Below are 250,924 nucleotides of genomic sequence, written 5' to 3'. Positions count from 1 at the left end.
AAAAAAGGAAATGCTTAATAATTCAATAACAATTTTTTCTTCACTCGTCACAAGACATCACTTTCGCTATTTATAAGAAACAAATTGAAAAAAATGCATATAAAATATTCAAATCTCATCACGTCACGGGGAAAGTGACCTAAAATGCCAACAGTTTTTTTACCCAAAATGAATCCAGTTTATCAATTAAATATTTGTAACGAAAGGATCTTCGATTTTTTGGGATCGACATGTGTCATTCTCGCTCCAAATACTTGGTGGCCCGCAGACCACTTTAAGATGAGCTGTGACAGTTGTTGATAGCATTATTTCTTACCACTTTTTATCACCCATATAGTAGTCCCATTTGATGTAAGTACAATAAGTGTTTTTTTTTTGTTTTAGATTATTATTATTATTATTTATTAAATCGTATTACTAAATATACAATTACCCTGCCCTGCAAAACTTTTTGATTTTTATTTACATCATATATGTAATAGTAATTTGTTCTATTTCATTTACTTGTAGAGGCAAAAATAACATACATACACATACTTTTTTATTTTATTTTAAGACACACCCTTACACACAAACACATTAAATCGAAAAAAATCTGACTCGGACGGGATGAACCCACAGCTCCTATCCAGGCGGGACGAGCGTGTTAACCATAACACCACCGGGTCCTCCTCCTGTCCATGCGAAATTCTTCGATTATGTATCATCATTAAGTGGACGCCGGTGCTATCTATCTAGAATATTGAGTATTGAATAATATTTTTGTGTAGTTATTGTTTGTGTGTTCCCCTAAACACGGGTGAATACTATAAAAAAACATATTTGTAACTATGTTTCTCAGTTCACATTGTATTTGACAGTGTGCGAAAGATTGCATTGGTCACACCAGTATTACCAGTTTATTTATTATAATTATTATTTGATTTTTATAAATATAATTTACAGAATAACTTTCTATTACGTACTATGGTTAACAGTATTCGTATAGGTACTATTTTTATGGGTATAGTGAATCCGTTTATTTGTTGTGCACTTTAGTTATGCTTTTTTATTTAGGGGCACATGTGCTTTCTAACTTAAATACTTATTTACCTTATTTATATATGGTAGAAAACACAATAACATTAAACACTATAAGGTAAATATATTATATATTCATTTTTCTTGTTGTGCATTTTATATTTACCTTATATATATATGCGTATAATTGAATTAAGGAAAGCTATAGGACAAGTAGCTAAATTAATTCGTTTCCAGAAGTTTCACCGAACTATATTTAGTTTTCATCATCGGACTATTTTATCAATTCAAGGTGACTTTAAAAATAAAGACAGTACAGAATAAGAACCGCGCTTTTTGTTACGCCAATATGATAGGTGGTGAGCCGTACCGCCGTCTATAATGGTCGAGCCAACTGTGTACAAGTTACTTCTACCCTTTATTGTTAACAAAAGCGAAAATCAGTTTGGTTAGACCCTCTTTATTGTTTATAAAGACGCGCGTGGGTAAGCAGAATGACGTGCGCAAAGGCAGACGTCTCGCGTCGGTGGCTCTGCCAGTCACCAGCCTGTATCATCAAGCTTTGTATTTTTTTATTAATGCGTGTCCAAGCGTATCACATAAGCATTTACTTAGGATTCCGCAGATATTATGTACTTAGAATAAAAACAGCATATTTCATTTCCAGAAAAAAAAAAACATATTAAATTTAGCATACCCAAACTAGGTAAGTTAAGTAATTTTATTTTCAAATTGTATGTACTCACTTATTTTACAATATTAAATAGGGTATTTGACTGGCTCAAAGATAAATACATCTATAATTTGTCTACTAAACACGGAATTACATAATTAGTTAACAAAAATAGGTAAGTGAATCTTACCTGTATCTTTATCATAAGTAAGTGATAGGATATCACAGTAGCTAAAAAAAGTATATGTTGGTCATCAATGAGTCTACCAGGTACTATCGTTGTACTAGAAATCGTACGTGAAGCATTGCCCATAGTGCGTAACAACATTTTGACTATAAAATATATTTAATAGCTTCTTTATATAAAATATATTTTTATTGTCTAAATGCAAAATTTAAAGAGTTGAATTATGATTTACGCACGGAGAGATTACCTAAAACTTTTTTTTTTGACACACATCTGATGATTTTGAGTGGACTTTGAATTGACCGCGTGACCGTGGCGTGTTATAGACCTTTGAGAAGAACACCGCTGCACTTTTCTCCAGGTTTACCTGGATTCTCCATTTGCAAAACCACTAATGAAAGGAATTGGCCGCGCGTTGGAGAATTCCGGTCATCATAACTCGACCGCGTCATGAAGAATAAATAAATGGCTATGTGTCATCTACAAATAAATCTAGTGAGAAATTAAATCAAAATTATTGAGTATTTCAATTTGAGAATGCGGAACTCTAAAAAGTTTGCATTTTAATAGTTTTTCCTCCTCTGCAATACCAGGTATCACATTATGGTTATATTATCTAGACTATTGACGTCAGAAGCGATGTCTGGGACAGGCCAGAGAGAGAATAAATAATGTCCATACGGGTGAGGTGATTTCCCTTTGAAAAGTTTATAAACATTTCAGTTTATGTGCTGTATCTTATATGCATGGTTGAAGATCAAGGTGGACTAAATAATGTACTGTCGTCACGATCATTAATATGTTATACACTTTAGTACCATGTCATATTCACACACACACACACACACACACACACACAATCACTTATATTTTTTTTCACGCATTTGTTACCTATATCATGTAAGTTACTTTTGGTTGTTTTTACTTATTTGTAGTACAATGTCTTTTCTCGGGAAGAGCGGAGTCTCCTGATACAAACGCTACGCTTAAAAGGAGGCTCCAATCACCTATAATAGTGTATTGGTTTTCTACAAATAAAGTATTTGTATATTATTTTTTTGACAAATTGTATTGTGAATCTCACAAAATATCAAACATGTGAATTCGACAGGGTTCTAACGGTATAATTTTTGTCTATGACTATGCAGTTCAATATGAAAAATCTAGGTATTCTGCATATCTACTTTTGGTTCTGCACATCTCATTGAATATGGACGTGAATCCTTGTTTACTATTACACATGTGTAATGGTTGTTCAGTAGAAAGAATACTTGAGTCCAATAAGGGACTTTCCAGGTGACGTTCACCAAAAACAATATAGATGGCGTTGTTCAGTTTTACCGTGGTAATTACCTATTTTCTCATTCATCATCATCATCATCAACAGCCTATATACGTCCCACTGCTGGGCACAGGCCTCCCCTCAATCAACCGGAGGGGGTATGGAGCATACTCCACCACGCTGCTCCAATGCGGGTTGGTGGAGGTGTTTTTACGGCTAATAGCCGGAACCAACGGCTTAACGTGCCCTCCGAAGCACGGAATCATCTTACTTTTTCGGACAATCAGGTGATTCAAGCCTGAAAAGTCCTTACCAAACAAAGGACAGTCTCACAAAGTGATTTCGACAATGTCCCCATCGGGAATCGAACCCGGACCTCCAGATCGTGAGCCTAACGCTCTAACCACTAGACCACGGAGGCTGTGTTTCTCATTACTCGGTACATAATTATTCAAACATACAATGTAACGGCAGAAGCATATATAAAAATAATTGTCGCTTGATATTTTGATCACATTATGTTTAGAATTGTGTTGCTACATAAATATCGCTTATCTTTATTTTGATCAGAATAATAATGGACGGAAGATGTAATTGTGCCTGGGTGTGACAAAAACAAAGATGAAAGATGATCCATGAAATTTGAAGGTTAAACGAAGAAAAAACTGTACAGCACCAGCTACATTGATTTAGAGGAAAGTACTCTGGAAAGGCCCTCATAATACTCGTAATTTCAGAGAAACCGTTTTCTTTTGTTAATTTTGTAAAGAGAGGGACAGATGACAAGTTGCAGAGTTTGCATCCACATTTAGAAAGAAAGAAAGAAAGAAAGAAAGAAAGAAAGAAACATTTATTACTTCCGGACACCACAGACACAGACAGACAGGTACATTACATTTAACACAGGACAGAAACCACACGGAAATCAATAAGTACACAAACAAAAAAAAACAAAATACCAAAACAAAAAGAAAAACAAACCAAATACATAAAAACAATAATAATAAAACAAAGTAATACAACGCACTGACGGCCCGATCATCTGCGGTGAAGTCCCGCCACCAGTCATTTAAAACCATAGATAAATATTGTTTATGATTTATGTTACAATAGATCACAATTTAAGCAAAAACGAGGTCCATTGTACAACATTTAGATGGGGGCTATATGTAGCGGGTGCGTAATTGTCTGTATTAAGTACTTATTATAACTTCGACGGCTTTATTTGCTATTATATCTTATTAATTAAGTTACTAAATTCTTGGCTTATATTTTACTTTTACAAACGAAACGAGATGGTCTAGCAGCTAGTTTGTGATCGAAACTCCTTCAGAACCAAAGATTGTGGATAGCAATATAAGTAACCCTTTGTTTATTGGAGCTAGGGACGTTACGATTCATAAAAGAACCTTAATCACCAACCCAAGCCCAAGAAATATTAATATTACTTATCATTTATAAGCATGTGACAACTTTCGCAAAGGCCGGTCATAGGATGGGTGACCACAAAAAAAAAGTTTTCATCTCGAGCTTCGGAACCCTCCGTGCTTCGGAAGGCACGTTAAGCCGTTGGTCCCGGCTGCATCAGCAGTCGTTAATAACCACCGATCCGCACTGGGCCCGTGTGATGGTTTAAGGTCCGATCTCCCTATCCATCCATAGGGAAGGCCTGTGCCCCAGCAGTGAGGACGTTAATGGGCTGGTTGATGAAGCATGTGACAAATTGGCGTCCTCGCGGCATGGGTTGCGCCCCGCTCGACGCGATTATTTCGAGGGGTTCGACCAACAGCCGTACAGCGTTTATCTACGTAGATCCCATGCCGCTTATACTGATATTCCCTTCGACTTTGAAGGTCAGATATCGTTTCTGTATGTATATAACTGGTGACCCTAAGGTATACTAATTAATAACAGCTGCAGCAATGTAATATTTATTTATTTTTAATTTCTGTAATGGAAAAAAAGTGTGAAACAAAATATGATTTATGTATGTATATAACTGGTGACCCTAAGGTATACTAATTAATAACAGCTGCAGCAATGTAATATTTATTTATTTTTAATTTCTGTAATGGAAAAAAAGTGTGAAACAAAATATGATTTATTATTTATATATCGTTTCCATATCTCGGGACTATGGAGTCCCGGACTAAGGCGTGCGTGGGGCCGAAATCAACACGATGGTTTGTTTTATTATTATTATTATTATAAGAGGAAAAAAGTTAAAGCGATGATGATTCGTCATCAATCACAACACAGTTAACAAGTTTGACAATGAGTTTGGTGTTGATAAAATTGTTTCTTTAGAAATTGCTGCATGACTAAGTTGCCTTACACGACATCCACACGAGATTTGGATGCGTCATTTACTGGGTGATAGGCCTCAGCGCTCCTCATTTGGTATCCCAAGAAGTATTTACTTCCAAATGACAAAAGGCATGTCAAAAAAAAATGAAAAAAAAAAAAATTGATTTGATTATTATAATGATATAATGAAATCTACATGAAATTATATAATGTAATGACTATTCACAAGTTCATGACATGACATACAAGTATACCTAAATTGTAACAATATTTGCATGCTATTGTTGATAGCTGATAAGGAGGAACTTCAAAGGCAAATAAAGAGTATTTCTATTTTTTCTATTTCTAAAAAGAATGCAACGCTACACAATTTTACAAAATTGAAACAAAACAAAGCATTATGTATATAAGCCTCGCGTGACACCTAGTTATAAATTTGCAACGGTACCCTGACACCAAATTACACAAAAATCTCAAGTACAATCTAGTCTAGGCTTTGTTTTAACGTTTTGTTTCATAAAAGTGTACTTGTTAGTACTATACATAAGTACTTATGAGTAGATAGGTTTAAGTACCTACATCCTTTATGCGTCAGCGCGTAACGTAGGTATTAAATCAATGCTCAAATAAGTAATAAGGATGCATTTAAATTCTGCAATTAACACTCATATCAATCTTTTGTGTAACGGAACAACGTCATAAACATTTGTGATGCATTTAAGCATAAAATTAAATTCTTATTGGACGTTACAAGTTATTCGTATCTGCAGTGTGCCGGACTGGTTATGCAGTTTGTCTGAGTTATAAATATTGGTTTCATTTCACGCTACATTATTTTGTATTGCGGATGAAGGTAAAATAACAATTACACAAATAAAATAACTTATTTATTTTTATTCCTAATACTAATTAATAGATAACAAAACAAAAAGACTAGACGGCCACCACAGGAATCGTCAAAAATTTAATTAAAAACAGCCAATGAAATTAACACGAGCTTAGTTAAACAATCAAAGTCTGGTATTAATTAGTCTTTATGAGTAGGTACTTAAAAGTATATGTCTTAAATAATAGGCTAAATTCCGAATAAACCATGTTTTTTTTTTATTATTTAAAATGTCAGCAAATTAAACCAAGACAGGAAAATATCCTGTTTTTATTTTTAACAAATCCACGGGAGCCGTTGGCTTTTTAAATAAATTGTATTCATTATAATATTGGATATTTATGTAGAACGGTATGAGCTCTAATTAAACTTGAGGACAAATGTATTTTAAAACTTTATTCTAATAACATTGTAACCGCGTGTACACATGTAGGTAAGTGACGATAACAGACATCCCAAATGTTTCCTGTTTCGCGGTTAACAACATGTAAGTACCTATCAAAAGTGCTATTAGTTCGAACTTATCAGAATAACCTTGAAAATGGCCAAACATAAGAATATAAAATAAAAATAAAAAACAGACAGATAAACCCATATCGTACCTATAATTTAAAACACGACAGTAATTTAACTGAATGCAGGTTAAGTCATTCAAACAGATTGTCTTTTAACGCAAAATATATAATTTAAATGAATTGAATACTGGACATTCCTTGAGCTATCTATATTAAATATAAGTAATTTAAGTAAAATATTACAGCGCGATAAGAAGTTTCTTGGTCTTTATATATAAACTAATATTACTGGAACTAAGCGTTTAAAAATTGATTTCTTAAGTAGGTATGTAGGAATAATAACAGTTAAGTACCTACCTATTTATACTGAAAGTGAAACAACAAAAAATGAAAACGAAGCTACACAAGAAGGTAGGTAGGTACCTAAACATATTTTTTGCGTAGCGTTCGAGTAGGTACCTACATGTAGGTGTGTAAGACACATGTGCGATTAGCTATATTTTTTAACGACAGTTTGTTTGGATCGAGTTTATATTGTACTAAAACGACTGAAATACATCATGCGAGCATGCTTTAAACATGGCGGCGGCCGGCGGCCGAGGCTCAGTGTTCAGCCCGGTCCCGTCGTGGAGGCACGCGTTCTCTTGCCCGCAAACAGATAACAGAAATAAAATAAAATATCACAAAAAAACAGTGTGGACAAGTGTGCGATAAACTTCGCAGTTACCCACGCAACCTTGAAGTGTTTAGGTAAAAGAAAAAAAAAAAAAACAAAAAGCGCGGGAGTGTGACGAACGCGTGGATGTACGCCGGCGTCTGCTCGTGTTCGAAATTTGAAGTCAAGGTTGCGAATTGGAGTCCAATTTGAAGTTTTGAACCTTCGGTGTTTTGGATCGGGTGAGTGACACATGCATTGTACCTACTTCTAGCGCATAGCCTAGGCCGAGCTTTATTTTTACACGCGGGATGCGCAGACGCACCGCATCTATTTTTGGTTCACGAAACTCGCACCTTCTAAACCTACATTCTCGTCTCGAGTTACAAAAATAAAAAGAAAGTTGTAAAAAATAAGCTAGACAACACTGATTAATTTGCACGTGTGTGTAAATATTTTTCTTGTCGAGGGCTTTGAACCGATGAGCTTTTATAATTATTAATATATTATAATTAAGCAGGAAGCTATATAGGTAGGTTTAAATTATGGACAAAATCGATTTGCTTAACGAATACCTACTTACGAAGCCGTTTTGGTGAACTTGTACGAAACGCAGTAAGTTAATGTTTATGTAAATATTTACGTAAACAATCACTGTCGGTCGGATCATGAATTAACGTTATTTACGCACCTGTGAATAGTTAACTTTTAACACACCTATCAGCTAAAAAATGTTTTTTTTTTTTGTCTTTAATTTACTTAAGGGCTTTTAACAAAATTTGTTATGCCAGCCCCATCGATCAAGACTGACTAAAAAAAAAAAAAAAATGTTGTGACTACTTTTGACTAAACTACTGACTGGTAGTTTCATACAGTTTTATACATAGGTAGATTTATTGCGCGCGACAATCTTAAAGTACGTGTGCAACAGTTTCTGGATCTATTTCTCGTCTAGAATAATCCTGAGCTTGGCTCAGAACTGATTACACGTAGATAAGTTATCCTTGCTTAATTCTGTCGGGTTATACGCCAACGTTCGCAAACAATTTTTCAAATTTTTGGAAAGGGTTGTTTAAGATTTACGCCTAAAATTGACGTGCGTTTCATAAATTTTTAACCTTTCCTTTTCGGCGGATATGAAAATGATAGGTAAAATTTAAAATAAAATTATGTAGAAATTGTCAAATTTAGTACACGCATGTGTAAAATAAAATGCACACTGCTAACAGCTTATCTAAGTAACTTTGTCTCGCCGTGTGGTTTGCTAATGGGTTCATTCACATTGAAGACACGATACGTCTGCATACTATTCTAATATTAGTTTTGTACTTCGACAATACCACATTTTACGCGTTTTAATTATACCTTGGACAAACTGAAGAAAATTCAACTGCATGGAAATCATTCAAACGTACCGGTAGGTAGGTAGCCTAAGTAAAATAGTTTTACAAATTAAAGGTTACTTTCACGCTATCACGATGGTCTACAGAAAGCTCGGTGAGGTATGGGTACTTAGTTCATCTTGTGATGGATGTACTTCTACACCAATTGGGATATAGTCGTGAACTTATTTATCTTATTTAGTAATTTATTGTACACAGGATAACACAGAAACACAAAATGACAACATGAGGACAGACAAAAGACACAACTTATTTCTAACTGAAATTTCTTCCAGTAGGCCTGTAAGAGTGGAAGATTAACGGGGAGAGGGTAGATAGCGTGTACAAGCATACACATTAATACATACACGACACTTATATCTACAATTTATTACAAAATATACAAACATTACATACATACAAATAAATGTAATAATAACAATAAAAGGTACTTATGTTTTGTTGTTACAAAAAATTGGCGTGTTAATCTTACCTGAAAAATGTTTTTAAGGTAAGATTACTCCTATATTTATTTAGGAATTTTAAAATTAACCAATAATCTACGAAGACGAATTTAATAATACCTACTTATCAAAGTAGTAATTTACTAAATTAATAATTAAACGAAGAAACATGTCTTAGATCATGAAGCAGTTTAGAGTTCCTTATCTTGCCGTGAGTCAGAAGCTATCACACATTCGACCGATGTGATTTGACCGCACCAACTGAATCAACCTCTATTCAAGTTTCAAATTCGATATTTCAATTGTATATTACAAAGATGAATGACCTCTTGAAAATTCGGTAGAAAGTAAACGCCATTGTAATCGGCCTGCTGCATACATTGCATTTGGGATCATGGTTTAAGCTGGATGTACCTACAGTGTCTGAAAACCGGGATGGGCGGTGTGGATTTTTGTATGAAACCGCAAGCAAAATTCCGCGCTCTGGCTTGCTTCTCCGGCAAAGTTGCTAATGCCGTTTGTGGCAAATTTACCATAGGTGACGTCTTCTTCTTATAGTGTGGGCTGTGAGGTCAAATACCAGCCTCATCAACCCTGGTCTCTACGTTATTATTGATCCGCCAAAGGCCCCTGACATGCTCATGTAACGATTACTCACTTACGTCACTTACGTAACTGTACGTAGTGACCGGGAGCAACGGGTTAACGTGCCTTCCGAAGCACAGATCATCTTACTTTCGGACAATCAGGTGATCACCCTGTAATGTCCTAACCAAACTAGGGCTCTCAAAGTGTTTTTTGTGATATGTCCCCACCGGGATTCTATCCCGGGTGACGAAAAAAAAATAGTGAAACATTTTTTTTACTCACTTATCATAATATATTACAATGAAACCTATACTTAAACTAATTCATGCTTATCAAATCATACAATTACGTAATTAAGCTTAAACGTAAAATTGATGATTACTCTAGATGATACTCGTCAACCGAAAGAGTAAAATTTACTTCCCTTGCAAGTAGGTAATTGATACTTAAAGATACCACTAAGACTTACGGAGAATTAAAAATACCATCACGTTGCTAACTGAAATATACTTACAATTATTATAAAGTTAATGATACATTCCAAGTTTATATAAAAAAGGCGTCATACAATGAAAACCAAGTACGGCCACGAGCATTAATATGTATTGTATACACTTTGCTACCATGTCAATTAAGTCTCACTAAATGTCAAATATGTTAGTGCGACAGAGTCCTAAAGTGGGTACATCATATTTCTCATGACTGTACCTACCTAAGCGCCATTTTGAAAAATCAGATTCGAATGTGATTTTTCATTTTCGTCAACAAATTTCAGTTTATTTTCTTTTTTTTCCATCCAGGTAAAAAATGAGACAACAATTTATTACTTATCTGGATTTAAACTAGCTTGTCTATTATTAGGTTTTGTAAACAAAAGACACAGCCGTATGTGATTTTTTAAAAGACTCTCACTTGGTTTTCATTATGAGGCGACCTACACATGAATCATGACGAAGATTAAAAAAAAATAAAAGCGTGTGGGAGCAGAATCCGACATCGTTTCATATTGAGGACCTTGAAACAAAAAACTAGTTTTCAGTCGATGCACTAACTTGTAAGTCTTGAGTTGTACTTAATATTATTTGGCGTTATGTAGAATACACTAACTTGATATCTGTTTAGGTATTGATAGAAATAAGTGTGTAGGAATAAAAACGATATTATTTTAATGTCACGATTTATGTATTTTGATTTGTGCTAATATTTTTGGAGCAACCAGACGCATCATAGTCCATTTTAATACGGTACTTTTTAGTGCAATGTGTTTAGTACAATAACGAGTTGTGTCAGTGACTTTATATACTTAGATACCTTTTGTTGACGTGACTAATTGTAGATTTGTCGCACGAGCCAGTCACTACTTGACCGGAACATTAGATACCAACTCTGTGTGATAAAGTAATAAACCAATCTATTCGTTTTCATTGCTCTATCTTGAAATGCAGATTATGTTTAAATGCACTCATATATGCACAATACACATACATTTAACCGGAACTAAATGTTACGTGTTCCATCTGCGTTCATATGCACTCTGTCACGTTTTTATCACGTTGGTTTCACGTTCAATTTATTATATCGTAAAACAATTCCACTTTGATTATATGTATAATAGGTATTTGACCTTTAGACGAAAATTATAATGCAAAACTTTTATAAAATTATGCGTATGTAAATTGCGGATACAAACATTGCGAGGCATGTGTCCCGCACGCCGTATGCCGCATGCCCGTGAATTACGTTGGTGACGAATGCGCGAGAAGCACATGCGTCACCATGAATATGGAGGTACTCACATCGCCAAGGCATGCGGCGCATGGTGTGCGGAGCACATGCCTCGCAAAGTTTGTATCCAGCTTAAAATTTATATTACTTTACATATACACAATATTAGACTTGGATGTATCACAAATGTTAATAAAAATGCACTTGTTTTACGTAAAGTATTGCAACTGATTCATATTTGTCTGTAAGTTACTTATCTTACATAACAAAAATGAAAATTATGCAAGTAAGTATTTAAAACAATAGAACATCATTCTAATTTGAACTTTTTGGATGATTCAGTCTTGGATTGTTACGTAAACGCTGAAATAAATTGTATTATTTATTCGCTTTATCTTGCGACATACAAGAATTTTCAGTCAAGAATGTGTCTTGGAGATATTTCTAGTCTGAAAAGTATGAAAGTAGAAAAAATAACCTGTTATCTCCCTAGCGTTACTCTGTGTTCACATCGTCCGCTTACCTTACCTGAATTTTTGACAGGTCCTGTTTTTTACAGAAGTGACGGCTAATCTGACCCTCTAAGCCGAACGGAAACCCAGTCCAGTCCAATTTAGGTTAGTTCACAAACCTGGAGGTAGGAAAAGAGTTCTTATTTTCACATACCTATACCTCTGGTAAATAATATAATCCAGTGCGCTGACCATACATACTTATTATCCTTCCGCCGCTTAATCTCGTTTGATATCCGGATCAAACCAATAAACACACATCTGATCCCGCTTGATAGTAATCTGAGAAGTCTTAGAGATTAAGCTCAACGCTAATTAGTAGCTGTCTGATATAATGATATGAAATAATTATCTACCAGCTATGAGAAGAAAAACGCGACGAGCTGATGATAAGGATGTGCAAGAATCCATGTACAACATACATAAGTAAACGTTAAGGCAGATGCTATAAACCTAAATGGAGGTTTATAGCATCTTCTCTTAGGTAAAGAGTGCTTCATAGTTCCCGAGTAGACAAAAGGTATACTAATTATAGAATAGTTCTTTGTGGAGAAGTCAGCAATAGTAGGGTAGAGTACGCTCGCTTCACTTAAGTAGGCTATTCTTTCTTGACTTCGATCAAGGATTGAGACTTTGGTGTCTGACGAATCTTAGCCAACTTACACACAAGCAGCACTTTGCGAGTCAACTGCAGCTAACGACAGATGCAGCCTTGACGCTAAAAAAATAAAGCTAAGAATGAGTTTATGTAATCATAAATAGTTTGGCAACAAAATGCAAATGTAAATGATGTCACTGAACTTCTGGCAAAGACATTGTCGGGACTATCGCTAAGCGAACTTTGTATCCGACTGCTATAAGGTTTTGATTTCGTTGGCTGTTACTTGCCTAGTCTATGTAGATCACCTCTAAAAGCCTTTTGCACTCGTTTAGTCATGTGACGGCCTAGCCTAAAGCATTTTTCGCAACAACATAACCTAAACATCGTAGGTACTATAATATAATATTGATATACGAGAATATAATACTCTAACACATTCTTAATAATAGACTTTTTTAACCTTTGTCTCTCTCTTCTTCGGAACTTTCTAACATTGAAGGCGAAGGAATCTTTTTCCAGCATTAATACTATTTTACAGTAAGTAAATAAGAATTTAGAGCAACGATTGTATACCTACATTATATAAACATAATTGAAGACATAAAGTCGCGTGATCCCTAAAAAATTGGCAGACCGATAAGTAATTTGGAGAAAATTGGTCGAACTACATCTTCATCCTTAATACCCACCAGCTCGTACGAAGCGTTTCGCTTCCTTATTTCTTATTCGAACGGCTAAGGTCTGGAATCATCTGCCCGCGAATCTGTTTCCCGATAAATACAATCAGGGTCTTTTTTACGGCAAGAGTGAATAGGCACTTTCTAGGTAAATATGTTCAATCTTCGGTCTCATCGGCCACACTATCAGGCCATATAGTGGTCATATGCTTGCCTATCTTCCATAAAAAAGTGGTCTTAAGATACAATTATTAAACTGCCTCTTTATAATCGGCAAGTAATGTCGGTGAATGTGAAGGGCGCTTATGGCCGCTAAGTGGATGAAACTGAACGTGTAGGATCGTTAAGTGAAATATGTACGTACTGGTACTAAGTAAATTGCTTGAGATAAATCTCGGCTTTCTCTCCTAAAGTAACTTAAAATCAACGTACTTGACGACATGACTTAGAAGCTCAGACGTATCTTTCAATTGCTGCTTATATTATTAAAACCTGTAGGTACTATACGAGTCGAAAGCTTTTTTAAAATTATTTGTAATATTTCATATCTTATCTATTTCATCATCATCAGCCCATTAACGTCCCCACTGCTGGGGCACGGGCCTTCCCTATGGATGGATAAGATCGGGCCTTAAACCATCACGCGGGCCCAGTGCGGATTGATGGTTATTAACGACTGCTAATGCAGACGGGACCAACGGCTTAACGTGCCTTCCGAAGCACGGAGGAGCTCGAGATGAAATGTTTTTTTTTGTGGTCACCCATCCTATGACCGGCCTTTGCGAAAGGTGCTTTGCTTTAACAATCGCAGACCGAGCGCGTTAACCGCTGCGCCACAGAGTTCCTCAATCTATTTATCTATTTATTACACATATTTAACGCGCGTTTTTGAGGTTACCGCAGCGCTGGGGCGTAAAGACTTAAAAGAGTGATGCAAAATAGAGGAGGCCTATGCCCTGCAGTGGGATGATGTGGACTGACTGATGATGATGATTAACGGCATTAATTCTTTTTCACGGATGTTTTTCATTAATCTACAATTTACGAAATCTGTTAGAAAAGAAAGCCAATTTGCCCGACATTATCGTGGTAATATGTGATGTTCCAAATAGGTATTGCTCGACTTTTACTTTATAAGCAGTACCTATTATAAAACACTTCATGACACAAAAAGGGCACGCCTGCCAACATTCTAAAATGTTGTCAGACTGACCCAAAAAGATAACGATGCTCTTTTAAGTAAAAAATTCGGTTAATTCACTGATAAAAAACAGTAGTGTATCATATAAAATAGGATTATAATGCTCTTATCATAATGGAGTTCACCACGTTCATTTGATGGACTATCCATCTATATGGTCTGGGTTTACCAAACTATTATTATAAAGTAGAATGTACCTAATGGTTGGTCATAATATCCATCTTAGTACTTCAATACTAAGTCTGATGCGGCAAGTTGTCTGCTGATAGATAACAGATTAGAAAATAAGTAATTATTATTTTCATCATCATCATTAATTTAAGAGCCACACTCTTGTCGGTATAGCATTCTCCATCCTTGTCAAAGGCCAATTCTATGACTACGTTCACCTTCTCTTTAATCTGTTCCATGTAAACTCTTCTTGGTCTTCCCTTCCCCTCTCTCCTTGTAGCTTCCCTTTTATTATTTTAAAGAAAGAAAAAAATAAATGTTTAAATTATTGATGAACGGGGTCCGAGTAATCTTGACACTTGATTAATGTTAATGTACATTAACCATGATGTCATTATTTTACATATTTAGACTAATCCTTAGATCATTGTAAGTCCTATAATATCCGTTGTTTGTTTACAACAGTCAATGACATAAAAAATATAGTTTTCGACCCAGGCCTTATTTCTGATTCACTCGACATCAGCTCGTGTGCGAAAATGTATACCTGTCTCATCTTGTAAATGACAAGTTATAAAGCGCTACGTGAAATTGTATATTTTCGAACGCGGATTGAAGGCGAACGATTCAAAAATAAGCCCCCCACACGCACTGTCTGTAACATACTCGTTTCGTATCACTTTATGTAGTACTCTGAGTAGTTGACATTGATTTGATTCATACATCTGTCGTCGGTTGTAACTGTAAACATAAACACTCTCACACCATTGTTGAATTGTTACATAGATAAACTCTTATCCAATCATCAGAAACCGTAAGTAAGTATACCATTTTTGGATAGTTTTAGGCGGATAAGACGTTTGTTATTTAAAAATTGTCGAATTGAAGTGTAACTATGTTATCTACTGAATAAAAAAATAATAATTTGGATACACACAGAAGCGGTATCGGAAACTTTGTTATATAAAATAAACAATAATATTACGTGTAGAAGGGACATTGGCCCCGATTCCTGCAGACATCTCTTAATTTTATTTTACTTTAAGTTATACCTGTCATTTTCTTATCCGCCGAAAAGGAAAGGGACGGATGACTGACAGCTCTTAATTTTAGGAAGAATGAGTAAATAAATGAATAACCCGGGCGAATTTTTAGACGGTTGTTTTAGATTTGTGCTTAAAATTGACGTGTGTTCCATAAATTTTATGCTTGTCGATTACCCGTCCCTTTCCTTTTCGGCGGATAAGAAAATGACAGATATAACCTAAAATAAAATTAGATGGTATTTACAGGAATTAGCACCACTGTCTACTTCGCAGTAATACGAGTTTCAAGCGCGCTGGATATACATACCTCACCTCCTCGATGGGAGCCACTTTAATCCGTAAGTTAAGAAGTAAGGGTGCGAGCGTGGACTGTTTGTCTCGCTGGCACGCACGGGGTGAGGAGGCACACGGTTAGAACGAGATTTTTGTATGGAGTGTTCTGTCTGGGTTATAGTAGCGGTTATTCCTTATTCTATGGTTGTGGGCAGGATGTCGGCGTTTGTACGAAACCGCACCGCGCTGCGGCGGATTTCTTAAACCTAGTCCTTATAAATAAATAAATAATGCCCTCATACATACATTACATTAATAGGTATATACGTATTATTCTCAGTACCTTACCTACCTACATACATATAAAAATAATGATGATCATCAGACCGCACTGATGCGAAACATACACAAACATCCCATACATACACGTGTACAGACATATAGGTACCTATTATACGTATAGTAGACAATGAAACATAGGAAACATAAACAGCTTACAATAGAATAGGGTACCTAAATCCTGCTGGTGCCACAAAGGTACCAGCGGAATGATTTTTTTAATCTATGGCATGCCTCATCCAGTCTACCTTTTATCGTGTTGGTGGGAATTAAATTGTTAAAGATAATCTCTTGAATTCTAAATTGATCCAATATTTAAAACAAAAGCCGAATACTACAGTTTTAACATTTTTTTCATAAAAATAAGACCTAATACAAATTGTGACTATATTCTATGCACATGTTGTAGCATGTGTAAATATTGCGTTCCTATTTCCAAGTTCCATCGCAGCGGTGACTTTCATATTGTATCTCATCGAGTTCTCACTACGTTCGCACCTTTAGCTGATATTTCTATGGAAAATTACCGTATGTGATACCGGCAATCCCAGATAGAAAAAAACTAAGCGCCGTCTCATTCACAAACTTTGAAATATTACACCAAAAAGGGTCCAAAAAATTCCATTGAGTACTTCTGGGAATCAGACCCTTTAGGTAGGGAGCCACAAAAAATCGGCTTCTTTGACACCAAATATTGTGATAAGTTACACGTTGAATTTATAGCTGTTTGAATGATCTGGCAAATGGTGAAGAATCAATTCGAGTTTTTGTGCAACAAAACTGTATCCTTTACGTCAGCCAACTCTTGCGACGAGGATTTTTTGAACTATAAATTTTCGCTGCATATTCTTAGTTAACGTACTTTTGCGTTCTAAGCATTTTCCCTCAGACGACGCCCTGAGCCGAGGTTCGTGCCCAACTGGGCACCCTCAGGCCTGTTATCTTGAATTTTGTACCGGGTGAGAGCCTTCAGCCATTTGTCCGGCCAAGTAATTAATGCCATCTGCGGCAAACCTACAATAAGTCACGTTAAAAAAAATCGTTCTAAGCATCTTTAAAATAGTTGTTTATCTACAAAAAACGTGGCACCACACAAGTTTAAGGTTTCAGAAGGAACTTTTATTCAAGAAATCGCAATTTAATTATTGAAGACATATAGAAAATAATTTTTTTTTAATATATAAATTATAATAAATAACACACTGTCAGTACTGCCAGTGTTTTGTCGATCGATTGGAGGCTTCTACGCGATTGGAAACCTTCCTTCTACATTGCCATACAACATAAGTACGTCAACAACATACAAGATACGTCAATGAATAATAATTGCCAATTAGATCTGTATAAAAAATGTTATCACGTGACTATTATAGGCTTGTTTTCGCAAAAGGATGTTATATCGCAAGTCGTCAATTTAAACATTTGATTATTGATTCGTCATGCCAAAACTGGTTTATATTTGATATTATCTTTAGTGTGTTTGTTTTGTATATATTGGGTTAGGTCTTTACTTTACATCCACACATATCATTTCATAGGTATTAAATAGGTACTTACATATTTAGTCGTAAGTATTGGGGGCTCTAAATTTTGATTTTTGTTATAAAGTTCGCGGGTTCTAGCTCCCACTATTTATAATTTGTTATGAGAGAAAATAGTATACAGGTTATTGGTGAAATCGTAACGAATGCTGAGGGGGATGATTCAGAGTTGATATCAAGTGAAATTTTCTCTCGGAAAATTCATTAAAATTTTAGTATTTTTTTTTATTATTTTCAGTTCCATACTTTTGCGTCGGAAAATTCCACTTGATATCAACTCAGAATCGTGGTCTCTATCACTCTTCAAAGTTTTCGTTACGTCACTAACACCCTGTACATTGATAGGTAATAATAAAGTTAATTATAAGTACTGATTTTGCTAGTCGGGTTATATTTTGAAATCGTCTATCCTTCAACATGATTCATTAAACCAAGTATACGATATTATTATACATTTATGTAATGATTCATTAACAAAGTATCGATTTTGAGAACAAAAATACACCTATAGGTATATCCTGAAAACACTTGATGCTGTATTACCAAACTTTTATACTCATCTGCATAATAATAGCTTCACATGTGACTTGACAATATGAGTAGGTATGTACCTACTTTTAGCACTTGCTCAAATATTTGACATTTAGCATTTGACCTCAGAATGGAAAAATTCTGTCTGTTTTTTTCCTATCACATGTACAAAACTAACCATTCATTTTAAAACAATCGCATTTAATGTTTAATTACGCATACGAAGTTTCCATTTTCATAGAGATAGTTTCCTTATCAAAGAATGATGGTTCCGTGTTATCCGATTAATAAATAATTTGATTGATTAGTTTTCTTCAGATTAATAAATATTACAATTATTATATAAAAATGCAATAGAAACGGGATTTTATCGACAAAAATCAAATTCAAATTTAAAAATATCTAACAATCAAATATGTAATTTATTATAAATAAATACATACATAGCGGTCAAAAATACCTTCCTTTATACTTCGCCTCAGTCGGGTAAAAAATGTGTGTGTGTTGGCTGTCGGGTAGCTAAAAAAGTTTAGCTCTCAGAATCATTACCCTGAGACGATGCGAAAAGGAGGATTATTTCTCCTTTCCAAACGTTAATTGTTGCGAAGCGATTGAGTGTCCACTAAAAGTATCTTTTGTTATTTTCCACGTTGCAATTAATAAATACAATAAATAATTTAATAATAAAATAACAATAAATAAATACCAACTTTGTTTATTACATTTTTCCAGAGAGTAAACAAGATATTAAAAAGAAAGAAGTCGGCAACATGGTGCTGCGTCCACGTACCGGGGAAGCCAAGGAAAGTGGCTCCAACCGCATTCCTCGCTAAACGGTTGATTTATTTATATTTATCTCGTATGACATTGTGCTTCTTGTAGAATTTTACATAACTTTTCCGTTGTGGAGGAAGCACAAGAGATCTATGTCACGAAGCAAATGGATTTCCATAGCTTTGCATACTCGGTTGGGAAATAGGCATAAGTTTATACAGGGTTTTAGTGACATCGTTACGAATACTAAGGGGGATAATTCAGACCATGACTCTGAGTTGATATCAAGTGGAATTTTCCGTCACAAAATTCATGATATTTTTTGGTATTTTTAAATTAATATCAGTTCAATACTTTGGCTACGGAAAATTCCACTTAACTCAGAATCATGGTCTGAACTATCCCTCAAAGTTTTCGTTACGATGTCACATCACCCCGTATATATAATGTTATATTAAAATAACAAATAATTCTATTTTAAATAACAAATTTAAAAATAAAATAACAAAAATATAAATTCAAAAAGTAATTATTTTATTCGTATTCGGCCTTGACGACACATCTCTGTTCGATTTGAAATTCGAACACTTATATATTACCGCGAGATATAGGTACCTATTATGTAGATAACTACTAGTTAACATGTATATACGCACATACAATAATATTTTGATCGTACTAGCGGATGTTGTTCAAACTTATTTACGCATTTGTTGTTGTTTTGCTGCGTTTCTTGAGGAATTTATAGACCAAGAGCTTTGTTTCATACCAGCTTTTATTTTTTGCATTATTCCCTTAGGTACTAAAATAATAGAAGACACAGAAAACGATATTTTGTCTATTCTCATACTTCATTATATTTCACAACCACTTTTGCTTATTCCGTGATTCTATTTTGGGAGGAAATTACAGACAGTAACTATTGACTACCGACCTTGGGGAAAATAAGTATTAGTAACTATACATACATCTTAGGCTATACATACATCTTAGGTCACTTATCTGTCAGGTTAAACACAAGCTATGAAAAAAAAGTAATTTAAAAAAAAAAAACTGACTTCATAACCTGTCAAGTACAAAAGACGGTCGAATTGATAACCTCCTCCTCTTTTTAGAAATCGGTCACAAAATAAAAAGAAGCTTATTTTTAAGATTACAAAATATTGTGCAATACTAACCTATTAATATAAATTGATTGTTTTTCATTTACATAAAGAAAAAGCATGAAAAACATCATGGGAAAACTTGCACTTTTCAAAAAGAACTTTGGTACTTACGTACTCTTGCATTACTTTTCAATTTGGAATGTTGTAATAGGAATTCTTCGGTACATTTCTGCGGTAGGTTCCTAGTCAAAACCTGCCCGACTAGCTCTCGACATAGAACTTGAACATATTAACATACGATTATGCGATATAAACATAATCACCAACGTTTAATCAACAAACCGACGCGCTTCCTCGCTAACGCCACATGCCTTGAGGGGAATAGATTCTAGTGCAAACATATCTTTGCCTAATTTTATTATTTTATCACACCAGTGCTAATATAGTTGAAACGATCCGAAGGTAGGTACGTGCTATATTTCTAATAACAATTATGAACAAATATTACACCTAGTAAAGTAATTTAAAGTTATGGTACATAATAGAACACGTTCCATAATTAAAATTTGGAACTGTAAGTAATTCAGGTAAAGTTGTTCTTAATTTTAGAAATAAGTAAGTAGTAGGTTATACATTAAAAAAGTTAAATGAGTATCAATAAAACAGCCGTATAAAAGACTGAAAAGAAATGACCATCTCGTAAGTAAATTAGAAGTCTAGTAATTTTGTTCTAACACAATTGACTTAAGTATATATAATATAATATAATGTTACACAACTTGTAATGTAGAACTCAATAGATTACAGAGGGGTCAGTTCAGTGATTTAGCACAAGAACGTCATGTTTTGTCATGATAAAGGTGTTTGTGCAAACTTATTGGAGCCAAGGTTCAGAGGGTTCAAACTGTGATATCGGAATCAAGGAAAGCATGATTAGGATGCTTATTGAGAAGGGGCAAGAGCGGATATATTTAAATATATTATATTATACAATATACTTAGAAACTAGTTTCGCTATAAATGACCCAACAAATCTACGCAGACACAAAAAATGGGATTTCGCGAAAATGGTGTTTTAATCCTAATACATTATGGACTATTAAAAACTTAAGTGAAAGTTTTAGCAAATTGCCCATATTCTCCGTCATGCACTAATTTAAACAAATTCGAGTGGTATCTAGATATCACTACCATTATAGTTATTCTTAAATAACATAAAAAGGTCAAAGCATTATGTCCCATGCGAACACAAACATGATAAGTTGTACTTACTATTAAGTAAGTACGCCTAGTTTATCGATACATCAACTAGAAACCGAATTATTAAAAACAAAGATATTACAAAGATATTAAAAATTTTAAAGTGATTGTAGTAACATAATTATACATCAATGTTATAAAGTGACTAATCTGTTGTGGAAGTTTTCATTGTATTTTTCATGGAGTAACAACTTGACCCAAAAAAATCGGTATTTCACTTCAGTATTGTAGATGTCATTCTGCACCTACCATAAAAATATTCCACAAGTGAAAAATAATTATTTCATTTTTAGACCTCTTAAATTGTTATCTTTCCGCGTCCGTCTGCTATCTCCTCCCCTATCATATTATAAACAAGTTTCGCTTGGGTTGTGCATAATTTGCCCCCCCATTAATGTAAACATGATAAGCATGTGCATGTAATATTACGTGAAGTTACAGGACAAGAAACATAAACATTCTATTAGTTCTATTCGCTCCATTTCAATAAACATGAAACATGTTTCATGAATTATATAAATATGTTGTTGAAACACCCAACAGAAAGTGAGTGTTTATTGAAACGCATAGACTCATTTGTGTATTTTTTGCAGAATTTTTCCAATTTCGCAGTCGCGTTATATAATGCGACTAATGCCCTACATGCAAATATCGAAGGTTTGCGATAAAATAATCAGCAATAACCGATAAACCAAACCCTATCGCGATGATAACAGGGAGGCGGGAGCTTTCGATAAAAAATACTATGACATTTTTACACGTGAACGTAACTCTATATATTTAATATAAGTATATAAAGTTATTCCTGTACCTAAAGGTTGTCTGTTAGGTTTTTATTTATATGTCCAATAAATATTGTTATTGTATTGTATGTAGAAAATAAGAGTTACCAAGAGAGTCTAACACTTGGGAACACTTCTATCACAAGTGTAAATTATAAGAAATATATTAAGAAAGCTTTACATAACCTTTAATTGCTTTGAGCTAAGGTATTTTTAGCATACTTATATAACATGAGCTAACTACCATAACTCCTAATTGGAGTAGTTAGATACAATCATTAATCACAATTAATTAATTACAATACAAATATTAATCAATTACAATATTATTTTTTGTTATTATTTGTTAATTACAATAATTTTCTTTTTATTCTTAGTAATTTTGTAATTATCTATTTCTTTTTATTTTAGTGCAATAAAGTGTATTTGTATTGTTTTGTATTGTAATCATTATTTGATGAATGCCTACGCTTCACCTAGCTTCAGACCAACGGTTTAGGAGGTGAGCCGAGGAGTCGATGATACGAGGAAATGAGATAACGATGGAGTCGAGGGAACTGTTACTCTGAAAATTATAATACTATCAGTATAGTGTGTTAGTAAGAGTATTTTTTACCAATAAATCCGTTTTGCGCCGTTGGTATGCCAATTGCCATGGCAATGCAATCTTGCATGCAAAATTAATATACCAGGTGCTTAAGGGAAAACCATGAGTCATGCGAATTAAAAAGGGAACGGTACAAAGTAAGTAAGCGTCTAAATAATGTCATTGTTTTGTGTTTATTTTCTTCGGTGTTTGAATAGCAATACTCGTATACTTACTGAAATTATGAAGACGAAGATGATTTGGTTTCAAATAACTTCTTTGCTTGTTTAAAGTAATAAATAACAAAAACAAAATATGAAACTGTTCCAATTTTGAAATGAAAGTTGTGTCGAAATTTTGTGGGAAGTGTGGAAGTGGCTGTGGGAAACCGGCCAGTACAAAATATCGCCAGTTTTAAAAGCATTTTATCATTTCTGGGAAACATTGTGCTTTGGCAAACAATCACAATCTATTGAAAGCGGAGTGTGTTATCAAACAATTAAGCGACAAGCGTGCTGTTCTCGCGATGACGTGTATTGCATCATATCGTGACGTCGTGTCCGCAATTTATTGTTTTGTATGTAAAATTTCGTCAGTTTTTATGTAGCGTGTTTATGTTGGCGGTTTTAAGAACTGTAAAGTCGTTTTTAAAAGTCTTAATAAAGCTTATATGAGTTTTGTATAAGTTTTGGTGCTTTCCAGACATTTAAATGCACAAATGAACCAACTTAGATTAGAGTTTCTGTCCGCTAGAATCAGCACCAATGATAGTAATATCGTACCCTTTTGTAGCGTTGGTAACTGTTGAACTATAAGCAAGGAAGTAAATATCACGTCTATATCACCGAAGGATAAAAAGCTCCTCGCCTGCTACATAGCACTTACTTAAAAAACATTTAAGTCCCATGTAATAGGGGGCGAGCCCATTGCCATCAATCGGCCACATTAATTATCTATGATCCAAACATGAATTCAAATTATTTATCTAAGTTTTTTTTTTTGGTTGAGAGACCGATTCGAACCAGGGACAAATTGAAATCTACCGCGTAAAATGTGTTTGTTTGCACATTTCCATATGCAAGGACATGCAATAAACAGCTAGCTAATAAAAATACATTCTTGTTAAAGTATTGTAAGTAAGTTTAATACATTAGATGATATATATCAGGTGATATAAGAAGTCGTTTAACGCATGCGCGGTCGTCTTATCACTGCATAATGTTGTGATTGCCACTCGTTAACTATAACAGGTCAAATGGTCAGCCATCCAATAGTGTTTATTTCAGACCTTATCAAGTTTACTTACAAGGCTAAGGGTGGATTTTTCCACTGTAGAACAAAGAACTGTATAAAAGCGATATAAAAGTGCGCAAACACATTCAGCGGAGCTTAGCTTGGCAATAGTTCCGTATAAAGTTTAATGCTGCTGTACTTTGCTTGTTTTCCTGAACGGTTTTCTTGTAGGAAAGTTAGGTTACTGGTTTAATCGATTCAATGTAAATTTTTCTTCTTATATATGAATTGTAAGGACCCACACCAACTCTGGAAAATCCCCCCTCGATTTAATAAAGATTCCAATCTTAAGAAATACTTATAAAAAATGTTCAATTCACCGCACTGTACCAGGTAAAACATGTGCATCGTTAAAAAATAAACAATTCATGCAATTATTTCCTCATCTTTATAACGCGTGGTGATAACTTTATTGTCCAAAACCACAATAAACCAGTTTCTAGCGGATTTATTTGTTGAAGACACTGTTCAATCGAGTATGGAATAAATGAGCGTATTGTGGGAAGTATATTATCATTGTCACGTACCTATTTACTTATATGATATTCTGTGATTTTGTATCGTTATTTAGTCAACACGTAGCAGTTGCAGACGGCCCTCATAAACGATAAGGTCCAATGTTTTAAGATTTAGCCCAGTTTGAAATCTTGGCATCTGGATGAAGTATTTCTCCAAAAGGTATTTTGTAACGCCTGCCGCGTTTTACTACTGAGTGTAATCCAGCGGGTTCTACAACCCGCTGGATCCACTTTCGGTCCTATACTTACCCCACCGTTTCTGCTGCCCTGCTGCGCGCGCCGGTGTACCCCGTGTCGTCGTGGGAAGAGTTACAGGGAAGTGGCAGTTTTCCTACTGCACTAAGGGTGCTCAGCCAGTATCAAATTACCTGCGACCCAGAGATCCGATCTATGTACTTGCTAGGGATTTAATGTCAATAAACTTGGTTTAATTTCTATATACCGTTTTATTTACCCTAGTAAGTACAACCTATTTGATTCGCGGGAAAAGAACGCGACAATTTGTTTATTTTCTCTTGGACAGCATTATATATCTGGCATCTAAATATTTTAGGACAATACGCCTAACACGTCGTTGGGAATTGTGGAACCTGAGTACCCTTTGCAAATTCTCAGCCGCATTATTAACAGTATTAACAGAGAAATCCAACAAGGCTATATATATTGCAAGTATTTATAATAATAAAAATATTTCCTATTGTTGCAGATAAACAATGGTGGTCAGAGTAGCAACAGACGAGCGTCCGTTCGAGACGCCGTCTTCTGACGAGAGTGGGCTGGGTCGTAGCGACTCTCCCAGTGAGGAGTCGGAGCCTGAAGCGGCATTGGTAAGTCAACGTTTGCCTCTGACGGCATTAACTTGTGGTGGCACTCCTTGCCGGAAGGAGAGGTCTCCATCTATAATTGTAAGTTCTCTCATATCTAACTCGAAAGTACGATAATCATTTTTATACATGAGGTTTCATTCGCATCGAAAGAGGTTGCACGAATTCAAAGTTAAGGAAAGCGATATTGGATCTTCGTTACAAAGTGGTCAATAATAGAAACGCCACAATAACGTGACGAAGAAAATGCACAAATGACATAAGACAATTTTTCAACATGGCCAACGGATTTCATTGAAAAATTGAATTAATGTGATGGGGCTGAACGAGATGCCTCCGTTTGTGTTTGATATTTGCTATGTTAGTTGTCCCCTTCGTTAACACAGTAGCAGTAATAATTGTCGGCTCTCATATAATTTACACAATAATAGTTGCCTTAAAGAGGATCCAACTGAAACGGGAACAAGACCGGACGAAAGAGGAACAGGAGAAGTTACAGGAGCGCGCCGACAAACGCCGACAAGCCAGAAATGCTCAAACAGACAAAATATTCGCCGACGACAGGTGCATAGAAGCTTGCGTATGTGATGCGCCCAAACCTACGTCCAGCCGACATGTGGGGAACATGAAATAGCAACAATTTTAAGCTAAAATATGAAAAAAATTAAAAGTTTCACGCTACGAAATCACAAGTGTTAAATATATAAAGCTATGACAGTTTTTGAGAAGAAATTGCGAAGAAGGAGAATGTTGCGTAAAATTGCAGAGAAACTTATTAACGCTTGCCTTCTAGCCACCATCTCGTTGGCATTCGCCGAAATAACTATGACTGTGCTGTTGTTGTTGCTTTAGAAGATAATATTGCGGTGACGATAGACGGAACTACGTTGTAACAATGGCATTCAGAAATCTGTGGCGAAGAAGAAAGAGCATCTTACAAACAACCGCAATAATAATGGTCGATACATTTGCCTGGGTTACACTGTGTCTTGGAACATTCCTATTTTGTACTTGTTAAGCTAGAAAGAACCACACAATTATTACATGCAGAAAAGAAGAAGACAACTTGGCAAAAAGATTAAAGACTGTATTTTAGATGTTGTGTCCGGGATCTTTGTTTGTTGTGCAGCATGTTTCTTTTTACACCTAAAGTATGTTTAAATTAGAGCCATCACGAGATAAATGAATCATGTAATACTTAATAATATAAAACATCTCGGGTAAGCTCCAGAAGCGCGTGTTCAAATACACATTTTGTAATGTATTTAAGACTTTTATTTGGGGTAACGACAAAGTTTCTGATACTGTTGAGTAATAAAGCAAAGGCAATAGTATAGCTATGATCAATTTAATTAGAGCTGATTGTTTCCATGGGGCTGGGCAATTACTTAATTCTTGGAGGATTGTCGCCGATACATGAGACAAGCTTCAAGGTTACCCTCCATTCATAAAGACGAAGGCAAACGGTCACTTCTAATGTCCCTTACTTGGGTATAATAAGCTTTATTATGACCAGATATTATTTTATATACACTCACGAGCTGTTAGTTCTATATTTTCTAATAAATGCATGTAATTGAGTAGGTGCTATACTTATAGCAGTATCTTTTTAAAGATTTTAGTAATACCTAATCCAATGATTTTCGAATTAATGTTTGGATCATAAATGATTATCAGGTGCTCAGCGGTGAAGGACGTCGGAGCCCGTGTTGATGTGATCTACCTAGGTGAACTGAAGAGGTGGACCACGACCAATACGGGGTCGCGAGGATACCCATATTCATAAGAGATGCGTTTTAGAATGTGACCTAACCTTTATTGGCCTAGATTTTCCTTCGCCGGTTGGAAGGTCAGACAGTAGCTTATGTATAAAACCGGACTTGTCAAATCTTCCTAACGATAAGGCATCTATAAAATATATGTTTGACTAGTTAACTTTAACACCCCGGACACTTCATACCAAGGACCAATAGCTTCATACAAACAACTTCGTTTTACACAGACACCACACATTGACGTTATCGTACACGTGCAATGTGCATCTGTGTGTGTGACGTCTAACGCCATACGATTGAAGACTAAACTATGTCCGAGGGGGGGGTGAGGTAAATCTAGATCATAAGCTGGTGGGGAGCGGAGAGTTGCCGTTCTATACGTAGTATTATTCTATGCTTTAGCTGTGACTTGGGTGCGAACGTGCAAACAGAAATAAATAAACTTGCTCTGCAGGTGCGATATACATTCTACAAATAAAATATAGACAAGTAAACTTAGCCATTCTCCTTGATCATGACTTTGAAAGACATTGTCAAGGTTGACGCAAGGCATAACTTTGTATTTATGGCATTTTATATGTAAATAAAGTGGTTTTGACGAACTTTTTCCATTTATTTTGTAACTGATATTGTATTATATTTAAAATGGATGCTACTAAATTCGTTCCCAACACCATGAACGGATGTGGTGGTGATAAAGAAACCGGTGAACCGAAAATTGTGGAGAATTGTGTGTTGTATCGTTTTTGTTCTTATTCAGTGTTTCTTGACTTTATGATGATTAAGTACTTATATAAGTTCGTTACGCCTTCACGATGGCCTTATGACCTGATAAAGGCTGTAGGTAACCGTTGCTTGCATGCGGTTTATGTACTTACTGAAATTTATTGCATCATTCATTAGGTTAAGAGTCACGCTCTTGTTGGTATAGCATTCTCCATGCTACTTTTTTAAGGAAAAATAGGGCAGTGGTTTCCCTCTTGCCTTCCGTCCCGCAGTCCTCTGTCTGACGCGAGTGGGATAGCGCCCAGAGTAGTATATTTCAAAGCCGTACTAGGACTTCTGTCCTCCACCTCTGAATAGTACTGACAGTTACTGCTCCTGCGGGCAGCAGCAGAGTAGGGACTCTGTCAGATTCCAGGTAATTTATTTAAAAAAGGAAAATGGCTTTTGGGTTTATAACTTTACTGGGTCTTTAGATTTGGTTGGGTAGATAGTATGTTTTGCTCTTTTATGTTTAGGCTAGAGGTCGTATCTTATAAGTTGTTTGGTACTTATTAAAGAAAATAGAGTGAGGCATGGGCTTCCTTAGAATTCCATTACAACTTGAGTTGTGATATCATAGGTAGGTAATGATAATAAATAAATCTGGGTATCAGTAATAGATATAGTAATAGATACTGTCATGCCTTATCATGATAAAATAAATAAGTACCTAAATAACAGTTGAGTAGATGACTGGGTCAAAGATAAATTATAAAATACTTAATGAATGAATTAGATCCCAAAATATATTTATTTATTACTCATTTAAATCAATAAATAAATAGGTATGTAATGAACACGTACGATAAGTTTGACCACATTTTATTCATGACGTCACAATCACAATCAAATACCCAATTCAATACAAAATACATAAAAAGTTTTCCGTTTTGACTCAATTCTTCTCATTTGAATAAAGACGACTATACTCCCAATTAAGTACGGTAGTTAGAGATACATTCATCGCATGATAAACTAAGTACCCACGGTTGATCCGTCTCTTTGTAGAACAATTGACTAGGTTAGCACCTAGCCTTATTTAAGTGCAGTTTTCACTACAACAGTTGGCTCGACCAATAACGACGGCGATACTCTGCTCTCCACCAAGTAGCTCACCACTAACTTGGTCTAACAGGAAGCTTGGTGATGTGTAGATACTTAGTTCATCTTGCGAAGGGTGCACCTTCCTTAGGATATAGTCGTGAGCTTAAGTTATGTTTAACAAATCTTGACGGTTGTGGTATGTTTGCAGGTGGTACCACCAGACGGTGGTTGGGGCTGGGTGGTGGTGGTGGCGTCTTTCATGTGCAACTTCCTCGTTGACGGCATCATCTTCTCCGGAGGAATGCTGCTGGACTCCATACAAGAAGACTTCAAAGTGAGTATTGTATTTTGTTTTCGCTTTGTCAGTTGTAATAGATGAAATTTCGAAAACAACATACTTACTGTTGTAAATTAACAAAGGATTAAAAATCTCGAAAAGAGATTGTCAAGAAAGGATCTTGACAGACAGACGACGGATGGACAACAGTCAACAAAGTAACCCTATAAGGGCTCCGTTTTTCTTTTTGAGGTACGGAAACTACGGAACCCTAAAAGTGTTAGACTTCCTTCAAAGCAGAAAGGAATCGACTAATCACAGCCAGAGCGATATTCTTCTCTCTTGCTTCTTCCATGCTGTGATTGGTCGATTTGGAACGTCTCCGCTTGTGTATTCTCTTCGTTTTGGACGAAACCCCCTTACTAAATACTGCACATACTGCTTTTAGACAACAATAAAATAAATAAGGTTCTAATAAATAAATACGTTACGGCAGCTTCATCTATAGTAATAAATTCACGACATTCCATCACGTAATACAAAACATATCTTTCGAATTTTTGTGGGATAATAAATTAGTGTTCAGATAACGAACGCCGAACGTGATAATTAAAAATCTTTCACTATGTACTAGTACTTACTATGAAAACTTACTGAATATTGCATCAGTATAAATCTCGTAATCTAAAAATACTTGATGCCTACTTTTAGGATATCATTTGATTCCATAATGTATCATGTTTGGAATCCGTTACGGCTGACGAAATTTTGAACACAGTTGCATTTGTATCTAATGAAATTGATTGTTTAAATCACATTGATGCGATTGATGTATTCGTTGAGAAGTGAGAACTAGTTTAGATAGGAGATTTCCAGAGTGTCAGGCAACCGTCGCGTGCGCATTCTATATTTAGGCGAGGCCACACCCACCAGACGCAGTTTGCGTCAGTGCCGTGCCTCCGATTTTAAACTACTAATATAAAAACAACCAAACAGTATAGAGCCCTCTATTTGTATTTACTTTTTAATTTTTTTGTTTTTTTGAGTCGAGAAAAAATAAACTAGAGATCGTGCTTCAATGGACATTGGCGGGAAATGCTTCTTTAGTTTTTAAATTTAGATCGGAATGTGCACTAGAAATAACAGAATTATTTCTTGGCGTTTTTTTCCATTCGGGAAATTAAATTGTCAATCAAACATTTTTCATAATCTACTAAAGAGGTATACGTACGTCTTTCTCTCCTCTTTAATTTTCTAGTGCATCTAACACAGCCATAAAACTAATTGACAAGCAAGAAGGCTAGACAATAAGTCAATAATCACGTCCAATCTGCCACCAAGGCGAGTCCAAGTGGGTCGGCAGGAAAACGAATAACTAATTAGCGGGCGAGTGCGAAACTAGCAACTCTATGATTTCGGATACAGTGTCATTGTCCTACATTTTTCAGGCGACTCACTTGGAACATGACTAATCACATCTCAAACTCTTCAAAGTCACGCACAAGTCATGTGTAATAAAATTTGTCCGGCCAAATATTTAAGGCCATCTCGCGCAAACCTACAAAAAGACACGTCAAAATAAGTGCAGTAAAATCGGAAAATAACTACTTACATTTTGTAAGCATTACATATGGACTGGTGCTAATTCTTGTACACACCATCTAATTTTTTTTTAAATTATATCTGTCATTTTATTGTCCGCTGATAAAAAAAAATTAATCATATGTCAATTTTAGGCAAAGTTTTAAAAACTACCAAAATTTTTTATTGTCCAATAATCCGACAGAATTAAGTTGACAGTGGTTGCATATGAGCTAGATGCGTTTTCAACCATTACCACCTTTGATGGAAGCTAGTGGATAGTATCCCTTCCACGAACTAAAAATAATGATACCATAGTAGTTTAACTAACAAGTTACCACGATAAATGATTTAAATAGATCAGTGCCCTGTTTATCAAAACTTACAAGCACCGTATTACAAGATTTTCTTGTAAAAAAATTCATTATTACATCAAAACTACACAATATGTAGATTACATGTTACAAGCATCAATATTTATTTCATAAGTACTTTTTTAAAATCTCCCTAGTTTTTTTTTATAAACGTCGTTTATGTAAACTACAAGTATATGTATACTTGTAAGTAGCTTGTAGCTTGTGTGTAGACTTGTAAGTTTTGATAAACACGGCACTGATCAATTTGCTGAAGTAAGAAATTGAAAGGTCGCGCGCCGGCCAGGCGACTGCCGCCGGTAGACCGCACGTCACAATGCTGGTCCATAATTACCATAATGTTAAGGCCAAGGCCCCAATCCCCTCAACAAGTGTTCCATTCATTCTTCGCCATAAATTTACATCTGCTTCGCATTCACTTGAGTCTTTGATTACGTCTTGGAGGGCGTCAACACTCACTTGAATTCAATGAGAGGTAGGTTATTAAAATACATTCTGTTATTTATGATCATAAATATAAACAGCCTATATACATCACACTGCCGTGCACAGGCCTCCCCTCAATCAACCGGACGGGATATGGAGCATACTCCACCACGCTACTCTACTGGAGGTGGAGGTGTTTTTACGGCTAACAGCCGGGGCCAACGGCTTAACGTGTCATCCAAAGCACGGATCTTACTTTTTTAGACAATCAGGTGATTCAAGCCTGTAAAGTCCTTACCAAATGAAGGACAGTCTCATAAAATGATTTCGACAATGTCCCCATCGGGAATCGGGGGACCTTGAGATCGTGAGCGAACCTAACGCTTTAACCACTAGGCCGACATTTTTTTTTAAAGCCCCAAGACAACTATGTTTCAGAGTATTTATGTTTGCTAAAACATAAACTCCCTTACAATAGAAGTAAAGGCATAGAATAAGGAATAATAGTACAGTAAAGGTAAAGTCTACCTTAATTTTATTCAGAATCAGCTCACAGCGTCGTCGCAAAATCTTTAATAGCGCACTGCAATAACTCCTAGCTTATATTTATAGTGTCGTATTGAATATTCATACATCCAAAACAAAACCAAGTCGACATTCCGCATAAGGATCGAGCTGTAGAATTCAATACATTAATTACCGTCTTATGTAGCGATCGGCATAACGCGAGCCTCTCAGAACCAGTTGTATGAATTTTACGACCCGATCTGGTTTTCTCGAAATTTTCCACAAGATCTGGTCACTTGTGGGCAAACAGAACACGCCTATTAGGAATAGCTTTGTGTGAAGGTCAACACGGGTGATCGTCCGTCCTTCGAATAGTTCAATTTGTCTTGTTTTTTTCTGGATGTTTTCTCCAGTTTTGGGCTTTGCTAAGCTTACGAGGAGTTTCTCACATTAGCATCAATACGTAATATAAAAAAAAAACCTGAAAATACCTTCAACTTTACTTCAAGTTAATCTTAAGACCACTGAATGAATTGCCATGTGGCTTTGACTATAATGGTCTGAAATTCTCTACAAATACCATAGTGTAAAAAAATGCCTTGGCGAAACCGGGTCGAGTCGCTAGTTTATCAAATTGATTTTATATTTCGGAATATAAAATATTAATATGTAGTAATTATATCTCAGCAGGATGACGCAAATCAGGCCTGATAAGGAAACAAAGATCAATGAATGACGAAATGGGTCTTAAAAAACGATTTAAGTAAAGCGAAGTTTAGGTACGTGACACTCGCTCCATTACTATCTGAACTAAAGGGCTGGCACTGGTAGTGAGGTCAAAAACTTCTCACGTCCGAAAGTATGTGAGCGTTACGTAGTTTCTGTCTTCTTCTTCAATCGCGTGGGTTGTGAGGTGGAGTGCCAACCCCATGAACCCTGGTGTCAGGGTTACTATTGAGCGGCTCATATGACGACTACTAACTAAGCTACATCAGTAAGTAGTAACCGGGACCAACGGCTTAACGTGCCTTCCGAAGCACGGATCATCTTACTTTCGGACAATCAGGTGATCAGCCTGTAATGTTAGCTAACCAAACTAGGGATCACAAAGTGATTTTTGTGATATGTCCCCACCGGGATTTGAACCCGGGACTTCCGGATCGTGATCCCAACGCTCAAACCACTGAACCACGGAGACCGTCAAGACGTCGGATCCCGTAGTTTCTGTAACAAGTGTAACAACCCTAAATAGGTTGGACGTCACAGAAGCCTGGTGGGCAATTAATTGCACAATTTACACCACTCGGCGTCGACCTCAACGTCTTTCTACGAACTCCATCATCTGTTTACCGACGCAAATGGAAATGAAATAGAACCAATTGACCGGCTATTAGATAAATTATTTTGATAGGCCAGTGTTCTTGGCATCTACTTGGCAAAGTTTTCGATATAATAGACTTTGGTTTGTAACGCATGTGACAACAAGAGGTTTGTGTAATAATGCGTGCGGGTGAACGCGTGCGAAAACGTCACCAATCGCGTGCACGTGAGCACTATGAGTTAGGATATTTTTGGCATGCATGCAGATACGGCTACAGTTCACATGCGTATTTTAACCTGCTATAACTTTTATATTTTTAAATAACAAAATAATAATGTAATATCACGCTTCACCGAGCTTTAGACTAGTTAGTACCTAATTTACACTTTGGCGTCAGTTGACATAGTTTTGATAAAAACAAACTGAGCCGAGGTAGGTCGTCTTAAATTTTTGTACCGGGTTTGGGCGCTCACCGCTCTCTATTTGGTCGGCCAAGTAGTTAAAGTCTCGAAAAAATATATACCTACTTTCCTTCTCTGTTAACTAGAGGCTAATTTATTTATTCTTCTCGGATCTCATAGTTCACAATTAAGTATATATTAGTCGAGCCAACATAAAAAAATAAATTATATATCTGGCACTTCTCTCTATTCTTACATCTTTGGCTTTAAACTTTTCCACTGGGTAAAGGATAACACTTTGCATACGCATGCAGGGCGTTGGTTGCACAATGCACCGGGGTCAACGCCCTCGGCGACCTCGTGACGCCATTACCAACTGTTGTACTTCGAATGTTATGTTTAATTACGAATATCGTGAACTCTCTCTTTTATAATAGTGAAATTAAAGTTTTTTTTTAAATCTATTATTTGAAATAGGCGTATTTTTTACCGGGTATGGACCGCTGTCGATATGTCTGGCCAAATAGTTAATGCCATCGGAGGAGAATCTACAATATATACCTAGGGCAAAAATTGTGTTTTTAAATGTTTAACCTCTCATATGCCGAGATACCAGACACAATGGATTTTACATTGTGTCTGGTCGAGATCCGCGTTCCGGCGTTCGAAAGATTAAGTAAAGAAGTGTAAAACTCTACTTTGTTTACTTTGCTTTACCGTCTAACAACAGTTTATGAAGAATACTTACTTTTTTATTTGATTATAATTTGAGTACTTACTTACTAAAATAATGTAATTTTAACTATTTTAAAGGTTACGATACTGAGTGAATACAATAAACCCTGCAGGTAAGGTTGTTTTGAGGTGAACTTGTAATTTGACCGAAACATTTGCCCTCTGTATCTGTTCGACAATAAATGTGGTTGAAATTGCCTATATTAGTACCTAATTTATTTTTTATGTGACCTCTAATACCCTGAACTTACATAACGCTGTGATAATGTAATTCTCATTGTATCGACCTTAGTAGCTCAATGCGACAGAAATAAAACCATTAGTCGCAAACGCAACTATTGGGATGCAGCCAAATTGTAAAAAAATAAATAATGCAGACGCCACACTCGGTTCAATATTTGTGTGAAATTTCACATTTCACAACACTGAAAGCATGGCGCCCACCCGCCAACCTAATTTCGAATGTTTTTTAAAATAATTTTCCATAGCGTTACGAAATCATGACATTTTTAGATTTAGAAGCCGTGGTTTTGTTGGTCGTTTTACATTCCTAAAGTTCCGAGGAAGTAAAAATTCTCATCTTAACAAAGTTCCTAGGGACTATAATTCGAGTTCATATTTTTTTATTAACTAAGGTAGTGGTAGGCAGTAGATTCATAGGTGAATACTCAGAAGACCTATACTTAAAGGTTGCCTGGAAGAGATTGCTACTTAGCAATAAGGCCGCCTATTGTATATTCTATTTCTGTTTTGTTTTGTATATTGTATTTTTTGTTTGTGCAATAAAATATTTATGTTATGTTAAGACAGGAGGCTTTTTAACATTCTTGTATTGGTACCTACTTATTTATGCAAAAACAATGTAAGTAGGTATATTTGTTGTTATCGTAAGTATTTATCCTAAGGTACTCGCATTTTCCGCGAGCGATAAACGATAGGAAGAAAGAAACCTAGAAATATAAAAAACATTATTCATCAGACGTAATTAACAGTGATCGTAGGCTTCGCGCAATTCAGGGGACCTAATGAATGTTTACATAATAGATCAGTTCTCGTTAAGACATCCGTCTTCAAAGGTCCATTGCGATGCAGTACTTAGGTTTTATTACCGAGAAGTTAGACTTAAGTACAGTACTGACGGTTAGGTCCCGTTAGACCAATAGCAAGTCGGCGCAAGCACTTCACGGCTAGAGCAAATATAAAATAGGACCACACGTGGAATGAGGCTTTCATATAACTCATGAAACATTGCTTAGCCTATTATCACGAATAATTAGTCGATACAAATAGGAATTATCTCTGAAATTGGTAACAAAATTTTTACATTTAAGTACATAATCTATGTCAGGGGCCTTGGCAGCTAAAGCCCAAGAGAAGAAAAATAAGTATTGAAACCCAGTTTTAGTTCCCATTTTTTAAGAATTTTCTACCCAATGGAAATAGGTTTTAGGATTCAACGACAATAAAACAATACCTACAACGTAATCAATTGTCAACCAAAGTCCCGCCCTTACCCCTCACCTACCTACTCAACCACCCCACCTACCCACCCCCGCTTACACTACGGACCTACACCCTCCAACCTACCTACCTACGTGTGCCTACGCTTACCTAATACATAATCAGACTACCTAATACAATACTAATGAGTAGTGGACTGCGCTGTAAATGGTTATACGAGTAGTATGTGGTTGGCCCCTAACTTAGCTGTTTACTAAACATGTCTAGACCCGGTACGGTACACACAATATACAATAAGTACACATAATGTAATATAGGTAACATACACACAACAGCTTCCGTGGTCCAGTGGTTACAGCGTTGGAATCTGGAGGTTCAGGTTCGATTGCCGATGGGGACATTGTCGAAATCACTTTGTGAGACTGTTCCTTGATTGGACATTGCAGGTTTGAATCATCTGATTTTTCGCAAAATTATGATGCCGTGCTTCGGAGCGCACGTTAAGCCGTTGGTCCCGGCTGTTAGCCGTAAAACACCTCCACTAGTCCGCAGTGGAGCAGCGTGGTTATATATACTCCCCTCCAGTTGATTGGGGGACGCCTGAGCCGTATATAGGTGAGAACGTATATAGGTTGTTTATGTATGTAGGTATGTACGTAGTATAGGTACTTGATAATATAGGGATAAGTATTCATTATTCAACGCATGTCATTCAGGTAAGGCAAACATGTGACTAACCACGATCTGTTGTTTATCAATTCATAAAATTATAATAATGATAATGTCGGTGCTAACTCTGCTAGGAAATGATTTATGCCAGATTGTTATTACGATATTTCTTCCGGTCATTAGGATAGCAACGGCCTCCGTGGTCCAGTGAAGCATTGGTTCGACGGCTCCTCGGTTCGAATCCCGGTGGGGAAATAGGCCTCACAAAATACTTGTTAGGTATCCGTAGGTCGGTGAGGATATTGCAGGCTGATCACCCGATTATCCGAAAGTTAAGCAGTGGAACAGGCTATATTTACTTAAGTAATTATGTAGTTGCTACTTACTTAAGTAAGTATGTAGTTGCTACATGAGCCATGTAAGAGGCCGTTGGCGGCTCAATAATAGGTAACCCTAAAGATAATCCACACGAGAGACGACAGATTCAAAAATTAGCCTTATGAATCTGCTTCTGTAGAAAGTAGGTACGTATCTATCGAACTATCTGCTTAGTTGATTTTTACAGCTACCAATTGTTTCACTTTCTTTTTAAATGTCTTCGAGCGTTTTTTTTCCGCGACATATAACTTCCTTACTTTAAACAAGACATCCGTGTATTAAATTGTCGCTTCACTAATTGAAATCAAAAAGCGTAAATCTGTCACTGTCTCACAAGAAGGCCAGTGGGGCAGTGCGAGAGAGACAGAATGTCCAAGTGGGAAGTATGTAAACTGACTTCCACGTTCAGAGCCTTGCAAAAATGAAATTTCTTAATTTACCTATCTGGAATTTAAGATACTTAACTCAAATTGTACGTCAATTCGGAAGTTAATTTAATCAGCCACTTCCCTATACTACTTACGATTAATGATCTTAACTTATATGTATAAGTAGCCAATATAATTATGTCCCCGTAGTGAATATGGAACATGCATTTTCCATCCTATTGCATTGCGAGTTGATGAAGATGACTATTAAACGTTCGATCACCCATTAACTTATCGACCTTACCTACTTATCGCGATATTCGTGCACGCACACCCCGAACACTGTCTACAAAAATATTATTCTGACCGTAAGTGCGAGCGATACAGACTGTCCGCGGTCTCCCTCTTACTCCATAACGGCTTACGGACGGCCTTTTAAGACAGGGGGTGAAGTTGGCGGCGCCTGAGACGAATTGATGCGGGGCGGCGCGGCGACTTATCGTTTTATATCGTATCATCATCATCAGCCCATTAACGTCCCCACTGCTGGGGCACGGGCCTTCCCTATGGATGGATAGGGAGATCGGGCCTTAAACCACCACGCAGGCCCAGTGCGGATTGGTGGTTTAATATCGTATAGTATCGTGTTATTCTTTGATTTATGGCATAACAATCAGGTATTAATTTACTTACGTAGATAAGTACCTAATAGGTATCTATTATAGTGATACCTAACTACTTATTGGATATAAAAAACCACATAAAAAATAAACGCTTAGTGTCACTTTACGAGACTTAATAAGGTGTTTAGACACCAACGTTCGACTTATTGACACGAATAATAACTTAAATTGGCACTTAAATCTATCGTTATGTTGATTACCTATTGAAATGTCAGACTTCATTACTTAGGTATAAGGATTGCATTGACAACTTAATCTGATACTTTGTTGTGTTCCAATTCGGTCCGAAATTTTTAAAAAGTTATAAGTAATAAATAATTTAAAACTATTAAAAGTGATGGATACGGACAATCAGCCGTAAGTCCCGAACTTCACTTAATTGCTCAGCACATCTCTGCATTGGTGAAGTTTGAGCCTAACTCTTGTCCTTATTGGTATTGGGCCATTTTTCCGCAACTCGACGTCAGAACGTCAATTTTCCGTGATTCCTGAAACGGCTGGAGTACTCCAGCCCGCCCAATTCCCCAAGGAAGTCTAACAAGCTTCTAAAGTTACCGACGACCTCGCAGAGGCACCCCGTGAGATCGAGGTGCCTGGTAGGCAGTTGGCGACTCCTCCGCACCCCATGCAGGCTCGTAACGCCCCTAAAGGATGGGCATAACGCAAGTTACCTGAAGAAGTTTGGAAATAAATTGATTTTCTTTTTGTTACAGACGACGAAAGGCCACGTGGCACCTGTGAACTCATTACTGGCTGGTCTGTACCTTCTCGGCGGTCCCTTCGTTTCAGCTTTAGCAAACAAGTAAGAATTTATTATTTATTTATTTTCACGGGATAATAAACGTCTAAACTAAATCCCTGAGCCGATATTTTTCTTGCAACTTTTCCTCTGCTGTACAGATTGTGACAAGCTGGTGTAGTTTTAGGCGGATGAGACGTTCGACAAAATATATATTTATGTAAAAAAATTACATTAACGTGACGTTAACTATGTTACCTAATGAAAATTATTTTTTGAGTTTGAGATTTGAGTTTTTTATTTATATAGGTAACAACTTGTAACTGGATTGTACTGGAATAGAACTATAACATTCTAACAACTGTAACACTTCATGCCAATGTTATACCTAGTTGCGAAATGATTTTTAAGTATTATAAACGGAGGGTAAACTTCTTCCTATCTGAATAACTTTATGGTAGTATTATGGAGATCATTCTATGATTAGTTAGCTAGCCTATGACCGTCAAATGAAATAATGATAAGTATTTTCATGGGGTAGAAGAAAAACAAACAAAGAGCTGCATTGATAACGATGAACGTCTTGAATAAATCTAAAAAAAATCGTGTAGTTTACCTAAGGCAAATTCACACCTAAGTTTTACGTAACTTATTCCCGTTTGTTTCAGATACGGATTCCGAGTGGTAACAATCGTGGGTAGTGTGATATCTTCCATTGCGTTCGGCCTGTCCTATTTCGCGACGAGCATAGAATATCTCTACCTTGTCTATGGAATCATTGGAGGTTAGTATCAAGTATATTTAAAATCTAGTGTGCTAAAATATACGCATCTAAAAGGACTGGGACTGGGTCAAAGATAAATTAGAAAATGCTAATCTAGAAATAGAAGCCAAGCTTAAGATGTTCAAAAATCAAGCTCATTTTCCTTTTCGACTTTTATTATACTTGCTGCGGATAGTCCTGGGAAAGCGAACCGCTCTTCTGGTTCTATGTGCATCGAACTTTACGTATAATAACATAACATAAACAGCCTATATACGTCCCACTACTGGGCACAGGCCTCCCCTCAATCAACCGGAGGGGGTATATAATAATTTTATTTCAAAATGTTCCTTTTTTGACGTACTTATTGCCGCAAATAACATTAACTTCTCGGCCGGACCCGGTACAAAATATAAGACAACAGGCCTGAGGGTGCCCAGTTGAGCGCGAACCTCGGGAAAATCTGGGCCTCGTCAAGGCTAGAGTGAATAGGCACTTTCTAGGTACCTAAGAAGATGGGACACCCCATCTTCAGCCACATCGTCACTTGCCGTCAGGTGAGATTGTGGTCAAATGTTTGTCCATCTCCCATAAAAATATGTTAAAATGTTCCCCTATCACAGGTTTCGGTTGCGGCATGGTGTACATGCCGGCGGTCCTGACTGTGGGCTTCTACTTCGAGCGGTGGCGCGCGCTGGCGACGGGGCTGGCTCTGTGCGGCTCCGGAGTCGGCACCGTCGTATTCGCACCCATCACCAATAGTCTCAACGCGTCTGTCGGCTGGCGGGTCACCATCCTCATCTATGCAGGTTTGTTTGACATCATTCAGAATTTGATTACGAAACTCCTACTTATAATAGTAGAAGTTGTCACGCCTGGCCATGCGTATCCTGGTGGGCAAAGCTGCAGGGCATCAAAAAGATAACTCGCAGTTATTCGTTCCATGTTAGGTATGATGCACGGTACAGCCCATCGCAGTTGGTAAATAGATAGATAGATAGAAGTTGATAGGAGTTGAAGCTTGAAAGAAGTTATAGTAAGCTTAAATACCTACTTATTCCCATATTCCCAGAAAAAAATAGGATTGGGCGTCTTCCGTTATAAAAGCGGCAAGTTTACGTAACTCAGCCCGTAGAAAAGACATTAATCACATTAACGATTGTGAAATTCTATTAATACGTCCAAATGTGCGCGAGATGTAATTTATCTTTTCTATTACAGGACTCCTTCTGATTTGCGTGATCTGTGGAGCGATGTTCAGGCCCATCAAGCCGACTCGCGTCACCCTCGCCGACCAGGCCGAAGACACCGACACTGCTCGTCGGCACGAAGAAGCCGTCGAAAAACTTAACTCCATGCTCAAGCTTCACAGCAAACTCGACTCTGGAATCTCTATGCCAAACGAAATGAGGTTTACCAACAAAGTCAGCCCCCACACTTGGATGGGAGTCGCCAATAACACGCGGTACCCGACCGCTGAAGAAGTCTTCCGAGGAAGCAATTCCCATCTCAGCAGGAGATCGTCTGCCACCGCCGGAACCATCAAACTCGGAAACAAACCACTATTTATTACTGCACCTGTTGATGAGAAAGACGAACAAGAAGACTCTAATAGCAACATTGAAAACACGGAACCCCTTATTGCTCCGGGTGTCAAAGTCGTACCAAGAGAAGCGAGGTGCCGTCGCTCGCATGCTGACCTGGCCAGGCCTCTTTACCGTGATGATATCTTCTTCGGCGCCAGCTTGACCAGGCTTCCTCAGTACACATCTAGAACCTCACTTGGATACCACTTAGCTGTCACTCACGTTCCTACTAAAGAAGACGCGCAAGAAGAACGTTCTGGCAAGTGTAGTCTTTGCCCCGAAGCCGTCAGAAGGACTCTTGCTACTATGTTGGATGTCAGTCTGTTCAAGTCACCAACTTTCAACATTTTAGCCATCAGCGGCTTCTTCACGATGTTAGGCTTCTTCGTGCCTTACATGTATTGTAAGAAGAGAGCAGAAGAGAATGGAATGAGTGAACACAGTGCTGTGCTGCTGGTATCAGCTATTGGTATCGCCAACATTGTGGGTCGTATTGCGTGCGGGTTGGTGTCGTCTATGCCGAAGGTGTCTCCACTGTGGCTCAACAACATCGCTCTATCTGCTGGCGGTATTGCAACCATGTTCAGTGGCTACTGCTTCGATGAAGTCTTCCAATACACTTACTGCGTTGTCTTCGGTCTTGCTGTTGGTGAGTTGATCAAATTAAAATATCTAGTTATTGATTAAGATGGTGTCATTAGCTCGAGAGTTACGCAAAAAATATTTGAACACAAAAATGCCATAGTAAAATTTTCACATGTTATATTTTGTTCATTGATGCAAACACAGATTAAACATTTTCGAAATTGTCTACCTATGTACTAACCTAATTTTTTTTTGTCGATAGCATGTTTCGCGTCACTCCGGTCGATCCTAGTAGTGGAGTACATCGGTCTAGAGCAGCTGACGAACTGCTTCGGTCTCTTCTTGCTGTTCCAAGGCTTCGGTGCACTATTGGGCGCCCCTATTGCTGGTACGTAAAGCTCATAAATTTGTATTATATGATAAACAGTCCTCAAAAACACCTACTCAACTTGTAACTTACGCAGAGACCTAGATGCTATCAGCGGAAGTGGTCATTACAAGAGTAATTAACACATTCCTGCATAACGGCCGGCGCCAGCTATTTCTGGTCTCTGAGGGTTAGCGTTGGCGCATACTACGCAGGCGCGCCGCCAACTTGCGCACACGTCGCCCGCATAACAATGACCTAACTTGTTGACGTAGTTTACCGAGGTCCTTCAATTTATAGTGGCAGTTTTCATCATTACCCAAGCGATTATCCCATTTATTACTGTCATTCGTTTTGCAACAAGTGAAACCTTCATTGTATTTTCCCTTTACAGGTGCCCTAATGGATCTGACTAATAGCTACGATATATCCTTCTACGTATCGGGAGGCTTCCTTCTCTTCTCCGCTGTAATGTGCTACCCTGTGGACTACATCAGCAGGTGGGAGAAGGCCCGCAACAAACTGAACACCACTCCCAAAGTCTGAGGCACGGACGAAATCACAGGATCCCAAGCTGAACTGTTTTCGGTTGAAACAGACACCGAGTTAGAACCGCAATCCGATTATAGTGTTCTGAAAACAGTGACTCGTACGTAATACCATGTGATTTCAAATATTGAAGGCGCATTCCTCGTGAATGTGGTACGATAGACTGGATATGTAGGATAAGAAGCCTGTTGCAGTGCTTATGAGTGACGATGAAACAACCCAGATGAAATAGAAATAAAGTACTTACAATTGGTACTACGGTTATTTCGAGCTCGAATAATACTTTCATACAGAAATGCAGTCATACCCAGAATCTCGGAAATTATTATTTACTTTTAAATACAACACAATACAATTTGTTTAAACCTTGTACAAAAATCATCAAACGTAGGTTACAATTGAAATATTTATTGTGTACGTACTCTATCAGAAATCATGAAATTATGAATTAGAAACATTCCCAAAATGAATCTTTGACAAAACTGCCTTGGGATTTTACTGAATGGCTCAATACAGTCAGATAAATGCATTTAATTGTAGGTTTAGTAGTTTCAAGTACAAAGACTGTAGTATAGGCGCAGTTTTGTCGAAGTGGCTCCCAGACACTGTAGAGACGACATAAAGCCAAAATGTACTTTAATTTTTATAGAAATTATTGTTAGTGTGTACCCAATTTTATGTTAAAAAGTGGTGCATAATTATAAGACTATTGTTATTTAGGTACTTACTGCATATCACTGCTTGAGATGAGTGAGTTTAATTGTAATGTTGATAAATGTACATAACTTATACAATTTAACGCTTGTGCCTTGATTGTACGAAGTGATAATTTTGGTGGAAGTTTAACAAAATCGTAATCACGTTAATGTTTTCTTAACAATTCCTTATATTTAAGGAGATAATGTTCCGAAAGCCCTCTACTTTGTTTTGTAGCTTAGTGTACCTAGGTTCTTCGTACACGGTAAGAAGCACCAACTACCTTTATCTAAGTAGATAGATAATTTATAATTTCATCAAAAAAGTGTATGAATGTATAGTACAACTAACGAAACATGTTTGTAGGCACATAGGTATATCTATTTTACTATAATTATTATTGAGTCACCAATCGTACTGTACCCTGTGTACTTATAATTTTTTAAATATTTTCGAACAATGTTCTTTACCGTGTACGGATTTTCTTTAAATCGTAACTCTTTAGTGTAAGAACTACAACTGTGGCTGTGGAATTTATAGCGTAATGTTTGTAGATAAGAAATCATAGTCATTTGGTCCCTTCGTTGCTCTCACTCCTGCAATCTTCATATCTCTTTATCAACTCAAGTTCTACCAACGGATTTAAGCACACAATCGATAGTTTCGAAATATTCTTGTTCACAAATTGACTGTGATGTGATTCTGTGGGTTATCAGCTTGCTTCTCAGACGCTGAGCGCCGTACCTCCGCAGGTACCGGAGTGTATTAGTAGTGTGTTAGTTTTTACTACTTAATACAGGTCGCTCGACCATTATTTGACGGCGATAGGGCTGCCTATCGCGTTAGTCAAATAGAAAGCTCGTTGACGTGTGGATACCTACTTAGTACGATGCGATAAATGTACCTCTGACTACCCCGATTAGGAATATACTTAGTCATGAGATTATGTTGTATTTGTATGTTAACTATCGTTGTGTGTTTATATCCTAGTGATGTGTCTAAATTCGCCATTAGTTTCCATTTAGGTACCTGCCTAGTTTCTATGAAAACTCACCGCAAGTTTTATTTTTTGATTACTATATAGGTACCTAGGTACTTATTTTTCATTTCTCTATAATTAGAAATATTCATAATTATAAATGATAACAATAAACGATGTCGAAATAGGGGCTTTCCAGGCTACTTCCCTTAAAAACAATATAGATGGCGCTGTGAAGCTTTTTCATGGATAACGAACATACCTAACGCATCTTTTATCTTTGTTTTTGTTAGTAAAAATAATGATCCTTTTTATTACACCCAGGCACAATTAACCCATTATTATTCTGATCAAAATAATGAGAATCAACACATAAGTAGGTAACAACATCATTCTATACAACAATATCTTTACTTACTATATTTTTAAGGAATCTCGCCTGGAAAGTCCCTAAAAATCTGGTAATTTTTTGGATTATGCAATTTTTTATATATTTATTTTTGTTTTATAAATGGAAGCTTTTTTGGTAGATCTGTTGATATAGACTTATTAATGGTTGTATTTTGTACTTTGTTTTATGTTTGTTCGCGTTGGATTGTTTTTGTTAGTGACTATGATTTTTTAGAGTTAGTGTGTATGGATGCCACAGTGCCATAATAGAGGAATATTAAATTGTTTGCATGATATGTGCCCTCGATATATTGCCCCTAAGGTCCTTATTGGTCCTGTCCTATTTTGGTACTCATTTAAAGTTCCTGTGCATTACAATCTAATAAATTCGCAGGTGTAACGAGTTATAGCATAATTTCATTCTATTGAACGAAAGCCAATATAATGCAACTACGTTACGCCTGTCAAAATAAAAAAGCAATGACTTTTGATCCTTCCATTTCATGGAAAGATAGAAAGGAGGTTTTAACACATATCAGTTATAATTATGGCGGCAAAATATGGCAGAAGGATAAATAGATTATTTTAATTAATGAATATTCCGCCTGCTGCCATATTTTGCCACAGCTGCCAAGTGACAATGCAAGCAGTCTTCCTTAGCCTGTATTGAAGTGTTTTAAGAGGTTTTCCTCAGAATCATATTCTTAATGAATAAAAAGTAATATTGTTGACTTATTTTTGTGTTTTATTTATAATTTTAATAGTATTGACGCTATAAAAAATGAGTATATTATTATAGCACATCCATCAATCAAAGATTGAGGGATACCTTACACTGAGATTGAGAGCATAGTGGCAGAGTGGCGGCTAGCATAATACGGCGCGCTTGCGCAAGCGGTTTCTTACTGGCCCTCCTGAGCCACCAAACCACCACCTGTCCACCAAGGTGGCTGACGGTGACGTGCTCCTCTCCAAAATGATAGGTTCGGGGCAAAAATAATAAAAATAAAATTGTTTCTTTTCGATGTAGGGTCATCGATATGTAACGATCGTATTATAAGAATTCCGTAAGCTCCCCTAAGAAAATGTGATAAATAAAACATTCCACGTCATTCATTCATTGCTCCTTTGATATCACGCAACCACAACTAGCGCTTGTCTTACTACGCAACGAACGGCGGGTAAATCGATGGAGCTGTCTAGTCAGAACTGTATAATTTAGTGCTGAGGGCACATCTCCCTCTATTGTCTCTATGAACTAGGCTATACGTAATAGGCATTTCTCCTCGTTAAAAAGGTATTAAAACTGGTTTATTTTCCGGTCTAGTGCGATGAGAGATACTAACAGGAAAATGTGTGGTAATCCTGGTCCGCACATGTTCAGAAAGCGTCTTTCGCGCCATTGGGGTTGCTATAACCATATCATTTATAGCTTACTATGTGGAGTCAAGTTCAAACTCATCCATTGGTTGGATGAAAAAATGAAGGAGCGTGTCATAAGGATGGTAAGATTACAAATAAATAAAACAGTATTTTGGTGCAAATGGGTGTTATATTTGCATTTTATTTACAAGATATAGCCTACGAGTTGGAGTTGGGTCCACGGCGACGGCCGAAGGTCTGCACAACATTGACAAACCTGTAACAAAAAAAAAACTTTACAATATCTATAACCAAAAAAGTGATCTGATAGTGATATAAACCAAAGAATTGCACTTGGGCTACTAAAGCCACTTAAGTCATAAGTACATAATGTGGAGTGGTGTTAGACAAATCTTTTTTCTCTGTAGACTATTTTTCTATGGTGACTATTGTCTTACTTATAAAGATGAAAAAAGTATCACATCAAAATTTAATTTTTGTCACGTTACGGGTCATCTGCCTCCTTGCCACTTCTACTAAAACATAGCTCCGAGGAACTAACAACAAAGAATAGTTGCTTACCAACTTTTAGTATCTATTCATTCATAGCTACACACCTTTTGTGTTACATTGTGTGCAGTGCGCTCACTTTATCTCAACCCACAACTACCTTATTTTTTATATTTCTATTCTATAGAATATTATCACACATCTGCGAGGCGTACGCGGAATCCCACGGGCTCAGATATAATGTTAGCAAAAGTGAATTTCTAATATTCAAAGCTGGGTCTAAAACTTATTCCACACCGCCAGTCACCTTATGCGGTACAGAGATGAAGAAAGTGGATATGTTTAAATATCTGGGGCATTGGGTGACCGATACGTTGAGCGATAATGTGGATATTGAACGGGAGCGCAGGGCGCTGGCTGTGCGATGCAATATGTTGGCTCGCAGATTTGCACGTTGTACTAAACAGGTTAAGGTGACGCTTTTTAAAGCGTACTGCCAGTCCTTCTACACGTGCAGTCTGTGGACTGAATATACGCGGAGTTCATACAGCGCCTTGAGAGTTCAATACAATAACGCGTTCAGGGTGCTGTTTGGGCTGCCGCGTTTTTGCAGTGCGTCAAAAATGTTTGCCGATCACAATACAGATTGTTTCTTTGCAATTATTAGGAAGAGGTGTGCATCGCTATTGAGGCGCTTACGTTCCAGCTCAAACGGCATTCTGAGCGTGTTGACTGATAGGTGGGACTCCCCACTGCTGGGCCACTGGATGCGCTTACATACTGAAGTGGACTTGCAGATACCGGTGACCAGGCGGTGGGAACCTGCTTATTAGTAATGTGTTGTGTTAATGTGTACGTTTTCTTGTTGTTTATAATTGTCGAGCCGTGTCGTGTGTAAATGTTATTTTATTTTTATCGTTCTATTACTAACACTAGATTAAGTTGTTTATTGCTTGTTACTAACCACTATGGAACATGTCCGAAATAAACTCTTTTTATTTTTTATTTTTTTTTTTTATTATACTATTATTTTGTGATTTTTCTTCTCATGTAAGCGAATGTAATTCTTTATGAGGAAAATAAAGTTCTTAAATCCGAAAAAGTATGCATCACATTGCTGGGCCAATCAGAGGCCAAAATTTCAGCATTTTATCTGTTTTATCTGCTTCACTTTGAAAGAGGCATCACCCAGTAGTAGGTCTTTACAGGTTACATAAATGAAATATAATTTAATTACCTCCTGTTGTACTGGATCCTACGCTTGGCACGGCCGGTCTTCTTCTTTTTCTTCTGTTGCTTCTCAACTTTGGGGGTCTGTCCCTTGACCTTACCTGGGAATGACGATTAACAAGTGAATAACTTATTACTAGTTAAAATTGATTTTTTTTAAATGAATTCTATGTAAAATGTTCGATAAGGCTTTAATAACAGCCAGTAGGCCTCAAAAACAATGAACAAACACAAACTTACATTGTTTTATTGGAGTTGGAAACTAATTGAGTTTAGTATAGCAAATTTTAAGATTCTTGTTTGAAATAGGTAGGATAGATAGATCAGTATGATTGAAAAAAACCATAATAATATGATTCAGTTTCAACATAATAGCCATACTGTAGCAACTGTAGATGTCAATATTGAGTCACACATTACATTGTAGGAAGGTCTTACTTAAGAGGTTTTGGTATAACTTTAAAAAACACTTACCAGCACGAGCCAAGGATCCGTGCACTTTACCACCAAGCAGTGGGACTGTGAGGTCAAGCTCGTATGAAGATAGCTCTGATACTAAGCAGGAGTCCTCCAAGGGAGCTCCGCTGAGGGAGAGGGTCACGTCCTCATCGGCTACGCCAGCCAGAGAGCGCACGCGCTCCTGAAATTACAAGAGTTTTAATATGAAACAATGTCACTTTTGCATGATAATTACTATTGTTGTGAATTATTCTCTATGTATTAGTCGAAGAAGACGAATGATGACAATGTATGTGGATTCTCACCAAATATAAACAGTTTCCATTTGACCTTGATGTTAAATTCACTCTTCATGCAACATAACCTCAAATTCTAACAACTAGTTTGTTTTGTTAATTAATCAAAACCATGTTTTTATTATAGTTGACGGACATACAGGCAATAGTATATGAAAGTATTGACAATAAGTCAGGTATGGATTGGAAATTTCTATTAGAAGCACAGGCGAAATGAAATGATATCAGTTGTGAAAATTACATATTTTACCTTGATCTGGGCAATGGTCTCCTCTCCATTGACGTCTAGAACGTGGGTCGACTGTCCTCTGATGTGCAGCTGCATTTTGAGGCTTCTGAAATAGTAAAAACGCAACGTGCAACAGCGTGGTCGGAATACAAGTCACAGGAAGATAAATGTTTTACGATATGTATCACTACAACTCTGTCACTGAATTGATTTATACAAAGTAGTCACTGTCACAAATCATATAAACGCACCTTCTATCCACAGAATTTGGTAAAACTTTGGAAAAATTAAAAAAATCGTCGAATTACTAACCTTATCAGCCAAGTCTGACAAGCGAAAGAAACAAAGATGGCGGATCGGAAACGGATACATCCAATAAATTCGGATACACGCTCGCACTTTTTACATTAGTTGCTAGATTCAAATATTTGTGAACGCATCCGTAAGTTTGTTTCGTTATGTTGGTAAACATCTGTTCCACCCCGACGCTTGTGATTGGTCGATTGAAAAATGCGGGTGACGGCGGAGGACCGTGTGATCTGTCGATTTTTGTTGAAATACTTTAGGATAAAAATGGTTAAATAAAAGAAAGTAATTTAGTGCAATTGTTGTGTCCCAGTGAATTGCTCGAATATGCTGTCCCGCCTACTGCGGCAGTTTTTGTTTACTCTAATACATTTGGTTGTGAGTTTACTTGTTGCTGTGAAAAATGTTTATCACCGATACTGGGTTAAAAGAAGCAGTTCCTACAAGGATGAGGTGACGAAAAGTGATATACAGATGATCTTAGAACATGTACCAAGGGTGAACAAAAAGCTGAAGCATTTAGTGTTGATAGCGGATAGTGAACAGCAGTCACTGAGCGAGTTGGCGCGCCTGGTCGTGTGGAGCCTGGTGGCCGGGGTGCCTTACGTCAGCCTCCACGATATTACAGGTAATAAACTGCATTTAGAGTTTCAATAAAAAATACAGTACAATCGCTTAATGTTAAATGAGATATAACCTTATAACATGCATTATTTTATATTTTCAGGAGATTTAAAGGCAAATGAAGAAAAGCTTTTCCTTGAAGTAGAGAGAAACAAAAAAGGCATTCCAGGCTGCATAAAATGGTCAAACAAACCAAATTTGAATGGCTACACAAATGGTATTCCAGCTCACACTATAATGGTTAACATTTTGTCACCGGAAGATGGCCGGACAAGAATTGCACAATGTATACAAGAAATTGCTAGAGGTAAAATTCCTTGTCAAAGGAATTCTAATGAATTTACAGCACAAGAGTTAGATGAAGCTCTTACTTTAATGTATCCTCCAATCCCAGACCCAGATTTAGTTTTATATACAGGCCCTCTGTGTTGTACACACGGTCTTTTGCCTTGGCAAATTAGGCTAACAGAGTTCATACAGCTGTCAGTAGACCATAGCATAAATATTGAGAACTATATAGGTGCTTTAACTATATATAGCAAATGTGATCAAAGGTTTGGTAAATGAATTTTGACGTGTGTAATGAGTACCAGTCATACATAGGCCTAAATGTAATTTAGTCTTATAAGAATGTATATTTATTCTTAGATTACCTTTCCAAGGAAATAGTGGCAATATTATTTAAGAATTCAGAATTTGATATACAAAACTAAACATAAATTCTTTTGGTGTTAAGATAGCTATTGACTGTTTTGATGAGGGTGCTCTTTTACCCCTTGATATTTCCATAAGGTATTCTTCATACTGGCATTTATAATTAAGCTGATTTTCAATACTTCCCACAGTAATGAAATTAGTATTACTGTTTTAAATTCCTACTTTTAATACATTGGATGTTTTTAAGATTATGTTGAATAGGTATCATAAATAAACTAAAATTGTAATTCCTACTCATTTATTAAAAACAAGGTTTGTCCCTGAAATTATACTTAGGTAAACCCTAGAAACTTTATGTTGTACAGTGTATTTGAGAATAATGTTATATTGTGTTTTCTTGCACTGACTTCAATGTTTTACAATCCAGTGTAAAATAAAAAAGGTTAAACATTTATTTCTGAAATTTTATTTTAATGACCAAATTCAAGTCTATGTCTACTTAAGGACTCCTTGACAAACCAAAAACATTTATTAGGATCTCTTGAACTTCACCATCCCATTATTCCCTTTGCTTTGTATAATGAGACACATAACTGTTGTCAACAATCTTAATAAAATTGGTGTGTGAAATTCAGTTATCAGCTGTTAAGCATAATTCAACCCACTTTATTGAACTTTACCTGATAAGATAATTATTAGTCATTCACTAGTTCCGTTTATACATTGTCAGGTTTGGTTCTTAATGAAACATCATATATTTTTTCAATAATTTTATTGGAATAAAATCATGTAAGCTAGTGCATAAACCAGTACAAGCCAAACTCAAAAGACCATTTTTCAGTAAATCTGCTTTGAGCTTTGTGGGCTAACTGATTGGGAAAAACTATACACAACAAACTAGATAATTACACCTGAAGCAAGCACTCTACTGCCACACCTGTAAGAGAAAAAAATAGGAATAATATATCACAACCTCCGTTTCAGCTACGTGCCAGAAATATAATAATAAATACTCACAAAATTTTCTATTACAAGCACCATTCAGAATGAGTAGATTCATCTATTATTATATTCCTGACAACATATAATGTGCCTTAGGTTCTTATCTTAGTTTCCTACACAACTGCAATTTAAGCGGCTTCGGTTGACTTGATTCGTATGTTACGATAATACAGCAATCGAACAGCATTGCTCGATTTTTTTCTAGTTATATTCTATTTAACAGACTTATCAATTATGTTATATGTCACATATAACAGATTTTAAAAATATGACTTATTCTTTCATGGAGATGGAAGGTAATTTGTTTGATCGTGTTTAAAATAAGTAAACTAATACAACCTGTTGCTTTTGTAACCTGGTGTTCACCGGCGGTGTCGGGTCCGGCTGCCGCTGCTCGAGCGCCGCCGGTCGTAGTCCCTAGACCGCTCATACCTATCGTACTTGTCGTGGTCCCGCCAGGAGCGCTCGCGGGACCGCTCCCGCTTGGAGCTGTCGCGGTCGTACGACCGTCTGTCCCTCCGACGCGAGCGCTCCGAGGATCGGTCGCGCGACGACCGCCGCCTGCCCGATCGTGATTCGTAACTGATAGACCGCGATCGCTTCGACCGCTTTCTCGGCCGATCTTCATCAGAGTCATCCCTATATTTATCCTTATGTGACTTTTCATAATCCCTACTCCTAGAAGACTTGTGTCTATCGTAGTAGTCGTCTTTCTTTTTCGACCTAGACTTCTCATAGTCATCGTAATGTTTTGATTTAGAAGAACTTTTTTCATCTGACTTGTGTGATTTGTCTTTCTTGTGTTTTTCTTTTTTCGCTTTTCTATGGGAGTCGCCAGAGTCGGAACTCTTGCGTTTACGTTTCTTTGCTTTCGCGTCGACTTTGGTATCTGGTTCACTCTCTGAGGATTCACTGGAACTAGTTAAGGAGTCGGCCTCCGAGTCGCTTGTGGACGGCGAGCTCTCCTTCTTGTGGTTGTTCTTCTGAGGACTTGGCGTGTGTTCTTTCTTGTTATATTTCTTCGACTTCTCCTCCTGTATAGTATCCAATTTCCGAAAGCTATCTATCTTATCACTGGATTTGTAATTCTTTTTATCTTTAGACAACCGACGTTCAGGAATCTTCTCGGGAGTATCGCTTTCCACGGGGGGTGGTGTTGCTGATGACCCTGAAAGACAATTTTACTTCATTACACATTTCTTAAGCACGTGGCGGCTAAGCACTATTGAGAATAATTTTACAACACCTTTTGACGTGTAGTAGAAATAGGCGTGTTGCCATTCAAAGGTAGCAGAATGGTTCTAAAGTTCACGTGTCTATGGCGGCCTGTGATATTGAAAAGGTACCGATGGGAGTCTTGCGCAATGTTTCTCAAGATCATATTTATACAATCACGTCCGTATCCCTATTGGGATAGGCAGAGCCATAAATCATTAATAAGACACCCCGCAACTACCTCTAAAATAATTTCCAAGATAGACATAAAAATAATCACTCATACGGTAAACTCGGTCCTGTGGTTCACTGGTTTGCTTCCCAAACGGGTTCGAACCCCGTTAGCGGATTTGGACAAATGAGTTAATTATCTTAAGTGCGGTTTTCACTAACAGAATTGGCTCGACCATTATAGACGGCGATACGGCTCATCACATATCACGCTGGTCTACGTAGTTCATCTTGTGATGGATGTTGTACGTAGATAGTATGTAGTGTAGGTGCATACATGTCCGTCGCGGGCGCTCGGGCGTGTGCTGCGGCTCGGGGTCGCCCGCGTCGCGCAGCTCGGCGCGCCGCACCTCCGCCTCGATATCACGCGACGTACGCTCGAACTCGAATTTCTTCCGCTTTATTATGTCCTGGTACACAAACATATACATTACATACTTGTTCCGCGCCAGTACTTTGCGGCCAAGTAGTTAATGCAATTCACGTCAGGTAAAAAAAAAGTAAAAAAAAAATCCACGTCAGTAGTGCCACCATAGCCCCAAGCTTAAGAAAAGTTTCCTGGTGCCCAAATACCTCACTTTTCCCACGGCATTTACGCTCTTTGAATTCAGAACATTTGCGTTCCGTGCCAAAAATGTTGTCATTATTTTAATCTTAAGTACTAAACAATGTTCTTTATACTTTTCCAGGAAATCATGTTTTCACATGAACCTTTTTATTACAATACCATACAAAAAATATTTATTGCACTCAAGATAAATAATTATAATCTTTATTATGCTGGAACTGTAAAAAATGAGCCTTTTAATTTTAATTGTCGTTGAATTTATAAAGTGTGTTCACATGTTGTGATTTAGTTACCTTTCGGACAAAGTACAAAAACATGTTATGTAAGTATCTTTTTTACTTTTCGTGTGAGTTTTAAGTTAATGCCCGTTTTCACCAAGCCTCGTTTCATGTGCACTCTTATTTTTATTCCTTTTATGAGTACTCAAACTTGCTCGTATGTCGGTAAAAAACTTTTTGACGTGGCTTACTGTAGGTTTGCCTCTGATAGCCATTTATAGCATTTGCTACTTGGCCGGACAAATGAGGAGCGCTGAGGGCACGGTACAATAACCCTCCTTTTTGCGTAGCCGCGTAAAAATTAAGACAACAGGCCTGAGGGTGCCCAATGAAACCTTATTGGTTGTTTATGAAACAATCTCTGCTATCTCCAATTTGGTAAAAAAAAAAAAAATTACCTGTAGCTGCTGGTCGGAAACATCGTTCTGTTCGTCCTCCCCGCCGCTGTCTTCACTGCTACTCTCGTACGCGCCAAGCCCTGCACATACAAGAAACATGACAACAGGAGGCCATTTGTGCCAACCTACACCCGATCCGGTGTTGCCAGACTAAAACAATATTTAACAGACAAATCCCTAGAGCTGAGGGCCTAGACCATTATGCTCTTGCAAAACGATCAATCTTTTCATTTAAAAATAAACAGCCTCCATATTTTTTTAAACCTATTTTTATTACGACTTATTCGTCTCGAATAATTATATTTTCATTGAAAACAACCATGCTACGTCCAACATTAAATAGCTATTTCAATAAAAGAAAAAATAAAACAAAATATTTTTTTTTTCACATACAATAACTAACATTGATAAATAAATTCTTTGAATTTTCTTACCAATTATTCCACTACATACAATGTGTTAACACTGTACAATTACACGCAATGCCCACATGGTCAATGCTGTATAAATTTTGAAGCACAGCTGAAATAAAACGGCACTGGAACATAAATGGTGGTTCCATTTTCGCTTTTATTTTTTCATAGTGACAAGACAGACAGTCGAGACACTCCGACTTTAATATACGTAAGCACTTTTTTCAATTTGTCGCTTCGATAGTCGCGAGATTTCGAACTGAATGTCACTTGCACTTGACGCCATTTTGTTTTAATTTCGGATAACTCCTGAAACCACCATTTATGTCGAAACGAAACTGTCTCGCAGACTCTATCGCGATGGAAATAAGGTTTGCTAGTCATATTCGAGGAGTTACCAAGCGGAAGGTTTGTCAGGAGTATGCGAGGCAGTTCGTGGAGGGGGCACATTAGGGGCACGACTTACCGAGCCCGCTGGCGATAGCCGCGAGTGCCTTTGACTTGCTTGCCTTCATCGCGTTGAGGCGCGACGCTTTTACCATATAAATAAAACCAACATTAATCACACACACATGTATTCAGTTCGGCCAACATCTGAAATAAGACTTAGTTAGGATTGAAATAAAGACACAATTGTACACTATTCTTCACAGGTCGGTAGGTTATAATATCACAGTTTGATCACAGTCAGTACACGGCAACAGTTATTCGTTGTATATTGTAAAGTCTTGCGAGAGACCGTCGGGCCGTGCGGCCAAAGCATAGATGTGTGGAAATACCTTGTGCGGCGGTATATCGGGCCAATTCTTCTTGGCTCACCGTTTGGATCTCCGAGTCCGTCACCTCCAGCAGGATCTCCGTCAGCGACCGACGCACTGTCATCATCTGATGAGGGAACACATGTTAGATCAACCATACACCCTGCGTCAATCTTATGAACAGGCTAGATGATTGGGTCAAAAGATAAATTATAATCAATCTAATATACTTTGTTGCACACAAACAAAACATAAAAACATTTATAAAACAGTACATTATTGCTCTGAAGCAACTTGTGCCAGGCAACCACTACCGAGAATCAGCCATAAAAACTTAATATAAGCCAGCCAAAGATGATCAAAAATCATCCCATTTTTCATTTTGACTGATTTGCGAATTTATAATTAGGAATTAGAGTACGTTTGACCACGTTTATTCGCGTTGCTAGCATTAAAAACATACACAGTTTGTTTTATAAAAGAACCAAAATCAGTAAAATATAACAAAAATAAGATTATAATCAAAATCCCGAAGATTTGCATTAAAATTAAGATTTCGTTTTAGTTATCCTCAATTGATTACAGCTGGTATCACAGGTTATGGAAAGATAATATACTTGCATTTGATAATAAAAATGCTTTGCTGGAGGTCAAACAATAATAACTGATCTCAACATAAGAAACTAAATTTTTTGCTGTTTTATTTACATAGAGAAGAAATTATGCTATCCTACAGGGTAGCACTTCGAACACCGGTGGTCTCTCTCATTACCGATAACGCAAAGATACCCTATAATCTTTGGTATTTTGCATATATCCAGTTAGACCTTATGTAAAAAGACAAAAGATGATATTCCAAATATTTGTATTTAGTTCGATCGCTATCTCGAATAGATTGTTACATAACGATAATTCTTGGAATCATATTCTCAGGCGCCGTGGGTGTGGCCATTTTATGCTGCATAATTTTACAAATTTGATTATTGTCCTGTGTGGTAGCCGTGGTAGGCCAGTTGGAAGAACGCTTGACTCTCACTGGAAGGTCGCAGGTTCGAATACAGCACAGGCCTAAACCTGTGATTTCCGAAATCGTTTTTCGAATTCCTGTTCACGCACTCAGCGGTGAAGGAAAACATCGCGAGGAAACCCTACTCGAGAAATGCGTTTCGGAGGTATGTGACCTAACCTGTATTGGGCTGGTTTTTCCTTCGCAGGTTGGAAGGTCAGACAGGGAGTCGCTTCTGTGAAAAACCGGACCTGTCAAATCTTCAGGTTAGGTAAGCGGACCCTGTGAAAACGGGATAATGCTAGGGAAATCGTCCAGTGTAAGTTGGTCACACCAGCGCGCCTGTGGGTAGCACTTGGTATAGACGGCCTGATAGACTATGAAATTGTCGTGTCCTCCCTCACTTTATCATAACACAATTTTATATACAATGCATGCGGCAGTATGTATTCTTATCGCAGTTACTTTTTTAACTGCTATGCGAGTATTACGCGCGTTATCGCATGGTAAATTTACATTCGACGTCGTCATTTGTTTGTCAGCAATTTGTAAATGTCTACGTTCCGATACTGCTCAAGTGGACTTGCAGCTTTTTATTACATAATATTAGCGTGTAAAATGGAATTCTACGGTGATATTGCTGATGAATTCGGAAGAGTATCGTCTGCAGAAGCGACAATTTTGGGTCAGATTTTTTCGATCCAATTTTCTTTTTGCGTTAGACTACACAGCTCTTGTCAAGCTGGGACGACCATTGCAGCATACGCTTGCATGTTATTATCAAATAGAGTTTCCCTAAGCACGAGTGTGCTATTACAAGCAAAATCCTTTAGACCCACACAGGCCGACACGCATCGGTGTAAATCTCCTGGTGCGCAGTGCGTGACTCTCTGTAATCTCCTCTGCGTGATGATCCGCTGTCACGTACCGTGGGAGAGCCACCTTAAGGAGTTTAGTTAATCGTATCATTTCCTGCAAGTTCTCCGGCATTGGTGACGAGGCCACGCCTTAGATCGTCTTGTGGCGAATCACGCTCACGATTTATTTAGATTACATATATTTATCTAAAGTTAATTTTTAATATTCATGACGTAATAATATTATTTTGCTCATTTCCGAACGTTACTTTTAAAATGTCATTTTTCTGAACGGTCCCTGTTTGACAGATATAGAACGACTTTTTGAACGAGCACGCAACGTGTTGTAACGTGTCCGCTTGTAGCATACCTTAATTTTGTTTTTATTTCACAATTTATAAGAAAATATTATAATCACTTTACACCAAGCCGTTTGCTGTTTGAATCTGAGCCAGAATCATCACTCAATACCTTTGAGAACACCATCCAGAACATCAAGACTGCGATTCCCAATACACGAAAGTCTCTTATATATATAAGGAGTATAAATATCGTACCATTTCCTGCAAGATCTCCTCCTTGGTCTTCTTGGCGAGCAGTGGTTCCTCCTTCTCTGACTGCGGCGACTGCTCCCGGTCCAGCTGCGGCGGTGGCGGCGCGGTCACTTCTTCTTTTTCCGACTCACTCTCCGAGTCTGAGTCCTGTTTTAAAGAAAAGTAAATTCTTTATTTCCTTCATAAATACAATAAAAAAACTGTGGTCATGTGGTTAACCGGCTTGCTTCTCAAAAGGGGAACGCCAGTTCGAACCCCGGTACCGATATTGCACCAATGAGTTATTAATTTATCTTTAGTGTATTTTTTACTAACATGAGTTTTTACTAGCATGACTTTGTTGGCTCGTCTAACAAAATGCTGGGTGAGGTGTGGGCACTAAGTTCATCTTATATTGGTTGTACCTCTGATTACCTCAACTGGTATATGTATAGTCGTGAGCTATACTACAAAATCGTGCAAATTATAAGTGATTATAGACAATGATATATTTGCAGAGATTAAACTAGGAACCTATGTTTCAGGTCGGAAGGCAACTGTCATATTGTTCAAAGAGTGTATATAGTTCTAAAATCAAAACACATGGATCACAAACTTACGAATTTGCTCTTCGCCGGCACCATGGGTTGTCCATCAGCCTCCGCCTTCAACCTCTCCAACTCTTCTTCCTCCAATCTCTTTTTCTCTTTCTCCGCTGCTTCTCTCGCTTGCTTCTCTTGCTGTCTCTCTATTGCTCGCTGTTTCTCGCGTTCCATCTTCTCTAAGCCTGAAAGTTAAGGAAAAGTTGGAATTGGTGGTTTCCTAGGTCCCACCGGGAAAAAATAATACTTAATTAATTAATCATTATTTTAAATTTACTAAATAAAAAAGTAGCATGGAGAATGCTACACCGACAAGAGCGTGGCTCTTAAATTAGTGACGATTTCGCTCGACATCTAATTGTCTAGTTGGAGAAACGAGGCTATAAGAGTAACCACTGTACAAAGCCGTACTTTATACCATATATGCTCGTAATATACCAGCTTTCGAATCCAAGCAAATCTTCTTCTATCGTGCGGGTTGTGGGATCATTGATCAACCTTAGCAACCCTGAAAAGAGTTATATTTAAAGGGGAAACCACTGAGCCGTACATACTACGGTCAACCAAGGAACTTAAAGTAATATCATACCTTAAAAGCTAATATCACAATACATATTGTTATAACACAGTTTGGGATTTTTATGTTGATTCGATGGGCCAATTGCAAACATTCTTAGTTACCTGGTGAATTTTATCAAAACTATAGGCATGAGTGATTCAGGAGAATAGAATTGTTGAATCAAAGATTATTTTTCAATTTGCTATTCAATTCAGCACTGTTGAAATAGAATCAATGTAACTTAATATATTCCGAGATGTTTCAATGGGCGTAACTTATGTATTTACTTATTGCCTGTGCAAAGAAGCAATGAGGAGCAGTGATGTGCTCTTCCCTTTGGGAACTAACCTAACCATTAGACATATAAGACCAGACTACAAGAAAGAAAAAAATAAAAAAAAAGCAGCCAGTATCTTTAATATAAAAGAGTTTTTACAACGGCGAATAAGAAAATGACAGGTATAACTTAAAAATGGTGACTCCCGCTCCGGCTTGTTCCTGGTCCAAAGGCTCGCCATTGCCATTCAGCGCGGTAATGCGTTGGTGTTGTGGGCACCTTTGCTCCGGGAACAGTGAGGGGCGGGTTATTTAATGACTAGTTTTTATGTTTGTATTTGTGACGTATTGTTATAGTCATATTTACAATAAACACTTAAAATAAAATTATATGGTAAGTGTCCTGGAATTAGCACCAGTGTCATCACAAAACGAAGACAAACTAGTTTTAAAATATAGTCCGTATCATGAAAGAAGTCCCGCGGGCGCGGCGCCACTGTCGCAGATTCTGCTTTGTATCATTAAACTTGAATATGACTTGTCAATTAGTTCCATTAAAATCCGTCGACTTTTTCGTGGCGTGGCGTTGTTATTTTTGAACTTAAATAATTTTTGTTTTTTATAGCACAGGCGTTGGCTCAATGACGATACATAGATGTAAAGAATTTCGTATGGACAGGAGGACCCGGTGATGGTTAACACGCTCGTCTAGTTTGACAAGAGCTGCAGGTTCAAGTCCCGTCCGAGACAGAAATTTATTCGATTTAATTTTCTCCTTTTGAACTTAGTTTGTCTTTAGACTTTGTTTTATTATAATAGATATAGCAACCCAGACTACCCAACATGGTCTGGTAAGATTCCTGAACGAATCTCACGCGGTAGTATCCCCCCCACGTCTGTCAAATTCATATTTTTTCTTCTTCCAGACGATTCCGATCCATGTGCACGCTATACGCGGCCTTTCTGTTATTACTGTAAAAAGAAGTGTGCACTTTTTTGTAAAATACTTGTGTAATCTGAATATATCGTGCCAATCACCCCAATAAACGCAAGATTACCCTGAGATCAGACTGTTTTACTTCAACGCCTGACTAGCCCCATACAGTGTATTAATCGGTCGTTTTACCTTCTCGTATCCAAGCGGGTAGTTGTCTTCTCTTGGCCGCGTCGAGGGTGGGGGGCGGTGGAGTCGGCATCACTATCGGTTCGATCACCGGCGGCAACACGGGGCCTTTGTCCCTGAGGAGGTAATTTATAAAGTTATGCGGGATAGGGCATGAAGGAAACTATTATTTGTTTACCTTTGTTTATTTTAAACGTTTTTAATTTTCTACGTTTTCCTCTTTAAAAACAACCGTCCGCCATTTCCCTGTCATTCCGCAATTCTGTCCTCTCTCTCGCTCACTCCTCGTTCTCTTTCACACACCTTTGCGTTACGCTTCATTCAGCCTACCATTCCTACAGATATACATAAGCTTACTACTATATCCCATTTCGGGTAGTCAGAGGTACAGTCATGAGCAATATAATGTACCCACTTTAGGACTCTGTCGCACTAACATATTTGACATTTAGTGAGACTTACAGTTCAATTTGTCAAAAAAGTTAATGTGACATGGTACCAAAGTGTATACATATTAATGCTCGTGACCGTACATCCATCGTAAGCTTTATGTTAGACCAACGTGATAGGTGACGAGCCGTAACGCCGTCTATAATAGTCAAGCCAACTGTATTAGTGAAAACTGCACTTAATAATAATCCTATTTCATTGAGATTGTTAAGTATTTGAGATTGTTAACATAAACAGCCTATATACGTCCCACTGCTGGGCACAGGCCTCCCCTCAATCAACCGGAGGGGGTATGGAGCATACTCCACCACGCTTCTCAACTGCGGGTTGGTGGAGGTGTTTTTACGGCTAATAGCCGGGACCAACGGCTTAACGTGCCCTCCGAAGCACGGAATCATCTTACTTTTTTGGACAATCAGGTGATTCAAGCCTGAAAAGTCCTTACCAAACAAAGGACAGTCTCACAAAGTGATTTCGACAATGTCCCCATCGGGAATAGAACCCGGACCTGCAGATCGTGAGCCTAACGTTCTAACCACTAGACCACGGAGGCTGTTCATTGTTAGTTATATGTATATTAAGAAATAGGTAATACTTGATTGAACTTGATTCTTATTCATCATACCGTCACAATTTTAATTGAAAATTCTTCTTTCTAGTATGCTCTTCTACAGATATGAAAATCTCAAGGCTAATTATCTGAATATCTAGGGCATGTATTGAATTACGGCATGTTAGCATGTTTGAGTAATAACGTAAGCGTTATGATCTCATCAACCTTGATAATCGCGAATTCATTACATTTTTTTTTTCGGACGCCTGTATTTCTGGTTTGTCAAATTAAATATTGAAACAATACAACTACTACACTACTATTTCCGATTACTATTACTATACTACTATTTATTTACTATTTTTTTATTACTATACTAGTATTTCCTGGCATAACATAAAATCCGTCTTCGGCAGTAGATCAATGATCGACCTAACGGCCTCCGTGGTCGAGTTTTGAGCGTTGGGCCCACGATCCGGAGGTCCCAGGTTCAAATTCCGAAAATCACTTACACTGGTTATAGGACGTACAGGCTGATTACCTGATTGTCCGAAAGAAAAATGATCCGTGCTTCGGATGGCCCGTTAGGCCGTTGGTCCTGGTTACAACTAGCGAAGGATGTATCTTTGACTACTCCAATTTTCATTTTCGATTAGGATAATGTCTACTATCCGCTTTGAATTCCTAAGTATACCAATATGTCACGCAAGGTTGACGAGTAGAATGAGGGTTTCTAGCATATATATTAACCTAGAAATTCTACTCCAGTTGTCACGGCCTGCGGGGACGTATTGAACTAGCATTTCTAATTACGCAGCCGGGACCGACTGCTTAATGTACACTGCAAAGCACAGATCATCTTACTTTCAGACAATCTGTTGAGATTGAATGTCTTCATTAAATTAAGGATCAAAGAGTGATTTTTTACCACCATACGACTTACGTTGTGACAATAAGTCATGACGTGCCATATTAACCTCTTAAGACCGACACAATACACAATAGTTTCCAGACACAATAGTTAAACAATGGGGTTTGGATTTATAAAGAACATTCGGTCTTAGGAGGTTAAACGTACCTATGCGTTCGACTTCTAGAAGCTTTATGGTCCCGGTTCTTGCTCTTGGAGCGTCTGTCCCGTCCTCGACTGCTTTCGCGGCTGTTGTTCTGCTGGTCAGCTTGCGGAGCCGTCCAGTAGCCATGCTGGAATGTCGGTGTTGACCCCGTCGTGTACCTGAAAGAACACATCCAATATTATATATAAGCATGTAGGTTTGTATCTAGGTGTAGTGGTAGCCCAGTTGGTACAACGCTTGCCCCTCACTTTGAGGTCGCAGGTTTGAATCCAGCACAGGTCTAAACCAATGATTGTTTAGATCATAAATGATTATCACGAGCTCAGCGGTGAAGGAAAACATGATGAGGAAACCCACATTACCGAGAAATGCATTTTCGGAAGAATGTGACTTAACCTGTATTGGGCTTTTCTAACAGCGGGTTGGAAGATCAGACAGGCAGTCGCTTCTGCAGATTTTTGCCACATGTGATTTCCATCAAGATCTCTAAACGCCATACAAGACAACTTTTTTCAACAAGAACAATTTCTTTTCTTTCCTCAACTTTCTTTTTTATAATATCTATCTATTTCCAGATTAATCATAATGACACTCAATATTCAAACAAAATTGCGGTGAAGGTTTAGAGACTAAGTAAGGTCATAAAGGAGAGTATACAATAATTGAAATAAAACTTAAAGTTCATTTAATTGATACAATCATAATAAAACAGAGTCATGCTGCAATTGCAAAGTATAATTAAAATGAAAGTGAATGCGGTCTAGATATCTTACCCAGGCATTGGTGCTGTGCCATCTGGTGTGTACCCATCCATCATAGGCCCCATGGCCATCCCTGGGTCTGCACCCATTTTGGAGTCCACACCGCCTGCGCCCCATCCCCAACCTTGAAAGCAGGAAAATTAATTAAGTGTGATTTAGTGCATTTTTCACTAACACAGTTGGTTCCACCATAATATCATATTGGTCTAACAGAAAGCTCAGTAAGATGTGGGTAGCCTACTTAGTTTATCTTGTGATGGACGTACCTCTGACTACTCCATTGGGTTAGTCGTGTACTGTTATGTTATGTAATGTAGGATAGAAGTAATGATAATAGTTATCAATGTAATGTAATTTTAATAATAATACCATTATTACTCAAGTAAATACTAGCCAAGACCAACTGGTTAACATGCTCTCTGAGGGCATGGATCATCTTACTATGATAGGGATCGCAAACTTATTTTGTGTGATGTCACCATTGGGTTTCGAACCCGGGACCTCTGGATTGTGAGTTCAACACTCATTCACAGGCCCAAGAAGGCAGATTATTAGATACTAATCTCTCTGCCAATCTTGGCAGAGGTAGATTGGTGGACATGGGGTTGGTAGGTCCCCAAATCGTCGTAGTTTAGTAGCTGTTTTAATGGTACTGATTTAGCTTATCAGCTACCTAGGTCTACTACTTACTTCATGTCAGTTGTTTACATTACCTTATTTAAAGTTACTGTTGTATTGTATAATTCTCTGATAAAGTTATGCTTATCAATCAATGCCATTTCAAAGAAGGAAATTGATTTAAATTTAATTAAATAGAAAGAATAATATGCTTATATTAAATTTCTAGAAAATGTAGGATTTCATTGCTTTTTAATTTCTTGCACTTAGTTTTTGATGCATAATTTTTTTATTAACAGTTATTCAGGTTACAGTGTAAAATACTTTACATACCTATGAATGTATTGTACAGACTTGATATAATTATATAAAACAAACTAATCTATAAATATTTATACAGGTGATATTAAACAGTAAGCTGTATTTTAATACAATCATGGTATTAACAGCTCACAGTATGTATTCAATGATTTAAAATAGTATTCAATAGCTACCGATAATATAATGTAGGTCAATAATAAAAGCCAGGTTGCATAAAATTGTCACACTGATTAGAAAGAGTTGTTAAAAAAAAGGTTTTAAGGTTACACCTAAGTTGATTAGGTACTTCGAAACTATTTGTTTAAATAGCCTTACCCCATTGATTCCAACCAGCTGAACCCCAAGAGTTAGTGGCAGCGTCCCATTCGGCGCCGGGTGGGGGTTCAACGGGCTCCGAGTTGTTGTCTGGGTTCTCTACCTCCATCGGGGCTTCGCCTTCCTCCGCGTCCGGCTTCATTGACGGCGCAGGCGGCGCCGCCAAAATCGCCGCAGCTTCTTTCATAGCGATCCATTGCTGAGCTAAAGCTGCCCAGTCCACGGTGCTAGAGTCCACGTTCTGATACGCCGTGGGATTCAAAGCCCATTGCGTAGGATACGCTGGGTTCGCGGCGGCATCTTTGCCAGAGAACATGATTGCCGCAAGAATGTTTATTTACACTATTATATCAACTATTTCTATGTTCACACTACGTTATCAGGTTAAAAGTAACATTGGCACACTCATATTTCAGGTTTTACAGGGAAATAAAAGAAATAATACGTGAAAAATCACTATAACCACGGTACATTTTGTACTGCTTTTTTTTTTTCATCAGCTGCAATATTTATGTTGCCAATTTGTAAAAACAATTCCTACCATTATTATTATTCTAAATAAGTCAGGAATCACATAGGGAATTACAGTTAAAATTATTGTATTGGCTTTTATAATATGAATTCTAACGAAACCATATTTTAAATGCTTAATAAAACCTTATGGATTTTTTTTTAACTCTATTTTAGTCATTAAATTTTGCTATAATTATTTTGCTTTGGTAACATTACAATACTCCTGCCATCTGTTGAATAATTTTAAAAATAATTCATGACGCTATTCACCACTAGATGTCGCATACTTTTTTTGCTATTTGCAGCTAGATGGCGCAGTTTGAAGTGCATTTTCATTTTCATGAAACATCCTGAAGTTTTACGAATTATATTTAGGCATTTAGTAAAATAATTAGCTATTATTACTGTAAAATTAATGAAATTATGGGAGCGGCTTCTTAAAACAATGTATTTGGTAAGTAATAAAAATCCCGGAATCGAATTCCTGGAAATTAGAAAATATAAAAATACACAGGCAAATAAACGCCCTTTTTTATTACTCTTCATAGACATAGGTACTAAGTATTATTTGATTGTAACTAGAATAATTTATTCGTGTCATGTGATCCTGGTTTATCTTTAATATTATTTAGATTTAGTAAAAATAAAGAATAAACAATACAATAATTATTCTTTTCAGAAAAGGGAGCCACAAGCCGTTAGAAACCAAATTTTGGTACTGGAGTCAATGAAAATGAATAAACTTATGAAACTATAGGTCAGATAATTACAATACCTATAAACGGAACAACATTTAAAGAGAATGGAATACCTACCTATTTAATTTTAAAGATTTTTCTTTCACTACCTTTCTACTTTATTACAATGTCGTAAGTAGGTAGCTATAATATTATTGGATCATGCTAGGTACCTACTTACGTACCTATTAATAAAGACGATGTATTCATTAGTCATTCAATTTTAACGTTTTGTAATCGATATTAATCTATAGGAATTTATATTACGACATTATTTTATGAAACATGAGTTGTATCATCTTTTTACCGTGATTAATAGACCGAAAGGAGAGATAAATAAAGCGATAGTTCAGTTCTTAAGAATTTAATTTAATACATAATCACTTTTCATACATTTTACAATTCATTCAACACATTTGAACACTTCAATCGCACATATTCAATTAAAATTATTATAGTGAGCTCAATTCGTTTTCGTAGATCTATTCACTAAAACGACGAGACTTATAATAAGTTTTTTTTTACATAACAACTGGCCAATAAAAGCTGTCAATAGTTATAAACTCCTTCCCGTAATCTCTAATGGGGTGGGCAGAGCAACAAATAGTCAAAACCAACATGCAGCCACTGTTGTCGTTGTCGTCGTCATTAGTTTATTTTATAAATTAATAGGTAATGTCATTTTCAGATGGTAAAAAAATAATAATATTGTGATGTACATTAAAGACAATATATGCAACATTAAAGACAAGAGAACTTTCAGTAGGTGATTTTGATTACCTCCTGATTCGTAGTTACATTCAAAAATGATAAATTATAAAACTTTTCACCACACACACATAATATTTATATAGTATGAGATTATTTTGATGTCGTGATTGGCTTTATACAGTGACAGCCTTTATAAGCCAGAGTGTTAACTGTATCATGAATTACTCATTTCTATTGGAACACTCATTTGAAATGAGTAAACTCGAAAGATACAAACATTAATTCTACTAACCAGAAATAATTGAATTCAGATGGTTATTTAGTTACTATAAACGTATTCAATTCATGGGAACTTTTCAATTTCAAATGCGGGGCCGTTTCCAATGCATGTGCACTATAAATACTGGTATTGCATTGAACTTATGTAAGTCAAGTCTTTAATATTTACACCACAGGGAAGAGAAGACGCGTCACGCGATTAAAGATTGCTCACTCCGTAAGAAATACAGCGGGTCACTGTAATTAAAAATTTCGACAGTGTAACTGAGTTCGATTTTACAGAACTTATAATAAAACTTTTGGTTTTCTTGCAAGCGGCACATCTTTAAGCCCAAGCGCGCGTTCAATAAGTCTATCTACACAAATATAACTACATTAATTTTAACTTAACGCTAATAACGGCTCCTCAGACTCGGGCTTTATGCTCATGTATTTGGAATTCGCCTTCTTCCACTGCTCTTTCTTGTTTCGCATTTTCTGTTTTGTTTGTTCTAACTTCGCTTTCGATTTCGACATCTTCGAAACGGGCTTTTTCTCATCGAGACTTTCCAAGGTTTCGATTATGTTTTTGGGTTTGGACACCACTTTCCTGCTTTCTTCACCGACTTCGTCTATTGTTGCGTTTTTGTTGGCGTATACGACTACGTAGTGGGAGTAGGCCGAGTTGGATGGAGTGTTGATGTCAGCGAAGTCTCTGAAGTTGGCGAATTGGTCTTGGTTGTAGTTGGGCCTCGGATTGGCTATGTAGCCGACGGAGTGCGAGGGGCGCCCGTGTCCGTTGTTGTAGAACGAGTTGAATGCATCGTATTCGTCCTCGTCATTCTGGCCGCTGAACGTGCCTCCTCGGATGATGCCGAAGTTTCCAGAGCCGAGGACGCTAGCACTAGCGTCGACGAGCGGGGCGGACTGTTGGTTCTCGTTCTTTCCAAAGCCCTCGAGGCCTCTGAAGCCGTTGAATACTGGGTAGTTGAAGAGGGATCTGTAGCAGTTGGGTCGCTGGCTGTAGGCCGCTTCTTGGTTTCCGAAGCCGAGTCTGAAGTTGTTTTGCCTAGGCTCGAAGAGGTTGGCGAAGGAGGGGAAGAAGGTCTGAGAGCCACCCTCCAGCTCGACGGAGTGGTCGCCGTCGGACGCCGGGTCTTGCTCTAGTACAGCTTGTCGTTTTGGCGCGGCGATTGCTTCTTGTATGAATTCCGAGGGCTCCGCCATCAGATCTTCCGCGAAATCTGAAAAGGACAAAATGGAAATGTTAGGAAAAGTGTGTAAATACTTAATAGTTGTAACTCTTTTTTTCAATGGACAATAACCAGTTCTATAAGTAATTGATATTTTTGACATATCATGATCGCCTTTTTGCAGAGGTTGCAAATATTTATGCAAATTAGAATTCATAACATAAACAAATAACAACCGTCAATTAAGACCTTGATGGACACATTACATGGCATGTGTAATTTCATACGAGTTGTTGTAACACCAAACATTGCGATAATTCATACATTATGTATGCATCGGCTATTGTTTTATACATTATGTAGATTGGGCATAATTGATGTGGGCTTATGATTGAAGTGCTAGTGTATTATTCACAGGAAATTTAAACGGCCTCCGTGGACCGGTGGTTGAACATCATTGGGCTTGTAATCCGGAGGTCCTGGGTTAGATTTCCAGTGGGTAGACGAATAAAAAATATACTCTGTGAGATAGGTGTATTTTATAATCATTATAAGTTTCATTGCAATTTTCACTTTATACATTTGGCTATTGATGACTATAATATATCGTTCACCACCTATCACGTAGATCTTAGACTCGTTTACTTCATCATGGTGATAGTTGTACCTCTGACTGCACCAAATGACACTTCTTTTGAGCACAAAGGACACATAACAAGAATAAAGACACAAGGGAGCACAACAGGCTGATTTATAGGTTATGTAAGTTATTAATCGTAAAATTCGTCGTACCTACCTACTTCATCATCAGGAACCCTTTACCTATGTCAGGGAACACTAATTAGTTTCCTTCCGGGTATTCTGAACAAGTAAGTTATATGTACAAATCGTTACATGAATATTCTGATTTAATGAGTGCCTATCCTACTAATTTAAAACAGCCCTTTCACAACTGGCTTACGTCACAACAAACATAGGAAGTGTTACCACGGTGTCTAAGACCACCTTTTGGCGTCAGAAGCTCGTACAACATGTGCCACTGTAGTCTTAGGTATGCTTGTCACATGTCATTCTACGCCTACGAGACTGTAGTTCAACTTCTGGTGTTTAATACATACATAAACTCACGCATATTTCCCACCGGGGTTAGCAGAGATTATGGAATTCTATTTCCTTTTATTCTGGTACACTTCTCTTGCTTCCTCCACATTCTTCAATTGTTTAATACTCGCACGCCGGTTCACAGTAGATCATCCTGAACCTTTTCTAAGGCCATCTCCAATTTCGTTAATGTACTTCCTTCTAGGTCTTCCTCTACCAGTCCTACCAACAACCTTCGCCTTATATACCGCTTTCGTAATCCGATTGACTTCAACAATTGGATACTGACACAGAAAGACAGAGAGAGACTCGAGGGCTTTGAAATGTGGTGTTGGACGAGGATGGAAAGAATAAGTTGGACAGAAAGGGTCACTACTGAGGAAGTACTAGTAAGAGTAAGGAAAAAGAGGCTAATATTGAGAGTTATTGAGACCAGAAGAGGCAAAATGATTGGACACATAATAAGACACGAGGAATCAATAAAAAAAAACATAGAAGGGAAACTACAAGGAAAGAGAGGAAGAGGAACAGATTAAAGAGAAGGCGAATGTCGTTTCTTATAAGGAAGTGAAAGAATTGGCCCTTGATAGACAAGCATGGATAATGCTACACCTACAAAAGCTTGACTCTTAAATTAGTGATGATGAATCCTATATTCCTATAATCCTATTATTCTTCTGGTGCTTCAAGCCTTCAACTGTAAGTGTTCAATAACTGCCAGATCGACATCATATAATAAACAAATGTATTACGTATAAAGAGGGCAGAGCCGGGGTAGCCCAGTTGGTAGAAAGCTTGCCTCTCATTTTGAGGTCGCAGATTCGAATCAAGCACAGGCCTAACCTAACCAAACCAATGATTGTCGAACTTTTTTACGAATTCATGTTTGGATCATATTATCACGTGTTAAGCGGTTCCTGAGAAATGCATTTTCGGAGGTACGTGATCTAACCTGTATTGGGCTGGTTTTCCCTTCGCGGATTGGAAGGTCAGACAGGCAGTCGCTTCTGTAAAAACCTGACCTGTCAAATCTTCCGGTTAGGTAAGCGGACCCTGGTGAAAAACAGTATAATGCTAGGGAGATGATGATAACTACGTGTAAAGAAGGGACTCTCCGTCCCGCATTAATATGAGCTTGGTGTGTTATTTGTCGCGACGGCATTTGACGTTCTACGGTTGCAGGTGTCTTTAAACAGACACGTATTGCTGTGTCTAATTCATCTTTGTCTTCTCTCGTGACTACTATCATTTTAACATCTCATGACGTGCGACATCGCGCCGTGTCACAGACTAACGACACTAATTGCGGAATATTTTATATACTGGCAATATATCTGCATAAGATGCTTACTCATACATGTCCTGCTAGGCACATAGGTTAACACAACCAATATAATGACATTTAAGTACAAATGGATACGACAAACACAATAATCGGCGTTATTGCTAAATACTAATTTCTTCCTTTATCGGAGCTATGCTATTCTATTGCGGATTGATACGGAAACATTAAATATCGCTAAAGCGTATTTCTTAAGGGCTCCTATACACGACGCCGTCGGGACGGAGCGCCGGCTTTTGTCAAGCGGCACGTGCCGAGAGTATGTGCCGATGGCACGTGCCACAGAAACTTGAATGACCGGAGCGAACTGACCCCTGCGTGGCATGCCGTCGGCTCCTGTATGCGGTAAAGCCGTCAGTTTTATAACCCGGGGCCTGTTTAATAAAACTGAAAAATATTCGTGATCACACACTCCGCAATGTACATCAAATTGTCATTGTAATTTACAATAATTGTAAATTACGAATTGTAGATCACGAATATTTTTCAGTTTCATATTAGCTACGTAATGAACACCAAATTGTCGTTGTAATTTACAATTGTAAGTTTTATTAAACAGGCCCCTGGTATTCTGTGTAGACGCCTTAAATTAACTAGACGGGAAATTTAAATCGGGTCCTCTGGATTAGGTAATCATGGTCTCAACTATTACACCATTAGTGATTGTCTCCTGGCAACCTTTAGGTATATTTTATTGTCAACTTTTACAAATGGGAAATTGATCAGTGCTATTCTGCAATGTCATTAAACGAAGTGCGTAAATATTTATAGCCGTATGAAATTGGTTTGGAATTGCTTTGAGCAAGAAGAAAGGTGTTCCTAGGTGTGGTACGAGCATGGGCGTATTTTAATGTGTTATGATATGTACAGAAATACGCTACAAGTTATAAATGTGTGTTATAAATGTATTTATAAGTATATTGCAATAGGGCTTGGTAAAGTCATTATGATAATATTATCTTTGACGTACTAAGGGGTGAATATGCGGACATCCCTGCAAATATTATAAATGCTAAAGTAGAACTACGAAATGCGATTATATATATTATAACATTGTGACGTCGACGCGACGGCGAAAACAGCTGACGTCATCGTTTTCTCTTCATATTAAGTAATAGAATCAATGACATAAAAATGTTCTAAACTCAAAAGTACTACATCACTTGTGTTGTTTTACCCAGTTTACCGACGCTTATGAGTACATTCACATCATTACGTATGAGGGCACACTTGTATGTCGCGTTTTCCGCTCGACCGCTCAAACTAGCCGCGTTGGGCAGAGAAAACGAACTTATTATGTCATATGTAAGTACTGGCCACTACCGTCCTATTTGTGGCTTGCGGTCGGATTTATATTTCCTTTTCTTCAAAAAAGTTGATCGAGTTTTGAAATTAGAATTCAATGGGGTTTCGTGCGGTCACTTTAAGTATTTCTACTTTTTTACGTTCGATTAGAAACTCAAATGCAAATACTTGTTTGTTTACTAACAGTAGGTTGCGCATAAGTTTATATAATGCGTGATAATTTGATTTCCTTGTAAAATAATAGTTGTGTTTGTAAAATATTGGATTGTTAGTAATAGCTGTCTGATTCGTCTCACCTTTGCAACCTTTGGCCTACTGACTGTTGACGTTTGTTTAAATAAAATCTGCATTTTTCTTAGGAAAAATGTCGTCTTCGTAAAATTGCTCAAGTGTGTCATAGGTCATTAGAAAGCGAGGGATCACTGAATAAGGCCGCCTTTGAAATACGCATACGGAATAAGTATTCTGATGATGATGGAAGTGAATTAATTTACATGATGAAATAAACATGCAGTAGTCGCGTTAATCCTATTACTCAATGAGAATTGACTACATAGGTACATAATTTAGTAATAATCAATTTCCTAATGTGTACTATTAAACCGAACGACCAGTTCAGTACAATCATTGAATATATTTCAATAAGATAACATTTTACAATCTTGTCAATGCGTTCCTTAGTATAGTGATGTATCAGTCGATATTAGGTCGATCGATTCTTTTCTATCTAACACTACTTATTTCAATTGTCTACCTACTTTTTTATCATTGAGTAAAATTGGTAAAAACTTCGATTGATATTTAATGTGCAGTCTTACGGTAATCCTTCACGCAAAGGGGTATTATACGTTGCCTTATAGAGAAAACCACCCTTTTTTTGAAAAATCACCTACGATTGCAATTTTTGTTAATAAGAAAAAAATGCAATAGAAAAAAAGATAATTTCAATCCATGTAAAAATTGAGATCACAATTTTTATCCGAATTGAAAATACATGAAAATATCAAGGTTTTGTTGAAGAAAATCACATCAGAATGTCAGTACACAAAAAGGCGCTTACGGTGTTTTTACTAGGCGACGATGCATAAACTACTTTTTCATTTTCAAATAACCGCTGAAATTGTGGTGAAGTAAAAGGATGTCGTTGTTTTTGGGGTCGAGAGTCAAAGCAGTCTGTCAGAAAATAATAAGATGCGTCAGGCTTGCGAATATTTTTACTGCGAATCCTGTATTTTATTCAGTATGTTATATTGTACCGCTTGCATCCATTATTTCATACAAACTATTACAGCTTACCGACTTGTTATGATAACCATAGATCTTGTTATATCACAAGTTAGTTACTCTATCATCCGTAGTTTCCTAGACAAACATTACTTCACGTAATCTAACGTCTCAATTCGATTGACTTGTTTATGTTGTCACGCTCTAAAAATGTCATAAATGTTATATTTTTAATTTTCTACATCGGACTTTCATTTAAAAAAAATAATACGAAAAAGAAAACAAAATTCCATTAAATTGAATCAGCAGTTTGACCGAATCATAAAAGAAACAGTTTATCAGATGTTTATTTTTGTATACTGTCTGCACAGCGTGATATTGAATTCAAATAAAAGCCCAATGGAATTTTCCGACCAGATGGGAAAAGGCCCGATGGTCTGTCATTGATCCCTTGGAAGTTAGGTAGGTGTTTAGTGTGGTATGCGACTTGTGTGGACACATTGGCACCATCCCATAATGATGAAACCTATTCACTTCCGGCAGCTGCAGCTTTGATAGCAGAGAGCCTTAAAAAAAGGAAGTTTCTGGGTCCGGGTCAGTCCTATTTATTTGTACCTTTTACCGTTGAGACGATGGGACCATTTGACCCGGAGACAAAAAGTTTCATTAAAGACCTTTCGAAGCGTCTCATCGAGGCAACGTACGACCCTGCCTGGCAGCTTTTCTCAATGGTTTGGTTTAGTTGTTCAAAGGGGAAATGCTGCCAGTCTTTTGGGCACTTTGCCTCGGTGTGATGCTTTGGAGGAGTTACTCTATTTGTAAATAACTGTATTTTCAAGTATCTCAATAAAAGTTGTCAACAGGTGAAATCCCTTTTATTAGTTAGATATTAGTTACGCTAAGTATCTTCCTTATCCTCAGCGCTTATCGCTATCGGCTCACTAGCGCCCATAGCGTCGGTGCCAGTAAAGTCGATTAATTCTTTCTTTCAAATATAATCCTCTCCGCGGACGCTGAGGATAGTCGAGGATCATGATCGATAGGCACCATAGGTCTGTTGGCTTATTTTTTTTCACCCTTAGCGCTTCCCACATCCGGTCAAGTAGTTAATGCGGCAAATAAGCATTATATCACATTTGTAAGAAAAATCGTGCTTTGGATTTTGTCTCAGATGGCATTAACTACTTGGCCGAGCTCGGTGGCGCAGCGGTAAACGCGCTCGGTGTGCGATTATTGAAGTTAAGCAACTTTCGCAAAGGCCGGTCATAGAATGGGTGACCACAAAAAAAGAAAAACATCTCGAGCTCCTCCATGCTTGGAAGGCCCGTTAAGTCGTTGGTCCCGGCTGAATTAGCAGTCGTTAATAACCATCAATCCGCACTGGGCCAGCGTGATGGTTTAAGGCCCGATCTCCCTATCCATCCATAGGAAAGGCACGTGCCCCAGCAGTGGGGACGTTAATGGGCTGATGATGACTTGGCCGAGCAAGTGTCTGTACGTAGTACTATATTAATTTTGTAGTTAAAGAAATCATATTGTTAGTCCAAATCTGTTCTCACGAAGTCATTCGTGATATCACTCAGTAAAAGTGAACAATAAATTATAATACGCGTCAAGACACTTGTGTCTTGATATTCTATACAAAATTTACTAGGTAATAGAACTGTTATTTTAGCCACGCTCAAATAAATATCAGAGATGATAGATGCTTATTGCTTTGTTCTAGATACCATAGTTCTGTGGGTTGGTTATTAAAACGTTTGCAATTGGCAGGTTATTTGAGTTTAAAGTGGTTAAAGATTATGATAATGATTTCGTTAGGTATGCTTTAGGTGATAATAACATAAGTAAATAACTTAAAAAAATACACAAATAAAATAATTATGTACACTTACATCCACTCATTTCCCATTAAACATAAAATATTTACATAAAATAAGGTAAGAGTGACGGTTAGATCATATTGCGATATTTTTTACATATTAAGGCTTAGGGGACATCTCGTCCCAGTCTTGAACTGGGCCCAGGGACGAGTTTGCCCTTTTCTAATTTGATAGTGGGTAACTGGGCCCACTATGATTAGATTTTCAACGCCGTGGTAGCCCTGTTGGAAGAATGATTGGCTCTTACTGTGTGGTCGCAAGTTCGAATACCTGCACGGGCGTAAGCCAATGATGTTAGAATGCACCATAATATTGTTACGTGGTCAGCGCTGAAGTAAAACATCGTGAGGAACCCTACATTCCCAAAAATGCCTTTCGGAAGCAGACTTGTAATGGACGGTTATCCCTTCACGTCGGAAGGCAAAAGAGGCTGACACTTCTGCATAAAACCGTGTCTGTGAAATCTACAGGGGGGCTACCGGTAGCCCTAAGACGAAGCCGATTCAGATTGGAGCAAATCGAACATCGATTTGATCCTGTCGTACCGCGTAAGCAGCCAAGATGGCGATCCCCGATTCGTGACGTCACATGAAGTTCGGCAAGCCGATTGAACGAATGATTTCAGTACTTTTGATACTAAATCGGTACCGGGTAAAAAAACGAAGTTCGGCGTCTGAAGCCGATTCCCATTGGAAGTGTCAGTTGAAGCCCAGGTTAGGTAAGCGGACCCGAAGCAGATGTTCAATAAAGACTTCGGGATATTGGAAAGACGGATTGGAATTACCGGTTTTAAATATATTTAAAAAATGCCACTGTAAAAATGAATTCCCTAACAACATACGTATATACGTGGGTCAGCTGGAAGAAATCTCTTCGTTACGGATAAGGTTACCTGTACAGTCTAGATTTTTGTAAAAAATAGGTAAATAAACAAACATAACACGAACACAAAATGATTGCGCAGGATACGTTGTAAAGAATTTTCGATTAAGCAACATGACTGTGTCTAGGGGAAAGCTAGGGCTTTACCAAATGTGAGTATTTGTCCTAGTTTTAAATAGTTGTGTGGACTATAAAGATCTATATCGTATAAGTATTTGTTGCAGAATGAAACGGTTTTGTGCCAGTCTAAAAATAGTTGCGTAAGAGATTTTGTTACGAAAAAAAGAGAATTTTCCAAATAGGTCCAGGCGAGAAATCGGGGAATATACATAAAAAGCCGACGAATTGAGAACCTTCTCCTTTCTTTTAAGTCGGTTAAAAATGTGTTTTTAAAATAGTTGAATAGTTGTTAGTGTTGATAGGTCGCAGGTTCGAATTCAGCACAGGCCTAAACCAATGATTGTCGAATTTGTTTTCGAATTCATGTTTGGATCATAAATGATTTTCACGTGCTATGCGGTGAAGGAAAACATCGTGAGGAAACCCACATTCCCCAGAAATGCATTTTCGGATTAACTTATATTGGGCTGGTTTTCCCTTCGCGGGTTGAAAGGTCAGACAGGCAGTCGCTTCTGTAAAAAATCGGACCTGTCAAATCCTCAGGTTAGGTAAGCGGACCCTGTGAAAATCTCTGATAAGCGCTGAAAGAGGGAGAGCATCAACTACTCCGGCGGGGTCGGTATCGGGGTCCTGAAGTGTTTCTTGTCGCAAGCTGATTGACCCCATCGTCAGGATCGTATATTATTCCTTCGACGCAAGATTTTATTTTCGGGTCACTTTAAAGGTTTTGTGCTGTGAAGTTGAACAATACGATAAGTACTATTATTGTATCAATCGGTATTGGTAAAGCGGGAATATAATATACCTACTCTACTGGCGGGGCGGGACTGTTGACTACGTAAGATGTATATTGCCTGCTAATGTTGAAGACCACATATCCCAATTTTCACATTACCAGAGCAATCGCGGAATTGGCACTTAACCCACATATATGAAATCAAATATATTTTATTCTATTTTTCATCTATGCGTAACCAAATGAATAGACAATTTGTATTAAATCGTTCTTACGTTCATACATTATTGTGAGATGTGTTTGTTACACAACTGGTGAACTGAATTTTGTGACTTTTATGTCTTTTTGATTGAGAAATATCACATAGACATGCCATAGAAGGGATTACTCATCTTGTGGTTGCGTAGTTGTAGAAACATTTCTGTTTGATGGGGTTGAGTTTTTTTTTATTTATTTACATTTGCCATGGCACATAATCAGTGTAAGAGTGAGAAGTAATTTTATCTTGCAATAGAAGTGAGGTGGTAGCTTTATTAATCGCTGGGGTCAGTGTTACATTTATTAGGTATTATTGTAAAAAAATCAAAGCCAAACCGGAGTCGGAGCCGTGGTAGCCCAGCTGGTAGAACGCTTGCCTCTCTCTTTGAGGTCGCAGGTTCGAATCCAGCACAGACCTAAACCAATGATTGTCGAATTTGTTTTCGAATTCATGTTTGGATCATAAATGATTATCACGTGCTCAGCGGTGAAGGAAACAATGCGTTCGGAGGTAAATGATCTAACCAGTATTGGGTTGATTCTGCCTTCGTGGATTGGAAGGTTAGACAGGCAGTCGCTTCTATAATAAACCGGACCTGTCAAATCTTCACGTTCGGAAAGCGGACCCTGTGAAAACGGGATAATGATACGGAGATGATTGTAAAAAAATCTAAATCAGGGTTCCTTAAAGAAAAAAAAGTGAAAACAAAGACCGGACACTCCTTATAAAAATCTCGTTCTTACCGTGTGCCGCCTTACCCCATGCGAGCGAGCGAGACATACAGTCCGCGCGCGCTCCCCGGCTAAACAGACTAAAGTGGCCCCCAAAGGGGGTGAGGTAAATCAAACTCGCTCCAAGCTTGTGTTAGTGCGGGACGGAGAGTGTCCCTTCTATACGCATATTGTTTATTCTTTGGTTAAAATCACGATTCTATCTTGTTTCATTTCTACTGTTTTTGAGCATGTTAAGTCAAAGAAAATCATCACATTTTAGGGATATTATGTAACATTTTGCCGCTCTATTTTTACGCTCAGTTAAATGATTTAATACATACCAATTTAAAGATTAGCCTTTCCATGGGCCCTTGTAATGGTGGGGTGGATATGCTCTAAAACTTGGTAAACGAAAGCGATTTCGGGTCGGGTTAATTATTTTAATGTAATTGATATCATGTGGTTTCCAGGATTTGTGACAGGTTAATGGCAATTGGCTCGCGCCCTATTTTATGGGACTTAAATATAGCTGGCGAGGCGTGGTCGTATTATATACTATACACATTTGCCTAACCCCTTGGGGATACAGGCGTGAAGCTATTATCTAAGCGATTTAGTTTTCTTAAATCTTTTTTTCTGTAAGGTAGTCCACACACATTATACAATACAAAAACTCTTTATTGCATGGTATAACAGGCGACCTTATTTCTAAGGTAGCAGTCTCTTCCAGACAACCTTTATGTAAAGGAAATTTGGGATTTGTAAGTATTTTATATTATTTACGTAAATCGATACCTTAGACACATTTATGACATTTCTAGAATCAAACAATGGACGGAAGAAGGTAAGTAATATAAAAGGTGGTCTGTCTAATTAGTGGAGCATAATTTGGAATTTTTTTTTGGTTTGTATTGTTTTTTACGTTTTTGTATCTGCATTTCTCAAAGAAGACTACAATTGTAAATAGTATTTTGTCGAGTAAAAGATTTGAAAAGAGAAATTAATGTAAAAAATCCATCAATTTCCGTAAACTCTTTCAATAATAGAATATGATGGGTACATTTAATGCTAAGATCGGATATGTCAGTCACATGAGAGCACACGAACGACGCTCTCATTAGTTGTCGAGTCGCTGTGGCCGAATACGGTCAGGAAGGATTATTATTATGATGGGAATGTTCTTATAGTTGCATAATGTGAGAATTGCTGGTCTGGAGGTTTATGTAGAGCAAAGTGGTGAAATTGTCTGACCTTTGTCGGTTTATGGTAAAAACGGTTCGAGTTCCGACGTACGCACATTTACTATTGCGCAAGCCTGTTAGTATGAGTCTATTTACGAGTTGCACAAATTGAAAAGTATTTTTTAGTACTTTATACCACTTATTTACGGTATTTCTAAATTTGAATTTGGTATACTAGGAAAAATAAGTTACGCTAATTCTAAAACCATTTCGGGATTTCGTCTTAATTAGCCTCAATGCAAACTAAGCAAAGGCAAAGGCATAAACGTCATTCAGCCTACTTTTGAAGACTTTTTTAAATGTAAAAATATTGGATTAAAATCAAAAATTTTCAAATATTTTTTTTTTACTAGCTGACTATTTAATTTAAGAATATAAAAGAAATACTTTCAAAAATACCTTACATACCGAATCGTAGAATAATCTATCTACGGTCGATGGAGGCCTGTGCCCAGCAATGGGACGTAATATGTTTATGTCAAGTAGGATTTGTGACATAAGTAAATATAATATGTACACAAAAGAATAGTAAATCATATTAAGTCTAGATAAAACTATAACGTAAGTCGATGGCTGAACTTGGTGATGACAATACAATGCAATGCAATAGAATACAATAGAATACAATACAATACATTACAATACAAAAACTCTTTATTGCACTTAAATCATATTAAAAATAGATGACCTTTATTTTATCTAAATAACTAGCAATGTTCATTAAATTGCCTGCTATTACGTTTATATTATTCACCTACTGGGATTTCCGTGTTTACATGTAGTATGTTGTACCTATTAAGGTGAATACGCGCCTTGTGTGTTCTTGTATTCCCGCCTCTAGTATCTTAGAACAACTTAATAGAAAGTATCAGCCACCATTATCATAATTATTTTTTAAATAAAGAACATTATATTCATGTATATTTTATTATATTGCAAGGCAAGGGATGTGCTTTTTTTTTAACGTTGGGAAATGCATTACGCATACCACGCCGCCCGGGGACGACGACGTGGTTATGTGGGACTCCCCGGGTGTCGCCACCCGGTATACCCACTAATACCTCTTTAATCTCTTTTTTAGAGATAAGCTTACCTGTACTGTCTGATTTCTTTGTGTGTTTCTTTCTGTGTTCTATTGTGTACAAATAAATAAAACCCAACGGTGTTCCTCCTTGCCGCCGTGTGGCGGGGATACGGGAACGCAATTGCACACAACCGCGTCCCCGCCGGCGGAGGCAAGGGATGTGCTACGCAAGTGCCTATTAACGTAATGAGGGACTATTCAGGCTACGTTCACCAAAAACAATATAGATGGCGTTGTACAGCTTTAACGTGATAATTACCTATTTTTTCATTACTCGGGTACATAACTATATCAAAATACATAGTAATGTCGGAAGCATGTATAAAAAATGCATGTGTGCATGTGTGTGTGTAGGTGAGCATGTGTAATGCTCACCTGAAGATTTGGCCGTAGATCCATGAATCGTAGTTTTGTTACCATGTTGTTGCGGAGCTAAGTATATTTTATTGTAATATCTTTTAATTTGCGTCGTGTTTTCTCACCATAGTATTGTATAACTTGCATACGTTTAGTTGGGCTACAGTCTGAACCTCAAAAAGTGTATTATTTCATAAGATTTGTGTCTGTAACCTGTTACGTGTGTTTATTAAATAAATAAATGAATAAATAATAAATAATTGTTGCTTGATATTTGGATCACATTATGTATAGAATGATGTTGCTACGTATATTTCTTCTCTTTATTTTGATCAGAATAATAATGGATGATGTAATTGTGCCTGGGTGTTATGAAAAGGATCGTCATTTTATACACCATCATGTATACCCAAAAACAAGGATAAAAGATGCATAATGTCTGTTATCCATGAAATTAGAAGGTTAAACGAAGGAAAATCTGTACAGCGCCATCTATATTGTTTTTGAGGAACGTATTCTTGAAAGTCACAGTGCCTCGCAATGTCTGTATCTGAATTTAATCCTTTTACACACGAGGAGCACATGCTGCCGACGCGTGAATATTTGCTGTCAGCTGCTGTGGATGTCGACAGCTGCAATTGTCTCTGTTGACAGCAAATCTTGCTTGTTTGTAAAAGACCTTACACGAAAATGTCGCAGTAATTTTACTTCATAATGCAGGTATATAATCTTTCGAGTTGAACTTCAATTCTATAAAACATCGATAGTGTAAAATAAATGCGTGCAAATGGTGGCTAAAGTTGATTTCCTTATTATGATATTTGTATTATAGTCATAATTATTATGCGATTTAGAGTAGAGTAGGTTAGGTAGGTGCCTATACTATTTTTATTTTTGTCGTATTATCTACATATATTATGAATGGTGTTATATTATTATATTATAATTCGTATCCGCATCATCACAATGCGTTTTCTTAAAATTATGGTTGTTATTATAATAATTATGTGAGAAAGGATATATTCATAAGATAGGTAAGTAACTTCCTGGATACGTCGCGTCGGTTGCGCATATTTTAGCATATGCATCTTCACATTACACACCTTTTAGGGTAGTCAGATAAATTGAACATTGAAAGACAAATTAATTCTGTACTCTATTCTATGGATAATTAATTGTATGCTAATAATACGTAGTTTTCTTTTTAAAGTCTACGAAATCATTTACGAAACTATCTAGATCTTTTTTGCTTAAAACCACTACTTGCACTCACTACTTGGCTAGGCAAATGGAGAGAGCTGACGTCATTGAAATCAAGGAAAATTATATGACATAAAATAGTACAACATAAGCTCACTACTAAATCCCAATGGGGTAGTCAGAGGTGGGGTAAACCAAGGTATAGTATTATTTTTTTTTGACGTGACCTATTGTTGATTTGCCGCAGATGGCATTAACTACTTGGCTGGAAGAAAAGTAAATGAAAATATGAAGACGTCTCGTAAAAATCTTAGCTGCATAGTGCTTACGTCTTTGACTACTTACCGTCGTTTGATTCGTTCTCGGTCTAAATTTCAAAGGATACAGACATACATATGTATGTATGCATATAAATGTATGTATGTATGAACAAATATAAGTAGGTTTAACTTCCTTCTACAAGTTGGTGTATCGTAATGTTTTCCTGACTGCCTCCGGCGCGGTGCCAGCGATGATTAGCTATTCTTGCAATTCTTGCAATTTCCGATGGATACACGTGCCAATGTATGTACCTAAGCAATGTATAGGATTAAGTATATGAACACAGTATTTTAATGTTTTTTTTTTAAGAACGTCTAGAGCTCTGTGCAGCTCTGAATTACGATATTTTTGTATTTTGATTTTGAATTTTTAAGATTCAAGTACAATTTCTGTTCATTTTATTAATTTCAAATCGAATCGAATGAAGTCTAGTCATCTACGAGTATATTTAGTCAGAAGTTAAGTTACCTAAACAGTTTTCTCGATAACATAGCATAGCTTCACGCCTGCATCCCCGAAAGGGTAGGCGGAGGTGTATTAATAGAAGTCACTGCCCGTCAGCTAAGTTTAAGTCCAATGTACTTTTCTACATACCTAGTCTCAATTAACTTGAAATAAATGTATACTCTATAAGTAGTTCTCGCCAAATCCATTCCTCTCTTTTCTCCTCCTCATGCTACACGATCTGCACCTTCTCTTTTATTTGTTTCATAAATATTTTCCTACGTCTGTTCCTTCCTCTCTTTCCTTCAATTTTTCCTTCTATGGTGTGCTTTATTAAACGAATCGCGTCATGTCACTGGCCAATAATAACCCTGAGACCAGGGTTGTTGAAGCTGGCAATTCACCTGACAACCCACCCGATAAGAAGAAGGTAGCCAATCATATTTCCTCTCTAGTTCTTTAGTCTCTACAATAAATACAATAAGTAGTTACGTCGCTTGTAATAATTGAATCGAAACTATCAAGGTACTTACGGTTAAATTGATTCTTTCGTAAAATGACGAAATACTTTGATATTTGGTTTTATTACATACATACATAAACTCACGCCTATTTCCCACCGGGGTAAGCAGAGACTATAGAATTCCATTTGCTTCGATCCTGACACACTTCTCTTGCTTCCTCCACATTCATCAATCGCTTCATACACGCACGCCGGTTCAGAGTAGATCGTATTGAACCTTTTCTAAGGACATCTCCAATTTGGTTTTATTGCGTGATATAAATAGGTGGGAACTTTCCCCTTTAGAAATAACGACACGTACTACAGCTTTTTTTTTCATTAAGGTTGTTTCTATTGGCACTTTCCCGTATATTGCAATGCAATGTGTTTATTATACGTATTAAATTAATTAAACACTACAATAAGAACCCTTTTATTATTAAATCGATATCAATGGAACTTTAATCAAGAATTCAATCAAAGGGATACGATACGGTTCTTAGTCGCTTAGAAGTAAGTACCTTATCACATTAAAATGTACGTTACGTGAGCAATAGGTTTCGTTCACGATGCGACTTTAACTGCACTTATAAGTTAGACAGGGGCCTCTTCCTCGTAAGGGCAATGTCCCTCCAGCACCAGAAACTAGTTAGGTGACATCTTAGAATGGATACTCCAAAGTGGTACCTTGTAATACCAGAAATTTCACTTTCAATGTCAGTAAAGTACCACAGTGGTTTCCGTAAAAGGGCATAACTTCATTCAACGATGATGAATGGTTGTTTCATGTACTACAAAAAGTTTTAGGTATATTTTTACCTGACTGCCGGGGCAAAGCAATGAGGAGGGTTATGTGTTTGACCGCTATGTATAAATGTGTGTAACTTCTAAACCACCCGTTAGAATTTAACAAATGAGGTGTCACTAGAAGCGTCTTGATTGACCGGTGAGTAAAGGCTAGTGGCGTCACGGTAAATTCAATATGGCGCCCTCTAGAGGACATAAAGTGAGGACTATAAGTGAGAAGTATGAGTCTTCATAAACAGCCTATATACGTTCCACTGCTGGGCACAGGCCTCCCCTCAATCAACCGTGGGGGGTATAGAGCATACTCCACCACGCTGCTTCCCTTCGCGTTGGTGGAGGTGTTTTTACGGTATATAGCCAGGACCGGGACCGGGGCCGTTGTACCCGGCGATAAAAGTATTTGTTAAACATAGTACGTTTTGTACGAATAAAATATCTTTAGGTTAGGTTAGTGAACTCCAAAATAAACGGGTGTACAAAAACGGAATAACTTGTAACTAGTTAAAGTTATATAACACACTTGCATATTTGACGTGTTGGCATAAAGGTAATGTTGTTATAATGTGTGGATGGAAATAAAAGAAAGAATCGCGATAATAGGCAAATTATGTGAGGTAAGTATCTAATAATAGTGGTAAGAATTTGTAGTTTGAAAACAAAACAACATGTTTGCATGTTAAGTAATTTTGGTGATTTTTATTTACGAACACCTAGCGTGTGTGAGATAACTTCTGTTAGTGACGGTAAATAAGTTTTAAAAATATTACACATTTTTTTTAAATAAACAATCTGGAATTATAGTCAAAGCTATATATACATAATATACATATATCTGTCTACTTATACAGATTAGGAAAGCTTTATAATATTAATATTTTGTATGGAGTCTCCGGGGCCATAAGTAGGACAAAAAGTGTATGTCACACCGTATAAGGAAGTACACTACAAGATACTATGCGGGATAGACAGGTATCTCAAAGCTCATCGGAAAGTAGGTGTGTTTGTTTAAGTTATCCAACTGACAAGTTGCATAAGATCAGTAGAGCACGGTTCGTGACTGGACCCGAGTGACACTTGCACACATTAGAATAATATTTATACGTGTATAATAAAGCTGCTCACTCATTGCGACGCACGCATCACACGCTATGCGTGCATATCTTTCAAATGAAATCAATTTAATTATACTATGGCGGCGAAACGTCTCAACACCTGTCACATTGGTCTGATAGAAAGCTCGGTGATGCGAGGGTGCTTAGATACTTTATTGCAAAATAACAGAAACATACAAACACAACAAATTGACATAGTACAATTCGAAATGGACGCGGCAATTGTGCAACTAAATATATCTTTGTGAAGTGATCCTGTCTACATTTTCATAAGAAGCGTATCTCGTTACACGTGCGTAGCGTGGCCGTGCGTGTCTACGGATAAGAATCTCGTTACACGTGCGTAGCATGGCTGTGCGTGTCTATGGTTGAGAACCTCGTTAGCCGTGCGTGGCGGGGCCGTGGGTGGCGTGACCGTACGTGTCTATGGACGAGAATCTCGTTACTCGCGAGTGATGTGGCCGTGCGTGGCGTGGCCGTACGTGTCTATGGACGAGAATATCGTTACTCGTGAGTGATGTGGCCGTGCGTGGCGTGGCTGAGCGTGTCTATGGACAAGAATCTCGTTATACGTGCATGTCCGCGTGCGCCTCTATGGATGAGCGGTATAATATTATTATTTGTATACGTATAATGATACTCAAGTAAATACTTTTACTATATGCCTCTTGCGTGTCGGACAGGTTGTTTTGTAAGAAAATAAATGACAAGTTATGATACGTCTATCGTAAGTTGAAGATGGTTGTCATTAAAGTAAATATTATGTTAGATACATGATTTATTAAATACAATAATAATTCACGTGATGATGATACAGATGAAGGGCTATCAATTTAGTAATTATGCAATATATTTAGATTGTTATACTCATTAGTACCTGATTTTGCTTGCTTGAATAAGTAAGACGTTAAACATTGTACGCCCCATATCTAGCCATATGGGGCGCAACTCTCAATTAGAGTCGATTTGAAAATAATCTAAAATTCTAACCTCATCTTTTGTCTACATTAACATTGTGTTAGAAGCAATAAACAGGTACAAAAACACTGATTAATTCTATCTCTTCATACAATTTTATTAACTTAACTAAACACTCTGTTTCTTCTTTTTCTTTTGGTTCTTTTATTAATTTAACTTTGTTCTTATGACACGTCTCACGTATTATAACCTAGTTCCTGGAATATAGTTTATTTTAGTGTAAGAATAATTAAGGATCACAAATTGTAAATGTTTGGTTTAATAAATATTGTATTATGTTTTACTATAGGTACCATAAACAGAAAAAGGCCTCGACTTACACTCCGAATTCATGTCAAGAGCGTTCGAAAACTTCAAAACCGCACTAAATACACGACAACTAAAGCGGCGTACATACTTCCTAAAGCGGCGTACAAAACATTGCTTAACCCAGCACATCTCACTTAGAAGTGCTGGCGAAATCTAGAGCATGGCATCGATTTTACACTGACAAACGTAACAAATATTCGACCATTTTCTATTTTGTCTTTAAACGGCTTTAAATAGTGATGCAGTTCGATTGCCATATCATTTGTCAATAGTATCGATCTTATCAATGACACAAAATAATACAAATAGCTGACAAATCAATATGTAATTATTTCCTATTTACTTACACATACGATGGATATGTAAATTCAGCGATAGTGTATTTATTAGGTACTATTTCTTTCTGATCAAGTACACAATTCCTGTAAAAATAAATTCAAGACTGTATTTTGATAGGTACTCAAGAGATGAGACGTTATTGAGTTTCTCGACATTTTTTCTCTACAGCCATAACTGTTTCCGAAATGACGTAGATCTTTAAATGATTGTGTTTTTAGGTTACTTACAGCAATTCTCCTTTATTATAATGTAATTCATCCTTGATGATTAAATTGAACAAATCATTTAGATTCTAGATTTTTTTTTCAACAAATTAACAAAAACTATCGCTCGTGAAATTTATCAATAGTGCAACAACACTAACTTGTATACCTAATATAAAAATAAATGAAATATTATTAAATAAAGTGAAAAAAAATAGAAGTCGCCTCTGAATAAGACCACTTCCTCACGGCATAATAGTTAATTACAACATGCTTTATTCTCATTGGTCCTTTTCCTTTGACGTCAATCACGTATTTAAAATAATATTCCATCAACTTATAATAAGTAATATTTTAACATATAACAATTTACCGTTCGTTGAACGCAAATTAAAATGAGTATTAGTTACCTTATTAGTTATGGTAAGTTCATTATTAATGAACTGCGCTTTAGGTACCTACCTGACTGGTAGCGGTAAAGAACTCGAACTGCGTGTCATTGTAGAAAAACACACAACGACGTTTTGGCGTTTAATATTTATAAATCGCACAACAAGATTACTCAATAGTAATCCTTATGTATTCTGTAGAGTATACATATTGGGTATCCCCGGTGAAAGCTTAGTGCCTTCCTTAAATTACTAAGAAAAATGTTTATATTTCTTAAACAATTGTACATTTTATTTCTAAAACAATTTGCGCTTCCATGATGTAAAGGCAACTTCTGACTCTCTCCCGACAATTTTAAAGGTAAGTAAGTACCTTAACACACTGGCACATCACTGGTAAGTACTACGCACCGAAAAAACTCTTTAATAGTAAAGTCACTGGCTGCTATTTTTTCAAATTGTTCTATCTTGAAATAAGATCCTATCTGCCTAAAGACTAGGTAATAAATAGAGCTCGTTTTACTTAACTCGTCGCAAACTGTCAAATTTTTGGCGGATCTGATTTGCATTGCAAGACATAAATTATTTTAGCAGAAAATTGCAGATACGTCAGTTTGCAAAGTCAGCGACGAACTGTTGCGTCTTTGGAACGGCACAACACTGTTGTTCGCTATACGCTACTCGCCTGCGATAGAATCCGACAACCTCACAAAACACAAGGTTTTCTTCAGGATACAGCCATTGCCCAACTATAATGCGCTAGTGTAGGCGTGTCCATTATTTCGTCACGATTTATATATTATTATCTAATGTCTTCCCTATTCACTATACACACCCGGAACGATCTATGACGTTAAATAATGTGCATGTATGTTCGTATGTAGATCAGACAAATAAAAGCTTTTGTCAAACGATTAATCTTATAAGAAAATAGTTTGATTCTCTTCCTGCTTCGAGAGTTGAACAAAGAATTTGTTACTTGAATGACACACAATGAACCTATAAGTATCTTTTAAGCTTTGTTGAGTGTCATTTCTAAAATAACCTTACACATATTTTAAAACAAATATTTAAAATCAACTGAAGAACACCCGTATCTTGCAAACAGGAAGAATTTATAAAAAAATAAAAATGAAAATCAAAAGAGTTTCTATAACGGTCCTATCTCACTAGGACGCCTTGGTAGTTCCACGAACCACCACGGTTGTGTTACCAACGAAATGTATGCAGTTGTATAAAGGGTAGGTATCTCATTTGGATATGCAACTGAGTCCCGGATAATTTCTACACTGGTGGCTCAACCGTGGTGTCCTAGTGAGATATGGCTTTTACTACACTCATTCACTCTGCGTCGAGCGGCCGTCCCGAACGGTCGTTTGTTCAGAGGTCCCGAGCTGCGCCCCGCAGCTCCCCGCGCTGCGCCCCGCAGCCCCCCGCCGCGCGCCCCGCGCCCCGTGCCGCCATTGTCTGCCGGCTACCTGCTGGCGTGACCCTGCCGCCATACATTGAGCCAACAATAGTTCTTCTCAGAACTTGCTGGCTTATCTAAGTTTCAAGGTTAAAATAACGACTGTTATTTTACAGTTGCATCGATCTTAATTTAAAACCACAGTTTCGTGGTCCTCAGTGGATACCTTGCGGTGTTAACTAAGCTGAGTGGGACGTGGCCCTGGGGCGTCCGCTTGCCTCACTTTGAGGCAGGCATATTACCCGGACGGGGCTAGAACCACCGGCCTTGGGGTCTACCCTAGTCGACTCTAGCTGTCACCCGGGGTAGAGTGACCAATCTCTACCCCTTATTCTTTTCTCTTCGTGTTTCGGGGTGTAAAAACCCTCCGCACTTAGAGCATAGGAACCCTCTTGCACAATAAGATCGGCAAAGGGATACCAGCTTAGGGCACACCATAAGCACACATCCTCTTTGTTAACCCCAACCAAAGAGGCAAAACTCACTCTCACACACCCTCGAGCAATCCCACTCGAGTTGCGAAAGTTAGCGAGCGATCGCCTCAGAGTTTCTTGCGCCGCTTATTCTCTGAGGAACGCTTTTGCGAAGCGGTAGTAATTATTCTATAGCAGATTGGCCGTCCCTTAAAAATGGCCGACAGCTCCGAGCTGTGGGCCGAAATCGGTAAACTCATTTTGACGCATATCCTAGCGGATAAAAGCAGCGCGCTTTACGCTGAGATATGCCGTTTAGTACCGCAAGTTGCGGCGTTAACTTTGCCTTCCGCGCCCCGCGTTGATAGCCCTCGTGCCGACCGCGCTTCGTCACCCAGTCTCCCCGCGACCCCCTGCCCCACCGCGTCCTTCGCGTCGTTTCCCGGCCCTGCCCGCCCCACCGCGTCTCTTGCTTTGTCCCAATCGCGCGCGTCATCTCCTTCCCCTGCTTCCCTCCTCGCCGGTGACGATGAGGTATCGTGCGATGTTCGTATGGACGTTGCCGAGTCCGATTCGTCGTCGGAGTGTGTGGAGTCGTCCTCTTCGGAGGACATATTTACGCTCGTGGAGGGCCGTAAGGGAAAACGAGCCCGCCGTCACCGTGAATCTGAGCCTGCTAAGGTTCAGAAAACGTCCTCGGGAACGTCGATCCCCTCTTCCATCCCCGAGGTCCGTAAGGTCCCTTCCAGCCCTTCTAAGGCTGTCACTGTAGTACAAAAAGGTCCCACCCCTCCGCCCTTGTACATGAGGGACAAAAATAGGTGGAATGAAGTCTCCCTTCGGGCGAAAGAGGAGAACATCGTAATCACCAGCGCCCGCACGACCCAAGATGGGATCAAAATCCAGGTCCCGTCATCTTCTGAGCATAGAAAGCTCACTTCGATTCTGAAAGGTAGAGGAATACAATTCCATACCTACGCCCTCCCGGAGGAACGTATCCTCCGTATTATTCTAAAGGGAATCCCTAAGGAGTGGGAAACCACTCTTGTTAAGGAGGACCTTATTAAAAACGGTTTTCCGGCTCTCGAGGTGCACCGTATGCACCGCGGTCGTGGCCAAGTCCCGTACGACATGGTCACCGTTATATTAGAAAGGACGGATGAGGGCAAGAAGATCTTCAACCTGAAGACTTGTTGCGGTCTATCTGGCCTTAAAGTTGAAACTCCCCATAAGGGAGGCCCCCCAACGCAATGTCATAGATGCCAACTTTACGGGCATTCTAGTAGGCATTGTCATGCCAAGCCTAGGTGCGTAAAGTGCCTAGGTGATCACGCTACCTCGGATTGCCTTAGAGGCAAAAACGAGGTGGAACCCCCTAGCTGTGTGCTGTGTGGTCAGCAAGGTCATCCTGCGAACTATCGCGGATGCACCAAGGCTCCACGCACCCACCATAAGGTAGCTCAACGAAGGGCAGCCCGCGCTGCAGCTTCCCAACCCGGTCCCACTAAGGCCCATATGGCCCCTTCCTCGCACTCTACTCGCGATTTCCCGGCTCTGCCACTCACGCAAACCAAACTCGCGCCACAGCGTCCATCCGCATGGATTCGTCCCCCGGCAATCGTCCGACCCACAAATCCGCTCCGCGCCCAACCTAGTAGCAACTTAGGTATTCCTGCAGCCACTCTTGCGCCTCATCCGGTTCCTGCGATGGCCCCTCAGGCCTCTGCGTTTCCTGTCAACCAGTTTAGGGAATTTAGTATTCTCTTTAAGTCGGCCCTTAGTCAACTTGACAGTTTATTAGACTCCCTGTCCCAATTTAAAAGCCTAATAATGGATTGTACGAATAAAAGTAGAGTCAAACCGCGTTCCCTTACAATAGGTTTTTTCAATGCTGATGGCATCTTAGGTCAACGTGCAGAGATTCACGAGTTTGTAAAACATCATCAGGTAGATATTTTATTAGTGCAGGAATCTTTCCTCAAACCCTCTAATCGCGACCCCAAGATGGCGAATTATAATTTAGTGCGAAACGACAGGATCTTTGCGCCCAAAGGGGGCACTCTCATTTATTATAGAAAGTCACTTCACTGTATACCTATAGACCCGCCTGCCCTCACTGACATTGAGGCTTCGATCTGTCGAGTGGGCATGACAGGACATCAGCCAATCACACTAGTGTCGGCTTATCTATCTCCTAATAACTCTAAGAGGTTACTTAGAAGTGACCTCGAAGCCCTCTTTAATCTCAGTAATTCAGTCATAATTGCTGGCGATCTTAACGCTAAACATCTTTCTTGGAGTTGCTTAACAACAAACACAAGAGGCAGGGTATTAGAAACTCTAGCCGAGCCCCTCTATTATGATATAATAACACCATTGCAGCCCACTAGATATCCCCCTGACTTGAACCACAGACCAGAAATACTCGACTTGGCGCTTCTAAAGAACATAAACTTACGTTTATGTTCTATAGAAGTACTACACGAGTTACAATCCGACCACCGACCTGTTATATTAAAACTAGGCTCCCGTTTAGACGCCCCTGATAATCCAGCAACCCCTAAGACAGTACTGGACTGGGAGAAGGTGGCCGAAGGCCTCCAGTCTTCTAGTTCAGTATACTTAGATAGTATCCCAGTAGAAATAGCCTCCTTAGAGGAGGCCTCGACAGCTATTAACTCCCTCACGGATCACGTGAGGTCGGTTTTGAATGAAAGTTCAAAACAGGTTCCGGAGATGGAAGACCATCGCTGGAAACTGCCTACCGATATCCGTGATCTGCTAACGGAGAAAAACGCAGCCACCCGCGCATATGATTCCAATCGCACCGAGGAATGTCGCCGTCATTTGCGTCTCTTGCAGCATACTGTAAGAAAACGTATTAATGACATGCGACAGAATCGGTGGGATAATCTTTTGAGCGGCATTGAGCCCCACCACCAGGCCATCTGGCAGCTGTCTAGGTCTCTTCAAAAGGATACGGTTGTTCCTACTCCTCCTCTCAATAGGCCTAACCAACCCCCCGCTTTTGACGATGACGAAAAAGCCGAATGCCTTGCCGACAGTCTCGAAGCCCAATGTTCGCCCAGTACTCTCCCTATCGATCGTAGGCACCTCTCGACGGTGAACTCTGAAGTTCAGCGTAGGGCTTCTGTACCTCCCACTGATCCTCCTCTTCCACAGGTTACTGAGGAAGAGGTACTAGGTATCATCAAAAGATTTCATACCCTAAAAGCCCCTGGCTCAGACGGTATCACGAATCGTGTCCTTAAAAACTTCGGTGCTCCCCTCATCTGCTTACTAACGGCAATATTCAACGTCGCCATGAGCAACTGCGTCTTTCCACAGCAGTGGAAAGAAGCAATTGTAATTGGTATACCAAAGCCTGGGAAACCTAAAAACGAACCTTCCAGTTACCGCCCTATAAGTCTCCTCAATACCATGGGGAAGATTTATGAGCGGCTCATATTTGCTAGATTACGGGACTACGCCGAATCCAATAGTCTTATTCCACCAGAGCAGTTTGGTTTTAGAACCAAACACTCCTGCGTTCAACAAGTGCACCGTATTGTTGAACATATCTCCAGTAGATTAAACTTAAAAAAACCTGTCGCTACGGGAGCGCTCTTCTTCGATGTGGCGAAAGCGTTCGACAAAGTCTGGCACAACGGCTTGATCTACAAGCTTTATTCACTGGGAGTGCCAGACCGTCTCGTGCACATCATACGAGACTTCCTCTCAAATCGAACCTTTCGCTACCGCGTAGAAGAGACGCTCTCGTCACCGCACCCGATACATGCCGGAGTCCCACAAGGCTCCGTCCTCTCCCCTTTACTATTTTCATTGTATACTAGTGACATTCCCAAATCCCCTAATACCGAATTAGCTTTATTTGCGGATGATACAGCCATCTATTCTTCGTGCCGTGGTCGAGTTATGATGACCGGAATCCTCCAACGCGCGGCCAATGCCTTGGGCAAGTGGTTTCGCAAATGGAGAATCGAGGTAAACCCGGAGAAAAGTGCAGCGGTGTACTTTTCAAAGGGCTATTATAACACGCCACGGTCACGCCGTCAACTTAAAATCATTAAGATGTTTGGCAAGCCGATCCCTTGGGAGGAGCAAGTCAAATATCTCGGCGTAGTCTTAGATAGACGTCTTACTTTCAAGGCCCATATCAAACGTGTGCGCGATCGCGCCGCGTTTGTAATGGGCCGTCTTCACTGTCTTCTTAACAAGCGAAGTAAATTGTCCCTTAGGAATAAGGTGAAAATCTACACGACTTGCATCCGTCCGATCATGACCTATGCAGGGGTAGTTTTCGCTCATGCGAGTCCCTCTCAAATCCACCGTCTACAGGTAATACAAAATCGTTTCATGCGGAAAGCCACGGGAGCTCCGTGGTTCCTTCGCAATGAAAATCTGCACATTGACCTAGGTCTGCCAACCATTGCCCAATGGCTCAAATTAGCTTCCAAACGTTTTTTCGATTCTGCTCCGCACCACCCAAATCCCCTGGTAGTTGCGGCTTCCGAATACATCCCGCTTAGGGACGGTACTGAAAAGTATCGGCGTCCGAAGGACGTAATATACGATCCCGACGACCCGATTACTCTAGCCATAGAGGCAGCCAATCAGCTCGCGACACCAAACACTTCAGGACCCCGATACCGACCCCGCCGGCGTGGTCGACGATTTCCCTCATTCAGCGCTTATCGCTATCGACCCACTAGGGTCGATTAATTCTTTCAAATATTTTTCCTCTCAGACGACGCCCTGAGCCGAGGTTCGCGCCCAACTGGGCACCCTCAGGCCTGTTGTCTTAAACGTTGTACCGGGTGAGAGCCTTCAGCGCTCCCCATTTGTCCGGCCAAGTAGTTAATGCCATCTGCGGCAAATCTACAATAAGTCACGTCAAAAAAAAAAAAAAAAAAAAAAAAAAAAAAAAAAAAAAAAAAAAAAAAAAAAAAAAAAAACTACACTCATAATTATGTCTTGCTCTACAAATATGAAATCGTAAAAAACTAGTCCGGCTATTCAAATATTTACTAAGTCAAGAGTGTGGTATACTTTTCTCGTGTCAATATGAACATTACCTAACTTTAGAGTACTCGTAACATTACGATTGTCATTAGAGGTGTTCTCGACTCTTTTTATTTCTCGCTCGATTAGGGGCGTACGTATTGCACCACTACTCAAATCGTTTTGAATTTCGAATCGCACACTCTTTTTCTTCTTTATTTTAATTTTAATCTCTATTTCAGTAGGTAACTGGCCATTTTGAACTGTTATAAAAATGGATGACGACAATCATTGTACCTAACGTATATAGATCCGGGATGTTGATTGCTCTGGCATCGTTAACCAATTAAGACTTTATAGAAGCTATTTAAATGTAAATATTCTACATACCTAGCGTTGTGTCAAGTTAGCAATTACACATGTATAATAATACAGATATGCATTTGGAATTATTAAAAAAAAAACTGTCTTTTTCTTTTGGATAGTGAAAAATACAAAATGAGTAAGCGTTTTGCCTTTTCCCGAAAGAAAAATTATTAGAAAGATTATTTGGAAATAGCATGGCTCGAGTACCTTCAATTTCTTTTTTCATAAGGATCACATTTATAAAGCGGTTATATTAACATAAATCGCTAAATCCATAATCTACGTCACACGGATGATACTAATCTTTCTAATTAATCGTATTGCATTGTGTAACATTGTTACAGCTATAGACGCATGCATAATTAAATCTATCTTGTCAATCTCCATAACTAAGTCACGCTTACATCTCTAATCAAGTGTTATTTACTACTTTATCAACATGTCGCGGTGACTCATGCAGTAGCAGTTTATACCATCACAGTAACTCTTAGAACAAAGACTAGGAAACCTACGGTAGCTGTGATCACGATTTTGCGTACCTGTGTATGAGGAGCGAAGGTGTTAGAGCGGCACCTTTCTATATTCATTCCGACAGGCAATAATTGAACGCGTAAACTCTTCATTCGAAATGACAGCTGTCAAATTCGTTCAGTTTCTAATTTTAACATACATACATAAACTCACGCCCGTAATCCCTAATGGGGTGGGCAGAGCCACAAGTAATCAAAGACAACTTGCAGCCACTGTTGATACGAAGTCCAAAGATGGACTAATTAATGTTGGTTTTTGGTTGATGGTCTAATTTTAAATTTAGTAGTATTTAGCGTCCCATCATATTAGAGAGGTTCGCTACTTCAAGGTTTGAATCGATCGTTTCGAATCGATTTCCCACTCGAATTGTGTTGGCGTCTAATTTATAGGACGTACGTGATTGTTGATTAAATAATTCGATGTAAGTATGATTAATGTGCATACTGGATTTACATTCGCAATAGTTATTTACTTAATGAAAGTCGAAATGTTTGGTTGAACTACATTTTAATAATTATGGTATACCTATAATTTTACTTCGTGTATTTTGTTTCTATAAATTCTTAATATTCTTATGCAAGCTCACTTAGCCAAATCCAGCTATTCATGACTTCACCTTTCAAATGACATAAATGGTCCACAAACGCCATATAAAGTAGGTAACATGGTTCATACAGCTTTCTATACCTATTCCGTTTATTATATTTAGCGGTATAGCCTAGTAACTCATATACAACCGCATGTAAGTACATCACCTACTTAATAATGGCGTTCGTTGCAAAATTTCGAAAGTTTATAAGCTTGACATATTGAAATGTTCTACTTTGTAAAACATTATAAGTAAAGTACCAACCTACGCTATTAAGACGGGTATTGAAGAGTCCCCATTACATAATGCTGGCGGTAAAGAATTGATCTAATTTGTCAAATCATTAAGCTTGCTCTCATAATGTAAGAAGAGAAATTGATGAGTTGCAACTACTTATATGAAGATACCACGTTGGGTAAGTTGGCATTAGGACTTACTATGTGTTAAAATGTATGTGTGGTACTTACAATTAAAATACGTTCTACTTATTTGATTGCTTTGGTAAAATGTTACGTCTATTTAACTTAATATCAAATAAGTGCTAGATCTGGAATGACATATTCACTTTAAGTATACAAATATTTTAGATCTCTCTTAGAGATAAGTCCACCCTTGTAAACGTCCATTTCTTGTTTGTGATGTAACTAGTTGTTAAGTGCAATAAAGTATATTAAGATTTGAATATTTAGCAACTCTTCATCTTTGATTTGATCGCAATGCGTTAAGATCATGTGAAATCCCATAACATAAATATTATGTACATACTGAATATAATATTATGTTATGTAATATAATGTAAGAAATTGATATGAGAAACATGAAGTTTCGGTTTTAGTAACATGAGGTTTGATTGCACTGAAAGCTATAAAAGTTAAGGCTGTCTGCAAAATTATATTGCAACAGTATCAAGAGACATACATATACATATAATTACACGCCTCTTTCCTACCGGAGGGTAAGCAAAGACGATGGAATTCCATCTGCTTTGACCCTCGAAACTTTTCTTTCAAACACGTGCGTCGTGTTCGCGCCGGTACAGACTAGACCGTATACTAAACATTATGTGTGTGTGTGTGTGTGTGTGTGTGTGTGTGTGTGTGTGTGTTGGGGGGGGGGACATCAATTCAGTATCAAGAGAATAGTTTAACAATTTCATACTAATACTGTTTGAATGTTTGGAATGCCTTCTTAATTTCATAACGCTTAAAGCTAAAGGTCTATTTATTTATTACCCCCAGGTATTATAATTTTAATTATCTGAGCATATTAGGAAAGTAAAAGTCATCGAATCGTGACTTGAGGTCCGCCCACCGGAGCTAATATAAATAACTATTGGAGTATAAGCAATACTGATTTGCTCTGTTAATTCGCATGAAATTATGATAAGTTGTTAAATAGATATTATACGTAGTTTAAATAGTTTCACGCCTATTTCCTCTCGGAGTTTTCAGAGATTATGGAATTCCATTTGCCTCGATTTGTAGCCTGAGTTTATATATGTATGTAAAGTAAATCGTTTTACCGCATTTTGCATTTAAAGCAATCATATCTACACCCTTTGCTAACAAAAAATACCATAAAAACAATCATTGCAATACGATTTGTAGTTTCTGAGAAATGCGTGGAGAAATATGCATACATACCTATACATACACCTATGTTTGGCACACGTGTTTCTTAGCCCAAATAAACCAACATATACGACTACTATGCAATTCCAACAATATAACATACATACGGGTCAAATTGATTACGTCTTTATTTTCTTAAGTCGGTTAAAAGGCATTAACAGATAGTCAGGAGATAGTCAGGAGTACATCCATCGCATGATGAACTAAAGCTTTTAAACGCTTCACCAAGCAATAAACATTATTTAAAATAAAATTAATTTATATACTACATACCTTTCCAAACAAAAATGATTTTAATGCACACTACTGTTTTTTAAGATGACTGTACATTTTATTTTTTCCATGATTGTATCTCGCGCACTCTCTCTTCGTGAGTTGTCATTCATTTGTCATACCACACTCTCAGCTATAGGCTTCGATAGATAACATTGTAAATGATCAGTCGAACATAGCGTTCTATTCCCTTATCTAATGTAGTATCGTTCTTGATCTTTATAGGTTTTTAAATGGTTTAATAATGGGAGAAAGTGTTATATAAGTGGATGGTATTATGTTAAACAGCTCGTTACGGAATATTCCTTGCAAAACTTGTTACTATAAGGAACTCATTGCATATCCGGATAAGATCCAGCCTGCCTACTTTCTCTATATTATATTAAAAAGATTATTATAACAAAAAAGCGTAGTATAATCTTTATTGACACTTGAGGTGAGAAGTATGAACAGAAAGGAACGGGGTAATTGGCGTAAAAAATTGTTTTCTTCTAGAATAATTCCAAATATTCGATCAAGGTTTGGTATAAAGAGTTAGCCAACAATAGTATTAAACGCGTCGTCATCTCCCTAGCGTTGTTCTGCTTTCACACTTACCTTCCCCTTACTTGAAAATTTGACAGGTCCGGTTTTTTACAGAAGCGACTGCCTCTCTGACCTGCCGACCTGCGATGGGAAAACCAGCCCAATACAGGTCAGGTCACATACCACCGAACCGCATTTCTCGGGAATGTGGGTTTCCTCACGATGTTTTCCTTTATCTGAATACCTGATAATAATTTATGGATTCGAACCTGCGACCTTGAAGTGAGAGTCAAACGTTCTTCCAACTGGGCTACCACGGCTCCAATATCATTTATTAAATGCATACCGGTTCGAAATTTGAACTTTATAGCACATGGTAGGCAATGTAAACAACAGATTGTATCGGTAATCTGACATCTTTTCTAAAGCTTCCATCAACAGCCACATTACTCAATCCCTATGCCGGAAACATATCACGATCCCATTCCACAAGATTTTCCCCTTTAACTTTTTTATAAACTCACATAACAATCTGGTTTTAGATTTTGTAATCGGAAAAGGTTCTCTAGAAAAGAGAGGAGTGTGTCAGTAGGTTTTGTTTTGGGAAACATCAACAAAACCTGTTGTGTTTGAGACTATGAAACGAAGCGTGAGGTAATATTATGTAAAGTTACTCTACGTCTTCTTTATTACAGGGTAAGAGGGTATGACCCCTCACACCCTTTGACAGGTAGTTCACACGGCTATGATATTTATAGACAAGTGGGCGTGTCAAAACAAAAGTTAATTGCTACGTGTTACATAAACAGAGTTTGGCATTTCGCGGTTATATAACTAATCAATATGTGCATTAACACGTCATTTAGAATCAAAGTACATGTGTGAATCATAAGTTACTTAGATGCTAGGATATCGCAATATACATAACACAACATATATATTCTACATATACGTGTCACTGCTACGCACAGGCCTCCTCTCAGTCTACCGGAGGGGCTATGGAGCTTACTCCACCACACTGATCCAATGCGGGTGGGTTGGAGTGTTTGCACCCGGGCCCAACGGCTTAACGGTCCTTCTGAAGCACGGATTTGACTTTTTTTTGGAAAATCAGGTGATTCAGATATCCTAGCTAAACAAAAGACAGTCTCACAAAATGATTTCGACAACGGACTCATTGGGAATCACATTATTTGACTTGATATACTGGATGTTATTTTTGCTCCGATAGCATTTAGTACTAGGCCGAAATTTGTAACACTAATGGTTCTCACTCTGTTATTTTTATAATAACCCTTCTAATATGCATAAGACGATTGCTAGGGATCACGAATAAGAGATTAATAAATTAATGAACATTTTATATATTTGGATTATATACTCTAATAATTAAATTTCTTTTGTTTTTTGACGTGACTTATTGTAGATTTGGCGGGACAAATAGGGAGAGCTGAGGGCTCTCACCCGGTGCATATTACTTTTGTACTTTATGTGTTTTGTCATTCAAAACGAACTTAACACGTAACAAAAATAATTATCAAGGTTATTTTTTAGTCATTAGACACATTAAATGAGCTTGTTTAATGTTAATTACAAGTTTAAGAACACTGTACGTAGTTTAGTTTTTAATTTATTCGTACGTTATTATTTGTTTAGCGAGATGCCACTAGTCGATTTTGACTATAGACTGATGATAAAAATAATGACAAGTTATATTTCATGTCATTGACCGCTTGATGAGTCACAAAAGGTCAGCTAATATTTGTAAACATTGTTCTCTTGTAAGTACCGCAGAATGTACGTGAAATATTCCTTTGATGGTTTTATTACAAGGACTTTTAAGCAACTTTGTCCTGTCATTTGAAACAGGATACTTAGTACATAAATTTTCATTCACCGGCGGAGTATCAAGTCGTACATTCTTAATATTTAGTAAGTACTTTAATTTATAAAGCACTTTTCGTTTACAATTACAATATTCATAATAAAATAGGTAAATAGTAGAATGTACCTGTTTGATTAGTACTTTGTGTTTACGCATAATTTGTGTTGTTTAAATTGCGTTATTTTTGTAATTCTAATGTGTAAGTATTTAATATTATCTTGTACAAAATACTTAAAAAATGTACGAGTATAAAAACTAGTGTACTTGGCGCCATATACAGGATGTTAGTGACATCGTAACTAAAACTTTTAGGGATGATTCAGACCATGATTCTGAGTTGATATCAAGTAGAATTTTCGATCTCAAAATATGGAACTGAAAAAAAAAACACTAAAATTTTCATGAATTTTCCGTAACGAATATTGAGGGGGTGATTCAGTTCATTATTCTCAGTTAATATAAATTGAAATTTTCCATCGAAAAAGTCTAGATTTTAAAAAAATTTAAAAAACACAAAAATAAACATGTATTTTGCGACGGAAAATATTCCGCTTGATATTAACTCAGAATTTATGGTCTCAATCATTTCCCTCAATATTCTTTGCGATGTCACTAACATCCTGTATTAAAGTGTGGTACTGTATTAAAGTAAAAACCATTATCAAAGTAAACTAATTATGACGGTGATGATAAAAATCATTGCAAAGCATGGACATAAACGGGTCGCATGAATTATTCAACATCCTGATTTTTCATGGACACTTGGTAAAATAAGCCGCTTGCGTATTAAGAATGCAAATTGGAATATCCGTTGTTTTAGTGTTGTTAATTAAATCAACGCCTTTGGAAAGCTAGGCTATATTGGTTAGATGGTCCAACCTAAATTCAATTTATTTTTTAGATCAGACTTCTAGTAGATTGGCTGTTCTTGGATACCAAGAGGGAGCGTTAAGGGCTGTACATAAAAAACAAATTGCTAAAAGTGCGGTGCATATGCCTGCCTGTATTTATTTTTGGACCAATACCATAGACTACTATTACACTAACCATGTGCGTTTGTTCTTTATAATGATCACTTGTATTAACTTCCTTCATAATTCTCGTTACCGGAAAATGCACGGAAGCGACGTTCCTATGTCATCATCCCACGTTTTTGTCAACCGATAGCTGTATAGTTTATAGTCATTAGTTGTTTTTTTGCTTTGCAGTATAATAAGCAGGCTTCTTCCGCTCTATTCGTTCAAGATGCTTATTGATTCCTTTGGTTCCACGCAACTATCGTAAGGTTCATATGACCATTATTTTTATGAGAGTCGGTGTTGTCGATTATTAGAATATATATAAATAAGTAATTTATTGACGTTTCGCAGATAGATTTCTAACAGAAGAACTAATTTCTAATAGATAGATTTATTTCAATATGTAACTACCACTTATAGTTTCTTGAGTACATAATAAATCAATGTCACTCATTTCACCTAATAATAACTATCTACGTAATTGACACGTATTGAATTTCTACAAAAATACTTGGCATAAGTATCGAGTGACCGACTCAAAGATAACCTTTTTAACAATAATGATTTTAACTCATGCCCATTGAAATATTCATTACGGAATAAAAACTTTAAGAGAAAAATTGGTTCCGTCTTTGAGCCCATTTTATTTCCTTATAGAAAATTTATGCGTAATGATATATTTGTCAAATACCAAGCAAAATTGATTTGCTAGCGGGAGACTTATTCAAAAGCTAATTTACGTAATGTAATGAAATATAATAATAAGTTTTTAGTGTATAATCAATGCCTATTGTGAAGAGGCCAAAAGGTCATGATTATAATTTAAGGGCATAACAACATAAGACCATCTGACAATATGTTCATTATGAATTACTTCCGGTTAAGTGTCAGTGTCATATTCAGTTTTGTTGCGTGTTATGTAACATGACGTATGAAACTGTGCAAAGAAACCTATTAGGCATAATGTCCTATCTGTTTTGCCATTCAGTGAAGGACTTAAATGTCATCTACCTTGCAATGTGGTGTTTGTGCTTCCGGTTTAGTACCCTATAATGTAATGGTAAATATGTCAGCTGTTTTATTTAAAATTTATTCTTATTTATTATTTTTTGTTTTAGTTAGATCTAAACATCGTTAGATAGTACTTATAGATTTGTGACTAGACAATTTAACTATTAAATAAATACATACATACATAAACTCACGTCTATTTCCCACCAGGGTAAGCAGAGACTATGAAATTACATTTGCTTCGATCCTGACTTCTCTAGCTTCCTTCACATTCATCAATCGTTTCATATACGCACGCCAGCTCGCGCTAAATCTTTTCTAAGGACATCTCCAATTTGGCCAATTTACGACCTTCTAGGTATAAATAAACCTTTTGGATAAAATTACTTTACGTCTATTTATACATATTAACATTGTATAGTCCACTTTAATTTGTTACAATTATGAATTTATTACGGTATTTAAATCAGTGTTTGTCGCCAATGAATTCAAGTAGATAATTTGTAATAGATATTGTCGTTTGGCCTCGTAGATGATGAAGACCTACCTCTTCTACTTTAAATATAAATAGGGGAGAGACGGTACTAAGATAAATTATTTTCTTAGATAATCCATAAATATAAGCGCCCAAGTTTAGTAAATATTTGTTTCCTGGTAGTGGTTGCCTGGAAGAAAATGCTCTAGAACAATAAGACCGCCTAAGTTGTACTGTATTCATGTGTTATGTCTGTTAAAATTAAGTTCTGTGCAATAAAGTGTATTAGATTTGTTTTGGTAATATTACATAGAATTAGAAAGGGGGAGGTTTATTATTATTTATTCATTTCAACATGGTATACTGTGTTTTTCATGTATTTTTTTTATAATCTTATTTTTCTTTTTGTTTCTTTTTCATTCATATTTTATTTTGTATATTAGTTTTTATATTGTTTTCTCGTCATACAGTGCATTGGGTTACACTGTAATGTTGTATGTATCTTTATAAATAAATAAATAACAAAAGATACTTTTAGTGGATACTGGGTTTAATTTGTGTCACGTCTGACTAACATAGAATATGGGTTTTAAAGTTAAATTACAAGGCACTTACATTATTATGAAATTAAGAAAACACGGAAAGAAAGAAAAAAACTTAATATAAAATTGCATCACGCCTGTATCCGCAAAAGAAAAAACGAGACACAATCCAGTAAAATAGACACCGTCAGTTAGTTCATCGTCGTGAGCTTATGTTTGTATTACATAGAGATAGTAATTGTGCGTAATGATGAAGTCCTACTTTCCACGTTTACAATTCAAAACTCACATTGGCTAATCATCAGAGCCTACTCAACCGTTGACGTTTTGAATAAATATTTCCACACAATAGATCGAGAATAAAACTTTTTATTTCAACTTAGTGCTGTCAACAAAAGGGCTTCAATATTTATTTTTTATTTAATAACTGCCTTGAATTACTTAATCTGTTATTGTGAATCTATTCAATTCCACAACAGACAGGGCATGGCTAACCCATCGACCTTATGACGTGAATATCATCAAGTCAAGGAGGCCACGCCTCGTGAACCTATTTCTTGAGAATTTGCTATACACACAGGCAGAAAGACTCAAAAGTATTGTTAGCGATTTATTCGTCAGCTGATCGTTTATTCTCATACCTTGAAAACGGCCTATTTAGCAAAGTTGGCCCATTTCAAGGTAACGTCATTGAACTTAATTTTAAGATTCCGGTGCTTTCTGTTTTCAGTGTTTTTGTTTGACGAATGATATTTATGACAAAATAGCGTTTTAGTACTCTGATTAGACACGAAAAATAGTGAATAATAAGTCTGTATGTATGTTTTTAGGTTGCATGCGTCTGCTATTTTGCAGCACGAAGCATTTTTTTTTTCTTTTCTTTTATACATCAATAGTGTTATAACAAAACGAAGACTAAAGATAAACTAGGTTTAAAATAACGTGTCACGAAAGATGTCGACGGATTTTAATGAAACTAATTGACAAGACATAATAATTGTACCCAGAATCTGCGACAGTAGCGCCGCGGCCGCGGAACTTCCGTTGCGAAAACGACTATCAGTGTTACTACAAAACAAAGACTAAAAGATAAACTATGTTTAAAATATAATCCGTACACGAAAGAAGTCCCGAAGGCCGCGGCGCTAATGTCGCAGATTTTGCATAGAATTATGATGACTTGTCAAGTTAGTTTCATTAAAATCCGCCGACTTCTTTCGTGGCGCGAAATACTATTTCAAACCTAGTTTATTTTTAGTTTGTGTTTTGTAGTAACACTGTATATTTTTAAACCCAGTTTATCTCTTAGTCCTTCGTTTTGTAATAACACTGTCTATGTCTATACATATAAGAGAGAAATTATTTTCAAGTGTGTGACACAATAACAATTAACGACAACAATTAATAATTAACAACAACAATTAACAACACACAACAAGTTTAACAATTTTTATTTTTTTCTCTGTCTTTCTGCCAATCGTAAATTCTCATACCTCGTCGGTCGAACTTATCATCCGTATGTATTCAAGTGATTCGATGCATTTACCGGAGTATTGTTAACTGGGCGATGTTCAAGAAATCACCGTACAAGGCTGCCTAGCAACCGTGCAGCGTTTTTCGACACAGTGGGTCATTTTGCGACACGTCACGGTCGGAGGATTGACACGCGGTGAACTCAGGAGTTATGTTTTATTTTTAATTTGGTTTTAAGAGGTCAGCTACTTGACAGCCTAGTCGAATGAGAGAATACTTTTTAAAATAAATTGGGTCTTAAGTATCATCTTGAGCATCGAGAAGTTCGTTTACCGCGCAGATTATGCTCGATATTAGTAATTTAACTGATTATATGACTGGATGAGAACCCGGTGGTGTAATGATTAACACGCTAGTCTAGCCTTGACACGAGCTGCGGGTTCAAGTTTCATCTGAGTCAGATATTTTCGTTTTAATTTTCTTTTTTGTAATTAAAGGGCGTAAGATCAAACAAACTAGCGATAAGTAGAGGAAACTGTTTGAACACCATATTAAAGATTCTATATTGTAATGGATTGACAATGCCACATCACGTTGACCTAGTTATACCGTGTGCATAAAAAGAAAAAAAACCCACTTCCATAACAACATTCGTATTTTTCTCCAGTAGAACGTATCTATTTATGTTTATTTTACGTTTAATAATCTCATTCTATAGCTTTTCAAATTATAAACCTAGTTTTGGACTGCAAGAACAGACATATTTTACCAATAATCTTCTAAATATGAAGTACCTAATTATCATGGACGGATCCCCCCCATTGGGCGACAGGTTGGGTCATGGGTAGCCACTGCAATTGTATCTACTTCTCTCTGGATATAGGTTGTCTGCGACCTGGTGATCCTCCCTTGCTCCTGCTAATTATAGGATCGACTTTTAGTATAAAGAATTCCCAAATACATATCTAGTACCAAAGAGACAGTAGAATAGCCCGCAGTTCCGATGTATAACTTTAATAACTATAACTAGATTGCAGTAAATATGCACGCCAGGAATGTATGTAGTAAGAATGCAAGTAATTAACCGTTGTCGACTGATAACGAAACAGACAAGTAACACTACCGAGGTATACGAACTTTTTACACTTTCACTGCATTTTATTGAGTTTCTCATTGTATACATTGTACATGGTAATATGTTATCTGTATTTAGTGTGGTAAGAGCTATAAGTTCTCATCTGGCGTCTAGCAACCATTATGACGAACTTTATGATGGCAGGTTTATCAACTATCGCTTATGGTAAAGTCTCTCGAGTTGATAGCTGTTGAGAGACAACTTTATAACTCAACCACGACATTTTAATGCTGTTTTAGAAGATACGATTTTAAAACAAATTATGAAAACAACAACATAGCATCACTGCCTGTATATCTAAGGGGTATGCAGAGGTATCTAGTATTATACATCCACTGCCGGGAACGAGCCTATTTATAAATCTTGCAAACCATATGATATCAATTTTCTACGATTCAAACGTGAATAAAGACGAAATTCATAAATATTTTACGAGACCTTTTTCACAAATGACAATAAATAAATTAATCATCATCATTATCAGCCGTACGACGCCCACTGCTGGGCATAGGCCTCCCCCAAGAATCTCCACGACAATCGGTCCTGCGCTGCTGGCATCCAGCGGCTTCCCGCGACCTTCACCAGATCGTCGGTCCACATTGTAGCGGGCCTACCCACTGAGCGTCATCCGACCCGTGGTCGCCATTCGAGAACCTTTTCGCCCCAGCGGCCATCGGTTCTCCTCGCTATGTGTCCTGCCCACTGCCACTTCAGCTTGGCAATTCTCCGAGCTATGTCGGTGAATTTAGTTCTCCTACAGATCTCCTCAATTCTGAATTTAAAATTAATATGTGACTCTATTATGCAAGTCCGCGGAGGTCCGTGTTGCTCTGTGACAAGTACAGGCGTATCTACCTGTCATCAACATAATGAAACATAGAGCAAATTATAATTTATCATTGTTTCTATAACGTCGCAAAGACAACGTAAATACTACTTCCAGTTTACGAGTGCCTTTCAAAATATCTTGAGAATAAAGTTTAGTAATAGTAATAATTTTGTAGCTATTTGATCTATTTTGTTAATAAAATAATAACAATGGGTGTAGTCGAGGATAAAGTTCAATCTTTCAAGGCCTGTGAATAATGTTTACGACATACCTACTTACTCATAGGCGCAAGAGTTGATGTTATCTGCTTTTTAAAACTGGAGGTTTTAGCCACGTTTACAAGGCAGATATTATGATTGTTTTTTTTTTTCGTTTGGTCTACTTTTTTTAGGAAATAGCTTAAAAGCATCGAGAGAGTGACAATGGAAGCATTTGTTGTTGATTCTATTTCGGTGTAGGTATTTGGAGGAAACTTTTGTAATCTAGTATTTAATTATTGATAGGTTTCAGTTATATTTTTTTTGCAAAATATAATCATTTGATGATATTAGGGACCTGACTAGGTCTTTATAAGACAATAAAAGAACAGACCAGTCGGTCCTCGGCCTATAACTCATACGACAGAAGATGATAAGGTGATAGATGAAGTAACAACTTCTTTTTCACTATTATGAACTTGCGATCGCTGCATCTCTGTCTAACCTAAATTATAACCTTAAGTGCCTATAATTATAAAAATCTTGTGTAAGACAAAGGAGAGTTGTAATTAATGTAATTTTGATATAAATAAATTTTAAAAAAAAACCAAACACAAGTTAAGAAGCCTCGTCAACGAACTTCGCTACTATTTTGAGAAATAAAACATTTTTTAACCCAATTGGGAAAATAGACGTGCTTAAATGTCATTAAAGATAACAAGATCATAATTAATATTGAAATGAATAAGAAAAGTAATTTTACTTCATAATTGTGACATTTGACCTAAATGTGGTGAGTTGAAACAAAGCGTGTTGCCATAGGTCAGGAGTTGAATGTTGAATGTCGCGAGGATCACGCGTCACCACCAGCTGTACAGCTACCACCATAATATTTATATCTCAATCTAGATGAATTTGAATATGAGTTAACGGAGCATTTGCAAGAAGACATAAAGTTCATTTTATTTTAATTTGAAAGTTCTAAAAAGTGTTACATCAAGAAGGAGTTTTGTTTTCCAGCAGATATATTATTTTTATATATTTTTATTTTCTTAACAATATAACAGCTTCTTATTTTACGCCCTCCGGTTGATTGAGGGGAGGTATGCTATGAGGATATATACTATTTAGTCTATATTTAATATATTTACATTTTTGTTATGTATGCGCTTTTTTGCTAGGGTATACTAGTGTTTAAGTAATAAAACGACAGATACAGTTCGAATAAATTCTGATAATACGTAGGTAGAGTACCCATGAATACACAAATAATATACTTCTCATAAAAAATCTAAATAGTTCCCAATTTGTGTTCCTCAACAACAAACACGACTTAAATTCAATTTTAAATTTGAATTTGGAACATTAATTTATCTTAGAATTAAAAACCTGAAAATAGCCAGTATAAAATGATATTACTTTTTTATTCTTAATACTCGTATTTAACATTTTTCTGTTTAACCTTTACGAAACCTAGATTTGCAGGGTCTTTATTTTTTATTTTTTGATGAGAAGTGTATTATAAAAACTTCTTTCAACTATTTCCATATCTGTCACTTTAATTATGTACTGATTGTCAACATTATTTGATGCTATCTCTACAAAGCTGTAACCACGGGACGATTACCTTAAATGTCAATAATTTACTCATAGAACTACAGTATTACATAATTTACGGGCGATTGTCCATTGATACCACTATTGAGATTGGAGAATTATAGTATCTGATGACCTCAGTAAAACTTCATTGAATAAGGTGTTGACATCTCAGTTCTATATAATATCAGTGTTTGCATTGATAGATTGAAATATTGCTGATATTGAATATCAATGTTTATTTACGCCAGAATTAAGGTAAAGGAAAAATACCTATTTTTCTTTTCGAACCATTGCTTCTGCTAGTTATTTTATTCGAAATTCGAAAATTTATTCCAAAATTTTGTTCTTGAAGTAGGCGGAATTTAATAAAAAATAATAAGACAAAGATACCTAAGTACGTATACAATTGGAAACAGGAAAAGACCAAAACTACTTCGGAAAGTTTCGAAAGAATTCATTGTTGCTTTTCGCTTGCTAATTCTCATGCAAAATGTACAGTCTACATTTCATAAACGCGCTAAAACCATATCATTTCACAGAGAAATGTAATATCTACCATACAAATGTTACTCATAACCTTGATTTGTGTAGAAACCGAGTTTAAAGTAACGTGCTATTAATTTGTTAACCTCCTTTGTGAAGTGTTTATCCAGTATGAAATCCGAGGTGAAGTGAATTGGTGTAATTAAGTGCATCCTCAGATAAGGAGAGTCGGGCCAAATGAGCATCCGTTCATAGTTAAGCGAATTGCGCTCTAGTTTTTTTTTATAAATAAGCATTAACTTGTTTGTATATTTTGAATGTGAATTCAAAAGATAAGCAGGAATTCGTAGCCTTCTTTTGTTTTACGACTGTTGACAAATATATTATATTATTGAATAGGTTACTTTAGTTTAGTTAAGTACATAGATAATCTCAAAGGTAGGTCCTTCTTAAAAAATCACCCAGCTTAAAATGCATGAGATTTGGAATCACCCTTCGCTAGCAACCACTATTAATGAGATTCACCACTAATTCAAAACAAATACTTTCTTTTTTACAGCCAGGTAAAGTTTGCTTAGTACTAATGTGTTACTGGGGTGCTGATGACTTGGAAGAAGGCTTCTTAGTCATCATCTCCCTAGCATTATCCCGTTTTTCCACAGGGTCCGCTTACCTAACCTGAAGATTTCTGAGACAGGTCCGGTTTTTTTACAGAAGTGACTATCTGTCTGACCTTCTAACCTGTGAAGCGAAAACCAGCCCACTACTGAGGTTAGGTCACACAACCTCCAAAAATGCATTTCTCGGGAATGTGGGTTTCCTCACGATGAACACGTGATAATCATTTATGATCCAAACATGAATTCGAAAACAAATTCGACAATGCTGTACTGGATTCGAACCTGCGACCTCAAAGTGAGCGGCAAGCGTTCTACCGCGGCTTTTTTGAGCCCTTTTCATAGTCTAGGCACCAAAAGTAAAACATTTTTTACATTAGTCATTTCTTTAATTCATCAAACACTATGGTTTATTTTCATACAGATAAAAAAACGATGCACTCAGGGGAATGGAAAAGGTATCTGTGTCGACCAAATGGGTATCCGATAATTACTTTATGTCACGGTCGCATGTTTACTTAATGAAGATGGAGCGAATATTGATTAGTTTTAAATAATTTAAATTACATGGCCCTAATCAAGGGAGTTTAGATTAGGAATGCAACATATTTAAAATGTTATGCACAAACATAGGAATTATTTCATTTTATTTTGTATTGTTTATGCTTAGACATGAAGTATGAAGTGAGGAAATTCATGCATAGTAAGTAATTACTTTTATTATAATTTGTGTTTACAGTGATAATGATAATAAAAGGCGAAATCACTTCCGTAAGTACTGGTAACGTTTTTACGACTTCGTAGTAATATAATATAATATTTCACCTAAAGGTAGTTAGTATAAATATAAACGTTTAAATAATATAATAATGTTATATTTTAATTCAGTGCAAGAACTAAAAATAGTACGTTCTACGCCACTAGTCTAAAATTAAGTAATGATTATTTTCTAAGTTTAGTGATATTTCAAGTAAATTGGTTCGCATCGTGTGAGCATGTGAATGTACGTTCGTTCACATTTATTTCGATTTATCTACTCATTGTATGCTATGGAGATGGGGGTCCTTGAACTATTTGAAAGTACAATCACATGAGTAAGGAACGATAGTACGAGAAGTCTACGATGTACCATAACACGCAGAATTATTATTAGCTACGAGTATGTGCACACACATACCATAATATACTATTTCGGCGAACATCCTTTCTGCCTTATTGTTATTTTGTGAACATTTTGAATTATTTTATTGGTGCTGATTCCTGTATACACCATCTAATTTTATTTTAAGTTATACCTGTCATTTTCTTATCCGCAGAAAAGGAAAGGAACGGGCAATCGACAGGCATACATTTTATAGAACACGCGTCAATTTTAGGCAGAAATTTAAAATAACTTCCCAAAATTTTATATTGATCAATAATCATCATTAACAGGGTAAATCATTCATTTTAAAATTAACAGTTGTCAATTATCCGTCCCTTTCCTTTTCGGCGGATAAGTGTATAACTTAAAATAAAATTATTAATATAGATGATGATGAATATGATTACATTGAAACCTTACAGTGAATTTGTAAAATACTAGCAGTCCAAACTCCCATCGAGTTGATATTACCTGAAACAATAAATAAAGGTTCTAATTAGTTAAATGCCTTCGTTTAACTTTCTAATTTCATGGATAAAAAACATATACCTATGCATATTTTATCTTTTTTTTTGGGTATAAGTGATGACCCTTGTTATTACACGCAGGCACATTACATCTTCCACCCATTTTTATTCTGATAAAAATAAAGAGAAACAATATAGGTAGCAACATAATTATATAGGGAACAACATAATATAACAACATAATTCTGAGATTTTTTGTTTGGGAACATAACTTGTAGGTACAAGACGAGGGTGGCAAACATCAGAACAGCCGTCATACCTTGTCCCTACTTTAACACGGATTGTACCTATCGCTATAAGACAGATAAGTTTTTTTATAGTTATCATCCCCCTAGCGTTATCCCGTTTTCACAGGGTCAGCTTACCTAACCTGAAGATTTGAGAGGTCCGGTTTTTTTCCTATCTGACCTTTTAACCCGCGAAGGGAAAGCAGCCCAATACAAGTAAGAGCACATACCTCCGAAACGCATTTCCTGGGTTTTCTCCCAATGTTTTCGTTCACCGCTGAGCACGTGATAATAATTTATGATCCAAACATGAATTCGAAAATCATAGGTTTAGGCCCATACTGGATTCGAACCTGCTACCTTACAGTGAGAGTCAAACGTTCTTCCAACTGGGCTACCACGACTTAAGTATTTAAAGTGCAAACGAACAATTCGTAATTTAGTTGTTGTGTACGGTCACGAGCATTAATATGTATACACTTTGATACCATGTCACATTAATTTTTTTGACAAATTGAACTGTAAGTCTCTAAATGTCAAATATGTTAGTGCGACAGAGTCCTAATGTGGGTACATTATATTGCTCATGACTTTATGTATACTTATATATCACACATTTAGAAAGTGTCGCATGCCGTTGTAACGCATTTGCAGCAATACATTCAAATTATGGCCCGAGGCATGTGATCGGTACAAATAATTGGAAAATGAAATGCAATTCTCTCCAAATTACGCATTGCACCGATATTTCCTGTGAAATTATATGCAAGTGACTTTTACCTTTACTTTTCCTTCACTATTTTCAAGTCAATGATCTCGAGTAAATTAAATATCGATTATCTTCGCCGTTCACTTCATTGACTATGAATTTAACTACTAAACAGTTATAAGTACTTAAATCTCCGTTTTGCGCTCATAAACTCAATAATAATAAAATCAGAAATAAAATGTCTACCTTATTCAGAAAGCAAATGTATTTATTCCAATAATTTATATTATATAAATATATAATATTATATATATTATATTTATTTTTTGTATTTATTTATTTTTATTTTTGAGGGGAGGCCTGTGCCCAGCAGTGGGACGTATATAGGCAGTTTATGTATGTAATTTATATTAACAAAGTCGTCATGATGAACTTAGGTACCCACTCTTCATCGAGCTTTTGTTACACCAAACTGACCAGTATCGCCGTATACAAATGATTGAGCTCAGCGTGTTAGTGAAAATGGTGTAGAAAAGCCCGGTATTGTGTTTTTTTTTTATTTAAGCCTTCGTATTTTTTACACTCACATATAATGCCATTAAAGTGCACAGTGTTCACGCATTAAGCTAAACGAATCAAAACCACTTATGAAGATAAAATGGTTCTGCCATTTTTTTTCTGCGACAATTATTACGACTTGCAGCGGTTACGGAATGGCTCGTGCGCGAAATTAGTCACGCTAAGTTTTTTCATATACTTTTTATGTTATCCAGTAACCTTGGTCTAATTACTAATCGGCTTTCGCGTAATCATATTTTCCATCGATCATTTCTACGTACGGTCACGAGCATTAATTATATATATACACTTTGAAACCTAAACTTTGTAACTCTCACTAAATGTCAAATATGTTAATGCGACAGAGTCCTAAAGTGGATACATTATATTGCTCATGACTACGTTTCTAATATTGATAAAAAAAATGTAATGCAAGTAAGTGAACTTACATCAATGCCAATATATGGAATCTGAGTTTGTATTCGCATTAAATAAATAACCTATTTACAATTATTCAACGTACAAATAGGCTAGATCCCTAGGTCAAAGATACATTATAGTTTAATATAAATGTATAATGGTACTTATTGTAGTAGACACCGTCTAATTTTATTTTAAGATATACCTGTCATTTACTTACCCTCCGAAAAGGAAAGGGACCGATAATCGAAAAGCATAAAATTTATGGAACACAAGTCAATTTAATGCAGAAATTTAAACAACTTCCTCAAAACTTTACATTAGCCAATAGGCCGACAGAATTAAGTTGATAGCATATCAGCGAGTTGCATATTTGATTCGCCTGGGTTATTCATTGATTCACTGATTCATTTTAAAATTAATATCTGTCAATTATCCCTATCCTTTTGGGCAGATAACAAAATGACAGGTATAATCGTAACTTAAAATTAAATTAGTAGGTGTATTCAGGAATCGGGGCCAATGTGGTTTCAAGGATTTGTACCCGGTAAAGGGCAATAGGCTTGCAACTTATAGATACTATACACCTGCCTACCCCTTCGAGGATACAGGCGTTATGCTTGAATAAAACACGCGAATTTTAAATACGCAATAAGCGCAAATATTTTATGACGTTATAAATACATTCAAAAAGGACATAGCATAATATTTCACCACAAACCTTTAAGTTTACCAACGGTTGGTAAATAATTATTTCGTGCCTCAGTGCCGTCCCAACCTCTCAATGCAAATGGCGTGGGACAATGCACAGTGTTTCGTGTCTGGGAAAACGTGGACAAAATCTATTATAATTTTGACTTATATTGCATACGTTATGTGGCATTACGTTTGCATCACGGCAGTTTTAAAATGTAAGAATGTAGAATGAGAGAGTATTTAAGAATGATATTTAAAAGATAAGGCAATTGGTGTGATTGGAATGGAATTCCATGATCCCTGTTTACCCCAATGGGAAATAGGCGCGATCTTATGTACATAATTATGTATCTTTATATCAGTGTAAAAACTATTCTTGTGGATCTTTGATGAGGTTGACACCATTTTTTTCTTTTCATGTTAAAATCAGAACAAAATAATAAAAAGTCTAATCGCTCATAACTTGCTGAACGATACCTACTTATAAAATTTATTTTAATAAATAGACACAGTGTGTCCAATGTTGTCTAATTGGTGAATTGGTTAAGAGTTTGTCTCTGCGTGATTAGACCTGGCTAAATTAGTTTCAAGGTAGCATTGCTAAATAATGTTACAAAAAATTTAGACTAATAATTACTTAGTGATAATTTGGAAAGTTATGACTGATGAATGATTGTTATGACCAAAATAAGGCAGAATAATACAAGCTATTACACGCATCATAATATATATAGCATTATGCCTAAAAAAAAGTAAAAAAAAGTGTTAAAAAGTGTTTATTGTATTTTGTTTTAAAGTATAAAGTATTTTATCAAACTATCTAACTATCTAAATCCCCGAAAGGGTAGGAAGAGCTACAATAGTATCCCTATATATAATTAAGGAATTACTAAGAGTCGATTATATACAGATAATTTTACTCAAACTCAAAAATATCTGTATTCAGCTGTTAACATAGTTACACTTTGAATCGTCATTTTTACATGACGAACGTCTCATCCGCCTAAAACTACTGCAGCTTCTCACAACCTGCATAGCCGGTTCCGGCCAAGTAGTTAATGCCATCTGCGGCAAATCTACAATAAGTCACGTCAAAAAAAAAATGCATAGCCGGGGAAAAGAGCTGCAAGAAAAACCTCGGAAGAGGGCCGGCTCTAGACGTTATTTTTATTAAAAAAAACTTGAAATATTGTACATTGTTTCAGGTGTACGCGGTTATTATCATAATTTAAACGCATAATACCGGGTTCGTACCGCGTTAAAATCATGGATATGAGATATTAATTCATTTTTATGGGATTCCAACATCAAATGTAGAAACAAACGGCAAAGAAGAAGGGTAGACAGATAGGTGTGTTTGCCCTTAGATTTTTTTTTATTAGACTACTCCAATTTCAAGTCATCCCGTGATCATGGCGCTTGCAACAGCGTTGAAATATCGGGAGTCTCATATCCCTGATTTTAACGTGGTAAGAACCTGGTATTATGTGCTTTAATTATAAAAATAGTTATACAATTTAGTAATTTGGCTGCCTAATATCAGTTTCCAGACAGTTAATCCCATGCATTCATATCTTCTTAATAATTATTAACCTTAGCCGCCTAAAAGTACTACAGCTTCTGACAACCTGTGTACAGCCAAGGAAAAGTAGCTGCAGGAAAACCTTCGGCACAGTCCCTTAGATGTTCATAACAGAGTTCACATTGTTGTCTACATGTCCCACGTTTTGACACACTGTGTCTATGGCGGCAACTCCATCATATTCAGTCTTTGTGGTGGTATCTCTAATCTGACTTATGAAACCTGTGAAACGGTGCATTCACTCATCATTAAGCTAACTATACGGCATTAGGATGACTTGAAGCTAAAACTACATCGCATTTTGACACAGGAGTCATCAATTAACACCAAGGGTCTTAGCCAAGCTGCAAACGATTACGAAAAATAATAGTGACAGTGAAAATATAAAATAGAAACACGCTTGTAACCCCGAAAGGGTAAATGGAGGTGTTTAACTTGTACACCGATGCGTTGCCATCTATATTTAAGTTCCATGTAGGGGACAAATCTTGGAAACCATGTGTTATCAATTATCTGTGATCCAAACATAAATTCAAACTAAAATTAAATTAAAAAATATCTTTATTCCGTAGGTAACATAGTTTCACTTTGAATCGTTTTATATTACATAACGAACGTCTCATCCACCTAAAACTACTGCAGCTTCTCACAAAGTCAAAGTATTTATTGCACACCATACGGTAAATAGTTATTATAAATATTATTATAGTACCACATACGAACCCGGGAGGGTGTAGCAAAAACAAGAAAAAATAACAAGAAACTAAAAAAGAGATAATTATAATTATAAGTACTTAAATTGAAACAAAATTAATTATGAGATTAAACGAACTTACCTGTAAGTGAAGTTCTATCTCAATTATACGAAGCTCCTTGTTCGAGAGGTTTTAAACAGTGTAGTCTACGTCTTATGCTCCAGCATCGTCACAATTTTCAAAGCTCATATCCAAAGCTAAAAAAAAAAGTTAGTTTCCCGCTTCCTGAACGCAGCTGTCAACTAATGTCATTATGTTTAAAGCATGTTTCATGGACAACTCCATCACCTGTGGAAGCTTTAGGGCGGGATATTCAAATTGAAGGGAGGGAGTCCTCTCGAACAAGGAGCTTCGTATAATTGAGATAGAACTTCACTTACAGGTAAGTTCGTTTAATCTCATAATTATACTCGCTCCTTGTTCGAGAGGTTTTAAACAGTGTAGATGTTCAAAGTTTAGTTGGGAATGAAACATTTAAATTGAAACGAGTACCAATAATATGATTATTCATTAATGAATAAAGTACATTGTTATCACGAAAGCTAATTAAGCTGCCCATGACTTTAATCCCAATAAAGGCAGTGAGAGGCACAGCCGTCGCCTGATAAACTCAGCGCGGCGTTCCACCAAACGTTTTGATATTATCATGTAAAAAACAATAAGAATAATAACTGTTCGCTAAACAAGTTTCACCAGTTCTCAAGAATGGAATCGATATTATGTATGTTATATAATATATGGTTATACTATACTGTACTAGAATAGATACATAGTTCTAAATAATTAAGTTGAAGTTGAGCAAGTACATTAAATACCTATTTCACATTACTATCAATTTCACAACAAAAGAACTACACAAGAACAAATTTCTGAATGAGCTCAACATCAAGATTGGCTATAAGAGCCTCACAGGGACCTCACCATAGAGCACATTTCCGAAGCTCTTGAACAACAACGATAGTTATAGTCGAAAGGACTGTGAGACTTCATCATATAGTATAACACTCATTTTTCATTGGCATACCAAGGGCTACAATAATTATCAAAGTTACACATTATTTGTTTACATACATAAAAGAAGAAGAAATACATAAAGAAGAACGGGTAATGACGAGGGCACCCAGACACAAGATTGATTGTAACATCCTGTGCTAAGTTGGCAATTGTTGTCGACATTGAGTAGTTAAATGAATCCTAAGACAACATGTCAAATTGATTAGAGAAAATACAAATATAAGTACAAGTAAGAATTTCGATACATTTATTCAAATGACCTTTTTCATTAAAATATTCAGAACCACTGAACTAAACTTTCCTCTTTATTATAAGATATTGTTAAATGAGGCTGAAAGTATAAAGAGGGGAAGTGCATTTACATTATGTACTTGTGTGATAATTATCTTCGTAATAATTAAGATTTTGTTTTTATTAAAATAGATTACCTGAGCCCAAGTAATTGTGTATTACCTAATATCGACCATATGGGCTTGGTAATAATATTTAGTATATTTTTTTATGTGGTAATAATAAATATAACTTGTTGTGGATTTTTTTCCTATTCCTCTATGCAACCTTTCACCCACCAATCAGATGATAGAACAACGTACACACAACACATTAACACACGTAACATTGTTTACGCAGCTATCTCTTTAGTGTAATAATTATTGAATTTGTTTTTAGGACAGTAATAGTGACGTCCTATTATTTACTGGAAAAAATAAATAAATGAATAAAACATATTTTACCCTTAGGTGTGCAGTTACATATAAGGATAACATTAATTTATTAATTATCGGTCGTGTAGGTATATTATCATCGTTCGTAAAAATCATCCTTTCCTTTAAACTAACTTAACATGATCCTGTTGTTTGCACAGGGATTCACTTCTCGTACCCATCCTGAAGATTTAATATGTCAGGTTATTTAGTGAAGGGACCTGCCTGATTTACGTTACAACACTAACCGAAAAATAAGATAAACATATATTTATCATGAAAATATTATTGTTACTTCTCCACTGCAGTTTGGTTCCGATTGATTAAGTGGAGGGACATTATTGTTGTAATTTTTATATTAATTGTAAACTGTGTTTTGGGCTGATCAGCAACAACATAATAAATCTACAACAACATAATTTAGAGAAAACGCTAATGGTGATGTAAGTTATATGTTACTAATGAACTATTTTTCCTTCCTTTTCACCTATGAGTTAATAATAAAAAGGGCAACTATTCTATCTAACCGAACTAGGTATCAATATTTTACAATTTCGAATGTAATACTTGAAGGAAATTTTCATTGAAGTTATAATATTATCAGGTAGGTACCCCAATTTATACTGAGATTAGTATTGTTATTCCTGATTAACAAAGACAGGATTTGAATCCCATGTCTTAATGATAATGCTAAAACTTTTAGTGATAGACATTCGGAATTAATTTTACCAGAATCTTGAAAAATATATTTGCTTGTGCAAATTTTCCCATTATAACTTTATAGGGAATTCTTCCTCCTCATGAGGTACTATTCTTAAACGGCCTTGCTGCCTGGGCCACTGTTGATACTAATGGCTGTGAGACTGCTAATACATCTGGTTGTAGCTCTGCTACTACTGCTGGCTGTAGGGCTGCTGGTACTGCTGGTTATAGCACTGCTGATCATGACTGGTTGCATCACTGCTTTTATTGCTGGCTGTGGGGCGGCCTGCTGATACTGTTCCTTGTGGGCTTTCTGTTCATGCTGTTGGCTGTGGGGTTGCCTGCTGATACTGTTGTCTCTGTTCCACAGATCCTGTTGCTATCTCGTTTACTCACTCTTCGGGCAATGTTATTCATTATTATTTATGTGCTATTTGAATTTTATGATGTTGGTTGAAAGAATTTAATAGCAGTATTCTCTAACCATGTCTTGTGTACAGTTATCTCTTTTGAAAGTAATCTCTGACATTACATACTTTGATTTCTAGCACAGTTGAGGTTGATTAATAGAACAGAGGCTTTTAGGTTTTGAATTGTCGGTTATTTCTTCAGAATTTGTACTCTCATTATTTTATAATAATCAATTTGACATAATAGTCTATTGTTTCTCAGCATTAGTCTAATCTTGAGTTTCAACATGGGTAGGTAAGCCCCGACAATTCAATGGTTTATCTTCGATTCCTCAATTGACAAACCAAACATGGAAATAAAAGTATAAAAAATAGTTGGTCTATGTTCTAGCTATCTACTAGCGTTTAGCAAAAGGCGATACTTGTAGTGGTAGCTTTATGTTATTTGAGTTGATACCATCAAGTCCATTGTCTATCCTCTAAGTGATAGCTCTAGGTATGGAAATGAGAAATAGGTATATAGCGCTTGCTAATGCCGACCATAATCGTGGTAGCTCTTATATTAATAGGGTTCATACCATAAAGTCCATTGTCTATCCTCTAAGTGATAGCTCTAAGTATGGAAATGAGAAATAGGTATATAGCGCTTGCCAATGCCGACCATAATCGTGGTAGCTCTTATGTTAATATGGTTCATACCATCAAGTCCATTGTCTATCCTCTAAGTGATAGCTCTAAGTATGGAAATGAGAAATAGGTATGTTAGCGCTTGTCAATGGCGACTTTCTTAGTGGTAGCTCTTACATTCATTGTGTTGATACCTTCAAGTCCATTGTCTATCCTCTAAGTGATAGCTCTAGGCATGGAAATGATAAATAGGTATATTAGCGCTTGGCAATGGCGACCTTCCTGGTGGTAGATCTTTTGTTAATTAGGTTGATACCATCAAGTCCATTGTCTATCCTCTAAGTGATAGCTCTAAGTATGGAAATGAGAAATAGGTATGTTAGCGCTTGTCAGTGGCGACCTTCCTAGTGGTAGCTCTTATGTTCATTGCATTGATACCTTCAAGTCTATTGTCTATCCTCTAAGTGATAGCTCTAGGTATGGAAATGAGAAATAGATATGTTAGCGCTTGTCAATGGCGACTTTCTTAGTGGTAGCTCTTACATTCATTGCATTGATACCTTCAAGTCTATTGTCTATCCTCTAAGTGATAGCTCTAGGTATGGAAATGACAAATAGGTATATTATCGCTTATCAATGGCGACCTTCCTAATGGTAGCTCTTATGTGCATTGTGCCTTTAAGTCCATTGTCTATCCTCTAAGTGATAGCTCTAGGTATGGAAATGTAAAATAGGTATATTAGCGCTTAGGAATGGTCTTAGTGGTTGATTTTTATGTTAATAGGGTTGATACATCGAGTCCATTGTCTATCCTCTATTGTGATAGCTCTAAAGGGAAACAAATAGTCTGTCTATTCTCTAGTCAGACAGTTCACTACTAGTGCTTAACTAGGTGACTCTCCAAGTGGTGTTCTCTTGTTGGTTAGGTTGGTACCAATAATCATCACCCATACGTTGGAAGCTTGAATTATAATAAGATTAGAGTAATTTGGAAGAAATTGCTTACTATAATAAGGCTATCTTTTGCCTGTACTCTCTTAACACTCTTTCTGTTTTTATTGTTAGGGTATATTATCATCATCTTATATTGTAAGTATCATTCGGAGAAGATAACATTATTAACACCACTTAACAGAGACTGTGAGAAGGGATTATGTACTGTTATAATATATATAATATCATTTTTAAGTATGGTTATCTTGTAGTAAACCAATTATAATCCTCTAAATGTTTTAAGTGTTATCTTGAATAAGTTATGTATCTTGTCTACCAATGGTGTAGATGACCTCTGTGATATTGAGTACTACTGTGTCATAGGTACTTCTTGATGAACAGGGTAAACATGAAGTGCTTCTGTCATCTAATTATCTGAACTTGTCAAATTATTTCCGAGTTAATTATTTACTTTTCTATGCCATTCTGTGGTTATATTTCACTGGTTCTCTTTGTTTTATAATAAAACTGCTCATTTCATTCGCTGATAGTAAGTTATCAACCGCAACATAAGCCAAGAACACAATTACAATAAGAAACAAAAAATTTTTTTTTTTTGACAGATGAAAATAAAAACGCGGCAATCAGGGACTGAAGACAAGGCTTAGGCCTATTTTGATCGTGATTTTCGAATATTAAATTACTAAAGTCAAGACTGTATAGTTCTGAGATCTTTGCCTGCCTTATATAAGGCGAATTTAAACAACATCAACATCGGAATAAAGTATAACTTTTAAATCACTGTTATAACACGAACACGATACAATTTTAATATTATTATTATTTCTGTTAATAAAACTAGTTACTTTTATTAGTAATAAGTACCAACTTAAGTTACTTCTTCGAATGTTAGGATTATAAAATTATAACCTCAAAAAAAAGTAATTTGTTTTCGACAATAAAAGGAATTAAATTGAATTGATCATAATTATATCTTCTCTTGTTTTAGTAGATGGATAATGTTAAGACTTACCAGTATAATCCACGTTTTGTTTTATCAAAAAGAACTTACGCTCGTCGTCATCCACATTTTTTCTTTGGTACTGTTTCTAGCTTTTTTAGAGAAAAAAGCACTTGATTATGTAAGTAACAGATTTTTCGCACTATATCAATCATGTTTTTGTATTAAATATTGGTTTTCAATTAGTTTATTTACGGAGGCGAAGTGACGCGCCGGTGCACAAAAACCGTAATGACATTAGTTGACAGCTGCGTTCAGGAAGCGGGAAACTAACTTTTTTTTTTAGCTTTGGATATGAGCTTTGAAAATTGTGACGATGCTGGAGCATAAGACGTAGACTACACTGTTTAAAACCTCTCGAACAAGGAGCGAGTATAATTAATAATAACAATGACAATTTTAAAAACAATATGACAAAAATTTACAACACTTATAGTCTATTTACCATATAAGAAAACACTTGCAGAGTGTGAAAACCTTTCTCAATTAGGTTAAAAAAACTTTCTTAAGTTAATTTTAAACTTGTATAGCCGGCGAAAAGGAGCTGCAAGAAAAACGTCATAAAGTAGAATTTAGTTGTTTAGACCCCGAGCCGGGATTCCAACCAGTGACAATACGATGTACAGTCATGAGCAATATATACGTAATGTACCCACTTTAGGACTCTGTCGCACTAACATATTTGACATTTAGTGAGACTTACAGTTCAATTTGTCAAAAAAGTTAATGTGACGTGGTACCAAAGTATATTATACATATTAATGCTCGTGACCGTAAGTACACGGACTAGTAACTTATATTGACATGAAATAAAGTAAGAGCATCCAAGTTCACGTACCTAGTTTAAACAGAACCCCATGTCCTAATGTTCTATGGGTAGAAGTAGAGAAGTAAAGTAGACAATGCTAGTAAAAGTGTTGAGCGGCGCGGCGCGGGCGCAACCTTGACCGTTGGAAACAATAGTGGCGTGCGGTGATGCTGCCAACCTCATAACTCACTGTGGGAATTTGCTCTGTGCTAATGCCTATTTAGGACACGGGTTTGAAGCTAACTATTTTGTACTTGGAAACTGAATTTCATGTTTTATTTATATAGGTTACTTAAACTATTGCTAATATTTTTATCAGTCTACAAACATAAAGTCACGCCCGTATTCCCCAGCGTGGTGTGCAGAGCAATAAGTCTAATAAGTAAAACAGTTACCAATCTATGATAATGTAATAATAATAACGCCTTCCTAAAGTCCGAGACTCCATAGGCCCGAGATAAGGAAATGGCATACATAATAATGAATGCTCAATATAAGTCCAAAGTTTTGCTTCGTGTTTCACTTAAGACTACAAACATAAATGTTTAATACTTACCCACCATTTATAATTATTACAGAAGGGTAAAAGCGTCAAAATCAAAATGTTAAGTAACGTTCAAAATGGAGCCCCCGCGGTACGGTAAGCGAACCGCGAGCGGCGCGAATTATATCGCGCGTTTCGACCAACAGACGTAGCGAGTGTTATCTACGTGGATAGATTTAGTACGTGCATATCAATTGATTCAATTAAACCTTCGTACCTCACTTCCAGTCACAATTATAGCCTAACGAACAAGAACATCTGTTTTCTTGTTCGTAAATGTATGTAGTAAATGAACAGATTGAATAGACGCCTCGTATTTCATTCAATCATACTTTAAATTGATGTCGAGTATCGTGTTGTGATGTTACTTCCACTACTAGCTAGTCTCAGTGGGAGCGGAGAAGCGTGAAACGATGACTTGGTCTTCGAATCGATTGAAAATCAAAACTGCAAAAGAACCAACGTAAGTGGCTTATTGAGTTTACTTGATTTAAAATTGTTAACTGTTATTTCGCTATTGTTCGTTATCGTATTGAAAAAAGAGATTGAGGATGCCAGTTCTAACACTAACACTAGCATATATCTTAGATAGGGACCCAGACCTACGGAATATAACGTAGAACTCTAGCCTAGAGATACGGGCGAAGACCTCAACGGTTGTAGAGGCGGAGATGGGAGCCATCGATACGGCAATGCGGGACGGAAGGGGCAAGTCACAGGGATTGTAACCTGGATCCTGACCGAGGGCAGCAGTATTTCTGGGCGCCATCCCACTCGCGTCAGATAGAGAATTACGGGGCGGAAGGCAAAAGCGAAGCGACTGCCTTATTTTTCCCTTTAAATGTAGCTTGGAGAAGGCTACACCGACAAGAGCGTGGGTCTTAAATTAGTAGACTCGCTTATAGCCGACAGTGACACAATTACCTTATACCTGACTAGAACGTGTATTACTCATCTTCTTATAATAGCACTAACAGTATCCCGACATTTCGAACAATTTATTAACGTATCCTAAACCGCGAATACCGGTACTAAATATTTGATTACGGTATTGTTTTGTTTACGGTAACGAATAACGGTCTAACGGTCATTTACAGTACTTGTAATAATTGACCTAATAAATGTATTTTGATTGATTTGTAGACATCTTTGGCGTTTGTACGAAGAGAAAATATTAAATCGTTCTATGCAGCATAAATCATTCCACGGTAGAAGATGCTTAATCATTACATAGAGTTTTTCGTATCTAGTTCATAATATACATCATAGGAATCCATCTAAAGTGGTATGTAGGTACTAATACCGTCCTGCATATTATTAAACATTGAAATGGCCATATCTAGTGCATAATATATATCTTAGGACTCTATCAAGTGATTATAAATAGGTACTAGTACCGTCCTGCATATTATTAAGCAAAGAGATTGTCATATCTAGTTCAAAATATATATCTTAGCACTCCGTCAAGCGATTATAAGTAGGTACTAGTACCGTCCTACTTTTTATTAAACATAGAGATTGTCGTATATAGCTCATAGGACGCCATTAAAAGTGATTGAAAGTAATCTTTGATGTTTTTGACTTTGCTCAACCCAAAACAGATGACAGATGTTACTCATAATATTTTTAAGTAGGTACATGTATGTATATATGTATATTTTGAGCTGTAAATAGAGTTCGCTACAAATAGTATGCATCTCATCATAGGTAAAGAATATTACGTCGGGTAATTCTATACTTTCTAATCCAGTAAAATCCTTTCCGGAAAACAATCGATAATGTTTTCCGGAATAGGAAAATATTATCATTTACTCCAGTGAGCATTTGAGGCTTGAGATTGAATAAGAGATAAATCGATAAAATAATCGATAGATTGACTGTGGGGGCTTGATTGATTGATTGAGATTGAGTATTAATCATTGCTTGCCTTACATTCAATCTTTTAAGGGATATAGAAACACACACACACAGGGACTGGAACCTAACAGAGGGCTGCAGTAACTGTCAGTATTCAGAGGTGGAGACAGAAGTCCTAGAACGGGTTTGAAATAGACTACTCTGGGCGCCATCCCACTAGCGTCAGACAGAGTACTGCGGGGCGGAAGGCAAGAGGGAAACCACTGCCCTATTTTTCCCTAAAAAGTAGCATGGTGAATGCTACCCCGACAAGACCATGGCTCAAATTAGCAACGGTAACACCTTTGTGATAAGTTAGTAAATTCAGATTGTTAAGTGGATCGTTTTGACATCGTGATCATAAACAATTATTTTATGTGGTTTTAGCTTGAATGTAGGTACCTATCTCTTGATATAATTTGATAATATAACGATTCCTTAAGTGTACTTACAAACCTTTCTTGTTTTTTAAAACTTTTTTGTTTATGTGTATTTATATATGTGTTTGCTTAAATAATAAATAATAAAAAAGTCGTTTGGACTCAACGTACTATCGGAAGTCCGCTGTTGAATGCAGATCTCAATGTTTCAATAAAAATGCACAATAGACAAAGTGGTATTACAATTAAAAAATAAGCCTATATAAGTAAAGGAAGGTCATTGAACTTTGTACCTAATTAGTTATTCCTACAAGAAAAACTGCATAAGGATTATAGAGTACAAATAAAGTTATGATGATTAGTTCATTTTGTTTTATCCTCGTACTAACTAGCCGTAAAAGCTGAGTATGATAATAATGTAATGTAATAACATAACATAGTATCACACTTGTATCTCCAAAGGGGTAGGCAGACGTATTAATTAATAAGAATATACACTCGATCCTCGGCCGCTAAGTATGTATAAGTACGGTCACGATCATTAATATGTATACAATTTGGTACCATGTCACATTAACTTTTTTGACAAATTGAACTGTAAGTCTCACTAAATGTCAAATATGTTATTGCGACAGAGTCCTAAAGTGGGTACATTATATTGCTCATGGCTGTACGTAATAGGGAGCGAGCATATTGCCATTAACAGGGCCTTGATTAAGAGCCCGAACCTGTAATAGAACCTGTGATTCTACGATGTAAGTCACGCGTTCTCAAAACAGGGCTATCCAAGATTTATATTGATCGGTTTCTAATGTTTACCTCGCAAGGAATCAACGGATACAGTCAAGTCAAGCGGTATAACTATTGCTGCTATTGGCAACTTGGGCTTATGTGTAAATATTGTCCTACAATATAACTAGGCTGTGGTTTGGCGGTGTAGCGTACAGTTATGTGGCTATATTTTATGCAATAACTGATCACCAAACAATGAGTCAGAGGTCATTGACATTGCCAAGTTTATTGCTCTTTACTTCCTAGAAAACATAATATTTAATAATGTATATATTTTGTCCTACTTTTATATGAGTAGTCATAGAGTGCATTTGGTTTTTGTTTTTGTGTAGGTTTATGTAGGTTTTTATATTTATCACACACAGTCTATTATAGACGGCGATTCGGCTCATCACCTCTGACGTTGGTCTAACAGAAAGCTCGGTGAGGTGTGAGTACTTAGATCATCTTACGATGTACCTACGGGACTATTCCATTGGAAAATAGTCTTGGTGTTTCTTATGTTTGTTATGTTATATACTTATATTTGTCACTAAATCTATGTTTATTGTACCTTGGCCCCGATTCATGTAGACACTTCTTAAATTTATTTTAAGTTATACCCGTCATTTTCTTATTCCCCGAAAAGGAAAGTGACGGATGATTAAGAACTGTTAATTTTACAGTTGAATGAATGAAATGGATGAATAACCCGGGCGAATAAAATAAGCCTTTCGCTGATATGCAAACTGTTTGACGCGTGCTATCAACGTAATTCTGTCGGGTTATTGGCCAGTATAACATTTTAGGAGGGTTGTTTTAATTTCTGCATAAAATTAACGCGTCGATTACCCGTCCTTTTTCTTATCGGCGGATAAGAAAATGACAGGTATAACTTAAAATAAACTTAGATGGTGTGAACTGGGATAGTGTTTACAATGAATTATTGCGTTAACAGCGACTCCCCGAACAGCGATTCCCGCTACGGCGAGTCTCTTTACGACGAGTGGCTTGATGTCGCCCGATTTTTTTTGTACAGTAGTCATGGTAAAATCTGTTTGGAAATCACCTTTTCATCAATTCGGAAATGTTTTTATAGGAATTGAACCAGCAAAACTAAAAGTACGAAATAACTAGATACCTCGCTAGTATACTACTTCCTAGACGCGAGTATATTTGCAAGTAGGTATATTTAATTCACACGGACACAATTTTGTTTATCCCTTTGTGTGTTAATATACCTACACGCAGCAAAATGCCGTCGTGTAGAAGTCATGAGTGGTACATACCTAAACAAGTAGATAATGAAAATAATAGGGTACGTATTTGACTGCGTCAAAGATAAATTATAAAATGCTAATCTGGAAATAGAAACCAGTCTAAGGGTTGTATTAATTAACTAGTCTAAGCTTCGAGACTGTCCTCAAGATCATGTCAATGTGACAGTTTTTATGTAAAAACAGGGACAGGGAATTAAGTAACAATGAGTACGACGTTTGACTGCTTTTATTGACGACTCCAAAGAAAACTTTCGTTTGACGTTTCGTAAAAAGACTGTTTATTTGACTAGGTTGTCAAGTATCCTATTAAGGACAATTTCTTAATCTTTTACAATAATAAGTTTTTATGTATTTTTCGGTGAAAGAGAGCTTGTACGGATCAAATACCGTTCACAAGTAATACTAAATAATAATTCATTTAGTTTTGAAAGAACCACCCGCCCAGAAAATAATTACTAAACCACCTGCTAAGTTTAGACAAGCGTCTTAACAGCTTCATTAATTTACATAAGGTTTATAATAGCACTTAAATAAAACAAGCTTTTGGTAGTTAATTTGTGAAATGTATTAAGTAAGTCTTCACGGTGAAAATATTAACTAGTTATTACAAACAGGAAGGGTTAAGCCGTTCTCGACTGGCTCTTAGTGTAGTTGCATTAGAAATAATTGTAAGAGTAAGTACTTTTTTCCTGGACTGAGAGTATATACAGGGTGTTAGTGAGATCGTAACGAAAACTTTAAGGGATGATTCAGGTCATGATTCTGAGTTGATATCAAGTGGAATTTTTCGTCTCAAAAGTATGGAATGGAAAATTTTCTTGAATTTTCTGACAAGAAAATCTACTTGATATCAACTCAGAATCATGGTCTGAATCATCCCCCTCAGTATTCGTTACGGTGTCACTATCATCCATACGTACTTGTATGCATACCAGCACGTATTTGCACTGGCGGATGATTCATCTCATTATTCTGAGTTAATATCAAGTGAAATTTTCCATCGCAAAAGTATAGAATAAAAAATCATTTGAAAAATCCGAAAAAATAACACGAATTTTGCGACGGAAAATTCCACTTCATGAATCATGGTCTGTATCATTCCCCTCAGTATTCGTTACGATGTTACTTACACCCTGTTATAGTATAGTACTATAGAATCGCGACGTTTCACGACAACGTTAACTTGAATTTCCACATTACGACGCCGTGATATGGAGATGTGCACACGCCGCTAGGAATATTCCTGAGAAAACATTTGAATGTAGTAGTCATTCACCGCACGGTCACCAACCTTCAATTTCATTTGGCCCGTAAACAACAATTTTATTTATTCAAAACACTCCATTAGCATGAAACAAACTAACTAGGATACTAACAACCAGCTTATGAGGAAGCGGAAAATATGGCGCATTACTTGTTTACTTTAGAAAACCTGTCTCTTGCCATCTCACATCAACTTCTTCAATGCGGAAAACTGCTTCCATGCTATATTAGTATATAAAATGTGCAATGTATGGTCCTCATGATTTGTTATTCTATGCTCTATGTTAGACGTTTCATAGTTTACGTTTAATCATCATCAACTTAAAACAGTGATAGGAGGACTTATAGGTTGAAAAGGGGAAGGCGTAGACTACAACACTTTTTTTACATCATTTTTTTTATGATTCAGACACGCCTTGAATCGAAGCTCTTGTCAAGCCGGGACGATCTCTTTCGATCTCTGTATCTTCATTAAGCCGATGCGACAAAATAACCACGGGGGTCATTTTGTGCCCGGCCATGTGAGAACGGCCACTATGGTCCAGTGGTTGAGCGTTGGGCTTACGATCCGGAGGCCCCGGGTTCGAATTCCGGTGGTGAAATATCACAAAAATCACTTTGTGATCCCTGGTTTGGTTAGGTTAGGGCTGATCATCTGATTGTCTGTTCGTTGGTCCCAAGTTACTCCTTACTGATGTAAGAATGTAGTCGTTACACGAGTCATGTTAGGGGCTCAATATAACTCTGACACCAGGGTTGGTGGGGCTGGTAATCCACCTCACAACCCACATGGTAGAAGAATAATTCCCATCATTCCCATCAATTGTTTGAGAAGACCGTTACCCCAAAATCGTGATGATACTGTCCCCAATACTTTCAAACGTTACTTTGCATTTTCCATTAGACATCATCACAACCTCCGGAAGTACTTCAATGATAAACGATCGACGTCGACCAGCGTAAGGTTACGTAGATGCTCATCATTGTCACTCTTAGGTAATCATGTACTTTGGTTGTTAATGGGTCTGTACTGCAAGAAGTGACAACAATAAAATGAATAGACGTAATGAACTTGAGTAAATAGAAATGGTGGTATTTGAATAATTAAAAAACAAAATTGCAAGCTTACTAAATTAAAAAAAGTTCATTTTTTAAACGCGTGTGTCATGTAGATAGGAAATACCTGTATTTTTAAAGAACGGTTAAATGATGATACTAATACTTACTGACTAAAAGTATATTTATTTGCAATCCTCTCCAAAACAAAAGCACCTCGAAACAGACTAATATTGAAACACGAAAGCGACAAAGGGCAAAGACAGAATTTCAACAGAGTACGCTTCTGAAATTTTAATTAGGCTTGTCTGTGGCGCAAGCGCATTGTCACGACGCGCCGCAAACCGCAGTGCTCTTGCTAAAAGTCAATCGCTGTCATTATACCGTTGTAAGGTAAACAACAATTTGCTGTAATTAAGTTACTTTAAAGGGATTTTCGTGCTCTATGAATGTGCTATTAGGCTACCCGTGACTGAGTGGAGCAAGTACAGGCATACCTATTTGGAGTATGTACAAAATGGCGTTGATTTATGTGTGTGTGTTTAAGATTCACTAAAGACAACTTCAGCGTTTATCTTTTAGGCTGTGGCGTCTGTTAGCTCTGGAAACGCACCGCATCGCGCCTTTTTGGAAAATCTTATTCTTGTGTGATTTCTTTTAATTAATTTCAATCCGGCTTGTCGTATATACGACAAGAAGAAAGTCACACAAGAATAAGATTTTCCAAAAAGGCGCGATGAGGTGCGTTGCCAGAGCTAACAGACGCCATAGCGTACAAGATAACGCTGAAGTTGTCTTTAGTGAATCTTAAACACACACAAATAAATCAACGCCATTTTGTGCATACTCTAAATATGCCTATACTTGCTCCACTCAGTCATGGGTAGCCTAATAGCACATTCATAGAGCACGAAAATCCCTTTAAAGTTATAGCGCGGCCGTGTATCTCAATAGATGTTCTCCCTAACATTTTCATACAAAGCGAAGTTCAATACACGTGTGTTGCTACGTCACAATTACTTTCTCACAATTTTCAAATCAAATAGAATGAGACTGAACATTGGCCACTGTCTCTGGATATACAATTTTATAGCTCTTACATTACATTTTAGTGGACTGATGTAGTTTTACTTTTTATGATTTTATAGCCAGATTACATTGTTACACAATTTTTTATGCCTTTTCATACTGAACATCAAGCGAGCGTTAGATCTTAATTCTTTACACCAGTATATTGAGAGTAATAAAGATTTTATAAAGAAACACGCTCGTAATATACTTGTCGATGAACGTTATTCATTGTTACTTCCTGTTCTTATGCAATTTTCAAGTGCAATAAATAAATTAAAATCGATGTAAGTATGACCACACCAAATATAATTTCTCGTCTATGTTTTAATTTCTTGAAGAGGACAGCACAGAATACGTTCAGCTGATTATCATATCGGACATATCGGTTCGAGGAGTAATTTCGTGTCGAAAAGGTCGTTTATTTCACTTGGCTGGAAGATGGTTTGTCATATCCATGACTTTAATACTAAAGTATAATGGCAAATTGTCTTCTGACGATTTATAGACCTCCTATTTTCCTAATGTCCCTTATCAATCCGCTTTCCGAATATAAACGAATGCTAATTTCCATGTTTATCAATTATATTATTACATTTATTGTGTTACAGAATTTGAATTCAGAACTAAGTTTTTGTTGCTGTATTGTTGTAATGTAAGTAGTATGTAAGTTACTGTTGTAAGTGTTGGTCTTTTGTTTTGATTGAAATTCTGACACACGATAATCTTTATTTAAATTACCATTCGTATAAATTCGGTTACTATATGTACTGTGTAGTATGAAGTAATTATATTTCTAAGCCAGACACTTTACTCCTGACTATCTCACTCAAACAATTTTTAGAGAACTTAATATCGAATTTGTAAAGCCAGTAAAAGTTTATAGGTTATTTTATTAGTTCTATGCTATAATACGTAACAGTTATTTAACATCCATGTAACAAACGTGGCGACCCTGGACCTCATAGAATAGATCAAACACGAACTTATAATACAAATAAATGCATTAGTACCAATAAACATCAGCGAATAACAAACAGTCGTGATCTATAAGCAATTATAACATCGATAGTTATACAAATTTACACAAATCTATAACCATTAAATATTGAGAATTTGCAATTAAATAGCACAATTGAATAATCAGACCGTAGTGGGCATAATAATACCCAAAGAAGGACAAAACTGAATGCCAATGGGGATTTAGTGGCGTGAAGAAGATCGAATGATAGTGAACGTGATTTATGATGAGAAGTGAACGGTTCCAACAATATCTTACTTCGTGTATCTTTTGTTCTATAAAATATGATTTGTTGTTATTATGAAATGCATGCAAACACACTCGGTAAGCAAATTTGAAGGTCGAGAATAGGTATTTGAATTATTTTCTACGAGAGTATATGATATTGGTGAAGCGATACAACCAGTGATCAATAGTGAAGATTTAAAAAAAAACACAATTATTAACAGCGAAAGTACCAGAGATCAGATAATGATAAAGTGAACTCAAAAAGTTTACTTTGACACTAATGACAAAAAAAAAATAGAAACATAACAAAACAAAGCGTTCCGTGACAATGATACACTCGCGACGAACTAAGGAAGTGAATTCGACGCAGACGCACACGAGAAGTAGGAAGAATGTAAGTTACGAGTTACAACTGTGTGAAAAAGCAATTACGAATTATGTAAGCCAATGAAGGAGATAGTTGCACGCCTTGAGACCAGATAGGCAGATACCATCGACCTGATAATCGTTGCATACAAAGGCTTGTCTGGTCTAGTCTGAAAAAGTGTATGGGATCGCGTAAAAGCGTGCGCACATATAAATCTAGTTTGTGGCTTTGTGCAGGCGAAAGTTGCATGGAGAGTGATTTGTTGTAGATTATCTTTGTAAATAGTTATTAGTGATGACGATTAAGAACGAGTAGTATAATGTTAATTATTATTGTTAAAATAATAAATAGACTATCGAAATTGTAATAACAATTAGGAAGAGCTTCCTGACACAGGTCTTTACATGAGGCTTACTAGGAAGTCCCAATAACCGTCAATATGTTTGATGATATGTTTGTTTGATTTAAAGCAAATAAACTATTTTGATTTTGAGTAATCAGTGACGAATATAGAGTTTTACTAAATTGATGCAACTCGCACCGCACATTACACGCCACACTTATTTCCAAGCAGCTTTTGATTACGGACGTAAAACACACAGTATTAAATTACAAATAATTTACAACGTACATTGGCAAATGAACTACAGCTAAAACGCGGGTAGTAATTTGTATTGTATGAAATCGTTCTTAACTTCTCATTTTACGTAAGATATTAGTTGTTGAACTTGATACAGTTTGTTGCGATGGAGACGATGCAATCTTTGTATGATCTGGGTCAGTCTTTTGTACTTTATTTGTTTTACTTGTAAATGTTAGTAAGTAGACTTTTTAAACGGTGTTATACAATACATTACAACTTTGGACACCTCTCGCACTGCAAGCGCAAAACGAAGAGGTAGTTAATAAACTAAAAATAACATCTTATCTTTATTTCGTAAGTATATTAATGAAAAGCTGGCGCCTAGATCTATACAATTCCGTAACTAGTCTTTGAAAAGTAATAAAAAAATCAACATATTTTTTTATAGGGCTGATCTATTAAGTATCTACAGATGCACTATATTACAGCCTCGATGACAACAAATACTAATTATAATTTATACAGGGTGTTAGTGACATCGTAACGAAAAAAAAAATGGAACGCCTATTTTATTGTACTAAAAACGATGGTGGGTGTTTTTCTTGTCGCAAATGTTTAATTAAGATTTTCAATTTTTACTGTGCCGCAATGTAAGTCGAACAACGCGCCACACAGACGCTAAACTTACGCGCGGCTACCTACGTTACGCGTGTGAGATACGATGTTGATATCTAGGTAGGAGTTTTCATTCTCTTGTATTTAGATGCTTAGTAGTGGTTCAACGTTTAAAAATGTTGTTTGTTGAAGTAGAACACCTACTGCCACGATTTTTCACGCACGGTACCTACCTACCAGTTATTAAAACGTTCCTAACTTATTAACAATAAAAACTCTACTCTTGCCTTACCTTAATTGTTATTCCTTCGGATGAAGTACCTAGGTAGGTACCCTAGAACATGTCACGTCACGTAGGTATGCAACATCGCGTTTCCTCCGCGGTAGGTAGGTATCACACGCACTCACAAACACAACACCTTGCTCTTTAATAAACATCAACAATCTTCCATACTTTTGCGCAGTAAATGGTCTATGATCTCATCATAGTCGACACTACTCATTTACAGAATGAAACAAACACTCACAAACACGAAAAAAATATCCTCGAAAAACATCACGCGATTCGGGTCAAGCTTAGTATTCGACTGAGCGGAAGCGCGCGGCGGCGGCGTTAGCGCAAAGCATCAAAGGCGCCGACTAAGGACGCCGACGACGCACTGGCCGCGGCCGAGTCGAGCCGACGACTAGAGAGAGAGAGAGAGTATGTTTATGGTGCAAGTGACAGAGAAAGAAATAGTATCTGTTCGTATGCCTACTTTATTGGCGAGCGTTGCCCTTGACCCGTGCGCCGGCTATTCACCTGCGCATAGCTGAAGTTGTAGATACGTTATTATTATTATTGATGACATTGATAAAATTTAATAATTAGTAATTTTTATTTGTTTGTTTTAAATGTGCGTTCTATGCAGCTTAAAACACAATATGGGACTGAAAAAAATCTATTTTTTTTATGAATTTGGCGACAGGAAACTTCACTTGATACCTATCAACTCAAAGAAATACCTAGTATCTGTTCGTAATGCCTACTTTATTGGCGCGCGTTGCCCTTGATCCGTGAGGCTATTCACGTCCGAGTATCCATCAAGACAGATCAAACAAGCCCTAACTCGGAGGTCTTGCGTCCCAGGATCCTTTAATTATGTCTTAGAACCTTCTTGGCCTATGTGGTCCAGTGGATGAGCGATGGGATGCGGAGGGTCCGGGTTCGTATTCCGGTGGGGACATATCACAAAAATCTGTTTATAAGGCCTTTGGTTGGGACGTTACAGGCTGATCACCTGATTGTCCGAAAGTAAAATGATCCGTGCTTCGGAAGGTACGTTAAGTCGTTGCTCCCGTCTACTAGGTACTTATGTAAGCACGTAGCCGTTACATGAATATTGTACACAGAACAGGATAGGTTTAATTAGTTCTTTACTGATGATTTAACAATGAGATTTAAAACTACGAATAACTTAGTACTTAGTACCTCGGTACGGTACCAACATGTAACAAGAAAAATAAGATCACTCCACTCGGACAATTTTTTTCTTTGAACATGCCGACATTGCCTACGCGGCGGAGTTGCCGAACTATCGATAGGTAGATTATCAATTGTTGAACTTGAAAATTGTCTAAACTATCGAAAGTAGTGATAGTACATTTAGATCGATACTAGCGATAGTACCGATAGGTCTTGCTTTGTAACAATAATGGGTATTGATCTAAAAGATTTATTTATTTATTTATTTTCGATTTTTGTGTAGCGAGGTTTTGCGTAGGTACTTACATACTAAGTTGGTGGATGGTTGACATAGTAGGTAACTAATTACCTAATCTGTGGTGGTTGTGTTAGTTGGTTGTTAGTTATTCTAATGACAACAAAGAATACAATTATTTACTGTTTCAACTGTTTTAGGTAGATAATGGTCCTGATTCCTATGAGTAAATGAATGAATAACCCGGTCGAATCAAAAAGGTATCTCGCTGGTAACTTAATTCTGACGGTTGTTTTAGATTTCTGCTTAAAATTGACGCGTATTCCATAAATTTTATGCCTGTTGATTATCCGTCCATTTAAGAATAAGAATAAAATAAATTTATAATTTACGATAGACAGAGAAAGAAATAGGATCGGTTCGTAGTGCCTACTTTGTAGGCCGCGCCGCCGCCGCGCCGCCGGCGTGCGGCGCGGGGCGCGCGGAGCGGGGCGTGCGGAGCGGGGCGCGCGGCGCGGTGCGTGTGGCCGTTGACCCGTTCGAGCAGCTGTTGTCTCCATTACATCGAAAATTTTCGATAATTTGTCATTATTGTTTTTTTTATTGAAATTTGGGTTCTATGCAGCTAAAAGCACAATATGGAATTGAAAATAATTAAAAACAAAACTCAAAATTTCATGAATTTTGCGACGGAAAATTCCACTAGATATTAACTCAGAATCATGGTCTGAATCATCCCTTTCAGTATTCGTTACGATGTCACTAACACCCGGTATAATGATGACGATAACGTCATCGGTAAGTAGTCAGTAAAAATCCAGTCTCCTGTTTTTTTTCTGGCTCCATTTCGCAATTAAAAGTACCTAATTAAGACTCCATAAAAACAAAAAGAACTGTAGGTAGAATTTTGATAAATTGCTCTACAATATTTGAATTTCCTGATTTTTTATAAATCATGAATTATGTCTAATCACGTGTTAAGGAGCAGTTTGATATTAAGATCGTAATCTGTGTGTTGGCAGGTCGGAGCTAAACGTTGATAGATGATGTTGTTTTTAACGATGTCAGTGTCAATGGTTAATAAACTACCTTGTATGTAACACTTGTAGTTTTTGTAATATTACCGAATTCAAGGGTTCCAAAAGTAGCATTTTTCTTATATAGGTTTTAAAAAATAATAAAAAAATATTAAAATCTTCCTATTAAATTAACATTTTAGATTGTGGTTACCACCACAATTATCTCTCTAGAACCTTATTTAAAAAAGGTGAATTACGTCTCAAACTTTGATTGATCTTTAAGTAATTAAAAAACATTACAAACATTTGACCTACGTTCTGTAAATAAAGTCGAAATTTAATTGTAATGGTATATAATGATAATTGTCTTTTAATGCGTTATTTGCTATTCCACATTTTTTTTTGTATTTAGGATTCGTTACTTTTTTATATTGGGTTTTAATTAATTAATATTGTATGTTGATGTGAAAAACGTAAAGATTACGTTTTATGTCATATTTATATATACAGAACATTATTATTTCAGGAAAAAAATTGGCGGCTCAATAGGAAGTAACCTTAACACCTCACAACCCACGTGATATAAGTAAAATGGAACAGATTTATATATCTGATTGAACACAGTAATATATATTTAAATATATATTGTCATCCAATGACGATCACCATTCACTGGAATAAATGACTGTACTTAACCAATAATAAATAGCATCAACTGATTGTGAATCTATACTGAGAGACTAAGAAACAGTGATAAATTATTATTATTATGAATATTATGACGCTTGGAAAAAGTTTATAAATACTGAATAGCTTGCAATTTTCACATAATAAACATGAGTTTAACAGCCTCCGTGGTCTAGTGGTTAGAGCGTTAGGCTCACGATCTGGAGGTCTGGGTTCGATTCCCGATGGGGACATTGTCGAAATCACTTTGTGAGACTGTCCTTTGTTTGGTAAGGACTTTTCAGGCTTGAATCACCAGATTGTCCGAAAAAGTAAGATGATTCCGTGCTTCGGAGGGCACGTTAAGCCGTTGGTCCCGGCTATTAGCCGTAAAAAACACCTCCACCAACCCGCAGTGGAGCAGCGTGGTGGAGTATGCTCCATACCCCCTCCGGTTGATTGAGGGGAGGCCTGTGCCCAGCAGTGGGACGTATATAGGCAGTTTATTAAACATGAGTTGCTTGCACGCTTGCTGGAGGGACCAGCCGGAGTGCGCACAGGACTGCGAAAAATGGAAAAGAGGAAGAAACCTTTGCAGAGCAATTGGATCTTATAGGGTAGTTTAGATTAGAAACACATAAGAAGCATTTTCTACTGCAATTATGACTATATGAGTCTTGAAATAATGGGGATAATAACTAGATGCTCTAATGTAGGTGGCAGCACTGTTGAGTGTTCCTAAATTTTGACAGTTCTCCATTCTAACCAGCAATAAATCGTGATAAATTGCTATAAAATGTGAAACAACGTGGAGTGTATCCCGTCTGAAGGATAAGTCTTCTTCTTAAGAAGGATGGAAGAAGGATGAGTTACTTACGAAAAAGAAAGGCCATCAAATAAGTTTTTCTAAGTTTTATTCTTTCCGATTTTTAGGAAATAAATATAACACTATAATTTTGCAGGGTTATATGTAAAAATATAATCAAAACAAAATATTTGTTTACTCAAATAGTATAGGGTAGGGGGATAATAGTATAACTGTCAAAATATAAGTACACTCAACAGTAGCGACAACTGATGGGAGAAATAGGCTGTTATCCCCACTCTAATGGAATACTTACTAGTTATGAATAATGAATATTTCATTGGCCACATTCGCAAAGTAACTATGATAGCTTTATATCTATAATATTTCAAACTGTCTATAAGTTAGGTTAATTTCCTGAATACTGTCATAAACTATACGGTCAGAGGGAGAGATTTCACCATAAAGTATTCTATGACAGTTTTACGAGCGATTAGCTCATATAATAGTGAAGTCACATCTGACTGTTACGATACAGGTAGATACACGTTTATCTAAACTAACACACAAATTTTGAAGATGAAATATTTATTCAAATATTTTCTTGCAGCTTTTTTTCCCGGCTATACAGATTGTGTGAATCTACAGTAGTTTTAGGTGACTGAGACCTTCGTTATCTAAAAATTGACGATTTAAAGCGAAACTATATTACCTGTTGAATAAAGATGTTTCAAAATTTTGAATTTGAGATATCTGACACTATATTTAGAATGAGCTAACTTGCAAAACGATTATGAAACAAATTTACCTGGATTGAAAATAGCTTATCTATTACGATGCGAGGTGTTGTTAGCAAAAATCATATCCATAATGCGATTTTCAAAATGGCGCTTACGAGTTTTTCACTAAAAGGTGACGATATAGGTACCTGATATGTTATGAGCGTAGAATTTCTTCATACTAAGTATTCTTCATGCATAGAGCGAGTGCCGAGCATTATTATAGTCGTTTAAGATTTCCAAGAGTACTCCAATCGTGTACGACAGACGTGTCCATCCAATATGATTGTGCAACGAGCGACATCGGCAATATTCGTACCAAGTTTCACTTTCATGTGAGATATTCCGACCATGATGCTCGATGTGAACTGAATAGTGTTACATTGTGTCGCAAAATTGGTTCGGTGAATAGAGGAAAATTATTTACTTAAATGTTGATACTATTGGTCCCGATTCGGGCAATCACCAACATAATTTTAGCTTAAATTGACAGGACTAAAATTAGCAGCATCTTTTTCTTGCACTTATTGTAAGAGCTGTCAAACTGAAATTAGGTTATGTTTGTGTCCACCCGAATTGGCACCAACGTCTCTTTACAGTTTAGTAGTGTGATAGAATGCATTCATATTCTTATCACCCCGGCCATATCGTCCACAGATTTTCAATTTTCGAAGAGGTAAAATTTTCCAAAAATGTTTTCATCATTATATCGAATATTCGCTCTTATAACAATAAATAAAGTGATTTTAGTTTTAGTATATACTACATTTCTGTTAAGTTTACTATTGTAAACTTTCTGTTATGCTCGACGGACAAGACTTCTTTATTGGATAGGAACTGTTTATTAAGTTAATACCAAGTTTATGTAAGTTACATTTATCATTTACTAGATGGTTTACGTGGAAACGTAGAATTGAAATAATATTTTCATTGTCATCATCGGGAAAATATCTTTTAGAAATAACCCCACCTTTTGACATAAATTTTAATTGTTTATTGTTACTTTTTTAATCTTATGTGTGTTCTTTTTTATGTGACTTTATTGTAATAAAGAATTGAATATTAATAAAATTTTACATTTCTTCAAAAGAAGTGTTTCACCCGCCGGTGTTTACTACCGGTTATCTATAATAATATTTTAGATAATTCAAATTCAAAATTTTTTTTTTTTTTTTTTTCAATTCAAAATCTTTATTTTCAGACTATTGTCCATAGATGTTAGTAACATAGTACTTAATCCTAATGTTAGTAGACTAATAACAATCAGATTAGATTAGATAAATTAGATAAATTAAAATTAAATTATATATAAAATCAAATTAAATTAATATTATTGATAACATATTATTATTGTTATTGATAACAATGATAACATTTTCATTGCAAGAAAGGTGATGAGCTGACATGTAGTCTTATCCATCTCTCCAGCATCGGCGAGTCCCACCTCTCAGACAATGCGCTCAGGATACCGTTAGTGCCGCCACGAAACCGCTCTAGCAGTGAGGCGCTCCGCTTCCGGATGATCGCATAGAAATCATCGGTTTGCGCCTGCGCAAACATCGCCGAAGCGCTGCAGAATCGCGGCAACCCCATCAGCCTCCTGAACGCATTGTTATACAGCACGCGCAGGGCGCTATATGCCCGCCGCGTGTAGCTGGTCCACAGACTGCACGTATACATCGACTGACAGTAGGCTTTGAATAAAGTTATTTTGACTGGTATAGTGCATCGTGCAAATCTACGAGCCAGCATGTTACACCGGACAGACAGCGACCTACGCTCTCTCTCGATGTCCGCGTTGTCACATAAGTCATCTGTGACCCAGTGACCCAGATACTTGAACTTGGTTACCCTATTCCCTAGGTAATGAAGCAATGAATATCATTTGAGATATACTTTTAATATGCCGCATCAAAAAAAAAAAAAAAAACACATCAAACCGTTAAGTAAATATTTATCTTCACAACATGTGTCTGACGACCGCTTCTACGTACAAACTTAGTTTTAGTCGGAATGTAGCGTAACTCCACGCGTTTGGTCTGCGAGGTCATCGATATTGGACCAAATTCGGAACCGGTAGTCGGTCGATTGCAAATGTTCGATGTTTTCGTTTAGAATCCGCGTGCATTTGCCCGCGTTTTTATAATCTTGGCGCTTGAAAAGTAGTAACGAATGGCGCGCGAATGGGTTTTTTAAATCGACATTGCACGCGATAATTCGAATATCAACAAGTTGGGTTTGTATTTGGATCAGTATACTTCATAGACTTTTATCTACTCCTTGTTTCATAACGCTTTTTAGTTTTTATATTTTCTGACATTTATGTTTAAACAAATGTAAAAATTCGGTCCAAAAATTCACAACTTTGCATCATACAATCACATGGCGCTCCAAAAATTCATGGACGATATTTTTACGTCGCATTTTTTTTTGTTTATTTATAAAGCAAGGTCTTGGCACTTTACAAACCCAACATCAACGCCAATATTTGATAACTACGTAGATCATCGTAATCTTGACCTATAAACAATATACTTAAGTACTTACCTATAACCTCTGCCCATAAGTGACGCCTTTGCTCACCATTCTGAGGCAGTTTTGTTATAAAATACTTCTAAAAATATTATTGCACATAAGGTAAGTAAGAATAATTATTTATAACTTATCACTTATCAGTCTTGTAATAAAATACTTAAGTAAGTACCTATTTTTTTATCTTCTGTGATCTCTGATAATTCTGCCAATGTCGATATAATGCTTACACGTATTGATGTATAATTATGTTACTATAACACGAGTTGATACACATGAACTTCAAGTGTGTAGCTACGGCAGGTAATACCTACCAACCCTTCCGGTTCATAAAGACTAAATGAGGTAAATTGAGATTCAGACATGTATAGGAAAGTGTCGTAATGGGATTTAGTCTATAAGAACCGGAAGGCTACTGACTAAGATAACTAAGTTCTGTGTTCTTTTTCAAGTTTCGTTGTCGACTGTACACATAACATAAACAGCCTATATACGTCCCACTGCTGGGCACAGGCCTCCCCTCAATCAATCGGAGGGGGTATGGAGCATACTCCACCACGCTGCTGGACTGCGATTTATTTGAGGTGCTTTTAGGGCTAATAGCCGGGACCAACATAAAGTGCCCTGCGAAGCACGGAACGAAGCACGGAATTATCATACTTTTTCGGACAATAAGGTGATTCAAGCCTGTAATGTCTGCGATGCGATTGTACGTTTCAAGAATATATTTTTAAACCAAGTTAAGGTTTATAACACGAATTCCGTTGACACGTAACAAATTACATATCAACGACAAATTTGATAACTACGTGGTTATAGTAATCTTGACCCACTAAACAAATGTCAAAGGATCAAATTGTTTTGTTCAAACGGGCCCAGTCGAGCGAAAGCAGTCGGCACATAGGATGATTGACATGGAACGATAAATGCTATTGGTCCAAGGTTAGTGACTATTGTATTACAATTTGCATTGATGCAATCTCGTATTTACTGCAGCGATGATATTGTGAACTATATTGGGGTTTCTAACAACACCTCTGTAGGTTACTTTTAAGTTTTCTTTCATATTTATTGCATTACTGCGTTTTGTCTTACAATACAATAAAGTTTTCTTGTAAAGAAATAATGACCTTATATACTCTAAATATACTACTCTGGGCACCATCCCACTTGCGTCAGACAGAGTACTGCGGGGCGGAAGGCAAGAGGGAAACCACTGCCCTATTTTTCCCTAAAAAAGTAGCATGGAAAATGCTGCACCGACAAGAGCGTGGCTCTTAAATTGATGATGATGACTCTAAATATATAAAAAATATATAAATTATAGTTACCTTAAACATGGTTGGCGGTCTTTCATTTAACTCTGCATCAGAATTAGGTACACTATGTTATGTGATGTGATAATGGTGTACCTATGTTAATTAGGCAAACCCCACGTATTCCATACATTTAATATTTCGAATATATATTATTATATTTACTTCAAAATTGTTTCTTAAATGTATACACGGTAAGACTATTAAACAATTTAATTGTTATTGATGATACTAGTGTTGCACTAACAAAAACTGTATTATTATTTTATGATTAAGAGCCAATAGGTACTAATTTATGCGCAAGATTGATTGAATACTAAATGTTTATATATTGCATTGCACATAAGTAGGTGTAGTGGTAGCTAACAGTGACTTAGAATTATTTACGATTATAAATATGATAATTAAGTGGTGTCCCAACTTTATACATCCAACTTTATACAGACAGTAGTACCTACCAAACACTTTTACCACCGCCACGTCATCTACAATTTCGTCATGTTATAGAGTACGTCATATTTCAGTAGTTGCGGATATCAATACAATACACAAATCCTTTATCGCACATATAAACACAACATTAAAAATAATTTCAAAAATGACAAGAAAAGTACAATCTAAATAGCAATTTCTCCCAGGCAACCTTAAGATGAAAGAACTTGCTAAATATTGAAGTCGGGGACGGCGCAGTACAGGAATAAATACATAATGCAATAGGGTAAATTAACACAAAACGTTTTATCTAAAACATAATTATACTATAAACAAACCTAGTACCTACTTAAAATACATATATAATTATGATATCTTATCTTATCCTATCCTAAAAAAACAAAAGTAGCCCCTATACCCGATAAGCTGACAAGAAAGTCGTTTGAGGTGGTATGGCACCTAATGCGGATAGACCAGCAGCATGTAGTCCACACAGCTCTTTGCCTGCCCGAGAACAAAAGAGGCAGAGGACGCCCTCCTTATACTTAGTGGACCAGCATGTCCCGATTATTGAACAAAGAAAATTTACCCGACCCGACAATCCTAGACAGAATGTCATGGCGCCGCAAAATTAGGAGAGCCGACCCCACCTAAAGTGGGATAGCGCAAGGAAGAAGAAGATCTCATCCTATCCTATCTCATTCTAATCATCATTTCAAAACAAAACGAAACGGTACAAATCAAATGACGGAGCGCAGTCTGTTTATCCCTCATTACAATTACCAATCTTTAAAACTAGTGTCAGTGCCTATGGTAGGACACTACACTACCACACCCCCGACACTTCATACAAAAATAACCTCGTTTTACACAGACACTACACATTGATGTTACCGTACACGCGTATCTGTGTGTGTGAAGTCTGCCCATACGAATGAAGACTGAAATAAGACCAAAGGAGGTGAGGTAGAACTAACACAGTCGCTAGTGGGGAGCGGAGAGTTGCCGTTCTTTACGTGTATTTCTTATTCTATGACACTACCTTAAGCCACATCTTCACTTGCTATCAGATGAAATTTTGATTAACCTCGTAAGCCCTCGTAAATACTAACCTATTTAAAAATCTTCGAGTTAATGCGCGGGTTGATAAGTAACGAAAGAGTAAGCAAATATGGAATTCGATGCATCAAAACGCATCAATAACTCCATAAACAAGATACGAGTCTCAATTGGCTCGTGTTGAAACATAACATCATTGTTTAAATTACGATTGCCTTAATAGGGAGCGGTGCAGCTCTCTCCCATTTCATACAACGTCTTATCGTTATTTACTGTCACTTAGTATGAATTCTCTTACAATAATGCCAACAGCAACATCTCATCTCGTAATTATAATCCTTGCGAAGGTATCGAATTATGTAACCCGATAATGTGACACGTCCTTACTTGTGCATGTACCTACAATAGTGTAGTTCCTAACTAGTCAAATCAATTACTTTTTACTAAACGTCAAAACACAGAATTTGTATGAAAAAGCAACCTGTGACGTCATAGAAAAACCTTACAAAATGTGGTACTTATTATTACATTTTTCTTTATTAACATTCATAAATAAGTTAAATAGGAAAAAAAGAAAACATTTTTTGTCATCTTTAGACATGTCTTTATTTAGTAATCAGAGTTTCGTAAGTTATCTTTGACCTAGGAAACTACCCAATATAATACTTAGGCTTCATTATAAAGACACGGTGCGTAGAAATGCGCGTTATTTAATTCCGCGTTTTTGGATGGATTTTTACAACTTTATTTTTTTTACCTAATACGTAAACTTTTTGCATGTTTTTCTAAAGTATTGAATGCAAATATCGGTGTGATAGAGCATTTCGATTCGATTCGATCGACAAAAATATTTCATATTATGCGAAATAATTGCCGATTTTTTAATAAAAAATGCGCTAACAACGTATGGAGGTACTTTCAAATATTGTAACATACAATTATGTGTCGGTCAACATAAAAAAGGTCTTTTATACATATGCTTATACATATGCTTATGCATATACAATATGCTTTTCCACAAAACTTGATTACCAAGCAGAAAATATATTTATCACCCGAACTTTCTAATGACATGCAAAAGGAACAAGTTGACAGGCTTCCATTTTGGGTATGTTGTCGGATTGCCATTTATGTGTGTCATCTGAATCATGATGATTTCATCATGAATTATCCTTTTTAAAATCTTTGGATAATCGATACTTCAAATCATACAATATGGATCATCATCTTATTTATTTATTTATTTATTTATTTATTTAGATATCCAACAGCATTAACAATAGTCGTTTTCTTATATAATACATGTACAAAATTTCTTCGCCAATAACAGGATATCATAACATGCAAATTTAAATGAACCGTGTTCGCGTGTGTCTATGTGTGTGTGTGTATGTGTGTAACATTTACTTACGTATTTTATATTATATTGTATTGTATTATACCTATCCAAAAGACAATGAAATAACAAAATAAATACATACATATTAACATTAATAGCACAATATATCTAAGTAATTATTATATATATATATATATATATATATATTATAAATATATTATAAATATAATATGGATTTAACTACATGATGGTTATTTATATGCTTCTAATTTATAATTTAGATAACCTCTCGAGTACAAGTTTCTTAAAAGAAGGTTTCGATAAAGCATAAATGTCAAAATCACTAAATGTATTATTATAAACATTAAGTGCTCGTGAAGTAAAATCGTTGCTTCCGTAGTTTGTGCGATTCCGCTGGATATGAAATACTTTATGTAAGGGATGTCGAGGGCGTCGTTGTGGCGTGATAAGAGAGATAGATGATGTAAGTGCGGGACAATCAAGACTTGCGTTAACTATATTGTGCAAAAAGGCCATGTCCAGTAGTATTCTTCTATCCTTCAGATTACTGACGCGGTGATATATGCATCCCTCCTCATAGGATGGTAATTTTATTTTCTCTCTATAATTAAGGTGTTTAATGAATTTTTTTTGAATGCGTTCAATTTTTTCGACATATTTTTTGTATTGTGGATTCCATATTACGCTTCCAAACTCCAAAACACTTCTTACATAGGCATAATAGACCATCTTAATGCAGGCTATGTCGTCAAAGGGCTTACAGACTCGCATAACAAATCCTAGATTTTTATAGGCTTTTTCAACAATCGTGTCAATGTGTTTGCTGAAGGAAAGTTGGCTGTCCAAAATAACGCCCAGGTCACGAGACTGTACAACCCGTTGAAGTAGAATGTTATGTATATTATAATCAAACAGTATTGGCTTCTTTTTACGAGTGAAGGTAATTTGTGTGCATTTGTCAACATTCACGTTAATTCTGTTATATGCATAATATATCGAAAGCCGGTCTAGATCTGCTTGAATTTTCCTGCAGTCATCAAGTTTAGATATTTTTAGGTAAATTTTGTTATCATCAGCGTAGAGTAAGTGCCTGGAATGTACAAAGCACGTATGGATGTCGAATAAATACGCATTATAAAATAAAGGTCCCAAATGGGATCCCTGGGGGACTCCAGAGGGGATGTGTATATAGTTAGACTTGTAACCACCCAGCACCACTGCCTGCGTTCTATTTGTTATATAGGATTTTACCCAACGGAACAAATCGCCCTGTATACCAAGGTTATATAATTTGTGTAATAGTATGACGTGATCCACACGGTCAAACGCCTTTTCGAAATCCGTGTAGATCACGTCCACCTGACTGTTTTCCTCCATACTCCGAGAAATATATCTAGTAAAGGGACATAGATTAGTGTATACCGACCTGCGACGCAAAAAGCCGTGCTGGAATTCGCTAATATTGGAAGCTATAGTATTATAAATAGTATCGTATACAATCCTCTCAAATAACTTTGCTATTGTGTTCAGTATAGAGATTGGTCGGTAGTTCTGTATGATTGTCTTAGACCCCTTTTTATGAATTGGAACTATGTTTGCTTCCTTCCATACATCGGGAAATATACCCTCCTTGATAGAGCGATTAAAAATTATTGATAACGGTTTGGATATACTGTGTGCACACTGAATGAGAAATACTGGTGGTATACCATCGCTACCGGCTCCCTTATGAGGGTCCAATTTGTTAATGTATTTATATATTAAGTCACTGCTAGTCAGTAGGGTATGCACATAACAACTATCACCTCGGGGAGCAGGCAAGGTATCTTGTACAGGATAATTCAAGGCAGGTTGATTAAATACACTTTGGAAAAAGTCATTAAAGCCTTGGCAGATGTCAGGACCATTATCCAAGGTCTCTCGGCCATTCGAGAGTACATTAGGATATCCTGATTTACCACTATTTCCGCGCATTGTATGTATGAAACTCCATAGCATTTTTGGGTTGCGTTTAATATTAACTTGGGATTGTTTAACAAAATTATTGTAGCACTTTTCCTGCAAATATTTTTGGCGAGAGCGAAGTAATGAAAATTCGTCGTAATCTCTAGGGTTCTTATATTTTTTCCACTTTGCATGAGATTTCCCTTTATGTTTAATTAGTTTAATTAAAGAATTCGAGTACCACACCGGATAAAGTTGTTGATTATTATTAATATGTTTAACTGGGACATGTAACATTATCAAGTTATTAATTAACTCATAGAATATATTCGTTGCAACTTCCATAGGCACATCAGTAATTATAGAGTTCCAGTCGATTTTGTCAATTTCACTATTAATTATATTATAGTTAGCTTTATGGAATTGAAATTTGGGGGTACATGTTTTGGGCAAAGTAGGTAAAAATATGTCGGCAGCTTCTATATCCAACGTAATATGACTTGGATCCTCGTTCACGAGTGGGTTTAGTGATTTGTTTATAGTTAAAAAGAAATTAGAGAAAATTAAGTCCAATACGTTATCATATGCATTACTATGGACGTTAAATTGATTTAGCTCTAGCATGTTAAAAACGTTTAAAAGCCTCTCAGCTGCCTCCTGTGTCTCAGTGAGACCCTCCTTTACAATAGTAGCATGGGGCTCGGACCATTTAATACAAGGCAAATTAAAATCACCGGTAATAAGATAATAGTCATTAGGAAAAGAGTTGACAGCATTAGACACGGTATCCATGACATTAAAGATATGTTGCGCCTGATCTCTTTTACCTCCAACAATGTATGTAATACAAATGTGTAAGTCGTGTTCTACACCGCCAAGTGACCGTCGCGGAATTGTTAGCCATAAGAGCTCAGTAGGTGGTTTAGACCAGTCAGAGCGAAACTTGGCTGCTAGAGTTTTCTTCACACATATCAGTACGCCCCCACCCTTAGTTACGGTTACTCTATCGTTTCGAAAAACATCGTATCTATTATCACATAGCTCCGTGTCCAGTATCCCTGAGTGCAACCATGTCTCGGTTATTAAAATTATGTCCAAGTCGGAGCTCAATATATTTTGATAAAATTGTAAGGTTTTCGTTCTAAGACCCCTGACGTTTTGGTAGAATATAGACAACTTTTGATTAGCCATTAAAGATTGATAAACAGGACCATATAACATGAAAATTATAGCAGGTTTCTGAGTTAACTATGATGTTGTTGTTATATCTATTACATAATTTACCACGAAGCAAAAGTATGTGATTTTTAATGTTAATACGAGAGTTATGCATGCAAAGGCATGATTTAGAGAGAGGTGATGATGATATTGTCATATACTGAGAAAAACAAATAAACAATAGAGATATACATATATAGAATTGGTCTCGAAAAGTTAGGTTTAATATGTGTGTTACGTATGTAATTGAAAGTATGACATTATGAGTGAACATATTACTATAGTAAATAAGGATAATTAATAAGCATACAAGAAAGTACAAGCAGTTGTCTTTCATAATATCTGACAACAATGAGTTATACACAAAATATAACGAATAGAGACAATACAGGTAGCATTGTAAAAAAGGAGAATTAATATTAATGTTTAAGTGATTGAAGAAATGACTTGTTCTTTACACGGATGGCGACCTTGTCGATATCTTTTCGTAGGTAAACTTGGCTGTATTTCACCCATACAAATTTATAGTCATTCTCCTTCGCGAACTGTCTCACATCATAATGTAGCTGTTTTACTTCAGGTGATAAGTGCTCCGAAACATATATCATGCGTGTTTCTCCTTCAATTCCAATATGCTTCGAGCTTAGTCTGTCTTTGGGGTGTTCTTTATTGAAACGATGAGCGGCCGATAGAACCGAATCACGCAGCCCCGGCGACGCCAGTGTTACAATTATATTGCGAGGTCTGTTGGATGAGAGATCCATCTTGGCAACTCGCCGGCAGGCGTGTATGTCTACTTCTGTGACTGGGGTATTTACGGTTTCGCACAATTTCTTAAAAACCGTTTTCAACTCTTCTTTATCTCTTTCTGGGACAGCTTGCAATTCGATGTTGCAACTACGGGATATTTTTTCCAGAGAGGAGATTCGGTTGGACAAGCTTGCATAATCGTTCTGCAGCTTAGAGTGTTCGCTTTCGAGTTTCTTGATAATTCGATCCTTTTCATTAACCCTCGACTGCAGCTCTTTTACCTCGTTCATTATAAAATCTGTGGTTAAGGTAAAATCCTCCTTAATCTGCTTTATAGCCAAATTAATTTCTTCAGCAATCAAGGTTTTAACATCATTTTTCCAAGCAGTACGTAGGTTCGTCATGGCCAAAGAAGATGGTGCTAGCTTCTGATCGAAAAGAGCACTTATATCGTCAAGGGACAAGTTATGCGATGAGCGATGGGCAGTAGGCGATTCAGTGGCGCTAGCAGGCAGGCGTACAGAGGTATGTTCGGAGCGCATTCTACGAGATGCGTTAACATTCATGCATGAAGGGCATTTCAATGTAGCCAATAGCTCAGGTTTAATATCCGAGACCCTTTTCGTGTTGATGTTTAAACACGAAAGACAGTAGCGTGACCCGCAAGCATTACATTTGACGGTTCTACTCTCATCTAAGTTAGACGAACACCCAGTACAATCCATTGCTGGTAGGTATAAGGTGTTAATAATATGCAAGTGCTGACCTCTGTATTAAATTAGTGGTAGTGATCGTTAGATGCGCACTATCGGTGTATAGTCGCTTGAAGCGTAGCGGTCCGTTTAAAACTCACTAGATGGCGCTCATAAGAAACGTTGATAGTGATCCTCAATTTTAACGGCGAAGTCTCACGCATTCGTGGTCTAGCGGACAAGGTGCTGCACGGCGCTCTCAAGACCCCGAGTTCGATTCCCACGTCTCCGGTCTTTTTAGATTATCAATTTGTTTGCAATTTCAAAAAAATGAAATAATAAGCAAAGATTCACCGAATTCCGCACCCAATGAAGCGCAAGCGAGAGGTCCGATGAAATTCACAATGGCCGCCGTGGCAGATGGGTCCGCACGCAAGTTGAAGCAGGAGGCGCCGATTCTCTTCAAGTGACGTCAGGAATGGTAAGTGAGAGGTCCGAAGAAATCAAATATGGCCACTGCAGTATATGGGCTCTCCGATAAGAGTAAACAGGAGGCACCGAACTTGACCACTGAGCCAAAAGCAAGCAACTACAAATACTCAAATTAAATAATCAAAAAGTATAGTGATCGCACAACACACGTCCGCTCGGTTCGAGAACGAGGAGAGAAAAAAAAGAAGTCTTAAAGTATTTAATACCTTACTGTCGATGGATAGATTCGTTTAAACAGTTTTGTTTAGCCAAGCCACCTGCGGCAAATCTACAATAAGTCACGTCAAAAAAAAATCTTTTAAATAGTTAGTGCATTACTCCATGACTCAAGTTACGATTACGATAACAAGATGTAAGTAACATCACTATTTACTCTATTTAGAGATCTTCTCTTCTAGTTTCTAATAGTTTCTCATAATTAAGTTACATAATTTAGTTTTACGTTGACTTGTTAACAACAAAGTTAAGTAATTTAAGACTTTACAAATACGAGAATTACTAACAGCCCGCGCCTTCGTTTACGTCGTAGTAGTAGCCCAATATACGAAAATGTAGAAAGAGAAGAAAGGGTTTAAAGGCGGAAAATGCTATTATATCTAGTAGACATCATTCGCTGAAGTAAGTCTAATGATAGATGCTTATCCAATCAATACTTTATACAAAGCAATGGCTGTTCCCTTTGCAAATATGAACTATTATAAAGTGAAGTTTATAGTAGACTCTGGTTAAAACATTCTTTTCAGAAATGATGGTTTAAATATTTGACTTATTATGTATCTCGTTTCCATATCTCCCGTCCCGGAGTCCCGGACTTTTGGAAGGCGTGCGTGGGGCCGAAGCCAACACGTAGAGGCCCCTTAAGACTATTTAATTATTATTATATTAATAATAAGTCAAATATAATTTAAACCATAAACAATAAATAATCAGAAAAGTTTAAATCAATTTCTTTCAAAACTTTTGACAGACACTTCAATTGATTACACTTCACGATCATTTATGAATAAATAAGTTGTTTGAATGTTTATGACATATCATTCATTCACTTCTACAAATCAATCATTTGTGAGTGGGTACAGTTCCGGTGTGACTGCATCGTAATATCTGTCACTAGTACAAGTATCGGTAAGTAATCAAAAGTGGTTAACCCTATTGCTATTAGTCATGTAACTGTGTTATTTTGCGGTTGGGCTTAAAAGACGGATTACTACTATGGCTGAGTTAGTTAAAATTACGAATAGAATAGTAGAAATATGTTTCTCGGTTTTGTAAAAGTTGCATAAAGTGAGAACAAAATCATACTACACAAAAGGAACCTACGTTCTAAGTTTAAACAATTTTTCATTCCGAAATCGTTAGCTCAGTTTCTGGAAATAATAACACTATTATCGACACTGCAACTTTTATAATATTACACTTCTACCTATTATAATCATAATCATCCTTGACCTAACAAAACCTCATAAATTCGCCGCCTCACGTATTTTACATAAAACACCTTGTCATTATTATGTCATTAGGATCAATTATTTAAATTAAGTTAACCTCAAGGTTATAAGGTTACTGTTATGTAAGGTTATTGATGGGTTTTGTATGTATTCGGGTTGGTGACGAAGTTTCATGTTACGGAATATGGGAAGTAGGACTGTCGATGACATAAAAAGAGCGGAATAATACATATTTCACTGATAAAGTGAATTATTTGGTAAAATATTTGTTTATTGGGTTGGTAATAACGACAGAGCGTTCAGCAGCTTATTATCCCAAGAACCATTACTATTTTCTTAATTAAGAACGGCCTCTGTACCCAGTGGTTGAGCTTTGGACTCACGATCCGGAGGCCCCGGGTTCGAATCACTTTGTGATCTCTAGCTTGGTTAGGACATTGCAGGCAGATCACCTGATTGTTCGAAAGTAAGATGATCCATGCTTCGGAAGGCACGTTAAGCCGTTGGTCCCGGTTACTATTTGCTGATGTAAGTGAGTAATCGTTACATGAGCCATGTCAGGGGCCTTTGGCGACTCAATCATAACCCATGAGGTTGGTATTCCACTTCACAACCCACACGATAAGAAGAAGTAAGTACGTAGTCTTTACAGGAGGTTTGTCAAGGGCCTTTATCAGCTCAATAGTAATCCTGACACCAGGGTTGATGAGGTCGATCATTGACCTCACAACCGACACGAGAGAAGATCGCGGGCATGTTGTAGAACTGATTAAAGTAATATCAGGAGATAATTCTAATTGTAATTAAAACTCTCTGCATGTCATGAGAACAAGCTACAAGGCTGTAAAAAATCGCGAGGAGTGGAAATCTGTTATTCGAGCTCTACATCCCGACAGGGGATAAAAGGATCAGAAGGAGAAGGAGATAATTCTTTCATTTTTCGTTTAAAAGGATTTTGACGTGATAATAATTCTTATCGCCATTTGGTTCTTCATATCTATCCTAGACTTCAACACTAAGTGTGGTTGCGAGTTGTCTACGGATTGACTTGATAGGGATTACTGGTTTCCTTCGCACGAACCGTAGTAAGGTGGGGTGGCGTGGGTTTAAACGTCTATAGTAATTCAACTTATTTGTCTAGTTACCAATATCGTAATGCACAATCGCCAGCATTGCGTGAGGTGTTGCATGAGTTGCCGAGGGCGTAGTTTGCATTCATGCATTCCTGGTATTGTTTCTGCTTTTGCATTAATATTGTGCCCCGTTAATAAAATGTCAATATTCATTAATTCTAGATATCAATCTCTTTAGAATTTGTGTCATAATTGGTTACAAATTATTGTTGTCGTGATTCAGAAAAAAAACGGCACTTTTGTTTTGGTTTTCCCCGAAGGGTAGGGCAAAGGGTACTATGGACATAAAGCCATAGATTTTTATCAAGAAAAAAAAAACTGCACTGTTTTCTAACGTCACTTAATATTTAAACTACTATTTTTACAATTAATCGTTAGTCGATTTCATAAGTTTTTTTTTATTCCTTCACTAAATCGTAGAGGTCAGTAATATGGTATGTTCGATTGTTGAAAACTGGTGTCCAGTATGGAGTATGTTTTCATAACTTGTAAATAACCGTAGAAATTTACGACCCGATAAATATTACCTATAGCAGTTATGAGCTTCATGACACGTGCAATCATAATCGGCATTGTTTACACAAACTAATTTTCAAAAATCCTGTTATGGGACGGTTTTAAAACAACCATTTCTTACCTAACCGCTGTTGCATTTTGCATTCGCTGGCAATGTCAACAAGTGAGGTAGTGGTTGGTATTTTATAAACACCTCGAGTACTAAATAGTCACGTTTCGCAACGCTTCGTTGAACCAGATTGTTGGTGTTTGCTAATTTGCCCACTCGGGTGAACAAAAGTTGTTGGTTTTGGTGTCTAAGCGGAATCACAGGCGATCGGTGCTCACGGAAGTGTACGTTACATTGAGTGACGGTTTTTGAAATACGAATACTTTTTCAGCAATTAAAAGAAATACATTTTAGTTTTTTTTTTCAATTACGAAATAAAATGATTTTTTATTTTGTACACTTTGTGCCTTCCCACTTATATTGACCTCTCTCACCACGCGGGGTTGGCTGAAAGAGATCTCTTTTAGAGATAAGTTCACCTTTTGTACCTATTTTTGTTAAAAATAAAAGAGTTTAATAATAAAAACTGTTTCGGTAATAATTTAAAAATGGATTGTTCTGATTATAATTATAACAACAAATCTTTTTAAATATTTTATGGCTGTTCCAAATCTCCTGATCACATGGAATAAATTTCCGACAATGCCAATTGGGGCAGTCAGAGGTACATCCATCGCAAAATGAACTAAGACCACCCCTCACCGAGCTTTCTGTTACACAACAACTCAATAATTGGATCTACAAACCGTAGTAAAAATAATAATATAATCGGCTTCAGTAATATGAAATATCTATGACAAGCTTAATTCCTTCTAATTATTCTTGATGCTTCGAAACAGAATGGAAAGGTAGATACGTGCATCGTAATCGCCCTCATCGATGACAGATGTCATAACAACTCAAACTACAAATAGAGGCTGTTGCATCCGAAGGCCTCACGACAGATTGTTTCAGTCACCAGCGATAGGTACAATTGAATGGCAAACATAATTGCCCAGTTCGATTACTATAGAACGAAGGTTTGCCAAATCATAGTGATCACGGTGCCTTCGCAGGGCGTATAGTCACGATTGAGATTGTCTCTTTTAGTGATGAAATATTATAATATTCGGCGGTGTAGTAACGTCATTGACAACTAGTTTTTTTTAATTTATTGCGGCTCTAGTTACTCGACCATTTGCCGAAAAGTTGACGACTTGTCACAATCTGTGGTTTACGCACAACAAGTTGCGATGGTGATCATATTTCAATCAATTTTTTGTACAATTTTGGTATCGCGTTGCTAGGAAGTAAGTTGGCAACTTTACAAGTATTTGTGTCAAAATGAAAAGGCTGACATTTCAAGGTCTGAAATCTAAATCTGTACTGTAAAGTATTTGAATTAGATATTTAAGTAGAGTGATATTGGCCTACAAGTAAGAATTATCTTGCCATACTCGTATAACTATATTGAATTTACACCATAAAATAACGCTATAAAACTTTAATTTAACTTCACTATAAAAGAAACAGCAATACTTGGTGGTATTATACGAATAAATACTACCTACTAACGACTATATCCCAAATGGGATGGTAAGAGGTACAGCCATCGCAAGATGAACTAACTACCCACACCTCACCGAACTTTCTGTTACACCAACGTGATAGGTGGTGAACCGTATCGCCGTCTATAATGGTCGAGCCAACTGTGTTAGATACACTACACACTGTAAGCTATGAAAGTCTTTTTTTAATAGAATATGTTTATTTATAGTCGTATAAAACAATTCTGACATCGTGCAGTCACCTTCTAAAGCTAAAACTGCAGGACACATTTTCGCAAGGTGTTACCAAACCGATAGATCAGAAGCATGAACGTGCATATAATAAGATGCGTTTGATCCATTGTGTCGGTGCAGTCTGAGGTGTTACGCCGCCGGCGCATTGTGTAATGTATTGTGGAGAATGTACTGAGCATAATGTGTGAAAAGGAAATTAGTTTTAAGTGTGGCTACGTTCTCTTTAAGGGCAAGGGAAATGTGTCAAAAATACGGTAAATGTTGACGAAGAAGACAGCTTATAGTTAATCGTATGTTGCTACTGGTCGCATGTTATGGCCGCATGACAGATGTACATGATAGAGGAATAGCCAGCCTTTTGTGAACGTCAGGACCGCCTATGTACTTTTCTAACATTCACAAACCAAATTAAAGATAAATGACAACTACTTATTCATAAAGCATCAATAAAGGATTCGTCAAGTACGCTTCATGGCAGTTGTAGTTAAAACCATTATGTATTATTATAAAAAAAAAAACCCTTAACAAGGAGATTTAGTTTCTATTGTTTTTATACAATTCTAGGTTCATGTTTTGCCTGTAACAAGAGAAATCATTACAAAGGCTCAAAAAACTACAATGTTTTTACAGTAATAGCTGCAAATTATCTCTTTGGCGACCTTGTAACAATTTCCTATTGCGAATTTTTTTCCGTAATTAGGAGCCAATTTTTAGAAACTTAGCCTTTAACAAGATCTTTTGTTTTTTACTAGTGTCGTAGATTATGTCTGAAGAAAGCGGCCTTAAGTAAGTCGATAGTAACAAAATGATAAGTTTCGTGATCCTTAAGAAAACTTGCAGGCATTTTTGATACGAAGAAATGATAAAGTAAATACGAAGAAAAGAAATGATGAAGTGTTGATAGATCATCATATTGAAGTAAATATAGTTCTTCAGCTGTTTTTTACGGAGTTTATTACGCTATTAATCGATGCATCGGGTGCAGGTATAAAATATACCTATGGCGAAATCATTTCCTATTTCACTACTCTATCTATGGGTGAATATCAAAATGTGCCAAGCTTGGTGGCGAACTTTCATATTATGTTTTCGTGAAAAATTGGGTTCTGGCATGAAAAAAGATATTTCTAGCTACGAAGAACAAGTTACCTCGTAGTTAGAACTCTCCTTTTTCATGTCGGAACCCAATTTTTCACGAAAACATAATATGAAAGTTCGCCACCAAACCCGGCACATTTTGATATTCACCACTATTTATGCCCGAGCTAGCGTCCGTGACGCATTGGGCCTGATGGATTGGGTAGTGTAATACATATAATAAATAAAAAAAAAATAGCTGAACGCGATCTATGTTTTATTCTTCTCTTGCTTCCACCGAGAATAATGTTTATAACAAGGAAAAAAACTGACTTTTTGATACGGGTCTTTACTATAAAAGTCATATTTCGCAATTTGCCCACGGAATAGCATATTGGATTGTGATCGCGTGATGCAACGGTGCAACTTTGACTGCAGGCATTCCTCGTAGATGACATTTGGGAAATTACTGTAATGAGGATCTGATACTTATCTTGCATGATAGCAGACAAAGCTATAAGGTACTGTTATATAAGTTACTAAAAACAAAATGGTGATAATATTTTTTTAATGCTGGGGGAAATCTGTATCACATAATACATGTTACATAGGCAGCATATGGGTAAGTAAATTTGTCGATTGAAAGGAATATGGAGCATATTCCACTACGCCATTCGCTGTAGTAGTTAATAGAGGACTATAACATAACGCGATTCATCGACTACGATGCATCAGGGCACGATTTTGAATTACATTTTAATATACCTATCTGACAGCTACCTACCTGGCGCCTGACAGAGAATCGAACCCGGGTCTTCTGATCGATGGTCAAATGTGAATTGCAATGTCAAGCCACATTGTAATTCACTCAAAATTGAAAAAAATATACATAATTTTTAATTATACTGATAATTAATTATGATAAGAAGATAACACGTGCCATCATAATAATAATTATTCTTTTAAGGATATTTCAAATTACGTTTTTGTCACAATGAAATATTACACAAAATTAATCATACCTTTGTGGTCTTTTCCTTTTTCTCTGAGACATTATGTGGGATGCATGATAATATTTTTTTTGATGAATCATTGCTTACTTGTATCGTTTATAATAATAATAAACGTAAAGGTGTGAATTAAGAATTCAGAGCTTTTTAAGCTTAAAACTTTATTAATCTAAACGACATTTTCTAATCAATGTATTAGACATCAACGAGAGCTAAGAGAATTTATCGATATTAAAAAAAAATAGATAAATAATTGTACTTTTTTATAGCATGCACTACTTGTACGGACAAATGGGAAACACTGACCACCTCACGAGATAATTGTTCATTGACAAATTCTTGAATTCGCAACACTGCTTTTTGCATTAAAAGTTTTGCAAGTAGGTATTTCGTACTCGAATATGGTATTTAATGGCCAATGAAATGGCCATTAGCGTTAAAATATTGGAACATTTAATGCCCCAGGGTATCAAAGTGTAGTAAAGTTCTGAAAGTGCTATATAATATAATGTTGTGATGAGACTGATTGCTTGGTCAACTTCGAGATTTCGAGATAGTCATGTTTTATTAATACGAGATTTTTAATTTATGTAGTAATAAGAGTGATAATCTTATATCACTTATTATTTGTGTATTAATAATTCTAAATTAAAAAAAAATATATTTTGTCATTTTCTTTATTACAATGTTATAAACCAAAACTGGGTTATTTCTTCAAAAAATGTGACACCTTATAAATATTATAATGAAACTTTCAAGTAAGTAAGTAAGTATTTAAAAGACAAAAAATATATATTTTATTTTTTATTATAATCAATTAAAAAACAGTAATAATATCCAATACAATTCTTACCTATAGCTTTTTTAAAGTAGCCTTCAAAAATCATTGGTACAATTCAAGTGCAAAATAAAATAAAATGCTGGGTGCAATCTTTGATTTAAAAAATAAAACTACGAAATCCAAAAATTTCAAGCCAAAAACGTTTATTCAACAGTTTTTGTGTAACCTTCAAAATTAGACAATTTCCCCAAACGGTACGTATTGAGTAAAACAAGAGGCGATCGTTCGAATAGGACTTTCGATTTCGTGCCCACTTTCACTTACCTTGAGTCGAGGCAATGACCCAACGACAATACAGCTCATACGGCAACCCTTTATGCATTTCTCGTGCCATATTGCATTGTAGGAATAAAAAAAGTAAAGACGTCGCGCGCCAACGCGTGCGCGCCATATCCGTACGCGTGATATTGAAGTACTCCGTTGATGTTCATTATAGAATTCAAAAGTTTTTACAAAAGTGCATTCCTGTTCAAAATATAGTAAATTATAAAAAAAATGGGATTTTAATATAAAAATACAAATTGAAACGAAATAGAAAAAGATAGCTCAATGACCTTATCAAACATAAGCTACGCAGCGAGTAAAGTTGGTGAGATAGCGTGTGAGTTTAGGATATTTTTTTTAAATGATAGATTATTACAAATAAATATGTATAAATGAAAAATCTATCGTAAAAAGCAAACAGCCTCCGTGGTCTAGTGGTTAGAGCGTTAGGCTCACGATCTGGAGGTCCGGGTTCGATTCCCGATGGGGACATTGTCGAAATCACTTTGTGAGACTGTCCTTTGTTTGGTAAGGTCTTTTCAGGCTTGAATCACCTGATTGTCCGAAAAAGTAAGATGATTCCGTGTTTCGGAGGGCACGTTAAGCCGTTGGTCCCGGCTATTAGCCGTAAAAACACCTCCACCAACCCGCAGTGGAGCAGCGTGGTGGAGTATGCTCCATACCCCCTCCGGTTGATTGAGGGGAGGCCTGTGCCCAGCAGTGGGACGTATATAGGCTGTTTATGTATTTCCCACATCTGTTTATAAGCTATATCAAATTAATCAAAAGAACTCGTTTTTCTATTCATATGTAGTAATCAAATCAAGTTTTTATTTACGAGTTCATTCGTTGAGTCTCGTTTAGTTTTGGGTATAGTTCGATGACTTTATAATTGACAATTTTTATTGATTTGTATTGAGTACTGGAGAGTCATCAGCGCTACTATTTTTTCCGTATAAATAAGTTATATACCATAATAATATGTGAAATATAATGTTTTTAAGACTTTTCACATTTTATTTGGTCACGTAGTGTTTGTTAAAACTGGAAAATTACAATTTGTTATCGCAAGAAAATAACTTTCTCTTCGCTTTTCTTTTATTTTTTTTTCGTATTCAGATACGGTCCCATATACTGATGCTTTGTTTATATTTCTGGCCAAGTAGTTAACGCCATATGTGGCAAATCTACAGTTAGTCACGTCAAAACATAATTTTATTTATGTTCTAAAATTAAACTCGTTTAAAAGTGTCCGTCAGAATCGCTGGTTACTCGTATTCTGACGGAAACGTTTAAAAAAGTTATAGTTGCCTCTCTGTACGAGTAGCTGTTATTTTAATGAATTCGTTTCGTCCTAACGTATAAAATGTAATCGAGGAGTAGATATTAAATTAACTATTTATTAGATCAATAAAAAATATTTTATATAGTTATACATAATAATGTATAACTTTGATTTTATTTTTAGTTCTGTTTATATTCGATTTTTATATAGAAGTATGTTTGCGGTCTTGCAAAATAGTATTTCACATGTTATCGGCTTTATAAATGGTGACCATTTTTAAATACCCCATTTATAAAATTGTCGAATAAAACAATTATTTTGCTTTCAAAACTTTATCTGGTTTCAAAATTCAATTTTAAATATTGCATCGGAGTGGATTATCTTCGCCGCTTCCAATAAACTTGCGACACGCCTCTGTGGAAAGTCTTTGTTTTACTTTGGTAACTCGCTTCCATGGCAAAAATTTACTTACTGAAAAACTATAAAATTTACGTACGTTTCTATAAAAACAAGTACTTACTTAATAATTTTACTATGTGTGTATTCGTACCATGTATGATATGACTGATGAGGTCGATCATTGGTCTCACTTCCCGCACGACAGAAGATGATACATAAAACTATCAATTCGCCAGTAAACTCTTTTGAGAGGGTGGAATATTATATTTTTATTTAAGAGCGGCTTAGAAGGTTAAGAAGGTGTAAAATATCTCCAACCTGTTAGTTCAGGTTGTTTCTATTTGCTTAATGTCCTTTGGCAACCATGGCATTTCTTAATACAAACTACTTATCTATCAATCGATTGTATCGTTTGTATTTGAAAATACTACAGTCTTAGCTAGCGATTTTAGTTATTACACTAATTATGATGAATTAATAACTTAATTGTAAATATTAACCTTGTAGATACATTCTTACATGATACTATCGATAATTTAGTAATATTACGCTAATAATTATTAAAACGTACGACTGTTATTGCATTTACGATAACAAACTGATAGGTAGCCAATCAATTGAATACCAATACAGGTAAGGTAACGTTTGCACAAAAAATATTGCACAAATTAATGAAACTAAATAAGTATAATTAAAAGTTACGACAAGCACGTCTTGTGTTATTAAATTAATTCATTGATAAGAATATTGTAAAACGTGTTGTATCTTTATATTTGTATTGATTGTACAATGTAAGTAAGACACCTGTTTTGTATTGAAAAATATCTTTATTATGTCACTAGCTTTTGCCCGCGACTTCGTCCGCGTGGTGTGTTATATAAGAGAGAGATCTTTGTGTGTGTGGTGCATATCAAATTTCAAGCATCTAACTTATGCAGTTTAGATTTTTTCATACAATTTTTTTCCCAATAACTCCCATTTTTCAAAATACAGCCAAAAATAAACTTTATATTTACTAAGGTATGCATGCATGCTAGATTAAGTCAATTGATTGAATAGATTTTTTTTTAATTGATTGTTCATTGAGTTTTAATTTTAATACACACTTCCTCTCTTCCCTTCAATGTTGCTGTGCCCTACAGGGTCCATGTTTTAGTTCCTATGCCTATGTAACACCCCATTGTACTACATGGAATGCAATAAATAATTTAATTGAATTGAATTGAAAACATCTATCTTACGCGGTTTCGATTTTTTCATACAAATGTTTTTTTCCCGCTAACTCCCGTTTCCGTGGGAATTTTGCAATATCCTGTTGCAACTAAGCTTTAAGTTAACTAAGGTACCTGTATGCCAAATTTCAAGCATCTAACTTAAGCGGTTTAGATTTTTCATACAAAAGGATTTTCCCGCTAATTTCCGTTCCCGTGGGAATTCCGGGAATTCCTTTCTTAGTGAACCTCTACGGTACTTAAGCTATGTCCCTTCCAAATTTCAAATGCCTACGTTTAGCCGTTCAGGCTATGCGTTGATATGTCAGTCACTGAGTCAATCAGTTTCTCCTTTTATTTAGATTTGATTTTTTCATACAAATGTTTTTTTCCCGCTAACTACCGTTCCCGTGGGAATTTTGTAATATCCTGTTGCAACTAAGCTTTAAGTTTACTAAAGTACCTGCATGCTAAATTTCAAACGTCTAACTTGAATGGTTTAGATTTTTCATACAAAAGGATTTTCCCGTTAATTCCCATTCCCGTGGGAATTTCGGGAATTCCTTTCTTAGTGCACCTCCACGGTACCTAAGGTACCTGCATGACAAATTTCAAACGTCTAACTTGAGTGGTTTAGATTTTTCATACAAAAGGATTTTTCCGCTAATTCCCATTCCCGTTTGAATTTCGGGAATTCCTTTCTTAGTGCACCTCCACGGTACCTAAGGTACCTGCATGACAAATTTCAAACGTCTAACTTGAGTGGTTTAGATTTTTCATACAAAAGGATTTTCCCGCTAATTCCCGTTCTCGTGGGAATTTCGGGAATTCCTTTCTTAATGCACCTCTACGGTACCTAAGGTACCTGCATGACAAATTTCAAACATCTAACTTGAATGGTTTAGATTTTTCATACAAAAGGATTTTACCGCTAATTCCCGTTCTCGTGGGAATTTCGGGAATTCCTTTCTTAATGCACCTCTACGGTACCTAAGGTACCTGCATGACAAATTTCAAACGTCTAACTTGAGTGGTTTAGATTTTTCATACAAAAGGATTTTCCCGCTAATTCCCGTTCACGTGGGAATTTCGGGAATTCCTTTCTTAGTGCACCTCTACGGTACCTAAGGTATCTGCATGCCAAATTTCAAACGTCTAACTTGAGTGGTTTAGATTTGTCATACAAAAGGATTTTCCCGCTAATTCCCGTTCCCGTGGGAATTTCGGGAATTCCTTTCTTAGTGCACCTCTACGGTATCTAAGGTACCTGCATGCCAAATTTCAAACGTCTAACTTGAGTGGTTTAGATTTTTCATACAAAATGATTTTCCCGCTAATTCCCGTTCCCGTAGGAATTTCGGGAATTCCTTTCTTAGTGCACCTCTACGGTATCTAAGGTACCTGCATGCCAAATTTCAAACGTCTAACTTGAGTGGTTTAGATTTTTCATACAAAAGGATTTCCCTTCACTACTCTGCTCCTATTGATTGTAGCGTGATGAAAAGTATACTATAGCCTGTCCAGGAGTGTGAAGAATAATTGTACCAAGTTTCATTAAAATCCGTCCAGTAGTTTTTGTTTCTATAAGGAACATACAGACAGACAGACAGACAGACAGACAGACAGACAGACAGACAAAAATTTTACTGATTGCATTTTTGGCATCAGTATCGATCACTTATCACCCCCTGATAGTTATTTTGAAAAAATATTTAATGTACAGAATTGACCTCTCTACAGATTTATTATAAGTATAGATAAATTGTATTATAGAAAAATTATGTATGTCTTTACTTCATTCATTCGAATATTCTAACTTTTTCTATATTTTTTCTAATTCTAGTCAATGTTATTATTGTCAGCGGTGCATTTTTCTACATTTGTTTTGCATTTGACTACAATCTAATAAAAAATGCCGACGCAGCCTAAGGCGAGACGTGTTTATTTACACTCTTTTTCTTCTATAACTCAATGATTTATTAAAATTATACCACGAAAGAAGTCCCGCGGCCGACGCGCTAGATTGTGTCGCAAATGCTGCATCAACTAGTTCCCCTTTATTTATTTTAACCTTTATTTTAATCCTGGCAATACCATTAGCCGTTTTTCTTTAAAAGGCGGCAAAAAATTATGACATCTTTTCGTTTTTCCGGTATTTGTTTCATTTTCTTATTAACTTTTATGCTATCCATCTTCGCTCTGATCTTCGTCGTTTTATAGTGATAAGCTAAAAAATGACAGGTCTCAAGTTGCCTCCGTCCAGAGAACATTTTTTAAAGAAAATTAAGCACAATCTCAAAGCAATTTATAATACCTAATGAACTTACAATGAGTCAACTCACAAATATCGTCATTTTTACTTCCAATAAAAATAACAGCAAAAGTACACATTTCTTTATAAATAAACCTGGTGTTTTTACGGACTTGTTTTCTTTAAGACCTTAAAAGGTCGACTGTCAATATTTGTAAAGCCCTAACCCTAAGGTCGTCGAACCGAGGTCTTTACCTCTCAGGTACTCAAAAAGTCTTAAAACTGCATATTTGCATTCCTTTCGAAAGAATCCAATTTATTGACTTATTAATGAAGTCGTAAAATCTTTTATGTTGATCTTTATGAAATAATGGAGAAAAGAGATTTTAATTAGAAACATAATGTTTTTTTCGTTGAAAGTATAAAACACAGTCACATCATTATTAGATAAATTAATTAGTCGTAAGTAGAATTTATGTTAATGTTGACAGAAAAAGTAACAAAAGAATTGCCACCGTAGTCTGTTTGTCTTTACACGCGATATTTTTATAATAAATTGTTTTTATTATCTCACGCATAAATATATACTTTATCAACAATTTACGAGTCACAATGGGTAAAGCTCAGTCATTACGTCACAAACAGAACCAAGTAGTGACCCGTAGAGTATCTTACGTGGATTACACAAGAAAGCGGTTCGGAAGTGAACGGTTCCGTTCCCTGACGACAGAACGTAAACAATAGGTTTAAAACCGCGATTACACTCAAGTCATTCAACAGTAAGCATTAAAGGAGCCTTCTATTGTACTCTTCCGAGGTTGAAGCAATTAGGCGATATTACGCGAAGGTAATCCTTGAGGGACTAAGCTAAATTTGATGACTGTCGAACCGGCGCATTGTGTTTCGAACATTCTACCTAAAATTTTATCTATTCTCCGACAAAAATTTTACTTTATACATTTTTATTTCTAGTATTATAAAATGTCTTGTGGTTCATTACTATTTAAATCGTTTTATAGAGCGTGAAATTCGAAGACGTAAATTGTATTCTTTAATTGAAGATTTTTCACGAGTTGTTAGCGACCAAATCGTTTTTCATTTCCTTCTATTTTATTTATATAATCGTGTCGATATATTATTTAGAAAAGTATATTTTATATTCTAAATAATAATAAATCAACTAGTTAAAGATACTTATCTCATAAAATTCTAACAAATAGTTACGTTTATATGTCTTCAAAAGCATAATTTTCGGAAGCTTACCAAATATTTTTTTTAAACGTACACATTGCATATTGTATGAAGTTCTATTCTAATCTGATTACTATAAGAACAGAGAACAATACCGGCGACAATTTCAGTGTGACAAAAGGCTTGCAAAAAACCTTATTATATCGCAACTTGTCTATTCTTTCTGGAGAATTGGGACATTAGACTTATATATAGACAATGGATTTTAGTTTTAAATTTGGAAAATTAATTTGATGTTCAATTTTATGATTTTTCACGGCATCGTTAAGTTGCCTAGAATCTAGGTTAGTTAGCACAAACTAAACGAGAATTACAAATCGATGCTATGCTTATCGTTTACGTTGTCTAATAAGACTGCTTCAATTTTGAAGATTGCTTGCTTCGATTAATCTTGTAATTACAGTTTGGCAATAAATGTTTTGGTTTCTCTTTACATCTACTCTACATAGGTAATTCACGACCTATATTATTAATTTGGAGAATCTGAACTAAAACTAACATCTTGAAATGATATCTTCAAGCGTTATCCCGAGATATCGACCTTCAATGTTACTTTGCTTACTTTTGTTATTTATTTAATTGTTTATCGAATAAAATCTATTTTTTATTATATTACATTTTTTATAATCCTGTTCAATTTTTTAATATTTTCAGTAGGAAATGAAATATTAAGCAATTTGTACCTACCAATTTCCGTTATAAAAATAATCACACTAATACGGATATATTGAAGATAGGCAAAACGTCTAAACTATATATGGTAATCATTACTGATGTAATACTACTACCTACTAATTACTTTACATATTCGTTTAATAAATATAAAGTACAGTTGAAATTAGGTACCTATTAGCAGTCCATTGAGCCATGTCCATTAAAGCCTATAAGAACTTTGACAAGTTGTTAATAACAACTTTAAGAACTAACGCCAACGTCTTATGGCTTTTGGAGCTGATTTATTTACTATTGAAAACAGAGTTTAAAATTGTTGAAGTCAAATAAGTATAGCGTTAAATGCTAAACATTTCAAAAATGTAAATACCAACATAATAGGTAGCAGAGAACGATATTTACAGTATTGTTTACCAATCGCAAATTGCACATTTCTCAGAATTGTTTATAAATTTCGAAAATCGTATTTTAAATCAAAAAGTAGGTACTAAAATTCACAAATCTTTTTTCTTATAATATTGTATTTTATTGAGACCAGCCAGTTGTTAGCGGTATTAAGCGAATCGTCTCGATTTCAGTAGGTCATTGTCACTTGTAATGTGCAGAACAGCTGATTTTATCCCCGTGAAACTGCGTAAACGCTTTAGCAATCAGTTTCCTACCAACCTATTGGTTTGCGTAATTTTTGTTTGGTAAACCGATCAATTTCTATTTAATCTGTCCGGTGGATTATTTCATTGGATATTACTAATTTAGTTACCATTTTGCGAATAGATATTTGCCAACTGACGAGGTCCATTGTAATATGTATTTAGAAGTTTTAGTCATAAGCAATGGTGTTAATAACCGTAAGTGATTTTGGTTTAGTTTTATTACTTTTTTTAAAACCTTATGTTTTCGTAATTAACAAAGGGTAAATGCGTTTCTTTTTGACTAGCTGGTTTTGTAATAAAATAACAGGGTTACGATGCACTTGGTTATTTATTACGATTCCCCTAAATACTACTTCTTCCTACACGTGTTTGTCCTCCTACATAAAAATACCTGGTAGAAACCATTGTTTTAATAAACTATGCATAATTATTCCACCTACGTACCTACATCATCTTTAGACTTGTTTGAACGCCTGTATCACAGTAAGTATTTCTATTTCCCTCATAGGTATCTAGGAAAGTGTATTTTAACATTAGAGCTGTCAAAGTTTTATAGATAATGAACTTACTTACCTCTTGTAAAAGCCTTCTTAGGTTCGCCAGTAGGAATGGCGATCGCAGCGGAAATCAGAAGAAGCAAGCCGAAAATCCTTGCACTGACACCCATTTTTATTGTTCTTCACGAATCTGTTCTTATTCCAAAAAAAAATAAAATATAATTTTTAATTCCAATTTCTTAAGTCAAAATAGTTTAGTAGCTTATTTTTTAAATTTGAATTTCGAAAGGTAATTGTTCCGGATTTTTTAAATTGTTCTTTTTAATTTTAAAATTTTTGACGCAACTATTTCCCGCGTGCGGCCGGTAACATTTGCGCCTGCGTGTAGCGTGCGTCGCGGCCGGCGTCTTGACTCCTACTGGCGCACTTTACTTTCTAACGCGCAATGCACCCGAAAGCTTTGTTATCAGGTGGTGACTTTTCGACCCTGGTGTGCAAGAGGTTGTTCTTTGGTACTTGAGTAAACGTTTTTACACTTATAAACACCCTATAAACGTCCTATAACAACACTGTACGTAAAAAGGGATTTTTCACAATTCAGGTCGTATTAAGTTGTCCCACCGCAATGAATCTCTGCAGTTTGGTTTACCAAACTCAAAAACTAAATAAAAACTGGTAAAGATCGTCAAATTTATTTGATGTATATTTATTGTACACCAATTATGATAAACAGTTGTTAAAATTGTTACAGTATCACACATCGACACGGGAGGGTACAACAAAAATCAAGAGAAATGTAAATTACTTATTTATCATTATTTTGAAATTTAGATTAAATTAAGTATATTAATAAAAATCAAGAGACTTAAATCAAGAATCTAAGCAAAAACTATCTGAGTAAACAACATTGATGGAATGTAATAACTTATAGGTGGTCAATCAATAATACAATCATCTTGTCCGACAAGAGCGTGGCTCTTAAATTGATGATGATGATGTGAATCTATAATACAAAATTCAAAAATTTCAAAGTTTGAACAAAGCAGTCATTTGGGAATTAATCGGAAATGCGTAGAGGTATCAAATTGAAATTAACACGTAATACTTATGTCTGCGGTCTTATAAAACTGCTGTATGAAAATTAAGCTTTTAAATCAATGCAATCCAAAGATATCACTATTTTTAGCCTATTTCGCATTTACAAACTTATATTTGCGGTTGTTTAACTAATAGCCACATAGTCGATGTATGGGGACAACTGCTTTCCAACGGCAAATAAAAAATAGAGTTTTTTATTTAACAACATAACAGTCATAACATAGCATCTCGCCTGTATCCCCAAAGGAGTAGGCAGAGGTGTAAAGTATTATACAGCCACTCCTTGCCAGCTATGTTACGTGCGTGTGTGTGTGTTGCGTTTGTTGTGTTGCTATATTGTGTTATAGATATAACACATCGATTGATTGTTGTGCTATATTTTCAACGGGAAAGTCATATCTTTGTTTTTGACGACGCAACGCAAAGAAGAGTGTTATAAGTTTCATCCAGAACGGATAGTCCGAATTAGATACAGGTTTTTCATTTGATAGGTGGTATTAGCGAGAAGGTTCTTAGATGATTAAAGGTTCTAGGGTCTGATGATGGCCAGAATTTCCTATGACCAGGAAATCGACAGTACCTAATATGACGCAAGGCCCTCGAGTTTGGGCTTGTTTAATTAGTCTTGACGAACAGCCTAGGTGGTTGCTATTCAGTGTCTGATAATGACCAGGTGCTCATACTGTAGGAACTTGACATTAAAATGGCGCAAGACCCCAGAGTTTGGATTTGTTTGATTTGTCTTGATGAGCACTCTGGTGCTAGGTGGCTGTAGGTGGTTGGCATTCAGGGTCTGGTAATAACCAGATGGCAATCTGTACGGAACCCTCGGTGCGCGAGTGAGACTCGCAATTGACTGTTTTTTTCCTTTTGTTAAGTAATATCCCCACTGTACCAGTTATATGGTAATGATTGCCGTTTGCAATTTTGTGTTGATCTCCCAAAACGTTTTCATACAGTTTATTGAAAATTAATACTTTTGTTCAAGTAACTCACATTATCGGCAGCGTACGGACAGCAAAACAAATAGAGCGTGTTCAACAAATAAAGAAAAAATGCCATTAACCTGCTTTTTACGCATAAGTGGGCGGTGAATAATAATTACATTGAAAATTCTGTTTTCAGACGGATTTTATGCAATGTCTACTAATTTCTAACGTACCTACTACTAGTAGCCACTGACAATGTTCACTAATTAGAACTAAATGCTGTATATGTAGGATGTTAATGACATCGTAACGAATACTGAGGCGGATGATTTTAAGCGTTAATATCAAGTGGAATTTTCTGTGGCAAAATTCATGATTTAGACTTTAGACTAAGCCAACAACGACAATAAGGCTGCGCTCCATTGACGCGGAGCTTGGCGGAAAGGAGCAGAGATGTGCAGGAATCGACCAATCACCGTGAGGGAGAGAGTGACAGAGCATCTTCCTTTTTCGCTCTCTCGAACGCTGTGATTGGTAAAATCCGCACATTTTCGCTCTTCTCCGCCCATCTCCGCGTCAGTGGAAACCCAGCCTAAGCCGTTAAAGAATCTCGCTCGCACTTTCGTTGTAAGGCGGCAAAAGTTTAGAATAAGATATTTGTATGAAGTGTCCGCCGTGTGCTACTATCCTGATCGTTAGTGGTGTGGGATTGTATGAGTAAATACAGGGTGGCCCAGAGGTTTACGTTCAAAATGAAAAGTTAGATAGAGGGGCTCATTGGCTAGAAACACCCTCATGTATGTTCAGTGATTATTTACGGTTTAGGAGATATGGAAATCTTGAAAAAGGTAGAAAATGGGTCATATCTCCTTTCTCATAGCTAACGATAATTTTTCATTTTTAACGTGAACCTTTGGGCCACACTGTATATTGTTAATTAGTAACATACCTAACACTAAATCTTGTGGTAAAAATTTAATAATAGCAGATAACTTACTAAATGGGGCATGGTTGCACGCGTTACCGTCCCCTCACTTGGGCACCTTATTAGACGACGACTCTTTGCGTGTGGCGGTGGCTTTTCGCCTGGGTTGCAAGGTGTGTGAACCCCACATATGCACCTGCGGTTCCATGGTGGAAGCTGATGGCCATCACGCACTGAGTTGTCGACGTTGCGCGGGGAGGTTTTCGCGTCACCATGCACTCAACGATATTATCCGGAGGGCCTTAGTGTCAGCGAGCGTACCCTGCGTGCTTGAGCCCCCGGGCCTGTGTAGGTCTGACGGGAGGAGACCGGATGGTTTGACTTTGGTGCCTTGGAAAAATGGCAAGTGCCTGGTTTGGGACGCAACTTGTGTCAGCACGGTTGCCGCCAGCCACCTTGGTCGAACCATCCACTCACCGGCAGCAGCGGCTGAGGATGCTGCTGAGAAGAAGAGGGAGAAGTATGCAGCTCTATTGCCTGCATATAACTTCGTGCCCGTTGCCGTGGAGACCTTTGGTAGCTGGGGGGCGGACACCAAAATCTTTGTGTCAGATTTGGGTCTCAGGCTCAGGGAGAAAACAGGTGACTCCCGCTCCGGCTCGTTCCTGGTCCAAAGGCTAGCCATTGCCATTCAACGCGGTAATGCGGCTAGTGTTGTGGGCACCTTTGCTCCGGGAACAGTGAGGGGCGGGTTATTTAATGACTAGTTTTTAAGTTTGTTTTTGTGACGTATTGTTTAATAAAATAAAAATAGGAAAAAAAAAAAAAAAAAAAAAAACTTACTAAAATGTAATAAACAGGATAATTAAAATGGAGCCATCTGGAGTTACAATGGACGGTAAATGCAGGATTATTGACAATGATGATAAAAACAGTTAATTTTATGCCAAACTGAGTAAGTATATAAGCCATGGGGACGTATGTTATGCCACATTAAAATGAGGTAACCCACGAACGGATTGTCGTTGAGATGGCTCATTACAGTATCTGGTGCCTTGTGGTCTTTTCAATAATGTTCAAACGTTATGTGCAATGTTATCAGTATACTGACTTGTCTTATGGTAAGATTATTTTTTACTTTTTTCTTTTTGCTTGTTGGTTGGGCTGCCAGACTAAGACCTATAAGGACGTATATTGACCAAATTGGGGATGTCCTTAGAAAAGGTTTAGTAAGATCTACTCTGAACCGACGTGCGTGTATGAAACGATTGATGAATGTGAAGGAAACAAGAATTCCGTAGTCTCTGCTTACCCCGATGGGAAATAGGCATGAGTTTATATTGTCTTATTTTATAATAAGATATATATTTCCTTTATCTTATTGTTGCAACCTTATATCAAATGTCCTCTTGCTTGGTTTTACGTAACATAACATAAACAGCCTATATACGTCCCAATGCTGGGCACAGGCCTCCACTCAATCAACCGAAGGAGGTATGGATCGTACTCCAGCACGCTGCTCTAGTGTGGGTTGGTGGAGGTGTTTTTTACGGCTAATATCCGAGAGCAACGGCTTAACGTGCCCTCCGAAGCACGGAATCATCTTACTTTTTCTCACAATCAGATGAATGCTTAAATACGTCTTTTTATGTAAACTCTGTCGTTAAAATCGAATGCCGGCAAGAAGTTACTAAATTTTTTATCTTGATATTAGACCTTTCTGTCTGTGTCTGTTTATGAAACATGTTATAATGAAATAAACTTTGTATTTCAGAAGATACAAACTCTCAGGAGGAAATGACCAATACTTACACTAAAGACATATTCAGCATAGAAAAACCAGTTTGGATCTTTAAGTCAGGAATGAGCAAAGGAATTCGTCATGATCGGCAAGATTTAGGTGTGGTTCTTCTTAAAGACACGAAGATGCACATGGTAAAATCAAATTTGCTACGAACATTGAAGGGGTCAATACATTACATGAGTTCGTAAATATAACATTAATGTTGAATCAAACTATTACGATTTACCACGCAGAGCCATGGAGACTAAAAAGTGACAATATAGCATTCAATCAAATCTGGCCTAAGAACTCATGGCGTGTAACGAAATACGGCCTACAAAATTTGAACTTTAGTGACGATCCCCAGTTGAAAGTCATGTTCAAAATTGACTCTATCGCAAAAACATTTATTAATGAAGGAAATGATCTTGGGACTGATTTTAAGAACAAACTATTGTCTGCCATATCTTTACTCGAAGAAGAAAACCGACTGTTATATTTAAAGAAGTATCAATGTCTATTTCCACAGTTTAGAAATTCAGTACAAAACAAATTTAAGGAAATAAACGGTTATTTAGTGGAGATTCGAAGCGGCGAGCTAATTCTTCGTAAAGAAAAAGTTGAAGGGAATAACCTCACTTTCTATAATATACCAAACGGATATTACACAATCCGTGTTTCAAACACAACCGACAAAAACAGCCTACACCAACAGATAAATAATGTATCTTTCGGTCTTTCCACAGAAATAAACAACAAAACTAGATTAGTTGACGAAATATTTTTATTCCGTGGATTGGACAATGGCCTATTTGCAAGATTGGAAACTTTAATTTATGATGGATATGGTATTTTCATGGTAATTAGTGCAAATCCTCACCTGTATTTCAACAAAATATATGCTGCTGTAAAAGTAAGAGATGTAGCAGGTGCTATAAAATACGAACAATCGCTACACGGAAGAGGCGGTGATTATCGAAATGATAATTTTACCCTACAAGAAAACGATACGATTGAAATTATGCATTTGGAACTAAGAGCCAGGCTGCGCTATGATAACGACATCATAAATAAGGAGAAAACCTTAAATAAGTGGCTTGTGACTAAATATGGGTTAAAAAACCTTGATCTTAGTTATGATCCAATAACAGCTTTGATTACAAAGGTAGAAGCCAAAGCATCTTCGCTTTTGGAAAACATAAAACCACTACAACTGTCTATAATATCTTTAAAGGAGCCATATCGTACTATCTTTAAAAGAAAGTACGCAACTTTTTTTAACTTGCCTGGGTTTCATAATGAAATTTTGAACAATACTGTGCCTTCCGAAGCAAAGTGTGACAAAAATAGTTTTAAACAATTATCAAATCAACAAGAAGTTATCACAAAAATAGATTTTAATGCGACTATGGCTAAAGAAGATCTACAAAACGTTCAAACAGCCATCATGTCGCTTGAGGAACCAAAGCGCACTGAATTAAAGAACAAATACGCGATCTTGTTTCCCATTGATAGCAATGATATAAAAATTTAACTCTTTAGAGGTACTTAATAATTATTGTAGCACTTGTGTATAAGAATGTCTAATACTTAATTGCAAAAGTCGAATAAAAAATCCTTTTAATTTATTCGCTATTTATTTGATTTCAAACGTTCTGTTTTAAAAAGTTAACTAAGAGGATAGAATAGGGAATAATCCTACCAAAACATTCTGTAAAAAACTAGCCAAGTCTCGATGGAGCTGCTTGTTTATCTCTAAAAAGTAATGAAATCTAGACAAAGTCGTGCCAAGTCGAAGGTTCCTTACTGCGATTTCTTTATTATTAATTAGTGACTTGGCCTGCGAAATAGTTCCAGTAAAGGATGGTATGGCAGTGGTTGCTTCGCGCTCGACTTGGCGGGGGCACTGCCGTGCCCCCCCGATACTACGTTCTAAAAGTCCGCACCACGAAAGTCGCAAAAATTGCATTGAATTATTATGACCTGTAGTAGTTACATTGATATACACGGGACTTATTTCGTGGCTCTACATGTAATGTTGTGATAATGAGGAATAATATTTTTTGTCACTGTGTGATTGATTATAAGATTTTAATTGAAGTCAGGCACTCATCTACCTTAATGTTAGGCAACTAGGTGGCGCTAAGATATCATAAAGTGCCTACCTACAAAACAGGTCTGTCCACTTGTATTGTGCTAGCTAGGTCTACTTGTATTATATATTTTTTGACGCAGACCGGTACGTCTTGATGCATAACATCTATGAATGAAATATGAAGGTCAGTCAACATTACCAGACAATCTTAGTTACTAACTTTGATCTGTTTAGACACCGTATCACCGGTCATGGGAGTTTAGAAGAACGTTCAAAGTACTCAGCTAACATCAAAGGTCAACAATCTCTTTGCTTGTAGCGCCACCTAGTAGGTTTAGTGATAATAATTACAACATTGCTGTTGGTATAATTATGACGATGAAAGATAGCTGTATAAAAATAGTTATCAAGAAGTGCACTAGGTGGCATTCAAAAAATAAATTAGCAGTGCCATCTAGCGTCTAGTAGCAGAACTATGAAGAGACGAAGTTTGTTTAGATTTGAGTGTTTGTTTTCTTAATTGATACATAGATGGCACTACTATGCTTATAAGTTTTATGTAGTCGTATCGGATGTCTCTAGTAAAACGCAGTGAATTGATTATCTTTGTTCTTCAGACAAGTACCTATCTAGTTATGCCATTTGCGGAAAATCGACAATAAAGTCACGTTAAATAAAACCCGCCACGCTATTTATTAGTTTACAGATTATTATTTTAAACTAGCAATTTCAGTCTCTGTATTGTCTTTTTCATTTATGCATAATAATTGTTACTACCTAAGTAGTATAATATTATACCTACCTAGTAACCCGTATCTCAAAAACAGAAGTGACGTTTTTTATTTTAAATATTGTTCATATTTTTTCTTCTTTCTTTACTGGCCACATTATTTTTCTAATAATTTTCAAGCGGGTTGTTCAAACAAAACAAAGTGATGAGATTGAATAATTTTATTTTCATTTTAATACTATCATGTATGTACTTATACTTCAGATGTAACAAAAGTAGCTTTAGATTATGCGCGACATTACATTAATGTACATTTAGGAAGTATAGACACGGTAGGTATCAGTTCATTCGTTTATGCTACGGCACAAGTTTACATTTATTACTACTAAGTATACATAAATAAGCACTTAAATTAAGCTAAAAGTCTTTCTTGGCTAAAACGGCTTCAGAGCCTACTAGTAATACTAGACGAGATAGTTTAGAGATTAGTCAGTAATAAAACTAAGTTCTTGCATGGCTGAATTTTCAAATTGTATATGTGTTATTTCATTAACTTAAGCGAATGTTTAAGCCAATAGAACGACACATACAATGAATGTCAATAGAATATATAAATATAATAGAATCATTGTCAATCCTGAAAGGAAATAAATGAAATGTTTTGTAAGTTAATTTTTAGTGCAAAAGAATAAATTAAGTACTTGTAAAATATTTAACAATATTTCGAAGTAGCAATAAATAATTATATTCATGAATTAGATTCATCAGTAATAAATAACAGGAGACAATACAAACACAACAAGGCAGATAAAACAAAGACGCAATACAGATAGAGAGTTGCACGATGCTAATAAGTAGAGGAACTTATTACAACTGCTTAAATGCTAAGAATTTCAATAAATTAATGTTCACTAACTACACAATACTAAATATCACAGAGAAAGTACCCATTTCTTAATCAACAATAATATTGTTTCGTCAAGTACATCAACACAACACCTACAGAGAGCACATCAACAATTATTAAACGGGAGAATTCTTCAAAACTTTCTTACTCTCCGCGATCACAATTATTTAGTCTAATCACTGGCTTTACGTTGAAATTTCAACTGTCAAACATTTTTTTACAAATGATGTTAAAAATTACATTTCAACTACGAATCACTCCCAATACAATAAATAAGTACAAACGTTAAAAACCTAGAGGAATAAATAAGTCAATTTACATCCTAAAACTATTACGTCGTCGCTCGGCTCCTGGTCCTTACATTTCTGTCCTTTCTACTATCCTTTCTTTCTTTTAACATTTCCTCGAAGTCCTTGCATATCTTCCGTTGAGATGTGTTCTTGCCATTTTTTGGACACCGGAATTCCGAGTACCAGTTCTTCAGAAGGTTTCCGTACCCTCTGAACAAGAGGAAGTCGTTTCTTAGGCATTGCGTCGCGTCGACTTTCATCTCTAGTTTCGATAGATCGAGTTTGTTCTTGAATTGTGGAATGGTCATGTTGACCGCTGTCATGCTGTCGTTGACTTCTTGTATCGTGCTGTATAGTTTCAGCAATGTCTTCTGTAGTACTTCGTTGCGCTTGTTCTTATATGCGTTGAAGGGGTCGTCGGGGAAGTTCAGTTCTACATTCTGGAATCGCTTAAAGAGTTCCTCGTATTCGACCAGTGATTTGTACAGTTTGGGCATCAGGAACTTGAACTGCAACAAAAGAGGATATCACATTAGTCTCGTTGGAAATTGAAAGTTCAATAAGTACGGGTTCAAGGAGCATAAAGTCTATAACGAATTCAATTATTGTTCATTGGTAATTAGTTTACGTAAGTAATCAATGATTAAATGAAGACAGATACGCTACATTAAGTATATTAATTGTGTATATAATTCTGTGATATAAGCTGCGTTTAATGTACTACACGATAGTTTATAGCGCGGATTCGTGTCGAGGCTGAGTGCGATACAACTGACATTATTCTTGGGTCTACGATGTAGGAATCTCGTAGTGTTAACTACTAGCTAAGATTCTAAGCTGTATTTGACTCGATGATTACATTCGGTCGCGAGGCCTTGGGGAGGTTTCTGCGAGATTTACATAGCGCATGTTCAAAATTATTTTCCTTTAGGCATTTTGATTTTTTTATTGCAATTTTTTTTGAATATTCTTTAGTATGTTTCGAATACTACTTATAAAAAGCTTGTGTTCAGAATGTTAAACATCATTTTGTCCTGCTTATAAATGTAGTAAAGTTAAACGAATAATCGTGTACCATGAATGTCACAATACATTACATCAGGCAAATGTATTTATCGTAACGATTACATTTGTAAACTAAGTGCTTATTTAGTATCTGTTGATTATTAACGTAATTTAACATAACTTTGTATGATTGTACTGTGTAACACAGAATACCTTTTAAGTAGTGGCTCAATATTTATTAAGGAGCTAGTTCTTAGAAGATGTTGAAATCATTTTTTTTGTAAGAGATGATATTTGTAACGATTTATCTAGAATCTATGTCTATTAAAGACAATTGTTACTAGGCAAAAAATAGGTATACTTAATCATTGCCACATAAAAATTTTATCTACACCTTATTTGATACACTGAATGTAACAAATACTTCAATATTATCTAGTATTTTTAGTTCCAGTTTGTTATTGTAAATTTATGTGTCGTTTTATTTGATTGCTGTCATGTTTCATTAGCTATAAGCGTTTATTCCGTTTTCGTGATTTCAATTACGGCTACAGCAGTATTATGTGAATTACAATTGTCTATGAAATAATTGTCTGACAATATTATTATTATCGTTCATCTCGTTATTTATACTTAAAATATGATCATGTTCAGCTTATACGAACATATTGACAATGCCGTAAGCGTGGCCAATTATTAGTCAGCAAAATTTTAGTATCGATCGCCATTGACTCGCAAAGAAGAAGAAGCGTTAACGAACATGAAATCTATGTAGTTTGGTAAAAGATTCAGTTTCAGTCAAATTAACTTAAATACATGTACACTTACTCCTTAAATATACCTCAATGTAGGCTGTGTTTGCAATACTTTATTCTGATTAAGTTGATGTTCAAAATTCGAACACAAGCTCACAATCATATTTTCAATTGGGGTAATCAGAGGTACTTCCATCTCACCAAATGCCCACATTTCACCGAAGGAATTGTCTAATAAGGTGTAAGTATACTTAATGGGAAAATGTAGGTATGTGTAAAACCTTAGAACTACGAGCCATATAACAATTTTATTGATGTTATTTTAAATTACAACCGATTCACATGTCTATCAATGTCTATCGTTGTTTGTTTTAATTTAACAAGCTAATCTCATTTGTCATCAAGATTTTCACATACCGGATCGTACCGGTTCCGTCCTAGGACAATAAAGGTGCAAGAGTGAGAACTGAAGTCGAGCTAATATCTAGGTAAAGAAGTAGACATACCGGTTCTAGCAACCGATCTCTTGGATTTTTCAAATGCGAGTAAAAATGTCCTGCGTAAAAGGCACAAGTCATCATTTGTAATAGATAGTTTATTTGTAAGTATATAAATAAGTACTCTTTGGCTTGTAAATATATTTTATTATATTAATAAGCAAAAATAGTGTTTTACTGAATGACTAGTATATTTTGTTATCTACTTTTTATTAGCGTCGGCAACAGAGTTTTGAAAATGTTTTGAAACATATTTCGTCGTTAATATGCCACGATTTAGTAAATAGATACATAGTAGGTATTTATTTGTAGGTGTTTAATGTTTGTTGTAAGTGTAATATAGAGTTTCATTTGTTTTGTAGTGTGGCTAAGACAGAAAATAATGATAAATTAATTTAGTATAAAGTACGTAACAAAACATACGTCAAAATTAACAATCGATGGTTGACTGAATCAGAACTGTATGTTAGTAACAATAAATAACAAATACTTCAAATGTCGTCACTGTGAGTAACATTTCAGGAAAACGGTAAATCTTGAGTACTTATTAAACAGAGTAATGAATGAACTCATCCCGTTTGGTGCATCACAGTTCTTCGAATACAATTGACCCGTGGCTTCGGTAGTAGCGAATGTCACGGCATCGGTGGCATATAGTGACGTTTTCCCTGTCTTTTTATTAATCTACGCACCAATGTCATGTTTAAATATAGCTATAGTATAAGTAGAGTACTATCTTCAAGTAGATTGCAAGGATAAATGCGTAAGACGGGAATTCCCGAAAGGTACAAATATCGTTAGAAAATGTAGTTAGAAATTGTCATTGCAATTAATACTGATCAAGCAAAAATGTTACGGCATATTATTTTAATGTTATTAATATTTTTATAAAAAATGTATATCATAGTGCTGTGGTCAGTACCACCGGGAATGATAATTAGTGTTTCAGCTTAATCGAGCATTTGTTTATGTGGAATCGTATTACTATGTCGTCGGTTCCTATGACTTCCTCTCGTAGTTAGTGAATGGGTGACTCATGTTCCATAATATACGCATTCACATGTAGATAATATACATATTCGTCATCTTTTGTGTATGTTACCGTTATTACTTAATCCATTAAATAATCATCACGCACAGAACAATCAAAAACCAATTTAATCTACTTTTTTAAATTAAAAACTTGTTTTAAGAACTAGGGTTCCCCGAGAGAAAATTATTAACGATTGTAAAATTATTTGTTAATCTTTTACGGGTCGTAAAATGATTAGCGGTCGTCCTCACTCGCCGGTCGGAAACCCGATAATAAAAGCTCGACCAGCGCAAATACGACCGAGAATAAGCCGCATGTTTAGACCTCGAGTGCATCCACAATGCACTATACATTTGCCTTAAAGAGCAGGCTTTAGCTCCGTACGTGTCGTCGACAAACGCGCGTCGCCGGAATCGTAAGTTCACATTCGTCTCACTTGGACAAATAATGTGTTTTTAACATTTCGTGTTGTTTTGTTAAATCGTAAATACTCGGCAAACACTAGCCGAGGCTGCAGTGCCGGTCGCCGTGAAAGCCCGCCGCGTGGAATGCCGAGCCGAACAATGCCGGCCGTACACCATGAAAACCTCCACACCTAATGTTTTAAAGAATTATTTACGTCTCTTTACGACAAAAATAGTAATCCGAGACTAATACGAATTTAATTGAAGAAAGGAAACCATGATCCAAATGAGAGCAAAGATATTAGCGCATGATTCATCGACTCCACGCGTTCCACTCTAAGATAAGAATTGAAGCGAATCAATCACGAGGTAGGTCCACGCGTTGCTTTCGTCGAGGCCCTTTGTTTTAACGTCTCATTTGAGCGGTATTTAATTTTTAAATTGTTCGTAAGTCAACTTAAGCCGAAGCGGAGCCGAGATCACTTGAATTCTAACGCTTTCCTTTGCCCAATGTCAAATATTTGAATTTCTTAAGTGGCCATACATTGACGAACTGTCGAGACGTACATATGAAATATTTAATATTCGTCGGCGTGCACACTTGGCGACCGCGCGTTGTTGAGTTAGACTACTCTACGTTAAAGCTCCGATAGTTCTCCGCCAGCCCATAGTGTGTAGGGGCACCGAACACTTCTACTGCACACACACTTATTGTCTCGTGTCGCATTAACTTTTGTTTTGTGTACTAATTAGTGGGTGTCCAATATGAATACATAATAGAAAGTCGCGGTCCAGATGTGTGTTCTGTAAATAATAAGAGAGCTTAGCCCGTTAGTCGCGTGTGTATTTTATATTTTTATGAACGGAGGCGGCGAGAAGAATCGATGATCTGGGACCGAATTACCATAACCATAACTCGTTCGGTTAATTATGTCGGTGTGTAGCGGCTACGTGCGTGGCGGCGGCGGCGGCGGCTCGCGTGTCCGACGCCGAATCACCCGGTGTCCATCTATGCAAATTTCCTCGAAACATTTAACTGGCTCCTTGGTTCTCCCACAGACGCTAACAGCTTCTCAGATTCATATATCACCAGTATTAGATGAACTCTTTTACTTTAAGCGCGCCTTTATTTCTATCTGCGGTAACAATGTGACTGGCATAACGTTTGAGATCATTTTTCATTGGTTGTATCGTGTGGGCGGTACTTTTTTTCACAAACATAACTCATCTTGATTAAAAGGTGCTGATTTTATTTTGGTCTGATTTGTTAAATGATTGTTTTGTTTTTGTGTAATTATAATTACGTATACTTGTTGAGTGATTTGGGATTGACTGAGATTTCATTCAGCTGTTCCAAATGAAGCAATATTGATGTAGCCGTAATAACCCTTTATAAAACACTTAAAACTGCGCCGATTTTATAAACGCGAAGCGGTGCTTGAAATTAAGGGCTTGCACATCTAGTTATTGCCCTTAAGTACAATGTGAAGTAAATAAACGCGGTACAAAGGCAGGGCACATGTAATTTGGCTCGACGGAACCTCATTTAAGACGCGGCTAATGCACGCGGGAACCTTTGTCTTAAATAAAGCAAAAATAAATTTAAAATAATGTAAAAAGTGCGCGGGACAGCAGGATGGGCGGGCCTCGCTTCAGTACTGATCGACCAATATAATTACACTGTCAGATGTTAAAAATTCACATCAAATATTAAATACACTTCATCATACTATTGCATAATATAATTTATTCAGTCTACGGACTTGATTGGACCATGTTAGACGGTGTGACTCATAGATTTGCAGTGTTAATAGACGCGTGAGATAAGAGAGGAAAGGTAGGTAAATCAATGCTACTTCCACTAGTTTAACAATGAATACAAAGATAATAAAAATAATGTAAAAGATGTTATAAGTTTATGTAAAAAGATAAAGAAGTTACATAATAAGGTAAGTTATCGCGGAGACTCAAGTATAAGATAGAAACTCACTTTTCGTTCAGGAGCGGAGCTGCCATTCCTCTTCGCGTTGCCATTGTTGTAGTGCAGCGCACTGTTGTAGTGAATGTCGACGAAGTTGACCGTCGGCAGCCAACTCGGCACCGTCTCCCTGTACTTCTTCAACTCCTGCCTCAGTCTCAGCTGCTGCTGGTCGTCCCTGAAGAAACTCATCGTATTCTTCACCTTTCTCAGGATCTTCCTCGTTTCTCTCACGTAAATTTTCGCGTTTTTTGGTCGTCGGGGCTCTTTGGCGTCGCGTCTCGTGGGGAGTGTTAGATTCTCTAGCCTTTTCTGGTGGCGTCCTCTGTGCGCCATGCTAAGTCTGCTCGTGTCTTTGGTCTGTGCCATGCCCTCCACACGTTTGTGTCGCCTCCTCTCCAACGTTCGAGCTTCAGTCGGTGTTATGAACATGGCTATTAATACTACTAAGGATATAGCTACCAAAAGCTTTTTGGGAAAACCTGAAACAAGGAAATAAAGCTGATTAGCTTCGGCATACTTATGACATTTCGAAGCTTTCATTTCGGCAGAGTTGGGTAAAGTTACTTTTGGTCAAATTTTTACGAAGTTATTCAGGTATTATATAAGTAATAAAGTTTTTATTCAACTTTGATCATGAGAAGCCAAGTAAATTACTAACTTGACATAACAGTTTTCCTAAAAAATCGAAACAAGTTACGTATATAAAAAAAGTTTTTCGTGGTGATGTAAGCTCTGCAGTAGTTCAAGGCGAACTGATTGGCTAATCAAATTTCTCGTTTAATTTATATCAAATTTCTTAGATATGATTCATACACTAATCGGGTGGGATTGACATAGTTCATATTGGTAATAATAGACTTATCAGCAGGTGAGTGACGAACCGATTTTCCGATAACGACAAAAAGACAATAATAATGAAATGTATCTGTTTAGTTAACATAATTATTGTCCCGAGGAAGTAGATAAGGTGTTCAGGACATTATGACATGATAAAACCAGTTATAACGTGCTTTTTAACAATTTTTTGACATAAGTTTGATATTGTTACATAAGTGTTACATTTTCTTTTTACAAAAGGTAAATAATTAGTTTGCTTACATCCAAATACAGCTGCTTTTAAGAAAGTATATTTGGTTTGCAAAATAACAACAGTAAAGAACCTTATGAAGCCTTATTTGGATTTCTTAGAAAGAAGCCGCGAAGGAATCGGGAAATTATCTTTAAAATGCAGTCAAAAATGTTCATTGATTCGCACTATCAAGTGCGCTTCTCACGGTGCATTCCCATTAACTCCGGGAGTCACCGAGTCACATAAAAAATAATAAGGCTTGCGATTATCGTAAATGCCGAGCTTCGTACAATCTCCATCGCGACACAACTCGGCCTCTCGACTTTCTACACCATTACAAGTTACGCACGTGATTTTTTTTTAATCAATTTCTTTCCTGTCCCGGGATGAACGCCTTTTAGTGCTGAAGTACACCGACGTCATTTGTTCTGCCTCGTTCAACGCGCCCGCCGCAAATAATAGTGCCGTTGGTTATTTATATTAACAATATTTTTTGCTTGTGCAAAAACATTTTTATTATCCATTTTAATTTTAAGCTTCATCAAAAATAACAACATTGTGTTAAGCTTCGTCTTTAGCGTCTTATGGGTAATAAAGTGTATTGTTTTACCTTTATTTCGCGCGGAATGGCATTATTGCTCGTCATGTCATTTTAAACAGTATTGCGCAAAAATGACAGACGTGTTCGTTCGATTTAACGTTTGAAGCTTATTGAGGGTTTTGATGTTTCGCGCCGGGGCCATAAAACTTATTTTATGTCCCAACACAGCCTTGCAATTCTCTGAACGTTTTCAGATTTTAAAAGGAGAAGCACCACCAACATTGAAACGCCAAGCTTTGTTCGCCTCAGGTGCTAAAAAGGTAGAAAGTTACCCTTTCAAGTTATGTTATTTTACAACATTTATTACGGTGGGCTTGGCAGGAATAAACGGAAAATGTTCATAACAATACAACTCGCTTTTCTTTGAGAGAGAGTTGCTCTAAAGTAGATCAAACTATTTTACGTATTTGCTATATAGTATACTACACTACTTATTTGCATTAGTTGATGTTAACTTAAACATACATGCGTGGATTTTCCTTATTACTTAACGATTCTCCATGCTATTTTCGTTTACGTTCTAAGTCTGTAAATATGAGACTTAAATACAACGGATTTTCAGAATTCACTTATTAGAAAATCAAATAAGATCACACAATAGTGAACGGCAGACGTGTACTGTTGATGTATTACGTCAGACAAGGATAAAGAATGGCCCGTGGTCACTGAATCATTGGGTCAATCCGAGTCGTTGACAATTTAATGTATGTTAAGTAAATACGCGTGACATACATACTAATGCTTTTTTTCTCATCTCAGTCGTGTTGCTGTCACTTTCGCTTTCTTTGCGATAACAAGGACGGAAATATTGAATTTGAGCTTCGTCTAAAGTCTGGAATTTATGTTCAGTTCTTTTTGCTAAAATTTATTATTTTTATTTTTAATAAAATCTCAAAATAAGTTATCCGAATTTAAAATTTTGCGGTAAAATCAATTGAATTTTGACTCTTGAAAACAAATAGTTCTCGAAAGATTTTGGAATATAAAATTGAGAAAAATTAAAAAGGATTATGGTGTAAATTTAAGAGGATATTATGTATGTGAAAGGTGTGGGTGCCGAGATGATAGAAATGAATGGAAGAGGTGTACATGTTGTGCCGACCCCACTTAAAGTGGGATAAAGGCAGAAGAATGATGATGGTGTAAATTTTCCGGCTAGTAACATTTTTGGTTACAATTGTTTGTGACCGGTAGCATTTTAATGTATATCGAATGCATCGGACAATGAGATCAAACTGTATCCACATGATGAGGTTTAACCAAGGGGTTTTCCCAAACACACTCACTAGCCATTGTTTCAAATCACTATAGGATGTGTTTTTATGACATTACGTTTTTAAGCTAAAAACTGTGTCTAAATTGCTGTATTAGGAACAACTACGTAACGTTATGTCTATGTTTTAGACTTTAGTCACTCGTTATAATGATGCTGATTGAAGTAAATAAATATACTCAATGAAAAAAAAATCTAAGTATAAATGATTAATCTTAACTTTGGATTTGCCATTAATAGGACCATAAAATTTGTCATAAAACACTTTCATTAAGCAACCATAAACACCAAGTAAGTAGAAACCCGTCGATTATGTAAATGGTTGTCAATTCGAACAAATTAAACAATTACGGTTAGACGAAAAAGGTAGCGAGAGATCGAATGCTTCGTTCGGATCGCATGTCACCTGGTCGGTTTCAGCGAAAACCCTTTGATCGATCGCCGCCGGTGAATGTTGAACATTCTCACACGAACTGCTCCTTACATTATACTAATAAGTACTACAACTGTCCACTACCAAAAATGAGAAAGAATTCGATTGAAATGCTTTTGAATTTAGAATTGCAATGTGTTTTAAATGTTAGTTCGATTTAAAAGCTTTTGAATTGTTTTTTTTCGAACGCAGTAGGTAAGTAACAACTATAACAATTTTTTTATAGCTAATGTGTCATTTTACGAACCTATTTATTTTATTGTCGGTAAGTATTAAGTTTAATATACTATTGTGATACACTCAGGTAGGTACTAATTAAAGCTCACAAAGCTGTGGACTTACATTTAATAGAACATAATAGTATTATTAATCAATGTTATCAAGATTAGATTGAGTTTAGATAGATGTTGTTTAATATGTATCAAAGTAAAAGATAATTAACAAAAATAAATATCTACCCACAGACATTTGTTTACATGTGCCTAATTACAGATTAAAGTTTTCAAAACAAATCCATATAGACTCAAACAATACATGTATACGCATACAGTTAACACAAAATAAAATAATTAAAAATAAACAATAATAAAACACACACCAGTTAAAAAGACATCCATGAACAACGCATTGATGTAGCTCCTTCAGGCAAGTCCATATTCATACACGATTTTCCAGATTAATGAAAATGCAACGTTAAGAAAACACTGGCTGGAAACACTCGCGGAATTATAAAAAATAAGGGCACGTTTTTAATTGCACTTGTTGGTTTTTAATTTTCGAATGTGGAACACTAGTGTTGTATTCGCACGATATGTGCGGAGTGCGTGTGTCACCGTCGTGGCGCGAGGAGCGAGTGCGGACCGGCGCGCAAGCAGCCTCCTCGATGAATGGCCACCGAAATGCTGAGTCGTGTATGAAATAGCCGGTCAAACTATGCGAAAACCCTTACCCACCCGCCGGAAAGCGTACTCCGACCAGCGAGAGACTTCCTAAAGACAACGGGAGCTTAAAAATATATTTTTTAGGTCTAAATCCACGAACTTCACGCATTTTAGAAATTCTAGAATACCTTATAGACGAAATTGATTTAGCAATATTGCACAATCACTGAATTACTCATTATCAGTTGGCTGATTATTATATGTTGCAACAATTTAATACTTTCTTGTTTAAAATTACACAGGTTGATGACCTCATAGATAAAACACGAATGAAACTTTAATATGTTTTAAAGCTCACATGTATTTATTAGTCATATAAAATCTTTATCAACAAAAGCTTAGATAATGATTAAATTTATTAGATAAAGATAAAATATCTCAAACATTCAAGTAAGGAATCAGAATTACTTAACCCAATATTTTTATAAGGGTGCCTCTCCACGCTGTTCGTTTTCGGTATTTTGTGCAAGTGAACGGATTATTGGGTCGGCGTGGTGACGGTGAATCATCGATGAGTCTATCCGAATCCTATGTGACTTTTTATCGGGCGTCAGTCGCGGCACGTGTGGTACCGCCAACGGATTTAATCACCGCGATCTCAACTCACGATAGTGTGCTAATTCCTTACCGATCAAACCTCAATTGCGTAATCTGAACACATTTACCTATACAGAAAAAAGTAATTAGATCACTGCCAGTAATATCGGTCACTGTGAGCAAAATCTGTAATGTTTTTTCATTCCGCCTTTTGTGAACACAAGGCGAAGGGGGAGGGGGGGTTAAGTATGTCTCAATCTAAAGTAAATGACACTTTTGAAATGTAATTGATTAGATTGCGTGTTGTCGTGTGTTCTATGAGGATTCACCTTCCATCAATGTCATTCTGATTTTGGTCTTATTACTGGTACCTAAGCAACTTTAATGATAATGTTTGGTGTATCTAAATTTAGACACGCTAACTTTTCTTACTAACTTACACACTCACAACATAACTATTTAGTGACAGCTTTCATTTTCCTTCGAGGTTATGTCCACCATACAATTGTCCAAACAGCGAGGGCGCGAAAAATAATGAAAGGACCAAACACCAAGCGCAAATAAAAGAAAACAAATCAAGTCTGGGAAAGAGAAGAGACTCGACACAGATAGTCGCACAGATTCAACGAATAAACATGCTCAAAACAGGTCCATGTTAATCTTTCTTACTATCACTAAAAAGTGTCATAGCTTTATTTTTGTATGCTGGCAATGTAGCATGTTCACTTTAGGGAAATGTTGTATGCTGTGGTTCGATGTAGTTAGTCGGTTGGTCAGGTTTTATATTGACTTTGACACGTTTTTTGTCTCGTGGCTAACAAGGCAACACCATTGTACTCTCTTGTTGATACTGTCAATAGAGGATTATTAAAGCTGTGATTAATAATAGTTTTCGAATGTTACTGTTTTGTTTTGGGGGTTTTATTTTCTTTTGTTACTCTTTATCTCCTATGCTTCCGAGTTTATTTTCTTTTAGTTATATTTTTTTACCCAACTGCCAAGAAGGTTATCTTTACAGCAAATATTTTGTATTACTTTAAACATTTTTCATGGTGTACATTGACAAATTAGTTCATAGATGCAATTTTTTCTTAACATACCTGAATGAATATTCAATTAAAGTCATAATTATGCAATGAGTAAATAGCGACAGTTACCTACATAATAACGATGTCATAATCGTAATCGGTAATCAGAGAATGGTCTTTAAATGACTTTTTTTCCCGCGTCTGTGATTCCCACCACACGGCGTTTGCCCCACAGACATAATTACATAGCTTTCATCAATTAGACCATTATTGTTTTTTCTGAAGATTATTGTTTTTTGCTTCGTGGAAACCAATTTTAATCATATAAAGGCTTTCCCGAGCATTGCCTCATCGGTGAGTCACGGATTTCCCGAATTTCCGCGTGGGTGAAATGTTATGGGACGGTGCGTTCCAGTTTTGGCTGGCATTTACAATGCAATACAAAAACGCTTTATTGTACATGTAAACACAATACTAAAAGCAATTACAAAAGTGAAAAGACAAGCACAATCGGCGGCTTTATTGCTAAATAGCAATTTCTTCCAGGCAACCTTAGGGTCTGTAGATTAAATTCGTTTTGAAGCGATAGTTTGTGGAATACTTTTTTATATTTGTATTATGTTCTGTTGACAATGCTAGTGAAAATCAGCACTCTGAGTATAGGATAAGTAGTTATCTCGAGTTATTAGACTTTTCAGTTTAATTTATTCTTGTTTTCGATATTTTACGTAACGATCTAGATTTGTTTGTAGTCTGCAGTGGTTTGAATGAAAGAAACCCGGTCCTAAATGTTTTACGATGTGGTGAAGATAGGAACGCACCGGCGGAAAGCCTACAAAAGCGGGTGTCACTTGCGAATGAGTTCACAGTTACTCATCTTCATAGAAAGTAACCTTACCTTATGACTCGTCGGTGAAAAATATTGTTTTCGCGTCATCTCGCATTAGTGATTCATTATTATATTTATTTCGCATGCGCGTTGGTTTAGGGCGGTGGTTTAAGTTAGGTTACGTCACTATTGTTGTTAAAATGATTTCTTACATTGAAATTCGGTATTCACCTATATAATGTGTCTTGTTTTCCATATGACTTTGTATAAGATTTTTAACATATGCGTGTTACAAGAGACAAAAGAGAGTAATAAAGGTATTAACTAACTAAATTATGTACGTAGCAATAGAAACGATTCTACGTCAGTTTAACCGTCAACGTTCAATTAGTCAAACACTGATTAAATTATATTCCGCCTCGTAAGATCCGGTTTTCCGGATAAAAATAAAACAATGGAGGTTGGAGTTTAAAAGGATATTCGGTCTACGACCCTACGGCTTGTGGAAATGTGAAGATTTGTTTATTGCCACTGAAATTAATTCAAGTTTTGATACCGGAAATGTAGTGAAAGATGAGGGTAGCCTTATATTCGTGCACTGACTGCACTACAGTACAATGTTGAGCACTGTTAGCGTAAGTGCAATGGTTGAGCGTTGGGCTCACATTCTGAAGGTCCTGAGTTCGAATCCCGGTGGGGACGTATCACAAAGATCACCTTGTGATTCCTAGTTTGGTCAGAACTATACAGGCTGATCATCTGGTTGTCCGAAAGCAAGATGTTTAGATTATTGGTCCCAGTTACGACTTACTGATGTAAGTAGTCGTTACATGAGCCATGTCAGTGGCCTTTGGCGGCTCAATAATAACCCTGACAGGAAGGTTGACGATGTTGGTAATCCACCTGACAACCCACACGATAGAAGAAGGGGAAGTGGGTGCATATGTTAGGGCACTGCAGTGCTTTCTGATTTGGTACTTCGAACAATATGCGTTTTCTTCAGGCCGAGGTAGTCAATTTCGGTTGGTGAAATTCCTTAGCCGTCGGTTGGAGTTAATCTAAGTTTACCGTAAGGTTGACTAGCTTCCGCGACCGGCGTCGCCTGTGGCTTCTTCGTTGGCCGTCAATGGCATTGTTTGTCTACCGCAATATAAATCATACTGTACACACAGATTTTAAGCTGAACATAATCCTCTTAACATATATTTGACCACAAACAGTAAATATCATTTCAGTTTGTCTTCATATAAGTATTGCGTGAAATGAAATGTGAATATTGACAGGGTACGCTTCTAAAACGACTATCAAATTAGACACGAAGGAATTGTAGTCCGTTTTTATAAGCGCGAGATTTAAACATCGTTTACATAATATACTTTATGTAAAAAAGCTTATTATAAGATTTACTTGAGTTGTTTGATTTTGATTTTTTGATTTAGATTTATTTCCTTTAAAAATGCCTAGTATTAAACACACAAGGGACACATTCCACTAGTTATTAAATAACTTGTAATGTAAACGATGAATATTAAATAACTTGTAATGTAAAGATGTTGCAGTTTCTTGTCATTTCTTCTCCTCAGCCATAACACCTTGCAAAATGACGTAGATTCAAAAATGACACATTGACCTTCAACAAGTTTTTCCATGATAATTACGTTGAATAAAAGATTCTAATTTCCTAATTTTCTGTTTGTTTTATGTTATGTTATTTTATGTTTTATGTTGTGTTTTATTTTATGTTATTTTGTGTTAATTTTGTATTGTACGTGTTTTGTGTTGTGTGTTTTGTGTAAGTCGGTTTGTTTATCTTTAGGTAACTCATTCAATATATAGAGCAATATGTCCAGGTCCTCATTGCAATATGCGTTATTAGTTTTAGGTAGTTTGTTGATAAGCAGACTGCATAGGTTACGTTACCTATAGTGTCTAGAAGTTTTACTTAAAGAATGAATGCATTAATGATTCTCATGGACAATAGACATTTTCACTTTGTCAAAGACAGACATAACTTTACAAAGCCTGATTAATCCATGCGCATTACTATTATATTTCACTTTTACATATCTTGAAACAATATTTTTAAGTATGCTTTATGTAGATAAGTTTTGTATGTACGTACGTAGCTACTCTCTATTTTTTTTTCTTTGACTCTTATTTCTTTCGTTAAAGGAACTTTTTTGTTTTTGACGTGACTTACTACTTGGCCGGAATCGCGTTAAAGGAACAACATTATCAAATACTTACCGGAAATTGTATTTTCTTTTCTATATAAGTATGTCAATAACTGAACATGTAAATGAAAAGTTTTACCTGTTTAAGATAGGTAAATATTGATAACTTTTTTATTGGTACCAGGTAATTGCATTACGTGGTCTATTAATTAGGTCACCAAATTACGTGTAAGTAAATAAAAAGAAATAATCGATTGTGGTTTATCTACTGTGCATTAAATCATCACTTTAAATTGCAATGACTTTTCTTAGTAACCGTATAGTTATTTACGTAGGTCAATAAGGAAAATTCATAAAGTGAATATTTTTAATAAGCATGAATGAAACTTACTGTATCTAGAATACGTAGAGAGCTGTTTGGCTGAGGAACATCCAGTGCAACAATTGCAAAAATCGATCATCTTTGATGTTTTAACTATCACAGATAACTTAAAAAAATCTTTGGTATAACACTTAAACACAGTTTTCTTAAATCACTGGCACATCACTAATATTTATGAATTAAAACAAATAAAAGTTTGTTTAAATTCTTTTTTAGAACCTATTTTGAATTTAGCGCGTGTCCGTGTTCTATTTAATTTTAAATCGCACGCTGCGGTTTAGGATCGCGCTCGGCGGATACGTTCTGCTCGCCGCGTTACGTGTAAAGTGTGTCCTGAATGGATTTCCACGGCTTTTATGGTGGCCGGCCGGCGCTCCCGTGATAAAGGGTGCAAAAAACCGATTGTTTGCAGTAGAGGGCCCGCCATGACGTCACGAGTGCGACGTCGCGCGCGTTTGGCACGTAAGCGGAGCACATGCTCTTACGCAATCGCTTGTCAAAATAAATACATGTGCTACACAACCGGATCTCGTGCCCTGTGAAAACTTATCGGCTGTTTCAGGCTTTGCGCTATTATGACTAGGATGACAACTGTTATGATAGTCTGTATTGATTGTTACGTGATTGTTGGTAGTTTTATTATTGTGTGTATGTAATAACTGTGGTGTAATGGAAAATTTAATTAAACTTTATGTATCAAGGACAAACTTGATAAGAGGAATAAAACTTAAAATATTTAGTAGTAGTATATATATTAATACAATATTTAGATGTATGACGTAAATAAATAACTTTCATTTAAAATAATAATTATGTTATCAAATTCATTTATTTAACCTTCAGTACATAGCTTACAAAATATTATAAACATATAAGCAAATCTGTAAAGAACCCGGAAAACCCCTTCAAGGCGAACCTGCAAAGATTTATTTTTCTTAAAACCAAAAGCAGATGTTCTAATTCTGGTTGGCGCAAATCCTGGTTGGAAATTTGAATTTGACCTTGCGAGTCCATTTTCAGGCGGGGGAGTAGCTAGGCACATCCCGCCTCCTTTCTCACTTCTGCCATTGGCCGTTTAAAATAGTCCCTTTGCCTCACGCCTGCGCTTTATTTAAAACCCAAAAGTGTGTACTTGAAAGCGAAATTCGCTTGCCAGCATACCATTCTTTTGCCCAACCAATGTAGGACCTTAATTAAGTATCGCTCATAGGATTTGAATTTATTGGCTGAATAGAATAGGCTTTGCTGGTAGTAGTCAAATCTCTTTCATAACATTCAAATAGAATCTTGTATATGTATTGTTGTGTGTTTGAACATGAACGTATCGTATATGAAACCTACTTACTAGTTTTTTAGTATTTTTAAAGTAAGTATTAACACTTTAACAAACTATTAAAAGGACCGTACCATAAAAATATTTTCTTATCATACACGTTGACTACAGACAAGATATCTTCGTGATAACTCCAGGTATATATTCCGGGAAACCCCGAAGAGTTCTTGTAGGTTAGTATTTAAAATAACCAAATTCAGTATTTGTGGTTTAGAATTATTTTCTCTACCTATTACTTACTACTTATAAATTACGCGCGTATAATAGTATTTTATGCAACAGTTGTATAAGAAGGGTCAAAAAATGCGAGTGGCGTGAGTTGCGATGTGAGCCTTGGCGAACATCGCAATAAGAGACGCCACGAGCATTTTTTGACCTAGTTATACAACGTTGCATACAATACTTTTTCTACGACGACGTAATTTTAAACGAAACACAAAAATTTTCCAATTTATTTTCCAACGCGCGGGAAAATGGCGGCAAATGTATACTTTTTTTTTATAGTATATCTATGGCACCAAACAAAGTAAAGGTGCCAGTTCCCAGGTCAAAAAAAAAAAAAAAAACAACAACAATGCTTTTTTGGCGACATTATAGTACAGTTACACTTTGTAAACAATGCTTTTATAGGCCATAGAGCGTACACTTTTTCAAAGAGTTTAATTATGTATGTACTTATATTAGACTTTTTGGTTATTTAAATGCCAGATTAAAGTAGAGGAGTAGAAAAAATAAATTACTTATATTCTTATAATTTTTTTAAATTCATAAGTTATGGTTCTCTGTGTAAAAAGCACAATAAGTATCTATAGATCAATTATTTAATTAAACGGTGTCAGAATTTTGTGCCCTTATCAATAGGACACTATGGTGGCGCAACCACAGTCGCGCAACCACAGTCGCGCAACCAACTAAGATACCGACGTAGCGTTTACACATTATATAAGTACGTAATTTTTCAGTGGCACGTAGTAATTAATATGTAAGTGTTATGTTGTAAATAATTTAATATTTTATATTTCCGAGTTTGCGGGTAGTAATGGCTAAGCTCGCCTTAGTATATGTTTATAAAGAGGAAATTCAATCGAAAAGATCTGACTCGGACGGGACTTGAGCCTGCAGCTCTTGTCAAGTCGGGACGAAAGTGTTAAACCATTTGGTGCACCATCTTCATCCCGTCTATGCGAAATGAAAATACATAATGTTTTAATACATATTTTTTTCTGATTACATCTATGTACTTTGTTTGTTAGAATGTTTTCCTTCTTCCAATTTTAAATTCAGAAACATAAAACGCCATATTTAACTGTACTTAAATGTTTCTCGTGAAATAATTAATATCCATTTTGCGGCAATGCATGGTTGGAATAAAAATATGTATGTACATAGTTATGTTTATATGCGTTATTTGTAGACTTATATATTTCTGTTGAAATCATTTGTGGTCAATATTACTTATTGCTTTATGTGTGGAGACGTTGTGGATTAACAGTAGTAATTAGAGGTACCTATGTGTGACTTAATTATATAATTGAGAGCAAACTAAAGGCTTGATGGAAGATTAAAATAACTACTTAGCAGGTTCTTTTATTTTTCCCGGTACTATGCAGTTGGAGTGCAGGATGTGAGAAATTTGTATAAAATGTCAATTAAGTCGCACGTTATTTATTAGTTGTGAAGTATTTCTTATCAATAGTAATATGTCTGGAATATAGCTGAAACGAATTATCTATAAGTAGGTATATATGTGCGTATGGGAGCTTTATCTGATAAAATTATTACTCTTTATTTATTTATTATTATTTATTTATTTATTTGTACACAATAAAACAGACACAAGAAACATACAAAGAAAACAGATAGTACAGGCAAGCTTATCATAGCTTAGCTTTTTATGTATTTAGAGTATCGAATAAAAAGTATTATGTAAGTATAACGTACTTATTCGTATTCTCTCTTACGATATACACTTCTCATCAAAAAAATCGAAACATCTTGCAAGTTTACGTTTTGTCAGGATTATCAGAAAAATGTGTACATTTAGGAATAAATGTTAAATGTCGTTTAATAGTGAGTAATATGAGCTTATCAAATCTTAATGTTAATGTTCTAAATTTAAATGAATTTTTCATAGGTTTCGTATTTTGTTAAATGAGTCATTTTTATTCCGTATGGAGTATAAAGGAAATGGATAAAACAACACACGTAAATGAAAAAAAAGCTAAAAAACGTTTATTTAATAACTTGTATTCCCTCCCCGAGCTCTAATTACTGCTTCCATACGGTTCTTCATCGATCGGATGAGAGTCACGATCACATGCTGTGGTATATTGTCCCATTCCTCTTGGATTGCATCTTGCAGCTGGCTAAGTGTTTCTGGGGCAGGATCTCTTGCTCGAATTCGTCTCTTTAATTCATCCCACAGATGTTCAATGGGATTCATGTCCGGGCTTCTTGCTGGCCATTCCATAATAGAGATATCGACTTCGTTAAGATAATCTCGTACGACGCCCGCGGTGTGAGCCCTAGCATTGTCGTGCATGAATATGAAGCCGTTGCCAATAAAATGTGCATAGGGCATCACATGAGGCTCGAGACACTCTTCGACGTACCGATGACAGTTTAGTGCAGGCAGACGTGGCCTAGACACGAAAGCAAGTTCTGTCTTACCGTCGGCGCTGATTCCTCCCCAAACCGTCCACGAACCGCCACCATAGCTGACCTTTTCTTCAATGCAGCATTGTGCATAGCGTTCTCCGTCTCTTCTGTAGACCTTATTCCTTCCGTCGTTACCATACAGCATAATTTTACACTCATCAGAACAGAGAACTTTGCTCCACTGTAGGTATGACCAATTTAGGTGCTCACGTGCAAAGTTAAGGCGCGCTCTTCGATGGTCTGCAGTTAATTTCGGCCCATTTGCTGGCTTATGCGGTACCAGTCCACGATCCTTCAACCTTCTTCTAATTGTAGAGTCACTTACAGCCACCCTTCGTACAACACGAAGCCGCTGCTGCAGTTGAAAAGCGTTAAGTCGTCGATTTCTTAAAGAAGTTGTTACAATAAATCGATCATCTCGCTCAGAAGTGACCCGATTCCTGCCAGATCCTGAACGGCGCGTGAACAAACCAGTCTCCCGATAACGTTTATAGACTCTATGAACAGATGACAGGCTTAGATGCAGTCTTGCAGCCACAACACGCTGACTAAGGCCAGAATCCAGCAATGCCACAACTTGGGCGGCTTCTGTGGGCGAAGTATCCATACGTTTTAGAAAAAAAACCTTTTTTCAGACGTCCCAAAGTCACAGTATTGAAATAAAAAACAAAAAGTTTAAGGATAGGCGCCAATTTTTAGTTTTTAAACGCCAAATGTACTCCAACCCTAAACACACATTTGTCTCAAAACAGTGATTCATTTCGTTTATAAGATAAACAAATGAAATTCTAATTTTGAATTTAGAATTTTCGCTTATTACTGTAATGGCCAAACTGCCAGCTATACATTTATGTATTTTTTTTCATCGTATGAATTCTTTTTTGTGTTAAATTCGGACAGAAACAATGAAAACGGAAGTGTTTCGATTTTTTTGATGAGAAGTGTATAATACAAGAAACATGATGATAAAGAACGCTCTATATTCTTCATCTACAGAGAAAAAATACAAAATAAATTAAAAATAAATTGCAACAGAAAATCCAAATTCTAGTCCAGTTTTCCAGTTTACAATTTAATTATTTTCAGCCAGTAAAATGAAAAATAACTAAAATGTTTACTCATCTGTGACGTTTTCGTCGTTACAATTGGCTACTTAGCGACAATACACCATAAGAGATATCGTGACATCTCGCATTGTATCTGTACAGTAATTGTCGCGTAAAACTGCGCCCGCGCCGTGCCGGTACAAATACGAACACAAGGGCCAATTACAAGGCCCGCGTCACACCAACTACGAATGTGGGAAACGTTGTAAAAATGATTGTAATTTGTAAATCCCCTTAATCGCACAATCGTATTTAGTTAGTAGATTCACCAAATATTCGATAAGGTTATATATTTACATACCTAAAAAAACCTATCCAGTTTCTTTAAAATGGAATAAAATACTTATTCAACTTATTTTTATTTAAAATATTTGATCATGATGGTCCTTATAAGATTTTTTATTTCTTTATTTTCATTTTTTTATTAGCTGAAATACGATTCATGACCTGACGATTGGTTTATGAAATGATTTTTTGTTAATACTTTACTTTAGAATAGAATAGACGAATATGTTTTTTAGTAACCGATAATCTAAGGGCCAAATCTCACTAGGACATCTTGTTGGCTGCGCAACCAAAAACACACAACGTGAGGCGCGACTGTGGTAGCGCCACCAAAGTGTACTAGTGATATAGGGCCCTAATGTAGACGGTATAATACAATAAAACTTTTCAAATCAACAATAGAATTTTTAAAATTCATTTGATTGTGAAACGAACTCAGATAGTTAATTCTCGTCGGTGTAACAGTCAGCCGTAAGATTGCTTTACAAAAAAGTCTTTCGTCAGGGTATTCTAAATTGGTTTTAATATTTCATTGCATTCAAATCAGGGCATTTGAACATCCTGTAAGGTTTCACAGAAGACCATTACGCTCGCCAGTGGAAACCCCATATGATGTTACCGCATTATCTATGCTAATCTCTATTCTGCCATAACCGATTGTTTGTCATACTTGTTAGATGTGATCTCGAATATAATAAAACTATTTGTGTTGTAGTTTGGTATGGGATTTTTTGGTTGGGTTGGTTGACATAATTTACACATACATACATAAACTCACGCCTGCGATCCCTAATGGGGTTGGGAGAGCCACAAGTAAACAAAGACAACTTGCAGCCACTGTTGAGTATGATGAACCTTATGGAATACCTACAATAAATACTTTCTTTTCTTTCTTTCTTCTTTCAATGGATCAGTCAACATGACTGTGATACCTACTGGATATCTCTTCGAGCAATGTTTTAATCTAAGTATTCATTTTTTAATGTGTTCCCGAATCGTTAAACTACATTCATAATATTTTGGAGGTAAATGAATTTACAATAAAGTGAAAGTAAATGCGGTGTAAGTGATAGCGTTGGAAGAAGAAGACCTAGGAGTTCATACCGCGATCAGATCCAGAAACTTTTAAAGAAAGGCCAGGTCAAGTGTATACTCTAAACCATGTATGCATGAAGTCTTTCATAAGAGTGGAAGAAGCAAAGGTGCTGTGTTAGGATCGTAGTAAGGGGAATTCCCTGGTGTCTGCCTCTGGAACGGGAAATAAGCTTTAGTCTTCTGTAAAATTAAATAGCAAGGTATTAAATGGTCATAACAATCATTTTTTGTTTCTAGATACCTACTTAGTTGTAAACCGCAATATACACTTTAGTCTTTAAAAAATAGATAAGGCTCTTTGGGGTTTCCTTGCAAACTTTATGCACATTATATGCATCCTTTCCTCGAGTCATCTCTAAGTTATTTAGAAAAGAGACGACTGAACTCAAACTCTAACCTCTAAATTTCAATCTGACAGAACATAAATGATTTACCGAGCCGATGACTAACTTAAGCATGATGTTAGATTTCTGAGAACGCTTTGAGAAGACGCCGAGGAAATGCCATTATAACCTGTTGCAGAACCTTATTAAGGCAATGGGGAAGTAAGGTGAAGGTCATAGGATTTTAGTAGGTGTATCAATAGGCTACTTGACAACCTAGTCAAATGAGATACATTTTACGAAACGTCAAAATGAAAGGTTTCTTTGCAATTTGTATGGAAATACTGTCCTGTGACGTAATCAATAAAAGTTGTGAAACGTCGTACTCGTTGTTACCTAGGTATTTCATCACCAATGAGGGAGTTTCCGGGCTGTAAAGATTTATTTATACTGTAAAGATTTTCTGTTGTTTAACCTTATAATTTTATGGATAACAGACATAATATGCATATTATCATTTGTCTTTATTTTTTGGTTATAGATGTAGACTATATTTATGACACCAACAAAATTACAAATTGCACCCATTATTATTCTGATCAAAATAAAGAGAAAATTCTATATGTAATGTGTTTCAAATATCAAGCCACAATTATTTTTATATATGCTTCCGCCATTACATTGTATTTTTGAATCATTATGTACCCCAGTAATGAGATAATAGATAATTATCACATTAAATCTTCTATCTTTGGTTGGTTCATTCTCCATTCTTGTTTGTCAAGAGCCAATTCTTTGACTTCTTTAATCGGCACGACGTTTGCTTTCTCTTAAATTGTTTCATATAGGCTCTTCTTGGTCTTCAACTTCCTCTTTTTCTTAACTTTATTTCTTAACTATACGACATAATACCCATAACATATATATTGTAGGTCCAATGTTCGTTAAATAGACTTGTTCAATAAAAGTGGGACGACTTTTGTAATAACAACCATGACACAAACATCATATTCATAGACAAAGGCTGATTTGAATATTATGAGTACATCGTCTAGTTAGACAATTATTCTAATCTTGTTCCATCGGAATCATTTAAATCACGATGGGAGAATCGCAATAACTCTTACTATACCGGAAAAACCGGAAAAGGTTTTCCATAAAACGGTTTTTTTCTGTATTGAATGTATTTGAGTACGGTGCAACACTCCCACGCTTGGTCCTGGGAACAGCGTTTGTTTCTATCTGTACATCTGACGTATGTCGTACCTTCTGCGTGTCTGTCCGTTGACTTTGTCAGTCGTAGAGCCTTTTGACGAACTACTATTAGTCCTTTGGTTGATTTTTATAATCATGATTAGGTATTTAGATAATTTCTTTAAAAAGCAATTTCTTTAACATTGAAAAACTATGATATATTTTTGAGTTGCTAGTAATTTTTTACAAAATTATGTACTTATATATAAAAGCAATTTACACTTACAAGTATGTACTCTGGTTATAATTTCTAGTGAAAATTTCCTAAGTTTCCAACAATTACTTCTTGTGGAAAATACACTGAATAAATCCACGCCATACAGCTAGTCGACATATAGATAGCGACAATTAACACTATCGATTATTAGCAGCAAAAAGGTCTTGATCGAGCATAATTTGCTTACAGATACAGATTACAGAGAAATGAAACACAAAAACTGATGGAATACCCCTAGCGTGACATTGGTTCGTTGCGTTAAATGCGGTTTATAGAAATGTCGGTACATGCATAATGAATACTAATTACATCTTAATACAATAGAAGTAAAGTCCAAGATTACGAGGTGATAGCAAGTAGTAAGGGTATGAAAATACGTCAGGTTTGTATGGTTGTGTAACGTCTAACAGCCTGTACTTTTGCGCCAATGCGAAATATTTGTACTCTCTTTAGAATAATCAAGTACCTTATAGGAGTCGGAGAAGAATATATATCGTCCTACTGCCCAAATTATGCAGACACGATAGTTAAACAGGGTTTAGATTTTAAAAGGGCTTTAAGCCCATAAAGCAACGGTTTTATTTAAGTCTATAACTACAACAGATAAACTAAAATAAATAAAAAAAACAAATTCACGATTATATTCGGCATGTTCCCCATTGGGCTAGTCAGAGGTACCTACATCGATTACAAGTGGAACATGAAGCATGGATATACTAAGTTCATCTTGCGATGGGAGTACTAACATTTATCGAATGCAAAAAACCATCTCTTTCTAAGAATCTCGGAACAAAATCATCGTAACTTCTTTTTAAGTGTCGTTTAGTGTCTAAGTGTATATTTTTCAGCACTTACTCATGATATAATGGTGCTTGACTCATTTCCACTTTAGTTTTCCATTCCTCGAGAGACATTTAAAACACATCAACGTAGACAGCCTTTACGTCCCACTACTTAACACAGACCTTCGATCAGCAACGGATTGTGGTTGAGAAAGGGTTGTTAAGGGGGCGGGAGGGGGTTGGTGGATCACCACAGGAATTTTCAAAAATCATAATTCAGTCGCATAAAGTTGCGTTGTAAAATCGTACTAGACCGGGGCTGTTTTAATGTAGAGTTTACTGCATATTCACATTTGGAACAAAATCATAGTTACCGTTCAAAATCTTTTTTGTTCTAAGAATATTGCGGATGGATTGGTCTTAACTTATTTATTTTGGCGACAAGTTTTTTTTTTTATATTTATTACATTTTAGTTTCAAGCGTAAATGTTCAGAGGAAATTCCGATAAGCAAGATTAACAATAGTGTTATTAATTCTATTGTAGTTAAAACGGAAGCCAAGGAAACCAGGTATGCCAACCTAATAAAACGCAATCAGCCTGACTACAGAGAGGTCAACAAAAAAACTCATCGACCAGTGTCTGTTACATAAAACACCTGATACATCTAAGAGGCTAATTCCTCCGGACAAGTAGTTAATGATCACCATGCATTCGTTCCACACTCACCATTCCTGTATTTCCTGTTCTCATCTTACGCAAAATTGCTCTGACTTTAAATTCCATCGCATCTGCCATTGTAATGAGAAAATCGGTTCTTAGATTTTCATTTGCTTTGTTTGCATTATGAATTGTGTAATCAAATGGTTTTTATGGCGTTGTGTGAACGTTTTGCTTTTTGCTTAGTTACTTCTTTAGTGCAGTGAACGCTTGATTCTCACTGTCAGGTCGCGGTTTCGAATCCCGGGCCTAAACCAATGTTTTTCGAATTAGTTATCGAATTCATGTTTGGATTATTGATAATTATTACGTACTCGTGCAAGAAGAAATCAGCATTCCCGAAAAATGCGTTTCGGAGGCGTGTGACCCAACCTGTATCGGGTTGTTTTTTCCTTCGACTCTGAAAATGCAGACAGGCAATCTTCAGGTTATGTAACCGAACCATGTTAAAACAGGATGACGCTAGGGAGATGTTGATTTTTTTAGTGCGATGAATGAAGATGTCCGGTGTTCAAATATACTGTATGTAACAGGATAACGTATCTTGGGATTGCATAAGACAAGCTATTTCACGCTTTTACGTAGGTGCCGATGCAATGTGGGTAAATAACTAAATCTGTTATTCCCTTGCAAGTAGGTGCTTCCCCTGCCATAGGATTTAAATATTTATCTCAATTTAAACATCCGACAAATCAGTAAGTGCCGTCTTGCTATCTCAGGTGATATTCTAAATATGCCAACAATGTTTATTGTTGGTGTGTTGGTTTACTGTAGAGACATGTTGAACAATTTGAAACTAATTATCAAAAGAATCATTTCTATTAAAATTATTTAATCATAAAAATAAAATTTATTAACATTAAAATAATAAATGTATTAAAAGTTTTAATAAAAAGGTAATTTTTACCATATTCTAAGTTTTAACACGTAATTATCATTATTAAGTCTGAGGCCTTGGGCAGCTCAATAGTAACCCTGGCACCAGGGTTGACGCCTACATATTTACATCAGGCTTAACGTGCCTTCCGAAGCACGAATCATCTTATTTTCGGACAATCAGGTGATCAGCCTGTAATGTCCTAACCAAACTAGGGATCACAAAGTGATTATTGTGATATGTCTTCACCGGGATTCGAACCCGGTGCCTCCGGATCGTGAGCCCAACGCTCAACCACTGGACCACAGAGGCCGTCACTAAGTCTCTTTGCAACTATTGGCTGCCTTAATAAGGATCACATATTCGCGTGTGTTTGTGAAAAATATTTTTATTTTATATATTGCGAATTAATATAAGGAAAACAAAAGTCAATCACCTGCCTGTGGTCACGATATGTGGGTGGGGGGCGGCAGACCTGTCAATCACAATTACACGGACCCGTTACCAATTATCATTGTTCTAAATGTGCAAAAATTAATATAAAGTCGGTGTGCCGATTCTAAAGCTAGGTATTAGGTATATTGTATCGGCGATATTAAGGCGAACTATTGTACAGTCACGAGCAATATAATGTACCCACTTTAGGACTCTGTCGCACTAACATATTTGACATTTAGTGAGACTTACAGTTCAATTTGTCAAAAAAGTTAATGTGACATGGTACCAAAGTGTATACATATTAATGCTCGTGACCGTACTTATGTTGTCCGTCTGTGAATGTCCTATATAACATAAATGAAAATAAAGTTAATATTTTTATGTTATAGGCAATTGAAATTGAATACAAAATTATATAATTGTAATATTGGGAATAAAGTCATTGTCAGTCGGTTTTCATTTTTCGTTAAGAAAGAATCATAATTATTGTTTTAGCAAAATGTTGTGTTATAATTTGTACTATGAACAATAAAGAATTTCTTGATTGATTAAATGTTTGTTGTTGTGGTCTTAGCCTAATTAAACCTAAAATGAATAGAATGAAGGGACAGAGGGATCGCAGATTATTAGAAATATATAAATTTATTATCTTTCACAGTTTTGAACCTGTGACGCCTGCAAGTAATTTGGATAGTTATCTTCTTAATATTGTTAGCTTTTCATTTTGATGTTTAAAGCTGTAAATTGCTTTATTTTTGTTTTTAAATTAAGGTAAAATAATAAATTAATAAAACAAAACTTTATCATTTTAACACGTTTCAAAACTGCTAACGGCTCCGCATCGCATAGCAAAAAACCTTGTAAAATATCAATATGATTAATACAGGCGATTTGTCCTAACACTTTTTATTGAATTTGAATAAAATATTGTTATAATTAGCGTTACTAATCGGTTGGCACCTACAGGGTCCTTTTTCGTTAACACGTAGGTTGAAATTCATTTCTTTACACTTCATTGATTTATGGAAACTAACCTCATTCTCACGGCTTTGGTCGTGTCGTCGCCGGTCATTGGATAGCAGACAGTATATAGCTTTTCTTTAAGTTCTTTTTACTTTGGAATAATCCGAGACAGCCCTGTTCGGAGAACGCGTGACTTACCTATATCGGTCACTTCTGCCTATCCCTTTCGGGGATACAGGCGTGATGTTTAATTTGGAGCGTATATAAAGCTATTAACATCCGTTAAGCTAAGTCCATGGCATTCAGGCAGCTTGAACATTTAGGCAATCAGGGGGTCTAAAAGGACCACATAATAATATAAGTAATTTATTAGAAAAAGCCATTTGTAATTTGGCATTTGCGCATAAAAATGTAAGTGCGCAGTGTCAGAAAATGACAAATAACAAAAATGTATTGCTTGAAAATAATTAAAAAAGCACAAAAAATACATGAATTTTGCGACGAAAAATTCAAATGATATCAACTCAGAATCATGGGCTGAATCATCCCTTAAAGTTTTCGTTGCGATGTCACTAACTCCCTGTATCTATAAGTTTGTAATACATAAGTTACATCAAATGCGTAAGCTGGCGATATCTATCTGTACATTTATAGATATCATCATCATCATCAGCTCATTAACGTCCCCACTGCTGGGGCACGGGCCTTCCCTATGAATAGGGAGATCGGGCCTTAAACCACCACGCGGGCCCAGTGCGGATTTATAGATATATCTGGCTTATATATTTGACGTATGGTTTTAATCATATAAGTTACTGAATATTGCACAAGTCTTTCAGCAAACCTCCATTATATGTGATCTAACGTGAAATCAATAAATATTGTACAATTCGGTAGCGTGTAATTATTGTTGTGTGAAGTGATTAATGTAATAAAGATAACATTATAATGTTATTATCAAATGTAGTATCTATTTAGATATTATTTAGTATTAGCTGTCGATTTCATCATTATACTCTTTTTATTACTTTTAAAATGGTCATGGGCAAAAAATAAGTTCAAATGTTTCAGTATGATGCTTTATCACACATCATTGATTTAAGACCCACGTTCTTGTAGGTGTAACATTCTCCATACTACTTTTTAGGGGAAATTAGGGCAGTGGGCAACTCACGCCTATTTTCCAGACTATGGAAATACATTTGCTCCAATCCTGACACACTTCTCTTGCTTCCTCCATATTTATCAATAGTTTCAAGCAAACCGGTTCAGAGTAAATCGTACTGAACCTTTTGTAAGGACATTTCCAATTTGATCAGTTTACGTCCTTCTTGGTCTTCCTCTGCCAGCCCTGCCACTAGCCTTCGCTTTATGTACTACTTTCGTAATCCTATTATCGTTCATCCGCTCTACGTGTCCAAACCAACTTAACATTCCCTTCTCAATCTTAGTCACTATATCTTCTTACACTCTTATCACACTGTTTCTCACTCTATCACTCAATGTAACACCACAGATGCTACGATACTACGAACGACCTCATTTCTACGGCTTTGATCCTACTTTCATGCTTCTTCTACCATACCCAACTTTTCATCACATTCATTGCATTTCATGCACTATTTAATTAATAATAAATAACGTCAATACTGGTGGACATAAACTAAACCTAATTTTCGTCATTAACAAAGAGATACAGCTAATTTTTGTCCTGTCCAATTAGGAAAAATTAAAATAAAATTGATGGTTGCTAATCGGTACCAATGTGAACACTCACTTTGGTATTTTGTACATATTTCAAAACACGATCACTATAATCAGTGAAGTCTTTAAAATTGGTTTATATAGATTTGTGTTTAAATATGTAGTCGAAAGTGAAAGTCTGTAATGTAAACTAATTTGATATGATAAATACATCATTAGTATTATCTTTCGGATATAAGTACTTGACAAAGTGATATATCAAGTACATATTTCCGAAAGATAAATTGAATGATAATGATTCAAACATTGTATTAGATCACCGTTTAGCATTATTGACATGATGTAACAAAAAAATTGACGTTTGTTAAGTTCAATGGTCTGAAAACTGTACGTAATACATGTTTTTTAATTAGGTATTAAGCATCGTGGGAGTAATCTTATCAGCGACATGCTTAAACTATCTACGTAGACGCGACATATATAATGTGCGATACAACCAATAGTCAAAATAACTAAGGGCTTAACTCTCGAACTTGCTACTCATAATAAAACTTGCTCTTGCGCCGGTTCGATCCTCGATACGGAACTTACACCACTGAGTCACTAATTTATCTTAAGTGCAATTTTCACTAACACAGTTGGCTTCGATTGTAATTGCAATAAAGAAACCTTTATATTCGCAGTCTGGGTTATGTGCGATTTGTGAGTACATGCGCACAACATTGTCAGTTTGCCAAATGCTCTTACCACAATGGAGAGTGAAGCAACAAGTACAATATGCACGACAGGAACAAGAATAATCGTCAATTTGGTAATCATAATGTCCCTGAATAGTTTTCGTAAGCCTCATACTTCAAAAGAAGCCTCCCATCATTTATTAAAGGGGGTAAAGAAAATAGACATCGTAACATCAATGTTATATACATCCTCCGGTTGATTGAGGGGAGGCTTGTGCCCAGCAGTGGGACGTATATAGGCAGTTTATGTAACATCAATGTGAGAGACTCGAGAGGATAATATTTAAGGGAGGTCTACATTTCCTATGCAAAGCTTTAGGATGACCACGAAGCTGGTCGTTTGTAGACTTTTTTCATGCATTGTATCATTGTAGCCTATGAGGTCTATTGTGATCATAGGATAGGGTGAACACGATTATTTTATGTATGTGTTTTCTCACATAGATCAACACAATATAACAAAGCATCACGCCTGGATCCCCGACGATGTAGGCAGAGGTATACTTACACTACTAGCCAGCTTTGTTTAAGGCCCGTAATAGGGGGCGAGCCTTTTGCTATTAACCGTGCACAAACTGGAAACCACATAGATAAATTCTTTAAGATATACTTACTGTGATGTGCGAGTATGCTAAAGAAGCTGTTTATAAAATGACAAATGAAAATGGCGTAGGAGACGATGACGTAAATTACATGAACATTAATTTTAAAGGGCAATAAATATTTATGGCGGGTTAAGGACAAACATTTGTCGGCTTTGTGATTGTCGTTTGTGTTGCGAAAGTCCTTTATTCGGCGTCAAGATAATATGACGGACTTAACAGAAATGTTATGGAATTGGTAACTTTACTTTTTTCTACATACGTACATAACATACATAAACAGCCTATAAACGTCCCACTGGTGGGCACAGGTCTCCCCTCAATCAGTCGGAGGAGGTAAGGAGTATATTCCACTATGCTGCTCCACTGCGGATTGGTGGACATTTTTCTACAAAAAATATATAATTTTTTTTTTTTAATGTGACTTATTGTTAGATTTGCTTAACAACTTGGCCGAAAAACAAGAGGGCAAAAATATATTAATAATACTTTTAAAAATAATGTCCATTTTCAGCCCTTGGTAGTGGGCATAATAAATGTAATATAATAAAATAAATTATTAATACAGCAATTGTAATGTAATAAAAAAAAAATACTTGACATCGTCTGGCGTTTTCAAAAGCCAATTAATATTTTATTTCAAATAGTATAAGAACTTAGAGATAGTGTGACTAAAACCTGACTGAAGTTATACGACTCAATATTTCGACGTATTAGGAAATAGCATGCGCTAAAACAAAGCTCTGAAGTGTTCGACAAGCACTTTAATACTAAGTATATTACGACGCTTACATCATGTAAAATTTAAAAAGACTATAAATAGTTTATTTTACATACCTACTACATATTATGCATTTACCAGACATTGCGAGACTGTACACACACATGGATGTAGATAAGATTACAACCTTCCATCAAGTAACTGCAGCTACAGTTGTAAAAGTACCTAAAAATAAAATAACGTCTACATTTTTGCTACGATTTCACTTTACTGCAAACATTCGCAAGTAAACTTGCTAAAAATTTACGCAAAAATGTCTAAAGTGTCGCGTTGATTATTTTATTAGTACCACCGCGCTATGTTTGCGAAAATAAATGTGAAATTCTATATCGTCTAGAACTATGTAAATTGTATAAAATGTACAAGGTATTAAATGTATATTTTATTGCAATTACATTGAACCTTCGAGGACGATAAGTTGGCGATGCGCTGTAATTATTCAGTACGAATCAAAGTCGAGATCAAACGGGTTGCCGATGATTAACCTGTCATTTGGGGATGTCATCTTCTCGTCGTCGTGACAAGTCGTCGTATCGAAACCCTCATCACCTGCTTCATATAAGTTTACGATGGGAAGGCATTGGCCGCCCACGTGCTATATGGAAATCAGTAGGTCACTAGATGCCTCGTAACGAGATACACTAGATTCTCTTTGATTCATTCGGTCTGTGGGCGATCGTAAGTTCGATGTACTCAAATTTGCGGTACCTTTATTTGCATATCCTCAGGTCAGACTATAAAAAAACTGACACGAATAGATAGTATAGTATGTATTTAGTAGTGCAATGTATCAAGGCCACTGCTCTCTCCTTCAGTTACTGGGTAAGTGTAACGCCTAAAATCAACTTTGCTTATGATAAATTGCTTATTGTAAGTGAGATAAGTGTCGTTTATTTGAGTGGTTTCCTGTGTTGGTGTAGTGAAAGCTTGTCTTTGAGGTGTAAGGATTTAGGATATCGGTGACGTTTTGAAGCAGCTTGTTTGTATTGCGACCTCTTTGCTTGAGTCGCAATAAAATTGTCTCAGATTGTTATTAGTGACAATGTATGTCTCTTTGTTATTATAAGAATTCTCGACGACCTCCGTGGTCCAGTGGTTGAGGCCCGATGCGGAGGCCCTGGGTTTCATTCCCGGTGGGTACATTATATCACAAAAAATATTTTGTGGTCCCTAGTTTGGTTAGGACATTACAGGCTGATCACCGGATTGTCATGTAAGATGATCCGTGCTTCGGAAGGCACGTTAAGCTGTTGGTCCCGGTTACTATTTACTGATGTAAGTAAGTAATTGTTACATGAGCCATGTCAGAGGCCTTTGGCGGCTCAATAGTAACCCTGACACCAAGGTTAATGAGGTTGGTACTCCACCTCACGACCCACGCGATAGAAGAAGAAGAAGATTATAAGAATCATATTATGTAGATTTTGTCTCACTTTGTCGTAAAATAACTTTAACGGTGATGAAAGCTCTGAGCAGAAGCAACCTTTTACGGCCGACCTATTACTTTTAAGTTACATCATGTTAGAAAGAATAATGGGATAGGGAGTTGGATGAAACAATCATAATATCTTTTCATGTATGGAAATATTTTCTATATATAACCTCAATGTTATTTTGTAAGTAGATCAAAGCCGTCTATTAATACCATCAATGGCATCAGTTTTAGAAAGTCATAAAAGTAATTTACGGCAAAACCGAATGAGCTATAATTATACATATGACATTGACTCAAGAATACGAGAATTATTTTATTCTCGGAACCAAAACTGACGCGGCCTTCGGTCGATTGTCAATTTGTTACCTACAACACTACAATCTGGTGCAACGCCCTCTGACCGGAGATCCGTAAGTTGTCATATACTTTTGCAGGTTATACAAGTAGTAAGACCTAACTGGCTTCATTCTAAATTCTATAACCAGAACTGGTAATCCATAATTATCATTATTACAAACGCGAAAGTAACTCTATTTGTGTGTTACCATCTCGCTTGACCTTTGTTTTTTGACTTATTGTAGATTTGCCGCAGATGGTATTAACTACTTGGCCGGACAAATGGGGAGCGCTGAAGGTTCTCACCCGGTCCCGAGCCGAGCCGAGCCGGTTCGGGCCCAACTGGGCGCGAACCTCGGCTTAGGGCGTCGTCTGAGAAACTCAACCGAATTGAGGTGAAAAGTATAGCGATAATTTGAGACCTCACGATGGTTTTTATCGTGGAAATAACACTTTAAGGGGAAGACAACAGGAGTAGAAAAATATAATACTTGTCGCACGCAATAATATAAACGTCTGAACCGGGTGGAAAGCTAATAGATATCATAATTAAACCAACTACCTGGGGGGGTTAAAAGGGCCACATCGAAGCAATTCATCTAAAAAAGCAATATTGCAATTTGACATTTGTGCATACAGAAGTAAGTGCACAATACAAACAAATGTCAAATAGCATTATTGCTTTTTTAGATGAATTATTTCGATGTGGCCTTTTTAGCCCATTTGGTAAGATAGTCAACCAGTCTCATAAAATCATACCTAACACATACGAGCAGAATACGTTGAGAAAACTCAATATGGAGTCTTGTTCTTCTTCATTGCCCTATTGATAACATGAACGTACTTCAATAATTTGGTTTACTCGCTTCCATGCAGAAAAGTTTCGCCAATTGGTATGAGTTATTTAAATTCGTTCCAAGATTGTGTGCACATTCCTTTCTTTACCTTTCACGTTACGTTACTACATAATATTATTAATATACCTCCAATGTAGCTACCTTACCTAACGTAGTTTTGAAAATTGAACGGCGGTGTCGATTACTTTACTTACCCCAGAAGAATTCAAAGAACTCTTAAAGGAATGTCATAATTTTATTACATTTATTTACCGCAGTTCTTATCCGCTTACTTCCTAGCCACGACACGAGCGTCCAATACTCGAGAACTCCGGTACTTTACATAATAAGCTACTCCAGTATTCCATAATTTACACAATTAACTTCATTAAGGAAACGCTAATTCGTTCGAAATTGACAAGTAAGCTCAACTTGTACATTATTTCTGGTACAAACTGTCGGTGTGGTGTAATGATAATTATTATTATCATTAACCGACGTTTTTGAGAGTCGCTTAATAGGTGCGTGTGTTCGCAATTTGCATGCCAATTTGTTGGAAATTGCAATATTTTTGGGGACACTCTTGTAATCACCGAAGTTTTCTCGCGAAAATATATTTTTTCGTACCTATAAATGATTTTATATGGCGAATTTTAATGGGAAAATAAGTAAAGGCTCATTACACAAAGAATATTTATAAAATGTGTTTCTGTACATTTATCATACATGTAGCATACAACTGGTGCACAATTTCGTGTCTGACTTTTCAAACTGACATATCTGCAATTGTTTGCGAAAATAATTTGTGTCTTATTGACAATAACAAAAGGTGCAAATGAGATTCGCTGAAAATTTCAGATACGTCAGCGACGACTTATTTAATCTTTAATAAATTATTACATACTTATTTCTTATTATTTATTTACTTTGTAAGTACATTATTCTAAACATAAAATTCCTTACTAGTATTTCTCCGTTGAATAAAACAAAAATATTTTAACAAATCAATCAAGAAAACATCTCATTCAAATCCATCCTATTATTTAAATTATTTAAACAACAAAGATTGCGAAGGTGGCTTCGGATCTTTGCAAGTGTTTGTTTACGACCAAAAAGAGCATAAAACTAAGAATGAATTTCAAGGGCCTGATGACGAAACGTTGAATATATTTAATCCAAGAGCTGGAACCAATAAAGGGCGCAGACAATGGCATAAAGCAATTAATTTCACTCTTAACGCAAGGTCGGTATTGTCGCCCACTAAGGCCTACGCTGCATTTTTATTACAATATAAAGTTCTATAATTATATCTAACACATAGGAAGTTTCACAGAAAATGTTTCGTTTGGTGTCGTTTTTGTGTATAATGAAACACCTGAATGGAATTTGAGCATATCTTTTATTTCATACTACTTCATCATTACTTTTGCAGTTAAAGAAATTGTTGTCGTAGTAATGCGTATAGGTATTATTAAACAGAAAGTTTAATTCAGTACAGATAATGATTATTACGAGTACTTCAATATAGAAACTGTTTCACTATAACTTCAATGAAATGAGTTAGATCTGTCTAAGTACGTACTTACAGAAATCAATGTTGTGACGTTCATTATCATAGTGATGTATCAGGCAAGATTAAGCCGATCGATTCTCTTCTATCTAATAGTATATGCCCAATGGTTTGTTAACGGCCGTGGTCCAGTGGTTGAGCGTTGGGGGGCATATCACAAAAATTACTTTGTTTGTTTGTTTAGGACATTATAAGCTGATCACCTGATTGTCCGAAAGTAAGATGATGATGATCTTCGGAAGGCACGTTAAGCCGTTGGTCCCGGTTACTACATACTGATGTATACTTACTGATATAGTCGTTATATGAGCCATGTCGGGGGTCTTTGGCGGCTCAGTAATAACCTTGACATCAGGGTTGATGAGGTTGGTATTCCACCTCACAACCCACACGATAAGAATAAGAGAATGGTATGTTTTTGAAATATTCCTCTGTTGGGTCTAGGCGTCCAGCGCACTTTCAAAACACCTCAAGCATACCGAGTAATTAATTTCTCACTATAAGAAGTGAAGATCATAAATTAATCGACCACCTTTGTATTATTGAATTTACAATACCTGGCTATAAAGCTGTTAGTAGCTTTTATCGAATATATTTTAATATATTTTTTATATAATATGCGTGAGTTTATGTATGTATATGAGTTAGTAGATTTAATTAAAGGCCAACTGACGATAACATGAATAAATATAGGCAAGTTTTATATATGACATCGTTGCGCCAACAAAACGGTTTGGTCATTGATGAATGCGCAAACATATGTTTTCGAACCGTAAATACAACTTTGCATTGCCTCCATAAATAATGTCGCAATGTGAATATTAGTATCGCCATGAATTTGTCACTGGTTGTAAATATCTCATGTCAAGGAGAAAGTCTTATTTTAATGTTCATTGTTTATGTATGAAAATATATCATATTACAAGTTTAATATCATATACGAATATAACCGTACATGGACAGCCTACATAAAGGTATGTAGCACTTACCTATAATAACACTATTACTACCTAGTTTACCTACAACTTACAGTAAAAAAAAGAAGGTAAAAAATAAAGGTATTTTCTATCGAATAGAAAATAATATGTAAAAATATGCAGTAAACGACGCGATATTTAAGTAACTCTACATAATACTTGCCAATAAAATTTTATCTTCACATTGTTTATTCGTCTATAACATGTTTAACAAACAAAGGTACCATAATAACAGAATTCACAACACATAAAGTTTTAAAACAACATTACCAAAATAATACGTATTTTATAAACTCAAGCAACTGAAACATTATCAATATCCATATTTCCGTCACTTAGTTTCGCTTTTATAACAATTCGCTTCACTATTACTTCACTGGTAGAGTAAGCTAATCATTACTGTTTTCCACTTCAAACAACTTGGTAAACATCTAACTGTCACTTGATTGTTTTTTTTTTTGTTGGCAAAGGTCAACTCTATACAAACAAAGGTGAATCACGTTGACGTTGGCAAATCTGTGCGTACATTGAGACAGTCAATCAAGCTCCTCACTTTCACAGCCACCCACGCATGTCTCGAGGTAACACGTCTCGCCGCCTCTGGTCTAGTACGAGTAAAAATTATACACTCATTGTTCTTTATTGCTTTTACAGTCCAGCAGGACTGGGAACGAATAAAAATCATAGATTGAGCTCCATTGCTGATCTTCCAGGGCACATTGTAAAAACCAACTGAGGGATGGTATAATTTCTAAGATGATTTTAATTACATGTAGGGTCTGCATGAAAACTACTCGGTGCGAATTATATCGAAGGCTTCGACCAATCAACGCTGCGAATGCTATCGACGTAGACAGATATCGAACGGCTATATAATTCACGCGGCGCGAGGTATGCTTGCCGTGCCGAAGGCTGTTTTCCATCTGAGGCAAAACTACAATAATCCACGACAAAAAGAAAAACAGATAACGTGTTCATAAAGTTCATCGTATCTATCTTATAGTTAGTAGGTATGTATATGAAAAGTGCCTGCAAGTGTGTTTTTAATTACTTGTGAAGTATAAATACTAAGGATGTATTTTGCCTATTTATAGTCAGAATTTATTGGCCTTTAATTAGTTATTTTGCAAATATGCCTACGCGTTGTATGAAATTGTTTTATTTTTGTTTAAATAGTAGGTAAACTAAGTCATAAAATAATATTAGGTTACTTACTCCTGGGGCCTTAGGCAAATTGCAAACGATTACGAAACACGACAGTCATGGTAAATAATATACCTAAATATATGGGATGTCATGACAGTTGGTAGAACGCGTGACTCTCACTTTGAGGTCGCAGGTTCAAATCCCAGCATAGGCCTAAACCAATGATTTTCGAATTTGTTTTTGAATTCATTTGGATCATAAATGATGATGATGTTTCTATTCTATTCTATCACGTGCTCAGCGTTGAAGGAACCATCGTGAGGAAACTCACATTCCAATGTGGGTCATTCCCGAGAAATGCATTTCGGAGTTTTGTGACCTAACCTATATTGGGTTTTTCCTTCGAGGGTTGGAAGGTCAGATAGACAGCCGCTTCTGTAAAAACAGGACCTGTCAAACCTTCAGGTTAGGTAAGCGGGCCCTGTGAAAAATGGGATAAGAAGATGATTATTGGAATGTCATGACACCTTATGCCGCATTATTGACACACATTTTTAACACTGTCACTGTCGCTTTTCTTTCGACCGAGTAGGTAGTTACTGCCTGCAGCAAATCTCACGTCAAACAAAAAACGTGTCGCTTTTCGAAGTCGTTTGCAACTTGGCTAACCCCCAGGTGACAATACTGTCATGATGTCATTTATTATAATAATAAATGTAAACATTTTCTGTAACTTTTCAGGAATGCGGACTGACGTCTTTTCCTGTCAAGTATTGAATACCTTCCAGAGCAAAGCAATAAACCACGTTAAAATAAGATTGACGTCTGAAATGGGTCATGGAAGAAAAATTTCCTTACTGTAAACCCCACTGAAGAATCAAAGTGAAGTCATTAAGGATGCTGCTGTGATGTCATATCTAATTTGCGAGTATTTCATGACTTAATATTAATATTTCCTTCCCATAGGTAGGAATCCCCATACAACGGAATGTTAATGTACATAACACATGTATGAATCAATGTTTATATAAAAGTGAGTAAAGGCGTAGTATGTGTTTGTAGGATATAGTAACAAAATACATAACATAACATAAAACATAAATAGCCTATATACGTCCCACTGCTGGGCACAGGCCTCCCCTCAATCAACCGAAGGGGGTATGGAGCATACTCCACCACGCTGCTCCAATGCGGGTTGGTGGAGGTGTTTTTACGGCTAATAGCCGGGACCAACGGCTTAACGTGCCCTCCGAAGCACGGAATCATCTTACTTTTTCGGACAATCAGGTGATTCAAGCCTGAAGAGTCCTTATCAAACAAAGGACAGTCTCACAAAGTGATTTCAACAATGTAACAAAATATCCCTTTTAATTTATTATTATTTATTTATAGGTACATTTATAGTTACAAAACATTGTTACAATCATTATTAGTATGACGTCGTTAAATCCTAAGATGGTTCGTCCCACTTACTTTCCTACATACGAGGAGATTATTAATTTCCATTATTTTTGTTAAACATTATTATTATTCTAAATATTTATTTTTTATATAACAATTAGTCATAGTAATAATATTGTCTTGTTTTATAACGATTTTGTGTATGTAGTATCGGGTTATAAAATTTAATTAATTTATTTATTATTTATTTATACACAGACAAGGAACATACAAAGAAAACATACAGTACAGGTAAGTTTATCTGTGATGAGAGAGATATTCAAATATTATTAGACATACACACATGACATACCTTATCTAATTCGTCCCACTGCTGAGCACAGGGGGTATAAAGGAAGCCAAAAACGAAGGTTTTTGGCTTCCTTCGTGGATGGTGCTATATTATTCTATACACAAAACAAAACAAAGTATTTACAGTTGTATAAACGCTACTTCACCTGGATTCTTGTTCGTTGCACATACAACAAAACTCCAGGTGTCAACTGCATAATTTTTTTGGTAGCGCGACTGGTGGTGACGTCTTCTGCGGTAACGGAATCTGTATGGTTCATCATCATTGGGAGTAGACTGGTCTTGTCCAACATAGCATAAAAATAGCCTATATACATCCCACTGCTCCCAACCCGATCCCAACGCATCAAGCCCGGTGAATCGCGTAATGTAACAGGGCCGTTTGGCAACATTTTTGCCGCGCAATTAGGGATTATGCGCGTACCTTTATTTATGTACAGTCATGAGCAATATAATGTACCCACTTTAGGACTCTGACGCACTAACATATTTGACATTTAGTGAGACTTACAGTTCAATTTGTCAAAAAAGTTAATGTGACATGGTACCAAAGTGTATACATATTAATGCTCGTGACCGTATGTATGTATGCAATATTTTTGAAGGTACCTACAACAAACGCGACTTTGAAATTCTTATCGTTATATTTTATCACTTATGTCAATATTTAAAGTACTAAAACTTTTATTTGCAAAGCATTAATTGAACAATCATGTTGTCCTAATTAGGGTGTTCAAATTAAATTAAAAACTAACATATTACTTGCAGTTGTGAAATTTTTATCGTAATCATATTGGAGTATGACCTTTTTTGGCACACTGACGCATAATCTTAAACACCTACTGATAATTTGTCGTGTATATTGATAATCATCACCACGTGTCCTTATTAAGAATTTCCCTGTCCATCATGATGATTATCTTTAGAGGAGTCAAAGTACTCATTATCATTAAAAATCGCGTAAACAATATTAATTAGACTGGATTACGCTAAATGGACATAGATGAATTATAATACCTGTTCATAAACAGGTTATTAATACAGGGTGTTAGTGACATCGTAACGAAAACTTTGAGGGATGATTCAGACCATGATTCTGAGATGATATCAAGTGGAATTTTCCGTCGCAAAAGTATGGAACAGAAAATAACTTAAAAAAAAACAATTTTTTTTATGAATTTTTCGACTGAAAATTCCACTTGATATCAACTCAGAATCATGGTCTGAATCATCCCCTTCAGTATTCGTTACGGTGTCACTAACACCCATACCTACTTGTATGGCTACAGTATGTACTTGTGCGGGGTGTAAGTGACATCGTAACGAATACTGAAGGGGATCATTCAGCTGATTATTCTGAGTTAATATCAAGTGGAATTTTTGATCGCAAAAGTATAGAATTGAAAATAATTTAAAAAAATCTAAAAAAAATCATGAATTTTGCGACGGAAAATTCCACTTGACATCAACTCCGAATCATGGTCTGAATCAAACCCCTCAGTATTTGTTACGATGTCACTAACACCCTGTATAGTTATCAGAAGACAACTTAGCAGACACTTTTGACATTTTGATCATCGTCTATCGTATGGCTTGTGAGGTCGTTGATCAACCTCATCAACCCTGGTATCAAGGTTATTATTGAGCCTTCATGGCCCTTGCTAACGACTGTGTACTTAGTAAGTAGTAGCTGGGACCAATGGCTTAACGTGTCTTTCAAAATACGGAATTATCTTATATTTTGGACAATCAGGTTTTTTTGGATTTCAGCGTGCAATGTCCTGACCAAACTGGGGACAGTCTCACGAAGTGATGTTACGATGTACTAACTGTGTGGTCAGCACATCGCCTGGCACGCGATACCAACCATCCATTACGTTACAATTAGGTCGTGTACTAAGTTCAAGATAAATAATGAAATTCTGATTACTAAATAAAGACAGATCTAAAACTGACGAAAAACATTTATTTTTTTCTATTTAACTTATTTACGAATTTTAATCGAGAAAAACGTAATTATAACCGACATCACACACCGACAATTTTATCACGTTTTACTATGACATCACGTTGTGCTTTTTCATAACGAATTCCATGGTAATTTCGTGTTTTGACATTTAGTAAAAAGTAATTGATTTGACTAGTTGGAAATTAGCCTATTACGATCCCTCTGTCGATTTTACGATATGCCCAGGAACCAGGCACATGAGTAGCTGAACGTGTTCTATATTTTTTCTTCGCTCCCAATAGACCAAAGAGTAATAACATGATCACCAAGGTTAAGGACTCCTGTTTCGTTGCTCAAGGACTTATTTGTTATATCTTTGTTCAGGGTATGAGAGAAAACTATCGTTTGAATAAAATTAACCCTTTTCTTTATGAGTGAGGAGCTCGGTGGCGCAGCGGTAAACGCGCTCGGTCTGCGATTGTTGAAGTTAAGCAACTTTCGCAAAGGCCGGTCATAGGATGGGTGACCACAAAAAAAAGTTTTCATCTCGAGCTCCTCCGTGCTTCGGAAGGCACGTTAAGCCATTGGTCCCGGCTGCATCAGCAGTCGTTAATAACCACCAATCCGCACTGGGCCCGCGTGGTGGTTTAAGGCCCGATCTCCCTATCCATCCATAGGGAAGGCCCGTGCCCCAGCAGTGGGGACGTTAATGGGCTGGTTGATGATTTATGAGTATAACTAAAAACTACGAAACAAGTGATCAATTTCCCCTGGGCCCTATTAAGAACATTCCAATGTCATTGCCACAACTAAAACATTACATGACTAATATTAATTTTCCTTATTTCGTCCCATACACTTTTACGTAATTGGAAATATCCTGAAACCTATCCTGTTGGTATTCTGCTAATAGCACATACAGCAAATCGATCAAATCTGTCAAAATTAGGAGCCCCGATTCCGTTAACTTACCTACTATCAAATTCATATAATCGTAATCAATCAAATACTCCCTCATTTGTGAGTAAAATTACTTGTATCTCAAGTGAGAATAGCATAATGTTATACTATTAAACGCCAAGCTTGGCAAAAAATAGCTTTTACTCATTTCCATAAAGCATGATTTGGAACGGTATAGTATATTAGTCACCATTATGTAAGATCATCACTTGTTGAGGTCGAGAGTAGGCTATTACATACTTTTTATGTGAATCATTAATAATTTTCAACTACGATCGGTCCTGACTCGTACGCATAATCTCACGGTCGTAACAATTTGTAGCCATTTTTGGCGATTTTGCCTTTGAAAATAATAATAATATGATGCAGGGGAAGTAAACATAAACTAACTTAGTTATATAAAACTTCTTGACTTGCTTGAAGGCTTGAGTTTTAAACATACAGCCACGTGACAGAAAAAAGGTTAAACAAATTAGTAATATATTTTATGTAAGGTTAATTGGTTTATTAATATTATTTATCTTAATTCTTTATTTGATTACTTACTGCTTTTAGACGTAAAAGAGTTTTCAATTGCGTGAGTCATCCGATCATTAGGAAGTCGGCTTATAATATGTTATACCTATTACAATATTATTAAGAAATAAGATAAGTATTTAATTTCAGCTTCTATAATAAGCGGCTAAAACAAGTAACATAGATAATAATATCCAATATATTTGGAACTAATTGGTTAAATACATTTACATTAAATATTATCGACATACTAAATACATAAATGAAACACAATTACTGAAAAAAAAAGTACTAGTTACAATTATTACACAATCATGAGTAATTGACATGCCTATTTCAGTGGCAACGGTATTTCCAAAAGGAAACGGGAAATAGGCTGTGATTTGAAAGGCCTCGTAACCTTCACTAGGATGACGTACGATGACGTAATGACGTCACGTCATAAGCTACCCACTAAAGTTATCTAGTAGTATGAATCAGGGATTCCATTGCTAGATATGGGTGTAAACCACAAGTTACGAATTATGCTTTGGCGGGTTAAGTGACGTAAGACGTAAAAGTAGACAACCAAAAACCGGCCAAGTGCGAGTTGGACTCGCGCACGAAGGGTTCCGTACCATTGACCAGGTAAACAACAGTACAGAAATTTCATATTGCGTAACTGTCGAGCTAAGAAGGGCAAAAAATCGCGTTTGTTTTATGGGAGCTCCCCTTAAATATTTATTTTATTTTGTTTTTTGTATTTGCTTGTTAAAGCGGCAACAGAAATACATAGTTTGTGAAAATTTCACTAGTCTAGCTATCGCGGTTCTTGAGATACAGCCTGGTGCCAGGACAGACAAACAACTAAGTCTTATTAATAGGGTCCTGATCGTACCTTTTAGTAACGGTACCCTAAAAAGTATATATACGTAGATACCAACGTAGATACGGTTAGGTAATGTGGTGTTGGAGGAGGATGGAAAGAATAAGTTGGACAGAAAGGGTTACAAATGAGGAAGTGCTAGTAAGAGTAAGGGAAAAGAGACAAATACTGAGAATTATTGAGGGCAGAAGAGGCAAGATGATTGGACACCTAATAAGACACGACGAATTTATTAAAAGCGTCATAGAAGGAAAGCTAGAAGGAAACAGAGGAAGGGGAAGACCAAGAAGAGCTTACATGGAACAGATTAAAGAAAAGGTTAACGTCGTGTCTTATAGAGAAGTCAAGGAATTGGCCTTTGATAGACTGGAATGGAAAATGCTACACCGACAAGAGCGTGGCTCTTAAATTGATGATGACGTAGATACCTACTTAAGTAGTGAAGCCTGTAACAGTAGCCTTTATAATGTGGGCGCAGTGGAGAGTGAAGTTGTTACTTGTCTTGAGATAAAGATGAATTATGATGTACTCTACAGAGACAGGTAACCAGCACTTTGCCAATAATACGCCTATAATCTTAGACGCGTCTTGATTGATAACTTAGTTACATTCTACGACATTCTTGCTATAGATGTTAAGCAAGGTGGTAAAAGCTTATAATATTGTTATTACTTCGCATTACTTTTCACGCTGCTTGTCTTGCATTGCATGTCGTAAAATCCGACAGAGAGATTGTGTTCTTTCTAACATGATGGATGGACAGTTGTTATGAGCTAGGGTTTAAAAAGGCCACATCGAAGCAATTCATCTAAAAAAGCAATATTGCAATTTGACATTTGCGCTTATAAAAGTAAGTGTGCAATCGACACAAATGTCAAATAGCAATATCTAATATAGCGATAAATAGCAATATGTTATATGAATAACTTCAATTTGGCTTTTCTAACCGCCTGTACATTGGACAAAATACAAATAAAATGTACCTATGTCAGGTCCATTTTATTGATCCATTTCGTATCAACAGTTGCTGTATGTTGTCATAACCCATTAGGGATTGCGGACGTTAGTTATTGTATTCTTTTTAGGGTTCCGTAGCCAAATGGCAAAAACGGAACCCTTTATGTATTCGTCATGTCTGTCTGTCCGTCTGTCCGTCCGTATGTCACAGCCACTTTTTTGCATACTTATCAACATTTTCATAAATGCTTTGGAAACGTGCATTGTACATTTCATTGTGTGATAAGAAATTATTGAAACGTTTCCTGTGATTGCATCTTCGGCTAGCTCTTGCAAATGAGTAGGTTTATCTTCCCCGTAGTGTGTGCTAACATCAATACAATGTCTCCATCCGAACCGCATAGTCAATTAATGACGGTTCTAAACTGCGTTAAATGATAGGTAATAACCGCGAGTAATGACTCCTAAACGCTTGTGGCTGTAAAATTTTATTTGTATTAACTTCAGCCTACACTTGACTGTAACTTTCGACTGCTTTACTGCTAAGCATTGCGACTGTGTGGATCTAAATGCTGCACTTATTACGCCATAGTGCGTAGAGGAAGATATAGCAATAAATACCTTAGGCTCAATGAAGTTGTAACTGCAATTAGATTGAATTTATTTGCACTGCGTTTTCTTTGCGGCCATTGTGAATGTTATCGCTTTGTAATGAAAACTACATAAAGGCGTTTTTAAAACATCTCACTCAAATGTGATTTTTGCTAAAAAAAAACTCAAAAAAATATTGTGGTCTCAATTTTTACCCGGACTGAAAGTAATTAAAATAAATCAATGCTTTGCTGAAGAAAATCACATCGAAAGATATTTCAAAAAGGCTATTACTTGGATTTGCCACTAAGTCGACGATATAATTATTTGTTTGATTTTTAACCTTTTTTTATTTTTACTTATCCCCTTGAATGATCCTCTACGAATTGGGCATAGGAAAGGTAGGTTATCAGCTAAACTTCACTTTTAAGATTGTTACGTCATTCTTTTTCTTTTCTTTTTTCCTTGTCAGTATAACATCAGGTATGCAGCTGTGTGCGGTCGCTAAGAACTCTATCTGGAGGTATAAAGTATAAACTACAGTTTTACTACCGCCCGAACTTGCGTATTGTCATATCACCCACTTTGTCTCCAATCCCATTGATAGCGGATCGAATATTTCGCAAAACGACATGAAACGTAATATCGGGGTACTAAACTAGTGCCCTAAAGATTTACACCGACTTAAGTCCTTGTAAACCACGCTGACGTTTACTACTATAGTGACAATTATGTCCCAAGATGTGTGGGGTGTCTGTTCACAGGATTATATTACTCCTGCATAATACAATATAGGTTTAGAAACTCGGATTAGAAAGCCAGAATCGGGTAAGCTAAGCGGCTTGAAATTCAAATTGTTAAACAAAAGAGACTGTGTTACTCTATACCTTTCAGCTACTATTGCGATTCTTAATAACAAGACCACTTATAAGCGATTCATCTAAAACTTAATATTGAAATTTGACATTTGAGGTTTATTTGAGCATACAAAAGTAAGTATGCAACGCCAAGAAATGTCAAATTGCGAAATTGCTTTGATGTGGTTTTTTTTAACCCCCCTGTTCCTAACATGGTATTCCTGGTCTCATGGTATTCCTGTACCATGTGTGGTCTATTACTACTGTTACTTTTGTATCTCTTTCTATTTCTCTTTTGTTTTGTATTGTCCTGTTTGTGCAATAAAGTATTTGTTATGTTATGTTAATAGAGTACGGATGAGGGGGGTTCTAAAAGCAATATTGCTATTTGACGTTTGTTTTCTTTGCGCGCTTAGATTTATATGTGCAAATGTCAAATTGCAATATTGCTTTTTTAGATGAATTGCTTCGATGTGGTCTTTTTAACTCCCTGATCATGTTCATACTGATTATTGAATGAAACTGTTTATAATAAGCCTTTTAGAAGAACTTATTCCTTTAAAACAAGCTACCTCTTTTCCCACCTACTTTTTACGTCAATTGTCTTCACATAAAGACTTCACCTTATCGCCGTCGTAAGTAAATAATGTATTTAAATTTCCATACAAGTTGAAGAGAATCCCATTTATTTTCATAGCCACCCCGCTGGGCAATTGTATTCATGCCAATGTGAATACTCCGTCATTCTAGTCACTTATTGAATGAAGGGAAGCGCGGGGCTTTCGATTTGTCCGGACGAATGAATGGACTATAACCTCTGTAGGAAGTACCAGACCTGTTGCTACTTTATTATGTTTTAAGAATATATTGTATTACACTATCAAATGACGTTTCAATTATGATCTGTTTAAGCGTGAGAGTAGAAAGTGTTCGAATGCATTATACTTCTCTATCAGTTTTATAATTTGAAGTACAGTCATGTGTCATGAGCAATATTATGTACCCACTTTAGAACCCTGTCGCACTATCATATTTATTTGACATTTAATGAGACTTACGGTTTCATTTGTCAAAAAAGTGAATGTGACATGGTTTCAAAGTGTATACATGTTAGTACTCGTGACCGTACCTATTTATTTGGCCTGATATTTTACATTTATTTATTAGTGTGCTTTCTCATTTTGTTTTTTTTTTTTTGACATGACTATATAATAATATATTCATATTCTATTCTATTCTAAAGTATTTTTATGAATAAATAATCAAAAAATAATAATCAAGTTTTACAGAAATTGTGATATATTTTTTTTTTTTAATTAAGATGAACATAGGGAACTTGTTACATCACTATATCTCTATATCACCACTGTATCGCAAGGTGAACTACACTAACCCACTACTCACCGAGCTTTCTATTAGACGCGGGCTTCCGTGTTTCGGAAGGCACGTTAACCCGTTGGTCGCCGTTACGTATGTAGTCGTTATATGAGTCATGTCAGGGGCCATGGGCGGCTCAATAATAGCCCTGACACCACAGTTGCTGAGTTTAGTCATCCACCTCACAATCCACACGATAGAAGAAAATTAGACCACGTGATAGGTGGTGAGCCGTATTGCTATCTAAAAACAATTTGATTCAACTTAAAATTGACACCATTTAATAGCAATGAGTCACACTCTCTACGGAGGCCTTGCAGTGACATTGCAGCTCGTCCCAGATCCGCGTCGTTACTCAACAGCTGATGGATGCGCGGCGCTACTGCGGCCCACGTCTATGTATAGTCATACAATAAGGAATAATACTACGTATGGAATGCAACGGCCTCCGTGGTCTAAAAGTTAGAGCGTTGGGCTCTGGAGGTTCAGGTTCGATTCCCGATAGGGACATTGTCGAAATCACATTGTGAGACTGTCCTTTGTTTGGTAAGGACATTGCAGGGTCGAATCACCTGATTATCCGAAAAAGTAAGATGATTCCGTGCTTCAGAAGGCACGCTAAGCCGTTGGTCCCGGTCACTACTTACTGATGAAAGTGAGTAATCGTTACATGAGACATGTCAGTGGCCGTTGGCGGCTCAATAATAACCCTGACACCAGGGTTGCTGAGGTTGGTAATCCACCTCACAGCCCACACCATAGAAGAAGAAGACTCGGGAACTTCTAGTGAAATTTGTTTGACTCAACAGCTGATAGATAAGCAACCCTACTACGGCCCACATCGACACACACCTACTAGACTCAACGCAAACATGGCATAAGAAAGGTTCCTTTTACCGAGTGAGAGCCTTCACCGCTTTTCGTTCATTCAACCAATTAATGACTGCAATCCGAGGAAAATTTACAATCCTTAAGCAGCCCAACATAAAACATTTCTTTATCTGATTCTTAACCCATTTATTGATTTAAATGATACGCGAAAATTTATTTCAGGACTTTCCCAATGAGATATTACTCACTGTGTAAATATGTGTTGTGCTATGTTGTGTTATCTATCATATCATGTAGTCATTCTTGATGACAGATATTGCTTGTATCTTAGTGCCAGTCACTATATATCTTTGCAAATAAAAGGGTCTCATGCAAGCAAAGAATGCGCATGGTTTAGACAATTTGATGGTGTTTAACCTTCACTTGCCTATATAAGACAATACAATACAAATATACTTTATTGCACCAAATTAAAAGAAAATTGTTCCAAAAGAGAAAGAGACTTAACCAGGTACATGGCAAATGGCGGCCTTATTTCTTAAAGCGATTTCTTTTAAACAACCATAAAACTCGGAAATATTATGTAAAAATACAAAGATTGCAGGCGCAAACTAAGTGCAACTTACCAATAAAACATGCACAATAATAATAATTAATATACATATATAATAATAGTACTTACATACAAAATACCTAATAAGAAGTATCTCAAGAGCCACAGATTATAAACAACACCACCACACACTTCATTACAAAAACAGAACCATCTACAATTTCAAAAAGGAAAAGAAAAAGTATAAAGCAATTTCGGCTTGAAATCTCTAACAAATGACTTAACAAACAGCTCTAATAGCGCTCAGTGGAACAGCGTTGTATATTCCGATTAATTGAGGAGAGGCAGGCACCTTTACCCAGAAATGGGAAATATTAAAACTGTTTAGTTTAGATTATAATATTTTTGAACTACTTTATGTGATGTTGCTGCATTGCCTGTTTAAGCAATTCAATTTGAATTGGCCATAATTTCCAATACAATGTCCGTAGCGTCTAGTAGTAGAGAATGATCCATTTAATAAACGACTGAATGAACAATCAAACATGATAGTAATGGCAACACCTTATGCAAATTGTTGAACTAGACCAAATCTTTACAATGCGTGTCTACTAAGTGTCAGTAACAGTTGGCCCACAATTGGGGGCCGTCCATATAACATGAGGTGATTTAGATGATCAGAAAATCTAACGACATCCTGCAAGTTCTGCACAGCAACTGCGCGCGAAATGACATTGAGGGTTTCGACTAATAGACGCTGCGAATGCTATCTACGTGTATAGACATCGCACGGCCATTGGTCAAAGCCATGATTATAATTCAAGCCGCGTGCGCGGTTGTCGTGTCGTAATGCGTATTTTACTGTTAATACTTTTGTATAGAATTTTGCCGTACTTGTTTTGTCACACGTACACTGTTTCTTGCGGCAAAAAACTTTGTGATATTTTCCGGGATCCTCCACCTCACGCCCACGGTACGGCGTAATTCGTAATGAATGGATGCCCCCTTAGGCGGCAGACAGACGGTGCACCTACGACGTACGCTGCGCTTGCGCAACCCGGTGGCAGAGATTAGCATCGCGAGTGGGCGCTCGGCGACATTCGCATGTTCGTGTCTCTCGCCCGTCTGTCGACCGCAAGCTTGAAATATACTAAATGTCATCCAGTATAAAGTTTCGGAATGTATGAGAATTGTTTTAGTAGAAACAGAATGTTAAGTATCTCCCTCATCAATAAAAATTAAATAAGCATTGAACGTGTATAAAGTCTTTGACAGCCTGGCAAAATGTAATCGAATTATTTGAAAATTTGATTAATTTTCGCTTGGCTGTCAAATATGTATTTACACTCTATGTTCAACGCTTGTGTAGTTTTTATTAGTAAGGGGGTTCGCTCCAAGATAGATGCGATTAAAAGTACGTTGACAAATAATCATCAGCTCATCGCCTAAACATGTGAAGTACCTGAAATGTGCAAAGGTTCATAATGTAACATATAGTCAAAGTCGTAATAGTAACAGTTTAAAGTTCGAAGGTTCAAAATCTCGCAAACAACATTTCCAGGTAGGTATATCTTAAAAGATGAATGTCTGACTCCTGTTATGTTTGTCCGAGTCTCCAACAATGAACAGTTTCTACAGTAGCAAAACGGATATTGAAAAGCTCGTTTTACGAGTAAACTTTACTGAATAACATTCCATACACATATCTAGCTAAGTTAAATAAATCTATAGAAAACTTTTATAAACATTTATTTATATAACACTTTTGAAAAGCTTATTAAATATTAAATATTATTTATTTGCAAACTGAATATTGAATATTAAATTTAGTATAAATACACAAAAGGTTACCGACATAAATATCTTATCTTATTATTCTTTCTCAGTTTTCAAAATTCAATTTTAGAATTCTTATCCAAAGTTTTTCCAAATTAGCTTCAAATCTTAAATTTAATAAATTTTAAATTAAAATTAAAATTTCTTTATTTCAGATAACAATGATCCATAATTTACATAATAAAACATTCATTCAAATAACTTAAAATAATAAATAAAATAAAATAGAATCAGATAAAACAATTAAAATCAATTAAAATATAAGACAACAATGATATACAAAGCATCATAAGTATGTTACCAACGGGAAATAGGCGTGATATTATGAGCATATGTACGGTCACGAGCATTAATAATAATATGTATACACTTTGGTACCATGTCACATTAACTTTTTTGACAAATTGAACTGTAAGTCTCACTAAATGTCAAATATGTTAGTGCGACAGAGTCCTAAAGTGGGTACATTATATTGCTCAAGACTGTATATTTAGACAGATGTAACTTAAGTAAAAAGTAGCCCACTGTGACTTTCCAAGAACTTTTATATAGGCAAATAAGCTGCACAGATTGCCGGTACGGTGTCTACGTGCGCATGCGTCATTACTTGACTCTGACGCAATTGGTTAGGCTCGCCCGAGCTGGCGCTTGCGCTGAAATGTTTGACAAACTAGACAACACCTCCGTCGTACGAATAAATTTGTGTGGTGTGGCTACTTTATATTGAAAACACATTTTATTAATATTGGTTACAAATGGGGTCGTCTTGAAAGTACCGCCATTATCATGGCTGTGACTTAAAATGAAAGGGCTAAGAATGGATAACATAATAGTAGTATGTAGTCGTGTGTACCCATTTTAGAACCCTGTCCCATGAGCGCTGGGCCCCAAAGGGCATCCGCCGGCGGGGAAGCGGTTGTGTGCAATTGCGTTCCCGTATCCCCGCCACAGGGCGGCAAGGAGGAACACCGTTGGGTTTTAGTGGGTATACCGGGTGGCGACACCCGGGGAGTCCCACATAACCACGTCGCCCCCCCCCCCCCCCGCTGGTGTGCGTAACGCATTTCCCAACGTTAAAAAAAAACCTTGACAAGAGCTGCAGGTTAAAGTCCCGTCCGAGTAAAATTTTTCTTCGATTTAAATTTTCTCTTTATTATAAGACTAACTTTGCCATCTCTGTTCTTTCGCTGTAACAGTTTGATCCAAACGTTTACTTGCGTCATAGTGACGCTGTATAAACTGATATTCTTACTTAAATCGCGTAGACAGGGGAGTACTTAGAAATACTAACACCACAAATAAACACTTTTTTGCAATGTTTGAACTTAATATTTGCGAACATCATCTGTTTGCTGCAAAAATGAGGCTAAAGACTCTTTGTTCCCATAAGGCCATAGTAGGTGTGCTAAATGTATAGACAAATAAGAGAGATTTACTGATTTGCTACTTACAAAGCCGGGACGGCTTAATGAATCTAATGTTTGGATAACTGTTTAAAGGAAAATCTATTGTGAATTTAAGTAAGTGTCGTTACTAAGTTTTAACAGGTAGACAATCAATCAATGTTCATAATATGAATCTATGAATATGACTCTAATAACATGTAAGTACGAATACCAGTTCTTTTTGACGTGACTTATTGTAGATTTGCCATAAATGGCATTAACTACTTGGCCGGACAAAACGAAACCGATACCTACCTATATTTACACGCTTTAGCCACAAATAAACTTTTACTATCTGTAGGTATCGCGCTTTTGATTCGTAATGAAATAAAAACAATTTTTTCCATATTTACCAACATGTAATACAAACTTATTTTGAAGATAAAAACGTGAAGAAACAGTGATAAATCACGCTTGACAACTTTTTCCTGAACATAAATAGTATCTCAATCAATAGTATTATTAGTAAGTAGATGAATATCTTGTAATTATTCATTATATTGTGTTTATGTGCAATAAACCGTTTTGTAAATACCGTAAAAATTCAGATAGATATCTTAACACGGACTTCTAAGTTCCACTCGGAAATTCCCGAAGCAATTGATTAGCTACAAAGTGGGCGTGATCATGCAAGATTTTTATCTAAATCAAATTATACCAGATGGTAAATCCTTATAACTAGAGTAACAAGAACGATGTTCGTACGATACCACGAAGCAGTAGGTTCTCTTGACGCCATTTCATAAAAAAAGTTCCGGGATTAGTTTCCGTTTAGAATAAGTAGCTATATCGGTTTTTGTACACTCGCCATATTGCTAATTCGTCACTCAGAAGTGAATTTGTACTTACTCAATATATTTTATGCGTTTTAAACAACGTGACTAATTAATTTATTGTGTGATTAAAATTATTTTTAAGAAATTGCGTATCTATTTTTACTACAGTGAACAGTTTCCTTTTTCAGGCTACTGAAAACGTAAAAAAACACATTTTGTTAATCTACTGCGAAGTATTTTCAATACTACAAGAACGGTCGTTGATTTTAATTTATTTTCGTTTTTATTTATGTATTTTCCTTTGTATCAATTTAGTAAGAGTGATTTTTGTTTAGTTTTTCTTTTTATTTCCGCCCACTTGCTGCCGACCATTTATACTAGTATTCAAAATAGTTGCCAGTAAGTTTCATTACCTACTTGAAATATTAAAAACCTTGCAAATAACATGTAATATTGATGACCAACTGGAAATTATGTGTTATGAAAATTAATAAGAAAAACACTATAAACCACTTTAATAATGGGCAGTTTACTTAAGAAGCTTTGCGTATGTCAGTATTGTCTTCAGAGCAATCTATTGTTGATTACGTACGAACAATTCAAATTAATTTAAATACACAAAGGAAAAATAAGTCAAGTACCTATCTTATTACATTAAAGAGGAAAAAGTCGCTGCAAAACACTTCAATTGTATCTTCACCTCAAAAAATATTGACGTCTTACAAGATTATGCACGTCAAAAATAAATCAGCGAACAGTTAATATAGCAAGTAACGACCAACATTCGTCATTTAGCGATAATAATATTTACCATCTATTTTGAGGTGTGATTATTTATTTAACAACGAATCGATGAAAGGATCATTGTACGCTGATAAATGTCTTCAGACGTAATTCAAAGCAAATAGTGAGTAAATCGTCATGACGTACATAATCGTCAACAAAGTTATCTTTTGCAAGTTATAGCCATTTATGTCATATCTTATCTTCTATTGTGTCATCGATGATAATATCTGTCGTTTGTATACGGAAAAATGTAGCTATACCTACAGTTTGTATAACTGTGGGAACGCGATAAAGTTGATGTTTTTATCATATTTAATTTAATTAGGTTGCTATTTACAATGATAATGAAGAAAAAAAAATATGACCTAGATAAAATGTTTGTACAATTGATGTCAAAAATTATATTCTGACTATAATTTCTTCCATTTCTTTTCATAAACTTAATAAAATAATATTTATGCTATTTAAGCTGATAATGAAGAAAAATAAATAATGATCTAGATAAAATGTTTGCACAAGTGATGTCCAAAACGATATTCCAACTATATTTTTTTCCATTTATTTTCATATACTTAAAAAAAATTAAAAGATTTTACAACTCCAAAATTGTGGAACACGTTTCTCAGTTTACACATTGGTGTATAAGTAACTACTATAAGTAGGTATGCAAAATCTTAATCGCGGCAGATTGTACATCTAATTACACAAGAAAACCTCCTCCCCGACTCTGTAGGTCCATTCATAAAGGTTCACTTACTTACTTAAGTAATTATGTTTTTTACAAGCTCTCGGGTAGCAAAATTATTCATACTTCACATCCGGTAACACTTGGCGCCACTCGATGATAGTGTTGTGTACACAGACATTTTGCGGTTTGTCAATTCTATTCCTAGTATTGAATTCGGTTGATAAATACGTTTTGGAGAATCATACTAATATAAGTAAGTAGGTCACGAATTTTCAGGGTCAGATAATCAGCTAAAATACATTTTTTGGTTCTTAAATAAGACTAGTCAATACAGAATATCGAATTTCTTTCCACTTACTTATTGCAAATATTTCATTTTTGTCGATTTTCGAAAAAATACAGCACACTGTTGTAGTATTAAAATTTTGATGAATTTGGATGACAGATAAGTATTAATCACATAATAGTTTTATTCTAAGTATTTTACCTAGATAAAGTGTTGTATCGTTTAAGGCTATATAATCATTTAATATCTTCATATACTGTCTATACTATCAAATTCTAATATTGATTAATATAGGTTAAATGCGACTAAAATATGAAATGACAAAGCCACGATGTCAAATTGCTCATCTTCTCCCTAGCATTATACCGTTTTTCACAGGGTGCGCTTACCTAACCTGAAGATTTGACAAGTCCGGTTTACATAAGCGACTGTCTGTCTGACCCTTCAACCCGCGAAGGGAAAACAGGTTAGGTTACATACCTCCGAAAATGCTACCGCTGAGCACGTGATAATCATTTATGATCCAAACATGAATTCGAAAACGAATTCGACAATCATTGGTTTATGCTTGCGCTGGATTTGAACCTGCGACTTCAAAGTGAGAGTCAGCATTTTACCAGCTGGGCTACCACGGCTCACACACATCACATCACGACATCTAATTGATAAGACACAAAAAATGTGTTCTTAAATATTATAATAAAATGAGTCATTCGCGCTCATCATATAGTTTGTCATCACGCCTTCGTTCATTAGACACATCAATCAATTGATCGTTAAGGTAAGTTTATTAACATACGACGATTATTTTAAATACAAGGTTAAAGACAACAATTTATTGAAATAATAGTCTTAGAAAGCACAAGTTTTATTTCTAAAAACTGAATATAAACTGAGATTTCATTTACGTAAGTATATTTTTACTGAAAACTTTGATCTATTCAAAGTAAATCATACTTCTTTTTTGTTAATTTTACCTATCTGCGCCATTTTGAATTTTCTGTATGAGCTTTTGAGTAAGAAAAATATACTTAAATTAGTTCTACCATCTTTTTAATTTTCAGTACAATATACTAAAAAAACTGAATCAGTTCTCGATTTAAATAAGAAAAAAGAGAAAGACTTAAAAAATACAAACAATAACATGTAGAGACCTATTTTTTATGTATGAAGTCAAATTCCATAGATGTAATTTGCATCTCAAACGGTATTCGCGAACACTTACCGCTATTACTCTCAATCATTGATGAATTAATTCATGTTTAACAATCCAATTAGGAGATGTCACTGTCAATGAAAACACGGTGGGCTGAAGTACCAACAAGTGGATAAAAAATGTTAAGCTGTATGCCATTGTTTTGACATGGGGTTCCGCATGTGAGTTTTAAATCGTACTCTAGTTTTCGAATAATAGCGTTTAAGAGTAAGATTTGTAAGATTTTAATCTCAGTAAGGCCTAGTTTTTCATAAACAGATTTTTTTTAGAAGGACATTGGGCCTTACGTTTAGATATTTTATAAAAAGAATTAAGTTGAGGTATCCTGTTAATTGAATATTTAAATGTTATTATTTACTGTTAATCGCTACTTGATAAAGATTTAATTCGAATAAAACTTTTTATTTTCCTATAATTTTTTTTTTACTACTTACTTATAATTATTTCTTAGAATCAAGAGAGTACGTTTTTCAACCGAACTCTAAAGAAAAATAAAATAAAACGGAACTCTAAAGAAGCTAAATAAAAAAATTTGGTCACTGGCGCGTGCAATCACTTGTCAGGTTTCAATGATTCATTGCAATAAAAACATAATGCATATGAAGGATCACATTAATAACGGAACGCTCTAAATATTATCGTTTTGGCACAGCACTTTCTTGACAATTTAACATTCCATTACTTACAAAGAAAGTGTACTTAGTTATATTTTTTTTAATCGATTGGTTGTATGTTGCTTCTTTTGTTTTTCTTTTGTTTCTTTTGTTTTTCAGTGGCAGAAACAGTTTATCTTATATTCAAATAGGTGTTCCAAATTTTAAATACCCTTAGATGTTCCAAAAAAATAAATTAAATGTAACAATTATTCGTTACTTTTTTTTTATAGACGGACATTGTTTTACGATAGTTGTTTCGGAACAAATATGTTATTTTAAGTTTAGGTAAATTCTTCCGCATACGTTTGTAATATTTGTTTTGTTATATTGTGCAATTATCGTTTGGTTTACTACGGAGAAAAATTGTCTGAGAGTAGAATAAACAAAGTAACAAAACTGTTTCTATAGGATGTTAAAAATATAGTCAAATTTACAAGCATGCGACTACGCATACTAGTAAATCTTGCGATGGTAGAAAGGCACTTGTCGTCAGTCGTTTTACTTTTTTTACACAAATACCTATCATACATAAAAGTATCTCTGCATAGCTAAGTAAATCAGCATATATTCTGTTCCACGCTGACATCCTATAAACAAATAGACTCATATTCGCAAGGATTTTTTCCTAAAAAACCGTCCGAACAGTATTGTAAATACCTTTACAATTAGTTACGTAGATAGTATAAGTTCGTTCCCTCGGATAGCTATGTTATTGTCGTTCAAATATAAAGTGCAATATCGATTTTACATTGTCGTTACACGCCGTCGCTTGTGACAAGATGCGCTGAGGACACTTTTACAGTGATTGGTTGTCTATTTCTTATACGAAGTCTATGGTGTCCCACCAAAGGTCACAGCTTGGCCCCGCCTCACCATCGTGAGTAAACAATTCACTGTACATTTACTTATTAAAAGTAAAGACACACGTTGATCAACCTACCGCAGGCTAAGAAACAATATTTTCTGTTTTACAAGATACGTATTCATTCTAATGCGTAAGATAACATAAACGCCAGTAACACCCAAATGGGTATACTAGAATTGTATAATATATACGGACACTGGCCCCGATTCCTGCAGACACCTCCTAATTTTACTTTAAGTTATACCTGTCATTTTCTTATCCGCCGAAAAGGAAAGGCACGGATGATTGACAGCTCTTAATTTTAGGAAGAATGAGTAAATGAATGAATAACCCGGGTGAATCATAAAGTTATCTCGCTGGTATGCAAACCGATTGACGTTTGCTGTCAACTCAATTCTGTCGGGTTATTGGCCAATGTAAAATTTTTAGACGGTTGTTTTAGATTTGTGCTTAAAATTGACGTGTGTTCCATAAATTTTATGATTGTCGATTACCCGGCCGAAAATTATAGATATAATTTAAAATAAAATTAGATGGTATTTAAAGGAATTAGCACCACTATACAACTCTGCCTATCCTTAATATCCTGTGTAGTAGGATGCGAGCCTATGGCAGCGCGTCGACCACGTTCGCGGAGGCGGTGAATGCATTTGATGCCATCTGGTGCAAAAAACCGCATCCCTGCTAAACAGAATGCGAGTCAGCACCAATAGGATCCTGGCTGCAATTGCAAATAGGTGTGACAGCACTCTCATACTTGACCTCATAAAGCGTGAATTGTACTAACAAATAAACGGATCTGTGGTGTCTTAAATAATATATATTATTATGTATTTCGTTTCCATATCTCGGGCCTATGGAGTCCCGGACTTTTGAAAGGCGTGCGTGGGGCCGAAGCCAACACGTAGATGCCCCATAAGACAATTACATTTAAATGTGATGTGATGTAGCTATCGTGGATTCGGATCATAATGCAGACATAAAATAAAACCGTTTGAAACACTTTCATCATCATAGTTCATCGTTAAAATTACATTACATTTTGTATTTTTTGTTTTAGCGATAAGGCCGTCATTTGCCATGTACTTAGTTAAGAGTCTTTTTATAATTATTTATTTTTATTTTGGTGTAATAAAGTGTATTTGTATTGTATTGTATTTATTTATTTATTTATTTATTTCAAATGCAATATCATGCACAGTCATGAGTAATATAGAAAGAAAGTATTTATTATTAAATGAATTTATTTAATTGTAAATATTATAGTATTTTATGCAACAGTTGTATAAGAAGAGTCAAAAAATGCGAGTGGCGTGAGTTGCGATGTGAGCCTTGGCGAACATCGCAATAAGAGACGCCACGAGCATTTTTTGACCTAGTTATACAACGTTGCATACAATACTTTTTCTACGACGACGTAATTTTAAATGAAACAAAAATTATACAAAGAAAAATTTTATTTATAAAAATTATTTTCCAACGCGCGGGAAAATGGCGGCAAATGTATACTTTTTTTTATAGTATATCTATGGCACCAAACAAAGTAAAGGTGCCAGTTTCCAGGTCAAAAAAAAAAAAACAACAACAATGCTTTTTTGGCGACATTATAGTACAGTTACACTTTGTAAACAATGCTTTTATAGGCCATAGAGCGTACACTTTTTCAAAGAGTTTAATTATGTATGTACTTATATTAGACTTTTTGGTTATTTAAATGCCAGATTAAAGTAGAGGAGTAGAAAATAGTATTTTATGCAACAGTTGTATAAGAAGGGTCAAAAAATGCGAGTGGCGTGAGTTGCGATGTGAGCCTTGGCGAACATCGCAATAAGAGACGCCACGAGCATTTTTTGACCTAGTTATACAACGTTGCATACAATACTTTTTCTACGACGACGTAATTTTAAATGAAACAAAAATTTTCCAATTTATTTTCCAACGCGCGGGAAAATGGCGGCAAATGTATACTTTTTTTTTATAGTATATCTATGGCACCAAACAAAGTAAAGGTGCCAGTTTCCAGGTCAAAAAAAAAAAAAAAACAACAACAATGCTTTTTTGGCGACATTATAGTACAGTTACACTTTGTAAACAATGCTTTTATAGGCCATAGAGCATACACTTTTTCAAAGAGTTTAATTATGTATGTACTTATATTAGACTTTTTGGTTATTTAAATGCCAGATTAAAGTAGAGGAGTAGAAAAAATATTTAAATTGTAAATATTTCAAATTGCAAAACAAACAGCTATTATATACAGTATTGTAATTTCTATCCGGCAGTCTCTAAAAAAGCAGAGTCGTGAGAAGTCGCTAGATATGGAATCTTAATTTTACAATATTTTCTGATATATTTTTTCATATTATATTTTATTATAGTTTTTGTTGGTCTACCAGAAAGCTTGGTGAGGTGTGGGTACTTAATTCACCTTGCGATGTACCTCTGACTACCCCGATTGGGATATAGTCGTGAACTTATGTTATTTTACGTCTTGGTGTGCACTGACACCGCCGTCGGCAAACTTCGAAGCAGTCACGTGTTATTGATTATGCATAATGGCAAACTGCAAAAAAAAAAGACATTAGCTAACTAGCTCGTTGAGACCACGACAGTCAAGATGTGCAGTTTGAGAAAGTTCCCAAAATGGAAATGTTCCCGTTGTTATAAATTTTAATAGTAAGAGTGGTACAGTCATGAGCAATATAATGTACCCACTTTAGGACTCTGTCGCACTAACATATTTGACATTTAGTGAGACTTACAGTTCAATTTGTCAAAAAAGTTAATGTGACATGGTACCAAAGTGTATACATATTAATGCTCATGACCGTACCTATTAATAAAATAATCTCAGCTTCGAGACTGCCCTCAAGATCATGTCAATGTGACAGTACTCATATAAAAATAGAGACTTGAGCATGATCTTGAGGGCAGTCTCAGCTGAGATTCGTTTATTAATACCACCGTAAGGGCTGCTTTTCTTTTTAAAATTGTTCTTTTTTGTACTCTGGTCTTATCTCCCATAAAGGTTACGTAAAATAGCTCTATTTACAAACTGAAACATCGCGAGGAAACCCACATTCACGAAAAATGCATGGTGGAAAGAGGCTGTAGTATAATATTAATGTATGAGGGTGATTTGAAAATAATAAATGGTGTTCAACCTACATTCGTGTGTTTCACTACATGGTGACAGCGGTGGGATCCGAACCCACGCCCTTTCGGACTGGTGCCTAAAACTAGAATTGGACCAAGTGTACACCTAGGTTGGCATTTATAATGTATAGTTAGGTAGTTTAGACATGATTTCATTCATTATGCTTAGCTGTAAGGAATTGCTTTGTTTTCTGTAGGGGAAGGATGTAGTATAATATTAATGTATGAGGGTGATAGTAGCCCAGGTGGTTGAACGCTTGCCTCGTACTTTGATCGTCGAATTTGTTTTCGAATTCATGTTTGGATCATATAAGATTATCACGTTCTCAGCGGTGAAGGAAAACATCGTGGGAAAACTCACATTCCCGAGAAATGCAGTTTTGGAGGTATGTGACCTAACTTTTGGGCTGGTTTTCCCCTCGCGGGTTGGAAGGGAATAGCGCGGGTCAGACAGGCAGTCGCTTCTGTAAAAAACCGGACCTGTCAAATCTTCAGATTAGGTAAGCGGACCCTATGGAAAACGGGATAATGCTAGGGAGATGAAAACAGCTCTATTTACATAAGTTTTGCGTTTTTTTTACTGCCGGGAATATTCTCACTTCGGGAACATTCTCGGGAACGGCACATCACTGGTTGAGGCCGTCTACGATTTGTTTGCAATTGGTGTAATCTATCCGGGGAGTTTGACTGGGTTTCGTGTTTAATTTTATTTTCAATATTTTCTCTTCTGGATTAGGTGCAAAGAAAAATATCAAATTAATTCGGTTACTTATCCCCTATTCATGCTCTGGTTGTATGTTGTGCCCAGCAGTAGGACTTGTACATATTGTCTATTTATGCTTAATATAATAAATGTCATTATCAGCCCATTAACGTCCCCACTGCTGGGGCACGGGCCTTCCCTATGGATGGATAGTGAGGTCGGGCCTTAAACCACCACGCGGGCCCAGTGCGGATTGGTGGTTATTAACGACTGCTAATGCAGCCGGGACCAACGGCTTAACGTGCCTTCCGAAGCACGGAGGAGCTCGAGATGAAAACTTTTTTTTTTGTGGTCTCCCATCCTATGACCGGCCTTTGCGAATGTTGCTTAACTTCATCAATCGCAGACCGAGCGCGTTTACCGCTGCTCCACCGAGCTCCTCTAAATAATAAATGTATGTTTGCTTATTGTCCTGGGCATAGATTTTGCGTAGAGGTAATTAATGAGTTTAAACGTGGGAACGTAAGGTATACTTACCTCCGATAATGTCACTACACAACGAAATAGCATCGCACCTGGATCCCTGAAAGGGTAGGCAGAGGTGTATTAGTATGCACATCTACTTCTCGCTAGGTATGCTTAAGCCTACCTTGTAGTTTGTTTCCCACCTTGTAGTGAGCGAGACTATTGCCTCCGATAATAGCATAGTTTTATGTTATCATACCAAAATTTTAAATTATGTTAAAGTACATCCACATACATACATAAACTCAAGCCTTTTTCCCACCGGGGTAAGCAGAGATTATAGAATTCCATTTGCTTCGATCCTGACACACTTCCCTTGCTTCCTCTACATTCATCGGGAGAAAGGGAGAATGAGATTATGTTAAAGTATTCTTCATAAAGCCTTCTTCATCTTATCGATTACTTAAATCGATAAGATTAATTTAAAATTTTATAATTGCCTGTTACAAACACTGCTTAATCTCACGGAAAACTTGAATTATAGTACACGTTCACATTATGATTTACTATTACGATAGTTTGCTATTATGATTACTCACAACAATGTAATTTTCAAGAGGTCACAATTTTAAATGTCAATGATACTATGCGACACTAGAATAATAATTGCCAATTTAACATGTCTACGCTATAAATGTCACTTATCTTTGAGGGATTTCAATCCTTCGGACGGATTTCTAGAGAAATCATTGTGTTTTTTGGTAATATACAAAATTGAAGATTGTTTTCAATTCAAATCATACGATAAAGGTTATACTAGTAAGTATTTAGGCCATAATCATCTCCCTAGCATTATCCCGTGTTCACAGGGTCCGCTTACCTAACCTAAAGATTTGACAGGTCCGGGAACGTGGGTTTCCTCACGATGTTTCCCTTCACCGCTGTATATTAAATGAAGAATTTCGTGGTCTTTTTTCGTCTCGTTTTGAAGGTCCACTTACTTGAAGTCATTGACAGGTCCGATTGTCATCTGACCTTCAAACGTGGAAACCAGCCCAACTACATGTCACATGGCTTCAATAACTCATTTTCTCGTGTTACTTTTGTATGGTTTTTGGCTACTCTGTAGGGAATATTCTTGCTATGCATGTAGTCAAATCTGAGCATAGGTACTAACGTTCATTCCCGAGTTTATCTAAAGACAAACAGAGATATGACACCGCCTGCAGTACAAATAAAGCTCATCGACTCGTCCCGCGCTCGGGCGGCGGTGTAGTGAAATATGAAACTAAGGAACTTTAAGTACTTACATAGCCATGTCTAGTTTCTTCTTTTTCATAACATTCTTTTTTTGTGAGGTAATTTTGCTTTACCTACAAATAAAGTCCTGATATTCAATTTGTCAATAATAATGTAGCTGGTTATCGTTTATGCGTTATCGGCCTACGATTGTTTTGTACATATACCTATAATTCTCTCAGATGACGCCTTGAGCTCTGTGAGGCGTGGGTACTTAGTTCATCTTGCGATGGATGTGCCTCTGACTACCCTAATTTTTTTATTTATTTATTTAATTGGGATATAGTCGTGATTTTATATTATGTTAGTATTTGTATTGCTTTTTCTATGACTTGCCGACGCTTGCCGATGTCTTTTTGAATCGCTCGCCAACAAGTCACGTTCGAAAATATATGTCCATTTCACGTAGCATATCAGAACTTGCCATTTGCAAGATGAGACAGGTATACATAACATAAACTGCCTATATACGTCCCACTGCTGGGCACAGGCCTCCCCTCAATCAACCGGAGGGGGTATGGAGCATACTCCGCCACGCTGCTCCACTGCGGGTTGGTGGAGGTGACACAGAGACAGGTATATAAAATATATTATCAGTAGATAGCGAGCGATGCATAAATAAGGCTCCTAGTCTAAGATATTGGCCCTGATTCCTGCAGCCACCTCCTAAATTTATTTTTATACTCGTCATTTTCTTATCCGCCGAAAAGGAAAGATTGACAACACTTAATTTTAAAATGAATGAATAATCCGGGCGAATAAAATAAACATCTCAATGATATGCAACCGGTTTGACGTGTGCTGTCAACTTAATTCTGCCGGGTTATTGGCCAACATAAAATTTTTGGGAGGTTATTTTTTTCTGGATAAAATTGCCGTGTGTTCCATAATTTTTATGACCGTTGATTACCCGTCCCTTTCCTTTTCGGCGGATAAGAAAAAGACAGGTACAACTTAAAATAAAATAACGTGGTGTGTACTGGAATCGGCACCATTGTTTTATTATATTGACTCTAAACACTAGGAAGATGGACTTCAATTTAGTAATTGCTTAGGTGTTAACTTTGGTGTCGTAAAGGACTCTCACTTTATGGCGACTGTCGTGCAAATTAGTATGTTAGAATCCACAGAGGTCTGGCTTTTGTTTAAAATAATACTATAGAAAGAAAGGAACCATGTTTTGTACTGTAATGTTGTAGGTAAGTATTTAAAATAAAGTTACGAATATATTCCTAATTGAAGTAGTCAAAGCGTACTTCATCACACGATGAAGTAATTCCGCGTTTCGCCGTCTTATAAGTTTAGTATTAGTAATTTCCCGCGTTTCGCCGTCATAAAAAACAAAAAAACAATAATAAAAAACAACAAAAAAAAAACATTAATAAAAAACATAGAACACGTTCAGCTGCTTGTCTTCCCGGGCATGTCGTAAAAACCGACAGAGGGATTGCGTCCTCTAACATGATGGACTAATGTTATGGGCGATAGGCTGATCCCTTATCACCATAAGGTTCATCATATCCATCTTAGGACTTCGTATCAACAGTGGCTGCAAGTTGTCTTTGATTACTTGTGGCTCTGCCCACCCCATTTGGGATTACGGGCGTGAGTTTATGTATGTATGTATGTTCGCCGTCTTATAAGTTTAGTATTAGACCTGTATCATCGCCATGTACCTAATGGTTGACAGTGAAAATTGCACTTAATATTAATAGGTAATTATATAGATGTTTTAAAATGAAATGTCACATTGGGTGGAATTATATAAACAGCCTATACGGTATGTTAGTGACATCGTAACGAAAACTCTGAGGGATGATTCAGACCATGATTCTGAGCTGATATCAAGTGGAATTTCCCGCCTCAAAAGTATTAGAAATTAATTTAAAAAAAAAAAACACTAAAATTTTCATGAATTTTCCGACCCGAAATTCCACTTGATATCAACTCAGAATCCTGGTCTGAATGATCGCCCTAAATATTCGTTACGGTGTCACTAACAACCATACCTACTTGTATGGCTACCTGTATGTACTAGTACGGGATGTAAATGACATCGTAACGAATACTGAGGGGGATGATTCAGTTCATTATTCTGAAAGAATATCAAGTGGAATTATATATGTCTGTATATCCCGCTAATAGCTGGGATCAACGGCTACCATTAAGTTGCTTTTATTAGTTGAGGACAAACATAACTTATTTGAATCCTGGTTTTCTATTCCATCTTCTCAAACAGTTTGATTAATTTAAATCGGTATTTTATATAATTAGAGGATGCTCCTTTCCAAACAAGTTTCTAAATTGTGTGTTTTGATATGCGTCATGTTTGATAATATAACTGTTTTTTATCACACCTGTGAGAAAATTTGAATATTTTCTAATCTAATTTTAGATTATTAGTCTAACATTCATGTTTGTTTTGATGGGGACTATAGTAACAAGTATTGAGCCACGTGGAAGAGAATGAGAGGAACTCCGCTTCTGCCTACCCCAACGGAAAATAGGCGTGATCCTTTGTATGTGTTTGTATGGGTTATGTAGCATAAACATCTCGATATAAACAGAAACCGATTGAATTTTAGTCCCTTTTAAATATAAAATTGAAAATCGATTTTAAGGTAATTGCTTATTTAATATTTTTTAATGAGGCGGACATGGCGCGATGACTTGGATGCTTTCCTGGAAGGCTGGCCGGAGGAAGCACTGGAGAGAGAGTCCTGGAAGAAATATAGGGAGGCCTTTCCCCAGCAGTGGGACACTAAAGGCTAAATAAGAAGAATATTTAACCACGTATCGACTCGTTAAAAATAGTTTACGATTGACTTTTATATTCCGAGTGGCGTAAATCTACGGTAGACACAGTTTCAAGCGACTTTACTAGACTTTACATATACCTCTCTTGCCGGTCATTATTACCATTTGGTTGTAGGGTCCGGCTTTTTAATTAGATCAAGATTTATAAGCGGATTATATCGAGTTTAAATGACGTAACTGTCACCTATCCAATAACGAATCAACTAAGTACCTATATGAATTTGTTTCATTCTTTTAATCAGATTCAATCGAGAAACTCCGTTAAATATACGATCGAGCTCCTTTGAGATACGCTCACGACTTCATCCCTTCTGCTTCTATCGTGTGTATTATGAGGTGAAATATCAACCCCATCGTCCCTGGTGTCAGGGTTATTACTAAGCAGCCATAGGCCCCTGACATGACTCATATCAGGGTCGGACTACGTACTTACATCAGTAAGTAATAACCCGGACCAACGGCTTCACGTGCCTTTCGAAGAACGGATCATCTTACTTTTGTACAACATGTACTGTCCTAACTAAACTAGGGATCACAAAGTGATTTTTGTGATTTGTCCCCACCGGGATTCGAACCCGGGATCTCCGGATCGAGAGCACACGCTCAACCACTGGACCACGCAGGCCGTTACTTTACCCCAATAGGGGTAGTTAGATGAACATCTATCGCAAGATGAACTGAGTACCCACGCCTCACCGAGCTTTCTGTTAGACCGCCGTGATAGGTCGTGAGCCATATTGCCAGTTATAACGGTCGAGCCAACTGTTTTAGTGAAAACTGCACTTAAAATTAACTTATAACCCGACTGAAAAGCAAGTCGTTGTTCTACAGGACCACAGTATACTTAATTAAGTAATGAAATTAATTTTAGATAATAAAACTTACTGCTGTTTGTAAGACGAACGAACTGAGGAGACTGGTACCAAGACAAACCGTATTGTGGTTTAACGGTATCAGTGGTTTACCTAGCTATGTAACACTTTAATTATATAAAAAAAAACATAATATCGAGTTCGTACCGCGTTTAAAGCAGACATTTGAGAAACCCGATATTTTGACACTGTTGCAAGTGCCATGATCGCGGGATGACTGATGAGATTGGAGTGTAGTAGGTAGATCCATAATTTTCTGCGGGCAGACATGTCTGTCTACACTCTTTCTCTTTATGATAATAACCGCGTAAACTTAAAACACAGTATACTTAGTTTTTTTTTCAATGGCAGTCTGGCAGTATTAAGAGACAGTCAAAATATTAAGTATTATAAATATAGACAAACCAGACGACATATGTGTAACATTCGCTCTTGTATGACTAACATTATATAAATATGCTACTCTGTCTGTCTGTCGCATGTCGGCTCCACTGAGTGATTCAGTCTGATTACATATTTAACTTTTAATTGGGCTAATTGCAAAAAATACAACGCTACTGCACATACGTATGGAGTTGGAAAATTGAGTAGAGTTTTTAATTGACAACTCGCTATTTTTATGTCATTGCGATTTTTATAAGTGAGTGATTGAATTGTAATTATTTATGGCAGGATTTTTGTATTGCATTAGTTTTTTATATTTTTTATAATTCTGATATCAGAATCATTTATTCAACATAATTATCATGGATAAACTTGTTGAAGGTCAATGTAACGTTTTTGAATTTACGTCATTTCGCAAGGTGTTATGGCTGAGGAGAAGAAATTACATGAATCTACAACAGCTACACACCTTTTAAATCAATGAGGGTATACAAGTTGTTGAATAACTAGAGGAACACATTCAATACCAGACATTTTTAGTTTTTACATAAAGTAAGCTTCACATGAGCTTTATATTTATTTTCTGACAAATTTAAAATATAATTAGTGTCAACAACTTCCCAGTTTCCGTAAACATTACCATAATAAAATATTACTTAATTTTATACTGCAGTAGGTCTTTAGTTTGCGTTTTACCGTTTATGGTCATAGGATTTTTCTAATAGTGTATAGCGAATGAGTCACTCTCAGCCCAATGCCCGGAAGATAGAGTTTATTTTTAAACTGACCTACTCATATTTGCGGTTACGTTTGTATCACTCGGTCATTATAGTTTTTATTAATAGTAAAGTGGAATTAAAGTTTTGTTCAAATTACCATCGGTACAGTCATGAATGAGTGTACCATGTTTCGTACATGTAACGGCAACGATTATCTTGTTTTATGGGCTATGTAGAAAAGATTATAAAAGTTCCTAATGTAAAACATGCATCTTCTTTTACCGTTCGAGTAGCGGCGACTAGCGAATTGCACGTAATGTTATTCTGCGTCACTTTACCGCCTTATTACAAAAAAATAAGAAAACCCCCGACAAAAAAAGTACTCAATTATTATAACAAAAAATGTTAAAAATGCTAAACCCTATAAGCAAAAAATAATTTATCCCACATATGCTTGCAAGCAAACTGAGCTTGTAACGTTCCTATCACACTTAACAAACGACCTGATGACCTTGAAGACCTGATTTCCACCAAACCTTTCAAACAAAAAATAAACTTTTATCTATCCCTTTTATTCCGAGTAAGTGATGCGGTGAATTAACTAATATCCCGTAGCATGCAGCACGTATATCGCGCGCGACGCGATAGGCGAGATAACCTATTAGCTACGCGATAAATAAAAGATCCTGCAGCAAAACGTGACAGCTACACAGCCACTCTTACCATCATCTGTCAAGATGTAGTGGCCAATGATGATCATCATCATACGTCTGTTTCAGACGATTTATGACGTCATTGCCTCGAAGAAATGCACTTTCTTTCATGGCTGTGCAAGCCAATCCTAGACCGGCAAACTCTACCGCACACTCTGCAGGAGAAGTCTCCAACTGGTGGATTGTTGTCGGTTTGATGGCGTTTCATTCTCCCGCTCGCCAACGTGCCAAACCAACAAGTTCTTTCGGTTTAATAACCGTAACGCGCGCGGTATACGTGCAGAATGCTACGGGAGCATAATTATGATGATGTATTAAAACTATCATGCAAAAGATTCGTCATGCGCTTTTGATTGGTACTAGGTATATTTAATAACGATAGTCGGGAAAAAAATATTGTCGCTAACTGATATTAGTCTATACCTTACTCTTGAAGAATATTTAAAACTTTTAAAAGTAGATAAAAGATATTATTACTTACATATCATCATCATCATTGTTCATTACTAACATATTATTATACATAATCAATATTTATCTGTGCTTCACATTGTTAAAAATTTTCCTCTATTTTTTTTAATTTTTTTGTCTTTTTTCTTTTTCTATCACAGTTGTTAAGGTCGATCATGCTGTACGACACTTTACTGGTTTCACAATCTGGTATAATACTTTATACAAATTACAAATTGATTTATTTGTGAAACACAGGTAGAGTAGGTTGTTATACATATATATAGGTTAGAGCGCTGTGATCTGCCAGTCACACACTATTACACTATTAGATGTTATCCTCTATTATGATTGTTAACTGTTGTGCTCGTCTTTTAAATAAATAAATAAATAATCGTTCATTGTTTATCGCACTGGATATTTTCCGCTCGTCGCCACAACGCCCACAGTGGGACGCTATGACGTCCTTCTGTCAATGATGTTTAGGAAGTTGTTATTAATAAAAGTCTTTTATTGTATAATTGTATAAATACTATTGCAAATGGCAGCTTAACATGTGTGTCTTTATAAAATTACCCGTTCAAGTATTTTTATTTATATGTACCTTTATAAGTAAACCAGATGGATGGGAACAAAACATCGCCCGAATCTCGAAATGTTAAACATATATTAGGTTCTAAAGAAAAATACAGACTGCACTCAAGATCATGTCAATGTGACAGTTCTTATATAAAAAACAGGGACTTGAGCATGATCTTGAGGGCAGTCTCAGCTGAGATTAGTTAATTATTACGACCCTAAGTAAGTTCGCTCGTACTTGTAACAGCAGAATTATTTAAACACGTTTCAAAATCCCTACTTTCCATTGAAATAATCATAAATAATTGTCGTACACACGTACATGAACAAAAATAATTATTTATTCTTTTACTATCATACTATTTAAAAATAAATTAAAATATTAGTTAAGTATATGAACTTCGCTCAGCAGTGCTTAGCGGCTAATAATAATAATGTACTTATATTATAATGGCCGCTAAAGAATGCCAATAAGATTATAGGCTGGACATCCTATTTACATTACAAATACAATGAGACACAATAAATACCGAATAGTGAATTAGTTTAATCCGTCACCAATGTCCAAATTCAGGGGAATCCCGCGAATGTCTTGATTATTTCGTTTTTTACGCGTGTTAGTAAGCACCTTAGCCAATTGTAATTGGATGGCTTTATGCGGGAATGCTACAAAGAGATATAAGATAGGAAGAATACCCTGTTATCCTCCAGATTAACTAACCCATAAACAGCCTATATACGTCCCACTGCTGGGCACAGGCCTCCCTTCAATCAACCGGAGGGGATATGGAGCATACTCCACCACGCTGCTCCACTGCGGGTTGGTGAAGATGTTTTTGCGGCTAATAGCCGGGACCAACAGCTTAACGTGCCCTCCGAAGCACGGAATCATCTTACTTTTTCAGACAATCAGGTAATTCAAGCCTAACAAGTCATTACCAAGTAAAGGATAGTCTCACAAAGTGATTTCGACCATGTCCCCATCGGGAATCGAACCCGGACCTCCAGATCGTATGCCTGACGCTCTAACCACTAGACTACGGAGGCTGTTAATAATATTTTAATAACTAACTCAATATTGATAATTTAAAATGCCGCAGAACTTTTGAAACGGTCTCTGTGGTCCAGTGGTTGAGCGTTGGGTTGACATATGTGGAGACATATCACTAAAAGTAACTTTTTGATGCCTAGTTTGGTTAGGACATTACAGACTGATCACCTGATTGTCCGAAAGTAAGATGATCCGTGCTTAGGAAGTCACGTTAAGCCGTTGGTCCCGGTTACTACTTACTGATTTAAGTAAGTAGTCGTTACGTGAGCCATGTCAGGGGCGTTTAGCAGCTCAATAGTAACCCTGACACCATGCTTGATGAGGTTGGTAATCCACCTCACAACCCACACGAGAGAAGGCTAACCCCATATTGATAGTTTAAAATGTACCAGAACTATTTATGGGAACGTTAGGTTGGTTTGGACACATAGAGCGAATGAAGGATACTAGAATTGCAAAAGCGGTATATAAAGCTGTTAAGTGTTGGTAGGGCTGGCAGAGGAAGACCTAGAAGGACTTACATTGACCAAATTGGGGATGTCCTTAGAAAAGATTTAAGTAAATAGATTTACTCTGAACCGGCGTGCGGGTATGAACCGATTGGTGAATGTGGAGGAAGCAAGAGAAGTGTGTCAGGATCGAAGCAAATGGAATTCTATAGTCTCTGCTTACCCCGGTGGGAAATAGGCGTGAGTTTATGTATGTATGTACGATCATGCACACCGAGTTACCATTCTGTGATCTTTTGAGGATTTATGAGGTTATTTACTAGTAAACGAAACGTGATGAGTAAATTTTCTACCTGTCTCCTTTCGCAACGCCTCATCCACGGTTCCTGATTGTTACCCCCGGATTTGTCGAAGTAAACTCATCATGGGATTGATTGATTGGTCACGGTGACAACAGCCGCCGGTCACTAGTCGCGGAACTCGAAGTATTGTCTCCGTGACAAGTTCAGGGTCGAGAAAAATTTAGTATTTCTGCTCCATGGTAATAGATTTAGGTTTCTCTTCCGATTCCAAACTTAAAACAATTCGGCACTTTCCCAGGTCAAAGATAAATTATTTTAAAGGAAAATTATAATTATATTAAAGGAAAATTCTTTATTGTGCTTTTGTACGAAGCGAGTTAGAATACGCATCTCAAATTTGGAATCCCAGGTAAGTATCAAGTTTGCTGCAGACATTTTTTTTTCTTTTGTCTTATTTTTAAATAGTTTATTTTAATTTAGCATGTTTTATTCCGGCACGGGATAGTGAATTGTTAGTTATTATTATTTTTTCCATATTTTTTTTTGTATCATTTGTTTTTAATAAGTTTAGTGCTTACGCTTGTTTACCTTATTTGTAGTGTGTGTGTGTGTAGTGTAGTATTTTATAATTATTATTATTATTTTATGTTTTTTCTATAAGTTTTCAATAAGTTTAGTTTATGCTTATGTTTTAGTGCTTATGCTTGTTCACCTTACTTGTATTTAGTATAGTATTGGTGCTAATTCCTGTAAATACCATCCAATTTCATTTTAAGTTATATCCGTCATTTTCCCATCCGCCGAAAAGGAAAGGGACGGGTAATCGACAAGCATAAAATTTATGGAACACACGTCAATTTTAAGCACAAATCTAAACCAACCGTCTAAAAATTTTACATCCGTCAATAATCCGACACAGTTAAGTAGACAGCACTTCAAACGGATTGCATACCAGCGACGTACCTTTCGATTCGCCCGGGTTATTCATTCATTCACTCATTCTTCCTAAAATTAAGAGCTGTGAATCATCCGTCCCTTTTCTTTTCGACGGATATGAAAATGACGGATATAACCTTAAACAAAACTAGGCGGCGTCTGCAGGAATCGGGGCCATTGTATAATTAATGCTATCAGACCGATTTATATTATGTCTATTTGTGGAAACCTATAATTGGCTCCCCTGTATCGTATATATTTTTATATTGTTTAAAGTAGCTGTTGGTTTTCCGAAAATAAATAAATAAATAAATAAAAAAAAATTTTTGATTAAGTACTAAATCCCATAGACTTGGTAGACCCCGGAAACGATGGCGCGATGATCTCGACGGTTATCGAAAAGACTGGATAGAGCTCGCACAGAACCGGGATACTTGGAGAGATATGGGGGAGGCCTTTGCTCAGCAGTGGGATGATACAGGCTAACAAGAATAATTATAATAAGTACTAAATAAAGACAGATCTAAAAGTGACAAAAAACATTTTCTTTTTCATACAGGGTGTTAGTGACATCGTAACGAATACTCAGAGGAATGATTCAGACCATGATTCTGAGTTAATATCAAGTAGAATTTTCCGTCGCAAAATTCATGTTATTTTTTTTAGTTTTTTTTTAATTATTTTCAATTCTATACTTTTGCGATGGAAAATTCCACTTGATATTAACTCAGAATAATCAGCTGAACCATCCCTCTCAGTATTCGTTACGATGTCACTTACACCCCATACAAGTACATACAGTAGCCATACAAGTAGGTATGGGTGTTAGTGACACTGCAACGAATACTGAAGGGGATAATTCAGACCATGATTCTGAGACGATATCAAGTGGATTTTTTAGTCGGAAAATTCATAAAAAAAAATGTTTTTTTTTTAAGTTATTTTCTGTTCCATACTTTTGCGACGGAAAATTCCACTTGATATCATCTCAGAATCATGGTCTGAATCATCCCTCAAAGTTTTCGTTACGATGTCACTGACACCCTGTATTTACCTTAGTTATGAATTTTAATAAAGAAAAATGTAATAATAAGTACGTCACTTTGTCACGTTTTTCTACGACGTCACGGGTTGTTTTTTCATACAAATTGCATAGTTATTTCTTGTTTTGACGTTTAGTAAAAGGTAACTGAGTTGTCTAATTGGAATCTACCCTACTAGACTGATTTATTTTATGCCTCGGCCTAGAGCGTCGTCTGAGAGTACATATTATGTTTGAAAAAACGGGTCTGAGTGGCCTAATAGCCACAATAACACTAGGCGATAAGGCCGCCATTTGCCATGTACTTAGTTAAGAGTCTTTTTGTATTTTTTTTTATTTTGGTGCAATAAAGTACATTTGTATTGTATTGTATACAATATTGAGGAGCTCGGTGGCGCAGCAGTTAACGCGCTCAGTCTGCGATTGTTGAAGTTAAGTAACTTTCGCAAAGGCCGGTCATAGGATGGGTGACCACACAAAAAAAGTTTTCATCTCGAGCTCCTCCGTGCTTCGGAAGGCACGTTAAGCCGTTGGTCCCGGCTGCATTAGCAGTCGTTAATAACCACCAATCCGCACTGGGCCCGCGTGGTGGTTTAAGGCCCGATCTCCCTATCCATCCATAGGGAAGGCCCGTGCCCCAGCAGTGGTGGTGTATACAGTATTGCGCTATAGCGCTAAGCGTTGAAAGAGAGAAAAGTCGACTAGCGCCGCCTGTAAGATTGTAAACGCACTGTAGACAAACGTGCCGGCAAGTCACTCACCGTAAAATGACTCACTATTAAGACACCGTAGCCGAAATCGCTGTCAATGCCAAATTTAGGTAATTCTGTATCTATATCTTGAAGTATTTGCTGTCGCAAGTTCATCGTTTGGTTGAACTGTGTGTACCACAAGGATTTTTCTCCCGATGGGCCAACTGTTCGATGGTACAACTAAAAACTTTTCCTATGGAACAATTAATATACAGGTAGTTATCCCGTGATCATGGCACTTGAAACAGTGTCGAAATATCGGGAGTCTCATATTTTCCCTGATTTAAACGCGGTAAGAACCCGTTATTATGTGTTTTAATTTTGATAATAACTGCGTAAATTTAAAACAATATGCAGGTGTTAGTGACATCGTAACGAATACTGAGGGGGATGACTCAGACCATGATTCTGAGTTAATATCAAGTTATCCGTCGGAAAATTCATGAAAATGTTTGTGTTGTTTTTAATTATATTCTGCGACGGAAAATTCCACATGATGCCAACTCAGAATCATGGTCTAATTCATCCCTCAAAGTTTTCGTTACGATGTCATTAATACCCTGTATGCCGATAATCAAATATTTTCGAAACTATAGAACTCGAAAATACAAGTTTCCGTTTTCTAATTTGTTAATTAGTTGCGCATCAATTTTATCGACTAAGTATTGCAGTAATAAATGTATTTTACGGCAATAAAATATTACGAATGTGTTAAGGTCAGATGCTTATAGAATTGTGTAATTTAATTACATACTTAAAGTGAATAAGCTGATTTTATGACGAAGCTTAGTGATTTTATCTGGTACTTAATTTCTGTTTAAAACATTTAAGTACAGTATATTCCTTATCAATGCAAGGGAAGCTATTACGCGTAGATTATTGCCAATCGCCAGACACTTAGACATATATAATTCACATTTAATCCTCCTCTGGACAGAACCACAAAATCACGAGAAGATGACTACGGTAGGCACAATTGGTAAAGAGGTGGTCATGGATACATCGCCTGCATATGAGTAAGTAGATTGTGTTGGAAAAGACTCCGAGTTCGATTCCCGATGGAGACACTGTCGAAAATCACTTTGCTTGGCTAGGACATTACAGACTGAATTACCTAATTACCCGAAAAACTAAGATGATTCCGTTCTTGGGAAGGCACGTTAATCCTTTGCTACCGTGCTACTATCACAAATGCCTCCACCAACCAGCCGAGTATGTGGTGGAGTATGTTATATGGACGTACATAGGCTATTTATGTTATGTTTATGTTGTCTTGGAGAAGACTCAAGTCTGTTTCCAATGATGGTGAATTTTTTTACGTAAAGAATAAGATATCAAAAACATCAAACAAAACCATAACTAACTAACCATAACTATATATATCTCAACTCCAATAATCAAGCACCTGATACTTTAAGCTGTCCAATCTTTCTCAACGCTAACTAGTAAGTCAGCGGCTTGTCAATAACATCGCTCGCTAACCGGAGTAGTGACAGACACAAAATACACCCGCGGACAAAATAATAAGCCACGGTAGCGATATCGTAACCCCACTAATAAATGGTAATTTGACACGACAAGTCAATTATGAGCCGACATAAACACGTATCGGCTTCGGAATTTCGCTTGTAATGCCAGATGCAAGGAACATTTTCTGTGCTTTATATTTTTTATTGCACTTAATTGTAATTTGGTGAATGTAAAGAGGTAAATGTAGAATGGATTGGTTGATCAGGAAGTTGATGTTGCAATATATGCATGGGGAAATAATGCAATTTTGAAATTGTGTTGCGAGACAAAAAAATTTGATTGTACAGTCATGAGCAATATAATGTACCCACTTTAGGACTCTGTCGCACTAACATATTTGACATTTAGTGAGACTTACAGTTCAATTTGACAAAAAAGTTAATGTGACATGGTACCAAAATGTATACATATTGGTGCTAGTGACCGTACACGATTTAAATATTTATATTTAACGTATATGTTTTTTTATAAACTGACATTTTTAAATTGTCAATTACTCAAACAGAGCCCTTTTAAAAGTCGTGTTCATTTTGGATCCAAAATTGAATTTCGTGAAATTTTATTCGCTATATCTTCATTCCGTATTGTTATAAATACCTAAGACTATAAATCAATGTGGGAATTCATATTAAATAACTAATAAAGTAAACTAGCAATTAACACAAGGATTCTACATCTATAAATTTCGCACAATAAGCTGTCGTTAATACTATAAAGCAAAAGATTTAACAAATCATTTACAAACGAAATCTTAAATGCGCCACACGAAGACTGAGATTTTTAAAAACATTTTTTTAACCTAGGTCTTACTAGGCGCGAGGCATTAAGGAGTCCTGTATGCTTTCCTTAAATTGTAAAAACAAAACTTTGCATCGACACGACTTTGGCATCTTCTTCTATCGTGTGGGTTGTGAGGTGGATTATCAATCTCGTCAATCCAGTGGAGTCAGGGTTACTTTTGAGCCGCCAAAGGCCCAAGGACTTCGGCAT

General features: G+C 36.3%; 6 protein-coding genes across 11 annotated transcripts; 2 read left to right on the top strand and 4 right to left on the bottom strand.

The window, feature by feature from the left end:
- The first annotated feature begins 7,470 nt into the window (after positions 1–7,470).
- Positions 7,471–45,873, top strand: LOC126371467 (monocarboxylate transporter 3). 3 transcript variants are annotated; one of them, XM_050016775.1, is made up of 9 exons: positions 7,471–7,767; positions 25,602–25,722; positions 29,512–29,637; positions 39,198–39,286; positions 39,892–40,007; positions 40,610–40,795; positions 41,208–42,221; positions 42,420–42,545; positions 42,919–45,873. In XM_050016775.1, the coding sequence occupies exons 2-9, from the start codon at positions 25,609–25,611 to the stop codon at positions 43,068–43,070; spliced, it is 1,923 nt and encodes a 640-aa protein (XP_049872732.1). In that variant the 5' UTR covers positions 7,471–7,767; positions 25,602–25,608; the 3' UTR covers positions 43,071–45,873. The 3 variants fall into 3 exon arrangements, with proteins under 3 accessions (XP_049872732.1, XP_049872733.1, XP_049872734.1); XM_050016776.1 differs by lacking the exon at positions 7,471–7,767 and adding an exon at positions 20,786–20,918; XM_050016777.1 differs by lacking the exon at positions 7,471–7,767 and adding an exon at positions 20,791–20,922.
- A 797-nt stretch (positions 45,874–46,670) lies between these two features.
- LOC126371552 (FAU ubiquitin-like and ribosomal protein S30) lies at positions 46,671–49,664 on the bottom strand. Of its 2 annotated transcripts, none has more exons than XM_050016877.1 (5): positions 49,537–49,664; positions 49,246–49,330; positions 48,715–48,880; positions 48,248–48,341; positions 46,671–46,777 (listed from the first exon to the last, which is right to left on the bottom strand). In XM_050016877.1, the coding sequence occupies exons 2-5, from the start codon at positions 49,318–49,320 to the stop codon at positions 46,720–46,722; spliced, it is 393 nt and encodes a 130-aa protein (XP_049872834.1). In that variant the 5' UTR covers positions 49,321–49,330; positions 49,537–49,664; the 3' UTR covers positions 46,671–46,719. The 2 variants fall into 2 exon arrangements, with proteins under 2 accessions (XP_049872834.1, XP_049872835.1); XM_050016878.1 differs by having other exon boundaries at positions 49,476–49,567.
- Positions 49,665–49,717: 53 nt separating this feature from the next.
- LOC126371524 (dehydrodolichyl diphosphate synthase complex subunit NUS1) lies at positions 49,718–51,265 on the top strand. Its single transcript, XM_050016845.1, has 2 exons — positions 49,718–50,158; positions 50,258–51,265. The coding sequence occupies exons 1-2, from the start codon at positions 49,858–49,860 to the stop codon at positions 50,719–50,721; spliced, it is 765 nt and encodes a 254-aa protein (XP_049872802.1). The 5' UTR covers positions 49,718–49,857; the 3' UTR covers positions 50,722–51,265.
- Positions 51,266–51,566: 301 nt separating this feature from the next.
- Positions 51,567–65,217, bottom strand: LOC126371458 (arginine/serine-rich protein PNISR). Of its 2 annotated transcripts, XM_050016763.1 has the most exons (12): positions 64,725–65,217; positions 63,483–63,594; positions 62,712–62,867; positions 60,634–60,746; positions 58,691–58,857; positions 58,095–58,238; positions 55,696–55,801; positions 55,383–55,448; positions 54,504–54,583; positions 53,537–53,669; positions 52,153–52,981; positions 51,567–51,748 (listed from the first exon to the last, which is right to left on the bottom strand). In XM_050016763.1, the coding sequence occupies exons 1-11, from the start codon at positions 65,038–65,040 to the stop codon at positions 52,176–52,178; spliced, it is 2,199 nt and encodes a 732-aa protein (XP_049872720.1). In that variant the 5' UTR covers positions 65,041–65,217; the 3' UTR covers positions 51,567–51,748; positions 52,153–52,175. The 2 variants fall into 2 exon arrangements, with proteins under 2 accessions (XP_049872720.1, XP_049872719.1); XM_050016762.1 differs by having other exon boundaries at positions 51,567–52,981.
- A 1,105-nt stretch (positions 65,218–66,322) lies between these two features.
- On the bottom strand, positions 66,323–166,485 carry LOC126371508 (uncharacterized). The gene is made up of 2 exons (XM_050016823.1): positions 166,158–166,485; positions 66,323–68,187 (listed from the first exon to the last, which is right to left on the bottom strand). Exons 1-2 carry the CDS (start codon positions 166,249–166,251, stop codon positions 67,346–67,348), a joined length of 936 nt encoding a protein of 311 aa, XP_049872780.1. The 5' UTR covers positions 166,252–166,485; the 3' UTR covers positions 66,323–67,345.
- Positions 166,486–173,847: 7,362 nt separating this feature from the next.
- LOC126371503 (uncharacterized) lies at positions 173,848–189,981 on the bottom strand. Of its 2 annotated transcripts, none has more exons than XM_050016816.1 (3): positions 189,790–189,981; positions 180,523–180,992; positions 173,848–175,347 (listed from the first exon to the last, which is right to left on the bottom strand). In XM_050016816.1, the coding sequence occupies exons 1-3, from the start codon at positions 189,857–189,859 to the stop codon at positions 174,880–174,882; spliced, it is 1,008 nt and encodes a 335-aa protein (XP_049872773.1). In that variant the 5' UTR covers positions 189,860–189,981; the 3' UTR covers positions 173,848–174,879. The 2 variants fall into 2 exon arrangements, with proteins under 2 accessions (XP_049872773.1, XP_049872774.1); XM_050016817.1 differs by lacking the exon at positions 189,790–189,981 and adding an exon at positions 184,488–184,769.
- Between the last annotated feature and the right edge of the window lie 60,943 nt (positions 189,982–250,924).

This window comes from Pectinophora gossypiella, chromosome 12 (genome assembly GCF_024362695.1).
Source record: "Pectinophora gossypiella chromosome 12, ilPecGoss1.1, whole genome shotgun sequence".
Taxonomy (NCBI): domain Eukaryota; kingdom Metazoa; phylum Arthropoda; class Insecta; order Lepidoptera; family Gelechiidae; genus Pectinophora; species Pectinophora gossypiella.
Note: the sequence above shows the minus strand (reverse complement) of the source record. Positions and strands in the feature narration are given on the sequence as shown.

Bases quoted from the DNA above. Each gene is read 5' to 3' on its own strand.
- LOC126371467 (XM_050016775.1), top strand. From the start codon at position 25,609: ATGGTGGTCAGAGTAGCAACAGACGAGCGTCCGTTCGAGACGCCGTCT. The intron at 40,796-41,207 runs GTTTGTTTGACA...TTTCTATTACAG, and splicing joins CACCATCCTCATCTATGCAG to GACTCCTTCTGATTTGCGTG. The intron at 42,222-42,419 runs GTGAGTTGATCA...TTTTGTCGATAG, and splicing joins TGTCTTCGGTCTTGCTGTTG to CATGTTTCGCGTCACTCCGG.
- LOC126371552 (XM_050016877.1), bottom strand. From the start codon at position 49,320: ATGCAGCTGCACATCAGAGGACAGTCGACCCACGTTCTAGACGTCAAT. The intron at 48,342-48,714 runs GTAAGTGTTTTT...CGTCATTCCCAG, and splicing joins CGGATCCTTGGCTCGTGCTG to GTAAGGTCAAGGGACAGACC. The intron at 46,778-48,247 runs GTAATTAAATTA...TTTTTGTTACAG, and splicing joins AGGATCCAGTACAACAGGAG to GTTTGTCAATGTTGTGCAGA.
- LOC126371524 (XM_050016845.1), top strand. From the start codon at position 49,858: ATGCTGTCCCGCCTACTGCGGCAGTTTTTGTTTACTCTAATACATTTG. The intron at 50,159-50,257 runs GTAATAAACTGC...TTATATTTTCAG, and splicing joins CAGCCTCCACGATATTACAG to GAGATTTAAAGGCAAATGAA.
- LOC126371458 (XM_050016762.1), bottom strand. From the start codon at position 65,040: ATGTTCTCTGGCAAAGATGCCGCCGCGAACCCAGCGTATCCTACGCAA. The intron at 55,449-55,695 runs GTATTTCCACAC...ATATGGTAAAAG, and splicing joins CCGATATACCGCCGCACAAG to CGTCGCGCCTCAACGCGATG. The intron at 54,584-55,382 runs GTAAGTCGTGCC...TTGTATGTGCAG, and splicing joins GGCTATCGCCAGCGGGCTCG to GGCTTGGCGCGTACGAGAGT.
- LOC126371508 (XM_050016823.1), bottom strand. From the start codon at position 166,251: ATGGGTGTCAGTGCAAGGATTTTCGGCTTGCTTCTTCTGATTTCCGCT. The intron at 68,188-166,157 runs GTAAGTAAGTTC...TGTCCTTTTCAG, and splicing joins TAAGAAGGCTTTTACAAGAG to ATTTCGCGGAAGATCTGATG.
- LOC126371503 (XM_050016816.1), bottom strand. From the start codon at position 189,859: ATGATCGATTTTTGCAATTGTTGCACTGGATGTTCCTCAGCCAAACAG. The intron at 180,993-189,789 runs GTAAGTTTCATT...TCCTTGTTTCAG, and splicing joins CTCTACGTATTCTAGATACA to GTTTTCCCAAAAAGCTTTTG. The intron at 175,348-180,522 runs GTGAGTTTCTAT...CTTTTGTTGCAG, and splicing joins GCTCCGCTCCTGAACGAAAA to TTCAAGTTCCTGATGCCCAA.